The sequence below is a fragment of the Sorex araneus genome, chromosome 1 (genome assembly GCF_027595985.1).
Source record: "Sorex araneus isolate mSorAra2 chromosome 1, mSorAra2.pri, whole genome shotgun sequence".
In the NCBI taxonomy this organism is placed as follows: Eukaryota; Metazoa; Chordata; class Mammalia; order Eulipotyphla; family Soricidae; genus Sorex; species Sorex araneus.
This window is the reverse complement of record NC_073302.1, coordinates 181,969,873-182,258,230: the sequence shown is the minus strand read 5'-3', so window position 1 is coordinate 182,258,230 and position 288,358 is coordinate 181,969,873.

The following is a 288,358-nucleotide window of genomic DNA, read 5'->3' as shown; positions in this document are numbered from 1 at the left end:
GGCAAACTTGAAACATAGTTTTTGGTTTCTCAAATAATTTATGTCTCTCAAAAGGAATTTTGAAGAGTTCTTTTTTTCAAGGGTAAAGAAGGGCATAATTAAGCTGACTGCAGTGGCTAGAGAGAAAATACAGAGGCGTAGGGTGGTAGGGTGCTTGCCTTGCATACAGCTGTTATGGTTTTGGTTTCTGGTGCCACAGAAGGACTCCTGAGTCCCACCAGGATTGGTGTTGTAGCACAGAGTCAGGAAAACACCCTAATCATGGCCCTGTGTGAGTGGGTAGCTTCCCTTGTACATCACCAACCCAGGTTCCTTCTCTGGCAGACACCTGAATGGTCCCCTGAGGTCCCTGCAGATGTGATCTCAGAGTGAAGAGCAGGAGTCAGCCCTGAACAATGCCTGCTGTGCAACACAGCACCCTGCCCACCCACCCTGAACCCCCCATACCCCCACACACAAAGAAAATGGAAAATGACACAGAAAAACACACAGAGGCTTCTGTGAATGATCTCTCCTGACAAAGTTGGAAAGGGGTCAAAACCAACGAAATACAACAGTACTGGAAATGAAAACAAATGAATCTATACTAACATAAAACAACTCTTGAAATAAAATTTGAGCAGGAGAGAAAATATTTTCCTTATAAACAACTTAAATTAATCAATGCTGGATAAGTAAACTATAAAATTATCATATGATACAATGGTAATGCATTTTTCAGGGAAAAAAACACAGATGAGCCCTAAAACTAGAGAATAGAAATAAGATAAGATATTCGGATAGCTTTAATCTATCTCTCCTATTAGATTTTTGAAGTCAGAGAGTATTTTGTATCTCTGTTAGAAGATGAGTAAGGTACAAACAACTTACGCACAGCATTCAAGACCATATGTATACTGCATTATATTCTGTTGTTTTGGTTCAGTTTTAGCCTACACCAACCAATGATCCTGGGTTACTCATGGGTCACTCCTGCCAGTGCTTGAGCAACCAGATGGGATGCCAGAGATTCAACCTGACTCACCCAGTGCAAAGCAAGCATGTAACTTGCACTACCATTGTTCCAGTCTCCATATCCTATTCTGCAAAGATGCCAAAGAAGAAACTTTAAATGTTCTTACCACCTGACAGATGATACTGGGGACAAGAAGATGCTGCCACTGTAGCCTGCCTTGCAGGTAGGAGGTCACAAATTCTGCACCAGCACTGCACTACTTGCTGAGTGAGACCTGGGTGGTAATATTTGTGATCCCTATTGATACATTCAATTGTTCCTGCCCTGAAAAATTCAATAAACTCTGTGACCCCCACCTAACCAAAAAAAGATTTGTACAAGCACTGAAAGTCCAATGTGAGCACTGGAGCCAAGTGTGGGAGTTCTAGAGCCAATTATGAAAGTAGCATGCCAAGTGACTGAGCACCAGAGTAGGTATGCAGGCATGACAGCCAATGACATCTCAACATGATCATCACAACAACCCTGGGAAAAGGAAAATAAGAAGAAATTTTATCCTAGTGGAGCTCACATTCCAGAAGTCATTCACATAGTAGCAAATAGGTGATTGGAATGAAGGAGTAGTACACCTTAAACTTAATAGAGCTACCTGACAATTACATCGCAATTGAAAAAGTAGAAAAATCCTAAGTAAGTGATAGTTTTAAAAATAAATTGCCCTGTAGTCCTCAAAAGTATAGAGCATTAAAGAAAATACTGAAAACTGCAATAAAATTGGAAGACATTCTATAGCCACCAAGTGTAATGGGATTTACATAAAATGAAACCTGAAATAAAAAATAGAAAAATGCTACATTCATGTAAACAGTAAATAAAAATTTACTTTCAACTAAAAAAGCAACTGTTTTCTTTTTTAAAAAAATATTGTACTATGAGTTTGCAACCCTCTAACAAAAAAGAACATTATTAGATAATAATGGGGCTACTTTGCTATTTGGGGAACTTTCCTGTGAATGTAAAAATCACATTAAGAAAAATAAATAAACGAAAATAGTAAAGGTTGATTTCATATTCAATAAGTATTTTAACATTTCTTGTAACTTATATTAACCTAAATACTGATGGAATGATTAATATTGAGCTCACTTATGGAAGTTCATTTTTATTTAGGCAAGAATTTAATTTTGGAGTGCAATAGTGTTACTTAATAATAAAAGGTAAATTTTTAGATCAATGTAAAATATTTTTAAAAGAAGGTGCTTTATCTGGAAACAACCCATGTGCCCAATAACAGACAACTAGACAAAAAAAAAAAAACAACTGTGGCACATCTACACACTGGAATACTAAGCTCTAAGGAAAATGAGGTAATGAAATTTGCTTATAAATGGATGGAGATGGAGAGTATCCTGCTGAGTGAAATGAATCAGAAGAAAAGGGACAGATATAGAATGATTGTGTTCATTTGTGGGATTAAAAAAATAGGATGAGTCTAATATACAAGGCCAGGAAATACAGGGGCCAGATGACTTGTCAGTGGCTTGAAGCTTGCCGTAAGTGTGTGGGGACAAAGGGCAGTTAGAAAATGGACCAGTATGATAATAGTTGGAAATCATCGATCTGGACAAGAACTGAGTATTCAAAGTATGTAAAGAGATAGATATGCATGATAACCATTCAGTACCTGCAATGCAAACCATAAAACCATAATGCCCAAAAGGACAGAAAGATTTTTTTATTTCTTTCTATAATCGCTGAATAACTGTTATGCCATTGTTTGTCGATTTACTCAAGCAGGCACCAGTTATGTCTCTATTCCTCTCAGCTCTGAGATCTTAGCAGCCTCTTCTTACTCATCTTTTGCAACGACTGGAGACTCTTTCAGGGTCAGGGAAATGAGACCTATTGTTACTGATTTTGGCATATCAAATATGCCACGGGTGGCTTGCCAGGCACTGCCGTGCAGGCAGGATACTCTCAGTAGCTTGCCGGGCTCTCTGAGAGGTATGTGTACATCTGTTACTGTATTTTGGAAATGAATATGCCACAGGTAGCTTGCCAGGCTCTCCCAAGTGGGCAATAGACTCTCAGAAGCTTGACAAGTTCTTGAGGAAGGAGAACTAGGCTATTAGATGTCGAGCGGCTTGGTTTTATAGTCTCTGGATGTTGGCTGTTGATGGGATTACACAGCCCTGGGGGCAGTCTCAGGGTGTGACTGCCTAGCTACTGAAAAATGGGGGATTTGGGTGGAAGAGGCCCAGTACAGATCTGAGCAGCATTGGAGATCTTGGCCCCGGGTCCCACACACCTGTGTTCCTCCGCTCCCCCATGTGTGAGACTCATCTGAATGTGTGGAGAGTGACCCTGAGCATGGCCATGGCTGGGTTCTGGAGGTTCTCAAATGTAGAAGCTCTTCTGGGGGTTGGGGGTGGGAAACACAACCTGTCCCTCCAAGGGGGCTCCGGTGAAGACAGCCAGGTGTGAAAGCAAGAGACTGCATTGATGTTTTCCAGGAGCTTGGTTTTATAGTCTCTGGATATTGGCTGTTGACGGGATTACACGGCACTGGGGGCAGTCTCTGGGTGTGACTGCACTAGTTACTGGAAAATGGGGGATCTAGGCGGAAGAGACCCAGTATGATAATAGTTGGCAATGATCACTCTGGACAAGAACTGAGTATTCAAAGTATGATAACCTTTCAGTATCTGCATTGCAAATCATAAAACCATAATGCCCAAAAGGACAGAGAAGAAGATGGAGAAAAAGAAATCTTTTTTTTTTTTTTTTTTTTTTTTTTAATTTTATTTATTTTTAATTAGAGAATCACCGTGAGGGTACAGTTACAGATTTATACACTTTTGTGCTTATATTTCCCTCATACAAAGTTCGGGAACCCATCCCTTCACCAGTGCCCATTTTCCACCACCCGTAAACCCAGTGTCCCTCCCACCCTCCCCAATCCCATCTCCCCCCCACCCCACCCTGCCACTGTGGCAAGGCATTCCCTTCTGTTTTCTCTCTCTAATTAGCTGTTGTGGTTTGCAATAAAGGTGTTGAGTGGCCGCTGTGCTCAGTCTCTAGCCCTCATTCAGCCCGCAACTCTCTTCCCCCACATGGCCTTCGACTACAATGTAGTTGGTGATCGCTTCTCTGAGTTGACCTTTCCCCGGAACGTGAGGCCAGCCTCGAAGCCATGGAGTCAACCTCCTGGTACTTATTTCTACAGTTCTTGGGTGTTAGTCTCCCACTCTGTTATTCTATATACCATAGATGAGTGTAATCTTTCTATGTCTGTCTCTCTCTATCTGACTCATTTCACTCAGCATGAAACTTTTCATGCCCATCCACTTAACTACAAAATTCTTGACATCCTTTTTTCTAACAGCTGCATAGTATTCCATTGTATAGATGTACCAAAGTTTCCTCAACCAGTCATCCGTTCTGGGGCATTCGGGTTTTTTCCAGATTCTGGCTATTGTAAACAGTGCTGCGATGAACATACATGTGCAGATGTTGTTTCGATTGTACTTTTTTGCCTCTCTGGGATATATTCCCAGCAGTGGTATTGCTGGGTCAAATGGGAATTCAATATCTAATTTTTTGAGAGTCGTCCAAATTGTTTTCCAGAAGGGCTGAACCAGTCGGCATTCCCACCAGCAGTGAAGAAGGGTCCCTTTCTCCCCACATCCTCTCCAACAGCGGTTGCTTTTGTTCTTTTGGATGTGTGCTAGTCTCTGTGGTGTGAGGTGGTATCTCATGGTTGTTTTGATCTGCATCTCTCTGATGATTAGTGATGTAGAACACTTTTTCATGTGCCTTTTGGCCATTCGTATTTCTTCCTTGGTAAAGTTTCTGTTCATTTCTTTGCCCCATTTTTTGATGGGGTTGGATGTTTTCTTCTTGTAGAGCTCAACCAGTGCTTTATATACCATTGATATCAACCCCTTATCTGATGGGTATTGTGTAAATATCCTTTCCCATTCTGTGGATAGTCTTTGTATTCTGGTCACTGTATCTCTTGCGGTGCAGAAGCTTTTTAGTTTAATGTAGTCCCATTTGTTGATCTCTGTTTTTACTAGATTGCTTAGTTCCGTGTCACCTTTGAAGATACCCTTATCTTCAATATCGTGGAGGGTTTCGCCGACCTTGTCTTCAATGTACCTTATGGTTTGTGGTCTAATGTTGAGGTCTTTAATCCATTTTGATCTGACTTTTGTGCATGGTGTCAGGTCAAGGTCTAAACCCATTTTTTTGCATGTGGTTGTCCAGTTGTGCCAGCACCATTTGTTAAAGAGGCTTTCCTTGCTCCACTTCACTTCTCTTGCTCCCTTATCAAAGATTAGATGGTCATACATTTGGGGTTGTGTGTAGGGATATTCCACCCTCTTCCATTGGTCTATGGCTCTGCCTTTGTTCCAGTACCATGCTGTTTTAATTGTTACTGCTTTGTAGTAAAGTTTGAGGTTGGGGATGGTGATGCCTCCCATCATCTTTTTCCCAAGAATTGTTTTAGCTATCCTTGGACGTTTGTTATTCCATATGAATTTTAGGATTGCTTGATCCATTTCTTTGAAGAATGTCATGGGTATATTTATAGGGATCGCATTGAATCTGTATAATGCTTTAGGGAGTATTGCCATTTTGACAACATTGATTCTCCCTATCCACGAGCAGGGTATATGTTTCCATTTCCTCATGTCCTCTTTGAGTTCATGGAGTAGCGTTATGTAGTTTTCTTTGTAAAGGTCTTTTACTTCCTTGGTTAAGCTGATTCCGAGGTACCTGATTTTCTGGGGCACGATTGTGAATGGGATTGCTTTTTTCATGTCCCTTTCCTCTGCCTCATTGTTTGCATATATGAAGGCCATGGATTTTTGGGTATTGATTTTGTAGCCTGCAACTTTACTGTATAAGTCTATTGTTTCTAAGAGTTTCTTAGTAGAGGTTTTAGGCTTCTCTAGATATAGTATCATGTCGTCTGCAAATAGTGAGAGTTTGATTTCTTCCCTTCCTATCTGGATGCCCTTAATCTCTTTTTCTTGTCTAATAGCTATCGCAAGTACTTCCAGTACTATATTGAAGAGCAGTGGTGAGAGTGGGCATCCTTGTCTTGTGCCTGATCTCAGAGGAAAGGCCCTTAGTTTTTCCCCGTTGAGGATAATGCTTGCCGTAGGCTTGTGATAGATGGCTTCGACTATCTTGAGGAAAGTTCCTCCAAACCCCATTTTGGCGAGGGTTTTCATCATGAAAGGATGTTGGATCTTGTCAAATGCTTTCTCTGCATCTATTGATATGATCATATGGTTTTTATCTTTCCTTTTGTTGATATGCTGGATTATGTTGATTGATTTCCGAATGTTAAACCATCCTTGCATCCCTGGGATGAATCCCACTTGGTCGTGGTGTATGATCTTTTTGATGAGTTGTTGGATCCTATTTGCTAGTATTTTGTTGAGGATCTTCGCATCGGTGTTCATCAGGGAAATTGGTCTGTAATTTTCTTTCTTAGTGGTGTCTTTGTTTGCTTTTGGTATTAGGGAGATATGTGCTTCATAGAAACTGTTTGGGAGAGTTCCTGTTTTTTCAATTTCCTGGAAAAGTTTGAGGAAAACAGGCAATAGGTCTTCTTTAAATGTTTGGAAGAATTCGCCAGTGAAACCATCTGGGCCTGGGCTTTTGTTTTTGGGGAGGTTTTTGATTACCGTTTCAATTTCCTTAACATTGATGGGTCTATTCAGGTATTCCAGGTCTTCTTTCTTCAGTCTTGGGAGATTGTAGGAATCAAGGAATCCATCCATTTCTTTTAGGTTCTCCTTTTTTGTGGCGTAAAGACTTTCAAAGTAGTCTCTAATGATCTTTTGAATCTCACTGGTTTCTGTTATGATGTCCCCCTTTTCATTTCTGATTCGATTTATTAGAGTTTTCTCTCTTTCTTTCTTTGTGAGACTTGCTAGCGGTTTATCAATCTTATTTATTTTCTCAAAGAACCAACTCTTTGTTTCATTGATCTTTCGGATTGTTTTTTTGGTTTCGATGTCATTAATTTCTGCTCTAATTTTTATTATTTCTTTCCTTCGGTCTGGTTTGGGGTCCTTTTTCTGGTCCTTTTCTAGGGTCTTGAGTCGTAAAGTCAAGCTATCTATGTGGGTCCTTTCTTCCTTCCTGAGGAATGCTTGGAGAGCTATAAATTTTCCCCTTAACACGGCTTTCGCTGCGTCCCATAGGTTTTGGTAGCTCGTGTCTTCATTCTCATTTGTTTCTAAGTATCTTTTGATTTCTTCCTTGATTTCCTTCTTGACCCACTCAGTGTTCAACATGGAATTGTTTAATTTCCAGGTGTTTGATTTGATTTTCCGTATTTGTGGGTGGTTAGCTTCTATCTTCAGCACATCGTGGTCTGAAAAGATGGTTGATACAATTTCTATTTTTCCGATTCGATTGAGGTATGTTCTGGGGCCCAGTACATGGTCTATTTTTGAAAATGTTCCATGTGCACTGGAAAAGAATGTGTATTCTTTCTTTTTGGGGTGTAAGGCCCTGTATAGGTCTATTAGGCCTCTCTCTTCAATTTCTTCATTCAGGGTCAGTGTTTCCTTGTTGAGTTTTGTTCTTGTGGATCTATCTAGAGGTGATAAGGCCGTATTGAAGTCTCCGACTACAATTGTGCTGTTAGTGATGTCCTCTTTGAAGTCTGTTAGGAGTCGTTTTAAATATTTAGCCGGTCGTTCATTAGGAGCATATACGTTTAAGAGTGTGATTTCTTCCTGTTGTACATATCCCTTGATAAACAGAAAATGACCTTCGCTGTCCCTTTTGATCTTTTTCATCCTGAAATCTATGTTGTCGGATACCAGGATGGCCACTCCAGCTTTTTTAAGGGGGTTGTTTGCTTGGAGGATTGTTTTCCATCCTTTGACTTTGAGTCTATGTTTACTCTGTTTGTTCAGGTGTGTTTCTTGCAGGCAACAGAATGTTGGGTTTAATTTCTGGATCCATTTAGCTACTCTGTGTCTCTTGATAGGTGCATTTAGGCCATTGACATTGAGAGAGATTATTGTGATGTGGTTTTGTGTCATCTTTCTGTGGGATTTGTTGTTCTTATGGGGCTCCTCCTTGCCTTACAGTAGCCCCTTTAGACCTTCTTTCAAGATTGGTTTTGAGTCTATGAAGGACCTGAGCTGTTGTTTATCCGAGAAGTAGTGTATGTTTCCTTCGAGTTTGAGTGAGAGTTTAGCCGGATAAAGTATTCTTGGTGAGGCATTCATTTCGTTGAGTTTTTTCACTATGTCCCACCATTGTCTTCGGGCTCGGAGGGTTTCTTCTGACAGATCGGCCGTAAATCTGAGGGGTGCTCCTTTGTATGTGATTTCCCTCTTTGACCTTGCTACTTGTAGAATTGTGTCTCTATCTACAGCATCCGCCATTCTGACTATGATATGCCTTGGAGTCTTTTTATTTGGGTCTCTTTTTGCTGGCACTCTTCGGACTTCTTGTATCTGGACGCCTGCCTTCTCCAGCTCTGGGAATTTCTTAGCGATGATGTCTTTGACTATGTTTTTTTCATTGGGGTTACTTCCCTGTGGTTCTGGTACTCCAATGATTCTTATGTTGTTCCTCTTGAAGTCATCCCCCAGGGCTCTGATTCGCTCTATAGCCATTTTGAGGTCTTTGGCCATGATTTGTTGCTGTCTGTAAGCTTTCTGCAGCTCATCCTCAAGCTCGCTGATTCTGTCTTCGGCTGTAGTCATTCTGCTGTTGAGGGCATCTAGTGATATTTTTATTTCATCTACCGATTGCTTTATTTGTGAGACTTCGGTTCGAAGGTTTGAAATTTCTGCTCTCATTTCTGCTCTCATTTCTTCCTGTATTTTCTTGGTAGACCGTTCCAGCGCTTGATTCATCTCCTCCCTTAATTTATTGGATGTCTGTTCCATATTTGCTTGGAGTAGGTCGACTCTCCTCCATATTTCCTCTCTGAATTGTTTATCTGAGAGGTCGTAGATGTTGGGAGACTCTTTTGAGGTTTCTAGTATCTTTTCTTCTCCCTCTCTTGGTGGAGGGGATTTTCGCTGTTTCTTCATATTGTCACGGAAGTGCAGAGTTGGCACCTTGTAGTTCTTTATTCCTCTTCCTGCAGGATGGAGATTGGTCAGGATCCGACGGCGGCGGCGGACAGGTGCCAGGCAGGGGCTTCAGGAGAAGCCCCGAGCCGCCAGAAATCTTTTTTTATTTCTTTCTATAATAAATAACAGAAAACTTATTTCAGTTATTTATTTTAATTTTGAGCCTCGCTCTGTGAGGGATCATGCCTGGTGGTGCAGGAGATCAAACCTTTGTCAGCAATTTATAAGCAAATACCTTACCCTTGTATTATCTCTCCAAGCCCAAAACTTATTATTTCTAATACATAATTTAATTTTTGTTACTATATCATATACTCTAAGTTTTGATTCGATGTTTCTAGCAATTTGTGACTATCCTTGATAAATGACATGTAATATTATTTTGGATTTATATATCATAATTTCTTATCTATTATTATTAACATTTTTTATAATAGCATAGTATTATCATTTTATAGTTTTGTTAAAAGCAAGCTCTCAGAAGAGAGTGAGAGAGTCTCTTGCCCGCACGCCTGGCTGTCTTCCCCGGGGCCCCTCGGAGGGATGGGTTGCAGCTTTCCTCCCCACCCCGAGCAGAGCTCCCGGCAGCCAAAGACCACTGGAACCTAGCTACAGCCATACTCGAGGCCCCTCTCCACACGTTTGGACAGGCCTCATGCATGAAGGTACCAGCAGAGGAACCCAGGTGTGTGTAATTCCATCAACGGCTAACATCCAGAGACTTAAAAGCAAGCTCCCAGATATCTTGTAGCCTGATTCTCCCTCTGGGAGAAACTGGCAATCTTCTGAGAGTTTTCTGCCCACATGGGACAGCCTTGCAAGCTTCCCATGGTGTATTCATATGCTAAATCCAGTACCAAGCTGGATCTCATTCCCCTGACCCTGAAAGAGCCCCCAGTGCAACATCGTTGGGAGGGCCGAGTCGAGAGAGACTTCTAAGATCTCAGGGAAAGGACAAAATGAGAGGTTACTGAGCCGCCCAAGAAATCGGTGATAAACGGGATTTTGTGATCATGATAATGATTATCATTTTATAGTTTTGTTCCTATCACTATTCATCTGTTTTATTGATGCATTTTTTTCAGAATTTCTTAAAGGGAATGTGGTTTTGGTTTCTGACTGATAACATATGTAGAAAATTTATAATGTTTTCTTTATCAGAATGGGCATTTACTCTTCCTTATTCAACTGAGTAGTTAAAAAAAATTATATTCTTCTAATCCCCATCCTGTAGTGTAATATCCTTTTTCAAGAAACTTTAACTCAGCTGATTTATATATTTCATAAGGTCTAGGTCACTGCTGATTAGTCTCTGCTTTCCCGGTAGACTAATTTATATGCTGATTGACCAAAACATGTATGCACTTGAACTTCTCCTCTTTGCTATTTACACATAACTGATATATTTTCATTACAGCTGCATATGTCAAATTGATATTGTAGCACTGTAGCACTCTCATCCCGTTGTTCATCGATTTTTTTGAGCGGACACCAGTAACGTCTCCATTGTGAGACTTGTTGCTACTGTTTTTGGAATATCGAATACACCACGGGTAGCTTGCCAGGCTCTGCTGTGTGGGCGGGATACTCTTGGTACCTTGCCGGGTCTTCGAGAGGAAGGGAGGAATCCAACCCGAGTTGGCCCATGCAAGGCAAATGCCCCACCCACTGTGCTATGGTTCCGCTCCAGTCCCAAATTGCTATTAACATTCTAATATCAGAATTCACATTTAATTATCATTATAATTCTTTAAATCAATTGCTTAGAGTAATAATATGTTCCTCTTCCTTTGACAAGCACTTAGTCTCCATTATTAATGCTTGGGGCCATTTACTGCCCTGTTGGAACCCCTGTGGAACTGCTCCACAGCCACCTGGTGGTGAGACCCTGTTGAGTAACTCGGGATTCTGCTCCAGGAGAGAGGGCTTTGGAGACCCCGCTCCAGAGAGGGAAGGGCAGTGCCTCAGAGATGCAGTATCCCCAGAATTGGTAATCACTGCAGTTCACTTACCAGAGTCTTTGAAATTGTTTGCCCCTCCATAGTTCTGATTAGCTCAGGCTTGACTTTGGAGATCTCTCCTTCCTCACAGAGAGCTTATGTTAATGGGATTAATTGCCTGCCGACCTCGCACCCATTGTCACCACCTGCTGCAATGCTCTGCAGGCACTTCTAGGTCCCAATGCTCACATTTATCTTTCCTTTGTACCTTACTTCCCTTTGCCTGTTAATCATTTGTTGCATTGTTTTCTATTCTATCCCTACCCCCCAGCGCTCCCTGCATGTAGCACAGATTCTATTTTCCCATATAAACGCTGTTTGATTTCAAACAAATTATCATGGGTCATCAACCCGTTGATCCGTTGTTTTGCTCTTTTCCATCAGCTGGGGGAATGACTTTCGTCCCAAACACACCCATGGACATGACCAGCACAGGATGGTGACACATAATGTGAAAAAAAAATATATATATATGTATATACATACATATATATGTATATATATATATATATATAAACACACACACTGATACACAGGTTGGAGCGATAACACAGCTGTAGGGCCTTTGCCTTGCATGCGAACTTGCCTTGCAAGTTCGATTCCTTCACCCATCTCGGAGAGCCGGGCAAGCTACCAAGGGTTTATCTTGCCTGCTGGGCAGAGCCTGGCAAGCTACCCATGGCGTATTCGATATGCCAAAAACAGTAACAAGAAGTCTCAAAATGGAGACGTTACTGGTGCCCGCTCGAGGAAATCGATGAGAAACAGGGATGACAGTGAGTGATATATATACACATATATAAATATACATATATACATATATAAAGTATCTCAATGTAAAGGTCAAAAATGGTATAAGATAAAATGCATGCATTTATTAATTGTCTACTTACACCAGAATCTACAAATGATAAGATGTGTAAATTCAATGTTCAAATAGTGGTTATGCATTTTATATTGTAGTATGCAGTATAAGATTTATCAGAAATGTTTGAAGTTTATTTGAATGTCAGAGTTATTTAGAGATTCAATCTGGCTTTCAATTATTTACTGGCATAGTTATTGCCTTCTACTTGAGTATGAAGTACTCTAATCTCTAGACTATAATTATTAGATTATATTTTATCTATTAGACAGCTACACTGTACACATATAATCAAGTGTCCAGTTAAAAATGGTAAGATAAATTACCAAAATTGCCATTTTGGTAATTTGCCCAAAATTCTGCAATTAAGCATGCTTTTCACTAAATCAATACGCTGATGAATATAATGCTTTTCATTTCTTTGGTTTTTGGCTGCATCCATTGGTATTCAAAGCCTACCCCTGGCTTTACACACAAGGATCACTCCTGTTGGGCTGGGGACCATATAGGGTGCTGAGTATCTAACTGTGGTCGGCCATGTTCAAGGTGAATACCCTCCCCTCTGTGAAAATGCTCCATTCCCATGCTTTTTCGTACATACACACACGCACCCACACACACACATATATGCACATATATATTATGGATTTGTTAACAAAATAGTTTTTAACTGATATGTTTTCTTTTTCCCATTATGTTGTATGAGTTTCTTTGAACACTTCAAAATTTCTTTATTAAGGAAGGTAGTTGAGCTATAAAAATAGTCACTGGAAGTACAGTGAAACTTATGCTCATCTGGAGAAATTAAAGGTGATTAACTAATCAGTTAATTAATGGGCATATATTTTACATATAAAGTGATGTCTTTGTCAAGGGCAAAAGCACAAGAAAATAGCCAGCACAAAAATAAAATGAAACATGGATTTTTATCACTCTTTCATTTTCCTAAAAGTAGAACTATTCTTTTCTCTTTTTATATTTATTCACTTCTCTACATTTTTTAAATAAAACTTATTTGCATGGCATGTAATTTCTGCTTCATTTTTTATGACTTATTTATTTATTTTTAATTAGTGAATCACCATGAGGGTACAGTTACAGATTTATACATTTTTGTGCTCATGTTTCCCTCATACAAAGTTCGAGAACCCATCCCTTCACCAGTGCCCATTCTCCACCACAAATAAACCCAGCAACCCTCCCACCCTCCCCAATCCCATTTCCCCACACCCCACCCTGCTGTGGCAGGGTGTTCCCTTTTGTTATCTCTCTCTAATTAGGTGTTGTGGTTTACAATAAAGGTGTTGAGTGGCCATTATGTTCAGTCTCTAGTCTACATTCAGCATGTATCACCCTTCCCCCGGCATGGCCTGTGACCACATTTTACTTGGTGTTCTCTTCTCTATCTGAGTTGCCCTCTACCCAGAATGTGAGGCCAGATTCCAAGCCATGGAGTCAACCTCCTGGTACGTATTTCTACTATTCTTGGGTATTAGTCTCCTAATCTGTTATTCTATGTTCCACAGATGAGTGCAATCTTTCTATGTCTGTCTCTCTCTTTCTGACTCATTTCACTTAGCATGATACTTTCCATGCTGATCCACTTATATGCAAAATTCATGACCTCATTTTTTATAACAGCTGCAAAGTATTCCATAGTATAGATGTACCAAAATTTCTTCAACCAGTCATCTGTTCTAGGGCACTCGGGTTTTTTCCAGATTCTGGTTATTGTAAACAGTGCTGCAATGGACATATAAGTGCAGATGTCATTTCGACTCTACTTTTATGCATCTCTGGGGTATATTCCCAGCAGTGGTATTGCTGGGTAAAATGGGAGCTCAATTTCTAATTTTTTGAGAATCGTCTATATTGTTTTCCAAAAGGGCAGAAACAGTCAGCATTCCCACCAGCAGTGTAGAAGGGTCCCTTTCTCCCCACATCCTCTCCAACAGTGGTTGCTTTTGTTTTTTTGGATGTGTGCTAGTCTCTGTGGTATGAGGCGGTATCTCATGGTTGTTTTGATCTGCATCTCCCTGATGATTAGTGATGTAGCACACTTTTTCATGAGTCTTTTGGCCATTCGTATCTCTTCCTTGGGAAATTTTCTCTTCATTTCTTTTGCCCATTTTCTGATGGGGTTGGATGTTTTCCTCTTGTAGAGTTCAACCAGTGCCTTATAAACCCTTGATATCGATCCCTTATCTGATGGGTATTATGTAAATATCCTTTCCCATTCTGTAGATTGTCTTTGTATTCTGGTCATTGTATCTTTTATGGTGCAGAAGCTTTTTAGTTTAATGTAGTCCCATTTATTTATCTCTGTTTCCATTTGGTTGGCCAGTTGCATGTCATCTTTGAAGATAACTTTATCTTCAATATCGTGGAGGATTTTGCCAACCTTGTCTTCAATGTACCTTATGGTTTGTGGTCTGATGTTGATGTCTTTAATCAATATTGATCTGACTTTTGTGTATGGGCGTTTGTTGTTCCATATGAATTTTAGGATTGCTTGATCCTTTCTTTGAAGAATGTCATGGTTATCCTTATAGGGATCGCGTTGAATCTGCATAATGCTTTGGGGAATATTGCCATTTTGACAATATTGATTCTCCCTATCCATGAGCAAGGTATATGTTTACATTTCCTCGTGTCCTCTTTTATCTCATGGAGTACAGTTTTATAGTTTTCTTTGTAGAGTTCTTTTACTTCCTTGATTAAGCTGATTCCGAGGTACTTGATTTTCTGGGGCACGATTGTGAATGGGATTGCTTTTTTCATGTCCCTTTCCTCTGCCTCATTGTTTGTATATAGGAATGCCATGAATTTTTTGGTATAGATTTTGTAGCCTGCAACTTTACTGTATAAGTCTATTGTTTCTAAGAGTTTCTTAGTAGGGGCTTTAGGCTTCTCTATATATAGTATCATATTGTCTGCAAATAGTGAGAGCTTTTTCTTCCTTTCCTATCTGGATGCGCTTAATCTATTTTTCTTGTCTAATAGCTACTGCAAGTACTTCCTGTACTATATTAAAGAGAAGTGGTGAGAGGACAGTGGGCATCGTTGTCTTGTGCCTGATCTTAGAGGAAAGGCCCTTAGTTTTTCCCCATTGAGGATAATGATGCCGTAGGCTTGTGTTAGATGGCTTCAACTATCTTGAGGAAAGTTCCTCCAAAACCCATTTTAGTGAGAGTTTTCATCATGAACGGATATTGGATCTTGTCAAATGCTTTCTCTGCATCTATTGATATGATCATATGGTTCTTATCTTTACTTTTGTTGATATGATGAATTATGTTGGTTGATTTCTGAATGTTAAACCATCCTTGCATCCCCGGGATGAATCCTACTTGGTCATGGTGTATGATCTTTTTGATGAGTTGTTGTATTCTATTTGCTAGTATTTTGTTGAGGATCTTCGCATCGGTGTTCATCAGAGATATTGGTCTATAGTTTTCTTTGTTAGTGGTGTCTTTGTTTGTTTTTGGTATTAGGGAGATATGTGCCTAATAGAAACTATTCGGAAGGGTTCCTGTCTTTTCAATTTCCTGGAAAAGCTTGAGAACTGGCAACAAGTCTTCCTTAAATATTTGGAAGAATTCGCCAGTGAATCCGTCTGGACCTGGGCTTTTGTTTTTGGGGAGACTTTTGATTACAGTTTCAATTTCCTTAATGTTAATGGGTCTATTCAGGTATTCCAAGTCTTCTTAGTTCAGTCTTGGGAGATTGTAGGAATCAAGGAATTCGTCCATTTTTTTAGGTTCTCTTGTTTTGTGGCATAGAGACTTCCAAAGTAGTCTTTGATGATCTTTTGAATCTCCTTGGTTTCTGTTGTGATATCCCCTTTTTCATTTCTGATTCGGTTTATTAGGGTTTTTTTTCTCTCTCTTTCTTTGTGAGTCTTGCTAGCGTTTTATCAATCTTATTTATTTTCTCGAAGAACCAGCTCTTTGTTTCATTGATCTTTCGGATTGTTTTTTGGGTTTCCATATCATTAATTTCTGCTCTAAGTTTTATTATTTCTTTCCTTGATCTGGTTTGGGTTCTTTTTGCTGGTCCTCTTCTAAGATCTTAGCTGCGAAGTCAAGCTATCTACATAGGCCCTTTCTTCCTTTCTGAGGAAAGCTTGCAGAGGTATAAATTTTCCCCTTAACACAGCTTTAGCTGAGTCCCATAGGTTCTGGTAGCTTGTGTCTTCATTCTTATTTGTTTCAAGTTATTTTTTGATTTCTTCCTTGATTTCCTTCGTGACCCACTCATTGTTCAATAGTGAGTTGTTTAATTTCCAAGTGTTTGATTTGGTTCTCTGCGTCTTTGTTTGATTAACTTCCATCTTCAGTGCATCATGGTCTGAAAAAAGATAGTTGATACAATTTTTATCTTCCCGATTCTATTAAGGTATAATTTGTGACCCAGAAAGTGGTCTATTTTGGAAAATGTTCCGTGTGTGATAGAAAAGAATGTGTATTCTTTCTTTTTGGGGTCTATAGCCCTGTGTAGGTCTATTAGCCCTGTCTCTTCCATTTCTTCCTTCAGAGCCATTGTTTCCTTGCTGAGTGTTGTTCTTGTCGATCTCTCCAGAGGTGATGAGGCAGTGTTGAAGTCTCCAACTACTATCGTGGTGCTAGTTATGTCCTCCTTTAATTCTGTTAGGAGTTCTTTTATGTATTTAGCTGGTCGTTCATTAGGTGCATATACGTTTAGGAGTGTGATTTCTTCCTGTTGTACATATCACTTGATGAATAGAAAATGACCTTTGCTGTCCCTTCTGATCTTTTTCAGCCTGAAATCTATGTTGTCGAATACTAGTATGGCCACCCCCGCTTTTTTTGAGGGAGCTGTTTGCTTGCAGGTTTGTTTTCCTTCCTTTGATTTTTAGTCTGTGTTTTTTCTGACTATTCAGATGTGTTTCTTGTAGGCAGGAGAAAGTTGGGTTTAGTTTCTGAATCCATTTTGCCACTCTGTGCCTATTAATTGGTGCATTTAGACAGTTAACATTAAGAGAAATTATTGTTATGGGATTTTGTGCCATTTCTCTGTAGGGTTTGTTGTTCTTGTAGGTTTTTTCTCTTGTCTTATAGTAGCCCTTTGAGTCCTTCTTTTAAATTTGGTCTTGAGTCTATGACGTTCCTGAGATGTTGCTTCTCAGTGAAATAGTGTATGGTTCCTTCAAGTTTAACTGAGAATTTAGCCGGGTAAAGTATTCTTGGTGAGTCGTTCATTTCATTAAGTTTTTTCACTATATCCCACCATTGTCTTCGGGCTTGAAAATTTCTTCTGATAGGTCTGCTGTGAATCTAAGGGATGCGCCTTTGTATATGATCTCCTTCTTTGATCTTGCTGCTTGCAGTATTGTGTCTCTCTACACGGCGTCCATTCTGACTATGATATGCCTTGGGAATTTTTTATTTGGGTCCCTTTTAGCTGGCACCCTTCAGACTCCTTGAATCTGGATGTTCGCATTCTCTAGCTCTGGGAATTTCTTAGCAATGATGTCTTTAATTGTGTTTTTTTTCATTGGGATTGGTTTCCTCTGGTTCTAGTACTCCCATGATTCTTATGTTGTTTCTCTTGAGGTCATCCCCTAGGACTCTATTTCGCTCCAGAGCCATTTTGAGGTCTTTTGCCACTATTTATTGTTGTCTATATGCTTTGTGCAGCTCATCTTCAAGCTCACTGATTCTGTCTTCGGCTGTAGTCATTCTACTATTGAGGGCTCCTACTGTTTTTTTTTTTTTTTATTTCATCTACTGATTCTTTTAGTTATGTGATTTCTGTTCACAGCTTTGAAATTTCTGCTCTCATTTCTTCCTGGATTATCTTGGTGGACCGTTCCAATGCTGCATCAATACCCTCCCTTAATTTATTGGATGTTCGTTCCATAGTTGCTTTGAGTTCGTGAACCATCCTCACGATTTCCTCTCTGAATTCTTTATCCGAGAGGAGGGTGTATTTCTGGGAAGTTGCTGCTGAGGTTACTGAGATACTTTCTTCGATCTCTCCGGGTGGTGGGGATTTTCGCTTTTTCTTCATGTTGTTATGGGCTTTACTATCAGGCGCTCTTCTTAGCTTGGGAGGTGCCTCAACTGAAGACATGGGGCTATGCTCTTTTTACAAAGGACTTTTATGTGCAGCTTGATGTGTTCACTGACAGTTTTTGTGAAATTAGGATAGTCTAGGTTAGTTGACTCTTAACATATAGTAACTAAGATGACCAGGATATTCTTCAGAGGAGTAGATTCTATCAATTGTGGCCAAAGAACAATGCATGGAAGGGAAAAAACAACTGCGGCCACGTAAGCGGCCAACGCTCCAGAAATAGGCCATGCCCACTTTTGATACCACACCCCCTAAGGTGAAAACACGCCCCTAATCTGGACATGAGGGAGGTTCAGGGCCGGATGGTTCGGTGGCCGAAAGATGCCCAGGCAGGGGTGGGGGCATCAGAACGAGCCCCAAACCATGGGCAGGGGGTGGGGGAAGGGCTTCTCCACGATGGTCAGGGTCTCCAAGGGCAATCCCAATTACCTGGAGAATGGGGAGGGGTCAGGGCCCCGACGGTGCAACGGCCAAAAGGTGCCAGGTGGGGGCAAATTTCATTCTTTCAAAAATGTCTCCTTTTTTCTATTCTGAAATCCGGCCACTTAATCACAAAACCAGCTCAATATTAAATTAATCAACCATATCCATATCAATATCAAAGCAATCAACAAATTTTATCACTTTATTATGTTACCTAAATGCAGATGTAACGTATGCAATCAATTTGAAAAGTGCTTGTTAGTTTGGACTCTGATCCAGCTCTAATTGTTCTTGGGATCTGACATCAGATACAGTGTTGAAACCAGTAGTTTGGGGATGGAGAGATATTACAGAAATTATGGCATTTGCCTTGGATAAGGCTGAGTGAGTTTTAATCCCAGCATCCTATATGGCTCCTCTGAGTTTTCAAGGAGTGATCCCAGAGAGCCAAGAGTAAGCCCTAAGTACTACCATGTATGTCAAAACAAACAAATAAAACAATAACAACAACAAAAAACAGCAGTCTGCACATCAACTGAGAGTTGCAATCATGTTTAGACAATAACAGCTATAGTAAAAAGCTTAGCTTTATAGTTATTGGGAAATTTGTCTGCCCATACAGGCAGACATGTGTTTTGACATTTCAAGTGTTTATAACAGATTATGTTCCTAGTTTGAGAGGGCTTTGTAATTTCCACATATATAAATTCATGTACCTGAGCACCACATTTTAGCAGACCTAGATGACCAGGTTTTCACTGTTAAAAGTTTCTTAGATAGAACAGTGTCAAATTTGAACAAATCTCAAGTGTTGACTTGGGTACTAGAATTTTAACATCAAGGCTACCCTTGCATATTTTCAAGAGCCTTATCAGCAGTGGCATGGAATTTGGGTTATATGACTGTCCAGTGAATACCTTTGCATCAAGTGTGTTTAGTCTTAAAATTTGGAATTTCAAGTTCCGGTGGTGCCTGAGGACCTAGAAAATGTCTGTGTATCCTGAGGTATTCTTGAGGGTCTGGTAATCACGCAACAGTCCTGGTGCTGCTGACCGGCTCTCGAAAGTAACCTATAGGGGGCAGGCTCAGTGTGGGACTCAAGCCTCAGTCTCTGAGCCTGCCCTCTGGAGGTGGGAGCACACCACGTTCCTGGGCTTGCTTTGCAGGGAGAAGTCCTCGCATAACCCCCAACAATTCATCATCTCCCAAGCACTTCCAGGAGAGACCCCTACAAGCAATAAGTCAACAGTGTGTCTTGAATATTGCAAGGCAACTCCACCAAATTTATTTATTTATTTATTTTGGGTCACACCTGGCCGTGCACAGAGGTAACTCCTGGCTTTGCACCCAGGAATTACTCCTGGTGGTGTTTAGGGGACCGTATGGAATGCTGGGAATCAAACTCAGGTTAGCCGTGTGCAGGGCAAATGCCCTACCCGCTGTACTATCGCTCCAGCCCAAACTCCACCAAATTTAAAGTGTTTCATTTTAAGAGAAGTCAATCTATGAGTCTACCTCTTAGATCACTTGTCTCCACATGCAGGATGGTAACTTTTAATATTCTGTTCTTATTAATTAAACTTTTAAGTCACTGTCATCCCGTTGCTCATCAATTTGTTTGAGCGGGCACCAGTAATGTCTCTCATTGAGAAACTTATTGTTACTGTTTTTGGTATATCGAATACACACGGGTAGCTTGGCAGGCTCTGGCCTGTGGGCTCCATACTCTCAGTAGCTTGCTGGTCTCTCCAAGAGGAGCGGAGGAATCGAACACGGGTCTGCAGCGTGAAAGGCGAAAGCCTAAACATACTCCATAATCTAAATAATTTTGAGCACTCATAAATTGTATCTTTTGAACCTAAATTAGTACATTGAATTATTGAATATATAGCACTGTCATACTGTTGTCTCGTTACTCATCGATTTGCTCGAGTGGGCACCAGTAACATCTCCATTATGAGACTTCTTGTTATTGTTTTTGGCAAATCGAATATGCCACGGATAGCTTGTCAGGCTCTGCCATGTGGGCGGGCTCTCTGAGAAGGATAAAACCTGGGTCGGCTGTGTACAAGGCAAACGCTCTACCCACTGTGCTATAATGACCCTACATATATATACATATATATATATACACATATATATGTGGCCCTGCAAGGTGTATTAATTCTCCATCTATTAATACTGAAGAATATATTAGAACATGAAATTCTTTGAAACTTTTTGTTATATCTTGTTTGTTGTTAGCAGATTTTATTTGTGGAGATGACAATTCCCAGAAGTACTCAGGAATTACTCTTGGTTCTTTGTTCAGGAATGACACTTGAAGATTATCAGAGAACATATGAGTACCAGAGAAAGAACTGAGGTCCTTTTCTCCTGCTACAATATCTCTCTGTTCTTCAGTTTGAAATTTCAGATTGTATCTCTCTCTTCTCCTTACATGAGACTGAGTATAGTACTCTCTGAACAGTTGGAATGATTAGAAAATTTACAATGTACAACTAAAAATAATGGATTTTTCATGGCATACATAGCTGTGTGACACCTCTTATTTCCTCACTATTGAAATCCCAGCATGAGCACACCAAATTAGCTGGGAAAGTAACATATAAGCCAACAAAATTCAACAAACAAAAGCAATGACACAGAAGGTTCAACTAGAAACAAACAGCTTAATAAACTCTTAGGCAAGTACCTAACAAACCATGATCAGATGTAATGATTTTCACAAGAAAAGTTGACTTTTAATATTTGTTTATTTTAATATTTGAGATTTGTTTCATAATCATTTTCAACATTAGAATTATATCAACAGCTCAGACTTTTGTCTACATTAAATTATATAATAGTAGATCTATGGCTGAGAAACAGTCTTTGAAATTCTTCTAAGATACATTTACTTTTCTGTGGGTACAAGATAAATCTTCTCATCCCTCACCTGGAGAGATAGCTCAAAGAGTTTAGTGCATGCTTTGCTCCTTGGAGTTGCAGACTTGATCCCTGGTGCATATTGTTCACTCCCCCTTAAAGGTAGAGTTGTGAATAGCCCCCAGGCACGACTGTCTGTGACCTCTAAAAACATGGTCCTTCTTTTCTGCCTTTGTTCTATTTTGTTGATGATGTTATAACCGGCTTAACGATGGGCTTTCACTTTAATTAGACAGTTAATTAGAGATTTCCTACTAGGGCTGTTATTTATTTTAACTAGTTAATTAAGTGATAATATTTTCTTTACATAAAAATGTGAAGCCACACACATAACTCAGTGAAAAGCATTTTACTTGCATGTGTGAAGGCTTCCATTCTATCCCAGTACTATCAGGCACAAAATAAATGAAATAAAACCTCTTATGTATAATTTACTATATGCTTGAAGTAGCTATACCAGGTGTGCTTGTATTACTTGAATATAAAATTAAAAAATATTTCGATATTAATTTAATTGAGGATAGAAAGTAATATATGAATGTATCACTATTAAGAGTTGTTATACATATATAGAATTTTTAGATGTAGAAAGCACAACTTCTTGTGATTTTTTTTAATGTTAAACCATTACATGCAATCTCTGAAAAGTTACATTTGTAAGTCATTCAAACACACAGACTCTAGAAATCTTTATATTGAAACTTTAGAAATGTCTGTCTTGAGAAAGTTGAAAAAGAATGGCAAATGCCAGTTTGTCAGGCAATGCCATTTCAAGACACCATGCCAGTCCCTAGCCTTTTCCCTAAAGGTTCCAGACTGACTTCCACCCCTGTTGGTCCTACCAAGAAATCTTTACAAGGCAGTCATGGAAGTTGTCAATAATTCAAGTCCGCTATTGTGAATGGCAGCACCAACCGCTGATTAGACCACCCAAAACCTGGCGCTCCACCCGTAGGACTAAATTAGCACCAAAAATGATAAAAATAGCTGGGCTCCCTCTCTCCTCAATCCCACCAGGTACTCGCCCTGTATCCAGGGCTCTTTCCCAGACCATAACCTCTAAGTGACCCTAGGACAGTCGGTTTCCATCCTTGATCTGCAGGGGACGTGAATTGAGGTTGAGGCACATTGCGTGCACCCAAAGCTGCAACGTTCTGGGCTCCCTATCTCCTCATCCCCACCAGGTACTCACCCCGTATCTAGGGCTCTTTCCCAGAGGCATGGCCGCATTAGCAGCTGCGAGTTATTCTCCCCCTCCATATTTAATAAGAACCATAAGTTACCCTCTTAGGCAGAACTTTCACTAGGTTAGCTTAACCACCAGAAACATATTAGCCAATAATTCATTCAGCCCACCTCAATTAACACTGCACCAAAAGCAGGAGAGTAACAGTGAGTGTGAAGAGCAAACCCACACCAGTCACAATGGCAAAGAAACGCAGAAGCCCACCAAGCTTACTTATTGAAGATATTAGCCCAGAAGACCCCAACAGTAATGAAGTGCTAGACAACCTCGCTGACAAGGAATTTAGAAGGGAGCTACTGAGGATGCATAGGGAGCTAAAGAAGCAATGGAAAGCACCATCAATAAAATACAAAAAGATGTAAAAGTAGAAATGAGGAAAATGCAAATAAAATTACAAACAGAGATGTCAGATCTGAAAGACCTGGTTGGCAAATTGAAAAAGTGGAAGGTCTCAGCAGCGGAATAACAGCTGCTGAGGACAGAATCAGTGAGCTTGAAGATGAAGTGCAGAGACTTTCCAGACAGCAGAAAAAAAATGTAAAATAGACTCACAGTCCGGGAGCAGATATCAAGAGAAGGATGAAGCCAAGAGGAGTAATATAAGAATTATTGGAGTCCCAGAGGTACAGGAAGAAAACCCTGATGAAGAAGAAACCGTCAAAAACGTCATTGGTACGATGATCCCAGAGCTGAAGAAAATATGCAACCACATTCAGGAGGCCTGAAGGGTACCAGCTAGAAGAAATTCAGATAAAAATACTTCAAGTTACATCCTGACCAAAATGACCAAAACCTTAGACAGAGACAACATTTTGAAAGCAGCAAGATCAAAGAAAGAAACTGCCTATAAAGGAGCATCATTAAGATTCACAGCCAACTTATCTGATGAAACCCTCATGGCCTGAAACCAGTGGTGGGGTATAGGGAAAAAACTCAACAAAATAAATGACTCAACAAAAATACTTTACCCAGCTAGACTCTCATTTTAATAGAAGGAATAACACACAGTTTCACAGATAAACAACAGCTCAGGAACTTCATAGACACAAAACCATGGTTACAAGAACAACTAAGTGGGCTACTTTAAGACAAGACAAGCCCCTGAAATACACCAATTTCAAAACCTCATAACAATAATCTCTCTCAATGTCAATGGGCTAAATGCAACAATTAAAAGCCACAGAGTGGCAGGATGGATTAGAAAATTGAAACCACCATTCTGCTGCCTGCAAGAAACATATCTCAACAGTCAGATCAAACACAGACTCAAAGTCAAAGGCTGGAAAACAATCCTATAAGAAAACAACCCCAATTTTTAAAAAAAGCTGGGGTAGCCATCCAATATCAGACCACATTGATTTCAGACTGAAGAAGGTCACAAGAGATAGCAAAGGTAATTTATTGATCAAGGAAAATGTACAACAGGAAAAATTTAAAATACTAAATGTATATCCACGTAATGAGGGATCAGCAAAGTACTTAAAACAACTACTCATAGACTAGAAGAAAGACATTGATAAGAACACAATAGTAGAGGGAGACTTCAACACTGCTTTATCACCTCTCGATAGATCAACAAGACTCAAGCTTAGCAAGGACATACTTCATCTGAGGGAAGAAATGGAGTAAAGGGGCTTAGTAGAACTATACAGAACACTTCATGCTCAAAAAGCTGAATATACATTCTTCTCAGGTGTGCATAGAACATTCTCCAAGATAGACTACATGCTGAGCCATAAAACATATCTCCATAAAATAAAGAAGATAGAGATTGTATCAACAGTCTTCTCAGACCACGATGCGATGAAATTAGAAGTAAATCACATACACAATCAGAAAATGAAATCAAAGACCTGGAAATTAAACATCTCACTATTGAACAATGAGTGGCTTAGAAAGGAAATCAAAGGATTCCTGGAAATGAATGAAAATGAGGCCACGAGTTACGAAAACATATGGGACACAGCAAAAGCAGTATTAAGACGAAAGTTTCTAGCTCTATAAGTATTCCTTAGAAAGGAAGAGTGAGCCCACATAAGTAACCTAACCTCACATATTAAGAGCTTGGAGAAAGACCAACAAAAGGAGCCCAATCCGAACAGAAAGAAGGAAATAAAACTCAGAGCAGAAATTAATGAGATGGAACCCCCCCAAAAAATCAGAAATATAAATGAAACCAAGAGCTGGTTCTTCAAGAAAATAAACCAGATCAATAAGCTTCAAGCAAGACTCACAAAGAAAGGAAGAGAGAAAACCCTAATAAACCGAATCAGAAATGAAAAGGGGGACATCACAACAGAAACTACAGATATTCAAAGGATCCTCAGGTATTACTTTGAGAGCTTTATGCCACAAAACAAGAAAAGCTTCAGGAAATGGATAAATTATTTGATGCCTAAAACCCTAAAACCTTCCAAGGCTGAACCAAGAGGACCTGGAATACCTAAGCAGACTTATCACCATCAAGGAAATTGAAATAGTATTAAAGTCTCCCCAAGCACAAAGTCCCTCAAGCCAGATGGATTCACTAGTGAATTCTTCCAAATCTATAAAGACGACTTACTGCCAATCCTCTTAATTTTTCCAGGAAATTGAAGTATCAGAAACACTTCCAAACAGTTTCTATGAAGCAAATATCACCCTGATAACAAAAGCAGACTGAGATGCCACAAAGAAAGAGAATTTCCTAATGAAAAGAGATTTTCCTAATGAACACAGATATAAGATCCTCAACAAAACATTAGTAAATAAAATCCTACGACTCATCAAAAAGATCATACACTATGACCATGTGGGATTCATCCCTGGGATGCAAGGATGGCTAAACATTCAGAGATCTATAAACATATAATCCATAACATCAATAAAGAAAAGTTTAAAAACCATATCATTAGATGCAGAGAAAGCATTTGACAAGATCCAGCACCCGTTTATGATGAAAACTCTCAGCAAAATGGGCATAGAAGGAACTTTCCTCAATATAGTCAAAGCCATCCACCACAAGCCCACGGCAAGTATCATTCTCAATGAGGAAAAACTAAAGTCTTCCCTCTTATATCGGGCACAGGACAAGGTGGCCAAATTTCACCACTTCTGTTCAATATAGTGCTGGAAGTACTGGCCATAGCAATTAGGCAAGAAAAAGATATCAAGGGCATACAGATAGGAAAGGAAGAGGTCAAGCTACTACTATTTGCAGACGATATGATACTATACTTAGAAAACTCAAAATACTCTACAAAAAAGGCTCTTAAAAACAATAGCTCTGTATAGTAAAGTTACAGGCCACAAAATCAACACCCAAAAGTGCTGGATTTTTATATACCAATAATGAAGACGAAAAAAGAGACTTTAAAAAAGCAATCCTGTTCATAATAGTACCTCAGAAAAACAACTACCTTGGAATCAGCTTAACCAAAGAGATGAAGGACCTATACAAGGATAGTTACAAAACACTACTTCAAGAAATAAAATAGGACACTAGAAAATGGAGACACATCACCTGCTCATGGATAGGGAGGATTAACATAATCAAAATGGCAATACTGTCCAAAGCACTATACAAATTTAATGCGGTACCTATCAGGATTCCCATGAAATTTTTCAAAGAAATAGTCAAAACACTCCTGAAATTCATATGGAACAACAAACCCTCACAAATAGCTAAAGCAATTATTTGGAAAAAGAAGGTGGGTGGCATCATCTTTCAAAATTTCAAACTGTACCACAAAGCAGTAGCAATTACAACAGCATGGTACTGGGCTAGAAACATACCAACAAACCAATGGAACAGAGTTCAATATCCTGTCACAGACTCCCAAATATATGGCCAATTAATCTTTGACAAAGGAGCAAGAAAAGTAAAGCAGAACAAGGAAAGCCTCTTCAATAAGAGGTGCTAGGACAACTGGAAATCTATCTGCAAAAAATAAAAAAAAAATGAACTCTGACCTCTGTATAATGCCAGACACAAAAGTTAGATCAAATTGGATTAAAGACCTCAATTTCAGTCATGAATCCATAAGGTACATAGAGGAAAATGTAGGCAGAACCCTCGATGACATTGAAGCTAAAAGCATCTTTAAGGGTGAAACACCACTGACCAAGCAAGTGGAAGCAAACATAAACAAATGGTACTACATCAAACTAAGAAGCTTCTGCACTTCAAAAGAAAAAATGACCAAAATACAGAGAGCCCACAGAATGGGAAAGAATTTTTACCCAATACCCATCTGAAAAGGGAGTAATAGCCAGGATATTCAAGACACTAGTAGAATTATATAAGAAATAAACTTCCAACTCTATCAAAAAATGGTGAGAAGAAATGAACAGAAGCTTCCTCAAAAAATATATACAAATGACCATAAAGGCACATGAAAAAAATGCTCCACATTGTTAGTCATCAGGGAGATGCAAATCAAAACAACAATGAGATATCATCTCACACTACTGAGACTGGCACGCATTCAAAATAACAAAACTAACCAGTCCTGGTGTGGATGTGGGGAAAAGGGGACATTCCTTCACTGTTGGTGGGAATGCCCACTGTCCAGCCTTTCTGGAAAACAATATGAACAGTCCTTCAAAAACTAGAAAATGAGCTTCCATATGACCCTGCAATACCACTTCTGGGATTATATCCCAAGGATGCAAAGAAGCACAGTAGAAATGACATCTGTGCCTATATGTACATTGCAGCACTGTTAACAATAGCCCAAATCTGGACACAACCCCAAGTTCTCGAGAACAGATGACTGGTTAAAGAAACTTTGGTACATCTACACAATGGGATACTATGCAGCTGCTAGGAGAGATGAAGTCATGAAATTTGATTATAAGTGGGTAGACATGGAGAATATCATGCTATGTGAAATGAGTCAGAAAGAGAGGGATAGATATAGAAGGACTGTACTCATTTGTGGAGTATAAAATAACACAAGATCGTCACCCAAGGACAGTCAATATAAGGGTCAGGAAGATTGCTCCATAGTTGGAAGCTTGCCTCTCAAGAGGGCTGGGAGAGGACAGCTGGAATAGAGAAGGGGTCACTAAGAAATTGATGGCTGGAAAAATCAGTCAGGATAGGAGATGTGTGCCGAAAGTAGACAAAGGACCAAACATGATGAGCTCTCAGTGTCTGAGTCGCAAGCCATGTTGTCTTGCAACATCATGAGATGTTGAGAGAGAGTACGGGAAATATTGTCTGCCATGGAGGCAGGGGAATGGTGGGAAATGTGGAGGTATACTCTGGATATTGGTGGTGGGAATGTGCACTGATGGAATGATGGGTTTTTGATCATTGTGTGATTATAACTCGGACATGAAAGCTTGTAACTATATCTCACAGTGAATTGATAAAATTAAAAATAAATTTTAAAAAGAATAATGAAATAGCTAAGAAACTTAAATACAACAATGAAACGGACAGAAATACAATGAAGTTCTTATATAAATCAGAACTTCTAATGCTTCCCAAGGATGATCTCAGAGCAACTGTCTTCTCGCTGTTCACTGAATGAAACAAATCATTTTAGAAGAAGAAGAAAAAAAGAAACTATTGGAACAAAAATTCAAAAAAGCTCAGATAAAGATTGATAAAAAATATTTAAAACCTAATTCAAACAGAAAGGAAAGAGTTCAAATATTATTATCAGGATCTAGGAACAGAATGGTAGAATTTTTAAATCAATCGGTGTCCTCCTAGATAAAGCACAGAAAATCATTGATAACGATGAGGTGAAAGGAAGAGATTTCTCTTAATGAAGGGGTTTTAAGATATTGAATGGACAATAGCAAGAAAAAAAACATACATATATGAATGCCAGAGTAGTGGGACCCAATGAAGGGAAACAGTGGTTTGTGGAAGATATGAGTTGAGTAATCCCTAAACCAAGGAGGGCAAAATGTACACTGATGCAGAAGACAGTTCAAAACATAACATGTTCAAATAGAATAACATCGAAACCCATACTAATCAAAACAGTCAGAATAATAAAGACTACATAAAGCAAGTAGAGGGAAGCAAAGCCTCAAAACCAAGAGAAAGAAAATAAAATTCATGTCAAATATCTCTAAAGCTGTAAAAGAAATTGAATTGATATAGTCAAGAATTGGATGATAGGAAACTACAAACAGAAATCCTTCTTGTGGTCAGGTTTTGAGATTCAAACATTGATTCTTAAATAATAACAGAAAAAACTTTATTACATCCAAGGCATCTACATAGAGTACTAATTTGCATCTTTAATAAATGTCAAATGGCAAAAGTGACTCAAACCCTAATTGAAAAAAAAATGGTACTATATTTCACCAAATCAAAAATTTGTTTCAATGCCAGTGTGTTGAACATCCATCGTTGGTGCTAAGACAGGACATTAGGACGAGCCTCTGGACTCTGCCGAGCAAGCAGGAAGCAGAGCCCAGGCCCCACTTTGAGTTAAGTGGGCAAACTAAACTTGTGAGTCCAGATAATCTGGAGAAATGCAGCATGCTCTCATATGCCTGCCTGGTCAGACCTTATCTTGGCATTACAAAGCAGCAATTTCCTCTCTCTTACACACCCTTAATATGGTTTAACCTTCAAGTATCAGTATGAGCCTTCTCTTTGCCCTATGTGTAACCGAACACAAGAATGGGGGGACGTAATCTGTAGAGACTACATATCCAGCTCCATATGTTCCTCTGACATTTGATTAAAATAATCACAACAACATAGCTTTGACAGCACAATGTATACCCTGATGTTCTTTTGATGAATGCTTATCCTATAACTGTTTGTATTCTCATTAGTGATTCTTACTCTGTGATGAAGTTGTTAGGATGTAACTGATAAAAATTAGAATAAAAAGAGGTCTCTGGCAGTCACTCTTCGCCTCGAGCCCGAACAATGCCTTGGCCCTCTGTGCTCTCTACATTCTTCTCGCATGTCTTGTCTCTGTGCCTCTGACAAAAAAAAAAAAATATCCATGCAATATCCACGCTTTCATGCACAGAACGAATGGGTGGACCAGGAAGCCTAATGAAACATTCTTCTTCTTACAAGAGACACACTAAAATGCTCCTAATAAACACAGACACAAAGAGAAAGAAGGAAGACAATCATACCAACTAAGTGTAGATTTAAGAAAGTGAGAATAGACATCATTTATCACTCCACTCATTCCTACTTTAATTCTTTTTTCAAACAAAATATAACACGGTGATAATTGGATGCAATATTTAAAACCAAAATTTTCCTACTTTTTTGTATTAAAATTTTCAGAGCCAGAATAAGACAAACGACATGACACATAAGTAGTATTAAGTGAGGATGGACTTTAGGAAAGTAATTTATTTTATTATTGATTGATAAAATAATTATACATTATTTTTTATGTTGACTGATGTTTTCTCTTTGGAATAATAAGTTCCCTGTAGACTCAGTTAAAAATATGTTGTGGTTTTCAAATGAAATATCAGTGCTAGTTTCTTATAAATGACTTTTTGTAATGAATAAAATCACTTTGTAACATTTCAATTGCCTGCTGTGTTGTAACAGAATAGAAAAATTAGATGTGTATATTTACAAGTAGATGGGCTAAATATTAGACTACCCTATGAGTCTATTGTAAACACAGAGTTGAGAGTGAAACAGATTTACCTCTGAGTATCTAATTCTCACTACTGTAAATTTAAACTCAATAGTAATCTTAAAACAACTTATGACACACTCATTTGAAAAACTTAAAATAGGTCTGAAAATATAGACTTTGGGGATATTTATAAATATATACTTTGCTTTTGTTCTTAGCCCAAAAAGGTAAGTTTGCCTTCGGTATTAGGTTTCCATTTAAGAAAATTGAATTACTTCAATGTATTCCTTGATTCTCAGTAATTTCAAAATATTTATGGATTTTATGTAGTTAAAGAGCAATATTGGCATAACAGAGAATAGGGAAATGAAAAAATGTTGTGGAAGTCATCATAAAAACTGGAACAATAACTAGATATTTCCTAAGAAAAATGGTATTACCACTAATCTTACATCCGCAATAATGCAGGTTTAGAGTGTCCTAAAATTTTTTAGTGTACTTTACCTTTCTCAGAAGCAAAACAACTTAGACATCCCCTTAACCCAACTTTGAAATTCTAGTTTTAAATAAAACAAAAAGTGTCTTCCAATTGAACTTGATGTTTCAACTAGGAACTTCTGGATCGGAGATCGTATCTTATATTATTTAATATACATATTGGGTGTATTTGAAGATTACTTTTATTCAAAAATATCAGAAGAAAGTACATGTCATAAGGTAGTAGAATATGTCATTATCTAAATATTTTTAAATATATATAGATAGGCCTATATAAGAAATGATAAATTATATATGTGTACATACACAGCAAATCACGGTAAAAAAGACCCTATGTATTCAGTTATTTCCTGGGAACCATGCAATATTTTTTATGGTCAATATATAGGCATAGTATATAAATGATTTATACCATTTATACCACTCGTTTCCTTCCATTTAAAGATATTATCTTCTATTACAATAGTCCTTATAACACTCAAAATAAATCATAATACAACTGATTCAACAAAACTAAATATGAAGAAATATCTTGAATTATGGGAATAAGTTATACTTCTATTGAAATTTACGAGCATAAATTAAAAAATATGCTTTTAGACACTTGGCTTTAATGAAACACAAAAATGTTTATAAAATTATTCTTTTGAATGCTCAGATTTTTGAGCATTTTACTGAGTTTCATAAAACATCTTTGGCTTAAAGGGATCCTTATGTAAAATATCCATACCTCAAATTTATTGTTCTACTTTGAACGGGCACATGTCACCCTTAATTAGATGCCAAATTTATGAAATGTAATTTACATAAGTATTTTTGCACAATTGTTTATACAGTTTATTTGCAGAGAATTAATCAGCTCTTTGTCTTATCTACTTTAATTTCTATTTTTTAAACAACCTTATTAAAGTATTAACTGAAGTAGTTAAAATGAATGGTCCAATTTGATACAAAGACATGGATAGCTGGAAACTGAATAATATTTGTCAAAGGTTATTCCAAACTAAGTGATTGACTTTTGTAAATAAGAATAAGTAAGCTTTATTTTAGTCTGCTAATTTTGGATAATGATTTTATACCATTATTTTCCTTAGCCCATATTGCATCTGTAACAAACACTTCCATACTTTTAGACTCCTTCTCTGACTTATTCCATGTCAGCTGTCTTGGCATCTGAAGGATAATCGTTCCTCACGGCAATCCTTCTTTCTTCATTCAAGTATTTTTTTAAATAAAATTTCCTTTTAAGTTGTTGGGATTTGATATTAGGCAACCATATAAGGTTCCTTGAGCTCCACCAGAAATGATTCCTGAGTACAGAGACAGGAATAACCTTTGAGCATTTCTGGGTGTGGCCCAAGAAACCCCCACCCCTCTCTATATCCCAAATCACATTACTTTGTTGTGGGGAATTGTTTCAGTGGCCTAGTGCAGGTTTGTATACAGGAGACTCTGAAATTCTCTCTCTACCTCTATTTTCTTCCCTCCCTGGAGCAATCCTATGGGAAATCTAAAGAACCTCAGTTTTAATTTCATAAAAACTGCCTGGAATGGTCTTGCCACCTTAAACTTCTGGAAAGACCTTTACAAAAAAAATTCATTTATTTTAACATTTAGGAGGTTGCTAAACTTTAGTAGTGGGAGGCAATTTTGCCAATTTTACCAGTTCTTGTCTTAGGAATGGAGGACCAGGGCCAGGTCCATCCTGGGCAGTATTAATTTCTCCAGGCAGATCAGCAGTGATCGGGATAGAGACCTTCTCATTGAACTGAAAGTCTCAAATCCTGAGTTTATCTTACTAAATACAAAAAAAAAAAAAGGAGAAAAAAGGATAAACTGAAATTAAGGCTGGTAATCTAGTCTTTCAAAGTGTATAATAAATGTTTAAGAAAACTACTTCATACTTGCTCAGAAAATAAGAATATGCTGAACACCTATAAGCCATAAAAATGTTAGTATATGAGAAGATAAAAAGATAGCACAGGGGATTAGAAGTCTACCTTGCATGAGGCCTGCTTGGGTAAGATCCCCAGCAACTAATATGGTCCCCGTATTGCTAACGGACATTCAAATATGAGGAGCCTCATTTGATCTAACCCCCCCAGACCAAATAAATTGGAGGGTGAAATTTAGGCAAGTATCAAAGGATGGGGAATTTAGGCCATCCCTGTCAGTTCTTTTTATTATTTATTTATTTTTTTATAATGTAGGAGCACTGCTATTTATTCAGCCATTGATTAAGCTGATTGAGTCGGGCATGAAGTCCACATTACTTTTTTTAATTTTTTTTTAAATTATAAGTTGTTTATTTCACAAGGTTTGATTACATTCAATATTCAAACACCAATCCCATGACCATTACACTTCCCCACCACTAAATTCAGGATGTTCTCATCCCAAACCCCAATCCCTGTTCCACAACACAACCAAAATAATGTATTTTGTATTGTCTGTTATGAAGAACTGCGGAACATTCTTACAAAAAAGTGTCCATGTACAATCAATTAACTGAGAATTAATACAGAAAGCCAATAAAAGAGATAAAAGGTGAAAAATAAGATATAAAATCTTGTACTTTTCCTTTTAGTGAGCAACCCATCAATTACTAGGAAAGTAGTGAAGTCTTGAAAACTAAAGTGTAAATAACAATGATAAATATGTAAAAAGACAAATGTGTCATATTTGCTTTTCGTTTCCATTTTTGTCATGAGGCAGATTCAGAGGCTTCAATGATAAAAAAGGAAAGTTGAGTTGGAAAATTAGCTCGATGCTCACCCTAATAATCACATTTTATAAATAAGTAGGGGAAATTGCCATGAGGTGAACTGTAGATTCTACATCATTAACTTTTCTAGCAGAACATTAGCAAACAAAAAGTAATTAATCTCAAGGAGTAAGGTGCCAATATATGATCATTCGTGTTTGCAACATTATATTCACTCTCTTCTGGTCAGAATACTCTGGAATCCTGTTCTCAGAGTAACAGTTATATGAACAGATTCTTATTTATTCTACTGATTCCATGACAGAGTGACCAGAATGATCTTATTCTGTACTCTCTGTGAAAAGTCTATATGCTCCTTATATTTCCAATTATCAAGTTAAGAAAAGCATGCATTAATTTTTATATAAAAAACAATTGAAGGCTGCGACATGAGATAGGGGAAATGTAAATAATATTTTTGAGAAATGTATTTGATTTTTATTTTCTCCAGTTCTTTCAAAGCTGGAGAAATAGAATAAAGCACAATCAGATTCTATAGTATTCTATTTATACTCGTAATCTTACAAATCATTAAGTTCCATGATAAGTCAACTAAATTAACACTATATGTATAAGATGTATAGTGTATATATATGTATATATGACTGTAAAAATATTTAAAACAAAAACATGAACTAATAGAGATCAAATTATCTGGTTAAAATATCTGCTTAAAAAGTATTTGCAACTATTGATGAAATTGGGGTTAAATGCAGGGTCTTTTTTCTATTGTTTATAGTACTAAAATTGCACAAAACCCATGGAAATGCAGATAGTTTTTATAGTTAAAAATGACTCATTTAAATATTATATAATAATGCAGTATGACAAAGAGAATTACATTAAAAATTTATTATCTATCAATAGGGGGTTGTCTTTCTAATTCTTCCATATGTTTTAAGTGTAATACCCTGTGACATGTAGCTTCATCCACATTATAGCAAATGATAAGATTTCATCTTCTTTTTTAATTTGTAATTTTTAAAAAATTAATACCATTATAGCTTAGAGGATGTGGTTGTAATAGTGATAAGTTTACCATCACTGTATCATTGTCATCCCATTGTTTGTCGATTTACTTGAGCGGGCACCAGTAATGTCTCTGTTACACTCAGCCCTGAGATTTTAGCAGCCTCTCCTTACTCATCTTTCTCAACAATTGGAGGCTCTTTCAGGGTCAGGAGAATAAGACTTGTTACTGTTTTTGGCATATCAAATACACCATGGGTAGCTTGCCAGGCGCTGCTGTGCAGGAAGGATACTCTCAGTATCTTGCCGGTTTCTCGGGAGGTATGTATATATCTTTTACTGTATTTTGGATATGAATACGCCATGGGGAACTTGCCAGGCTCTCCTGAGTGGGCAATAGACTCTCTGTAGCTTGTCAGGTTCTCCAAGAGGAAGAACTAGGCTAAAACCGGGAGCTTCATTTTAGAGTCTCTGGATGTTGGCTGTTGATGGGATTACATGGCTGCTGGGGGCAGTGTAACCGCCTATGTTACACTGGGTGTGACTGCCTAGCTACAGGAAAATGGGGGATTTGGGTGAAAGAGGCCCAGTGCCGATCCGAGCAGCCTTGGAGTTCTTGGCCCCAGGTCCCCCACACCTCGGTTCTTCTGCTGGTTACTTCATGCATGAGGCTTGTCCAAATGTGTGGAATGTTTCCTTGAGCATGACTGTGGCTGGGTTCCAGAAATCTTCAACTATCGAAGGTCTGCTTGGGGCGGGGAGGAAAATACAACCGTCCCCTCCGAGGGGCCCTGTTGAAGACAGCCAGGTGCCAGGGCAAGAGACTGCGTAGTTCTCTTCCTTACAGGAGCTTGGTTTTAGAGTATCTGGCAATTGATGGGATTACACCATCATCTTAAGGTGACGTGTAAAAATAATAATTAATAATTACTTACGTAATTAATTATTTTTCTCAACAATTGGAGACTCTTTCAGGATTAGGAAAATGAGACCTGTTATTGTTACTGTATTTGGCATATTAAATATACCACAAGTAGCTTGCCAGGCTTTTCCGTGTGGGCGGGATACTCTCAGTAGCTTGCCAGGCTCTCCAAGAGGCATATTCATATATTTCCCAATATGATGATGTGTCGTGCAGCTACTTCATGGCCATGTGGTCTAGAAATATGTTCACTCATGCATGAGGCTCGGTCTGAGTGTGTAGAAAGCAGCCTGGAGCGTGGCAGTGGTGGAGTAGTGGAGCTCTGGGTCCCTTGGTGCAGGGAGGGGCTCTCACCCACCCTCCTCTGGAGAAACCCTGGTGCGGAGTCTGGTGAGATGGTGATGGGGCCTCATTTTATGCTACCTTCCAGGAGAAGCAGTCGTGAGTTCTGGAGGGTGGCCAATGAGGAGACTTTCTGGCGTTGGCTCATGGGTGTAACCCCTGGGTTGCCAAATATTAGGGGAAGCAGACAGAGGATCTCTGCTCCTGGGTCCCATTGAGCCCAGAGTCCAAGATCACAAAGTTGCGCATGACCTGAGTCTGCAGTCCATCTGGGTAGTTACAGGTCAGTCTGCAATAAGTCTCCTTACTTGCCTCCACTTATATTTGTTAGTCAATTTTGCAATCCAAGACCAAATAATTATTGTTATTAAGCTCTGTCCTGTAGATAAAGGAAAACCATGCCAGTAATACAGGTCCCAAAAGGATTCAGCAAATCTACCATATCCACACAGTAACCAAGCCCATTGAGATTTCTCGAGAGTTCGAGATGCCACTCTGTCTACCGTTCATCGATTTGAAGAAGGCCTTTGATTATGTTGAGACTGAAGCAGTCATCAAAGCCTTAGCCAAACAGGGTGTTCAAACTCAATACATCAGGATCTTCTGTGAGCTGTATTACGGATTCACCACCAGGATCTCACCATTCTACAAGGAAGTGATCATCAAAATAAAGAGAGGGGTTCAGCAGGGCGATACAATTTCACTGAAACTCTTCAGTGCCACGCTGGAGAATGTCATGCGATGATTGGAATGGGAAGGAATGGGAGTGAAGATAGACAGTTGGCAACTATACCACCTCCGCTTTGACGATGACATCGTTCTAATAACACCAAACATTAGCCAAGTGGCATGAATGCTGGCTGACTTTGACCGTGAGTGTGGAAGGTTGGACTGCAGCTGAATCTCACAAAGACAATGTTCATGAGAAACATTCTAGTTCCTGACGTCCCATTTACTCTCAACGGAACAAACATCTCTGAATGCAGCAGTTATGTGTATCTAGGTCAAAATGCTGAATGACCTGGCACCAGAGCTATGCAGGAGGAAGAGAGAAGAGTGGAACACCTTCAAGACTGTCAAAGAAATTATTAAGAGAACAAAAACCTTCAGCTCCCGGCACATCTTTTCGACTCCACCACTCTTTCTGCACTTAACATATGCCTCAGAGACCTGGGCCCTACAAAAACAGGGTGAGAACGCTATTTCAGTCTCCCAAAGAGGAATCGAAAGAGCTATGCTTGGAATGTCATGTTTCACACAAGTGAGAGAAGGAATCATGAGTTCTGACCTCCCTAGGCGATTGAGAATCAGGGACACTGTTTCGTTTGCCAAGGCATGGAAAAGCAGATGGACCAGACATGGAATGCAATTTTGAGAATACCGCTGGATTACAGATGTTACTGAGTGGATTCCACAGGATATTAAAAGAACACCTGGCCCACCCACCTAAGAGATGGTCAGACTTCTTTGTGAAGACCCTGAATGAATGGTTTGAGGCTCTTCATGTTCCTGGAGCGAGCAGACGCCATTGGGCTACACTAGCACATGACAGGGATAAATGGAGATGTTACTGGTGCCCGCTGGAGCAAATAGATGAGTAAGGGGATGATACGTGATACAATTGATAAAAGCTCTGCTTATTCCTTTGCTTTATTGTTAAATGTTCCACAGATAAATAACATCATCAATATCTATCCTCCTTTCTTTGAATTATTTTATTTAAAATGGCACCCTCCAGATCATTCCACATTATAGCAAAATTCTTGGTTATTTCTTATTCATAGGTGCATAGCATTCCCTTATTCATATATACTGTTACTTTTCTAATCATGCATCTGTTATTGGGCATTTCAATTTCACTTATGAATCATACTTGTATCTTCCATTGTGAGACTTGTTACTGTTTTTGACATATCGAATATGCCACGGGTCTCACAATGGAGACATTACTGGAGTCCACTTGAGCAAATTGATGAACAATAGGATAACAGGGCTATTTATAGCTTTGTTCCACTAAGCATTGAAATGGAAAAAGAATTCTATGTGCATAACTTGGAAGAACTGACATTGCCAAAATTACTATTTTACCATAAACTTAGTATCACCTCAATACAATGCCTCATAAAAATTCCATGACGTTATTTCAGAATGTTGAACAAACTAATAAAAATGCTATGGAATTATAAAACTCATGAATACCTATTGAAATTCTGTGATTACAAAAAGATATGGTGCATAATATTTTTTCACATTAAATTATATTATAAAGCTACAGTAAAAAAACAGTATAGTACTGGAATTAAGATAGTTACCCAAACATGAAAGCTTGTATTGTAACTATCTCACAGTGATTCAATTGAAAAAAAAATCATCTCTCAGACCAATGGAATAATATTGGAAGCACAGAGATAAGTCATCAGATTTATGGATAGTTCATCTATGACCAGCGACCCCAGTGCATTAAGTAAGAGCTCCTCACATATGGTGCAGGGAAAACATGATCACTGCATGTCTAAACAAATGGAACTGTATCCCTAACTTACACTGTTCACAAAACGTTGATTCAGATGAGGCCAGAGAATGATGCACTTGCCTTATACACAGCCCAACAGTGTTGGAATCTGGCAACATATATGGGCCCCCTTTCACCATACCAGAGATAAGGCCACAGAGCCAGGATTAAGGCCTGACAACTGCCAGGTGTGGTTCAAAGACAACCTAAAAAAAATGTTCAGCATGGATTACAGACCATAAGAGAAGATTACTAGACTCCATAAAACGTCTTGAGGTGAGCAGAAGGAATAATGTCCATATATATGTATATATGTATACGTATATCCATGTATATATACATATATATAGGGAGGAAGTATTGAGTAACACTCAGATATGGACCCAAAAAACAATAATTTACATTAATTTTAAGTCATGATGAATATTGCAATTTAGTTTCACCCAAGGCTCATTTGTAATATGAAAAAAAATTCTATAATTTGAGTCCATATAACCTGTGTGTGAGTTTTAGGCAATGAAACTATGCCTATAATAAGATACCCTTCTGAGCTGGAGGAAATATTCCTACATCATATAAAGAGCTAAGAGACATCAAGTACCCACAGGTTTCAACTGAAAAAACAATAATCCCATCCAAAAAAGGAGAAACAGAAAATTTCCTGAAATAGATGTATATATTGCTCAAAGGTATATAAAAATGTCCATTGTCTTTTCAGAGAAACATGTATTAAAACAAAATGAGATACCATCCCACACCAGAGAGAATGACGTGTGTCAAAAAGCCTGTAAGCAAGTAGAGTTGACAGAGATGTGATACAAAAGAAACCCTCATCCAATGTGGTAGAGAGAGCCCCTAGCTTAACCTTGACTGAAAATGCCAGGGATATATTTTTAGGAAATAAAAAAAGGTAAAAAGAGAACTCTCTGGTCCTCTTTCACAACTTTCAAGGGGAAAAACAAGAATGAAGACTTCGTGATAATTCTTGATATTTCTCCCTATGTTTTTAAATTTCCATTATCATTATAAGATTTCTCTTGTTGGGTCACCTGTTACATAAGTAACTTGCAGTTTGATTTTTATTCAGTACATTAATTTCCTAAACATGTGTGTATGCTAGAAGTATATATTTTAATTAACTTTTTGAGAGAGGTTATATGAACTCAAATGATAGGACTTTTTTCATATTACAATCAAGCCTTGGGTGAAACTAAATTGCAATGTTCATTATGACTTAACATTGTGGTAAACAATTATCAGATGTCAGAGAGGCTAGCTTAGAATTTCACTGGTAGTAAGTGATTAATTTAAATAATACAGTTCCCCTTTTTTTGACTCCACCTTATCATACAAATTATCTAACAATACTCTGATCAGTTATTTTTTTCTAAATTTAACCTCAATTAAACGATTTTTTAAAATTTATTTTAGGTAGACATAGTTTTCTACTTCTTTAATCACATGTAAAATTGGTGTATTGTAGTTTAAATAATCATGCCTCAGATTCAGTTTTCTCTGCCAAAGATGTTTGATTCTTGTGGCCCACTACATCAGCCCAACGGGGTCATTTCACAAGAATAGAGTCCAAGTATTAGGACAGATGGGTCATAGGAAAGAACCAATAACAGAAGGTGGCACGGCAGGGAGAAAGTTACCAAATACTGTCTCAAGGTCTGTTTTCAGTTCATCCAGGGACTTTAACTGATTAATCTTCTGGCTGGAGCTTCTCAAGATTAATAGCATTAACTGAAAGCAAAGACTGTCCAATAATTTCATCAGGGTTTATGCTAATAAAATCAATCAGACTATTTTACTGACCACATCATTTAGTAAATTTTTAACTCTGTTATATAATGTTTTGTTTTTATTCAGGCATTATGGTTCACAAAGTTACTCATGGTAAAGTTTCAGTTATACAATTTTCTCCAGAGTCAACTCTCCAACAATATCTCCATTGACTTTACACCCCACCCCCCAGCCTCGGATGCCTCCTTGACATATACATTTTAAAGTTTGATCATTGCACTTTGGATCACCTGCTTTCACTTTTGTTGTTTCTATGTCTCAAGTATATAATTAATATAATTATACACCTTTCAACCACCACTGTATCCATGGCATCTGGCCTCAAACCCTGTCACCTTCCACCCAACTCTTCCTCTTTTTAAATCCTCACTTCTACAGTCCAGATTTCAGAGTGATCAAAGTACCTCCCATTGATTCTTTCTTTCCCTGTCTTGTTGCTCTATATATCACAGATAAATGAGACCAGCCGATATTTTTTTCTGACTTACTTCTCTCAACATGATATCATAATATGGCATAGCTCCATCAATCACGCAGTGAATTTCATTATTTCATGCTGCCATGCATCTTCATTGTACTCCATCATGGATATCTGCACCTTTATTATTCATTCATATGTTGTTGGATACCTACATTGATTCTATATCCTAACTATTGCTAAGTGCTTACGTGAGTAATGGTGTACGTAGGTCCATTTGAATAAATGTTTATAGGTCCCAGGGGCATATATCCAAAAGCATCCTCTTGATTTAAATTTTCCTGAAGATAAGTGATGTTTTTTGTTAATTTTTTGTTTTCTTTTGGGCCTGGGGGTATGGAACCACCAACAAGTCAACCTATTCCTGTGGGGTGAGTGCATCAGCAGCCTGATGGTGCCTTCAGACTTCCAGATACCCCAAAATTGCTGCTGTGCATTTTGCCAGATCCCAACAACTTGGGGCCAAGTTCACCAAGAAATTAGACAGCCAAAAGTTAGGTATGTGGGAGACACACCCACAACCCACCTCTGACTCAGCTATATAAACTCAAAGCCTCTGCCCCTCTCAGAGAGCCTGGCAAGCTACTGAGGATATCCCACCCATATGGCAGAGCCTGGCAAGCTACCCATGATATATGTGATAGGTCAAAAACAGCAACAATAACAGGTTTCAGTCCCCTGACCCTGAAAGAGCCTCCAATCATTGGGAAAGAAAAGTAATGAGAGGCTGCTAAAATCTCAGGACAGGGACTAATGGAGATGTTACTAGTGCCCACTTGAGTAAATCGATGAACAATGGTATGACAGTGATACAGTGATAAAAAACAAATTATGTATGATACGATTACTTTAATTTTTTTAATTTCCTCCCAAATTTATTTAGTAGTTTCTCTTTTAAAGTTGCAGAAGTCAGAAAGTTAAACATTAGAATACAAACTATTTTATATAAATGAGCTTTAAAACTGATGGGAAAGAGAGCATTCTCAGTTATGCAATATTTTCTGAAAGAAAGGGTCTTTTATTTCCCAGTGTCTTTATCTTCTCCTTGACATTGACACCTCTGTAGCTTTGAGTGCATAACAATTGGTGAGAGCCCATCCTAAACCTTCTGTTAGAGAAACAGTCAAATAAAATTTGAATAGATATTTTATCATAATTTATTCTGTGAAATAGTAATTTTATTGCGAGTTCGGAAGTTAGCTTCTGATTGCCTGAGGCTTGCACCAAACCACATTGACGAATGAGCTTAAGAGTTTCCAAAGACAGACGTCTGTTTGTTGGCTTTCTCACTTTCGGCATTCTTCTCACAGTCATGGAGGTGCCAAACCAGTTGATTGTATTCCTCATCAATGTTGTCTAAAATGGCATCTTTCCATGTTGCTGAAATAGTGCCAAAGAGCTCCCAGTTGGTGGTCATTCTGGTCAAGCTGTGCAGAGACGTGATAAAGGAAGACCTCAAAGAGAGAAAAGCAGCGCTGTTAGCCAGTGCAGCAGAAGCTGGGAAAAGTATTCGCAATGCTCACCTATCCTTCGCCAACTACAAGACCAAGATGACTGCCCTCCGACATCCTGATGGATCTATAACATCTTCCAGAAAGGCAATGGAAAGGATTATTCACAACTTCTACTCGGATCTCTTTGACAGCCATGTCCACCTGCCCACATACTAAATTCCGCAGGATGGATATGTCGTTCCCAATGTCCTCCCTTCTGAAATCCGACACGCCATTTCATTGGTAAAGATGTGAACAGCACCTGGTCCGGACAAGGTCAGACCCAAACACCTGAAGAATCTGCCACCAGTACTCATCAATACACTGTCTCGGCTCTTCACACACTACCTGCCTGAATGCAAGGTTCCGTCCCAGTAGAAAACCAGTAGGTTAATTCTGTTGTACAAGAAGGGAGACATCCACGACATCAGCAACCATCGCCCAATCCTCCTGCTGTCTGTCATCTACAAGTTCTTCACTCATGTCATCCTGAACAGAATAGGCAGAACACTAGACGAAGGACAACCATGTGAGCAAGCCAGGTTCCAAAGGGGATTCAGCATGGTAGACCATATCCACATGGTGACAAAACTCATTGAAGTTTCGCGAGAGTTCAAGATGCCGCTCTGTATAATGTTCATCGACTTAAAGATGACCTTTGATTCTGTTGAGACTGAAGCAGTCATCGAATTCCTAGCCAAACAGGGCATTCAAAATCAGTATATTAAAATCCTCCAAGAGTTGTACTGTGGATTCACCATCAGGATCTCACCATTCTACAAGGAAGTGATCATTGATGTAAAGAGAGGGGTGTGTCAGGGTGATACCATTTCACCGAAACTCTTCAGAACCACCCTTGAGAACATCATGTGACGACTGGAATAGGAAGGAATGGGAGTGAAGATAGACGGTCGGCAACTACACCACCTCCGCTTCGCTGATTACATCATTCTCATAACACCAAACATTAGTCAACCAGCACAAATGCTGGTGAACTTCGATCATGAGTGTGGAAAGGTCGGATTGCAGCTGAATCTCAACAAGACGATGCTCATGAAAAAATGAACTGGTCCCTGAAGCTCCATTTGCTCTCAATGGAATGAACATCTCCGAATGCAGCAGCTATGTGTACCTGGGTCGAGAAATCAACATGAGGAACGACTTGGCGCCAGAACTGCACAGGAGGAAGAGAGCAGCGTGGAATGCCTTCAAGAACGTCGAAGAAGTGGTTAAGAGGATGAAGAAACTCGGACTCCGGGCAAATCTTTTTGATTCCACCGTTCTTCCTGCACTAACATATGCCTCAGCGACCTGGGCCCTATGCAAACGGGATGAGAATGCTATTCGGGTATCCCAAAGAGGAATTGAAAGAGCTATGGTTGGAGTATCACATCTCACTCAAGTGAGAGATGGAATCTGGAGTTCTGACCTCTGTCAACAGTCAAGAATCAGGGATGCTGTCTCGTTTGCCAAGGCATCAAAAATCAGATGGGCCGGTGATGTAATTCAATTCAGAGACAACCACTGGACTAGAGCTGTTAAGAACTAGATTCCATGGGACGTCAGAAGACCTCATGGCTGCCCACCAACTAGATGGTCAGATTTCTTCGTCAAATCCCTGAATGAATGATTTGAGGTTATTCCTGTTCCTGTAGCAAGCAGATATCATTGGGCTGCACTAGCACGAGACAGGGACAAATTGACGACTTTGTCTGGCGCCCGCTCCAGCAAATTGAAAATCAATGGGATGACAAGTGATACAAGTGAAGTGATACAAGTAATTTGATGTGCAATGGCACTCAGTACAGCTACTTATTTTCTATTTTAAGACTCACTAATGTTGTAAATTTGTACTCTTAGAGGCCATAAGAGCAAAGATTTGTATTTTATCATTTGGGGAAAAAATGGTCAATTCCACTAACTACACATAGTTTAATAATTTCATTGTTAAATGTATTTTTATTTATTTATATTCTGAAAAAAATCATTTTTATTTTTCTCTTCTTTGAATGGACTGGAGCGATAGCACAGCAGGTTGTGCATTTGCCTTGCATGCGTCTGACCTGGGTTCAATTCCTCTGTCCCTCTCAGAGAGCCCAGCAAGCAACTGAGAGTATACTGCCGGCATGGCAGAGCCTGGCAAGCTAACCGTGGCATATTTGACATGTCAAAAACAGTAATAAGTTCTAACAATGGAAATGCTACTGGGGCTTGCTTGAGCAAATTGATGAACAATGGGATGGCAATGACAGTACTACAGTGCTATTCTTTGAATAAAGTTCTAAGATAAACCAAGAATATTTATTTCATATTTAAAAGTAATGAGATTTACTAAGTTGGAAATAAATGCATTTCTTTTAATGAGAGCAAAGATGACAAGCCCATTTACAGAAAGCTGATAGGAATATCACACGTATTTTTAAACCTGATGTAGGAAATATAGCCATTAAGATTTAAGTATACTCATTCAAAATTGATTAGGACATAAAGCATTGCAATTTTACTGACTTAAAAATTTCATCAATGGCTATATAAGGTAATACAATTTCCCTACAAATTTAAAATTGTAAATCAGTTAATTGTCAAGGAGCACAGAGATTCTAAAGATTTGTCTTTATCAAATCAAAAAGGGCATTACTGATTTTCTTTGAGGAGAGAATAGCTCCTTGGATTTTTATTGTTTTTGAAAGATCTTTTTTATATTGTTGCAAAAACCTGGATATTGCTATTCAGAAATTACTAATTAGTAATGCTTCTCTCACATAAACCTAGGCTTTTTTGCAGTATTTTTTTCTTTTAGTGAAATTTAACAACTTATTTCCACTATTTCTGATGCTGCTTTAATTAAGTAGCAAAGAATAAGAAGTATTTAGTGATTTTCAAGAGTGATGGCAAGCCTCCCTGTTTTATCAGGAATTCTGTTCTAAAATTTCAAGTGATTACCCCTGGTACCTGGATAGTTAAAAAGAACTGATGTGATTATCAAATATCAGGGGCTGAATGCTCTCAGTATTGCAGCTGTGATAATAATAATACAGAATAAAGCATTCTCTTTCACTGCTGCACCTGCCTACATTAATTCTTGCATTCCTCTCTGTCAACATGTACTAAGAGGTTTATGTTTACATATCATGTGGATATCAATTCAAAGAAGTAATTTGAGTGATTAGTTTCATTCTTTTTGCACTAAATTTCTTTTTTTTTTTTTTGCTTTTTTGGGTCACACCCGGCGATGCACAGGGGTTAACTACTGGCTCTGCACTCAGGAATAACTCCTGGTGGTGCTCGGGATACCATGTGGGATGCTGGGAATCGAATCTGGATCTTGGCCATTGATGAGATTACATGGTTCAGGGGGCAGCTTTGGGTGTGACTGTCTAGCTACTGGAAAATGGGGGATCTGGGTGGAGGAGGCCAAGTCCTGGTCTGAGTATGCTTGGAGATCTCAACCCCGGGTCCCACATACCTGGGCTCCTCTGCCGGTTCTGATGGCAGAATAGTTACACTAATCTAATTAAACTTTCTAATCATTCTTCTACCATTTTTTCTATCATACTGCTTGCTATAAACGTTTTAAATTTTAATATAATGCTACTTAATATAGGTTAGAAATAGAAAATTTGATAGAATAATGTAGCCAGTATTTATATTATAGGTGCATAAACTATGAATCTGAATCAAAAGTTATAAATAATATCACTGTAGCACTGTCGCACTGTTGTCCCATTGTTCATCAATTTGCTCATGGGGACACCAGTAACATCTCCATTGTGAGACTTGCTACTATTTTTGGCATATCGAATATGCCACGGGTAGCTTAACAGGCTCTGCTATGCAGACAGGATACTCTCAGTAGCTTGTTGGGCTCTCCGAGAGAGATGGAGGAATTCAACTGGGTCAGCCTCGTGCAAGGAAAATGCCCTACATACTGTGCTATTGCTCCAGTCCATATACAATATCAATAAACAAAAAACAAAGGAAATGGAACACAAATTCATTTGCAACATGAATTCACAAATCCATGTTGCTGAAAATCCAAAAATAAGTTACCACTGGAAATTTAGGCCTTACATTATGCAAAATCCCACAATTTCAAATGTCCAAGTGCAAATTAATTTTGTAACAATGGGTTTCAACTTTTACTACAATCGACATCTTATTTAATTTGAATCTATTTTTATTCATTCTTACTATCAAGGAGGAATTTTACATAAGTCATCAACAAACTGATAAAATTTTCTAATTGGAACAATTATAAATAAACTAAAAATTTATGTATCTCCAATATTGTTTGGAGAATATTTCTATGCCATTAATTAAGGAAATGAACAGTATTTTATTTTTTGAATGATAATTATTATAGGAACACCATGTACTATTGATAATATGCATAGACATGCTTTTAAAAATATTTTTTATTTTTTCTTTTATAAAGTTGTTTATGATGGTTTATTATATTCAATATTCCAACTCCAATCTCACCACCATTGATTGTACCTTCCTATGACCAATATTTCCAAAATCCCAATCACCAGCAAATTCTGCCCAACTGGTCCTAAATAATTTATTTTATGTTACTTGTTATAAATAATTCGCTAAAAATGATCAAAAAAATTTTCCTTAGAAAATAATGTGTGAATATTGCTGTATCTCACCTGGGAACCATTAAGTCCTTTTTTAAGAGATTACTAACATGTTGTTACAGGCTAAGCCTTCTGTGTTAATGTTTTTTTACTTGATATTGGTTGTCTTCTACTTTATATTGGATACAATGTAGTGTGTTACTCTTAGTATATTAATGGTTTACAGTTTGAGATGTTGCACAGCTGCAAATGCGGATGCAAGCTTCAGGGATTCTTAAATTTGGAATGGGTTGATATAGCTGGAGTTAAATTTTTAACGGTATGGTGTCTTTGGGGCCCAGAAGCATCTTTGCTGCTTGTTAATCTCTTCTGAGATTTATTTATTCTGAGACTCTTGGCCGGTTGATGAGTTTATGTGGAGCCAGAGTCAGTTAATGGGCAAGACTGTCAGGGTCCAGAAACCCAGGGAGGCGGGGCAAGTACCCATCCCAGACTCCGTGAGAGCCCAGAGATTTGGGTCATAAACCCCCATACCTGAACTTTTCAATAGATTAGTTTCTGAATGAGGTTTGTCCTGAACCTGTAGAGTCTAGCCGTGAGAAGTCGTTGGCCGGAGTGTGGAAGTTTTTGGTTGTTGAGGCTCTGTTTGGGCAGGGGGAGGACTCTGGGGTGCCCCATATGAGAATCAGCCAGGTGAGAGTCCAGAAACATCTCTGCAACTCGCTGATCCCTTTCAAGATTTGTTTAGGAATCTCTGGATCGTGACTGGTTAATGAGCTTATGAGGCGCCATTGGCAGTTCATAGGCATGGCTGCCAAGCTCCAGGAAGACTATGAACATGTTTGAAATGATAACACTCTACAATTAAACACAATCCTGCAAAAAAGGTTTTATATCATCACTTAAAAATGCATAGAAAGAATATATATATGTATATTTATATATATATGATTGCCAAAGTCAAATTGTTGAGACAATAGGTTAAATGTCGTTATGTGTTTTTTGCCAAATACATTGCATAGGCACTGTAACATCGTGTCCAAATCCCAGAAATTTGTATTGATTTCTCTACAACCTTGCCAGGTATTATTTTGTCAAAATTTGTATTTCTCCTGATCTGTTAGATAAAAGATAACGTCTCTGTGTCATTTAATTTGAATTTCTTTGGGTGCTCATAAATATATTTTATATGCTGGAACCACTTATTTTTCTTTCTACATGTAATATTCATGCATATATTTTCTTCTTTTTATAAATTGGATTTTGAATTTTTCTTCTTTCCTTAGAATAACATGAATATTAAGGCATTAAATACTTTGCCCACAGTGAGCAGCAAATAATATTCCCTACATGTATTTCACATTTTCATTTGCTTATAGTACTTTGCCATTTAGATTATACTGCAATAATCATTCTCAATCTTTTGTTCATGACCATCAGGTTTTGAGTTGTATTTTAAAATGCTTAACCTACTTTAAAATTTGTATTTATTCCCCCAAATATTTGCTTATGGTGTCATTTTAACTTATGACACTTTTTTAAGTTGTTTTAATTTAAATATTGATTTGTTTCAGTTTTTTTCTGATTTACAATGTAGTACTGAACAAAAATATGTTTTGCATATAATTACCTAGATCTTCATGTAAATTTTGTTTTAAATCTGTGGCAAGTTCTCAGGGCTTACTCCTGGTTTTGTACACAGGGAATACTCGTGGGCTCAGGGCCAACAGGGGATGTCAGAGATCCTAACAGTCAGTTTCATGCAAAGCAGGGTCCAACCCTCTGCACAATCTATTTTCCCAATTTATTTTAAAAATCTATAAACTCAAGGCAGATCTTCATTACATATTAAATTGTTGTGAAGAATTGGCAATGTTTACCTACCAAATTTAATTTTCAAAAATTAAACATTCATAATATATTTAGCAAACACTACACTGGCCTCTAAACTCATATTTTTAAAACTCCCCTAATTGTTTCTAATTATTTATTTTACAATTTATAATAGAAGTTTTTTGTCTAATAAAAGGATAGAAATCATGTGTTTATTTTTAATACTGCATATTATTATTATTATTATCATTATTATTGCTTTTTGGATCACACCCAGTGATGCACAGAGGTTACTCCTGGCTCTACACTCAGGAATTACCACTGGTGGTGCTCAGGGGACCATATGGGATGCTGGGAATTGAACCTGGGTAGGCCGCATGCAAGGCAAACTCCCTACCCACTGTGCTATTGCTCTAGTCCCCTATACTATATATTATGTATATTATGACAGAGACATAAATGCAAATATAGGAAGACTGAAGAGTTCAAAATATAATCAACCCCCATAGAAGAAATTCAAGATGTATCAAAATTAAAATGAGAGAAGCCAAATATAGAAATATAATTTAAGCAGCAAGAGAAATGCAAATATTACTTCCAAAGAAAACTTCTCCAGTGAAACCCTAAGAACTAAGTTATTAGTCTAAGTCTAATTAGTCTAAGTTAATACCCAACACAGTAAATAAAATAGGCATCTATACAGACTACCTTGATCAGTTAAGTAACAATTCACATTAGAGGAACCTCCAAAAATGTCATTGACAAATGGCAAAAAGGAAAAAAGAATGAACACAAAGTGAATACTGCAAGTTAAAATTTCATGAACCCTTATACAGATAAATAAAGAAACAAAGAACCACTGACATTTAAAAGCATCACAAATAATATTTTACATTTAATGTCAATGCCTACATTCACCCCAAAAAACCCACAGAGCAGGTAAATTTATGACCAAAAAAAGTCCTACCTTTTGTCTCTTACAAGAGACACATTTTTTTTTTCTTTTTGAGTCACACCCAGAGATGCACAAGGGTTACTTCTGGCTCTGCACTCAGATATTTCTCCTGGTGGTGCTCGGGAGACCATTTGGGATGCTGGGAATTGAACTTGGGTTGGCCTCTGGCAAGGCAAAAACAGTGCTATCGCTCCGGCCTCAAGAGACACATTTCTACCAGTATCATTAACAGAGATTTTAAATAATAGTGTGAAAAACTCTCATATAAACAAATGGTAGATGTAGAAATGTTGGAGTAGAAATACTTATGTATTAGGTGAAATCGACTTCAAACTAAAATATTAATAAAATATAGTGATTATTTGTATATAATAATAGAAGTAGATGTCAAGAAGATTTAACAGTTATTGATGTATACAATGAAAAGAGGAAGTGACAAGTCAGCCTAGAAGGAAACTACCAACAAAACACAATAACTGTAGATTTCTATACCATCTTCTCACCTAGTAAGAGCATCCAAACAAAGAATCAGTAAGGAAACAGGCAAAAGAGAAAAAAAATGGAGTAGAAAGACTTAATAAACATTTATAAGACCCAAAAGCTGCGTGCAATTATCCCCCCTGTGTACATAGATATAAGAAATAAAAGGCTGCTAAAATCTCAGGGTTGGGATGAATGGAGATATTATTGGTGCCCGCTTGAGCAAATTGATGAACAAATCGATGACAGTGATACAGTGTACATAGATTATTATCTCAGAAGGACCAACTACTGAGTTACAAGCAAGCTTAAGTAAAATTAAGGAAGTAAAAAATCTATTAAGTATCCTCTCAAACTGCAGTGCTTTAGTTATGAAAATCAACAACAAACTGAAGAGCAGGACAAACTCAAACACTTGGAAACTAAGCAATGCTCAACAACCACTTGGTCAAAAATGAAATTAAAAAAGAAATAAAAAGTATTTCTGGACCTGAAGAGATAAGACAGCATTAGGGTAGTGTGACTGATCTACATTTGATCACTGGCACAGTGCATGATCCTCTGAGCTTATCAGGGGTGATCCCTATGTGCAGAAACAAGGTAATCCCTTCCTATACCAGGCATGACACCTAAACAAATAAACAAACAAACAAAAATTCTTGATATAAATTAAAATGAAGACACAAGTTAACAGAACTTACAGGACAAAGCACAGATAGATTCTAAAGGAAAGTTCATAGCATTACAGGCTTTCATCAAAAATTAATAATAGGCCCCAAATAAATGACCTACCTAAAACCTCAAGAACAAAGAATTCCCGTGTAAGCAGAAGTGAAATGAATCCCTAACCACAAATCAGTGATACAGAAATAAAGAACACAGTAGAAAAAATAATCAAAGCAAGAATTTTTGAAAAAACAATCAACAAGATTGGCACATATCTTACCAAGTTTTAATGAAGATAAAAGAAGAGAAAACCTTGAGAAATTGAATGCTAACTACTGGGGTTTAAATTACAACAGGAATCTCAGAAACACAAAAGATCATATGAGATTACAATGAACAACTCCATGCCACTAAACTGGAAAATCTGTAAGAAACAATGCATTTGTAGTGTCTTACCATCTTTCTTACTTAGCTTAAGTAAGAAAGAAGCATAGAGAAAGCCTGAACAGACATACTAACAATGAGTTTACAATATCATCAGGTTGAGACAGTGATCAAAAAACTTCCCAAGAACACAATTTCAGGGCCAGGTGGGCTCATAAGTAAGTTTTTCTAGAGCTTCAAAAAAGGATCTATTACTCCTCCTTTTCAAGTTCTTCTAGAAGGTGGAAAAATAGGAATCTTCCCAGTTTCTATGAGATTAAAAACACCTTGAAACTAAAGTGACAGAAACAATTACTAAAATATAAATTTTCAGAGAAATATTAATGATGAACATAATGCAATAACTTTTAATAAAATTCTGGAAATAATAATACATCAAACACATGCACTACAATCAAGTTGGAGTAATCCTAGGAAAGCAACAAGAATGACTCAATATTTGTAATTCACTTAGTGCAAAATTTCATATTAATAAATGGAAAACAGAACCATATGATCATCTCTATAGATGCAGAGAAAGCATTCAACAAGATTCAGCACATATTCACAATGAAAACCCTCAACAAAATGCGAAATGAAGAAAATTACCTCAGGCTCATAACTGCCATGTACAAGAAATCACAGCTAATATCATCCTCAGTGGAGAAAATGGAAAGTCTTTCCTCTAAAATCAGCACTTGTGATAGAAGAATGTTCTCTATCAATCTAATTACTAAAATTCCTAACTATTTCAATTTGACAAGAAAATCAATGGATCCAAATTGTCAAAGAATAAATGAAATGATTACTTTTTGCAGGTGATATGATATAGTCACATAGAAAACTCTAAATATTTCATTAATAGCACCCCTAGAAATGACAAATCTGTAGACAAGGATACAAAATCAATGGAACATATACATTTTTATATGTAAACAATAACATAGAAGAGAAAGAAAGCTTTTAATTCTAAGATATTTGCAATCATGTCACAAAAATTCAAGTGTCTGAAAATCAATATAACAAAGGAAGTGAAGACCTATTTAGTGAACATTTTAATTCACTTCTTAAGGAAAGAAAAGGAGACACAAAAATAAGTGGTACTATATCACCTTTTAATGAATTGGAAGAATCAACATAATTAAAATAATCAGCTAACGCAAATTAATTAATTTTTAATTTGGGGGCTACATCTAGCGGTACTCAGACTGACTCCTTGCTCTGTGCTAAGGGATCTCTCTGGGTGCAGAAGATCAAACTAGGTCAAAAGTGCGGCCAGGTGAGTGCCACATCCCTACTTATCTGAACACTTGCTCCAACCCCAACCCAAAGTAATACAAGGATGTGACACCATCACCTTCAAAATTTTCTTGTTATCTATTAAGGATGCAAACCAATGCCCCTAAAGTTCATATGAAGTCATACATATTCCAAAATATCAAAATTAATTTGGGGTTGGGGTGGGAATGGGAGTCATCATGTTCCAATACTTTAATCTTTTCTACACATTAATATAGTAAATTGTTGAAAATAATTTGAGGCCAAGTGTATAGATATGTCATTATGATCAAGGTGCCAAGTCTATTAAGAAGTGGATGGAGAGTCTCTTCAACAAATATTGTAGAAAAAAAGTCATTACCCACGTTAAAAAAAAATAATGTAGACCCCTTATTGCATGCTCAAACAAAGGCCAATTAAACTGGATTAGATCCTTTGATATCAAACGTGTGTTTATAATGTATATGGAGGAAAACTATGCAGGACTCTCTAAGATATTTGGCCTAAGAGGAGTCTTCCTCTCTTCAGCAAAGAAAACATTGGCAAAGAAAACAAAAGCAGGGATAAAACGAATGATCTTCTATTGAAATCTCCTCACTTCAGAAGACACAATAACTGAATAAATACTGTACCACACATCGGACAAGGGCTATACCTAATGTATATAAAGCACTCTTGAAGCTTAACAGTTAAACAACCAACTTAAAAAAATAAAAATAGAAACACAACACAAGGAGATCAGAGATGAATCACTCCTGGCTGTGCTTGGGGACCTTATGGTATGTCTGAGGGTGGAAACCATCAGCAGTGTGCAAGGCAAGCGGCCTACCCACAGTGCACTGTCTCTCTGTCTCTCTCTCTAGCCCTGTCTCTCTCTCTCTCTCCTGACCCATAATAGAAATTTCTTAAAGAAGATCATGTTCAACAGGCATATGACAAAAAGTTAATAATCACTGATTATCAAAGAAATGCAGAGCAAAATGACAATGAAATAACTCATACAAACAAGTGAGTGGTTTCTATGAAAAGGATCAGAAATATTAAATGCTGGTGGGTATGTAATGAAAAAAAAAACTTTCCAGTCTGAAGTGATAATACAATGGATAAGGCACTTGCATTGCACACAGGCTAACGCGGGTTTGATTCCTGGCACCAGATATGATAGCCCTAGTCTGCCAAGAGTGAGCCCTGAATGCAAAAGGAGTAGACCCTGCCAGATGTGATCCCAAAGGCAGAAAAATAAAACATACAAGAAAAGACAAGGCACGGAAAGAAGAGAAAAAGAATTAAGTGTGACTGTGGCGAAGTTCAACAATTCTCCAAAAGTTTGGCGACTCTTCAAAACATTGCAGTTGGAATGCCCATATCATCAAGAGATTCTCCTGGGAATCTAGCACAATAATAGAAATTAATGTGAAATGATTTCACAATTAACATAAAAAGACATATGTATACCTATGATCATCTCAGCACTATATTCAATAGCCACAATCTGGAAACCACCCAAGTACCCTAGGAAAGATGAAGAGCTTAAGACATAGTGGCATATATGCACAATGAAATACTATTGTTGTATGATATGAGAAATGATAAAATATTTTAATTTGCTGCAACATGCAATGAAATTGGAGGGTGTTATACTAAGTGAAGTAAGTTAGAAAGTAAAATTTAACTACCAGATGACCTTGCTCATATGTGAATTATAAAGAGACAAAGAAAGATATTAGACTATTGCCAGTTCAAACAAACTGAGTCAGGATCAATAGAACTTGGAACTGAGAAGATAGAGAAGAGGAGGGTGTAGGGACTGGGAAAATGGTGAAGAGAGGCTGAAATATTGATGGAGGCATTGGCAGGGGAACTTGGAAACTATAAAACAATTTAGTACTGTAAATAATGACAGCTCAAAAAAAAAGGCAGGGAATGCCATAGAAGACAAAGTAAGAAAGAATAATGTGTGTTTATATATACTGTGACTGTCTAGAAAAGAGGATTTTGATTTATTCTATCTTATCAAAAATAATATATAGTTTCATTTTCATGATATGGTTTTATCCCACTTTGCACTCAGATATTCTATTTTTCTATGAGTAAGCACTTAAAATTTAGCATGTGTTCTTATTAATAAATCCACAGTAAATATGATTACTCTGGAAAAAGTATTTTTGGTATAATTCTTCATTTCTTCAGATTTTGGTGAAGAAAATGCACAAGACAATCTCTTTTCTTGCCAGAAAATAAGAAAACTCTCAAATGTAGTAGCATATTATATCAAAAAGCCTCAGAAATTTAGTCTTCTGATCTTCAATTAGAACGGCAATGACTATAATCAGAAAGTATCAAATGTGTGTTAAAGCAGTTAATCAGAATGATAATTAAAGTATATAGTGACCTGTAATGAATTCAAAGTGTTTATTCATTTTGGAAGCCAACGCTTTTTTGTTGCATTTTTTATTAAAAAAATTGTACATCAAAGTAACTCAAAGTTCATGATATCAAGAATTTCTTGTAAAGCAATATAATATGTAAGAATATTGAATTTTAACATCAGAATTTGATACCATGACTTAAATATTGATGTAAGTGTTAATTTCTAGTGCTTGATTATGACACATATCTTCAATAGTCAGTTAAAATTAGAAATACATGCATATAAGTATTGGCATAAAGGTATCAGAATACAAATACTGGTATATAAGTATTCACAAGGCAAAGAAAGCAATTAAATATTTTTAACAGTATTATTGGTATATAATTAGCAAAATCTAACTCCTGGAATCTGTAAAAGATATAGCTCTCTTTATTTTGTAGGAACGTTTTAATGGATACAGAACAGGTGGTGTACACACAGACAAAGAAAGAGAAACAAGAAGAGGCAGAGAGAAAAGAACTTGTATTATAAAAATTATTTTTAAGGAGTATATCAGAAATACAATTAATTGTAATGCATAAACCTTGAGTCATTTTTTCAAGACTCAAGGTTTTTGAGTCTTGAAAAATGACTATATCAGTGAAACTTGTATAATTCTCTTCTTTCCTGAAAATTGTTTTATTTTTAAATATAGTAATTTTTTTAAAAAGTTTTATATTTGAGGGGTAGGGCATGCACATAGCAGTGCTCAGGCCCTATTTCTGGCTCTGTGATCAGTGATTACTCCTGATGGGTCTCTAAAGGCCAGATGGAGTGCTGGGAATTGCGTCAGGACCAACTGTGTGCAGGGCAAGTCCCTTACTCACTGTACTATCTTCCTAGCCTTTAATGGTATATTTTATTTCATTTAAAGAAAAAAACTTTTTCTTTGGTTTTAACATCACATTCAGTGGTTTTCAGGCTTTACTCCTGGATTTGCATTCGGGAATCACTTTTAGGAGGCATGGCAGATCATATGTCTTGCCAGGGATCAAACCCGGGTTGGCCACGTGCAAGGCAAACATCCTACCTGCTGTACTATTTCTGCCATCCTGATAGTTTATTTCAATAATTCTTTCATTTTAAAATATTTAATTTAAAGACATATGCTAGGATTCAATTCAAATTAATCTTGTAATTTGATTTTAATTTGGTGATATAATAATAATAAATATGTTTTCTAAGCTTTGGTTACTAATTGCTAAAGCTGAATGATAGATTTAATCTTTTGCATGGAATGAAATGTAATAAAACCTTTTAATCTTCTTAATGTTTACCACATAATCTTCCTATTTTTACCACCTTTTATTTGGGTATACATTGTAAGTTTCTTGTGGCCAGAAGATTTCTTTGAATATGGCAGACCTGGGTTTGATTTCCAGTACTTCATATCGTTTAGCAAGCCCAGTCAGGAGTGATACCTAAGCACAGAACCAAAAGTGAGCCCCAAGCACTGCTAGTTGTAACCCCAAAAGTAAAATAAACACAACTTAGGAGGGGAAGCAGGGGTAAGAATACATAGTGGGGAATGCATAAATCGCTTCATCGGCTGTTTAGCACCCCCTGTTTCAATGAATTATGTTCATTTATTTCTTTCTATACTTCTGGGTTGAAACATCTACAGGCACTCTTGAATAAAAGTATTCATTCTAACTTGTGGTATTCTGTTCAAATTAGAAACATAATAATATATTTTTCTAGTCACTAGACCAAAACTTCTATAAGAAAGGATTTTAGTTTTCATCTCAATAGGGTAGCCCTAATTATTAGAATCATTTGCCATAACAACAGCAAAAACCACAACAACAGAAATTTGAATAGGAAGATTCATGATTTTTGCTACATAAAAAATTTTACCAAAACTATTAGTATAAATCTCCTCATGATATCATAGTAAGTATTATTTCCTACCTAATGAACACATAGAGATAAAAGCGCAATAGTTATTTCTAATTAAAGATAAGTCTGTAGCTAAATATCAGAATTAATATTAGCATTCAGAGTTTCTTGTATGGGTCTTTTTAAAAATAAGTTAAAAACAACTATATATTTATTTTCTAAACTTAAAATTAGAAAAAGAAATATGATCCATGCCAGGCATTCTGCATGAAATACTATTGCCAATTCATGCCTGATTTAGGGAATAAAGAATGCCATTTTCTCCATCACCAACATGATTTGTGGACCGTGAAAAAATAACAAAAATAGTTTGGAGAACAACACAATGGAATTTTATCTTTATCACAAGTTTGATAGGGATATTTAGGTTTCAGCATCTGGTAATGTTTAGGGTGGGAGAAAACTCGTTTTTGGTTTTGTGATTTCCATAAGCAGAGATGCTTTAAATAATTTTTAGGGAAATGAATTTCTACCAGTGTATCATTGTTTTAAAATTTGTAAATTATACTTTTTCTTTACAATAAACTTTCTAAAATTTGTTAGTAATTTTATAATTTTTTTGAGGCTATTCAAAATGAGAGCAGGACAAAGAGGAAAACTAGTACTTTGTCCAAAAAATCAGAACAGGAAACAAAAAAGAGCAATAAAATTATATTTTTAAAAATATGAATTGCAATTGTAATCCTATCTATTTGTTCAGTGTAATTAATTTTGATGCTTTTGAAACTAATGATTGATGGCTGTGCCATCAGTTAAAAAAATACTGAAAATTCCATGAACCACGTTGCAGTCAATTAAGCCACTGAACATGAATGCAGTGAGCGACTTTGCAATGATTCATTCTCAGACTATTCATGTGCATAATAGACCATGCTATTTCAATGCAAAATGCAGTCAGTTCTTTATTATCCTCACTAATGGTGCAGATAATCCGAAGCATTAGATAATCCCCAAACCATTTATTGTAGCAGGGAAATAAACCTCTTAAGTCTGAAAAAAAATCTTTTTTATTTTTTTTTAATGGGGACTGACTTATCCGTTTCGGGTCCTCACATGCAAGACCTTTTGCCCTTGTAGCCAGCATGCAGAAATGAAAGCCCCCCCTATCTACACTGTCTTTTATTTCATATTCCATATAATCAGGTATATTCAGTACTTCCATTGATTTGTTTGCTGTTTGCTTCTTCATTTCATTTTGTTTAATCAAGTCAAAAAGAGAGACATGTTCATGTTTTCTTAAGATTGTTTACAAATTCCACACACAAGCATCCTGCATTTAAACTGATTAAGACACAAAATTTCTAATTGGGTTTCAGTTAAAAAACAAAAAAGCAACTTATATTTATTCCTTCATAGCTACTTCTCCATATACAATGTTTCTGTCTTACATAATATTTTCATTCATGTAATTGGCACTCAACTCAATAAAAGTGTTCTACCTTAAACTGAAATTGAATAGAAGAATATGTCTTCATTATTAGACTCTCCCTAGAGAATCATGGATCATGAAAGGAGCCACTATAGATCCTTAAATAAGAAAACGTTACTGAACCCAAATCCCGGTGCTTGTTGCTCAAAGGCCAATTATTCCAAAGACAAGACTTGATGTGTACAAAAAGAGGCTTCCTTTTGTTTGTAAGCTTGTTTTACTAGATGCTTGGAAGCTGAGAAAATGGGGGGCTCCTACATGCTCACAGGAAAGGGTTTCTGTAGAGGAAGACTGCGCGAAGACAGAACTTTAGGAAGGGCAGGTTACAGGCCTGTGGGTGCCTGGAGATTCAAAAAAGTCTCTCCTGGGCTGATTCCCTGAAACACACTTCCAATGTGACTACAAATAAAGATTTCAAATTAAAATTTCCATCCTCTAATCATTTAGGAAAAGAAATGGTGCAGGATATTCTCAACGTTTTCAACCATCCAAAAGAAATTAATTTTCTGGCTTATACTATTGAATCCAATTATTTCTTTCCTTCCTTCCTTTGTTTTTTTTTTTAAATAAATATATTTATTAGAATCCTTTGCCTCTGTGCCTGGCTGTCTTCACTGGGGCCCCTCGGAGGGGGTGGGTTGAGTGTCCCTCCCTGCCCTGAGCAGAGCCCTGGCAGCTAAAGACCTCCGGAACCCAAACATGATCAAGGCCTCTCTCCACACGCTTGGATGAGCCTCAAGCATGAAGGGACCAGCAGAGGAATCCAGTTGTGCAGGCCCCGGGGCTGGGATCTCCAAGCCTGCTCGAATTAAGACTGGGCCTCCTCCACCCACATCCCCCATTTTCCAGTAGCTTGGCAGTCACACCCACAAACTGCCCAGGGCATTTTGTAATCCCATCAATGGCAAAGATCCAGAAACTATAAAACAAAGCTCCCAGAAGCACTCTTGAAGTCTAGTTCTCCCACTCAGAGAACTTGGTAAGCTACGGAGAGTATCCTGCCTGCACAGCAGAGCCTGGCAAGCTCCCCTGGCGAATTCAATATGCCAAAACCAGTGACAATGATGTGTCTCATTCCCCTGGAGATGATACTGAGACCGCTCAAATAAATCAATGAACAAAAGGATGACAGTGATACAGTGACAGTGATTAGAAAATCAAAGGGAAAGGAAAGAAACTATAACCTGGGTAGAAATTTATTATAGGACTATTACCATTACTATACCTAAGTATAGGAATATGGTCTCAACTAGTTTTTTTGGGGGGTTAGGTTTAACTGACAAAACAAGAACCCAACAGGATGTAGCTTTCTGAAGGTAAAGAAGGAAGCACAAAAAAAGAGCTGAATTTTTTTTTTTATCCACTGTTTTATTCTTGACATAGGAATGCTAGAATATTTCAAATAGAGCTCCAACTTGAGATTAAATTTAATTCCAAAATCCTCCTTTGTATTCTCTCACCCTAAGAACAATAAATCGTTACTGAAAAGTTGTTGTTCCTAAGGAACATCTTTTATAGGAGAGAACTGAAGAGAGTATTCAGGAAGAAACGTTTGATAATATTCAGATCTCCATCTGAAGACGAAGGTATTGAAGATTAACTTGTGTATAGAGTTAAGTAGCAATGGTATGGGTGAGACTGGATGGATAAGGGTGAGCAGTTCTCACAGAGCACTGCTCAGTACATCCGCAAGCCAGACAATGATTGGTAATTTATGGTAATAGAGTGAGATCACTATGATAATCTGCAAGGTCTCAGTCAGGGAAATGAGCACTGGTCAATCCTAGGTGAGCACAGAGAGAACTCTAGCTAAATCCACAATACTTAGAATCTTTTTAACATATCCATATCATGCCTACTGGCATTCATGACAGTTTACAATTACTAATGCAACTATAAAAGTAGCCTAATGTGGTCAAAACTTTAGGTATTTATGAGGAGTGTGGGTAGGGTTTTAGGGAAGGAAAAAGCAGGAATCCAGAAATCCCCATGTTTGTCGGTTAACAGGTGAGTGATAGAGAAATAGAGAATTTTTTGCTTTTATGTAAAGAGCAATCTGGCAAACCTGTTTAAGAGGAATCACTCTGTACTCAGTTAATCGATTTATTCTAGTGGGCACCAGTGACGTCTCCATCCTGAGACTTCTTGTTACTGTTTTTAGCATATTGAATATGATACGGGTAGCTTGCCAGGCTCTGCCCTGTGGGCAGGACACTTGGTAGCTTGCTGGGCTCTCCGAAAGGGACAAAGAAATCAAACTCGGGTTGGCCGCATGAAAGGCAAACATCCTACTTGCTGTGCTATCGCTCCAGTCCCTGTACTCAGTATGGTAACTGAATTGAAGGTGGAACAATTGCATTGGAAAATTTGAATGAGTTCAAGGAAGAAATGGATGATTAGCTATTTGAAACATAGTAGAAATTTTTTATTTCTATAAACCAATGTTTGTCCCACTGGGTTTTATAAACAACCAAGCAAAATTGCTAGCAATCATCTTTGATTTTGTTTACTCTACTAGCTCTTCAATAACCAAGCTCTATGTTTCCTGGTAAGCAGTTATTCAGTTTTCATCAGTTATACTAGCTCCAATAGCATGGCATCAGTGACTCCTATTTATAGCTCCTTCTTCATCATCCAACTATCTCACCTCATTACATATTTTATAAATATTCAAACAACCCACTGTTTCATCATGATCTACGGTGCATGCTATTCCTCTTGCTATTATATTTGTTTCTTTTGCTTTCTGGAGGCCATACCTGGTGGTACTTGGAGCTTACGTTGATGCCGCACTCAGGCATCACTGCAGAGTGTTCTTGGGGGAACATATGGGGTGTTGGGATTGAAAATCTAGTCAGCTGAATGCTGGGCAATCATTGTACCAGCTATACTATCTCTCAGGTTTTGCTATAACACTTAAAAGATTTTGGAGTCTATCCCTCTAAGGCTTATGATATAGGTCTCTGATAGGTATCATAAATTCTGAGGTAACATCAAAAATACTAGCCATTTGTTGACTTTAGACAAAGTCTTACATATAGAATCCTCCAAATTAATTCCTTATTGTTTAAAGTCCTTCATATCATGTTTTTTTTTTCTTTTTGTTCTTTTTAAAGGAATCATGATTAGATACACAATTACAAAGTTATTCATGATTTGGTTCCAGTCACTTTTACTCTTCATTTTAAAACTTTGTTATTTTCTCCATAGAGAATAGAACACTTCTCAATCATCATTGTTTTAAACCAGGTCTTAGAACAGGATAAAATATGCTGAGGATTCATTACACATGTGTCTAGTGCATGATTTTTTGATAATAATATATATTTTTTTTAAGATTTAGGAAGACAGCACCACACAACTTACTTCCTGAATAAAAATACTTCAACTTTATTAAAAATTATGAAAATACATTAGTTTTCTCTTTAATAGAGCTCAACTAAAGGTCATGCTACTAAAGAACAAGAGTTATGCTTAGACTGTGTTATAGATTCCAATACATTGGAATCATCTGTGAGTGTACACTAAAAAGATAACATCACTTAAAGAAAGTAGTAAACTGATTCTGTAATCTCTATATACAGCCACTGAATTGGGTCACCATCACTCTCTTCTAAATATCTAGACATCCCTCACAACCTAAAATTATGAATTTGGAGTCACATTTTCTGAATAATTTCCACTAAACAGATGAAAAAATGCCAGACAGTGCAACATTAATTTAAAGAAGATAGTTAAAAATGTAAATCTAATAAAATTTTACAAGAAAATTCATAGTTAACATAATATTTTGTATTGGTATATTTTATTTTCAAATAAAATTACAAAACCAGAAAAAAATCATGTCTGTATCAGAATAGTTACAGCTAGAAGTATGGGTAATGGGATAAAGCTCTTTTTTACCCCTAAGCTAGTAGAAAGTTTTGAGCAATTAAGTACTCTAAGCAATTAGAGAAACTTAAATACTTCTTTAAATATTCTTTATAGATACAAATGTTAAATCTACCTGAAAAACTAATGATAAAAATAATAATTCAAGCCAGCAATAATATTAATTCCAAAGAATATGAGCACACTTATGTGCATATCACAATTATACAAACTTGTCAAAATATTGGATCAATTTAAATTCCCATCAACAAATGACTGGCTAGACTGCCACTGTGCCATTACAAAAATGAATTGTGCCTTTTTGGACAAGATGAATAAAATTTGAGGTAATAATATAGTGATTGACAATTGTTGGATAGTTTCCCTCATTTGTGGGATATGAGGTTCTAAAATAGACAAACTGGAAAAATAAATAAATAAAACTAATTCCTAAAAGGATATAGTTCCTATCAGAAAAAAATGGGAGATATTGAATGTGAACAGGACATCTAATTTTTGGTAGGCAGCATCAGGAATTTGGCTCTGAGATTGGAACGATACACAGGAAGATGTAAAGCTACCTGTTGGTATACAACATCTCACATACCTCAGGCCAAGCTAGGCTTGGATGTAAAAATTATTTTTCCGTTACTGTAACTAAGTTTTTCCGTTTATGTAACTGACTTTGATTCTGTTTCTGTTGACTAAGTTAATTTGCATATTCTGCCTATGCGGCTGTATATCATTGGTTCGGACAGTAAGTTAGTTAATAAAAGGGGCTGAATAGGCTGCTCTGGGGCACAATACCCGAGGTAGTTTGTGATCCTCCATAAATTATTTATTTCACATGCATATCTCAATGCCTCAGACCGCCTAACCCAACTTTAGAGCAACAGCTACCAAACAAAACCAAGATACTAAAATGAAAACTTAAATCCAAGTGCAAAGGTATAGAAACAATTTCTACCATTGAATTTTCATTCATTTCCCTGGGACTATCTGCAGTTCTACCTAGGACTTTTAAATCAAAACCCTATCTAGGAAATAAGTCATTCAGTAAAAGGAAATTCCTTAAGACAGAAGAATATGGAATAAACCTTCAACTGTAACAGGGTGTGCAACATAGGAAGGAAATAAATCTACTAAAAGTTGTTTACAGTAACTATGGTACATCAACTCTATATAGGCAAAGAAGAAAGTTGTTTTTGTCAGGGCTTTTTATAATAGCTATCACCTCATTTAGTAGTACACTTAGCAATAGTTTTGTAATTGTTACATCAATTATAAATGCACGACCATTACAATAAAGTCATTGGAAAAATAATAAAATCTTCTTTAGGAAAAAATATATATTTATGTAATAATAAAATCAATATGCCAGTAAGAAAAGGTTAAAAGAATTTACAAATGACATTTTATCTTTCATTTAACCATATTAGTAATCTAAGTAAAAGCTGTTTTCTGAAGTTGTTGATTCCTTTTGTGAAAATCTGAACTATATCTTAAAGTCATTAACAGATAATGTTATTCCTCCAAAATATGTACCAACATAATTTACTGGTGAGGTAAGAGAATCAGGACACATTGCCTATTCACTAAACTAATTGTTGCTGCTGTGCATTTTAGTGTATGCAGTTTCTGCAAAACAGGTTTTAATGAGGCCATTAGTCTTTTTCTTATGTTATTCCCCTAATTCCCTTCTATATTCTTTAAAACCCTAATCAGCAAAATCACTTACAAGACCACTTTATAAAGTGAAATGGTTAGCTGCAACGTGATGTCAAATGGGTTTAACTGTTATATCTCTAATATGTGTATATTGCACCATTCAGAGGGACTCCACTCTATATATTTGTTCAATAAATAATAATTATGTTCTTAATATGGGATTATGAATATTTGATGTGTTTTTAATGTAAAGTGTATCTCCTAATATGGAAAATATACCAAAAGTCGTCTTTCACTTCTAGTAATTATCTTCCCAAGAATGTGTCCGGAGCAGCAGCTTCTAAGTGAACGCTGATGAATTATACATCAATGGATTCATTAAGAAAAATCCCACACATCCACAAAAGTTAATATTAGATATGAAATTGACATGTAAATTAATTTTGGTAAGGCTTAAATGTATATAAATGCTATAAAAATGGTTAATTATCCCCAGTGAAAGGGGGTAATTGCAATTCAACATATTTAAAATCTTAGACTCAAAGGTAACAAAAATGAAAATCAACATAGGATGATCTTAACTATATTTTTCAAAGGAAAATATTCTTTCTGTGGAATGAGACTATACAGAAAATAATTTTAAGTCCCAATACAATTATTAACAAAATAAATCCCAGTCTAAGTGAGACATACATAACAATTTATCTGTATTTAAATTAAAAAATAATTTAGGGATTATATTTTCATTTAAATAAACTTAAAACCTACTTTTTCCCCCACTTAAACCATTCCAGAAAAAATTTCTATGAAATTTTATGAATATGTCTTAGGTTGACCACAAATTCCTCTTATACACAATGAAATAAATGATTTTTGCAAAATACTTACGAACCAAAATGTTTTGTATTTGCATATGTTTCTTTGAATTGAAAATAAAAGAAAATATTGCATTTTATAAAATTGCTTCAATTATTAAACAGAATGAAAACAATTAAATTACATTTTAGAGTGTAGATATTTTTTCTAAATATTGAATGCTTCCATGTGGATGTTGCGAACATTTCAGCTGAAAACACAAATGACCTAACTGGATTCTCCTACTCTCTACTGATCCCATGCTTATTTTTTACAGAAAGAATAGATTATAAATTATGTGTATATATAGTTATGACATGCTTATGCTACATTTTTGTGTGATAAAACCCCTATCATGATACCTGAACATATCATATTTGCTTATGAATTCTTTTTGGCTTCTTTTTTTCAAAAAACTGTGTTGTGTCACACAAGATTTGCCATGCCTCAGTCTCTTTACAAGTACCTAGATGTCACTGCCTTCTCTGCATTTCCTTGGTGAATGATTATGTATAAAGGATAGAAGTACAATTCCTATTATATCATCTCTTCTTTAAGACTCTGGTCTTAGATAGGATATTATAGGATAGTGAATTAAATATTTACAGTTCTGACTTTCATATGATACTTGACACAATGTATTTTGTCTAGCACATAATGGTGTCATTATAATCTATTATGCTGTCAGGTATATCATATATACCCTATAAATATTTTATTAAGAGTAGTTAATGGGAGTTAGATCATCTACATAGAATCTACATTGAGGTTTAGAAGACAATTCACAATTTTGATCAAAAAATCAAGTTTCCTGACTAATTCTTCATGACAACTACCATTGTTATCATGATTGATTTAGAGATGACTTATCTTTAGTAAGTATGCAGCATTTTTTGGCTGTAGAAATAGGTTAGTTAAGCATTGACCTATTGTGAGTCAAAACCTATAAAAGTAGGTTGTGTTCTTTTGCACTTATAAATGAGTGTCAGGAAACAGTTCTGCAATTTTTTATATAATCCATCAGCTGGAGATATTGTTTATTATTTTATTTCACCTAGAGCATGTGAAATAGAGGTAATGTTGCTTATTACTTGAATTCCAACCAGAGCTGGTTATACATTGCATTAGACCTATAATTAATAAGTATCTCAAAATCTGACTCTTGTTTACTGATTTTATAAATGACCCAACATTTTAACTAGTTGCCTATGTTTTTTTAAGTTTCCCTACTATCCTGTTCCATTTTTTCCCTTAAAAATCTCAAGAGTTACTATTTCTTTCTGTTCAATCTTAATTATCTATATTTTATTTTAACTCAGCTGCTGTCATTATCATCAGAAGTTTCGTTTCCAAGGCAACTGAGACTAGTGGAAAGACGTCTGCCTTGATTTTAACTAGGCCAATTCAGTGCATCTCACATTGTTCTAGAAAAGTAAAAACAATGTCATAAGATCATAAACATGCTTTAGTTTCTTTCTCATTTTTCTATCAGTTCCTCCACAAGACATCTTTCGACTTGTCTATATTCTTCAAAATAAACTCCTGTCTTCAAACAAAGTTAATTAACCCTTGCTTTTATTAAATTAAAAAGTAAATGACTTGCATTCTGGCCTATCAGTTTCATGCAGCATATACAATGTTTGAACCGGTAACAAAATGAAAAAGGTATGAAAAAGTTAACAAAAATTAGAAATTTGTGAAATATAACCAGAAATCTGATTATATTTTATCTGATCAAATTTGTATCAACTCAAATTTGTTTTTTCACTAATAGAAATAAAAAAGAATTTGATAAAACAGGACGTGATGTTTAAAAAACTGTCATATAGGGAAGGAGAGATATTATAGGAGAAAAGGAACTGTCCTTGCCTAGGTTCAATCTCTGGCACCAAATATGGCCCCCACAATCTTATACATACTAGTGAAGTTAAATGTTCCAACAGCATACAAAGTTACAATGCAGAAATATTATGTCCAGGATATAATATTGAGATGTGCAATTATTAATTTAAAATTTATATTTTGAGTTAGATTTTTAAAATAAATTTAGCAAAATATTTTCTTTCACCATTTCTCATCTTATTTCTAGACAACTGACATGAAAACAGAAAAATGATACTAGCAAGTTTACATTATTCTCTTAGATATCAGATAGAGATTAAGCAGGAAGAGGGAAAGAGGTTGGATGAAAGTCTGCATGTTTAAAAATACTTGAAAAACAATTCCATTTACTGTTTAGTTCATGGTTGTTAACCAAGCCTCTAGGATCTGAGTTTTGCTAGGTTGGAGCAGATTCTAAGGACCTGTTTCTAACTTCTTGGTTTTGTAAGATCATATTGTTAGCTGGTAATTGGTTGCCATATTTTACAAACATTGATGCACTTTTGGATTAGACAAAGTGCTCTAAAAACCTTGCTACTAAAGAATGTATTTTGATTAATTTAAAGATAAAAGAGATTGGTCTTAATTTCTTACTGAAAATTTTCATATTTGTTTTTTTTATTTACTCTCTTTGATAAAGAATTTGAACAGATACTGTAGTTTTTTCCTGTTCATCTTGATGTGTTCAGAGTAATTTTTTTTAGTTATTACAATAAATTGTACAAGGATTTTGAAAAAAGTATATATTCACACAACTGCTGAACCGCTGTCATTAAAATGTTATACAAGTGTCATACTTCATGAATGAAAAGAACAAGGTGGTTCTAGAAGGAGAACTTTGAGACGTGAATACTGGGGCATAATTCAGCCATAAGAGATAAGTTATGTCATTTTTATTACATGTGTGCACCTGAAAATCTGTGATAATTGGAATATTCAGGATAAAAACAATATGGTAAGAATTAAGTTTTTCTGTTGAACTAATTAAAATAAAGTTTTACGGTGATCATCCAGTGATGGTGAACTAGAGAAAATGGGAAATGCAAACCAATGGCTAGACAATTTTAATTATGTAAAATTAATCAATTTGAAGTTATTGTGGCCTGTAGGGTAGTAGAGAGTTTTAGGCTCCATATTACTTTAGGATGATGCAGATTGAATTCCTGACACCACATATGGTGAGCAAGCACCACAGGGAGTGATCCCTGAGCACAGAGTCAGGAGAAAGCCCTGAGCACTGGCAGAGACAGCCACACTCACATCCTCTAGTAAATAGAGTTATTACTTACAGGCAGTGTGACTATACTCAATAATATTATCATCTTCACTAGAAATAAGTACACGGAGGGGGCGTGGCGCTGAGCGATAGCTCAGCTGGTAGGGCGTTTGCCTTGCATATGGCTGACCTGGGTTTGATTCCTGGCATCCCATAGGCTCCCCTGAACACAGCCAGAAGTAATTCATGACTGAAAAGCCAGGAGTAACCCCTGTGCATTGGTGACCCAAAACAAAACAAAACAAAGCAAAAAGTACACAGATTTCAGATGTGCCCATTGTATTAAAAAAAAAAAAGGTAGCTAGTGAATACGTTTTATTTTGATGGCCATAATCTTAGCAGTATGATTATATAAACATAATTAAGTCTCACACAAATATTCAATTGACATGCTGTACACCTTATATATTATTATTATTATTATTGAAATAATATTATTGAAATGAATGTTCAAAAATGCAAAGTTTTTTAAAATTAGAAAGTGTTTGCTTTTGTGAAGAGGGTAAAATATATCTAGTGAATCTGCATGAATTTATTTCTTAAAGTACTTAAATTTAAAATTAAATGATAGAGAGTATTAATGCACAAGACCAAATATGCATTACATAATGCTCCCACATGAATGATTAGAGAAAAATTCAAAAGTTGACCATATGTATAAACTTATTAAATACTGTTATTTCAAAATTTCTGTTACTTTGTGCCATGTAAAATTTAATGTTTTCATTAAATTATGCATTATAAAAAATTTTTGCTTGGTCCAAAATTTGGAACAATCTGTTTATCTCACTTAACAATTTTATAGCCACCAACAAAATTACAAAAATATACATCATATTTCTCTTTCATATGTCAACTCCAAACATGTGGCTTCATAATGTATTATATGTTAACTATATTATATATGAAGTTGGTATTAATGATAAGCTTAATGATATTCTCTTTCAATTGTTCATTTTTCTATCAAAATGTGAATATTTATCAAGGTCAGTCATAATATCTTACTTTATCTCCCAAAGTGACTAGTGCTTTGTTCCCTAGTTCTTTATTTTCTTGAGTATACTGACACATCATCTCTTAACATTCTATTTTCTGGCTTCTAGTTCCTGTTGGATAAATTTTTAAAAAATATTATGCTTTTCATGATTTTGACGACTAAGGTACAAAGTGGAGAAAATTTTTATTTAAACTCAGACAGCTACATTTGCGTCAGTCATCTCATCATGTTTTCAAATAATTGACTTCTTGTATATGCAAGCGTTATTAATATAGCCAAGTAATATAACAGAATACAGACAAACATATTAAAAAACCTGGTTTTCTACGTTGTTCTTTACTTTTTCTTTTAGCAGTCCTCAGGGTCTAGTCAGAACTCTATACTTTAGAATTACTCCTGGCAGAATTCTCTAGACCATATGGTGCCTAGAATCTAATCCAAACCACCCATACAGAAAGTATGCTCTGCAGGCCATGAAGATAATTTTTTTGACTCAAAAGATAACTATAAACATTTTAGTTTGAGATAGTTAACTAAAAGAAATCCAGTTTTTATTATATCACTGGAACTAAAAATAATAAAACACTAAATATGCTAATTAATTTAATAACTGTAGGGATCAAATGTTTCAGTACAATCAATGCAAAATACCAGTAAGCAATTTAACACAACTAAGTAATATACTTAAAAAAATGTTGCCCAATGAAAATATTACAATATAAAATTAACAGAGGTCAAATTTAAAGCAATTATATGTATTTGTTAATTAGACAAATTGTATTGCTCTGAATAATGCTTAATACATTTCTGCCCAGAAAAATAATTTTAGAAGTATAAAATGATATTATTCTTTAAAAGTATTTATACCCAATAATTTTGTGAACCATATCTATCTTAACTTCTGGAAACATAAGATTTTTTTTATTTATATTATTTAAAATTAAAGATGAAAATCTAGACAACTATAATACATTCTATGGGAATTTCTATTTTCTTCTTAACTCTGTTTGCAACCTATACACACAGTAGTCTATATGAATTATTTTTTCCAGTTTTATTTGGCAACAGTTTGTTATTTTGAGATTATATTTCTTGATAACAGTTTTGGCTACAAAACAAATATGTAGAATTTTTTATCAAATGACATGAGCTTTCAAAAGTTTCTCATGTTTTATTCATATTTTCAGTTATCCTTTTTGTATAGTGTGATATAATGGTCATGTAATGAAATATGAAGATCTTAAATTCGGTTAAATTTAAATTTAAATTCTGATAATTGTATACACAAATGTGATATGTACTTTTATCAAAACACTGAGCATTTTCAATATCGCAGAAGAAAGAGTCCTCCCATTCTATTTCTCAGTCAATACCAGTTTCAGTACATAAATAGGCGCTGTTACAATTCACTCTATGAAATAGACAAAAATAGACAAATTATTTTGTCTATTTTGTCTAATATCATAAAGTTAAAAATATTTAAGTATTTATGCTTGGTTTTTCAGCAAATTTTGTAGCTCAAATATGGGATAATCTGTAGCAATTGCTTTCCAATTTTTAATGCAATAGTAGAGTGACTTTGTAGTTTTACAATATTACTATAGGTTTTTCTGTTATTGGAAATTTCCCTCCATTTTTGATGTTATGAAAATTGTATGAAATTCTTATTTACATAATTTAAGGTGTATATGCTTTAATTTTTTAGTCAATTATTTTAAAAAGATCATTTAACCTCTAATAAAAGTGTGATAATAACTGAGGTAGATTAATTTCTATATAAATTTCTTTTAGTGGGAGAGGAAGTCAGTTTGGGGACCACACCTGGCTGTGCTTAGATATTTCTCCTGGAAGTTGGGTCAGGAATAATCCCTAGAGAGGTTTAAAGGACATTCTGTGGTGATCTGAATCAAGTTCAGGCTGACTGGATGCAAGGCAAGTTTTTATCCACTGTAATATCCCTCTGACACAATAAATCACAAGAAAATTAAAAAAAAATGCAGATCAAAATTAATTGTTGATAAAATGATCATTCTACCAATAGCAGTGAGCAGAGTCAATATAATACCTACCAAAATTTCAATGGCTTTCTTTAAGAAAATAGAAGATAATTACTAAAATATCTGGAACCATGAAACACTCAGACATCCTAAAGAAAAGAAAAGAAGATAAAAGGAAACAAACTAAATGTTAAGGTATTCTACATATACACAGCTATAATTATCAAAGAGTGTGATACCAGAATGAAGTAAACAGTACTGTTAATGAAAACAAATAAAAAATTTAAAGAACCAGTATTGAGTGAAATTAATTTACACCAGTTGAAAATTTGAGGGAACGCTCCTAACGAAAGACATATATTTTTTCTTTTTGGGTCACACCCAGCACTGATGAGGGCTTACTCCTGGCTCTGCACTCAGGAATCACTCTTAGTGGTACTCAGGGACCATACAGGATGCTGGGGTTGAACTTGGATCATTCAGGTGCAAGGCAAATGCTCTCCCATTGTACTAGATAGCTCTGGCCCCCAACCAGGAACTTTTAAACCTTAAGAATCCCCAAGAGTCAATTTACTGGGGTAGGGCAGAGTGGAGATGTCCTTCGTTTACCACCTCACAGGACTGTGTGGAAGGGTTGATATGAGGGGTGGGAAAGCTGGTTGACCATCTCCTCCTGCCTTGGGAAACCATCCATGGAGTCCGTTGGCTACAGAAGTGAGGAAGTTTCCACACTACAAACGCACAGTTCTCATTTCCACACAAAGAATTCCAGAATGACGAGTGTGTGGCAGGGAAGCAGACTAGACAATTTTGTACATGGGTATGTCTCTCCACCTCTGAAACAGTATCTTAGACTCCCTTACAGTGTCACTTTTATTCTAAAAGTAACTGTATTTAGAATGAAAGAGAAATGATCACTTTAGCTGAATGATGTAGACAAATTAAACTTGTGAATAAATGTTGACATTCTGAGAAATAGCTACCAAGCAGTAAGATGTAAGTGGATGAAAGAGACAAAATACTTGGTATTCCAAAGTCATGGCAAGCATAAGAAATCAAGAGAAAATAAGCATGAAGGGGATTGAAGGTAGCATGGTAGGAGGCAGCAGTGACAAGTAAAGTGATGAGTAGGAAACATGGGGTGCATGGGATCAGTCTGGAAACACCCCCCCATAATTAAAATTTCCTTTTGGTACTGAGCGGTTGTGTTGTGACAAATATCCCACATGGGGAATAGCTTCCAAAGTTGGGGGGTAGAATGATAGAGCAATTGGCACACTCTTTTTTACTTACTGAACAAAGCCTTTTGCTTGATGTGTCGTATATTTCTAAACAAAGAGCTTATAATTTTTTTTCTGAAATGAATTTTCACATAACTATGTATATCCCAGACTCCTGTAGTTCTACAATTTTTTTTGTTAACTTCTTACTTCTCAGCAACTAAGTATAACTCTTCCAGCCTTTTTCAAGTTCCATTTGCCTTGGTAAAATTGCTTTCCAAACTGCTACGTTGAGCCTGTCTTTACCAGTACTATTTTTCTTTACGCAACAGAAATTAGTTGTTCAGCTTTCTATCCATCTGGCCACTCTGTTTCTTTGAATTTTAAGTACAGGCCACTGTTATTAAGTACAATTATTGAAATAAAGGTAGTATTTCCATAATTTTATATTATTCTGGATGTTTCTGAAGCTTGTCTTTCGTTTCTTTGAATTTACTATTTTTTATTCCCCTATCCTCTGATATCTGCCTTTTAAGTACTAGTCAAGTTCTATTTGTATCTTTGTACATTGGATTTGTGATTATCATGCATTTACTTCTTAATCTCTGAGTTTACATTCCCCCTTAAGTTAAAAAATGTGAGCCTCAAGTTTATCATGTGAATCCTCATTATACATTGTGTCTTGATTGCACAAACACATTTATATATTTTACACATTTTATACATGTATACTTTTTATCATATATAAATGTACAAATGTATAAATTTATATAAGTTTACCATCTGAATCCCCATTACATACTTTGTCTTGTATATATACACACTTTTATGCATTTTACACATTATGTAAGTTTACACGTTTTTATACATTTTGTCTTGTAAGTATCTCAGTATTTCTAAGTAGAATTTTTTGGTGTGTTTTATGAAAGAACATTCAGTGTTGGCTGAAAGTGCATAAACGTGTACTGTCTGGCAAAGCTTCGGGCCACTCAGTTTAAGTGAGACTGACAGAGTTTTCTCATTAGGAAGCCTAAGTTCTTCAAACCCTGTTCCTGTCGCATCAGAAAGGGTACTTTAATTCTCATGTGCTCAGCAGTGGGCTTTATGTCTGCAAGGACTTGGCAGTGAAATGGAAGTAGCTCTGCTTTACCTTGGGTGACAGCTGTTGTCCAGCATACCAATGCTACCCTTTGGTTCTGAGTGGAGGAACCTTGGCTTTCGCCTGCTTCTGAGAGAAGACTCAAAGCTACCTCATAGGGAACAGGGAGATTCAAAGTGTGCAACCTTGTAAATGCCAGTATTGAGTATCTTGTCTGACCTAGTTCTTGTCTCCACATCAACATTTGTGAGAGTCCCCTTCGCCCCACGATGACACTTAGTACCTGTATCGCAAACCATAACGCCCAAAAGGAGAGAGAGAAGGAAATGTGCTTGCCATAGAGGCAGGGAGAATAAGGTTAGGGTGGGTGGACGGATACTGGGATCACTGGTGATGGTGAATGGGCACTGGTGGAGGACTTGGTACTCAACCATTGCGTGACTGAAACATAATCACAAATGTGTGTAAGTCTGTAATTGTATCTCATGGTGTTTGATTTAAAAAAAAATTTAAAAAAAAGGATCTGTGAGAGTGAAGTATCCAGTTTGTGGTGCTATTTTTAAGCCTACCCATTTGCTCTTCCTTGGCAGATTTCGATACCTTACTGACCTCTCTGCACCCACAGTCCCTTTGCTGCAATTCTACTACTTTGATATGAGTACCACTGTACCACTGTCATCCTGTTTTTCATCGATTTGCTCAAGTGGGCGCCAGTAACATCTCCATTTGTCCCAGCCGTGAGATTTTAGCAGCCTCTCCTTACTCGTCTTTCCCAAGACTAGAGGCTCTTTCAGGGTCAGGGGAATGAGACCTGTTATTGTTATTGTATTTGGCATAATGAATTTTGCTCCAACTGGTTCCATAGCATGAAAATGACAGCGATGGACCCTGGTCTTTCTATCTGTTTAATACTGTTTGTTTTTATTTCACCGTGAATTTTGTGATGGGACCAGGGAGGACTATCACATTGCTGATTCCTGCACCATGTTGGCTTGCCACCTTAAAAACATTCTTCATTATCAAATACCTTAGTTATTATGAAAAAATTTTGAAAAATACTTAAAATTAGAACATTTGAAAGGAAAAATTAAGCTATAAAATTAACAGAATTAAATTGAACTGAATTATAATTTTAAAAAGATGATGGTAATGACCCTTCAATTCTGCAGTTATTTCATTTTAATGAATGTTATTAAATTTTAATAAATAACAAAGTAAGCTATATGCAATCGGATGGAATATTTTTAAAAATAGACTTCAAACATGAGAGAAGCATAAGTAAATTCTATATTGAAATGGCAGTCTGGAGGAAGTAGTTGCATTGCCATCATAAGACAAAACATTATTTTCCATTTTTTTGCTTTTAAAAATAGATTAGAAAAAGTGAAATAAAGTCAGAAGAGTGAAAAAATCACAAAATTTAATAAAATTAATGATCTTCCAAATATATAAAAATGTTGTTCCTCACATATTCTCTGAATATTATGTAGGAAGAAATTTATACAATAGTTATTTTTTACTAATGAGACAAAAAAGAAGTCTTACATATGATCTTATATATACTTAATAAAAGCTAATTGTATATAAGATCTCTGTGTCTGCTGCTATAGAAGTTAATGTGCATCGTGCTCTTTTAGTTTTAGGTATCAATTAGGGCAAATTATTTGAAAGTCAATTCTGACATAAATGAACCAGTTACATTAGCAATCTATCAATCTAAAAGCACAATATTTTGCTAGCACATAAATTAAAGATATGGGTGATTGGAAAATTATATGACTAAAACCCAATCATAACAACTTTATAACTGTGAAAAAAGATAAATAAAATTGTTCTTTGTGTTTGAATATAGGAATGATTTTATAACAAGTTGTTAATTAAAAAACAAGTAATGCATGATAGGTATGTTACATTTTATAAATGCCACATGCTTATTTCTGATGGAAACTTGGGGAAATTAGTAATGGAAATATGGATTTGATTTTATTTATCTCCATATCTCCTCAACTTATTTTATTATTTTGTATATTATTCGTTTCTATTATTTTATTAAAATACAGAAAATTTTCTAAAAGGTCTAAATTACATAAATTAATTTTATATCATGAAGTAATTTTTTTGTCAGGAAAAGAACTAATTAAGGGCATGAATCAGCTTAGTTTTCCAAAGTTGAGAGCTGACCACTCATGATTTATTCATTTGGACACCAACAAAATTTATTCATTTGGAAGCAAATGTATTCCAACAAAAATGTTTTACCTCAAGAAATCATAAACAAAACACTTTCTAGCAAATTTATAAAGATAATGAAATTAATTCACATAACATATTGAAAAGACCACTGCTTTTTATCAAATAAAATATAATCCAATATTGTATTAAATATAATTATAAGATGAATACAAAACAATATATTTTATTAATCATGAAGAAATAAGAGTGACAACCACTAACAAAGACAATGGCATGCCTAAAGAAGAAATTTTATAATGTGAATCTGGATAGCATAATCCTTATTTTTATATTCAAAAAAGAAGGAAACACAAACATTTTACATATTTATATATTTATCTCAAGAATAGTAATGTTTAGGGGGCTGGAGCGATAGCACAGCGGGTAGGGCGTTTGCCTTGCACGCGGCAGACCTGGGTTCTAATCCCAGCATCCCATATGGTCCCCTGAGCAACGCCAGGGGTAATTCCTGAGTGAAGAGCCAGGAGTAACCCCTGTGCATCGCCGGGTGTGACCCAAAAACCAAAAACCAAAAAAAAAAAAAAAAAGAATAGTAATGTTTAGGAAATAAATGAGTGTATATATCTCAACTATGAAATAAGTGAGTGATAATTTTTGTTTACATATACAATATTTGTGCACATCAATTAAATTATTATATTAACAATGTCTTCAATATTATCTATAATAAAGGTCCTGACTCTTGTGAGTGATATGATAAATGAGTCGAAGATGTGAACAAGGAATTTTTACTGAGTGCTTATTAAAGCTAAATAATAATATCCTGAAGTCTGTTTAAAATATAGTAAATCTTTTTCAGGAATTCATTTTTAAGTATATGTCTTTAATTTATGACTATAGTTAATGACTATTTTAATTTGGTTTTATTTTTCCCCTTTAAATAAATGAATACATGTTATTTACTTCCTTATATTTTATGCTTTAGTGATTTTTTAGGAATAAGTATATCTTTATCCAGCCTTCCTTTAACAAAATGGGAATGTATCATATTAGATATAAATTTATTTCCAAATATTTAATTCAGTATTTTTTGTTTCAATAATACAGTATAAAGATACAAAGAGTTAGATAATAACTACTGATTATGATAATTGTGAGCAAAACCAAATATAGATATATACTTAGAAATTTCTTTCAATAGATATAGTAACTATATGTAGTGTCAGATTATAAAGTTGTTTATCTTTATAGAATATTTATCCTTGTCAAGGTCTTCTCTATATAAAATTATGCATACTTTGTACATAGCTTCTTTATGTTCCTTCAAAAACTAGTTAAAACAGGTAAGTGTTGACTCTTTCACAGATGAAAATGATGACTTAAAAATAAATAATATGACTAAAGGAGGAGCACTTTTTAAGAAAACCATGTTCAAAATCAGGTATTTCTGATTTCAAAGTCTAAGAATTTTAAAGAGAATCATAATGTAGCCACTAATCCTCACAGATTAGTGGATAAATATATTCATATAATTCAATTTCTGCTAAATATTGTGTTTATTTAAAATATACATGCATACATATACAAATATAATATAAAACTTTTGAAACATGCACACAAGCAGAAGAAATGTTAATATCAATCCCAAGAGATCTTTTTCATCAATATTAAAAATATTTAAATATAAAGATTTTGTATTAGATTCTATTAAGGAAAGGAAACATTGTTAACTTTATGGTGTATAATACTTTGTTAACTTTTGTTTATCATTATTTATTTACTATGATTACAATGCTATAATGTTTCAGAATTATAGCTTCACAACTCTACATTTTTTCTTTTCTTCTTCTTCTTTTTTTTTTTTTTTTTGCTTTCGGGTCATACCCCGCGATGCACAGGGGTTACTCTTGGCTCTGCACTCAGGAATTACTCCTGGCGGTGCTCAGGGGACCATATGGGATGCTGGGAATCGAACCTGGGTCAGCCGAGTACAAGGCAAACGACCTACCCGCTGTGTTATTACTCCAGCCCCAACAACTCTACATTTTTAAGTCTCACTATCTCACCCCAAATTTTACTGCTATTACCAAAATCAAATTATTATCCATTTAATAACTAATCTGCATATATTTGATATATTGCATAAAAATTCTTACATAATTCCTTATTATCTTGACTTTTGGTTTGTTTGGGGAACTTACAAGTGTTTGGGGTCAATTTACCTTCATTCATGGTCTAGAAATTGGACCAAAGTTCTTATTCTCACCAGTTTCTCCAGCCTTTCAGGCTAAGTCTCTGGCCCCATATTTTTATGCTCTTAGAATGTAATGTAGCATTAGTTTCTAACATTCAGATTTCCTCTAAAATTCTGGCTATAGACCTATGAAATTGAAGCAAAATTCTCTCTGTGAGAATGTACATCCTGTGTATATAAATAATCTAGTTGCTTGTGATTTACACCAGGAGACGCTTATTGTATGACATCCCATTTTGAAATTATTTAAGCAATCCAAGCGCGTACTCCTTCTGGAAACAGTGCTTAGTTCCTATGGAGAAGGCTCCTTTAACACCTGTTTATTTTTAAAATTTTATAATTCTTAAGTATGCATATATATGATGGGTGGGGGAAAGACAAATTTTTTTCCTTACTTTTTAATTTTTAAAATTGGTAATCATAGCTCCTCAAATTTCTGGAAGCATTAATTTCAGAATGTATTGATTTAGTTTTGATGAAACCAAGCAGAAAGCTAAATTGCGTTGGCTCTGCAACTGAAAGCAGCCTCCAATAATTCAATTTATTAGTGCTAACTTCAATGCTACTTAGGAGGCCCAGGGACTGTGGAGACATCAAACGGAGCTCAGGGGTTATTCCTGTTTTTGCTCTCAGTAGCTTCCTGGTGGTGCATGGGGATTCATATGGGATTCTTGGGATAGAACCCGGGTCTGCCATGTGCAAAGTTGACTCCATCCCACTGTACTCTGACTCCACTCACAACGCCTGCTTTATCTTTGCTTTGTTTTTGTCTTACTCTTGTCTTTTTAAGGTAATTTCTGTGTGGTCCTGCGTGTTCCCTTGTTTTCCCCAGGATGATTTTAGTACCTGTGTGATAAACTGCAGCTACTTCAAGCCCCAGGGCGACAGCTGTCCTCTGTTCAGAAAATCTGCATTATGAACACTATAGAGGAAAAGAAAATGCCTCCCTTATTAACAGAATCAAGAGACAGTGATTAAATAATTTTGGGGACTACCCAGAGACTTGCTGATTTTAAGAGGAAATCAATTATTCTAGTGGTTTTGTCATTTCCTTAATATTGTTATCATTTTCTTTCAATTTCATGATTCTTCCTACAGTCACTTAAGTTAATCACTCACTTTAATCATAGATTAAAATTAAAATCAGTTTTTCTCCTTGTAAAGTCTTTCATAAGTAAGCAGGTACAGGAGTACTCCTCTCATTAGAAAAAGCTAAGTGAAAGTTTCTCTTGACCCTACTTCTCTCACATTCACCTTATTGCTTTCTATGTAGAGCCTCCAAAGCAGCACCGTTGGGAAGGACAAGTAAACAGAGACTGCTAAAATCTCAGGGCTAGGATGATTTGAGACCTAACTGGCACCCTCTCGAGCAAATCGATGAACAACGGGATGACAGGATGACAGTGATACAGTAGAAAACTAATGCTCAGAATGATTTCCTGTGTACGCTTACACTCTTCTTCTGCATGCCATTGTTCAAAGCCTGCAAGCCATGCGGGCTTTCAGGATCCACAGAATCCACTCATGGCTCTCAATGATATGTACATCACTGATGAAACAGTCACTTGTCAAGCATCTGGACCATTACATTTGTTCTTGTCAGCTAGAACATCACAAATGTTTTGTTCTCCACTTACCTTGTGGGAATGTTTTCTCAAAATTAACTGGTATTTATTATTAATCAAAAACTGTTAATGTTAAGAGTCTTTAAAATCTAGTGTTTAAATAAACTGAATTATCTGTTATAGTCATTGGTCCCAGACCTCCTAAAACTCATGTATCTGTTTATATAGCAGAGCATATATAAAACACCCTCATAACTGGGGGTTTTAGAAGAACAATGAAGCTAATCATATTTCTCTCACTCTATCTTTACATTTACACACCCCGTATTAACTTCAAATTTGATAAACTAGCATTTTCAGTAACCTAATAAACATAATTTAGAACGGAATTATTTCCATTAAATATTGGCCGCTCAGTAGACATAGTGTTTTTGTGTGTCTGACTTACCTTACACCGTTTCTGTGCCTTATGCTCAAATCCTGTGGTAGTGCCAAAAACACATACACACACATCTCCTTCTCTCACAATAAAAGGTCATTTTTTAGTTTTTAAAGTTTCCAAATTATACTTTTGTTTTTGATGCTTTCTTTCACGATGCCCTTTAATTATTTTGTCCAACTTCATTGGAGAGATTGTTGTCTATTCTTAAGGACTGCTTTAAAATTTCAAACACTTAATTCTCCTTTCAAATGTCTCCAATGATTTTTGTGGTTATAGAGAAATACCCAAAGTCTTAGTAATGTAATTCAAGTTCTTATTTTCTTTGATATTTTATATTTCATAATTGCTTGTAAGTATAAATATCTAGGCAAGGACCAAAGCAATGGGTCTCTACTTGCTTTGAATGAGATTGACCTAGGTTCGATCCAGGATGCCATATGATATCCTGAGCACTACCAAGAGTGATCCCTGAATGCAGAACCAGGACTAAGCCTTGCACACTGCTACGTGGGCCCAGAAGAGAAAAAGCAATCACAAATACCTGGATTGGGTGTGTAGTGAGTGCTAGAGCACACAGCTAAATCCAAGCACTTGGATTTACCCTGAGTACTATGTGCCACCCCAACCCCATCACTGCTACGGATAGTTCTTGTGTATTTACTAGCACTTCTGGGCCTTACCACTATGCAGTCTGATCTCTAAAAATAAGTGCTCTATAAAAGTCTAATCATTAAAATAATAAATGCTTTAATGGTCTTTCCCAAAGAAGACATCAGATGGCCAATACTCATATGAGATCTATCCCCAAAACACAAAAGGGTTAATTAGAAAGGATATATGCACACTTGTGTCTTGTACTATACTTAGTACAACAGCCAAGATAAGAAAATAATCCAAATACCCAACTACGAATGAATGGATCAAGTATTCATGGTTTATATACACCATGAAACATCCTGCAGTTCTAAAAAAGAACAAAATCATACAAATTGCTGCAACATGGATGGAACTCGAAGATATTATGATGAGTTAAGCTCTTTCAAAACTAAGAGAGATAAAGGGTGATTTCACTCATATAGGGACTTGAAAATACACAGCAAGCTAGCAGTCAACTCTGCAAAATGAGAACTAATCTACACAACTGAGTTGGGGGGATTGAAAGGGAGGGACTAGGCGGTGGTGAGTGTGGTGCTGAAATTAATGTGCATGGCGTAAAATAATTGTTTTGTAAACCACAGGAATTCAATGATACAGATATTTAAAAATAAAACTAAAATAATTAATGCTTTGGGGAAGAGAGAGAGACATCGGTGGGTAGGGCACTTGCCTTGAAAGCAGCTCACCTGGTTTGAATCCTTGGTATGCGATATGGTCCACTGATATGAAGATGTGAGATCTAACTTAATGAGGTATAACAACAAAATCCTGAAAATAAATATCACAAGAGTAAAGTCATAGCACTATATTGAGAACAAAAATCAATATGCCAAAGAAATAAAAGCTCATTTCACAACACACAATTCTGATTATAGTTCACTGTAGCAATATTCAAATAGAGTAAAATATAAAGAACAGTCAGCAATATTTTTATAAAAAATAAAAACCAAGAATTTTATTTCCTAGAATTTCAAGTAGGAAAAAATAAAATACTCATACTTAAAATAATTATATGAATAGCTGAATGAATTATTATATGAATGAATGGGTTGATGGAGATAACTAAGTTTTTCTCAAAGCTGACAGATGAAATATTGACACTTCCAAAAGCAAAGATTGCCCTGTTCCCAGCGTGGAAGACAGGACTTATGGCGCACCTGGACAGGAAGCCATCAGGCTGCATCCCATGCTTCCTTGCATCCATCCCCTACAGATCACAGGTCAGACCAAGCATATCAGTTTCACTGGATTTTATACCCTTCTCCCATTCTCCCTCCCTAGACAACTTAGGAGCCCCCTTAGTCTCTCCCAGGGTGGGGCTCTGACCCAGACTTTTCAGAACTTGGTAGAGTTCAGTTCAAGAGCGCATCCCAATAATCTTCTCCTATTTCCTTCACTTTATTCATCTCTGTCCCTCTGTCTGCACCGGACAGGGTTTACAAATCTATCAATAACATTTAATATTTGATTTTAATGATGTTGTGTGGAGAGCCTCCACAAGACCGTGCTTCGTAAACAACACCTATTCTTGTTAATTTCACCGTGCTTTGAAAACAGGATGTCCTGTCACGCCCACAAGGTGTAACTAGCCTATCAGCTGCAGACACTTGGGTGTAAACAAGAAGCGAGAGGTCTATAAGGGGGGAAGTCACCTAGCTAGTGGGTTCTCCCTCATGCGTCCCCCTTTCCTCCTTCCTCCTCGTCCCTGTTCCTGATTTCTTCTCTAACGCATGAGAAAGTTCCTGAATAAATCGCAGCCAAAAGGATCTCTGAGTTTCGTGTTTCTTCGCTGGATGAAGCGGCGCGCGACAGTGTTGAACTTATTCAAGTAACTAAGATTAAAAAACTTGGAGAATGCTTTGATTATAGAAAATACATTAGTAAAATATAAATGTATTGTACTCTTAATTGATAAAGTAAAAATATTAGGTGGACAAATAATAATTTTACTGCCGGTCTCTTTTATATCAGTGAATATGCTGATACTTATAAATGTTTAAATTCCAAACCTTGTAGCATTTTGGGAGGTATCTCCACTTTTTCACTATAATTTTGCTTTAAAGCAGTGATTCTAAACATTGACTTCACATTAGAGTCACATTTAAAACCGCTGATTAAAACAGCCATACCCTCCTAGACCAAATAAATTGAAATTATGGAGTGACACACAGACATCACTAATGATAAAGCTCTCTCTGTTGATCTTGAAAGCAACCACACAGCTTTGGGTATGTTTCTCATTTTAAATAGATCTGATCACAATCGTAACTCGTGGGAAAATAAGAAGTACACGAAATGCATTCATTTCACCATTTTGTCCTTAAATTTAGTTCTTTTGTTTACAAGCAATGCCTTTAGGACGGAAGAGAGAACAACAGCTTCGGTGCTTGCTTTGCACATAGCTGACAGTGATATTTTATCCGGCCCCTCACAGCGCCCTCCAGCCCCACCAGGAGTGATCACTGAGCAAAGAGGCAGGAGTAAGCTCTGAGAACCACTGGGTGTGGCCCCAAAAACAACTGCCCAAAAACTGGGGATGTAAATCGGGTCAAACCCTAGTTTGAGACCTGGCTCAATTCCTGATACCACAAAATTAAAATAAAGCAGCAACAAAGGAACCTATGTTAAGTTTTATTTTAAGGTTGCAATAAATTTTATATTGTTTGCTGGCAGGTAATTGTATCTACATTTATAAGTACAGTTTTTTTCATTTATTAATGACTGAGGTATTACACGAGAATTTGATCTTAAAGTACCTTTTTCTATACAATTTGATGTCTGGGTTTTATGTTCATAGAAATAGAACAAGTTGATGGATGCTTTTAGTTAAATTTAACATCCTGAAGCTTTAACTGTGTAAATATATTTATCTGTACTGTGATAGTTAACTGAGTATACTTGAGGGGTATAAAAAGGAAATGAATATCCACAATTAAAATTTTATATCTTGTATCTTGAAGTAGTGAAATAAATATCTGTCCATGATATGAATTTTAAATAGGTATTTGTCAACATCTAGAGTATAGAAATTAATATCCTCAATTAAATGTCTATATGTTATGTAAGATTTTGACAGAGACATTCTTTACAACTTAAAATTGCTCTAAGAGTTTTTTTAGCATAGGAAATATAATGTGCATATTTATGATATATTTATATTATATGGAGGGTGAAGTATTTAGGTAATTTTACAGCCAGAACATCTATACTTTGTCTGGTAAGCATCCCATACATTACTTTATATCTTCTTCATGGTAGTTCTTTTTCAGATTACCAAAAATGCCCAACCCCTTTCTCCCTTTGCTCTCCTTATTGACCAGCTCTCCTTATTGATCAACTTTGACTACTTTCATTCATTTGAATGTTGATAGTCGAGGAGGCAGAGAGATAATACAAAATTTAAGGCACAAGCCTTTTATGTAATCAAATCAAATTCAACTCCTTGTCCCTCAAGCCCTGTAAGGCACAGCCTGGAGGCCCCCAGCATCACAGGGGTCACTGAGGTCCTTGTAGCACAATATCCTCAAGTCCTCATACTGAACCCTGAGACTCGCTGATTTGCTACATGAAGATCATGGATGATTGACCGGGACTGGAGTTCCTTCCAGCCAGTGTGAGTTGAAACCAAAACACTCCCGTGGCTGAATAATGTGGTTCTTTGCTCCTTTGGAGAAAACATTTTCCCTTTTCTGTCTTCTGTTCCCTGGAGCTGGAAAACCACTTATTTAATTCAGGTCATGCTTGTTAAGAATACTGTACCACCATGTTAGCTCATTTATTATTCAAATCTATAATGCCCTGTATTCACAGTAAAGGGTGAAATAGAACCAAAGCCCAACCTAAAAATAAATAGTCTCGCCATTTAAAAACTGAAAAATATTGTCAATTTTTGTCATTGCTTTGTGCATTAAGGATATTTCTATTATATATTTATCTGTTACATTTATTTACCACATGTATGTGCATATTTAAGCATATATAATTATATATCACAGTATCACTGTATCACTGTCATCCCATTGTTCATTGATTTGCTCGAGCGGACACCAGTAACGTTTCCATTGGTCCCAGCCCTGAGATGTTAGCAGCCTCTCCTTACTCATTTTTCCCAATGATGGGAGGCTCTTTCAGAATCAGGGAAATGAGACCTGTCATTGTTACTGTATTTGGCATATCAAATACGTGAGCTTGCCAGGCGCTCCATTATAAAAATATAATGTATAATATATTTATATAAGCATCTGAAAGTGTAGCTGTGCAGCAGCTCAGTGAGCTTTACAAAGTGAATAAACCTGTTATCTACCATTCTGACTAAGAAATAGATTGAAGTGGGGGGCATGGTACAGTAGCCCTGAGCACCCCTTGTGTGCCCTCCAAGCCAAAACAAGAACAAAAATAGATTCCAGGGGCCGGAGCGATAGTACATCAGGTAGAGCGTTTGCCTTGCATACGGCTTACCTGGGTTGTATTCCCGGCATCCCACATGGTTCCCCAAGCACCGCCAGGAGTAATTCCTGAGTGCAGAGCCAGGAATAACCCCTGAGAATCACTGAGTGTGACCCAAAAAGTAAAAACAAAAAAAGAAAGAAAAAAACAATAAACCAAACAAAAATAGATTCTATTACCAAGAAACCCAAAGCCTATATTCTGCTAAATTACCTGTCCTCCAGAGAAACTCTTAGTAACCTCAAAAGTAACCACGATTTTGGGGCAGTGTTTCCACATTTTGAAGTCCCACATTCTTTGTATTTTGCTTCTTTGATTGAACATTAGTGCAAGTATCCATCTATGCTGTTGCTAGGAGACTGTTACTAATCAGTGTATTTCTAAAAGTAGAATTTCTCATGTGTGAAGTCCTGGATATAATTCCTGACTTCACAAAAAGAAAGAATTGCAGTTATGTGAATACTCAGTTTTAGGAGATTCTGCCAAATACTATTCTACAGTGGTTGGGTCAACTTGTATTTTCAGAGTTGCCGTTATTCTGTGGTCTCATTACTTCTCCATTGGGTTTTTTGTTTGTCTGTTTTGTTGTGTTTTGTGGCAACACAGAGTCATGCTGAAGGGTTACTTTTGGCTGTGCACTCAGGAGTCACTCCTGACATTGCTTAGGGGACTATACGGAATGCCAGGGATACAAACAGGGTAGGCAGTATGCAAGACAAGTGCCCTACCTGCTGTACTATCTCTCCAGCCCCTCCATTTGGGTATATTAGCCACTTTGTAACTATATAGCAGTGCCTTCACTGTATCAATGTCATCCTGTTGTTCATTGATTTGCTTGAGCGGGCACCAGTAACGTCTCCATTCATCCCTGTTGAGTGCTAGTGTAGCCCGATGGCATATTTGGGCTTTTTCAGGATCAAGGGAATGAGGATTGTCATTGTTACTGTTTTTGGCATATCAAGTACATGGAGTCTCCTGCCCCCATGCCTGGCTGTCTTCACCGGGTCCCATCAGAGTGGGTCGGGTTGAGTTTCCCTTCCCATCCCAAACAGAGCCCCCCAGCAGCTGAAGACCTCTGGAACCCAGCCACAGCCATGCTCAAGGCCACTCTCCACATCTCCACATGCTCTGACAAGCCTCACACAAGAAGGAACCAGCAAAGGCATTCAGGTGTGCGGGACCCAGGGCTGATATGTGTATATATATATATATATATATATATACGTACATATATATATACACATATATATGTATACACACATATAAATATATATATAATTGTGTGTATACTTTTTTTTAATTAAAAGCAATCAAAGCTAGAACTGAGAGATAGCTTGATAGGTTAAGCGTGTGCTTGTACTGTGAAAATCCATGTCTGATACCTGTCACGTGTGGTCCTGGGAGTCACCCTGGACTACTGCTGGGTATGGCCCCAAACTGGGTGTGCTACCAAACTGACTTAAAAAAAAAAAAGAAAAAAGATAGATTTATTTGGGAGTTTGGGAGTGTGCTCAGGGCTTGCATTTAGTTCTGCTCAGAGAACCCATAAGTGGTGCCAGAATTGATCCAGGGTGTGATACATGCAAGGCAAGAGTCTATATTTCTACTGTGTCTCCAGGCCCTACATAACAGCTCTATGGAGACACAATTTATATAGCATATCACTGCATCGTTGATAGTATATTTTTTTTCCTTTTTGGTCACACCCAGCAATGCTCAGGGTTTACTCCTGTCTCTGTGCTCAGGAGTTACTCCTGGCAGTGCTTGGGGGACCGTATGGGATGCTCGGAATCGAAACCGGGTCAGCCGTGTACAAGGCAAACACCCTACCCACTGCACTATCGCTCCAGCCCCAAGTATAATATTTTTAACATCCTTTTTCTGTTTTGTCATTGTTATTTTTTGGGGATGGGGCAGAGTGGATACTCAACAGTGTCCAGGGCTTACTCCTGGCTTTACACTCAGAAATCTCTCTTGGCAGAGCTTGGGGGACCATATTCAGTCCTGGGAATTGAATGTGAGTCACTGCAGTTGGCCACGTACAGGACAGGCTCCCTACCCACTGCTCCATCTCTCCAGCCCAGATGCAGTTTGTAGCATGCATGTAAAGCCGTTTTATGACAACATAGTGATCTACTCTATGGATCTACTATGGTTTGTTTATCCATTCACCAGCCGATGACGTTCGAGTTTTTTCCATTTTGGGTTACTATGAATTATGCGGCTGTGAACATAGATGCTTCACTTTGCTTCAATTGAAAAACTTGTATATATTTTCAGTCCTCATAAGTTTATATCAACATTATAATTCTTGGGTCATAGTGTAAGTCTATCGGTATTTCTGGAAATTAGTGAAACTGTTCCTACAAGGGACTTTAGTGGCCTTTGGTGCAATTGGGGTTGGTGGGGCTCTCTGCTGTCTAAATCTAAGCTTAGATTTTTAGAGGGTCATGAGTAATTTGTGGAGGGAGGGCTTGAGGCCACACCCTGTGGTGCTTCGATGCTATTCCTATCTCTGTGCGCAGGAGTGACCCTTGGCAGTGCTTATGGGACCACATGTGGTGCCAGTTGCTGAAAAAGTTTTGGCAACATGCAAGGCAAGTCTTACTCCTGCATTCTCTCTTTTACCTAAAATTATTATTTTTTTTCTGAAGAGGGGCACTAGGCCAGATAAGTTTGGGATCCTATTCTGCACAAGGTTTTAGAGGTTTTTGTTGGTTGATTTTTTGCTTGGTTCCAGGGCCACCCCCGGTGATGTTCAGGGCTTAGTCCTGGCCCTGTGTTCAGGGAACATTCCTGGTGGTGCTCAGGAGATGTGGTGGCTGGGATTAAGCCCTGGTTAGCTTCATGCAAGGAAGGACCTTACCTCCACACTAGACTATTGCCCAGGACCTGTCAAACCGTTCCCAAAGTAGAGCTGGGACTGTGATATGGCTCAGTAACAAAGCACAGGCCTTACACACATAAGACCTGGCTTCTTTCTCACATCTCAGGTTTGATCCCCAGCACCCCAGTTCTCCCCTAAGCCCCACCAAGAGGGATCCTAGAGAGACAGTACAGGGGACAGGATGCTTGCTTTGCAGAGACGGACCTGACTTGGGTTCTATCACAGACACCCCCACCCCCGCCATATGTCTCCTGAGTACTGCCAGGAGTGATCCCTGAGCACTACCAAGTGTGGCCCTCAAACAAAAAACAAAACACAACAAAAATACAGGGAGATACATCAAAAGACTGGAACACGTGCTTCACGTGGGGGACCCAGGCTCAACCCTTGGCACCATATGTCCCTTGACTGCTGTCAAGACTGTCCCCAGCTGTGTTATCACTCTTACCCATCTTAATTATTTTAGCAATACTAGTGAATGCATGTCCATGAGATTTGGTATTCACTGTGGCCTTGATTTGCATCACTTGGTGTCTTAAGATTTGCTTCTGCTTTAGAAGGTTCATCTTTAGAGTGTGATTTATCAGAAAGCAGTGAAAGTACAATGATATATTAAAGTCTTTTTAAATGCTATAAATGGATTTGTCACACCTCTGGTGACCACATTGTCAGTCAATGTCGTGAAATACCTTTCTTGAGAACAACTATACTGGCAGTGGTGGACACTCAAGTACAGCGGATAACAAAGACTCAATCCTAAGCAAGGTAGACAACTGCTTACATAAAGAGCTTGACTTAGGGTCTGGAGAGATAGTAGAGAAGGTATGGCATTGGCCTTGAATGCACTTGCTTGGCTTGTGATCCTTGTTTGATGCCCAGCGCCACATATGGCCTACTCAGCACCACCAGGAATAGATGCTTACCATAGAACCAGCAGCACACACTGAGCGCTACTGCCAGGTGTGACTCCCTCATCCCTCTATCCCCCAAAAGAGCTTGATGCTAGAATTTGAAAGACTTTTCAACTTCTTATTTTCCAAGAGACTATATGCTCAACAAAGCATTCCTAAGCATCCTTTGTGCTAACATGCCAATCATCGCACTTGTTGAATTACATGCTGAACAAAGCATGACCATCTAGAAGGTCAATGTGGAGAAAGGTAGACAGATATATATGTATATATGTATAGATAGACAGAGATATATGTATATGTAGAGATAACCATAGAGAGATATGCAATCTCTCTCTCCTTCTATCTATCTATACACACACACACACACACACACACACACACACACATCTAGGGCTGGAAAGATAGCCCAATGGACTGAGTGCATATAAGAGGCCCAGTTTCTCATGTTCGCCTGAGCACCAGCGGGAGTAACTCTCAGTGCAGTGCTGGGAGTAGATCTTGAACACCACAGGGTAGTACTCCAAACCAGACATATAAAGTGAAAAGGAATAAACCTCCATAAAGTATCACTCCCCAACCACCATCACGCTCCAAGCTGCTTTCCACACACTTGGGCCGAGCCTCACATATGAGTGAAGTCCCACGGAACCCAGGTAATGCAGAACTTTGTGACCTTGGACTCTGGGCTCAACGGGACTCAGGAACAGAGATCCTCTGCCTGCTTCCCACAGTCTCCAGCAGCCCAGGGGTCATATCCATAAACTACCTCCTGCTGGCATCATATAATCTCACCCGCCACCCTCCAGAACTCCCAGCTGCTTCTCCTGGAAAGGAGCATACAATAAGGCCCCATAATCATGCCACCAGACTCCACGCCAGTCTGTTCTCATTTGGGGTGCCCCAGAGGGGGGTGGGTGAGAGACTTCCCCACCCTAAGGGACCCAGCCCGGGTGGCCGACCTCCACTACCAAACTGCTGCCACGCTCCAGGCCACTTTCCACAGTCTTGGGCCGAGCTTCAAGTATGAGTGAACACATTCCTAAACTAAACTGCCACAAAAGCGGCCACGCGACATAAAACACTCCCTACTTGTTTTCCATAGCACAGCATGTAGGGTGTTTGCCTTGCATGCTGCCTATCTGGGATCGATTCCTCTGCCCCTCTCGGAAAGCCAAGCAAGCTACTGAGAGTATCTCGCCCTCACGGCAGAGCCTGGCAAGCTACCTGTGGCATATTTGATATGCCAAAAACAGTAACAACAAGTCTCACAATGGAGACATTACTGGTGCCCGCTTGAGCAAATCAATGAGCAACAGGATGACAGTGACAGTGACAGTTTCCACACTAACAACCTCTGGGCACACTCCATCAACCTCCAGAAGATCAACCTGAAACTGCAGATGTCCCAGGTGCTGCCCAGAGACGCAGGCAGGTGCATGTTTGTCAGTGTGCAGATCATTACAACATGCCCTTCCACCAAAAGTTTACATTCGGTAGACTGGGAACACCTGTAATTGTGAATAGAGGCCACCTCAAAAGCCTCCGTCCCTCTTGGAGAGCCCAGCAAGCTACTGAGAGTATCCCACCCACATGACAGAGCCTGGCAAGCTACTCATGGCGCACTCAGTATGCCATAATTATTTATCAGTGTACATACATGCAAACAAAAATGGTATCGACTGTATCACTGGTATCAACTTACTGCAAATTTTGTTTTCTAACTTAGGAAAGTCACTATTTGAAAATTCTAGTTACCATCCTCAAATCATGTTTCTGTTAAGCTTTCTCTGTTTTGTGGATACATCAAGCAGTTGTGTTGTACTTTCATCAACTCAATGTGTTTCCATGAATTCTGACATGCACACATCACCATAAAGTTGACTGCTTAAAGTACATGGTAAGAGGAAATTGCTAATGTTCAAATAGCAATTTTTCAAACTTATTAATAATTCAAAATTTCTGACTTCTTTTGAGTATGTTGTTTTGAGTCAATACATATACCAAGAAGTATCTTTAAAATACACTCATTATTGACACATTTTCTCTGTCCCGCAAATAAGAATGTCAGATTAGAAAAAGAAAAGAAGTAGGTTTTTGTGTTATCACAATGTGATATAGATTCACATCCAAATATAAATAATGTTAATCTGTTAAATGGATTTTTACTCTTCCATTTGCTTCATTTATAAAGCAATACAAATCTGAGCCCTCACAATACAAATCTGAGCCCTCAGAAATTATAAAACATAGGCTACTTTGTTTTAAAAAATCCATATTGGAGCTTAGATAGTAAAGCCACTAAGGTGCATGTCTTCACATCTTTGCTTCAGGTTCAATCCCTGGCACCCCAAGTTGTCCTCCAGCCCACTAGGAGTTATCCCTTAGCACAGAGACAGGAGTGAGCCCTGAATGCTGCTTGTATGCCCTAAAAAAACCAAACAAACTTCATATTGATCTAAGTTATATTCAGCAAGTCATCTTTCAACAGTCAATAACCTTCCACTTATACCAGTCCTGGCGAAAAATTCTCAAACCTCAATTATTGTAAAGCTTTGTCTGACTCACTGTCTTCACGTTGGGAAGGTTCAGTAAGACATAATTAAAAGCCTTAAAAGATGCATTTTTCTTTGCCTCTATAAAAAACAAAAACATTATTTCATACTTATAAGGACACTTTTTATCATCATCTTAAAGATTTTCACTGTTATTTCATTTCATAGGAAAATATGCTTGTTGATTTTGATAGACCAGTTTTTATGAATACTTGGTTTTTGATTTAAACTATAGTCTATCCTTAAGAATATTTCATGCACATGAGTGAAGAAAGCCTTCTGCAGGAGTTGAAGAGTCTTGTATGACACTAGCTATACGTTAAGCCCACAGCTTCCTTCTACTCTCTCGTGGCTTTTGTTTCCATGTTGACTGCCTTATTGATCTATCTAATGGAAAACTCAGGTATTAAACATTCAATTATTGTATTGCTATGAATGTTCCTTTTCCGGCCTGTTAATAGTAGTTTTATCTAGTCTGATTCACTTGGTACATATCATCCTAATGTTAACTCTTTTAAAAGGTATTGATGCTAACTTAATATGTGCCAGATCTTCTGTCTTTTAAGTTAGAAAATCTATTTTGTCTGATATAAAGTGTGACTTTAGCTGCATTTTTTAACCCACGTTTACCTGTGTAGTCAATCCCTTTTACTTGGAAAAGTAGATTTATCTTTAGTGATCACGTAAACCGGGAAAGAAAGCAGAAGAGTGACTGTCTCCTGTTCACTAGGCCACTCTGTGACTATTAATTGGCAAATTCAAGCAATTGACTTGTAGAGAAATTGTAGATAGAAAAGAGGTGTATGTACTTTCTGGATGAGTTTACACGTTGTGTTCCTTTGTTTCTCTCATATTCTTTCCCCTGTGCTTTGTCATTTATCTTTTATGTACTGATTAGGTACTATTTGAGTCTTATTTATTTCTTGTCAGCATTTCTATTTTAAGGTTATCATGGGTTTTACATCTATGATAACCTTCTAAGCTTCTATCTTGTGTAATTAAAAGAAAGAGAGGGATAGACATAGAAAGATTGAGACTAACACGCAAGAACAGTAGAGATAAGTACCAGGAGAATTATTCCACAGCTTAGAAGCCGGCCTTGCATGCTGGGGGTAAAGACAGCTCAGATAGAGAAGGGACCACCAGGTAAAGGGTGCTAGGAAAGCCCTTCAGGATTGGAGATGCAGGCTGAAAGTAGAAAAAAAAGAGAGAGTGCAAAAGGGTGGGAGGGTGGGGCAAGGGGAGGACAAAGTGGGAGCGGTGGGAGGGATGCCTGGACCATCAGTGGTGGAGAATGGGCACTGGTGGAGGGATGGGCACTCGACTATTGTATGACTGAAATGCAAGCACAAAGTTTTTAAGTCTATAACTGTACCTCACAGTGATTCACTAATAAAAAAACATTTAAAATACCAATTAAATTTCATTTGTTCTATAAAAGCCTGATATAAAACTACCTCTTCCATATTTTATAATCCTCACATTTTTGTTACTTTTTTTAAACCAAATACTCTGAAGTATTTCTTGAGATATTTTAGTGACAATTCATATTTTTAAACTACTGCTTGAAAAATTTTTTTCACTCCTTCAAATGTGAAGGATAACCTAATAGTATAGAGCATTCTTATTTGAATATTTATTCATTTAACATGATTACATTATGCCATTCTCTCGTTAAAGTCACTAATATTTTATAAATTTTTAAATCATCCTGATTATCAGATACTGATTTTGGTGATATTACAGTAGTACTTAAAAATATTCTTTTTTTCTTTTAATTTAATTAATTTATTTATTTATTTTTAATTTTTTTATTGAATCACCATGAAAAAAGTTACAAAGCTTTCAGGTTTAAGTCTCAGTAATACAATGATCAAACCCCCATCCCCTCACCAGTGCAAATGTTCCACCACCAAGTACCCCAGTATACCTCCCTCCCATACCCCCCCCCCACACACACACCTGCGTGGCTGATGTTCTTCACTTTACTCTCTCTATACTTTGATTACATTCAATATTTCCACAAAAAACTCACTATTATTATTTGGAATTTCCCCCCAACAATCAAACCTGCTGAAAATGCATCATTTGGTAATTTGTTTTCCATTGATGAGAATGAAGAGTATATGAGGTCACGTGTGCAGCATTGGATTTCCAGTATTTTAGTAATTAAGTGGAGAGAAATTTCTGCCAGAAGTTGCATCACTGCAAGCTTGTATCTCCGGTTACTGGGCTCTTCGAGATGGCAGTCGTCATGCGGCCACCACCACCACTGAGGAAAGGAAAGGCCGAGAGAGAAAAACCTTTCCTCTCGTGGGGCGGCATGGGGTCCCAGCTCAGTTCACAGTCTAGAGGCATTTCTGCAAGAAGCTGCTGAGTACTGAAAGTAGTCAGTAGGCCTCGGGATCATGGTCTTTTAGGAGCAGAGGAGCCGTTCATGTGCGGCAGGTCCAGGTCTCACCTGGGACTTAAAAAATATTCTTAACTTTTTCTTCCTGTAATCATGATTATACATTTGTCTTCCAAATATATTTGTGTACAGTGTAGTAGCCTGTTAGCCTATAAACATGAAAACATGATGCCTTTTAAATTGATATCTTCAGAGTTCATTGTAGGCAAATCATTTTATTCTTAAATTAATCAATAAATTTTATGCAATTTTTATTTTATTATTTAAATAAAATTCATTTGTTTTATTTTAAAATATTTCTAATTTTGTAGATCTTAAATATATGCAACATATGACTATTTCCAATTACAAAGTGAATAAAATGATAATATCACTGTAGAACTGTCGTCTCGTTGTTCATTGATTTGTTCGAGCAGGCACCAGTAACAACTCCATTGTGAGACTTGTAACTGTTTTTGGCATACCGAATACACCACGAGTATCTTGCCAGGCTTTGCTGAGCGGGATACTCTCGTAGCTTGCTGGGCTCTCCAAGAAGGATGAGGAATTGAACCTGGGTCAGCCGTGTGCAAGGCAAACACCCTACCCACTGTGCTATCTCTTATGTTTATATAAGTATATGTGTAAATTGCTTATTTAATGTTGAATTATCCTTTTATTTAAGCTCTCAATATCACTAAATACAAGTGATAGAATTCTTTCATACTTTTTTCCTTTTCTCTTCCATTTTCACTTATTTTTATTGAATTTTTGGGCTACTCCTGGAAGTGCTAAGGGCTTTTGTTTGGTGCTGTGCAAAGTGATCACTCCTGGCAGTGGTACCAGGATAGGGAGCAAACCAGGCTGAGTCATATTAAAGAGAGCAATCTTAATCTCTATTTTATCTTTCTGAACTTCATTTAAGATTTTTCTTCATTTTTATTATTATCACATTTCTGAGTGTGAAACTGGGGATCGAACTGAGTTCACAATCCATGCAAGGCATATACTTAACCACTGAACTGCATCCCTAGCCCTATAATCTATTTCAACATTTAATAAGTTGAAAAGGAATTATTTTGTTGTTTGCATATTTATTCACTTCATTTATTAAATAAGAAGGCCCATTATCTTCTCGATTTTTAAGTTGCTTTGGAAAATTTAATTTGTACTGAATTTGTACATCCTACATATTAGTTAATTCAATTGTATTAATGAATTTAGAATGAATAATGTATCTCTCCCTTTGTGCAATGAGCTTTCCTGACTATAAATTATTGCTGAATTATATTTGTTATTATTTCCAAAGTTTGATACTTGTAATTTATGTTTATTTTCAAATTCTGTAACAACCTTTTGTCAGGTTTTATTATTGCTGAAGTGTTGGCTATATACAAATATTACTATTTTGAATCAAACCTGAGTTTGAATGCACCCTTGTAATTTTTCCAATCAGGAGTTCTATGCAAGTCTTAAGTGTTCTTTGATTTTATTATTTTTTTAAATTTTTATGTTTTCTCATAGTGTCTGGTTGAAACTTTCTAGAAACAATCTCTCATCTAGATTTTAGTAGATGTTACAATAGATTTGCAGTAGTCTGCTGATGTCCATATCTAATACCTAATTACTTTCTGAATATGATTCTATTGGCAAGAATAAAAAATTGCTTCTATTTTTAAAAATAATTTTCAAGCAGCAAAAGGACTGTATACATTTTATAATAACAAGTGCACTACCAGGCTAGAGTGATAATAAAGCAAATAGGGTGCTTGCTTTACACACTGCTGACCCAGGTTCGATCCCCAGCTCCCATAGACTCTCAAGCCTTATCAGAAGTGGGCCTGAGCACAGCACCAGAAATAATCCCTGAGTTTCGTCAAGTGCAAATCCCCATATTCCTCGATAAAAAAGCAAAAGAGGAAGGGAAACTTACTTTTAAATGAAGCTCACACAAAAAGGAAAATCTAGAGGGAGAGTAAGAGAGGGACATATTTACACTTTTGATTGTTTTTGCAGTTATAATGATATTGATAATACATAAAGTACATCTTGAAACTTCTTTTACAAAGCTAATTTTTGTTAATGAAACCTGAAAGACATGAAACAGTTAATAAATTCAATTAATTATGATATATAATTAAAATACCACAGTATCCCATAGATCAAATTAATTGTCAATTAATCCACTCTATATTTTATAATTCCACCTAAATAAGAAATAAGAATGTTGAGAGAAAATTAAAATAGCTGATTTTTTCGAGTTTTTGCTATATCTTTTTAAATGATAGAAATAACAAAGCAATAACACCTTGCATTTAGACTTTGTTTTCTCCTCAGAGTTAAAAGGAAAGATAAATAATAAACTATGTATCCTTTTCCCTACCTATGAGACCTAGTTCAAAAATAGAGCAAAAATCAAACAGCTATTTTAGGTATTTCTCTTATGAATCTAATAATTATGCTCAGTGGTTTGTTCTTTCCTTCATCATATAGCAAGTTCTATTTTCTTTGCAAAACATATGTGCATCTTCTCATCGTTCTGCAGTCAGTGAGGATAGGTAAGACTGCCTAGTGTTCAGATGATACTTTTGTATATCCGTGTGTGTTGAGGCAAGGAATATTTGTAAGATGAAATATTGACCACAGGGCTACTGACATGCATCTTTAGAGCACCAGCAGGTATTATTAATAAGGACATTTAACAGTCACCTAAACTTACATTAATCAAAAAACATTTTTATCCAAAAGCACTTTCCCAAAAGTTATCAATAAAGAATTTGATTGTACCCTGAAATGGGGCCAGACCATTAATATAAAACAAATAAAGATAGCACTCACAGACTGAAATTGGAAGTGGATGGGATGTTATTATGAGAAAATGGATTGAAAAGTGCTGAATCTCACTAATCCTGTTCTTGACAGGCTGTAATTTGCAACTATGACTCTGCTTAGAAGAGTATTCTGTAGTAAATTATAGATGAATGGAAACAGCACGTTCTAAGCATTTTTGAGTGGTCATACCTAATTATCTTCCCTACTTATTGTCTTACCCAGGGACTTTTACCTTGAGTTGTCATCACAGATTTGAACTTCTTTAATATAAAATAATTATATGAATATACCTAAGTCAAAATGTATTTTTCTAATTGATTATTAATTGGTTGATTTTCTATAATCATTAATTCATTTTCAAAACAGTTTTCTACAGTAATTATTTTTTCTAATTTTTTTCCAAAAATAAGATTGTTTTATGAGAGAAATAATCTTATTGAACTAGCTTAAGTAAAAGAGAGTTTAATGAACCTAAAAGAGTATAAGGCCAAACTCTTTGAAATATATTGGGAACCAGGGATTCACATGCTTTCAAGAAGGCACTTCGAAACAATGAGATACCATCTCACACCATAGAGACTGGCAAACATCAAAAAGAATAAGAACAACCAGTGCTGGCGTGGATGTGGGGAGATAGGGAGTCTCTTTCATTGTTGGTGGAAATACAGACTGGTTCGGCCGTTTTGGAAAACGACATGGGCATTCCTTCAAAAACTGGAAACTGAGCTTCCATATGTCCCAGCAATACCACTTCTGGGAATATATCCTAAGGTTGAAAAAAAGCATAGTAGAAATGACATCTGAACCTGTATGTTCATTGCAGTGCTATTCACAATAGCCAGAATATGGAAACAACCCAAGTGACTAAGAACAGAAAACTGGTTAAAGAAACTTGGTACATCTGCACAATGGAATACTATGCAGCTGTTAGGAAAAATGAAGTCATGAAACTTGCTTATAAGTGGATGGTCATGGAGAGCTAAGTGAAATGAGTCAGAAAGAGAAGAACAGACCTAGAATAACTGCACCCAGTTGTGGAATATTGCTTGAGGGGGCACCAGTAACATCTCCATTGTGAAACTTGTTGTTACTGTTTTTGGCATATTGGATACGCCACCGGGAGCACTCAAGGACAGTAGAGACAGGGCCACAAAGATTGCTCCATGGTGGGAAGTCTGCCTAATAAGCTGGGGGAGAAGGCGGCTGGGATTGAGAAGGAATCAGTAAATCAATGATGGCTGGAGGGATCGCTCAGGATAGGAGATATGTGCTGAAAGTAGATAAAAGACCAAACATGATGACCTCTCATTTTCTGCACTGCAAACCATAATGCCCGTAAGTAGAGAGAGAGTATGGGGGAAACTGCCATAGAGGCAGGGGGACTGGTGGGATGGGAGGGTGGTAGGGATACTGGGGACATTGGTGGTGGAAAATGTGCACTGGTGGACGGCTGGGTGTTTGGTCATTGTACAACTGAAACTCAAACATGAAAGCTTTGAAAATGCAACTCAGTTATTCAATAAAAAAATAAGTTTTAAAAAATTTAAAAAGAAGGTTTTTCCTTCATTTCTTCAATTTTTCTCTCTATATTTCTACGTTATTCTTCATGTGCAGCACAAAGTGTCCTCTGTCTCAGAACAACTCGATAATGAAGTGCATTATCCTGTTATATTGGTGTGGAAGACAAACATATTGCTCAATTCCTCTCTATATATGTGTGCCTCTGACTCAGAGTATGACTGTGTCTGCCTCGTCCCCTTTTCCTCTTCCACCCTCTCTCCTCTGTCTCTCTGTATCACTCATTCTTTCTTTCTCTCCACTACCTGTGCAAATTCAAAACAGAAATATTCCTTATAGTGATTGAGATCTGCTTTAGGAAAAAAAAAACAGGATAAAATATTTTATTTTAAGTGATTGTATCCTTGGATGGAAGATGAATGACATTTTGATTGCCAAGGTGAGTGACATTGTGTGAATTACTACTCTGTCTGTGGAGAGGAAACTACCCCATTATTTAATCATTTACCAGTAACTATGTGAAATTTATATTTTGTAATTTTTATGTATATGTTAAGGTAAATTATATTAATTATATAACAGTCCATTAACTTTAAAATTATATATTAAATTACATTTGAAAATAAATACAAATATATAAATATATGCATGACAAATATTAAATATTGTTTAGTTTTATGGATCTTTTCATGGCTTGGTTTCATTTTCAACTTTCCACTTAGTATTCCTTTTTATTTCAATTTTTGCTTTTGTTCTAGCTTAGTTTCTTTGTGGATGCTTGACTCATAACTCTGTTTTCCTTTAAAATCCCAAACGTACAGTATAATAACTTTGCTGAAGCTGCATTTTTAGGATGACTCTTTGGGGTGTATTTTGTTTGTTTGTTTTGATATAAAGGGGAAATTCACAGGGTCATTCATGCCCAATTTTACACACCAAACTAAGTATCTCATTATGCTTTCTACACCGATTCGTGTGCACTCCAGATGTATGCTCTTAAATAGCTCTTTTATGTTCTGCAACTCTAAGCAATAGCAATCTAAATGTTCTGATCTTGTTTAGGTAGAAAATCAATTTATCAACTTTAGTCAAAGAATAAATATGTCTACATCATGACACATACTACTAAATGTCTATAAAATGACAAGTCTGTCATTTTGAGGTTTAAGTGACAAAGGAAATTGCATAACCTATAAAACTAAGTGTTTCTAGTAACAGGAAATACAACATAGGAATACTTTAAACATTTCTTTTAGAGGTCATAAAAACAAACTGAACAGAAGTCACACCATGTTGAAATGCCTGGGTTTAGAATACAAATTAATGTCATTAAAGCCTTTTTTTTCTTAAATAGGCCATTAAACTGGTAGATTGTATATGTTTACATAAACACAGAAAGACATATGTGTGGACATATACTATTGACTAAAAAATAATTTGTTGAGGTTTATTATTGTATCTTTCGTAGACTTTCTATTTCTCGTGTTTGTTATATGACACAAACAGAATAATTTTTATTTTGAGTCCCTCTCAAACACACAAGTCTACTTTGAAAATTTTTGAAGAGCATATAAATATTCCAGATACAAAAATCTTAGCAGTGAAATCAGTTAACCACAAATTGATCTTGTAATTATAAATGCTGCATGTAGAACTCAATACATTTTTAATGCTCAAATTAAGACACACTAATTGCACAGTAACTGCTAAATAAATGGCATATAATTTAGAGTTATGCCAAGTAGCACTGCTCAGATTTAGATGCTTCTAATCATGGGGGAATCTTGCTCACTGCTGGTAAGATGTTAACTTTGATGAACAAACTGGTGATTATCTAAGAAAAGATCTTCTAATGGAAAGGTTGAGTTCATATAATTTCAGGTGTCTTTTTTTCTTTGACCTATTTTGAAGATTTTTTTTAAAACTCTTTATTTCAGTTTCTTGTATTTAGTGTTTCATAACAAATTAATATTTGAATTTATAGAAAATAGATCTTTTAGTTTGCTTACAAAACCACTATTTTGAATATTGATCACATTAAAGAATACGGAAAACAAATACCAATGTTTTCATATTTTATTTCTTAAACTTAGACTTTCTCTAGAATTTAATAGAAACAATGTGAAGATGACCAGAGATAAAGAGAATAATTTAAATGAGAACTTAAACATTAGCCATAGTTCATAAGTACATAGTTTCTGCTAAATAAACATAAATTAGTATATAATCCAGATAAGAAAGCAGGCACTCTGAAAAGAACAAAATCTAGCATCTCTCTCTTTTTTTTTTAAATTTTATTTAATCACTGTGAGATAGTTACAAGCTTTCGTGTTTGGGTTACAATTACACAATGCCCAAACACCCAAACACCCATCCCTCCACCAGTGTACATCCCCCCCACTAATGTCTCCGGTATACCCCCCTTTCTCACCCTTCCCCTGATTCCATGGCAGAAAATATTCCCCATACTCCTTTAGTTCTTGTAAAGAACTAAGGCACAGAAATCTTCAGCTATTGACCTATAAGCTGAGTAGCACTGTAGCACTGTCATCCCATTGTTCATCGATTTGCTTGAGCGGGCACCAGTAATGTCTCCATTGTGAGACTTGTTGTTACTGTTTTTGGCATATCAAATACACCACAGGGATCTTACCAGGCTCTGCTGTGCAGACGGGATACTCTCGGTAGCTGGCCGGGCTCTCTGAGAGTGATGGAGGAATTGAACCTAGGTCGGCCGCTTGCAAGGCAAACACCCTACCTGATTTGCTATTGCTCTTGTCCTTTAAATCATGGTATTTTAATCAAATATACATTTATATCACTGTCACTGTAATCCCGTTGCTAATCAATTTGATCAAGCGGGCACCAGTAACGTCTCTCATTGACTTATTGTTACTGTTTTTGGCATATCCAGTATGCCACAGGTAGCTTTCCAGGCTCTGCCATGTGGGCGAGATACTCTCTGAGAGGGGTGGAGGAATCAAACACAGGGCGAGATACTCTCCGAGAGGGGTGGAGGAATCAAACACAGGTCTACCGCATAAAAGGTGAACGCCCTACCGCTGTGCTATTGCTCCAGCCCATACATTTATATAAACGTGGTAATAAACATACATGTGTATATAAATATGTTATAAATATAAATGTGTGCATTTATAGGAATATAAATATATATATACATATATATATATGTGTGTGTGTGTGTGTGTGTGCATTGAATGAATGAATTCATTAGAAAAGCCAAGGTTTACAATTCTGTTAATACTAAGTCATACAAAACTGGTTGGAAAATAAAACAAATAAGTCTTCTATAGAGTAATTTGGCTATCACTGTATCACTGTCATCCCGTTGCTCATCAATTTGCTTGAGCGGGCACCAGTAACATCTCCATGGTGAGACTTGTTGTGACTGTTTGGTATATCGAATAGGCACAGGGAGCTTACAGGCTCTGCCATGAGGGCGGGATACTCTCAGTAGCTTGCTGGGCTCTCTGAGAGGGGCAGAGGAATCTAACCTGGGTCTGCTGCATGCAAGGAAAACTCTCTCCCCGCTGTGCTATTGCTCCAGCCCACAAAAAATAAAAAGTAAAAAAAAAAATTTTTTTTTAAATGCTTGAATTCAGAGACAAGTAATCTGAAGCTTTTGGCTTTGATCTCCTCCATGGCTCTGAAGAATAAGCTGAGTAAAAGTAAAATTTAGTACAGTTCTGACATGAATTATTTTTTCATTCAAATTTTTATTTAATGAAAGAACTGTGATTTAAAAAGTTATACATAGTTGCATAGTTCCATTTTAGACATATACTATTCTAGCATAAATGTCACCACCAGTGTCAATATCCCTCCAGCAGTGCTCCCAGGTTCCCTTCTGTCCCCCTGGCCTTTCACCTCACAGGCATATTGCAAAGTTCAGCGGTTGTATTTTGATCATTGTATTTTCAATGGTTTTGAGTCTGTGCTTTGGATATATAGCTATACTACTCCTCGAATTGTCAATATATCAGGTCCCTGACCCTGCTTCCCAATGACTGCCCTTATTCATCTTTTATTCATCTTTCTTTTCCCACTGGCTTTCTTTCCTTTGTCCTTCTCCTCCCATACTCTGGGGATAATGGGAGTGTAGACATCTCCCCATGCACTTGTTTACTACATTGCATTCCTTTGCCCATGTATTCTATATACCAAAGTTAAGTAAGATTGCCCTGTGTCTGTGATTCTTCTGGCTTATATTATGGGTCCATGAAGGTTGTAACAAAGGATGACTTCATCATTCCTTGTAGTTTCATAGTATTAAATTTTGTATATAAACTACATATTCATAATCCATTCATCTGTTGTTAAACATCTAGGTTGATTCTGTATCTTAGCTGTTGTACTGAGTATTCCAATGAATTATGATTTGCCTAGGTCCTTTTCAATGAATATCTTTGTGCCCTGGGGGTAAAAGCCCAAAAGTAAAATTGCTGGATGTATGGCTAGTTCTGGCAAAATTTAATACAAATGTCAGTTATGTTGATAACATTTATACTATCAAGTTGTGTACCTTAGTTGTTTTGGAAAACTGTAATAAATTATTAGATTAGATAATGTTATTTTTTTATTCTATAGTATTTGCTTTGAACCATGTCCAGAATTAAAGAATCATGACTTTTTTCAACAGTAGTGACAGAACATAGAACACAAGTATTCAGACATATGCATATAACAATTTGCCAAATTTTATCACCAATTCAAATCACAACATTATCCCTTTTCTATTGGGAAATTGATGGAAGCTTATCAATTTTAATAATGATGCTATAAGAAATTTGGACTAGTTGGTCTAGGCAATACTATACTATAGGTCTAGGCAATTTTTTGGTGAAAATCATGTAAAAATAGCTTCCTAGAAGGAAGGAATGCCTAGAGAACACATCTTAGATAAAGATGTGAGCACCTCTCCAGGCTGGAGAGTGACCCCACATTCCACAATTGGCTTGATAGTATGACTGCTTCCAAACTCCTCTCCTGGAGTTTTTTGCACAGAGAATGTTTAATCTGGCTTTTATCACAGGGTAAAAGAGCCTTGGACTCTTGGTGGTCCTTTCATATTCTTGTAATGACATTTAGATGGTCTTAAAGATTCTCCTTTTCTGGGGGGTCCACTTAATATAATATATATATATATATATATATATATATATATATATATGTGTGTGTGATTTTTCTTTTTCTCGCTCCAAAGAGCTTAGCATTTCCATTTCCAAGGGATGTGGTCTTCATGCCCTTGGGATACTATAGGTCTAGGCAATTTCATCTTAATGATGCTATTTCCCCAAAAAAAAACTTATTAGCAAGACCTTGTTTATCTTCCTAAAACATTCCCCCCCTAAAGATTTCACACCATTAAATTATGAGCAGGTATATGGCATACGTCTTCTCTGATTGGCATTCTTCTGACAAAGAGCAAGGAGTGCCACGTAAGGGAGTGGAAAGTCTTTTGGCAACCTAAGCATGTGCCCTTCTGTTGGCCGTGACTTCTGTTCTCTCCTTCCTAAGTACTAGGTCCTGTTCTCTCCTTTTGCCACACAGGCTCATGATCTGAGGTCTCTCCTCTGCCCTGGGGCTCTGTGTCCTTCCTGACAATGTCCGTTGTCACCTCTGCTCTTGGTTCCTTTGCCTTGCTGCCTGTTCCTTGTCATGCGCACCAGTGTGGAGAACTGCTGCTTTTCACTCCCTTAAGCAAGGGCAGGGGAAGCATCAAAGAGGAAGTTACCTGTTCTGCATCCCCTTTTATGTGTTATTTATTCCCCACCTTTAGCTTTTTCTACCATCTAAAAATATTTCTGTCCATGTGCAAGAAGTGCACAAAGATCAGTTATAAGTGTGAAGATATAATGCAGATGGTAAGGGTGCTTGATTTGCTCATGATCTACCAGGGTTCAATTCTGGCACCCCACGTGCTTCCCAGAGAACCAGTGATGCATAAGCACAGAGCTAGGAATAAGCCCTTCTCTCTGACAAAAATATTTTCTATTAATTGTGCTTTTCTCTTCTACATATTACTTTTAGAAATTTAGAGAGGGGAGTTAGTACAAATACATCAGATACATTAGCCTTGCTCATCACAGGCTTATCTTCTGCCAGGAGTAATCCCTGAGCACAAAGCTGTGAGTAAATCCTGGTTTTGAATGTAGCTCTCAAGTCATAACCAAACAAAACCACAGAATAAAATGACCAATGGGTTCGTTCAATAATACCTCACCCCCTGACCCCACTTGTTTCTTAGCACTGTTGCTGGGAAGTGTGGGGGACCTGGGCCTGCTAGTGAGAACAGAAACTAAATTTCCTTGAATATTAACTGCTAGACTTCTCTTCTTGGAAAGAACTTATCCTTCATATTAATTCAAATTTCCTTTCAAACTGCATTCTCAGCTAGAAACAAATTTAAAAAATTGCTGTTACTGTTATGAATGGGCAGAGGTTTTGGTTTGGGTTTTTTTTTTTTCAGGATCAAAAATAATGGCCAAAGGTGACTAGCATCTCAAATCTCTGAAGAATGTCTAAATAGTATACACTTAGGGGCTGTGGCCAGAGAGATAAGAGTGGATAAGGTGTTCATCTGACTTGTGTCCAATTCACACTCAAACCTGACACCACCTGAACATCTCCAGAAATGACCAGTGAATGTAGAGCCAGGAGGAGTAAACCCTGAGAAACCACATGTGGTCCAAAATCAAAAATAACACAAAACAAATAAAAAATGAAAACCAAATAAATAATTAATGTGAATTGAACCAATAGTTTCAACCAAACAGGTGACATGGCTTAACTAGAATACTGAAAATGGTGGGTTTCATAGAATAAATATTGTTGGAGTGTAAAGTAATGTAGACTAATAATAGTATACAAAGATATGAGGAAGCAATTTTTATTCACGATTCTACCAACTTACCCTTTACTGGTTTGCTGACAGATGTTTCCCAAAACCTAACAATGCAAACTAAGTCCAATTCCCAATATTCTTTAGATCTAGAGTGCTGGCAAGAAGTAAAACTTGAATGGGGTCTCTTTATAACATCAATGGAGAGAGAACTACAAGGGGACTGAGTAAGGGAGTTAGTGGTTAATTATAAGACAAAATGTATAACAGAAATTAGGATGGGAAAGAAGTTGAATGATGGGGATATTCTGATTCACAGAGTTCTCTTGATAGGTAATTATTTGTTTCCAAGGAATAAAATCATTAATAAATCCACTGATGTTTTTTGTATTTTGTATAATTCTAAAACATACATACCGCGTGATAAAAATACTCAAGCTGTACATAACTAGATGACAGCACTAAGTTAGAGTCAGTCTTCTCTATGTCATGTAGATCAAAATAAAATTGAAGTTTCAGAGACCTGGAATCAACCATTTTTGGGATTCCTTTAAGGAAAGAAAACTCACAAAATCGTGCACTGTGAAACTTCAGATGTGTTCTCTCAATAAGGCCCATATCATCATGTGTTTAAATACCACTATACTAGAACGTTAGATGCCCCAGACTTTTTGATATTGTTATTCACTAGTCCGAGGTAAGTTACCACTATGGAGGTCTACACACAATTTTCTACAGATGAAAAAATGACAAAAGATGAAAATTGCTAATACCAAGTAGTAATTTCAATGTTAAATTTCCTTTTTTTTTCCGTTTTGGTTCACAGCCAGCAATTCTCAGGGGTTACTTCTGCTTCTTTTCTCAGGAATACTCCTGGCTGTGTTTGGGGGACTGTATGAGATGCCAGGGATTTAACCTGGGCCCACTGCTTGCCAGGCAAATAACCTATACTCTGTACTGTCACTCCAGCCCAGAACATTGAATTTCTTTTATTTATTATTAATATCTTGAAATGATTTGTTTTTCAAAACACAAATAAGACTTTTACATATTAATCTTAAATGTCTCAGTATGTTAGTGGAATACATTTTTAGTTCTATGCAATTTTATTTCTCTAGTTTAATTACATAAAAATGTGATTATAAATAAAACATTTATGAATTTCTTCTTCACCATAAGAAAGAATGTGGAGCTACAGCAAAGGGTCAGTTACAATAGCACCAAAAGTCACAATTAGTGATTCAATAAAATATTTTGAATTCATATTTTTCAAAGTATATGTATTGACAATAAATTGTTATTTGTGTTGTACGTATTCTGAAGATTTCTGAAGTTTATTAAATGGAGAAAGAAAAACATCATCCTATTTCTCCTATGAAAGAAATCTTTGGACAGAGAGGCAAGGGCAATAAGTTCTATATTAAAATCCGTTAGAAAATTGTATGGATAAAAAGTAATACATTGAAAGGTGGAGGGGATTTTCAATGACAGAAAATTTTCAGTATTGAATATAAATCACAGACAATTTATCTACTGAACAAAGAATAGTAGAATATGAAGGACTGAGCTCTGCAAATATTTGGGAAAAGAACATACCAGGTAGAAAAGACAGCAAGCAAATATCCTGGGAGAAAAAAGGCCAATAGAGAATGCAGGGGACATTGATTAGATTTTTGACAGAGGAATATTCTAAAATGAGGGCAAACATAACATACAAAATCACCTTTATGCAATTCTTCCCTAAGTTAACCTAAGATGAACAATCAATTATTGTTAAAAGTACCTATACAGACCACAGAAGAGTAAGATACACTGCTTTATATATGTACACATATATCAATGTACGTAGTGAATGTATTTTACCACATTATTATTCTGTTCACAGGGGTGTGTATTTTAAGCATTCATAAAAAAGAGTCACATATATTCATTATCTCAGATCAGTACGTTGAATAGTGAAGACCAGAATATTTTTTAACATATCACAATTTTTTGATTGTTTCTTTTTGGGATCATAGGCTCTGGTGCTGGGGTCTTCTTTCTGGCTGGCACTGTTCTCAGGTGTTACCTGTGAGCTATTCAGGGCTCATCTATTGTGCCACTGATCAAACCCAGGTTGGCCTTATGCAAGATAACTGCCTGATCTACTGTACTATTTCTTTTGCCCTGAAAGCATCACATCTTTTAAAAATAACTACTGTTTTTATGTCACAAGTTTTTAACAAACTTGTGAGTATATTCTTTAGGAAATGAAGGTATTGAGAAGAAGGAACTACAGATGACTTTTTCATGTTATCTTACTATATGTGACACAATGCCGTAGGCCTTAAATGATTCTCTTAAATTCTCCTTAAATAGGTACAAACAATAAAATATTCTAAAAAATAAGTATAAAATTGACACAACGTTATATGTCTGCTAAGTTTAATTAAATTTATCTCTATGGTATAGAGACTCTGCGTTGCTCTCTTCCGGGAGCTAGGGAGAGTTTCCTGCCCCCATGGGAGAGCCTGGCAAGCTCCCTGTGGTGTATTCATATGCCAAAACCAGTAACAATGATGGGTCTCATTCCCCTGACCTTGAAAGAGACTTCAATGCATCATCATTGGAAAGGACGAGTAAAGGGAGGCTTCTAAAATCTCAGGGATAGTATGAATGGAGATATTACTGAGACCGCTTGAGAAATTTGACGATCAGCGGGATGATGATGATGATGATGATGATGATGATGATGATGATGATGATGATGATGATGATGATATAGAACTGAAGAGCATGGACTGGCTGGGCCCCACGGGTGGCTTGTATGTTTTGGAGAAGAGAGATGGTTACTTCCACCCGATCCACTTCTGTCACCTGGGTGCCAGCTGGAAAGCCTAAGACTGACCAAGTCTGCAGTGAGCCCCTGTATAGCAAGAAAAGAGCCAGAGTCCTGTCAGCTCCGCCAGATGACCTTCAGGCCACACCTGACATTCTCTTGGTCTTCTTGGCATGGGACTTGACCCCTGCCACCTGATTTCTCAGGAACCACGGACTCGGGTTGGGACGAGAAACTGCTTTTTGCAGGGAAGGAAAGTCAGCCCTAGGCCTTACCTAGGGTTACCATGTTCTTGTCTTGCCTTGCAGAAAAGAGCTTCAGGAGTGACAAACAGTGAAGTAAAACAGATTTATTTGGAGAGTTTTAGGGAGGGGAAGGGGGGCAGAGAAAGTGAGAGAGACTTGCATGGTCCAGAGAACAGGGTTTTTTCCAAAGGCCGAGAGAGACAGAGACAGAGAGAGACAGAAAGAGAGACAGAGACAGAGAGAGAGCCTTGAATGGGCTTTAAGACTGGCTTTTATATGGATATCTTCTCAGATTGCCTTAGTCTAAAATGTTCAGGAGTATTCCCTGGGCTGAATCAGGAGGGGTTAATCAGATTAGAGAAAGGAATTGAGGGTTCTGGAGGATTTCCTTCAGGCCCTCTCTGTAGGGACGGTACAGTCTCATCAGGGCGGGCAGCTGGAGAAAGTCCTATCAGGTCTCATTTTCTGTTTCCACAGGTGGGTCATCCTTAGGACTAGTGGCTTATAACTTCCCAGAAATTTCATTCCATTGCCATGGGGCCCTTCCCTATATTTGCCTGTCTACGGCAGAGTATTACCCTTGACTCTCTACCTGCTGTGTCATAAGAAACAATAAAAATGTATCCATAAGCAATCAAATCTGGAATAAACAGTTCTTTTTCTCTTCAGCAATACTCATCCTGTCATATTCTAATTTTTAAACTTGTTCAAAGATTAAACAACTATTCAAAAAGAAAAGACATCTCTGTGATAAGTAATAGAGAGAGCGCTTTAATAAGAATTTTGACCCGATGGGAGTTAGTACAATGATTAAGGTGAGTGCCTGGCATGCAGCTGGCCCAGTTCCAACCCGTGCACCACAGGGTCCCTGAACATGCTACCAATAGTCCTGGAGGCCCTGAGCTCTGATGGGGTGAAGAAGATCATTCCTGGAACTGCAATACCTGAGCCCACTGTGACCGTGGGTCTGTTACCGAATTGTCTTCACTGCTGTAGTGTGACTATTGGGGTGGGCTCTGCCTTTGAGTACCATTTGGAGAGTCACCACCCAAAATGAAACAGTAGTTTGAACACTGGCTTTGTACAATCATAAAACAAGAGCCTCCAAATATGTTCTCATTTTTTAAATGGGAGGTGAATTTGAATAAGTGGAGATATGAAAGTTCTGGATTTTCAACTGAAGATCTAAGCTCTAAATTAAATTCAAAGACAATTTTCTTCATTATGAAAAGACAATGGAAGATTGGAAACAAATAAAAAGAAATAGAAATGAAAAGAGAAGACAGAAATTCCTCTATGATAACCTGAAAAGTTACTCAGAAAGTGCCTAGATGGATTTTCTAGAGATGTTTTTAATTATTTTGTTGTTGTTTCACTTCAGAATGCTATGTCAAAAATAGTTAAGAAATACTGGGCTTGACAATAAACAATCTACAAAAAATTTCCAAGGGAAATATTTTACTTACCTATATTCATTGAATTATTTATACTTAGTTTTGAAATGGAAGTAGTCCTCAGAATAAAATATCTGTTGAATTAATTTGATGGCCATTGAATCTTGGTTATCATATTAAACTTTACTAAAACATCTAATAGTTTAAGTTAGCTATAATCTTAGCTAAATTCAGGCCTAACAATCAAATTTATCTTGGTACCATGTACCATTGATTGGCAGATATGCTGACTATATTCATTTACTTATCCTGCTAATTTTTGTTTTTTTTTTCCTACTTTTTTGAGTGTTTCCAGCAGAGATAGCTACATGAGTCATTTATAACACTGCTAGTGATAGGGTTTCACACGTGCACGAGCCAACACCAATTCCCGAAGCAGAATGCCCTCTGTCCTCCACCACTGTCTCAGTGTCCCTCCCTCACTGTATCTCCTGGTGAATCCAGTTCTATAGGTCAGTTCTCATTCCCGTTCTGTAGGTCAGTTTTCATTTTCGGTTGCCTTTGGCCATTTGTTGTTCCCCTACTATTCTATATACCCCACGTAAGAAAGAGATCAGTCTCTATCTGACCTTCTCCTTTTGGTTAAATTCACTCAATATGCCACTCTCTATTTCCATCCATGTAGCATAAAACAAACAAACAAATGCATAATTTATGTTTTTCATATAGCTGAGTTGTATTCCGTGTGTGTGTGTGTGTGTGTGTGTGTGTGTGTGTGTGTGTGTGTGCCATCCTCCATGAGCTGTAGTATGGATTTACCACCAGGATCTCACCATTCTACAAGGAAGTGATCATCAATGTAGAGAGGGGTTTGGCAGGGCGATATTATTTCACCAAAACTCTTCAGTGCCACCATTGAGAACATCATGCAACGACTGGAATGGAAACGAATGGGAGTGAAGATAGATGCTCGGCAACTATACCACCTCTGCTTCGCTGATGACATCGTTCTAATAGCACCAAACCTTAGCCAAGCAGCAGGAATGCTGCTGACTTGGACTGTGAGTGTGGAAAGGTCAGACTGCAGCTGAATCTCACGAAAACAATATTCATAAGAAATGGACTAGCTCCTGATGTTCCATTTGCTCTCAATTGAATGAACATCTCCGAATGCAGCGCTTATGTGTACCTGGGTCGAGAACTCAACATTACGAATGACTTGGCACCAGAGCTGTGCAGAAGGAAGAGAGTTGTGTGGTAGACCTTCACTAGTGTTGAAGATGTTGCTAAGAGGACAAAGAACCTCTGGTTCCAGACACATCTTTTTGACTCCACCGTTCTTCTGCACTAACATATGCCTCAGAGACCTGGGCCCGATGAAAACAGGATGAGACTGCTATTCAGGTCTCCCAAAGAGGAGTCAAAATTGCTATGCTTGGAGTATCACGTTTCACTCAAGTGAGAGAAGGAATCTGGAGTTCCAACCTCCGTTTATGACCGAGAATCAAGGACACTGTCTCGTTTGCCAAGGTGTCAAAAAGCAGATGGGCCGGACATGTAACGCCATTTGGAGATGCTGCACATCTAGAGCTGTCACCGACTGGATCCCACGGGGCGTCAAAAGAATGCGTGGCTGCCCACCTATGTGATGATCAGACTTTTTCGTCAAGACCCTGAACAAAGGGTTTGAGGCTCTTTGTGTTCCTGGAGCAAGCAGATGCCATTGGGATAAAATAGCACACAACAGGGACAAATTGAGACATTAGTGGCTCGAGCAAATCGATGAGCAAAGGGATGACAAAGATACAAGAGATATATGTGCCATTAGTTTCTTCATCCACTCATCTGTTTGTTTGGTTTCCTTTATTTTTTTTTCTGACCATAACCAGCTGTGCTCGGAGCTTATTCCTGACTATGTACTCAGAGATAATTCCTAGAAAGGCTCATGGGACCATTTGGGGTGCTGGGGATCAAACTTGGGTCAGCTGCATGCCAGATAAACACCTTACCTACTATCCTGTCTCTCAGCCCTGCACATCTGTTCCTAAACACTTGGGCTATTTCCAGATATTCTATATTGCAAACAGTGTTGCAATAAACACAGAACTGAAAAAACTTTTTTCAGAACACCTTATTTATTTGTTTGTTTGTTTGTTTGTTTTAAATGATATGTTTTGAGGATGGGGAAGTTCATTATTAATCAAGTTTGAAATTCTCATATTGTTTTGTTCAAAATTGTCTTGCTGAGGCCAGAGTGGTAGTATAGTGGGTATGTGATTGTCCTCCATGTGGCTAGCCTGTGTTCAATATCCAGCCCCTCACATGTTCCTCCAAGCCCGAAGAAGAAGTCCTCCAAGCGCCCTCTCTGTGCAAAACAGGAAGGAAAAAGCCCTGAGCAATCCTGTGTGGAAAAAATCCACACAAGCATACAAATAAAAATCCCGTGTTATCGGGATACTTTAACTTGATTCAGTGGGTTGAAAAGAAAAGCTAAATCCCAAGATAATGCTAAAATGTTTCATTAAATTAGAACAAATAAGTGGACCTCATTTGAAAGTCATAACAAAATAAAAAATAAACTTTCTAAAATTCTAGATTTAGCATTCATCATCCTTGACTAGTTAGATATTTTGTCATACCAGAAAACAAGTCATATTTTCTCTTTCCTGGCACTGCTGTCTCTGCTGAGAATCACACATACATATTGACTGATATATTATACTCGCAGCATAGAAACTGCTTGAAAACAATGAATATTGTTCTCCCACCATGAAGAGCCACGTCGAAAACCACCAATGTGCAAGTTCTGAAAAATCCGAACTTAAAAGCAAGCACAAAACAAATGAAGAAAATCCAACAAAACCCAAATAAAGTTAATACTGTCAAAATGTCCTAAATGAAGCATGACATCATTTTCTCACCAAGATAAGTAAGATCAAATTGACAGATCAGATTTGTTGCACATCATTTAACATGAATAATCTTTAGGGCAGTTTGGGTCCACACCTGTAAAGAATAAAGGGCAAGCACAATATCCCAAGATCCTTGTTAACTGTGTTCTCATCATATTGGAACATTGTACCATAGCAAACTTGCTAATGGAAAAACATGTTCCTGCCTGTTACCAGCCTAAGCTAGAAAGACTGAAGACAAAACGGCATTTTGTTTTGTTTTAGCTTGTTTCATTGTGTTCTTTTTTTTTTTTTGTCTTACAAAGGGTCAAAAGAAATGGATATAAAAAAATCCAAGTCGTCGGGGCTTCTCCTGAAGCCCCTGCCTGGCACCTTGCCGCCGCCGCCGTCGGATCCTGACCAATCTCCATCCTGCAGGTAAACAGGCAATCCCTTGGAGAGCCTGCCTCAGCGCGGAGAAGCCCCCCTCCCCGCCCCCTGCCCGCCGCGGCTCGGGGCTTCTCCTGAAGCCCCTGCCTGGCACCTTGCCGCCGCCGCCGTCGGATCCTGACCAATCCCCACTCTGCTGCTTAGGGGCGTGTCCTCATCTCAGGGGGCGTGGCCTAAAAGTGGGCGTGGCCTTTTTCTGGAGCGGTGGCCGCTAACGCGGCCGCAGTTATTTTTTTTTCTTCTACCATTCCATGCCTTCTCCTTTGGCCACAATTGATAGAATTCATTCTATCTGTGTCTTAGTGGGCGTGGTCTAAAGTGGGCGTGGCCTCCTCTCAGAGCGGCCAACGCTAACGCGGCCGCAGTTATTCTTGGCTACCTCAGCTCAATCCGTACTGTGTATTCCTTTGAAAACTCACTTTTGCGAGATCAAACATTTACGCAAAATAGCCATTAGCTTAGGCTGACACTATAAAAGCTATCAGTGAATAAGGGAAGTTTAGCACAATCGGAGCCCCTCCTTCCCACAAAAAGGAAGAGGAATAAATAACTACAAGGTTCCAACTCTGCACTTCCGTGACAATATGAAGAAACAGCGAAAATCCCCTCCACCAAGAGAGGGAGAACAAAAGATACTAGAAACCTCAAAAGAGTCTCCCAACATCTACGACCTCTCAGATAAACAATTCAGAGAGGAAATATGGAGGAGAGTCGACCTACTCCAAGCAACTATGGAACAGACATCCAATAAATTAAGGGAGGAGATGAATCAAGCGCTGGAACGGTCTACCAAGAAAATACAGGAAGAAATGAGAGCAGAAATGAGAGCAGAAATCTCAAACCTTCGAACCGAAGTCTCACAAATAAAGCTATCGGTAGATGAAATAAAAATCTCACTAGATGCCCTCAACAGCAGAATGACTACAGCCGAAGACAGAATCAGCGAGCTTGAGGATGAGCTGCAGAAAGCTTACAGACAGCAACAAATAATGGCCAAAGACCTCAAAATGGCTATAGAGCGAATCAGAGCCCTGGGGGATGACTTCAAGAGGAACAACATAAGAATCATTGGAGTACCAGAACCACAGGGAAGTAACCCCAATGAAAAAAACATAGTCAAAGACATCATCGCTAAGAAACTCCCAGAGCTGGAGAAGGCAGGCGTCCAGATACAAGAAGTCCGAAGAGTGCCAGCAAAAAGAGACCCAAATAAAAAGACTCCAAGGCATATCATAGTCAGAATGGCGGATGCTGTAGATAGAGACACAATTCTACAAGTAGCAAGGTCAAAGAGGGAAATCACATACAAAGGAGCACCCCTCAGATTTACGGCCGATCTGTCAGAAGAAACCCTCCGAGCCCGAAGACAATGGTGGGACATAGTGAAAAAACTCAACGAAATGAATGCCTCACCAAGAATACTTTATCCAGCTAAACTCTCACTCAAACTCGAAGGAACTATACACTATTTCTCGGATAAACAACAGCTCAGGAACTTCATAGACTCAAAACCAATCTTGAAAGAAGGTCTAAAGGGGCTACTGTAAGACAAGGAGGAGCCCCATAAGAACAACAAATCCCACAGAAAGATGACACAAAACCACATCACAATAATCTCTCTCAATGTCAATGGCCTAAAAGACACAGAGTGGCTAAATGGATCCGGAAATTAAACCCAACATTCTGTTGCCTGCAAGAAACACACCTGAACAAACAGAGTAAACATAGACTCAAAGTCAAAGGATGGAAAACAATCCTCCAAGCAAACAACCCCCTTAAAAAAGCTGGAGTGGCCATCCTGGTATCCGACAACATAGATTTCAGGATGAAAAAGATCAAAAGGGACAGCGAAGGTCATTTTCTGTTTATCAAGGGATATGTACAACAGGAAGAAATCACACTCTTAAACGTATATGCTCCTAACAAACGACCGGCTAAATATTTAAAACGACTCCTAACAGACTTCAAAGAGGACATCACTAACAGCACAATTGTAGTCGGAGACTTCAATATGGCCTTATCACCTCTAGATAGATCCACAAGAACAAAACTCAACAAGGAAACACTGACTCTGAATGAAGAAATTGAAGAGAGAGGCCTAATAGACCTATACAGGGCCTTACACCCCAAAAAGAAAGAATACACATTCTTTTCCAGTGCACATGGAACATTTTCAAAAATAGACCATGTACTGGGCCCCAGAACATACCTCAATCGAATCGGAAAAATAGAAATTGTATCAACCATCTTTTCAGACCACGATGCGCTGAAGATAGAAGCTAACCACCCACAAATACGGAAAATCAAATCAAACACCTGGAAATTAAACAATTCCATGTTGAACAATGAGTGGGTCAAGAAGGAAATCAAGGAAGAAATCAAAAGATACTTAGAAACAAATGAGAATGAAGACACGAGCTACCAAAACCTATGGGACGCAGCGAAAGCCGTGTTAAGGGGAAAATTTATAGCTCTCCAAGCATTCCTCAGGAAGGAAGAAAGGATCCACATAGATAGCTTGACTTCACGACTCAAGACCCTAGAAAAGGACCAGAGAAAAGACCCCAAACCAGACCGAAGGAAAGAAATAATAAAAATTAGAGCAGAAATTAATGACATCGAAACCAAAAAAACAATCCGAAAGATCAATGAAACAAAGAGTTGGTTCTTTGAGAAAATAAATAAGATTGATAAACCGCTAGCAAGTCTCACAAAGAAAGAAAGAGAGAAAACTCTAATAAATCGAATCAGAAATGAAAAGGGGGACATCATAACAGAAACCAGTGAGATTCAAAAGATCATTAGAGACTACTTTGAAAGTCTTTACGCCACAAAAAAGGAGAACCTAAAAGAAATGGATGGATTCCTTGATTCCTATAATCTCCCAACACTGAAGAAAGAAGACCTGGAATACCTGAATAGACCCATCAATGTTAAGGAAATTGAAACGGTAATCAAAAACCTCCCCAAAAACAAAAGCCCAGGCCCAGATGGTTTCACTGGCGAATTCTTCCAAACATTTAAAGAAGACCTATTGCCTGTTTTCCTCAAACTTTTCCAGGAAATTGAAAAAACAGGAACTCTCCCAAACAGTTTCTATGAAGCACATATCTCCCTAATACCAAAAGCAAACAAAGACACCACTAAGAAAGAAAATTACAGACCAATTTCCCTGATGAACACCGATGCGAAGATCCTCAACAAAATACTAGCAAATAGGATCCAACAACTCATCAAAAAGATCATACATCACGACCAAGTGGGATTCATCCCAGGGATGCAAGGATGGTTTAACATTCGGAAATCAATCAACATAATCCAGCATATCAACAAAAGTAAAGATAAAAACCATATGATCATATCAATAGATGCAGAGAAAGCATTTGACAAGATCCAACATCCTTTCATGATGAAAACCCTTGCCAAAATGGGGTTTGGAGGAACTTTCCTCAAGATAGTCGAAGCCATCTATCACAAGCCTACGGCAAGCATTATCCTCAACGGGGAAAAACTAAGGGCCTTTCCTCTGAGATCAGGCACAAGACAAGGATGCCCACTCTCACCACTCCTCTTCAATATAGTACTGGAAGTACTTGCGATAGCTATTAGACAAGAAAAAGAGATTAAGGGCATCCAGATAGGAAGGGAAGAAATCAAACTCTCACTATTTGCAGACGACATGATACTATATCTAGAGAAGCCTAAAACCTCTACTAAGAAACTCTTAGAAACAATAGACTTATACAGTAAAGTTGCAGGCTACAAAATCAATACCCAAAAATCCATGGCCTTCATATATGCAAACAATGAGGCAGAGGAAAGGGACATGAAAAAAGCAATCCCATTCACAATCGTGCCCCAGAAAATCAGGTACCTCGGAATCAGCTTAACCAAGGAAGTAAAAGACCTTTACAAAGAAAACTACATAACGCTACTCCATGAAATCAAAGAGGACATGAGGAAATGGAAACATATACCCTGCTCGTGGATAGGGAGAATCAATGTTGTCAAAATGGCAATACTCCCTAAAGCATTATACAGATTCAATGCGATCCCTATAAGTATACCCATGACATTCTTCAAAGAAATGGATCAAGCAATCCTAAAATTCATATGGAATAACAAACGTCCAAGGATAGCTAAAACAATTCTTGGGAAAAAGATGATGGGAGGCATCACCATCCCCAACCTCAAACTTTACTACAAAGCAGTAACAATTAAAACAGCATGGTACTGGAACAAAGGCAGAGCCGTAGACCAATGGAACAGGGTGGAATATCCCTACACACAACCCCAAATGTATGACCATCTAATCTTTGATAAGGGAGCAAGAGATGTGAAGTGGAGCAAGGAAAGCCTCTTTAACAAATGGTGCTGGCACAACTGGACAACCACATGCAAAAAAGTGGGTTTAGACCTTGACCTGACACCATGCACAAAAGTCAGATCAAAATGGATTAAAGACCTCAACATTAGACCACAAACCATAAGGTACATTGAAGACAAGGTCGGCGAAACCCTCCACGATATTGAAGATAAAGGTATCTTCAAAGGTGACACGGAACTAAGCAATCTAGTAAAAACAGAGATCAACAAATGGGACTACATTAAACTAAAAAGCTTCTGCACCGCAAGAGATACAGTGACCAGAATACAAAGACTATCCACAGAATGGGAAAGGATATTTACACAATACCCATCAGATAAGGGGTTGATATCAATGGTATATAAAGCACTGGTTGAACTCTACAAGAAGAAAACATCCAACCCCATCAAAAAATGGGGCGAAGAAATGAACAGAAACTTTACCAAGGAAGAAATACGAATGGCCAAAAGGCACATGAAAAAGTGCTCTGCATCACTAATCATCAGAGAGATGCAGATCAAAACAACTTTGAGATACCACCTCACACCACAGAGACTAGCACACATCCAAAAGAACAAAAGCAACCGCTGTTGGAGAGGATGTGGGGAGAAAGGGACCCTTCTTCACTGCTGGTGGGAATGCCGACTGGTCCAGCCCTTCTGGAAAACAATTTGGACGACTCTCAAAAAATTAGATATTGAATTCCCATTTGACCCAGCAATACCACTGCTGGGAATATATCCCAGAGAGGCAAAAAAGTACAATCGAAACAACATCTGCACATGTATGTTCATCGCAGCACTGTTTACAATAGCCAGAATCTGGAAAAAACCCGAATGCCCCAGAACGGATGACTGGTTGAGGAAACTTTGGTACATCTATACAATGGAATACTATGCAGCTGTTAGAAAAAAGGAGGTCAAGAATTTTGTAGTCAAGTGGATGGGCATGAAAAGTTTCATGCTGAGTGAAATGAGTCAGAAAGAGAGAGACAGACATAGAAAGATTGCACTCATCTATGGTATATAGAATAACAGAGTGGGAGACTAACACTCAAGAACTGTAGAAATAAGTACCAGGAGGTTGACTCCATGGCTTCGAGGCTGGCCTCACGTTCCGGGGAAAGGTCAACTCAGAGAAGCGATCACCAACTACATTGTAGTCGAAGGCCATGTGGGGGAAGGGAGTTGCGGGCTGAATGAGGGCTAGAGACTGAGCACAGCGGCCACTCAACACCTTTATTGCAAACCACAACAGCTAATTAGAGAGAGAAAACAGAAGGGAATGCCTTGCCACAGTGGCAGGGTGGGGTGGGGGGGAGATGGGATTGGGGAGGGTGGGAGGGACGCTGGGTTTACGGGTGGTGGAGAATGGGCACTGGTGAAGGGATGGGTTCCAAACTTTGTATGAGTGAAGTATAAGCACAAAAGTGTATAAATCTGTAACTGTACCCTCACGGTGATTCTCTAATTAAAAATAAATAAATTTAAAAAAAAAAATCCAAGTCATACCTGCATTTGGATATATAGAGAATATAAACTGTTAAATGAAATTGTAAAAAAACAACTTAAATAACTCGAAACATCAGCATAAAGTTTAAGTTTATTCTCATGCTCATTTATGCCATCATCCCTTCTGTCCTTTTTTCTTTCCTATTTTTCTCTTTTATTTTCGCTTGACATCAATTAAAGACTCCACATATAGACTTAAAGCCTGACAAAACTCGATAGAGGCTTTTATTTTTCTAACAAAAGAAAAAGACTTCCAGAATGCACTTTCCCAAGTTATCCTAGTAGCATTTCCTAAAAGTGGAGTGCTTTTTATCCCAGGTGGTTTGATCTGGCTTGCCTTGTAAAAAAAGTCCTTTGATTAAAGCACTGGACTTCATCTGCAACAAACTAATTAAATGCCCTTTGTCCCCTTCGGCCCAAAGCAGACATTGCCATCTGCATCTTCTCTGAGCTCCGTAGTATACCCCAAACAGTATATTCAGTAGGAAAAACTATTTAAATAAATAAAAATAAAACCCAAAACAGAACCTGAGAGACAATTTCGCACATCTGTTCCTGTGGGTGTTCTTTCATTCTTTCTCATTTATAATTAATGAAAAATAATGGTGCTGACACAAGTTAATTACTATGAAAAATTAAAGTTTATGCTATTCATTATAATAATGGCAAATTACTCGAGATTTTCAAACAGTGTTCCTAAGCAATTAGGAGTGTTCATAAGGAGTTCACCTGTGAAATTTTTTCATCTGCGTTTGCATTCTGTGAAGTGAAAGAGCACCCAATGTTTTTCATTAGCAGCAGAGATAACACAGCAAGAGATATTAATCATAGAGTCCTGGACCTGCAAAACATTTAAAACAAATTGGGATTGTGTAGTTGAAGCAGAGGTCAAAACAATACAGAGATTTTTATTATAACCAAACTTTCTTAACAGGTTCACAGGGACTATTAAATCAGTTTCATTTAGTAACGATTTGTTATAACTAATTAGAATTACTATCTTGTCCTATATTACCCAAAATATTAAATTACTTATTTTAAAATTAGAATTAATATATTTCTAATTAGCACATGCAAATTAGTGGATTGTTCCTTCTCAAACTCACTTTTCCTATAAACCTATAAATTGTAACGCTAATGCAATGCTCCTCAGGTTATTAAGAATAACTTATGACTAAAAAATACTAATTAGTCCTAATATGCCTGTGTAAATGACCTAAGTGGAAAACATTTCTGTGAAATATTTTGTCTGCTATAATTTCAGTAGTAACTTAAACAAAAAAAGTGCTTGTTTTCTCTTGTTTAGCTTAATAGCATTTTTCTGGACAGATATACCAATTTAGTTAGTTTTTTCATTCATTTAAGGTACTACAGATAAAAAACTAAATAATCAAAATAGTGACAAGTGCTCCATAATAGTTTTAATATTTAAATCAAAATGTAAAATTTTGGAAATACACTGATTTAAGAAAGTAAGTTATAAAGAATAAAAATACCTAAATGCTATCCTATTTATAAAGACAAGTAAAAGACATATTAAAATGTTTCTTATTGACTAATATGGCATTATTCATTATTACAAGTAGTTTCTATAATTTTGCTAAAAAAATTCAGAGTTTTTAAGGACTAATCTGCAATATTTCTCTCCATAGTCTAGCAATATTTTCAAAATGAAATAAATAAAATGTGATACCCCAAACCTTAATTAAATGGCATATAAAATATTTCCTAAGAAATATTAACTTTCATAATTTGTTACTATTAACAATTAAACATTAACATTCAAATTAAACAAATTAAACACATTGCACAATTCAACAAATCCATATTCAAATTAATGAATAGAACCAACATATTTAAAGGAAAAGTATCACTGTGTCACTGTCATCCCATTGTTCATTGATTTGCTCGAGTAGGCACCAGTAACATCTCTCACTGAGAGACTTATTGTTACTGTTTTTGGCATATCCAATAAGCTCGGGTAGCTTGCCAGGCTCTGCCATGCGGGCGGAATACTCTCGGTAGCTTGCCGGGCTCTCCGAGAGGGGCGGAGGAATCGAACACCGGTCGGCCTCGTGAAAGGTGAACGCCCAACCACTGTGCTATCTCTCCAGCTGCTATAATTTATAGTTTAAGAAAAAAGTTTTCCTAAATCATGCAATCAGAAGCTTGAGAACAAATATATCTGGCATACATAGTCTTTTTCACAGGGCTCTCCGACTGTTCTTCAGTTAAAGACAAAGCACTGGGGCCTGTAGCTGACTGCAAGCACCATGAAAGAAACATTAGGGTAAAGCAAAGACCGTTTGTAGAAAACAAAAGACAGAAAGTAACTGAACAAATTTTTGCTAATAATTTTCAAAAGTGAAGAGTTGGGGCTTAGGGAGATAGCTCAAAGAAATGGAGCACATATATAGCAGGTGGAGGCCTTGGGTTACAGAAAGAAAAAGTAAAACATTTTTTGTATAGTAATTTTTGTAATCAGAGCATAAGTGATCAGGATGTAAGGATTTATAATCTGATTTAGAATTTTTTGTTTCCTTGCTTTTTGGGTTTGGGGCCACCCCCAGTGATGCTCAGGGTTATCCCTGACTTTGCAATCAGTAATTATTTCTGTTGGTGATCAGGGGACCCTTTGGGATGCCAGGTATAGACCCCAGGTTGGCCACGCATGAGGGAAGCCCCTACCCACTACGCTATTACCCGAGCCCAGAAGTTAGAAACTTTAAACAAGAAAGTAAATGGATCCTATGCCCTTACAATCAAATATAATCCTTTTCATTTATTTACTTTTTTTTTTCACTTTTGGAATAAAAAAGTAAACCCAGTGGTGCCCGAAGTTTACTTCTGCTCTGTCCTCGGTGATCACTCACGGTGTCCTGGGGAGACCATAAGCAGTGCTGATGATCAAACCAGCTTGTGCCACATGCACAAACAGTGATTGCCTAACCCACTGCAGTATCTCTCTAGTCCTCTCTCCAATTAGCTCGCCTCTGCTCTCAGAGACTCTGATTGCAACTGGTGAAGTTGAGGTATTAGCATTAACACTTTCTCTGCTTCAGTTAGGCTGACAATTTTGGTTTGCATTTTTATTAGAATTTTTCCACATGTTTGCTATTATGAATACTAACATCTGTAACTGTGGGTTTTGTCCTGGCTTTATAAAAAATACAAAAGCAGCTGCTTGTTTCATAAACAATGATAACTTGCAGTAGATAAAAAATTCCACTTCACATGAAATTTCATGAAAAAATAAGATTGTTTTTTGACATTTAAATCTTTCTTTACGAAGAAAATAAATCTACAAGGATATCTCAACATATTGTTTCCTGTATCACATTTTAGGACTCCTCTAAAATGTTGGTTGTCATTATCAGAAAAATTTATTAGCATTCACCAGAAAAGATTCAACTAGAAGAGACTTAATGTTCAATGGTTCGGAGATAGGGATGACTTTATAGGTTCAATGTTACTCATTATGATCAAGATTTCACCTTAAATAGATAAGTATCTTTAATAGAAACTAGTTTAAATGTTTTTTGATTTCACTAAAAGCATACAGGATGAGAAACTAGAAACTGGAATTTGAAAATCATGAGTGTGAACATGTATAATTGGTAAAACTTTTATCATGGAAAATATACATATTCTTTGAATTCTTTCTCTATGGCATAGTCTTCAAACCTTGTTATGCTGATGAATTCATGAGCTAGGCAATCTGAAAAACAATCATTTAATAATAACATTTATGATTCCTTGAAAATGTTCTTTCTACATATATGAATAATAAAATAGGGAGACATTTTTATACAAACTACAATAAGTACATTATTTAAAAGTACAAAACCAAGAAGTTGGTTCGGGAGTGGGAGGTAATCTGGGGTCACGGTGGAGGGATGATTCACGGGTAGTGGGGTTAGAAGTGAGAACATTGTGTTATAAACACTTTTGTGGCACATATGCTGCCCAAGCCCATGTGCTGCTTGCTCCCATGTGGCCGAGCACATGCAGTGCCTGAGCACATATGTCGCCCGCATCTCCCCTCTTGAGATGTGTACTTTCATGCTTTCATGTCTAATGCTAGAATGTGTGTAGGGGCTCTCTCCACCCTTGGATTATCTTATCTCTTGAGCATGTTACTCTCCACTCTCTCCCATTATCTCTCCCTCCTTCCCTTCAAAACCTCCAAATCAAAACTGTGTATTTAAACAACAAAAAATTCATTGTAAACCACTGTGACTACATTTAAAAAATAATTAAAATAAAAACGTAAGGCATACCTTAAAACTAAGATGTTAGCTAAAAACTCAGAGGTGTAACAGAATTTTATATTTTTATGGAAAAAATATTTGTATGCATTTTTATGAAAAAATAATATTTGTATGCATTTTTTATGAGACTTAAGTTTGAATCTTAGCACCGCCTGAAGTGTGACACTGTGTTTAATTTCAGCTGTTCAGGAAGCAGTTGCAGACACTGGGGAGAGGGTTGACAACGTGATCATCAGCAGGAAAAACTCTTCCCGTTTCCAGCTCACATTGATGTGCTCATCAGCATGGCTGAGGGCGCATGCCTGTAAGTGTCCTGCTACCAATTGTCAGTGCTCTGCACCTGGGGAATGCGAGGTGCTCCTGCTCCACGTGCAACTGTGCCCTTGGTTTAAGAGTTGGGTTCTGGAAGATTCGAGAATTTACTTCATTCAGCAGGCTGTTGAAACACGGCTTCTTGTTACATTCTAGAGGAAAAATTCACCTTATTTTCTGTAGTCCTGAGAGCCCTGCAGGTGGGCAGCTGCGCGGGCATAAATCCTTTGAGGTGTCTTCTCCCAGGGCTGGTCACTGTCTGAACCTCCTCAGTGAAACCTCGCAGGGGCTCTGGCTGCCGGAAGGACCTGAGCAGAGCTGCGTCCTGCTCTGAGGTGGGCGGCCACTTCACTCCCGAAACTTCCACAATGATCTTTCCCTTCGCATGCAAGGAAATGAGGTTTGCCTTCAGCGTTTTCACAGAAGCTCCACCAGAGGTAACGGAAATATCCGTAGTCCTTTTTTTGCATAATAAAATTTGTTCTCACGACAAGTGTTTAGTGAACTTTTTAAAGGTACTAGGTGCAGTAGAGAGTGGGGGCGTAGTTAATACACATTGGATATCTACTGTCTCTGGATGCATAGCACTATGGTGTTTCTTCTAATATCCTCATTAACATGGTGTTGATTTTTGTGATTTTTTTTTTAATTTGAGAAAACTGGAGCTAGAGTAATAGTTTCCATCTGCAGACCTTTTGTCCCCTGAGCCCTTCCATGAGTGAGTGCAGAACCTGGAATAAGCCCTAGGCACCAGTGAATTTTGTACAAAAGCGATTTTTTTTTAAATGAGAAAACTAAAATTCTGTGAGAATAAATAATTTAATCATCTTTTGTTTAATGCCTTGACAGTTTCTATGAATCGTATTTTGGATCACTCAAAGGTTGTTAATATCTTCACGTTACTAGTTGTCTTTATTCTTTTCTTTTTGGCACAGATAAAACCGAAGTTTCCATCATGGAAGGAAGTGGGCTGTGTCTATGTAGAAGGATAAAGAGAGAGTAGAATTGAGAAAGATCTAATGAGCTAAATAATAGAGAGCTGACCTAAGAATTAGAAGGTAGGGATGCTTAAGGAGGGTGTAAAAAAGAACCACAAGCTAGTAGGTAGGAAGAAGTCAAGCCAGCAACTTTGTTAGTTTTTAAGTTTTGTTTCTGTTTTTGTTTTTTTGGTGGGGGGGTATTCTCTGTGATTCTCAGAAGGCTCTAGGCTTGGGTGACTAGATGGGATGCTTGCGATTGAACCCCAGTTAGCCACATGCAAGGCAAGCACCCCCGCACTCTACTATGGCTCTGGACCTGGTGTTTGTTTGATTGGTTGGGGGCAGGGACACACTTGGCTGCGTCCAGAGCCTCCTCCTGGCTCTGGGCTCAGGGGTGGCTCCTGACAGATATCCACCCCAATGCCAGCCAGACTAACAGCATAAGTGCCGTCACATCAAGCCCTGGCAAAGAACGAAACAGACACTTACGACTTTCCCAGACAGCTGGGTGAGCTGCCTAGGGCCCAGGCCTCTTCACTCAGTTTACCTTCTTCACTCTCGTTCCTCTCGAGCTCTCTTCCTTGCTTCTTCATTTCTTCCTTCCTTTCTTTTTTCCTTCCAGTGACCCTTCCTCCCACCCTCCCTCCCCTTCTCCCCCTCTTCCCCCTTCCCTTTCCCCTCTCTCTTTCACTCTTCCTCTTTCTCCTTTTCTTTCTTTTCGCTCAGGGCTACTCTGGCTCTGCTCTCAGGGATCACTCCCTGCCGGCTTCTACATTGCCCATGAACAAACCCTGGTTGGCCATTTGCAAGGCAAGCACACAACCCCGCTGTGCTCTCTCTACAGCTCCCAACAATTTACTTTCAAAGAAGCTTGTGGGAAAATGCCCTGCTAAAACAGGCTCCTAAATTTGGATGGTCTCCTGGCTAACCCAAATTTATTAAGGGAAGATGTAAAGGTGCATCAGAGCTGCAAATGTGTGGGAAAGCAGGAAATGATCTGCTAGGGAAATGAAAGCTTCAGCAGGTTTATGAGAACTGTAAATCATCTGGGCTGGCAGGGAGTAATCTATCAGCACTGAAAAACTAGATAATCCCTTACCTGTAAGACTATATATTGTGTGTGGCTGGTTACTCATCTACGATAGATCCATGTGCCTCTGATTACATGAATTTTTTCTCTGGGTATTTGGGGCAGCATTGTCCACCCCAAAGAAAAGAAAAGGGAAGGAAGGAAGGAAGGAAGGAAGGAAGGAAGGAAGGAAGGAAGGAAGGAAGGAAGGAAGGAAGGAAGGAAGGAAGGAAGGAAGGAAGGAAGGAAGGGAGGGAGGGAGGGAGGGAGGGAGGGAGGGAGGAAGGAAGGAAGGAAGGAAGGAAGGAAGGAAGGAAGGAAGGAAGGAAGGAAGGAAGGAAGGAAGGGAGGAAGGAAGGAAGGAAGGAAGGAAGGAAGGAAGGAAGGAGGGAGGGCAAGCAGGAAGGAAGGAAAGAGAGAAAGAGGGAAAGGGAATGCAGGAAGAAGGAAGGAGAGAAAGAGAGAAGGAAAGAAGGAAGGAAGGAAGGAAGGAAGGAAGGAAGGAAGGAAGGAAGGAAGGAAGGAAGGAAGGAAGGAAGGAAGGAAGGAAGGAAGGAAGGAAGTGGGAAGGAAGTGGGAAGGGAGGATGGGATAGAGAAAAAGAGAAAGAGAGAGAGAAGGAGGGAGTAGTGGTCAGGACTGATGAAATGTGGAGGCAAGCTAAATAAAATGGCCTGGAGGTCCCTCATTCATTCAGGCTGTTTAGGTCATCTCTGCCCACACAAGTCACTGTTTCTGCTTCCCTCTTCTCTATGACTTTGTGGGGTGGCACAAAAGGTGGTGGCTCGGCTGGCACTGGGGTAGGGTGCTGCCACAAAAGCATACATCACAAGTCTCTAGAAGAATGTGAGGTCTTGACACCTGGGGGAGAACATAGGCTTTTAGTAATCTGTCCTGGATAACAGGACATGGCACAAATCCAAAAAGCAAACACCCAACTGCTGGGAAAGACATGCAAATACAAATGGTTTCTTCACGTTCCACTCTGCTGCAAGGACATCTCATGTGTCGGATTTCCACATCTATATCTTGGAACCCATTGTTCCAGACTGGCCTACTAGTATCCTTTCACACAGCAGTTGGTCTCACTGTCAACCCATGGCTGCCTCCCAGAATTGCTTCTGCCTGAGTATGAAACAGATACTGCAGGGCCTGAGAGTGCCCTTTCTCCACACTCTGCAAAGTGTGTCAAATGATGTAACCTGTGATTGTTGGGGTCTTGGTTCCCAAAGGGAACTACAGTTTGTGGGATCTGGGGGCAGAAGCATCACAGATGCTTTTTCCTTTTCCACAATGACCCTAAAGCATGGCTTTCTTTGATGCGACTCAGAGGTCTGAAGTAGAGCAGCCTAGTGAACTACACCTGTTTAATTTCTGCTCAAGTGATGCTCGGCACTGAAAGAAATGACATTGCATTAGTTCACATCTTTGCTAGTCACAATGCCTTTTTTCTAATGTTGGATTTTTTCCTCAAGTTTACATTAATCTGTTCAAATGATTAAAAATAAGGTGACCACAGAAAAATGATCTCCTATATCTGATCTATAATTATAAAAACAGTACAAGTACCTTTTTATTAAAATCATTTCCCAATAAAATTAATAGGAAAATAGTAATCAAATAGCGATTATTAATTGATTAAATTAATTAAATCATGTATTGATTTAAATTAAATCCCATTCACATTAATGAAAAATAGCAATTAAATACAAATTCAAATTTTAGCACTTTTCCATGTGGTTTGTAGATTATTGATTTGATATTTTTCAGCCTCTAATAGGAAAATAATCCTACACAATTTAGCAGCCAAATTACAAAGTCATATGAAATATGTGAACATAATCAAAGCCAAAGTGTATTCATAATAAATTGTAAATAATTCTACCAAAGTAATTATATATATTTAAATTGTTAATATTGTTAATAGTATAAAATATCATTTTATAAAATGTTATGCCTCAACTTAAATATATACAAAAAGTTCATAAAGAAATTTACCATTATGTATGTATGAGTGTTTTCTGTAACTATAACATAGCTAATTTTTTCTAATACTAAAAGAATGGGTGGATGAAGATTGAGGAGAGAATGAGGAAAGTTAAAGAGGAGAAGAAGGTTGAAAATTTTGAAAAGATCAAAGAAGAAGAAAGAAAAGAAAAGGAAAAATACAAAATTTACTTGTAGAATGCAAACATCAGCAAATCTTAAAATATTATTTAAATGTTAAGAAGGCACACAAAAGATTTATATAAATGAATGGTCAGTCTCATAATATAAGCAAGTGATCCCTTTCATTTTTATAAGTTGCATAATGATACTGTTTTCTGTTGACTCAATTTTAAATTTATGTTTTAATATTTATTTAATATGAAACCCTAAATACATCAGTTTTCAGCTGAGTTCTGTTTTTTGTTCAATATAAACACACCTTTATTAAAATTAGTTAATCTCTACATAGGATCTAACTTCATTCTTTTCTTCCCACATTCTTTTTCTCCTGTCTTCTCTTGTCTCTCTTTATTCCTTTCTTTTCTTGCCCCTTTCATCCTTCCTTCCTTCCTTCCTTCCTTCCTTCCTTCCTTCCTTCCTTCCTTCCTTCCTTCCTTCCTTCCTTCCTTCCTTCCTTCCTTCCTTCCTTCCTTCCTTCCTTCCTTCTTCTCTCTCTCTTTCTTTCTTTCTTTCTTTCTTTCTTTCTTTCTTTCTTTCTTTCTTTCTTTCTTTCTTCCTTTTTTATCTTTCTTTCTTTTCTTCTATGATGATCAAACCCAGAACTCACACAATAAGACAAGTTCTACTTACAATCTACAACCCAAATAAACTTTGTACATTTGGGTTGTACACCTTTCTTACTTCATTCTCCAAGTCCATTTACCTGTACACTATAATTAGAAAACAGTCAAGATATTTTAAGAATCCTGTATTATTAATTTCTAATTATATGTTAGCTCCATAAATATTTTATATATAATTTTTCTTATGAAATTAAAATGTTAAGAGCAAAACATATCCTATTAGGTACAGAAGACAAGTAAGATATTTCTTCAAACTTTTGTCTATAGATAATAATATATAACTATAAATAGTAGTATAATATACAAACATATGTTAATAAAATTTTGTCACTGCAAGATAATAGATTCTATAACAGAAATGTAATTTCACTATGTATTCAATATCTGAGTAAAATGGTAGTCTGCATATTATTTATTTTATCTACTGGATAAGAAACATAAAAATACTCATTATGTACTTCTTTATGCTAGGAAATATTCATTTTTAAGAGTTCACCTAAATCCTCTGTAAATATTATCAAATGAAGAATGTCACAGAATATAGCATCATTGCGTATGAATATTTATGGAGATTGCTCAAAAATTAATATTTTAAAACATAAAATTGAATGTATAGTATGTCATAACAAAATAAGGGATAAAACATTTACTATAACTTAAATTTAATTTTTTTAAATTTCTATAATTCAATTGCAAAATTGCCTACTTGAATGTTTCAAAGTTTCAAATACAGGAATTTAATACCTGAACATTATAATCAATTGTGGCTACAAAATATATGACTTAATTTTCCTGTGCATTTTAATGTTTTCCGTGGGCTTTCCATGCCTTATCAAACTGTTTTTATCACTGTAATATAAAGCAATGGAATTAAATATGTAAATCTATGCAGCTTATGGGTTTGCCTTTTTCCAAGCTAAATTAAAATAGCACTGAACTTAAAACTTGCAAGCACTATTATGTTTAGTTTAAATTTTTAAAAGCTAAATTAACATGCAGTAAGTGTATTTTATTTTGAACATATGATTTTGATATCTAGAATAAGACTTTCTAATAAATAAATTAATAAAATGTCAGTTTGTTAAACTAGTAATAAAACCTGAAAAGACGTAATAAGCATTTAAATAAATTCTTAGGAAACAGACTAAAAACGGCCAATAGCTCATAATATTTGCTTTTAAGCAATTGTTATAACATGAAAGACATGTTTCAGAAAATAGTGTTCTAAAGTTATTTTTATTTTTCAATACAAAAAGTAAAATAACAGGAAAAAGAAAAACTTTCCCATAATTTGGTAAAAAATTATAAATAAGAGTCATGGCAATTATGATTTGAGTATATCTCTGAAATAACAAATTTGTGTACAGTGCATCAATGGGCTTTGGATGTTTATCTTGTTTTAGTGACTATGTTATTAATTTCATAACAAGGCAGTTACCTTAGCTTTAGTAAAATTGCAAAATGGAAATACTTCTTTAGCTGCTAATCATAGCACATCTAATATGTATTTAAACTTTATTTAAACTTTCTAAAAAATATGTTAAGCCATAAAGAAAAATAATTTTGAAAGAGTGCTCAAGAAATACAAATAAATAATTCCAAAAAAGTGATTGCAACCAATTTATTTAGTTAAAACCTGCGTTTTCAAAGCTTATATCATAGCACATGAGGAGAGACTGTTCCTCTGAGATTGGGAGCATGAATTCATACTTTCTCGGCTTCTAGTCAACATGGCACTGTAAGTCTAAACTAGCACAACTGGATAAAAAGAAGGAATAAAATTTGCAAGTGAAACAAGATAAATTTTCTGTCTAAATATTCTGCAGTAGATACAAAATAAAATGTATTGAAATTAATTGTTTTAACTTGGGGCCTTCTCATGCAGTGTTTAGGAGGATGGGGCCCCACAGGGAAATCTTCCCTAATAAAATTGATGGTTCGATGAAAGGGTCTGATTGTAAGGCTGCTTGAGATTCAGAAAGTGTGTGAAAGTCCCCAGAACCATACCACTCAGAAATATTGAAGAACCTTGTGGGGAAAGGAGTTGAACCTGGACAGGATAGATGCTAGGTTCGTATTCTAATTGCGATGCTATATTCCATTCCCATTAACCAATTCCAGCATACTTGGTGGCATAAATCAACACACAAAAGTTAGTGCATGTTGCATTTATATACAGTAATATAAAAATTCTAAGAGGGTTAATATCTGAGATATATAAAGCACTGGTAAAGTTTTACAAGAAGAATACAATCAAGCTCAACCAAAATTCAGGAACAAAAACTTTCTCAAAGAAGACACACAGAAAGCCAAAATGCTTATAAAAAATAATTTCATCACTTATTGTCAGGGAATTGCAAAACAGAACAACAATTTGGTATCATCGTGCAGTAAAGATTACAGTAGCAATGTACCACTATAGCAATGTCATCTCATTGTTCATTGATTTGCTCGAGCAGGCACCAGTAACATCTCCATCGTGAGACATTACTGTTTTTGGCATATTGAATATGCCACAAGTAGCTTGCCAGGCTCTGCCATGCGGGCGGGATACTCTCGGTAGCTTGCCGGGCTCTCTGAGAGGGACAGAGGAATCAAACCCAGTTCAGTGGTGTGCAAGGCAAATGCCCTACCCGCTGTGCTATTGCTCTGCCCCAGTACACATCACAAAGAACAAAAACAACCACTGGTGACTTACATGTAGGAGAAAAAAAAATCTTTATCTGCTTATAGAAATATAGACTGGTCCACAATATGGAAAATATGAACACTTCAGAAAACTCGGAGTTACATATAGGAAGCATATATGTGCTTTCTATATATAGGAAGCAAGTTCATTTCTTCATATCTACCCCCAGAGACAAAAAAAAAAAACTCTATTTAGAAAAGACATCTCCACTCCTATGTTTATTTTAGCACTGTTAATAATAGCCAACCAAAGTCTGGTTATAGGGACATGAGAAATAGTTCCTTGGCTAGGTTTAATCCTTGGCATCCATTATGGTCCCCCCAGCACCTCCAGTAATTATTCCTGAGTATAGAGTTAAGAGTAATCCCTGTGCACCTCCAGGTGTGGCTCAAATACAAACAAACAAAACAAAAAATCTGATTATAGTTAATATATCCAAGAACAGAGGTGTGTAAAAACACAAAAAAGAAAAAGGGAGAGGAGGCCACGCAGAGCATGCTGCACCTCGGGCACTGGGCAAAGGGCAACGACACTGTCTCCCCCGCCACCCGCATTAGGTAGTCTCCAGCTGCTTCCCCACCTTGGGGAGGTTGATGGCGATGATGAAGCAGGCGAAGGAAGGAACGGAGCCAAGCTGGTTGGTCTCAATTGCAGTTTATTTCAATCTCCTGTTTATACACTCCCATCTCTCTCTCTGCTTCTCCCCCCCTCCCATCCTACTTCATTCTCCTTCTCCTCTGGATCTAGATCTGGATCTAGCTTCTCCAGATCTGGCACTGGGACTCACCCCCAGCCCACCCTTTCAGCCTAGTTAAATCCCCAAGCATGAGGGGTTGGGGTTTACACATAGGTGTGGTCACAATCAACAGGGGTAAAGTTCTTTCCCTCAGGGGATGCTTCTTCTAGGACAGATTCTCTTTTAGCAGGATGCCCACCCAAGAGTGGATTCCCATGGGTGTGTTTCTCCTCTCCTTGTCCAACAAACATATAAGTATTCATATTATTAATCATTTTGTATGGACATAGCAAGAGATGCATTAAGCTTATAGAATTGCTCTCCTGGGGTCATCTCGATCTCAGACTACAGTGCTCAGGTCAGATTAGTCTTTCCTATCCCTAGCAGGGTCCTAGTCTCATCTTTGCTTTTGGGTCATGACATGACATGTCCATGACCAAGCTCTTAACATATAGTTAAGCATTAGGCAGTTTGGCCAGGCCCATCTTGATGCCAGGGTAGCACATAACTCACCGCTTGCCCATCCCTTATCAGGACCCTGCTTTTGGGGGTGCTAGGGAGTAAGGGCAGCTGAGGCTTAAGTCGAGAAAGCAGATGCCCAGGAGTGAATAATATTCGAAGCCAATTAAATCCCATATTACCAAAGCATATTAACAACTGTCTTTCTTTGTCCATACAAAAAGGACATTGCTCTAAAGTAAACTATTCAAAAGAGACGAGGAGAGGAGCAAGGCAATATTAACTTACAATACAAGTTCACTGTCCTAGCAAGGTCTGACCTTACAAATTAACAGAGTCTGGTTAGGGGAAGAGCTGATTAACTAGTTGAGGAAGGGAGCATAGAAGTGATTACAGATAGACAAAGGAGTGGGAGTGACTGATATGCCTAAGCTCCTAGTGGCAAGGGGAGCAGGACATACCAATGTAGTCCAGAATTGTTTAGAGATTATTACCAGATAAGCCCAAACTCTGTGGCAAGGGAGAAAGGACAAACCAATGATATCCTACAAGAGGATTGAATAAAGAACCTATGGTACATATACACAATAGACTGTTACTGGGCTTTTAAAAAAAAGAAAAGAAAGCAATTTCTGTTACGTAGATGGGTATGGAGAGTATCATGTTGAATGAAGCTGATCAGGAAGGGGACAGACACAAAACAACCTCTCTCACACGTGGCATATAAAGAAATATTGTAGAGGAATAACCAAATATCCATACTCAAAGAAACTTAGAACTGCTCTTCAGTAGGAAACATAGTCCAGGAAAAGAATGGGACTGGGGAATCATCACAATGGCTGGGAGCCATCAGAGTAGGTTTGATGATGCAATGCTTTATGCACCAGACCCTGTCATCAGTAGTATGCTAATCCGTGTCCCCTAAAGTAAGTTACTTGGAAGACACAGCCTATAGTGCTCAAGACTCACTCTTGGCTCTGTGCTTGCGCATCACACCTAGAGGCCCTGTAAGAAAATATGTGGTGCTGAGGGTCGAACCACTATTCATGGGAATGTGGAGAAAATGAGTCGTGTTCACTGCTGGTGGGAACATTGACTGGTTCAATCACTTAAAAAATTCCACACATTTTAAAAATCAGAACAAAACTAAGAACTGAACTTCCATATGACCCAGTAATGCACTTCCCAAGGTCCCCAAAGCAATTCACAGAGACATTTGTGCTCCAATTTTCACTGCAGTCGCCATGATCTGGAAGCATCCAAGTGTTCCAGGACAGAAACAGGCACTGGTACGACTTGGCTGCAAGGCAAGATAAAGTCATGCAATCTGCTGCTCCATGGCTGCAATTGAAGAGGGTCATGCAGTCTGCATTAGAGGGCCAGGTACAGAATGACCTCTCTCCGATCTTGGATATAAAGAAGCAAAAGCCTGACAAGGGATTACCAAGGTAAAAGAGCCAGAAATTTGGTCTACAGAGTTCACCTCTGCAAGTTGGGGAAGTGTGTAAGGGATGGACCTGAGGCCGCGGGAAGGAAGCAAACACTGGTGCAGAGTGTAGTGTTGGGACACTGCATGCATGACATCGTGCCATTGATGGTATTGCAAATCTTAGTGACTAAAATAAAATAAATAAAATAAACATTCTATTTATTATTTATTTTATTAAATATTTTATTTATTATTAAAATATTTATTTTATTTAAAATAAATAAATAAAAGTTTAAAAATAAACAAGCACACATTAGCATATAAGATAATAGTTTAAATATATTGTAAAAAGGGGCCAGAGCAACAATACAGTTGGTAAGGCCCTGCCTTGCACACAGCAACCTGACTTCAGTCCCCAGCATACCTTAGGATCATCCCAGTACTTCCAGGAGTGATTTGTTACTGCAGAGACAGAGTAACAACTGAGCAATTGCAGCTGTGCCCCACCAACTCCCACACAAAATAAGGGAAAATTAAAATTTAAAAAGTTAAGAGTAGAAACAAAATAACAATAAAAAATACAAAAGATTATTTTATTTCAGTTGTTTCATTGAATAAATAAATAATATTTCTAAAGCTTAGAAGAACTTGAGGTAGAAAGGAGAGAAAACCCTCACAAATAGAACTGTAGATCAAAGGTAGGATGTTACTTCAAATAATTCAGAAATACAAAGAATTAGAAGTAATGGATCACCTATAATATGAAGAGCTTCATGCCACTAAATTAAAGAAATAAGAAGAAATGAAGAATGTATTTTTTAAAGTAATACAGTCTCCCAAGACTGAATCATGAAGAAATGCAAAACCTATCAGCAACAGTACTGTAAACCACAGTGCAGCACAAACACACGCACACACACACACACACACACACACAGATACATACACACACATAAACAGATCATTGAGAGGCAAGTTAGGGTAGGGAGCATTCTTGAAGGGGAGTAGATACTGGTAAAGAGACAGGAGTTGAAATATTATATGTCTGAAACCCAATCATATATAGCATTGCAATTTCAAGGTGACTATCAGCAACTTTGTAAATCATGACTCTTTAATAAATATTGTAAAAAAAATCCCATCTTCTATACATTATTTAAATATATAAATTAGCTATCCTACAACTAAAAAAATTTAAAAAAACTTCATAATTGTAATGATCATTGGAAGCAAGGATATTAAAGTATTACTACACACTTTCTGCCCAAATCAATGTTCAGATCATAAAGGCTTTACCAGAGAGAGACTTACCAAACTTTCAAATATGACCTATTGAGTAAACTTCTTAAGTTCTTTTCACCTGATACAGCAAAGTAGATGAGGACATTATGATACAAAGGCTGATAAAGACATCACAGAAAAAAACTTACCCTAAAAATTAATATACATGAGGCACAAACACGATCCCGGAGGCCAACTGAACTACTCTGGACACGAGCAGCTCGCAAAAATGCCTTCAGACTGTGAACTGAGCCACTGCCCCATGTGGCGCCAGCGGGCAAGGGTTTCTCTCTCCAGGCTTTTTCATCTTATGAGCACTACAAAAGGGAAGTAAAATCTTGCAGTGATGCAATTTCTGGCAGAATTTTCCCTGGACTTTATGTAGAAATCCAAAACCTAATATATCTTAATTGTCAGCAATGTAAAATGGTTTATTTTTAGCAGGTCTGACTTTGGGGGAAGCTCCAAACAATAATAGTGAGTTTTTTTGTTGAAATATTGAAGGTAATCAAAGTAGCAGCCATTTCTCTAGACTGTGAACTAAGCCATAGCCCCACGCCGGCCGAGGAGAAGAAATATCCTTCTTTCTTGGTTCTTTTCCCTTTTCAGGGAGAAATGCGGTGTGGCGTCCGCCATATTATGAGGTCTATTATGCAGGCACAAACTTGGTGGCGCAGGAAGGGGGGAAAAATTATGTACTTGGATCAGCGGGATACTTGGGCAGTCTTGAGCCGTGGCCGATACCAGCGCATGCTACGCCGAGATTCGATCCGTGTGGCCGCACTCTTGTGCGGCCACTTTGCCCCTGATCAACCAGGATCCAGAGGCCAACTAGACTACTTTTGGTGCCAGAAACTGCTTGCAGCCATGTCTCTAGACTGCGAACTAAGCCATAGCCCCACACCGGCTGACGACAGGAAATATCCTTCTTGCTCGCTTTTTTTTTTCTCTTGTAGGACAGCATGGCGTCAGCCATATTATGAGGACTATTAAGCAGGCACGAATTGGTGGCGTGGGAAGGAGGAGGAATAAAAAAGAGTTATGTACTTGGAACAGCGGGACATCATATCTCTTCATTCTCAGCAATGGAAAACTAATTATCAAATGCTTCCTTGGCAGTAGGGCTGTCTTTTTTGGGGGGAACTCCAGCAACAATAGTGAGTTTTGTGTTGAAATATGGAATGTAATCAAGGTAAAGAGAAAATGAAGTGAAATTTATTAGTTATGCAGGCGAGGGTGAGGAGGCGGGCGGGGGGGTGGGAGGTATACTGGAGTTTTTGGTGGTGGAATATGGGTACTTGTGAAGGGATGGGTGTTTGAGTATTGTATAACTTAGACATAAGCCTGAGAACTTTGTAACGTTCCACATGGTGATTTCAATTAAGGAAAATAAAGAAAACAATTAATATACATGAAAAGGTTCTTAAAACCTTAACAAATCAGTTTTGACAATATATTGGAAAAATTATGCAAGAATGTTTCAAAATATTTAAAACAAATGATGTATCACATGAATAAAATTAAAATGTTTAATTATAAATATTTTATTTATATTGTCGATTAAAAAGAGATGAAAGTCTTTCCATGTATTTGGCCCTATATTGAGTTTAATACAAATTTCATTATATAGGAAGCCAGAAATATGGAACAGAGGATAGGCCACTTACCTTGCACACAGATGACCAGGGATCCGTCCCTGGCACCCCATGTGGTTCCCTGAAAATTTCGAGGAGTAGTTCCTGAGTGCAAAGATAGAAGTAACCCTTAGTATCAACAGACGTGGTCCAAAATCAAACCAAAAATATCTTTACATATTCTTAATATTTTTAACAGTTTTGTTATTGTTATATAGCAATATGTTTTGGTGTACGTTACAGTTTTTTTCATATGTGTAATAGTACCCTATGCCAGTCACATAATGTATGCATATACATTTTCCTCTTCATTGATAATTTATTATTAATCAAAGTGTAATTTTACCCATAAATTTATTTTACTTCTAGAAATGCTAGGCAGTAGCAAAGGCACTCACTTTTGCTCAAATGTTACCTAATACCAATGACTATGTTTCCTAACTTCTCTCTTTCCACTCAATTCCACAGGATAACTGTTCTAATGGGACAGTGGTGTGACCCTTCGTGATGCGGTGGTATGTGAAGAACAACAGCTTCTTAGAAGAGATTATGCTCTTGAAGCATTGCTTTCCTTCTCCTAAAATAGTGAATCTATGCTGAATGTGTAAGGACACTAAATTCATGTATATAAAATACCATGAACTATTTAAAGCCAAAGAAAACAATTAATCTAGCGAGCTATTACAACTTATGCTTTGCATTCCTTACTTCTGAGACTTTCTTATTCCAGTGTACATTTTCTAATGGTTTGAAAATATTCAAAATTCATCAAAACAATTGTATAGTTATTAACTAATTGTATAGTTATTAAGAACACAATTATCATCATAACTCCTTTGCAAGTAGACTGCTTTATATGCGGCAAAAATGAATGCCTTTACTACTGCCTAGCATTTCTAGAAGTAAAATAAACTTATGGGTAAAATTATACTTTGATTAATAATGAATTGTTAAATTCATTTTAAATACGTGTTTATGTCAAAATTACACTGCACAGGTAAGTATAGTAATCCATTAACACCACAAAACTGGTGAGTGGGTATTACAAATTCCTATTTCTTTTAGGATCCTTTGTGTTCAGAAAAACATATGGATTTATTTTCAAATTCTGAGATAGAAGGCGGTGAAAGTATTATTTTATTTTGACTATTTCCTCTTATTTGGAATTTTGATAAGAGAAATATCTATATATACATATAATATAATATATAAAACTGATGTTTTAATTCATATCTTTCTTTCAATTGTATTATTAAATGGGCATTATTTCTCAAACTAATTTTACTACTTCCATAGTGTCAACATAAGTCTTTATAGAAATGAATATAAACCTAGGTTAAATAGCTAGACAAAATGTCTTATTTGTACCTAATTAATGTTTTTTTTATAATTTATTTATTTTTAATTAGAGAATCACCGTGAGGGTACAGTTACAGATTTATACACTTTTGTGCTTATACTTCCCTCATACAAAGTTCGGGAACCCATCCCTTCACCAGTGCCCATTCTCCACCACCCGTAAACCCGGCGTCCCTCCCACCCTCCCCACTTATACTCTGCTCATGGATAGGGAGAATCAATGTTGTCAAAATGGCAATACTCCCTAAAGCATTATACAGATTCAATGCGATCCCTATAAGTATACCCATGACATTCTTCAAAGAAATGGATCAAGCAATCCTAAAATTCATATGGAATAACAAACGTCCAAGGATAGCTAAAACAATTCTTGGGAAAAAGATGATGGGAGGCATCACCCTCCCCAACCTCAATCTTTACTACAAAGCAGTAACAATTAAAACAGCATGGTACTGGGGCTGGAGTGATAGCACAGCGGGTAGGGCGTTTGCCTTGCACGCAGCCGACCCGGGTTCTAATCCCAGCATCCCATATGGTCCCCTGAGCACCGCCAGGGGTAATTCCTGAGTGAAGAGCCAGGAGTAACCCCTGTGCATCGCCGGGTGTGACCCAAAAACCAAAAAAAAAAAAAACAAAACAGCATGGTACTGGAACAAAGGCAGAGCCGTAGACCAATGGAACAGGGTGGAATATCCCTACACACAACCCCAAATGTATGATCATCTAATCTTTGATAAGGGAGCAAGAGATGTGAAGTGGAGCAAGGAAAGCCTCTTTAACAAATGATGCTGGCACAACTGGACAACCACATGCAAAAAAATGGGTTTAGACCTTGACCTGACACCATGCACAAAAGTCAGATCAAAATGGATTAAAGACCTCAACATTAGACCACAAACCATAAGGTACATTGAAGACAAGGTCGGCGAAACCCTCCACGATATTGAAGATAAAGGTATCTTCAAAGGTGACACGGAACTAAGCAATCTAGTAAAAACAGAGATAAACAAATGGGACTACATTAAACTAAAAAGCTTCTGCACCGCAAGAGATACAGTGACCAGAATACAAAGACTATCCACAGAATGGGAAAGGATATTTACACAGTACCTAATTAATGTTTGTAATTTTTTAAAAATTTGAACTCCCTTGAGTTATTCTTTTTCCTCAGTCATTACTTACACCAGCTTATTATTTTCAAAATTTTGTTTGTAAAACAGTTCTATTTGCTTAGTTTAATTCTGTGGGCATATTTAATGTATATATAAAAATATAAATAAATAAAATCTTATTTAAAAATAACTTCATGACACTGAAGCTCTTCCTTATTTGATTTTAGATATTTTCCCATTTTGAAGCATCCAATTTAGCCTTTCCAGATTGGTGCAATCTGTATCTCTTTTTGTATCACCAGTGCATGTAAATGTCCTGCTACTTTGTGAGTTTCCAAGGAAAATGTGGATTTCCTTACACTTAGAGATATTTGACGAAATATACAGACTTTTTTTCTGAAGCAAAACACCTGTGAGAAAAACCAGAGGGAATGGGGTACTTAAATTTAGAAAAGCATGTGTTAAGGGTGGTACTTAAGTTGTTTTTTTTTTAGTTTATTTTTAATTAGTGAGTCAACGTGAGGGTACAGTTACAGATTTATACATTTTTGTGCTCATGTTTTTACAATTCTGTGTTATGTTAAACGTAACTTATATTCAATACACAAAGAACAGAATAAAGGACCTATCTAAATGTAATCCTTTGGTGTTTATAACTCCCTGAACACAAAATTAATCTGAATAACTAGTTACTTAAAATTTGAAATAAGCATCTTGGCTAAGAGAGCGCATAGAGCAGACGCCCTGCTCTCTCGCCGTGTATTCCCTAGGCCTGTGCGGAAACGTGCAGTTCTTGGCGTGGCCACATACAGGTGGATCTACAAGAAAGGTGACCTTGGAGACATCGGAACCGGGCAGGTCTGAATGCCCACCACCAGCGCCACCTGCGGACCTGGGTGAATTTGCTGGCATCGTCCGGAACACGCAGGGCAAGGGCCAGGTTCTCCCTGAGAGAATTAACATGCGCATTGAGCACTGATCACGCGTCAGAGTTGATACAGTCCTGAAACGGGTGGATGAAAACGATAAGGAGAGAAGGAAGCCAAAGAGACCCCAACTGCTGTTCAACCCAAGCGCAGCCGCACCCGGACTCTCACCGGCCCCGAGGGAAGAATCCCAAGGTGCCGGCCCAGTCCCTACCAACGCCGGGCACGGGGAGGGTCTGTTTTGTTTCTGTTAATAAAAAGAACACTGGACTGTAAAAAATAATTCTATTCTCTTCAAATATCATACCCTTTATCAAAAAAATAATATACATTTTAAACAAAAGAGAAAAATATATAAATAAAAGCATTTCCCAAAATAAAAGCATTCCATCTTAACTCTTAATAAACATCATAAAGATCAATTTTGAACATAAAAAATTGCTGTAGTAACTAATCAAACTTTTTGATCAGATGTTAGTATTAGAATTTATCATGGAATTAGTTTTACAATTTTTTAAAAGCTAAAATTGTAAAACATAATTACTGAGGAATAATATATACAAACTAATCTTTCCACAGTGATTAATTTATTTAATATATTCTATTTGATGCGATTTTCAACAAAATAACCATTTTTTGTAATAATACTTCATAATGGGTACAAATTATAGCAGTACCTTGGTAATTTAACAATATTCTTAAAGAATTCCATATTTTCTATAGATTTCTAAAATACTTCTCATGGCAGTGCTTCTCATATGTGAGCACTAATGTAATCCATATAATTATAAGTTTATATTTTTTGTTTATTTAAATAGGAAAGGAAAATCATGTTCCTTACAGCTGATTCAGGTTTCTAGTTGCCGGGCAAATAGCACAGATTAACTTTAGATATTGAAACCAATGCAGTCAATAAAAGATTTTAAAAGGTGCTGTAGATTTAACACAGTGGGTGAGGTGCTTGCAAACCAAGATTTGATCCCGGACATCACCCAAGCCAGCCAGGAGTGATTTTGAATGCAGAGACACCACAAAGCCTTGGTCAGCAGCTGGTCTGACCCAGAAAGCAGAGAGAGAGAGAGAGAGAAAGAGAGAGAGAGAGAGAGAGAGAGAGAGAGAGAGAGAGAGAGAGAGAGAGAAAGAGAGAGATTAATGACCAAGCAAAAGAAAAATTAGTCAAAGTAAAAAGAAAATTTTCTTGTGACATGCAAAGAATGAGATGAAGTTCAACTGTTAAACGACAAGTATCATAGTAAAATAATTCTTACTTAACACCCACTGCACATTAATGATGATATTTTTTCAGGGAAAAGAAAGATAGATTTAGATTTCTAAATATAGATTTAGAAATACTATTCATGACCAATAATAACATGCTTTAACATACATATTATCATGAGGTTGCATTCATTTTTAAAGTAGTAAAGTAAACAGGGGATCAGAGATTTATTATGGCAGATAAAGCACTTGTCTTGTACATGGCCAGATTCGACCAGGTAGAAGATTTTATTCCTGATATCTCAAAGGGTTCTCTGAGTACCAACTGGGGTGATACGTGAACACACAGCAGCAAACCTTGAGCATAGCTCGGGCTCAGAAAAGACTAAATAAATAAATAACAATACTACATGATGAACAGAAGAAATGAGGAAGAAATGGCATTAATTCTATTCCATAGAGTAATTATTAATTTTTTTGTTAGTTTTGTTAACAGAAGTATTTTATGGCAGTTGCAGGCGAGGATTGAATCTAGTGATTGATTATTTTACACAAACACTAACCGGTGACCTAGTGATTATTTTAATTCTTAGCATAGGTTTAGATTACTGCAATTATATGTGAGAATAAAAATATTTGACCAGCAAGTTCAAGTTGCCCTCATGAATTTAAAATTTCTTGATGCAGATATTTCTTGATGCAGAAAACATGCAGAAATATAATATGTTCCAATGTGATGGAGGAGAAAACAATTTTTTTTGCGTGTGAGAGAATGAGAAAGAGACAGACAGACAGGCAGACAGGCGGGCAGGCAAGAGAGAGAGAGAGAGAGACAGAGACAGAGACAGAGACTGAGACAGAGGCAGAGACAGAGTATGCCATACACCAAAGGGAGAAAGAGCTTTCCTTATAGACTAGAAAAATCACAAGTTATGTGAAAATAAATAGCAAACTTCTAATTTTGTCTTATTTCTATAGCGGACAATAAAGGAGAACAGGAGCAGTAAATTGCGCCTTTCCTATCTACTCTGACAACTGAAGTTACTTCAGAGTAGACACTTGCTCTATAAAAATGTTAAAGCCACTTAGATTTTCTCTTCTGAAAGATGTTTGAAGCTAGATAAGCTATTGTTTTGGAAGAAAAGAGCTAAATGAATTGAAGTAATGAGTGGTAATTAACTGAATGTCTGGTGTTTGCTACAATAATCACAGAATCCCTCAGGGTGGGGAAAAATTAATCTTATAGTTCCTATCAAGTGTACTGTAGGTGACTGGACCAAACATGATGGCCTCTCAGTATCATATTGCAAAACATGATGACCAAAGTGGAGAGAGTAAGATGGAAATTGTCTGTCATAGAGGCAGTGAAGGGGGTAAGGATGGGATGGCAGGGGATGGGGGGGTACTGGGGACATTGGTGGTGGAAAATGTACACTAGTGGAGGGATGGGTGTTCCATATTATATGACTGAAATTCAATTATGAAAGCTTTGTAACCATACCTCATGGTGATTCAATACAAGAAAAATTTTTTATACTCTACTTTTCACTTTATTGTGAAAAAGTAAAGCTAGATATAGTTTTATCTGGTGATAAAAAAGAAGAAAACCAGAAAAACAAAATATAAAATGTACCATAGTATATCAGAAATTAAAACCCAAAAGTGACTAGAGAAGAGTAAATATTTTTAACCAATGTCTAAAAGAAGAGAAAATAGATTTTAGTATGTTACTAGAGAATGGAGTAAAGGAATTTGTCACTCAGAATGGTCCACAACAGGGAGGATGCTGGGACTGTTCTTAGTTCAACAGTACTGATAGCCGAAGTAGAACACAGGAAGGGAAATTCATTGATCGGCCACAGGATATCCATGTCAGCTGATTCCTCATTCTTGGTCAGAAAAACAAGCTGACAGCTTTGGGGTGTAGATGTTTATTAAACAAGCATGCAAGCAAATCTTAGAGGAAGACACTGCTAATGAGAAACTGAAAGAATCACTGGAGTGTCAAATCAGGACCCAGGTAAGAGTTCTAAATGTGTAATTATTGTACAATATAAACTCTTCATTCTGGAATCCCCAATAGGCGAAGTATAGCCTTTCCTCATGTTTTCCCCTGGGAAATAAGAGCATAGATATAATTTTAGCTCACCAGTCTCTGATACCATGTCTCTTCCTAAGACCTTTGCCATTTATACTTATGTACTTATTCCTTTATTTAGTGTTCCACCTTTATCCCCCTTTTCAATTTTTGTTACTCTCCATCACTAAAGAATCTCTAGGGATATTCTTGAGTTTGATGATTTAAAAGAACTGTAGTGCATTCCTAGTGTTTAACTATTTTCCATGTAAATAAGTGAATTCATTTTAAATATTTTAAGAGGGGTCAGAGAGATAATACAGGATAATACAGTGGGCTAGTACAGTGTGTTAGAGATCACATAGTAGGTTTGCACAGATAGTACAAAGGCAATTACACTTGCCTTTCATGTGATTGAGTCTGTTTCAATACCTGGCACACCACGTGGACCCCAAGCCCACGAGAGTGTCAGAGCCAGCAGTAAACCCCAACCACAGTCAGTTGTGGCCCAAGAAGACCAGAAAAATAAAAACAATGTTCCAGTGAAAAATTCACCAGCATATGGCTGTGCCTAAAAGAGGGGTCTGGAAGCTCGGCTCAGATTAGTAATTGTTCCATTGAAAGGGAATGAGAGTCACTTTTAAAAATTATACCCAGACCTCCTTTCATCCCAGGCTTACGACAAAAAAAAAAATCTCTTTCCCAAATGTCCACGTGAATAGTCAAATAGAACTCTAAATCCATAGACACAACAACTCCTACTAAAGGGAAAAAAAAAAGAAAATGCCATAAATAGTTAAATTCTGCCACAGAGTGAATGAGATAGAAAAACTTTTAGAATAAATCATCAATTTATTGTATTGTTGTCTGATTGGTGGCGAGTTTAAAAGAACTTAAGAAAAAAATTAAATGCTATTTATCAGATGTATTCTAACACAAAAATAATGTGAAATATAAGAAGAAATGTATGATCACAAGGATTTCTTCACGAAAGAAATGAAAGTTATATAAAATGTCACGGAAAGTTGCTGATATGTAAAATATAATAAGTGAAATTTTCCTTGGGCAGCATAGCAAAGAGTAAAGGTTCAGTGGATTAAATACAAAAGCCTGGTAATGTGTCAAATGTAATAATGAGATATAAAATTTAGGAAAAATGAAGAAAGCCTACAAGATGATCAGGCTTCATTCAAAGGGAAACATAGAGTTAATTGGTATGACAGGCCTAAATAGAAGCAGCATAAAGCCTATCTGAAGAAATAATAACTAATGTTTTCCTAAATCAAAGTGAAGGGAACTGACCCTAGAAACTCTAAACTATTAGAGCATCCAGATTCCTAAAACTGAAAAGAGCTATGCAAAGAGTTATCATTGTTAAATTATAGTAAATAAATATTATCGATGGCCAAAACAATGGTACACAGGTGAGGGGCTTGCCTTGCACATGGCCTACCTGGGATTCACCTCCAGCATTCCAGTTTCCAGGAATTTGCCAGGAGTGATACCAGAGTGTAACCCAACACCATCAAACCAACCACCTCCCCCACAAAAAAAGTGTTCTCAATACAGTGTCACCAAATTATCCTTATATTTTTATAAAATATTTATTAACAGAACATTAAAAAGACACTGACAAAACACTATTAGTATTATATCTCAACATACCTCAAATATAAAATAAATCAAGGCTAGAAGGAACAAAAAAACTAATACTATTGAATACTAATAGTATTGAATAAATATTAAAGATAAATTTAATGAATATATAAATGAATTTCTGTCCCCAAATAATGAGTATAAATTAATCCTATTGCACGTGAGACATTTTAAACGAAATATCACATGTCAGGGTACAAAACAAGTCTAAATAAAAAACCATATTGAAATATTGAATCATATCAAACTTCTGTTACTTCTTTGAGTGACTGGAACAAAGGTGAACAAAAAAAAATGGAAATTTCTCAATCAAGTGGAAATTTAGTAATATGGTTCTCAGCAAACGACGAAATCAACAAAGAAATAAAAGAAACCAGAAACAAATAGAAAGAAAAGTTATTAGTTCATTTGGATGCAGCGAATTCATATTTAAGAGGGATGTTTAATGCTATACACACCCATACCGATGAAGGTCCTAAATAAACAACAAAGCCTACAAGACATTAGCCAAAAACAAAAAACAGAAGCCAAAAGGCAGTAAGAGAGAAATATAGTGTAGACATAACAGAAACCAAAATAATAATTCAAAAAATATTAATAAAGATTTTTTTTGTGTGTGTGATTTTTTTGTTTCGGGGCCACACTCAGAGGTGCTCAGGCTTACTCCTGGCTCTCTGTTCAAGGACTGCTCCGGGTGGCCGAGGGCAATTATATGAGTGTTGGTTGCTCCCTATAAGACAGGCCCCTATAAGACAGTCTCCCTATAAGGAGCTCCTTATACGTGTCAAAATATGCACATATGACAGAGGTGTAATTACAAACTATAATTCAAGAATAAATAATTTAATATGAGTATCTTTGTAAAGACAAGTCGTACAACTGAAATAATTATTGTTTTAGACTCTTACAACATTTTTAACAGTGATCTCTAAAATACTAGAGTGAAAAGAGAAATATCTTCCTCAGAGCAAAACCACACACAGGATAAGCTGACTTCACTCGGAAGCTGAACAACAATAATGACAATCACAGCAACATGAAACTAAAAACTAAACACAATACTGAAAACGAAACCTAAAACAAAAACATTTTAAAATATCTCCCCAAAAAGTGAAGGAGAGAGAATACTACCAACACATCAGGGAATAACTGTTACCAGTCAAGGATTGAACAAAAAATACAGCAGAGAAACATTTCTATAAACACAGATGTATGTTTTTATAGAAAGGCAGGAGAGATAGGACAGCATGGGAGGCACTTATTTTGCGTGACCAGCAGCAGTTCTGTTCCTGGAATCACACACGGTTCCTGAATTAGCCAGGCAAAATCCCTGAGCACACAGGTAACAGTGAGCTTGAGCATCACCTGATGTGACCCACCACTGACTGACCCTGCACAAAAAAATTTGAAAAAAAGATAAAATATGAGGAACTAGCATAGCACATATGTCAGACTTTTGGCAAAAGTTTGGAAAATCAAAATCATAATTACATCAAATAGTTTAATATGACTAAATGGGGTTTATTATATAGAGGTGTATGTGGATAAATATGCAAAATTAATTAATTCAGCACACCCACCACAGAATGATAAAAACTTTATAATAAATCAATAAAGACTTAAAAATCTGACATTTTAATTGCGTTCAATCCATTTGGAATAGAAGAGCCAGCTGCAGCACAATAGGGACCATGTGTAGTGAACAGCAGAAAACTTCATGCTCAATCACAGAAACAGCATTTCCACTATGTTGAAGAATGTTAGCACTGTGATTTTACACAATTCTGAAAGTCCAAGCAAGAAATATTTACCAAGATCAAAATATAAAAGTAATCAAAGTTGGAAAAGAATTTGTTTTCACAGATGACTACATATCATACATATATGTGACCACTTAGAATATGGCCTATGCAATTACCACTAAAACCTTCAAAAACTTAAGAAAACAACTAAATACAGTAAAGTTAAAGATAAAAACAACATAAAATTTTGCTGTTTTTATATGCTAGCAATGAAATGTAGAAAAAAATAAATAATTTCATTTCTAATTTCCTCAAAAATGATTGCTTATCTGCAACCCAGATTCAGTCTCCAGCACCACATTAACCCCCCACCTCCACGCATTGCTGTGTAAGACCATGAAGATCCCTGAAGAACTTCCAGGTGGTATCTGGTACCAAATGAAACAAACAACATGGAACCCTTACTGGGAATGACCCTCAAGGCTCCTGAGCACCACCAGGGGGGTCATCCATAAAACATGATAAAATGTCTGTGAATAAACCCTTCACTAAAGCAAGATGATGACTCAATGCAATCTCTATCAAAATCCAACATTTTTCAAGAAAATAGGAAGAATAGAGTTTAAAAGTGCCTTTGAAAATGAAAAATTTTCCAAATAAAAGAAGTTACTCTAAGTGTGGAGAGGAAAAAAACAGTTGATGACTGTTGTCCCCTGATTTCAAACTATAATGTAAAGTAATCATAAATAAAACATAATGGGATTAGAGCAGAAGAAGACTTGCCAGCATGTGAAATAGACTTGTGTCAAGTCTATAATTTTGGTCACTGTCACTGTCATCTCGTTGCTCATCGATTTGCTTAAGCGGGCACCAGTAACGTCTCCATTGTGAGATTTGTTATTACTGTTTTTGGCATATCAAATATGCCACAGGGAGATTGCCAGGCTCTGCCATGCGGGCAGGATAATCTCGGTAGCTTGCCGGGCTCTCTGAGTGGGGTGGAAGAATCAAATGCGGGTCAGCTGCATTCAAGGCAAATGCCTTACTGCTGTGCTATCTCTCCAGCCCCAAGTTTATAATAGATAAAAATAATTAGCAACAGTATTTGAAAAGCCAATATACATTAAAGTAAGAAAGTCATTCACCAAATTGCATTGAGAAACCTATAAAGCAATATGATGAAGGAAGGAAGGAAGGGAGAAAGAGAGGAAGAATGGAAAGAAGAAAGCAAGATAAAAGAAAAATGAAAGAAGAAAAAAGACAAGATCATGATCATACAATAGAAAAAATCAATGAACAGATTATGGATTTGGATATAAGACCATAAACTATAAAATACATAGAAAAAATCATTAATATCTCTGACACGGGCTGGAATGATAGGACAGCAGGTAGGGCATTTGCCTTGCATGCCCCCGACCTGGATTCAATTTTTGTCCCTCTCGGCGAGCCCAGCAAGCTACCAAGAGTATCTTGCCCATACGGCAGAGTCTTGCAAGCTACGAGTGGTGTATTTGATATGCCAAAAACAGTAACAACAAGTCTCACAATGGAAATGTTACTGGTGCCCCCTCAAGCAAATCAATGAGCAAAGGGATGACAGTGATCTCTGACACAGTCTATACAGAAGTGGTTGGAGACTAGAGTCCAAAGGTAAAAGTTAGATTTCATCAAATGGAAAAAGTTATTGTACAGTGAAGGAAACTACCCCCACCCCAAAATGCTACCTGCTCATTGAGAGAATAGAGTTGGTCAATATTTATTGAATATAATATATAAATGAATATATCAAAATATATTAAACTCTCATACAAAAACAACAAATAACCCAATAAAAACCTGGATAAATCCACACACGTACTTCTTTAAAACAAGCAATGATATATTCAAAAGGTACATAAAAGCTACAATACTTTTGTACGATATAAATTCTATGTTAGAATGAGATAGAATTTGATACAAGGAACTATTTGCCATTGATATATATGTGCCTACAGACACACACATATATATGAAACATGTATACATATATATACATTGTGAGGATATTGAAATAAATTACTCTCAGTGCTCCTGTAAATGTAAATTGGTACAGACTGAGAAATAATATGGCAATTAGTTTAAACATTAAAAATGGAAAAAAACATATGAATTAACATCTGTCTCATAGAATTTATCCCCAAAACATGACAACACTAATTTTGAAATATATATGTAACCTGAGGATGTGCATAGCAAAATTTTCACAATAAACAGTACATAAAAGAACCAAAATATCTGTTGATAGATGACTGCAGACAAAAACACATACACACATACACACACACACCTCCTTGAATGAAATTTTAATCCACTATTTTAAATAATGAACAATTTCCTATTGCTACAATATGCACAGAATTTAATTATGATAAGCTCACAATCTCAGAAAGTAAAAAAACTTTTTATGGGTTTATTTCCTATATGTTCCCTTAAATTCTTGAAAACAATATAATGATTACCAGACGAAGGGGTCAGAGTCAATGGTAGTTAGGGCCAATATGATTATAAAACTATCACTATAGTGCTAATGGTAAGTCTGATGAGTTCATCCACAAAGACATGAGAAAATTTTTCTGAAATTTGTGTGGCACTATAAATCAATGGTAACAATAAAATTTTAATTAAAAAGAAAAACACATGAATCTTGGAAATGAGTAGTACTCCTGTTAAACTACATTCAATAATATTGAGTGACCATCACCGTGGTTTTTGGTGGTTGAATACATGCACTGGTGAATGGATCGTTGTTCGAGCATTATGTAACTGAGACTTAAGCCTCAAAGCTTTGTAACTTTCCACATGGTGATTCAATAAAAAATAAATTAGGAAAAAAAAATAAGATTGAGTGACCACCCAAGTCAAAAAGAAATCTAGCAATAAATATCAAATGAAAATTTGATATTTAAGAAAAAATGTACATATATTAAATGTTCATATTAATTATTTATAAGAATAACAAAGATATACAATTGTAAACTCAGCTCCTTTTTCACTTCAAACTAACAAAATGTAAAATAATCAAATGTTACATATTTTGTGATAGATAATAGAAATAATATCTTAGTGTAGATAAAACACATGAATTTTACATTGAAAATATATGGGGATTAAGATTTAGAGGATTAAGAAACATCTCACATCCAAAGATATTTTAAACATTAAAATAAAATATTTTATGAGTAATTAAAAGCTTAAAACACTTCCATTAAGACTTTGGCTTGCTACTGTGTGGTGATATCTAGAAATGAGGCAAGCCAATGGGATAATATTTGAATAATTCAAATTGGAATTTTTTTCACATTGTACATTGAAAGAAAGAAGAGGAAATTCGGAGGACTAAAATCTAATGAGTTCTGAAGACATTTATATGGTGAAAGGAAGTAAAAATTGTAAGTAACTGAAAGGGCAAACATAAAAAATATCACTTTAATACACAAATGCAGTTAAAACAGTAGACACTGTTTAAGAGCTGAATCTAATATTTGGTTAATATTGCTGAGTACCACATGCAACAAATAGCAATTATTAATGTCATAAAAATGATTTTATATTAAAAGTTAATCAAAATAAGCTGATCTTATAGCTCACATAAGCATAATTTAAAGCTTTTTTCTTGTATTTTAAAGCTTTGTATTTTAATGAGAAGAAAATAAAACTTGTTGGTTTTTTTAATGTAGATATTTTTTAATCTCAGGATAGTTTTACCTTGTTACAGAAGCCAGATACTTTAGTTATAAAATAGATGATCTGTTTTCACCATAAGGAAATAAATATTTAAAAGATAAAATCTGCTATATGTTAGAAACAAAATATTGAACAATGAATATAAAATCTTTTCAGATCAAAACTGGAACAAATAGCCATATATATCATAAGATAATTAAAGGAAATGTTCCATCTTTTTTGACAATCAATGTATAAATCACTTATTCAAAATTAATATGAAAGTAGACAGAGCTAAAGATAAAATCTGGATTCTATCCTTCATTCATTTACTAGATTATTGCCATATATATATCAGTGGAAATAATTTGTTTCTCAAAAAAACTTGATCAGCAACATATAACTCTATGTCTGTGAATATTTACTAGTATGAATCTAAATTCTAAGAAGACTTGATCAGGTAGCAGAACTCAAAATTTGAAAGGAAACAGTTTTACCAATGCTTCTTATTTCTATTAATAAAATAGAAGAATGCAGATACTATTATTTTTTCTCTACTTAGCTTCTCTCCTTCACTTGTGTGAAGAGTCTCTTGCTCCCGCGCCTGGCTTTTAACCAGACTCCTCGGAGGGTGGTGTGTTGAGTTTCCTTCGCCACCAAGAGAAGAGCCCCGGCAACTGAAGACCTCTGGAAACCAGCCACAGCTATGCTCAGGCCACGCTCCACACACTCAGATGAGCCTCAGGCATGAAGGAGCTGGCAGAGGAACCCAGGTGTGTGGGACCTGGAGCTGAGATCTCCAGGCTTGCTCGAATCAGGACCGGGCCTCCTCCACTCAAATCCCCCATTTTCCAGTAGCTGGCACCCACAAATTACCCCCCCCAGGGCTATATAATCCCATCAATGGCCAAGATCCAGAGAATATTGTAAAACTAAGTTCCCAGAAGTCTGAGGTCGCAAATGCGTGACCTTTTATAGCCTAGCTATCCCTCTCAAAGAACCTGGAAGGTACCGAGAACATCCTGCCCACACAGCACAGCCTGGCAAGTTCTCCGTGGCATATTTGATATGCCAAATAGAGTAACAATGATGGGTCTCATTCCCCTGACCCTGAAAGAGCCTCCAATGCAGCAACACTAGGAAGAACGAATAGAGAGAGGCCACTAAAATCTCAGGGCTAGGACGAATGGAGACATTACTGGAGCCTGCTCCAGCAAATTGATGATCAATGGGATGACAGTGACAGTGATACAGTGATACATAGCTTCTCTCCTTCACTTGTGTGGTCATTTTGCTTGTGATTATTTCTTTAAACTGTGACAACTGCTTTAGACACTCTTGTCGAATGCTTTACACCTCTATCTTTAGATAAAAAGAAGATCAGAGTTTTGAGCAATGTAACATCTTGCTATTCCCATCAAATTCACTCTATCTGTGGTAATTTATATATCAAGGTGAATTTACAAACGAACTTCCTGTCTTACATGTTATTCCAAAGCAAAGTTCAACTGGTTGACTTTTCTCCTGAAGAGAAATTGTCTTATCTATCTACAACAAGCACAGTATCACAGCATCATTCAAATAAACCAAAGAAGCAGATAATTAATCTTGTATTATTTGAATTATTGCTGTTTCATTAAATTTATTTTAAAACTAAAATGATGTGAGGATATCCTTGTTTCTTGTTTGATTTTGATTTTTGGACCACACCAGCAGTGCTCAGGGATCTCTCTTCCAAACAGTGAGTGGGGATTCAGGGGTCCATACGTAGACCCAAGATGAAAGCAGAGTCATGCTCAATATCCTTTTAGATTCTTGAAAGGCTTAAGGTTTTATCTTCTTTTTTTCATATCTGAACTATCTTTTTAATCTATGTTTAAAAGACCAATTTTCTTCTTTTGTTTACACCAGTTCTGTGGACATTTGACCATCTTTTACATTTTGCCTGTGCCTTGTAGATTGATGTTTGGGATTTTTTTCTGCTAAAACTGTTCTTCATTTTTCATCAAAACGAACTTGAGCAAATTAAATGTCATTTCATTATGTTAATAAGTTATATATACATGTAAAGATTTTATAATTTTGTTGCACAGAGATAGGATAATCATTCAATGAAAATCATCATTATTCTTTTTCAGGTTAGTGGAGTGAACTGGCGCCATCCCATCTGCGCGTGCACCTCCCTCCCCCTGCGCCGACTTCCTCAGACCCTGGCTCCACCCTTTCAGAGCAAGCCCACCGAGACCCACATCACCTTCAGTCCTGGCCCACTGGTCCACTCTCTTTTCAGGTTAGTGGAGTGAACGGGCCCCATCCCATCTACACCTTCACCTCACTACCCACTGAGGTCACCGAGCCACATTGTGTTAGTGGGCGTGGCCTCAACACAGTGGGCGTGGCTTCAACACAGTGGGCGTGGCCTCCGCCGGAGCAGCAGCCGCTAACAGGGCCGCACTTATTTTCTTTCAAATACCGACCAATTTTTTGGTACTTCTCAATATTCATCACCTATATCCCTGAGTATCATCTTAGAGGGCCTTAAAATACTTCCTAAATAAGTTCCTAGCTAATTCCAAATTTGAAAACTACCAATGAATAGAAGCAGCTATTCAAGCCAAAGCTAATGGGTCTCACTCTCAAAAAGTATTGCTTGAAGTTTCACATAAATAATAGAGGAACATCAGAGAGGGACATGTGCTAGAGGGAGTACAGAAGAAATTGATCACCACTGACCAAGCCCATTCAGAATTCTTTTTCACAGCCAGAGGTAAACCTTTTCCATACTACCACAGCAATATGAAGAAACAGCGTAAATCCCCGCCACAAGGGGAGGACAAAGAAAAGTCTTGATGCCTCAGTAGACCTTACCTACAAACTGGAGCACTCTGACAAAGAATTCAGAGGTGAAATCCTCAAGATGTTCAATCAACTCAATCGAAAGTTTGACAAGGTATTTATTACATTAAAGGAGGACCTCACAGAAACGATACAACAGACAGCTGAGAAATTACGGAAGAAATGAGAACAGAAAGAAAAAACCTACAGAAGGAAATGTCACAAATAAAGGATTCGGTAGATGAATTAAAAATCTCAGTGGGTGCCCTCAACAGTAGAATGACTGCAGCAGAGGACAGAATCAGTGAGCTTGAAGATCAGCTCCAGGAATCCTATAGGCAACAACAATCAATGGGGAGAGACCTCAAAATAGCTCTAGGGAGAATTAGAGTCCTAGGGGATGAATTCAAGAGGAACAACATTAGAATCATTGGACTACCAGAACCACAGGGAACCAACCCCAATGAAAAAGCCACAGTCAAAAAAATCATTGCTGAAAAGTTCCCAGAGCTGGACAATGCAGACATCCACATTTAAGGAGGCAGAAGGGTACCAGCAAAAAGAGACCCTAACAGAAAAACTCCAAGACATATCATAGTTAGGATGTTGGATGTAACAGATAAAGACACATTACTGAAAGCCGCAAGGTCGAAGAAGGAAATCACATACAATGGAGCACCCCTTAGGTGCACAGCAAACCTATCGGAGGAAACCCTACAAGCTCGAAGGCAGTGGTGGGATATAGTGAAAAAACTCAATGAAATGAATGCCTCACCAAGTATACTTTATCCGGCCAAACTCTCATTTAAATTCGAAGGAATTATACATTATTTGGGGGATAAACAAAAACTCAGGAACTTCATAGACTCTAAACCAAACCTAAAAGAAGGGCTAAAGGGGCTACTATAAGACAAGAAAAACTCCTACAAGCACAACAAACATTTACAGAAAGATGGCACAAAACCCTATGACAACAATCTCTCTCAATGTCAATGGTGGTAATTCACCAATTAAGAGACACAGACTGGCAAAATCGATTCAGAGACTCAACCCAACATTCTGCTGCCTGCAAGAAACACATCTGAATAGCCAGAACAAACACGGACTCAAAGTCAAAGGATGGAAAACAATTCTGCAAGCAAACAACTCCCTCAGAAAAGCTGGGGTGGCTTTACTAGTAACAGACAACATAGACTTCAGGTTGAAAAAGATTAGAAGGGACAGTGAAGGTCACTTTTTCTTAATCAAGGGATATGTACAGCAGGAAGAAATCACACTCCTAAACGTGTATGCACCCAATGATGGGCCAGCTAAATACCTACAACAGCTGCTAACAGACCTTAAGAAGGACATTGTGGGCAACACAATAGTAGTTGGAGACTTCAACACCGCCCTCTCACCTCTGGACAAATTAAGAAGATTAAAACTCACCAAGGAAATAATGGTTTTGAAGGAAGAAATAGAAGAGAGAGGGCTAATAGATCTATACAGGGCTCTATATCCAAAAAAAAAAAAAAGAGAATACACATTCTTTTCCAGTGCACATGGAACATTTTCCAGAATAGACCATGTGCTGGGCCACGCAACATACCTCAACAGAATCAACAAAATAGAATTGTACCAGCTATTTTTTCAGACCATGATGCACTGAAAATAGAAGTTAATCATGGACAGAGCAGAAAAATAAATCAAACTCCTGGAAATTAAATAGCTCGATGTTGAACAATGAGTGGGTCAGGAAGGAAATCAAGGAGGAAATCAAAAGGTACCTGGAAACAAATGAGAATGAAGACAAGAGCTACCAGAACCTGTGGGACGCAGCTAAAGCCGTTTTAAGGGGAAAATTTATAGCTCTGCAAGCATATCTCAGGAAGGAAAAAAGGGCCTGCATAAATAACTTGACTTCACTGCTCAACACCTTAGAAAAGGACCAACAAAAGGAGCCCAAACCAGGCAGAAGGAAAGAGATAATAAAACTTAGAGCAGAAATTAACGACATGGAAACCCAAAAGACAATTTGAAAAATCAATGAAACCAAGAGCTGGTTCTTTGAGAAAATAAATAAGATTAATAAACCACTAGCAAGACTTACAAAGAAAGAGAGAGAGAGAGAACACTTATAAGTCGAATCAAAAATGAAAAGGGGGCCATCGCAACAGAAACCAATGAAATTCAAAAGATCATCAGAGACTACTTTGAAAATCTCTATGCCACGAAACAAGAGAACCTAGAAGAAATGGATAAATTCCTGGATTCCTATAACCTCCCAAGGCTGAACCAAGAAGACCTGAAGTTTCTGAATAGTCCTATTAACATCAAGGAAATTGAAACGGTAATCAAAAGTCTTCCCAAAAACAAAAGCCCACGCCCAGACGGATTCACTAGCGAATTCTTCCAAACATTTAAAGAGGACCTATTGCCAGTTCTTCTCAAGGTTTTTCCAGGAAATTGAAGAAACAGAAACCCTCCCAAACAGTTTCTATGAGGCTCACATCTCCCTAATACCAGAAGCAAACAAGGACACCACAAAAAAAGAAAACTACAGGCCAATATCCCTGATGAACACAGATGCAAAGATTCTCAACAAAATATTAGCAAACAGAATTCAACAACTCATCAAAAAGATCATACACCACGACCAAGTGGGATTCATCCCGGGGATGCAAGGATGGTTTAACATTCGGAAATCAATCAACACAATCCATCATATCAACAAAAGAAAAGATAAAAATCATATAAACATATCAATAGATGCAGAGAAAGCATTTGAGAAGATCCAGCACCCCTTTATGATGAAAACTCTCGCCAAAATGGGTATAGAAGGGACCTTCCTCAATATAGTCAAAGCCATCTACCACAAGACTACGGCAAGCATCATCCTCAATGGGGAAAAATTAAGACCCTTCCCTCTGAGAACAGGGACAAGACAAGGATGCCCACTCTCTCCTCTTCTGTTCAATATAGTACTGGAAGTACTTGCAATAGCGATTAGGCAAGAAAAAGATATTAAGGGCATTCAGGTAGGAAAGGAAGAAATCAAGCTCTCACTATTCACTGATGATGTGATATTATATTTAGAAAACCCTAAAACCTCTACCAAGAAACTCCTAGAAACAATAGGCTCGTATAGTAAAGTCGCAGGCTATAAAATCAATACCCAAAAGTCCATGGCTTTCTTATATGCAAATAGTGAGAGAGAATAAAGCGACATGATAAAAGCTATCCCGTTCACAATTGTGCCTCAAAAAATCAAATACCTCGGAATCAGCTTAACTAAGGAGGTAAAGGACTTGTATAATGAAAACTACAAAAGGCTACTTCAGGAAATAAAAGAAGAAATGAGGAAATGGAAAAATATCCCCTGCTCATGGATTGGAAGAATTAATATTGTCAAAATGGCAATTCTCCCCAAAGCATTGTACAAATTCAATGCGATCCCTATAAGGATACCCTTGTCATTCTTCAAAGAAATGGAGCAAGCACTCCTGAAATTCATATGGAACAATAAGCCCCCACGAATAGCTAAAACAATTCTTGGAAAAAAGAAAATGGGAGGAATCAACCTCCCCAACTTCCAACTCTATTACAAAGTGGTAGTCATTAAAACAGCTTGGTACTGGAACAAAGGCAGAGCGGCAGACCAATGGAACAGGGTTGAATAGTCTGACACATCCCCCTAAATATATGACCATCTAATCTTTGATAAGGGAGCAAAAAAGGCAAAGTGGAGCAAGGAAAGCATGTTTAACAAATTATGCTGGCAAAACTGGACAGTTGCATGCAAAAAAATGGGCTTAGACCTCCACCTATCACCATGTACAAAAGTCAGATCAAAATGGATTAAGGACCTCAACATCAGACCAGAATCCCTAAGGTACATTGAAGACAAGGTCGGCAAAACCCTCCATGACATTGAAACTAAAGGTATCTTCAAAGCTGACAGGCCACTGGCCAAGTAAGTGAAAACAGAGATAAATAAATGGGACTATCTCAAACTAAGAAGCTTCTGCACCTCAAGAGAAACAGTGACCAAAGTACAAAGACAATCTACAGAATGGGAAAGGATATTTACACAGTACCCATCCGATAAAGGGTTGATAACAAGGATATACAACGCACTGGTTGAACTCCACAAGAAGAAAACTGCCAACCCGATCAAAAAATGGGGTGTTGAAATGAACAGAAATTTTCCAAAAGAAGAAATCCGAATGGCTCAGAGGCACATGAGAAAATGTTCAACATCACTAATCATCAGGGAAATGCAGATCAAAACAACCATGAGATATCATCTCACACCACAGAGTTGGCCCACATCCCCCAAAACAAAAACAACCGGTGTTGGCGTAGATGCGGGGAGAAAGGGACTCTTCTTCACTGCTGGTGGGAATGCCGACTGGTTCAGCCCTTTTGGAAAACAATATGGACGATTCTCAAAAAATTAGAAATTGAGCTTCCATTTGACCCAGCAATACCACTCCTGGGAATATATCCCGGAGAGGCAAAAAGGTATAGTAGAGATGGCATCTGTATTTCTATGTTCATTGCAACACTGTTTCCAATAGCCAGAATATGGAAAAAAACCGAGTGCCCCAAAACAGATAACTGGTTAAAGAAACTCTGGTTCATCTACACAATGGAATACTATGTAGCCGTCAGAAAACATGAAGTCATGAAATTTGCATATAAATGGATCAACATGGAAAGTATCATGTTGAGTGAAATGAGTCAGAAAGAAAGAGACAGACATAGAAAGATTGCACTCATATGTGGAATATAATGTAACTGAGAAGTACAAGTTGGCATTGATGCAACTTCTGACAGATCTCTCTGGACTTATTTACTAAAATACTAAAATGCAGAAACCCAAAACCGAGAGGCCACTAAGTGTGGTCACTCGACCTCATACCTCTTCATCCTCAGCAATGGAAAACTAATTATCTTATGCTTCCTTTCAGCAGGTCTGACTTTAGGGGAGAGACTCTCCAAACAATAATAGTGAGTTTTGTTGAAATATTGAATGCAATCAAAGTGAAAGTAAAGTGAAATTTATTAGTTACACAGGCGGGAGGGGGTTAAGGGTTGGGGGGCTAGGGGTGTGGGGGGTTAGGGGTTGTTGGGGTGCGGGGTGGAGCTACACTGGGATTCTTGGTGGTGGAATATGTGCACTGGTGAAGGGATGGGTATTCGAGCATTGTATAACTGAGATTTAAACCTGAAAACTTTGTAACTTTCCACATGGTGACTCAATAAAAAATTTAAAATGTAAAAAAAAGAAAGAAAATCATCATTATAAACCAGGAAATTCTGAAGGGGAATAGACTGAGGCACAAAATGATCTATGAAAATTGAGGATATTGACATTCAAAAACAACACATTCAGTTTTCCTTTCTCAAGAATATTCTTTAAAGTAGTTCCTGAAATTGGACAGGAAGCAACAAGAGATGATAAAAATATGTATATTTGGGCTAGAATAATAGCACAGTGGGTAGGGCATTTGCCTTGCATGCGGCCAACGGGTGTTCGATTCCTCTATCTCTTTCAGAGAACCTGGCAAGCTACCGAGAGTATCACGCCCACACAGCAGAGCCTGGCAAGCTATCCATGGCATATTTGATATGCCAAAAACAGCAACAACAAATCTCACAACAAAAACATTACTGGTGCTCACTCAAGCAAATCGATGAACAACAGGACTACAGTGCTACAGTGGCATATATATATATATATGTATACATATATATATGTATATATACATATATAGCACTGTATATATATTGCTGATCACATGAGATTCCCTAAATGTGAGCATGTATGAGGGATAGCAGAAAATGAGGTTTGAGTGAAGAAGGCTGACTTCTCCAGAATCTGGGGCACTTAGCGGGGGTGGGCGGAAGTCAACAAAATGAATAGATAACAGCATTTTGTTGTTGATTATTAATCACACATATATACCATAAATGACAGAATATTTCTTTGGTCCAACTTTATTAGGACGAAATAAAATATCACATTGGAGTAACAAGAAATATTTCATTTTATGTGGTTGATGTGGTATAGTAATTGAGTAATATATTTAATTTATAGTCATTCATTTTATAGAACATATATTTTAGATATCACTGTCACTGTCATCCCGTTGCTCATCGATTTGTTTGAGGGGCACCAGTAACGTCTCTCATTGAGAGACTTATTGTTACTGTCTTTGGCATATCCAATACGCACGAGTAGCTTGCCAGGCTCTACAGCTCCGGCTCGATACTCTCAGTAGTTTGCTCTCTGAGAGGGGCAGAGGAATCGAACGTTGACCACATGAAAGGCGAAAGCCCAACCGCTGTGCTATCCTTCCTGAAAAATTCAATCATAATTATTATAAATGAGTTTTTTTAAAACTTGTTTTAAGAGTTAAATAAATTTATTCATATTCATTTGTTTTGCTTTATGTTTGAGTATAAAATATATCACACTTGATATTTTAATGTCTTTTGAAAGCACATAGAAATCTATCTAAATGTCCTTTCCTAATTTTAAATCTAATTGTGAAACATTTTTACAATACTAAATATTTAAAAACATTATTTGTCATCATCATCATCATTATCCCAATGATGGTCGATTTTCTCGAGCGGTCTCAGTAACGTCTCCATTCATCCTAGCCCTGAGATTTTAGCAGCCTCTCTTTACTTGTCCTTCCCAACGATGCCACATTGGAGACTCTTTCAGGGTCAGGAAAATTAGACCCATCGTTTGAAAACATACACACATAATATAGAAGGCAGAATTTGAAGCAGAGTTTAAACGTAAGCAATTATGTCTTGTTTTCTTTCATTTTAAAATACACTTTTGTAGCAGAATACAGAAAATGAGACTGGCATCTTTGACTCTGTCGGTCAGTCTGGATGGCAAAGAAGAAAGCAGAAGCCGCAGCTTGTCCAAGTAGCAAGCGTCAACAGCCTTGAACAGAGCTCCTCGGCCTTTATTCTGTTTCATCCTCCATGTTTCTCCCTCTCTCATAACACAGAGCATTCTTGATTGTGCATAGAACAAAGCTAAACTGTCCTTGTAGCTGTGGGCTTGGGAGGTGCGGGGCAGATAGGCAATAGACTTGCTTTGCTCATCCTGGTGGGATTCAGTCTGTTGAGGGTGTGACTTTGTACCACCATGAGTCTACCCAAGCCTGTATTCTTCCTAGCAAGATTTTTCCTGCTCAGGCCCAAATTTTCCCCAGCAGGACATTTTCTGCTTAGGCGGTGCTTTTTCCTAGCAGGATTATTCTGATTAGTCCAATGCTTAAACTTAACACAGCGTACGACCCCTGTCATAGGGTCTGCATTTATGAACCAACTTGCCATGGCATTTTTAACTAATTTTCTCTAAAGTCAATTAATAACATTATACAAAGCATTTTAATCATTATCAGTCAGTGCTAAATGAGTAGCATTTTTGAGGTTTAAAATAAGGAAAGGTAAAAAATATATATAACAATGGTAATTATGAAAAGTAACCCCATCCCAAAAATAATAGTGACAATGAGATACAATGAGATATACTTGAATATGTAGGACCAATAGACAACAACTTCAGAACAAATAACATCTCCATATGCTGTATCCAGTTGTGTGCAAGCTAACTTCCCATTAAGGACATCCTTCTGTCTATTGAGATGCCTTGCTGAGGAAGCAGATTGAAATATTTCTGTGTTCTGTATTAACGTATAGTTTAATAATAAGGGATATGCTTGTTAAGATGATGATAATGATGGTACTGAAGTTAGTGAATATCTGGCACTGAAACATTTTCTATTCTCATAAATCTTTTGGAAACATTTTCCTATTGATTTTTAGAAAGACAGATTTTTTAATTTAATATTCAGATTTGAAAGGAACAGCAACCATATAGTATGAGGGGGATAACTATTATTACACACAAAGATTGTGCCACGCTCATTAGATTATTTAATTTAATTTACTCAAAAATAGTATAAAGTCGCTTAGACAACTTCAGACTAGATCTTGTGTCTAAGTTCACATATTGACTTAAGAGACAAAGTAAGGAATTGCATGTAAACTGCCTGACTTTAATTTCCAAACCAATTCTACTCTAGTTAACATTAACATTCAGAGGCCATTGCAACTGATTTCTACATGTGCCATGTTTTGAAAATGACTTGATACAGTGACATTGAAATGAACTTACTGTAAATTTGTGACACAGAATGATTCCCAGTCTAATTTCTAGAGTCAATAACTAATTCTTTACTTCTCAACTGTAAACATACTATTTTTTTTTTCAATTTTTGTCACCCTTTTAAAAATTTGGTTTGGGGGGCTTGGGCTCATTTCAGAGTACTCATTTAACCTAATATGAGGCAAAAGAATGAAAGTTGTTAACTGTCTTTGATGAAACCCTCTTAAAAATCATGTATGAACAGATGGAGACTTGTAGACTTCAAAATCCTTGGCATTGTTCCCTTGCCTTTTTTTTTTTTTTTTTACTTTTTGGGTCACACCTGGTGATGCTCAGGGGTTACTCCTGGTTCTGCACTCAGGATTTACTCCTGGCAGTGCTCAAGGGACCATATGGAATGCTGGGAATCGAATCCGGGTTGGCCGAGTGCAAGGCAAACACCTTACAGGCTGTGCTATCGCTCCAGCCCTTTCCCTTGCCTTTTTTTATATTAGAAAATCTGATGAAACTCCATCTTGGAACCATCTTGGAACTTTAGCTCTCACAAGTTAGGGATGCTATCAAAAACATCAAAGAATTGTTGATCCATGACTTAATATTCTAAAATAAACCTGAAGTCACGTACTACTACAGGAACAGTTAGACTCATCAGATAGGGGCTTGATTGATAGCATAGTGGGTAGGGTATTTGCCTTGCATGTAGCTGACCTGGTTCGATTCTCAGCATCTCATATAGTCCTCTGAGTACCACCAAGAGTAATTCCTGAGTGTAGAGCCAGGAGTAACCCCTGTGCATTGTCAACTATGAACCACAAAGCAAAAAATAAAAAACAGGTAAATATAAGGGGAAATTCATGTAAATTGTGCTTTTAATATCTAAAATTTCAGTGTTATTAAAGTACATATGCAGGATTATATCTCTATGCTGAAAACATCCATTTGAGGTTGAAAGTATCTTCAAAGAAAAAAAAAACTATGCTGTAGGACATTGACTAAAATCAATTATACTGATCAAAATATTTAATGAATTAAAAGATGATATTTGGGCATGAAAAGATCTAATGCATTGCATTGTGGGTCCAATTCATACACAATGCCCTACGGTGACCTACAAAAAGCCACAGACATTGTGGAAGTAAAATGTCATGGTATTTCAACCTCCTCAATGAAATTTAATGGGGAATATGAGCAAACATTTTATAAATGTTAATGCCAATTTTTTGTGATGTGAATAGGAATGTCAGTAGTTTATGGTAAAGGTCAAATAAAGATATCATTGATTGTCAGCTACTAATTATACAGCTATATATTAAATTGACCAATATTTTTTGATAAATGTATACTAGCTATTTTTACAGGTACATTATATGTTTTTATTTTTGTATTAAATGTATTTATTTGAGGTTGGGGATACACATGGCAGATTAGGGCTATACCGAGATTATTTCTAACTGTGCCGAAGGAATTTATTCAGTGCTGGGGACCTAATCCAGGTGGACTGAGTTCAAATTAAGCACCTTACTTGCTATTCTGTCTCTTCAGCACCAAATAAATTTTATTAAACATAATTAATATATTTTAATGTGCTAAATATAATTTAAATGATAGTATCACCATGGAATATAAAAATACCAGTAAAGCATATTAAATATATACTAAAATATTTTATTCTTGGCTTTTGTAAAACAATTTTTTAATGATTCAACTTCTTTGTTCATTTAATTTAACTATTTGTTTTGTTTTTTCTTCGTCTGTTTATGGTGGATACTGACATAACCAGTATTGTTCAGGGCTAACTGCTGGGTATGTGTTCAGAAATCTCTCCCAATTGTGCTCAGGGATAAGATGTGGCACACAGGGATTGAACCTGGCTCAGGCTCATGCAAGGTACGAGTCATATCTTACACTGTTTTTTCCAGCCTATTGAAGAATTCAGTTTTTTCAAATGATTTTAAATATATCTTGGAGCTGTAAACCCACATAATTTCTGGAAATTTAGCAAAAGGAATGTATTTTAGAATTAAATTTTCCCTCATTAGATACTACTCATCAGAAAGATATTATGATCTACCAACTACCTTAAAGAGAGCATTAAATATGTTATCTTGGGGGATTTATTTAGAAAACTCACTTGGTTTTTAATTGGGTCTTAATCAGTGCAAAGTGAAAGTGTACGTTTATTTAAAATGTTAGTTTCTCTTTTCCCAAGGGTTATATTTGAATACTGATGGAGTATTTTGAGAGAGATAAGGAAGGATGTGCCATGAGCATAAGAAGAAATTCAAAGGGAGAGCTATACTTTAACTTTACTAAATGCACATGTTCTGCAGGCCAACAATTTATTAAACTTAAGAAAATCAAATACTTCTCAAAGGTACTTATCATTTTACAAACTAACATATGTTTTCCGTCTACTTTTGTTTGAGCTTCCTTGATCATACACCATGAAGCACACAACTGCCACTGATTATTTATTTTAAATATTTTCATGCATTTCTTTACTTATTACTCCTGTCTTATCTATAACTGGATGATTACATTTAACATTGTGTTAACAAAAGGTTAAAATATTTTGAGTAAGACTAAACATATATTCTTTAAAATAAGTGCAATATACACTTCTTGGCTTCTCATTAATGTTGTGTCATTAATTTTTCTTACAAAACTCTTGCATATATGATGTATTAGTACTTTTTAAGACTTGAATTAAAAAATCTCATTTCTGCAAAAATTATAAGCATTCAAGTATTTAGAAAAAAAGATAACTATCTAAAAATCTAATACTTAATTTGTACATTAACCCAAATCCATACTATAATCCTAAGCTATCTGTGTTAATGATGGTAAAACCAGTGTAACCTTTTATATAAAAAAGCATGGATAAAAAATTAGTGCAACCATTCTACTTCAACTGCAAGAATATTTTTATGCTGTAAGATAGCAATATGCAGCACAATCAGATAAAATTGACATCATATTCTCATAAAACACTTATCACTGTCACTGTCATCCCTTGCTCATCGATTTGCTTGAGCGGGCACCAGTAACATCTTCATTGTTGGACTTTGTTACTATTTTTGGCATATTGAATATGCCACGGGCAGCTTGCCAGACTCTGCCATGGGGGAGAGATACTCTCAGTATCTAGCTAAGACAAGATAAAACACATATATCTTGTTTTATTTACTTTTTTCTTTTTTAATTTTTGGATCACACTCAATGGTGCCCTGGGCTTTTGGCTCTGTGCTCATGGATTACTCTTGGCAATGCTCAGGTGTAGGATATAATTGGTTTGTCCTTTCTGCCTTGTCACAAAGAGATTTATGATCTCTAAACAATTTTAGACAACATTGGTATGTCCTGTTCCCCTTACTACTGGGAGCTTAGGTTTATTGGGTCACACCCATCAAAGTGCTCCCGAGTCACTCACATTCCTTTGGCTATCTGTAACCACTTCTATGCTCTCTTCCCCAAACAGTTAATCAGCGTTTCCTCTAATCAGACTCTGTTAATTTGTAAGGTCAGACCTTGCTAGGACATTGATCTTGTATTTTAAGTTAATATTGCCTTGCCCCTCTCCTCGTCTCTTTTGAATAGTTTACTTTAGAGCAATGTCCTTTTTGTATGGACAAAGAAAGACAGTTGTTAATATGCTTTGGTAACATGGGATTTAATTGGCTTCGAATATTATTCACTCCTGGGCATCTGCTTTCTCTACTTAAGCCTCAGCTGCCCTTACTGCCTAGCACCCCCAAAAGCAGGGTCCTGATAAGGGATGGGCAAGTGGTGAGTTATGTGCTACCCTGGCATCAAGATGGGCCTGGCCAAAGTGCCAAATGCTTAACTATAAGTTATGAGCTTGGTCATGGACATGTCATGTCATGATCCAAATGTAACAACGAGACTAGGGCCCTGCTAGGAATAGGAAAGACTAATTTGACTGAGCACTGTAGTCTTAGATTGAGATGACCCCAGGAGAGCAATTCCATAAGCTTAATGCATCTCTTGCTGTGTCCATACAAAATGATTAGTATTATGAATACTTATATGTTAGTTGGACAAGGAGATAAGAAACACACCCATGGGATTCCGCTCTTGGGTGGGTGTCCTGCTGAAAGAGAATCTGTCCTAGAAGAAGCATCCCCTGAGGTAAAGAACTTTACCCTTGTTGATTATGACCACACTTATGTGTAAGCCCCAACCTCTCACGCTTGGGGATTTAACTAGGCTGAAAGGGTGGGCTGGGGGCGAGTTCCAGTGCCAGATCTGGAGAAGCTAGATCCAGATCCAGATCCAGGGCGAGAAGAAGAATGAAGTAGCATGGGGGAAGAAGCAGGAGGAGAATTAGAGGAGAGTGGAGATGGGAATGGAATAAACTGCAACTGAGATCAACCAGCCTGGCCCCCGTTCCTTCCTTCACCTGCCTCATCATCGCCATCAACCTCCCGTGGGTGGGGGAAGCGGCTGGAGACTACCGAACGCGGGCGGTGGGAAAGATAGAGCGCCGCTGCCCAGCCGCCCCTTTCCTTTTTTGTGTGTTTACACATTCAGGGGGACATATATAGTACCCGGATTGAACCTGTGTCTGTCATGTGCAATTTGCGTGCCTTACCCATGACATATCTTTCTGACCTCAAATACATGTATCATTTTAAACAATACTAAAATCCAGTTAATATCGAAGTCAATGGCTCCATGGGTGACTTATGTAAGGCAGAGAGGAAGACATGGCCACTTTCTCCCTCTCTTTGTCTGCCACCCCAGGACCTACAGGAAGGCTAGGACTAATAAAGTTTGTGGTGAGCACCAGTGCAGCAGGGGTTAGTACCTATCCAGGCCCACGACAGCTTTCAGACAAACCTTATTGGATTGCAATTCTAAACATTTTAACAAGTAACATTGGTTTGTCCTGGTTCCTCCAGCAGGGAGGATAAGTTTATTGAGTTACACCCATCACAGTGCTCCTGAGGCACACCCAAATCCATCAGGCACTCCTAATCCTCTGTGTTTATCTTTAACCTCTCCTTTGTGTTCCTATCCCCTATCCGCAATCACTAACATGTCCAAATCAGACTCTGTAACTTGTAGGTTAAATCTTCTAAAAGTTCTGGACTTTGTATACATAAATGAAATAATACTTTTGTCTCTCCTTTATGTCCTTTGAATAATTTACTTTAGAGTAATGTCCTTTTTGTATAAACACAGAAAGACAGTTAATGCTATGCTTTTGTAATTTGGGAGCTACTGACTTTAAAGAATATTTACTTCTGGGCATCTACCATGTTTACTCAACTTAAGCCTCAGTTGCCCTTAGTTCCTAGCACCCCAAAAGAGGGTCCCCAGTGAGGGATTTGGATGGAGTCAGGGCAAGTAATAAGCTACCCTGGCATCGAAAACTGACAGTCTAAGTTCCATTAGAAGTATAATAAGTTAAGAACACGTTCATGGTACAAACTCTGTCATGACCCCAAAAGAAGTAACTGAATAAGGACCCTACTGGGGTTATGAAAGACCAACCTGGCCTGAGGACTGTAGTCTGAGATATATAGTGAGATGTCCCCAGGAGAGGAAATTTAAGCTTTAAACTTATATATTTTACTGTGTTCATACAAAATGACTAGAAATATTAGTAAGAAGTAAATTTATATGATTATTTAAATAGACAGTGGCTAAGGAAAGGAGAAATCAATATAGCCTTACATGAATTTCACCATTGAGCAGATCTCCTGGCAGTAATCTAGAGTGCTAAGCAAATAGATGAGGTTTTGTCCTAGAGGAAATCCCCTGGAAGAACTTCCCTTGAATGAAGGGCTTTACATCTGTCCATTGCTATAATTTTCAACCACACCTATGTGTAATTACTACCCCCAACCCTCCATGATTTCCATGTAACTAAGATTTGTATATAATTAACCCTATGAGACTTAAATAAATGATCACTGATTACCTACCAGCCTGTCCCCCTCCTCCTCACCCCCCCATGCCCCATTCTTTCATTTATTCATCACCATTGGCAGCCAGGGGATGGGATGGGGTGGGGGGGAGCGATGATGACTCAGGAGTACACAATCAGTAAAGTAAAAATAGATTTCACTTGTTTGTTTGTTTGTTTTTAGGAATGGGATAAAAGAGAGAAAGATAGAGAGAGTAATGTTCTCAGAACAGAGAGGATGTTGGTTTCTTCAAAGACAGATAGCCCCCGTAGACATCTCAAGAGGGGAGATGTAGCAACATATATGTATGCTCGGGCACCACATGTACTTGGCCACATGGGCACAAACAACACATGGGCTTGGCAGCATATGCACATGCTTTCTTTGCTTAAATTGGCTTTTATAGGGTTTTTCTCAAGCTGCACCACATTGGGCTTCTGGCTAGGTAAGAATCTGTTGCTGGGGTGGTTGTCAAGAGTTGGGAGTGGTTGATAATCTTCTTTGGAATTCCTTTCTTTTGTTCCTGTTGGAGCTTCTCTCAGACTGGTATCCTGTCTTCTCTGAGTCTTTTGACCTTGTGATGCCCAGGTGGAAGTCTTACAGGTTTTCATTCCTATGTCTGCAAGGTGGGCTGTTGGCAGCCTTGAGCTATTATTTGTTTTATTTCCTAGGAATTCCATGACATGGGGGCCATTTCCTATCTTCCTGCCCACATCAATATGCTGAAGAAAAGGTGCCTTGAAGATTATTTATTGAGACTCAATATTTGTGCACTTTTAACACAATCACAGAATGAGTCAAGTTAAAAAACTACTAAGACCGAATTGCAACATGTGCAGTATAAATATCTCATGTATTTGTTAAAAAGTAGAAAAATATCTCTATATATTTATATTTGCATTATATTTGAAAATATCTTTTAGCCAGTAATATGGTAAAGTTTGATAATTTCAGTATTCCACTAGGAACACTAGCTTTTCTTCAGCACTGGCGTCTATTGTGCTTTTTTGGGATGACAATTCCATAAGTTTGATGTATCATATTAATTTGTTCTGTAGGAGTTGATCAATTAACTTGCGAAAACTCTATAGAGTGTTGATTCAATCATATAACAAGCATAATTTAATATAAATGGTGCATAAGACATTGATTTTTGCCCAACTGCTCTGTAGAATTAGTGTCACTAAAGAAAGCAACCAAGTTGAACTAACAATATTAAGCATTTGTGCAATTTATCTCTTGCTATAATGAACAGTAAATGATATAATGACCAACAAGATTAATGATAAAACAAACATGCTAGTTAGAGTCACACTATAGAAGACCAATTCACAGTGTTACCTCATAATCAATATTTTGAAGATTTATTTAACCAATGTAAGTGTAAAATCAAGCAACAGGGAAAATGTAAACATTTCACAGAACATGGTTATTATTAGTGCCTATTAAACTATGTTCTAGGTGGAATATGCAATTATTTATCCTTTCAAACTTTCTGATAATTTTATTACTTAGTGTTTCATCCTAAATTAGTTATTCTGAGGAGCAATTTGCTTCTTTAAGTCTTTCTAAATTGATGGAATCCCAGGGTATTAGAAATTCTTTCTCGCTGATGCTGTTTCAAGAACTTCTTTTTCATTGGTAGTCATGACAGATGTACTTTTTTCTTGAAGCATATGAATATCATGGCATAAATAAGGTAAATTGTGTCCAAAAACAAAAACATGGAAGATATAATGAAAAATAAAAAAATAATAGTGGGCCTAGAAATATAAGACAATGGGTAGGACACTTACCTTGTATGTGGTTAACCTGAGTTCAATTCCTGGTACTCCGTATACTCCACTGAGAATACTAGGGGGAGCATCTCAAAGTGGAGTCAGGAGTGATCCCTGAGCATCACTGGATGGGGCCCAAAAAAGTTACCAAAAACCTATTTTGTTCCCCTTTATTATTTTTTCTTTAATTTTGGACAGCATTACAACCACACCTCTAGTGGTAAATCAGAAATATTCAACCTTTGAGTTCTATGTTTCCCTAGCAGCAGAAAATCTGGAATAGTTCAAAACCCCACCATATGCACTAATGTCCCCTTTGTGTCTGTGTCTTTCATGAAGTACAATGACTGAAAATGTGACTCTGTGGTTCCTTTCCTCGTGTGTCTGTTCATAACTTTAACTACTGTGAACTAGATCCTCTCAGAAAGAAGAATATATATGTATATATACATATATACATACATATATATATATATGTATCACTGTATCACTGTCATCCTGTTGTTTGTTGATTTAATGGAGCGGGCAACAGAAATGTCTCTATTACACTCAGCCCTGAGATTTTAGCAGCCCCTCCTTACTTGTCTTTCCCACTAATTGGAGGCTCTTTCAGGGTTAGGGGATGAGACCCATCATTATTATATGATATGAAGATATCTATGATTATTTCACCTTAAAAGCAAAGAATCTTGCTTCTGTTTGCATCTAGATAAGCCTTAGAAGTTCATTTTATGTGAATTCATTCTTAAAACAATGGTAACTACTAGTAATTGTTCTATTTTGATACAGGGGCAATGTTTTCAGACAAAAAGACATTAAGACAGTGTTTGTGGTCATAGACACAAAAGCCAAGTGTTTTTAGCTGTGCTGCAAGTGCTTCCCTGACTTTGGAAAGTTCCTAGAGAAGGACGTGCACACTCAAGTTTGGAAATTTGAGATTTTCTATTCAAAGGAAATAGAGTTCATGGAGGAAATTTGGGGTTGGTGGGCTTTAGCCTAGAAACATTTTCCTCTTATAAATTATAAATCAGCAATAATATAGGTAAGAGACAAATTACAGCACTACTGTAAATTATTCTTTGTCAATCAGGATAATGGCTGGAATTATAGAAGAGATCAAGTTCACAAGAGAAAACTCTCCTGCCTTTCCATCTTTGGTAACTTCTGTCTGCCAGTCGGCCCGTACTCATTCAACTACATGAGTCCATAGAAACTAATGTTTTTCCACCTTCAGAGAGAAGTGAACCATATTGGGAGCACATAGCAGTTGTACTGCAGAGATTTACCTGGGCCAGAGTCCAGGACATTATGGATATTAGCTACCACCCCGCCAGACTGTAGGCGTCCTATCTCCCTGACACTGAGAGAGCTGCCCCTCCAAAGGTAGCTGTGGTCTGTGAACTGACATCAAATTGGCCATTTCTTCCCTTCCAAGCTGCAGGAAGAAGCAAGGACTTGCAGACACAATCCCAGAAAGCTGAAGCCCAGAGATGGCCCAGTCTTAGCTTAGCCTGATGGCCCTCCACAGCAGCACGGCCCTTGCTGGTTCTCTGCCTCCCTACACCCCCTCTCTGGAATTTGAGATCTTGAACCACAGTTTCTAGAAGGATCTTGAGTTCCAGTTTTCCTCATTGGTGGTAATAATGTAGCTATACAACAACAGACCTGCCATGCAAAGCCAATACTCATGGTAAGTATTCAACAATCCACCATTTTAACACAGAGTTGTGACTTCAAAGTGGGAAGGTAAAATTGTTCACACCAAAAAATATGCACACACACAAATACAATAAGAATGGAATTTGTGCCATTTGACAAAGTAAAATAAATCCTCAGGGAAATCCTAAAGTTACAGAACTGAGTTAATTCATCAAAGAGAGTTTCAAATTAGTAATAATGCTTAATGGCATAAGTAAAATGGATGAACAACAAAATATATTCTACAGGGTTAGATAAAATATTAGAGAGGTGCAACTAAATATCACAGAGCTAAATAAGCAGATGCTAAACTCAATAAAATGCAATAAAAGCAGCTTCCACACAGACCTCTGCCACATCAGTAAGCCCAGCTCCACTTCTCTGAAAGGCCACTGAGGCCACGTGACAGCTCTACCCATAATATCTCACATAGCCCACAGGCCCACAGTTATATTTATTATCCGTAGGTGAGGATAGAGAAAAAAAAGAGCTATTCCCAGCTTAATCCCTTAAAGACCTGAGGGTCCTCACTACAAAGATGCTGCTTTAGCACAGTAGGGTCACAGCAAACTCAGTGGGGAAAACCAGCTCACCTGCTCTGTAAGTGAAAACAGTAACACCAGCCAATTTTGTCAATTCTCAGAGAATGCCGTTAGTGACAACATGCTGAAGGTGCAATATGCATCCAAAACATGAATGGCTCAGAGAATCAGCAAAGCAGCAAAGCATAAGTGAGAAAGCTGTAATCAGAAATGACTGAAATTAATAATATGGTAGGTGATATTAAAAAATTTAAGATAAGGTCAGAGTAGCAGAATAACAGTATATTTAACATACTAATTTCTAAAAATTAATTTGGTAATCTTTAGGAATATAATAAAGTAGTGCAAAATTAAAATAAGTAAAGTAGAAACTGAATGGCAAAGACAGAATATAAGGAAAGGGGACCCAAACACACGCACAAACAAAACATGGTACATGATAACTAACGTCATCATCATCATCATCATCATCATCATCCCTTTGATTGTCAAATTTCTCGAGCGGTCTCAGTAATGTCTCCATTTGTCCTAGCCCTGAGATTTTAGAAGCCTCTCTTTACCCGTCCTTCCCATCGATGCTGCATTGGAGGCTCTTTCAGGGTCAGGAGAATGAGACCCAGCTTGTTACTGGTTTGGGCATATTAATACACCATGGGGACCTTATGAGGCTCTGCCATGTGGGCAGGAAACTCCTGGTAGTTTGCCAGGTTCTCCCAGAGGAGAAGTAGGGTATATAGTATCACACGGCCTTGGAGAGGCTGAGTGCTTCTGGGAGCTTGCTTTTAAGTCTTTGGATGCTGACCATGGATGGAATTACATGGCGCTGGGGGCAGTGCCTGGGTGTGACCTCCTAGCTACTGGGAGATAGGAAATCTGGGCCGAGGAGGCCCAGTCCCAATCTGAGCAGGCTAAGAGGTCTCAGCCCCAGGTCCCACACACTTGGGTTCCTCTGCCGGTACCTTCATGCGTGAGGCTCATCCGAACGTGTGGAGAGGGACCTTGAGCATGGCTGTGGCTAGGTTCTGGAGGTCTTCGGCCTCCGGGAGTTCTGCTGGGGAGGGGGGTGGAAACTGGAGCCCATCCCCTCCGAGGGACCCTGGGGAAGACAGCCAGGCACACAGGCAAGAGACTCTCTGTAGGTAACTAACATATTAATATTAAACATCAAGAAGAATGATGGTATATCATAAGATAAGGGCTGAAAACTTTTATCTAAATGAAATTAAGGAAAGAAAAATAATAACAGAGAAATTCCCTAAAATGAAGAAGCAAATCTTGATCTAGAAAACTTAAAAATCCCCAAGTAATATAAAACTAAACCACAACATAGCAAAACACATTATAACAAAAATTTTAAATATAAAGGCAAGGATTTAATTCTAAAACAGAAAAAGAAATTGTATAAGAAAGAAAATGTATATTGGAATTCATAAAAATCTCAGAAGACTTTTCGATAAAGACCCTAGTGACAAGTACACTGTGTTCATAATCCTGAGTAGACCACACCACCACTCCAACGTGCTGGACCCTGGTGCGCTATTTCTCAATCAAATTCACAATAAAGAGGTTGATTTATCTGGGAAGAAAGAATGCCTCTCTCTCTCCTCTTTTGCTGTCTTTTTGGCTCACACAGCAATGCTCAGGGGTTATTCCTGACTCTGCACTCAGGAATTATTCCCAGCAGTGCTTGGAGGATCGTCTAGGATGCTGAGGATCGAACGTGGGTTGGTGTGTGCAAGGCAAACTCCCTACATACTGTTCTATGACTCTGACTCAAAGGAAAAAGGACTCTTGTGCAATATTTGAATGATTATCCTAACACTGCCATGAGCAACCCCTGAGCACTGTGTTAGAATTTTCCCTTAACACTATGGACTATAACAATAACAACCAAATAGAAACTGACATTTATAATTTTTTCAAAAATAATTATATTAGTGCAAATAACCTTAACAGATGAAGTAAAAGATACTTACATCAGAAACTATTAAATATAGAAGTAAAAAAGGAGCTATATTCCATGTTCATGGATTATTTATAAACATAAAATATTATTGCAATCAGCATTGTTAAAATGTCCATCTTACCCAGTATAATGTTCACATTCAGTATAACACCTTTCAAAATTTCACTGTAATTATCCAAGAAAACAACATAGATATAACTGAAACTGGTATAAAATTACAAAATACTCTGCATAGTCAAGATAATCCTGAGAAAAATAAAAGTTGGGAACTATTCTTTTCAAACTTTATCAAACTACACCACAGAGTGGTAGCAATACAAATCATATAGGCATGAGCCAAAACAGCACTAATCAAGCTAATATTATTAAGAGCCAATAAATAATTACACATAATCTATATATTATGTATATATGTATTATATGTATATTATTTAGTATATATATTAAAACTTACTTTGTGAAAAATGAACCATGAAAATATGATGAAAAAGTAAAGTCTCTTCAACATGTAATAATGAAAGTAATTGTTTATCTATTTGTGATGCAATACAATTAGATTACTATCTCCTACTATTTAAAAACAAAAGTTGCTTCAAGATATTAAATGCAAAATCTAAAAATATAGCACACATTAAGGAAAGCCTAGGTTAAATCTCTTCATGATACTGGCTTCAGTAATGTCTTTAGTGATCCAATCCATCAAAAGAAAAGAAAAAGCAAACATAAACAAATGGAAGTATAATTAGCTAAAATGCCTGTATCTCTCACTAAAATATGAAAAAGTAGAGAATAGGAGAAATATTTTTACATAACAGCTATCACAAGGATAATATCCAAGGTATACAAAAGACAAATAATGTTGAATAGACAAAAAACTTAATAACCACATTAAAAGTGGGTAGGGGATTAATATGGCAGCAATATAAAGACAGAGGGATAAAGTGAAGTTGAGATTAGTGGGATAAAATAAAAAGAGCTCAGAGAAAATTTCTCCAAGAATAGGCTCAGGATGAGCACACAGCAGATACAGAAGAACAATCTCCCAAATATGCTGATCAATTCCTTCCCCTTTATCTTGCCATTTTGCATGTCTTAATCCCCAACCCTCCCAAAAGATCACCCAAATCCTTAATATAACAAAGGGATTTTTTTTCTTTTTGGGTCACACCTAGCAATGCTCAGGAGTTACTCCTGGCTCTGCACTCAGGAATTACCCTTGACGGTGCTCAGGGTACCATATGGGATGCTGGGAATTAAACCTGGGTCGGCTGCATGCAAGGCAAATGCCCTAGCCAACATGCTATCGCTCCAGTGCCCAAGAGACGGGTTTTTACCTTTCACACACATGCTATTTAAGGATACCCCATGTCCCGTCTACCCTACCTTTCCATTTCTTCTACTGACTGTGCCATCATGTCCCAGGTCGTCTGCTTAGGACAAGAACTTGAGCTTGTCTAACACAAAGGAGACAAATAGCTAAGGCCTCCAAAATGTCCACCATCATTTAGAGAACAGACAATACTTTATTTGTAGTAGAATTGTGATCAAGGACACATGACTATGCATTTGGAGTTTGTAAACCTCTCTCCAATATCCTAGTTCCATATTCACCACATATAAAATCTCAGTATATTCATTTCTTCATAGCAACAATTATTTATTAAACTAAATAATATAATCTAGAATATATGTTCAATTACATTAATTTTAGATATTTGTGAGCAAATATTCTCATATAGCATTATAGATAATTATCCACTTTTCCATAATTGGCAGAGTTAAACATAATCATGTAAATGACATGTCAATAATGTGTTAATCATAATTAACTGAGAAGGAAAATTGTTTTTCAGCATTTTGGTAAGTTTTAGTAGAACACTGAGGAGCAGACAATTCATTCTGTTTTCCAGGTGGTGAAGTGCAGAGAAGATTTTATAGAGAGTTGAATACAATATATGCGACTTAAATGCATACAACAAAACATAACTCAAAAATTTTGCTGCTATATTAAGGTGTTGCTCTCAGTACCTTGGTGCATTAACTTAAGAAATAGAGAAATTTCCAGGAGTTGAAGTATAGGAATCAACCTGCCTCCTTCATTTGATTTCGCTGATTCATGGCAATCATATTACATGGTGTCATGGATATCACTGTTCTTCATATTGCATTTCACTGGATAAATTTTTGGTTGTTTTATTTGGTTTGGTTTTGGATTTTGAATTTTGGTGTTTGTGATTTTTGTCTAGAAAAAAAAACATCATGAGGAATCATACCCCATGCCTGTTATCCATTCAAACCTTACACACTCATGCTACCTTAGATGGGAAAATCTTGGTATAATTGACAATTTTTAGATGGAAAAATAACAAAAGACTGAGACTTGTATTCAGTACTTGTTCTTTCCTTCATCTTGGGACTGAGTTCATATAGAGGCATCCACTCTATTCTCCCTCAATCCATCACTTGTATCACTTGTCATCCTGTTGATCTTCGATTTGCTCCAGCAGGTGCCAGTAACGTCTCCATTCATCCCTGTCGTGTGCTAGTGTAGCCCATTGGTATCTGCTCACTCCAGGAAGAGGAAGAGCCTCAAACCATTCATTCAGGGATTGGACAAAGAAGTCTGACCATCTCATAGGTGGGCAGCCACACGGTTTTTGACGTCCTGTGGAATCCAGTCGGTAACAGCTCTAGTACAGTGGTGTCTCTGAATTGCAGTACATGACCAGCCCATCTGATTTTTGATGCCTTGGCAAAGGAGACAGCATTCCTGATTCTTGATCATGGATGGAGATGGAAACTCCGGATTCCTTCTCTCACTTGAGTGAAACGTGATACTCCAAGCATAGCTCTTTTCATTCCTCTTTGGGATACCCAAATAACGTTCTCATCCTGTTTGCATAGGGCCCAGGTCTCTGAGGCGTATCTTAGTGCAGGAAGAATGGTGGAACCGAAAAGATGTGCCCAGAACCAGAGGTTCTTCATCCTCTTAACCAATTATTCGATGCTCTTGAAGACATCCCACGCTACTCTCTTCCTTCTGAGCAGTTCTGGCGCCAAGTTGTTCCTCATGTTGAGTTCTCAACCCAGGTACACATAGCTGCTGCATTCGGAGATGTTCATTCTGTTGAGAGAAACAGAACATCACATTTTAACAATCATTTATATTTATTTATGGGAAGATGTATTCCAAAGTGGTGTAATTCCCAGTGAGTCTCGGGAAGCCGGGCAGGCAATGCACTACTTGGTCTGATAACACAGTGTTGTGTGTGTGGCACTGGAGATGACGAGTGCCGGACAGTCCTGGGCCACCTCAGTGATTCCCAGGACCTCCAGGACTGTATCCTGCAATGTCTACGAACTGTGTAATAACAGGGATTGAACCAGGGTCAGTTGTATGCAAGACATATGTCTTAAACCCTAGTACGATCTTTCTGGAGCCTTATGTATTAGAAGCTATTCCTCCATAGACGTGTTCTCAGTTGTCAATAATATTCCCAATCTCAGCAAGCAATTGATTCACAAAATTCCATTTGGAATTTCCCAGTTCATATATTTGGATATAAATGTGTCAGTAGCAGGATAATGGTTTATATTCTATCTACTGAATATTAAATTTTAATCAGTCAGGACTTAATAAGAGAGAAAAATATTTTAAAATTATTTTTTCATTTAGACTGGAGTGATAGCACAGTGGATAGGGCATTTGCCTTGCACACAGCCGACCCAGGTTCCATTCCTCTGTCCCTCTTGGAGAGCCCGGCAAGCTACCGTATCGTTTCCGCACCGCAGAACCTGGAAAGCTCCCCGTGGCGTATCCAATATGCCAAATCAGTAACAACAAGTCTCACAATGGATATGTTACTGCCCTCTTGAGCAAATTGATGAACAGTGGAACAACAGTGCTAAACAGTGCTAAAATCTCGAAGTATAAGAATTGATTTGTATTTTGGTATCCATAAGCACTTATAAGTAACATGTTGCAGCTCACCTAGATGGACATTAGAATATTAAGAAATCTACCTAAAATCATAGAGAAACTATTGAACAAGAAGAAGAATGCTGAAAAATCAAATATAAAATTGTATTGTTTCTATAATTAGGGGATATAAAATTCTGAATTTGATCACTCTTGAATTTTTAAAGTTTTGTTAAAAGAGCCACATTTATTAGTTTAGGTGCTGCCTTTATTTGTGTTAACCTACAGTGGAAATCTTACATAGCTGTCTTGCAAACCCTCAAATGTTCACTGTATCAGGGCCTAAGCGATGATAATACAGTTGGTAGGGTGCTTTCATTGTACACAGCCAACCTGGATTTAATCCCTGGAACCCTGTGAGTTGAAGAAGTGTGGGCGCACGATGGAAGTGTTAGGTATCTGAGAACCATTCTGCTAGCAGGCCAATGAAGGAAGAAATAAGGGACAGAGGGATGGGCCCTAGTCTGGTTGGTAGTCAGTGACCATTTATATTGTCCTCACTTCTCCCTTACAGCCTAGTTACGTAGAAATAGTGAAGGGTGGGGGCACAAATAGGTGGGTTGAACATTATCATAGCAATAAACAGATATGAAGTGAGTGCCTCCTTCAGGGAAAGTTCAGGAGATTAACTCAAGGACAAAATCTCACTTGGTGCTTCAGCATTCTAGACTACTAGGAGATCTGCTAAAGGGGAGGATTCCGTCTATTGCTTCCCCTTTCCTTAGCTAGTACTCCATTTAAACAATTATTCTGAATTTACTTCTTACTAATATTTCTAGTCATTTTGCATGATCATAGTAAGAGATATATTACGCTTAAATGGTGGATCTCCTGGGAACATCTCACTATAGGTCACAGACTACAGTCCTCAGCTAGGTGAGTCTTCCATAACCCATCAGTTACTTCTTATTGACTCATGGTAGAATTTGTTCCATGACCATACTCTTAACTTATTAAATATTTCTTATGGCTCTTAGCTTGTCCCTTTTCGATGATTGGGTAGCTTACAATTTGACCAGGGTCCATCCAAGTCCCTATTCAGGATCCTCTTTTGGGGGTCCTAAATAAAGTATAAATACAATTATATTTACAAATATAAATAATATATACAAATATAAATGCAATCATATTTATAATTGTATAATATATATCACGAAATCCCATTAATCACTGATTTCTCGGGCGGGCTCAGTAACATCTCATTTTGTCCTTTCCCTGAGATCTTAGAAGTCTATCTCAACTCGGCCCTCCTAACAATGTTGATAATGAAAAATAATATATATATAAATATATTTAATTATATATAATAAAATATATTATGTACAATTAAATTATATATAATAATTAAATATAAATATATTTACAATTATATATGTAATTGTAATTATAAAATTACAATTTTATAATAAAATTGCAATACTGGCATTGTATTTTAAAAAATATCTTGTTGAAAGTTGGAATTTCTAAAACGATTCAGTATTTTGACACAGTGGGTAGGGCGTTTGCCTTGCATGTGGCAGACCTGGGTTTGATTCTTCTGCCCCTCTCAGAGAGCCCTGCAATTTACCGAGGGTATCTCGCCCTCATGGCAGAGCATGAAAAACTACCCAAGGCATATTTGATATGCCAAAAATAGTATCAACAAGTTTCACAATGGAGACACTACCAGTGTCCGATCGAGCAAATTGATGAGCAATGGGATGACAGTGACAGTGATACAGTGATTTTCTGAAGATAAAATATTTTTTTTCCTTTTATTCACACTCAGGAGAAACTGATAGCTAGAGATAAGATGAAAATACACCATACAAATTTTATATAGAAAAATAAACAAAGTATTTTATTTTGGCATTTACTTGCTTAGATTTTGTTTGGGGGGAAATGCATGCATATCCTTTGAATTGGAAGTGCTGAGAAGGTGTTATTCATGTGGAAACAGAACTCAAGCACAATGTTTACAACAAACATAAATGGATTTTTTTGGGAATCAAGAACTTTTGAAGGACCATTTGACTTTTAATACATTCAATTAGTAAAACTTGCCATTTGGTAGACTAAAATTTATAAGTTTAAGAAAATTTTCAAAGACTTAACCATAAAGTCTATAGTGAATTACTCATAACTCTTAAAAGTTAAATATAAGTTAGCAGACCAATTTCATTTATGTGACTCTTCAGAGAATATGCCTTTTTAAGTTCCTGATATGCCTATATTAGACCACAACTATAGAGACAAAGGGAGGATGGTAATTTTTCCCGTATAGTATGGATGATAGTTCATTTTTGAGGTTGTTGTTTGTTTTACTATTTATATCCAAAAATAAATCTTGATTTGGTCATTTATAGTTAGGGCAAACTATTACTGAATTAGTTATGATAAAAAGAAAATTATACCCAAGTAGATATTTAATATTAGGAAGAAGAAATTAGACTGTAAAGCCAAATCAAACAGCCTTCTTTCCAGGATATTTTTTCACTATCAAACTGCATTTAATTGGCTTTACGTATTAACTAAGGTGTAAATTGTTTTGAATGGACTCAAAAATAAAATAATTTGGAAATAAGATTCATGTGTGCCAGAACCACTATTGATATCTAGGGAACATTACGAATATTTTACAAAAACAATCATACTTGCAAAAAAAAAAAAACCACCATAAACTTTGCTTTAATCTATTAATCTATGTTGTGAGAATTCAACAGTTGTGAAAAGATTTTCACATAAAATAATTTGTTTTTTTTTAATCAGTGATCCAGTTTTCATAAACCTAGTGGAATCTTAGATATTTTTCATTTTCTTGACACAGAAAACTAGGTCCTGAGAAGTCTAGTGGTTTTACCAATGATACATAGTTCAAGTTTTCTGGACTCTTTAATCTATATTTTATATAATTATACTTTATCATGCACTCTACAGAGAGCTTGGAAGCTTAATTTTATGGACTTACCAGTGTATGCCAAAGTGCTGAGTTTACCGTACAGTATTTTCTTATTTTGGATGTGTGTGTGTCTATGTGTGTTTGTGTGTGTGTGTGTGTGTGTGTGTGTGTTGGAAGATGAGGTCAATTTGTTTTTGTTAGTCAAAAAATAGGTAGAAGACCAACTGCATGGAAAAAAGTGAGCCAAATCTGATAGATTGATGCCTTCATTCTGTATGACCCGGTCACATGGAGTTAATTAAACACACTCAGGGCCCCCAAGCTAGAAAGTACTTTGGAATGAGTTCAGACAAAGTCCCTGAAGCTGCATGAGCTGGCCCCAACTTCCTTGTGTGGGCCAATACAAATATTATTATTGGTCCTATTAATCAGCTACAGTTTTTCACTCTCTGACCTCCTCAAGGCAAACTTCTACTCTGCTGTGCTAAGTATTTCCTTCTATTCACTAAAATGTATTTGATATTAATTTCTTCTAAGATATTCATGCATTTTGTGTATAAATCGGGAAAAATTATATGAATACATTTTTCTTAAATTTCATACTCGTGAGTCATTTAATTTCTACTTTTTTTCTGTTTCTGGAAAATAGGAAACCATTCTCTCTCTCAATGTGTTTTGATATCCACTTTCTCACACATGTTAATATAGTTACTGACCACTTAGGATACTTTTTGTCTTCATTACATTTTTTTTCAACAAGCTAAATGTGATACATTGGCTTTGTCTTTACCTTATCACTGTCACTATATCACTGTCATCCCATTGTTTGTTGATTTACTTGAGCGGGCACCAGTAACATCTTTATTCCTCCCAGCCCTGAGATTTTAGCAGCCTCTCCTTACTCATCTTTCCCAATGATTGGAGGCTCTTTGAGGATCCGGGGAATGAGACCTATTGTTACTGTTTTTGGCATATCAAATACACCACGGGTAGCTTGCTAGGCTCTGCCCATGCGGGGGGAAACTCTCAGTAGCTTGCTGGGCTCTCCAAGAGGTATATGTGTGTGTGTGTGTGTGTGTGTGTGTGTGTGTATACATATAATTTGTTGCCTACTGTCTAAACTCCATCAAATATGGTGTTGTAATTATGAAAAATAGGTAGGAAATGTCTTATAATGGGCTTAAGGGTGTGATCGCTGGGTCACCAGAGATTGGGGGGGTAGCAGGTAGAGGATATCTGCTTCTGGGTACTGTTGAGGCCAGAGTCCAAGGTCACAAAGTTCTACATTTTCTGGGTTCCTTGGGACTTCATTCATGCGTGAGGCTCATCCAGAGCGCCAGAAAGCATTCTGAAGTGTGGTGTGGCATCAGTTGGGTAGTGGAGGTCGGCTGCCAGGGTTGGGTACCTTGGGGCGGGAGAGTTCTCACCCGCCTCCCTCTGGGGCATCCCAAGCTAAAACAGCCTGGTGCAGAGTCTGGTGGCATGGCTATGGGGGCTTCATTTTTATATTCCCGTCTGGGAGGAGCAGCTCGTTGAGATTTGGAGGGTGGCTGATGAGGAGATTGTCTGGTACCCGAAGGGTGTGGCAGGGTGTGGCTTATGGGTGTGATCCCTGGATCCCTGGAGATTGGGGGATAGTAGGCAGAGGATCCCTGCTTCCAGATCCCATTGAGTCTAGAGTCCAAGGTCACAAAACTCCATGTTATCTGGGTTCTGTGGACTTCATTCATGTGTGAGGCTTGGCCGGAGTATCTTTACCTTAAGTTCAGTTTTTTAATTTAAGTATAATTATGTTTACATAACAAATACATATAATATATGTACACATATATGTTATATACATATATGTAATATAATACATTACACGTATTTATATACATATATTATAGGAATATGTTAAATATACATACACATATATGTTATATATAACATAAATATACATAAAACATTTTATAAAGCCTCTCAAACACTAAATCTGTTTAAATGTCAAAACCTAATTTTGGGGGCTGGAGCAATAGCACAGCGGTTAGGGCATTTGACTTGAATGCAGCCATCATGGGTTCAATTCCCAGCATCCCATATGGTCCCCCAAGCACCGCCAGAAGTAATTCCTGCATGCATGAGCCAGGAAAAACCCTGGAAAAACCCCTGCCGGGTGTGATTCAAAAAGAAAAAAAACTAACTGTGAAAACTCACCAAAATTTTTTTAATAAAATTCAATGTTTTAGGGCCAGAGGATTAGCTTATAGTGGGTAGGGTGCTTGCCTGGCATGCGGCTAACCTGGGTTCTATGCCCAGCACCAAATATGGGCCCTTGAACCCTGGCAAGGTGATCCCTGACCATAGAGTCAGAGGAAAGCACAGAGAACCTCCAGATGTAGACCCCAAACCAAATAAAATAAAAATAAGCATCCATGTTTTGCATTTATCCAATGTAGGTTTTATAATATAATGAATGTCTATGCCACTGGATTTATGTAAAGTTTTTTAAAAACTCATAAATAAGAACATTTTAACTGGCAAAACGAAATTCATATTAGTCTACTGTGGTTACTATCAGCTTTCTTCTTTATATTGTTAATTTGTATAAACATCTGGATACATCTCGAGTAGTTCCTCATGGTACACAGAGATACCATTTCTTATCCACTTTTCTCAACAGGAAAAGTGAAAAAAAAAACAACTTCAGATTTCTACCACACAAGTAGCTAAGTCTTCAGAAAATGGCATCGATACATTGTGATTTGGCCTTGCATGAAGCTGAGATCATGAACAGCAAGTAAATAAGTAAATCATTAATTTGCACATACTTAAGCTCAACAAATTTCAAAAGCAAAGTTATATGTTTATAATTTCTTTGCTTATAAATATTTTAATGAATATAATGCACCGTTTCTTTACTTGGAAGTAAAGCGCTAATGAATTTCATGATGTTGGGAATTTACTAAAAACAAAACTTAAAATGTACTGTTTTAACACATTTCCAAGAGTTTGAGAAGGAAAACCTTGTCCATTTCTAATTAAGTTCTGGCGCCAAGTCATTCCTCATGTTGATTTCTCGACCCAGGTACACATAGCTACTGCATTCGGAGATGTTCATTCCATTGAGAGCAAATGGAGCTTCAGGGACCAGTTCTTTTTTCATGAACATCATCGTGTTGGTCTTGTTGAGATTCAGCTGCAATCCGACCTTTCCACACTCATGGTCGAAGTCAGCCAACATTTGTGCTGTTGGCTAATATTTGGTGTTATGAGAACGATGTCATCAGTGAAGTAGAGGTAGTGTACTTGCCGACCGTCAATCTTCACTCCCATTTCTTCCCATTCCAGTCATCACATGATGTTCTCAAGGGTGGCACTGAAGAGTTTCGGTGAAATGGTATCACCCTGCCGCACCCCTCTCTTTACACCAATGATCACTTCCTTGTAGAATGGTGAGATCCTGGTGGTGAATCCACAATACAGCTCGAGGAGGATTTTGATATATTGAGTTTGAACGCCCTGTTTGACTAGGGCTTCGATGACCACTACAGTCTCAACAGAATCAAAGGCCTTCTTTAAGTCAATGAACATTAGACAGAGCGGCATCTTGAACTCTGCGGAACTGCGCAGGAGGAAGAGAGCAGCATGGAACACCTTTAAGAGCGTTGAAGAATTGGTTAAGAGGACGAAGAACCTCCGACTCCGTGCACATCTTTTCGATTCCACCATTCTTCCTGCACTAACATATGCCTCAGAGACCTGGGCCCTACGCAAACAGGATGAGAATGCTATTAGGGTACCCCACAGAGGAATCGAAAGAGCTATGCTGGGAATATCACATCTCACTCAAGTGAGAGAAGGAATCTGGAGTTCTGACCTCCATTGACGATCAAAAATCAGGGACGCTGTCTCGTTTGCCAAAGCATCAAAAATCAGATGGGCCGGTCATGGAATGCGATTCAGAGACGATCGCTGGATAGAGCTGTTACCGACTGGATTCCATGGGACGTCATAAGACCTTGTGGTCGCCCACCAAGTAGATGGTCAGTTTTCTTCGTCAAATCCCTGAAGGAACGATTCTAGGCTCTTCCTGTTCCTGGAGCAAGCAGACACCATTGGGTTGCACAAGCACCCAACAGGAAGAAATGGCAACCTTACTGGCACCCGCTTGAGCAAATCGAAGATCAATGGGACAACAAGTGATACCGTGACTTCTAATTAAAATATAATTTGTGCTTTTGCTTTTCTGTTTGAATTCCCGTGGCACATCTTAGTGCTTCAAGATCTCATCTGTAGGTTTTCTCTGCTGCTGCCTTGGCAGTCTTATTCACTGTAGTGTATTCCTATGATTCTTTATTGCTTGTATTATTTATTCGTTAATCTTTAGTAACCAGGATTGAACCCAGGGACTGAAATTGTGAAACATACATTCTATTTTTGTGGCAAATCCCTTTCTCTTATTTACAAAATAATTAGTAAATGTTCAATAGTACAAAAGAAAGGATCTTGCCTTGAAGGTAGCAGAACTGGATTCCAACCCTGATGCCCCAAGTGGTTACTGACCTCTGCCAGGAGTGATCTCTGACAGCGTTATTGGTAGGCATGCTATTTAGTTTCGAAAATGTTAGGTATGCTCACCATGTAAAGGAAAATAACAAATGTTTACTCTCAATATTTGTGATAACTACAATTAAGGTTCCACGTAGCTCAGAAAATTTAAAGAATAGTTTTTAAAATCAGAGTTAAAAAATATATAAAGTCCTGAAAATTTTGTGCTTGATATTTTTATTTTGAAAATATCATAGAAAAAGTGTATTTCATAATTACATTATTATTCATGTATTTTTATGGCTGTAAAGTTTCAGCAATGGAATTTAAATAAATTTATTAAATTAAAAATGGAAACAACTCAAGGATAATATTGATGCATGATTCCGTGGCATTGCTTTAAATAGTGATCACAGAAAGCAAGCAGATCACTAATTTCACATCATTAAGTTCACCATATTTCACAATAAAGCATTCATATTATTTAGTTGGTCAGTTAATAGGCTGTCAGATGTCAGGCATGTAAAACAACATATTTTCAAATAGAGCTTTAAAAATGATACAATAAAATCTTAAAAATTTCTCATGTGATTAGACTCCTTTATTTTATAAGAAATTACAGGTTCTTTAAAAAGTTTTTCTTTTACAGAAATCGAAAACTATGCTGCTGCTAGTGCGGCCTCCTGACCTCATATCTCTTCATTCTCAGCAATGGAAAACAAATTACCAAATGCTTTCTTTTCAGCAGATCGACTTTAGGGGGGAGAAACTCCAAATCAATAATAGTGAATTTTTTTGTTTAAATATTGAATGTCATCAAAGTAAAGTGAAAGTAAAATGAAATTTACCAGTTACACATGCTGGGTGGGTGGCTGGGGAGGTGGGGGGAAGGGGGGAGGTATATCGTGATTCTTGGTGGTGGAATATGTGCACTGGTGAAGGGATGGGTGTTTGAGCATTGTATAACTGAGACTTTAACCTGAAAGCTTTGTAACTTTCCACATGGTGAATCAATAAAAGAATTTTTTAAAAAAAGTTTTTCTTTTATTCTCATTTCTTTCCAAAGTTAGGAGATCTTAGAAGTTTGAATTTCACATTGACTTTTCTAATGAGAATCTGCATGATAAAACAAACATTCAGATAAAAAGCAACCAAGAAATACTTGCATCTACATTGTATATTTAAAAAATAAAAATATCTCCATAATCACTACTGAATGAAAGCTATAAGCACTGTAGCACTGCACTGTTGTCCCATTGTTCGTCAATTTGCTCAAGTGGGCACCCATAACATCTCCATTGTGAGACTTGTTCTTATTGTTTTGGGCATATGAGATACGCCATGGGTAGCTTCCCAGGCATTGTCAGAAAACGATACAATAAAAATAAATTAGAGTATAGTTTGGAAGATTGTATACAGTGGTGTGTCTAGTGATGCATAAATCATACTCAAAAATTATGAGTCAGATAGGCCTTTGAGCATAGGAAAAATGCAATAGAATATATATTATAGTATATAAATGCAATACATTATATTTTAAATTATATATAATACATTATATGAAAGAGAGTCACAAAATATGAAAATAGTTTTTAACCCAAAATACAAAAATTTATAAGTGAATTGTGAAGCAAAACAGTTGCATAACAAAATCTTTTCTTTTCATACCAATATGACCTCAAGTAAACATAGTTATAGAAGAAAGTTGATTTTAAAATTAACTCAATAATCTTAGACCCAGTGTAATAATGATACAAACTTTCATAATAATTTTAAATAAACACTTATAAATTATTTCAGCATAATTTTTGTTTATTATATTATTTATTATGTAAGTTTTATAGGAGCATGTATGTTTGTTATTCCACAATTATTTTTGTGATTATAAATTCTTACCCTTTGTAAGCAATATGCACATTATTTAATTTCTATTTTAGATTTGTTTTAAATTTAGAAGAATACACAATGTAGCATTCCAAGTTATTTAAATAATTTTAGTGATAATAAACCTCATTGGTGAGAAGCAAAAAATACATAAAAAATCAAATTATGTCCCCTAAAAGTTAAAGCAGGGGCTGGGGCGATAGCCCAGCGGGTAGGACGTTTGCCTTGCAGGTGGCCAACCTAGATACAATTCCCAGCATCCCATATTCCTGAACACCACCAGGAATGATTCTTGAGTGCAGAACCTGGAGTAACCCCTGTGCATCGCTGATTGTGACCGAAAAAAGAAAAAAAAATTTTGTAGTTTTCATGATACAAGTCCTTTACCTCCTTAGTTAAGCTGATTCTGAGGTATTTGATTTTTTGAGGCACAATTGTGAACGGGATAGCTTTTATCATGTCACTTTCTTTTCTCTCACAATTTGCATATAAGAAAGCCATGAACTTTTGGGTATTGATTGTATAGCCTGCAACTTTACTATACGAGTCTATTGTTTCTAGGAGGTTCTTGGTAGAGGTTTTAGGGTTTTCTAAGTATAATGTCATATCATCAGCGAATAGTGAGAGCTTGATTTCTTCCTTTCCTACCTGAATGCCCTTAATATCTTTTTCTTGCCTAATCGCTATTGCAAGTACTTCCAGTACTATATTGAACAGAAGAGGAGAGAGTGGGCATCTTTGTCTTGTCCCCGTTCTCAGAGGGAAGGGTCTTAGTTTTTCCCCATTGAGAATGATGCTTGCCGTAGGCTTGTGGTAGATGGCTTTGACTATATTGAGGAAGGTCCCTTCAATACCCATTTTGGCGAGTTTTCATCATAAACGAGTGCTGGATCTTGTTGAATGCTTTCTCTGCATCTATTGATATGATTATATGATTTTTATCTTTTCTTTTGTTGATATGATGGATTATGTTCTGGCAGATATCTCTCTGGACTTAGTTACTTTATAAAATACAGAAACCCAAAACCGAGAGGCCACTAAGTGTTCCAAACATTTAAAGAAGACCTGTTCTGTTGCCAGTTCTTCTCAAGCTTTTCCAGAAAATTGAAGAAACAGGAACTCTCCCAAACAGTTTCTATGAGGCTCATATCTCCCTAATACCAAGACCAAACAAAGACACCACTAACAAAGAAAACTGCAGGCCAGTATCCCTGATGAACACGAATGCAAATATCCTCAACAAAACATTAGCTAATAGAATCCAACAGCTCATCAAAAAGATCATATATCACAACCAGGTGGGATTCATCCCGGGGATGTAAGGATGGTTTAACATTCGGAAATCAATCAATATAATTCATCATATCAACAAAAGTAAATATAAAAACTATATGATCATATCAAATAGGTGCAGAGAAAGCATTTGACAAGATCCAACACCTGTTTATGATGAAAACTCTCACCAAAATTAGTATTGAAGAAACTTTCCTCAAAATAGTCAAAGCCATCTACCACAAACCTATGGCAAGAGTCATCCTCAATGGGGAAAAACTAAGGGCCGTTCCTCTAAGATCAGGGACAATTCAAGGATGCCCACTCTCATCACTTCTGTTCAATATAGTACTGGAAGTACTTTCAATAGTGGTTAGGCAAAAGAGATATATTAAGGGCATCCAGATAGGAAAGGAAGAAATCAAGCTCTCACTATTCACAGATGATATGATATTATTTCTAAACAATCCTAAAGCCTCTACTAAGAAACTCTTAGAAACAATAGACTTGTACAGAAAAATTGCAGGTATAAAATCAGTACCCAAAGTCTGTGGCCTTCGTATAAGCAAATAATGAAACACAGGAAAACGACATGAAAAAAGCAAACCATTCACAATTGTGTCCCAGAAAATCAAGTATTCCAGTATCAGCTTAAGTGACCTCTACAAATAAAACTATAAAACGCTACTCCATGGAATAAAAGAGGACATGAGGAAATGGAAACATATCCTCTGCTCATGGATAGGGAGAATTAACATTGTCAAAATGGCAATACTCCCCAAAGCTTTATACAAATTCAATGTGATCCCTATAAGAATACTCACGAAATTATTCAAAGAAATGGATCAAGTACTCCTGAAATTCATCTGGGACAAAAATTTCCTTCTTAATCTCACTCTACTTTGGGGCATTATGGTTTGCAGTGCAGATACTCAGAGGCCATCATGTTTGGTCCTTTATCTACTTTCAGCACACATCTCCCATCCCAAGCGATCCCTCTTACCATCATTGACTTGTGATCTCTTCTCTATCCCAGCTGCCTTCTCCCCCAGCTCATGAGATAGGCTTCCTTCTTTGATCTTGCTGCTTTCAGTATTCTATCTCTATCTATGGTTTTCAAAATTCTGATTAGGAAGTGTCTTGGAGTATTTTTATTTGGACGTCTTTTAGCTGGTACCATCCAGTCCTCCTGGATTTGTGTGCATTCATTCTTTAGCTCTGGAAACTTTGCAACAATAGCTTCGATACTCGCTTCTTCATCAGGATTCTCTTCCTGCCTGTCTGGCACTCTAATGATTCTTATGTTATTCCTCTTGGCTTCATCCCATTTCTCTTATCATCTGTTGGTTTATTTTGAGGATCTTTCCCATCGTGTGCTGTAGTCTGCAGATTCTCTGCACCTCATCTTGGAGCTCACTGATTCTTTCCTCAGAAGCTGTTACTCTGATGCTGAAGCCTTCCACTGAGTTTTTCACTTCACCTACCAGGTTTTTCAGATCTGTAATTTCTGCTTGTGTTTTCCTTTGCCTTTTCCTAAGTTATGCTCTAAGATTCTCCTGTATTTTATTGCCAGTGCATTCCATTGCTTCTTTAAGTTTCTAATGCATCCTTAACATTTCCATTCTAAATTCCTTATGGGAGAGTTTATATAGTTCATTATTACTCATTGGGTCATCTGGGATAGCCTCTTCACTCACTAAACCTAGAGGTAAAGTGCTGCTTTACCATCATGACCTTTGCAGTTTAGGGTTGTTACCTGTGTGGCTGGGAGCCTAAGTGAGGAGATCTTTGAGTGTGAATGGTGAAGAAATGCACAGTCATAAAGAGAAGCAAAGTGCCCACTCTTCATGGTCTGTTCCGGGTTAGGAGGGTACCTGACATATTCGAATAGTTCCCCCAGGGTCAGAGCACCTGTCCTGACACCCCAGCTCTGTTCCCTCTCATGATTTCTTAAAATCATAAATATGTGGCCATTTGTTTCTTTAATTAAAAAATTGAGAAATATTGAATATGGCTAGTCGAAACAATAGAACTAGTATGTCTCCCTTCAAACTAAAGTCTGAAATCATTGCTTTATCCACCACCTTTTCTTTTCCTGTATCCAATAAATAATGGTCACCCTATCATCTTGAATCCCAGAATGAAGAAAACTACATGAATAACTTTTTTGTTGATTAGTGATGGAAACATTAGAGAAGATAGATCTTGCCTTTTCATCAACCAAAATGTTGAAGTATAATATTATAATAATACATATTTATAACTCAAATTCAATATATCTATTAATTTCATTTTAATATTATTTTCATAGTAGAAATTAATTAGAAGGATCTTTAAACTATCCGTCTTGATCTCAAACCTATTAATTGGATAATTTTTGATTATTTTAATTTACCCTATTACTATTTCACTCTAAATTTTATTCCTGAATTTTAACTTTAAAATACCTTTGTTTATGTCGGTAGGGGTATTAGTTTATAGTTACCTTGAACGGTAATAAAAGGAAAAATGTAAACATCTTTAGCTATGTTATAAAAACTGGAACATTTCATGTATTTTTCAGTCAAGCATTGGATGAGAATAAATGTTCCCAAATACAATTGGTCTATGAAACTCTACAAATTCAATGACACGGTAACATTAGAAAACTCTATCTGTGTTTGGTGATGAACTTAAGGGTCAGTGATATGGCTTAGTGATAGAGCACATACCTTGCACATAGGAGACTCTGGATTTATCCCTAAAACTGGGAGGCAGGGTGACGTCGGGGGACAGGAATTTAAAGAACTTGAAGAAATTTTCTCTCTAGTCTGAGCAATAGTACAGCAAGAAGGGTGCTAACCTCGCACATAGCTCATCTGGGTTCAATTCCCTACATTCCTTACAGTTCCCCTGAGCTTGGCCAGCTGTGATCTCAGAGCCATGAGTAAATCCTGAGCACTGCTGGGTATGTCCCCAAACAGAAACAACAAAGAAAATTCTCTCTTGTACTTATTTATTTCTATCTGCCCATCAATCATCTCTTCATGTAATTTTCCTAATATCTATAAAACATCAATGAGGTATTAACTAATTATTATGCCATGGGAATATAACATAATCTCGACATTCCTTGAGCCATACAATCTTTTACAACATTGAACATTTATAAAATGCTCTTTGTTTGTGTAACATGTGGGGAATGCCCAGGAATGTTGGCAGCGTGCAGGGGGCACCCCCTGCAATACTGGACAGAGCAGGTGGGCATGAGAGTTTGATTCTTAGGCTAACTCTGACACAAATCTGAAGTTTTCTAGGGTAAACCAAGGTCAAACTTAATAGTACTGAGATGAGCAGATGATTCTCAGGACTCAACTTCGGGTCTTGTGCATGATGCACTCCTTTGAGTTAATGGTCACAAGCTAAGAAGTTTTTAAGTTAAATAAAGATAGAATATTTCCAAAGGGAAGAAAAATTAACAGTTGGAGTTTTGGGGGTTGAGAGTTTATGTAATGGCTTTGTGTACATGTGTTCTATACCTTTCAACATATCAATACGGACTCTTAAATTAAAAGTAAATGTAATGACTCTATCATACTGCTTACTGTTAGTACTTATAATTGAAGTCCTTTCTTTCATCCTTCTTATCTTATTTGAAAATTCATAAAACTGATATGTCAGAGTGTAAATTTGTATTTTTTAATGTATATTGAAATATATTTATTTCTTTTGGTAGAATTACCTAAAATTTCATTTTAATTGAAACTGACTTAAATATTTCAGGAATAAAGGATAATATTAAAATTTTAGAATGAAATAGCATTGAATAGAACAAATCATGTAGGGAAGGATGGAGCTAAATATTGAGTTATAATTAGAAATTTCGTAGAAGCATGATAAGTTATATACATTTATCCAAGGAACAAGGTATACTCCTGAAGCTTCAGTAAGTTGTAAACCAATTATATCTCATAAACATTAACAAAGAAAAGGAAGTAAATAAAAATGATTTATATAGAGGGAGAACTTTCTCTTTTCTGAATAGCATCTCTCTGGTAGTATGGACAGCTGTGAGATGGTAACATAGTGTTAAGGAAAAATGGCTCCAAAGGCTTTGCTACATTTTTCTTTTCAATTCAGTAATTATAGATACCTAATTCTTTGAATAACTGCTGGTATACAAGAACTCTAAACTGGGAACAAAAGTGATGGTACAGCAGGCAGGGCACTCGCCTTGCACACAGATGACTGACTTGGGTTTGACTCACGAAAACCCCAGAGTCTGCCAGGTGTGATATCCGATCACAGAGTAAGGAGTAAGCCCTGACACAGCTGGGTGTGGTTCAAAAGCAAAAAAAAAAAGAAAATATAAATTTAAACCTATATATAGTCATGAGAAAAAATTGCACAAAAAGCATGTGCAATACTATTAAGGCATTATTGGACTATTTCAGAGAATTAGCAGGTAGTTGAAGTGGTTCGAATTACAATTTTGGATTTGAGTAGTGAATATTTAGCATAAGTCACTTAAGTTATAAAGCTGGCCTCTTACAAACTCAAAGACTGTGTAGAGCAATTTCTTTTATTTTATATCTGCCTATGACAGACATAATTTGGCACAAAATGTTTAACTCTGTGCATTCTGAAAGCCAAGTCTCTCCTAACCCAGATCTTTGCATGACCTATGATTTATTGATTTATTTGTTATTTGTATATTTGGACCAGTTCAGGGGGCTAAAGGGCTAATTGGCCACTGACCCAGACAGTGCAATACTAATGGCACTGCCTGCTGGGGAATTCCAAGGCTGGAGGGAAAATGTGGTAGCAGTGGAACTTGACCATGGGGCAGATAAGGGATGCCTTTTCATCTTTTACATGTAGCCCCAAATCCTGCATGATTTAACATTTGGAAACCATTAGGAACAAAGTCCTTCTATCACTCCACCATGGTCCACTGTGGACTCCCTGCCACACTTAATCTCCAACCACATATGCATCTGATAATCTCAGTTTTTTTTAACTCCAAGGGCATAAATTCTTGTTTTTGTATTTTCCATATAGGAATGTGAGTATCTAATTTGTCTTTTTTTTCTCACCACTTTGTTCACATAGAAGGAAATGCTTAATATCTAATCATGTTGCAACAAAATGGCAAAATTTCATCTTTTCTTTTCACAGAGTGTATTTCATTGTGTATATATACCACATTTATTTTATAGAGTTATTTGTCATTATTTCCATATAAGGGTTATAATAAATAGTACTTCAATGAGCATTTGTGAGAGTTTAAAATTGCTATTTTTGTGTATTTTGGATAGATATTAAGAAAAGAAATTTGTGAATTGCATGAAACAGTATTTTTTGAATTTTGAAAAAAAATCTGTACTAATTTCTATAGAGAATGAACCAATCTCCTATTTAAACAGAATTTAATTTTCTCTTCAAGTTAGTCTTAATTTTTCTCTATTATTGTACTCTGCAAATTTGATTAAATGCCTCTTCAGGTGTGAGGAAATATTTTATTGCTCTTTTGATTTATATTTTTTCTAATAATATTTGTGTTTCCTTTATGTCTATTGGACATCTTTACGTGTGTCTATTGACTATTTTTATGTCTTCTTTGAAGACTGTTTAGCTCTTGCCCCATTTTCTTGATGGGATTATTAATATCCTTGCTATGAAGTTTTGTGTATTCCTTATACATTTTGCATATTAAATCTTTGTCAGTGTATGTTCTGAAACTTTATTTTCCCATTTAGTAGGATATCTTTTTATTTTCTTGATACTTTTTTGTTGTTGCTTTTTTACTTTTGATATTGAAATATATTTTATGAAAGTATATGCAGCATTGGGTTTTTATTGCTGGTGATGTTGTATATCTCGATACATTTTTTGTTTTTGGGATATTTAACAAATTTTAATAAATTTTGACTTAACTCTATGTATGGTGAAAATGATCCAGTTTTATTCTTGTGAGTTAAAAATAGTCAACACTTATGGATTGGAAGAATTAACATTGTATAACTATCCTAGCTAGGGCATTTTTACACACTCAAAGAATTCCTTAAGAAAATCACAATAACAGACTTTAAGGAAATAAAAGTATAGTGAAACTCATGCATAATCTCAAAATAACCCCAAATAACCAAGGTAGTACAGACATATAAGGGGAGAATAGAAATATCCTGGTCTTTGACTTCAAATTGTCACATAACTTAATTTTGTTGTTGTTGTTATATTATGTAACAATATATCTGGATGAGACATGTTCCTTATATTCAGTGGTTATTAGTCTTGTTTCTGATGTTTTTTAATAATCTTCCATGCTGAGAACTATTTGGTTTGATTTAAACAGATGAGGTTGTTATAATAAGTTTTGTAAAATGGCATTTATATCCTTTTCCACCCACTTTCATTATAGCAATGAGATATTGCTTTTAATTAAGTTCATGCCTTGATAGACATAACCAGTGTATATCAACTCCAAGGCTACTTAGAAACTATAATTTAAATTGGAGTTCTGGGGGAGAAATACTGATAATTAAATCAGAAAACTATTTGATATAAAAGCATAATATAGCAAATGGACATCAATGGAATAATTAAAAGCTCAACAGCATAATATCATCCAAGTAGTATACAATTTGACTGTTACTCTTTATATTAAAGGAGATTTAAAAAAACATAATCTTCATCATAAGCTAAACCTCCGTACACGAAAGGAAACATTTTGATGTCTGAATGCAAATATTTTCAAAATTAAATTAAAAAAATTAAGTTAATGTCAAGAGGAAAGGCATATAGCAAAATTCACCCAGGTCCGATAGATAGTACAGAAGGTAAGACACTTGCCCTGCACACACCAAGTATATGTTTGCTTTCCTGAGCCACTCCAGGAAGAATCCTTGAGCACAGAGTCAGGATTAAGCGCTGTACACAGGCAGGTGTGCCCCCCCAAAATAAATAAATAAATAAATAAATAAATAAATAAATAAATAAATAAATAAATAAATAAATTTACATCAATTTAAAATTACTTAATATATAGAATCACAAATTAGCAACTGCACTACCTAGTTTTTCATTGCTTCTGAAAGATTCCTTTTGCTTGCTTTCTATTTTCCATGAGATTGGAGAAATAACACAGCTGGAAAAGTGCTTTCCTGGCACGTGGCCAGCCCAAGAGCCGTCCCAGCATCACCTACGTTACCCAGTGTGCCATGAGTGACCTCTGAGCTCAGAGACAAGACTACGCCCTACCTCAGGGGTTGCCACCCAATATAAACACCTTTTCCTTTATTCTAAATTCTTTGAGGTCTAATTAAAAATAAAATTTGTCTAGTAGAAGCATGGAATTTAATGATTTTATATGCATATAAATTATGAAATAATTCTCTCTGACTTAATACAGATATCGTCTCATGTAATTACCTTAATGTGTGTGAGAATATGTTATGAAAATGCTTCAGATTGATCTCACAGTAAACATATGGCATATAGCAGTTATTAAATATTATCAGTATCAATTCCAAGTCACTGTCATTGTCACTGTCATCTCGTTGCTCATTGATTTGTTTGAGTGGGCACCAGTAACATCTCCCATTGAGAGACTTATTGTTACTGTTTTTAGCATATCCAATACACATGGGTAGCATGCCAGGCTCTGCTGCTCGGGCTCTATACTCTCGGTAGCTTGCCGGGCTCTCCGAGAGGAGCAGACGAATAGAATTCGGGTCAGTCGGGTGAAAGGCGAATGCCCAACCCCTGTGCTATTGTTCCAGCCCAATTCCAAGTCACTTATCATATAATCAAAAGTATGAACTCTTTTTTAAAAAAATTTATTTATTTTTTAATAGTTTATTTATTTTTTAATTAGTGAGTCACAGTGAGGGTACAGTTACAGATTCACACATTTTCGTGCTTGATTTTCCCTCATGCGATGTTCGAGAGCCCATCCCTCCACCATTGTCCATTCTCCACCACTTATGAACCCAGTATCCCTCCCACCCTCCTATCCCATCCCCCCACCCCACTCCGCCTCTGTGGCAGAGCATTCCAATTTGTTCTCACTCTCTCCTTTTGGATGTTGTGGTTTGCAATAGGGGTATTGAGTGGCCATCATGTTTAGTCTCTAGTCTATTTTCAGCGTGCATCTTCCTCCCCGCTTGGGATTTCCAATCACATTTTACTTGGTGTTCCCTTCTCTATCTGGGATGACTTTCTCCCAGTGTGTGAGGCTAGCTTCCAAGCCATGGAGCCAACCTCCTGGTATTATATACTACTATTCTTGGATATTAGTCTCCTACTCTGCCATTTTATATTCCATAGATGAGTGCAATCTTTCTATGTCTGTCCCTCTCTTTCTGGCTCATTTCACTTAGCATGATACTTTCCATGTTGATCCACTTATATGCAAAGTTCATGACTTCATTTTTTCTAACAGCTGCATAGTATTCCATTGTATAGATGTTGACCAAAGTTTCTTTAACCAGTCATCTGTTCTCGGGCACTCAGGTTTTTTTCAAATTCTGGCTATTGTAAACAGTGCCTCGATGAACATATAAGTGCAGATGTCATTTCGACTATACTTTTTTGCCTCTCCAGGATATATTCCTGGAAGTGGTATTGCTGGATCAAATGGAAGCTCAATTTCTAATTTTTTGAGAAGTGTCCATATTGTTTTCCAAAGGGTCTGGACTAGTAGGTATTCCCACAAGAAATGTGAAGTGGAGCAAGGAAAGCCTCTTCAACAAATGATGCTGGCACAACTGGACAACCACATGCAAAAGAATGGGCTTAGACCTCGACTTGACACCATGCACAAAAATCAGATCAAAATGGATTAAAGATCTCAACATCAGACCACAATCCATAAGGTACATCTAAGACAAGGTCGGCAAAACCCTTCACGATATTGAAGCTAAAGGTATCTTCAAAGATGACACAGAAAAGTATGAACTCTTAAAAAATACCTTTCCTATTTTCTCATTTTTATTCCTTGAAACCACCATATGCCATTTTCATAAACTTGTATTTTTCACATTTTATAAACAAATGTTACATTTGGCATTTTTCTTGCTATATTATAATGTTTTCCATATATGTATGTGTGTATATAATTGCAAATAATAGAATTTTTCTGTATATAGACAGTATTATCATAAATACACAAAATGTATAATATTACATGTCTTTATACTCATCAGTAGACTGTAGCACTATAGCACTGTCGTCCTGTTGTTCATTGATTTGCTCAAGTGGGCACCAGTAACGTCTCCATTGTAAGACTTCTTGGTACTGTTTTTGGCATATTGAATACGTCATAGGAAGCTTGCCAGTTTCTGCCATGCAGGATGGATACTCTTGCTAGCTTGCCAGGCTTTCCAAGAGGGACGAAGGAATCGAACCTGGGTTGGAAACATGCAAGGCAAACACCCTACCCTCTGTGCTATCACTCCAGTTATCAGCAGACACTGAGGTTAATTACTGCGGATGATATTATGGAGCAATAATTATGATATATATGTGCCATATAAAATATATATCCATAAGTGTATATGTGTATATATATATGCATATATATGCATATTAGATACTGTCTTTTTTCTTTTTTCAGAAGTGGCATTAATGAATAATATGTTAGTTATTTTTTAAACACTTTAAGCATATTTAATACAATTTCCCATTATGACTATACCCAATACTTTACCATCAACAATGTATAAGTTTTCTTTTTTACTGTGTATATTAAAATGCGGACTGGAACAATAGCACAGCGGGTAGGGCATTTGCCTTTCATGTGGCCGACCCGTGTTCGATTCCTCTGCCCCTCTCAGAGAGCCTGGCAAACTACCGAGAGTATCAAGCCCGTGTGGCAGAGCCTGGCAAGCTACCTGTGTATATTGGATATGCCAAAAACAGCAACAATAAGTCTCTCAATGAGAGATGTTACTGGTGCCCACTCAAACAAATCAATGAGCAACGGGATGATAGTGATGGTGACAGTGACTTTTATTATTAGTTAACACAAAGAATATCTGCCAAAAATATGTTTTTCTTCTTTGATTCCTAAAAACAAAATCTCACCAAAGGAAAAAAAATCAAACACATTTATTTCATCTATATTATTTTCTCTAATTGCTCTATGATTTTTATTCATAAAATTTTATAATACTATGTGAATACATTATATTAAAAGACATGCATGATTCCTAATTTCCTGACAATTATATACTTACCAATACCACTAGTGTTCCTATTTTCCTTTCTTCTTTTATATGAAAATGAGTGACTAGAGCCAGATTTGTGCCAAAAGTAAATAATGAACCAAACATGATGACCTCTCAGTGTCTGTGTTGCAAGCCATAATGCCCAAAAGTAGAGAGAGTTATCGTGATGTGGCGTGCAAGAGATCATGGGATGGGGGTGTTACTGGCATGCCCTTGGCCCAGATGAGATCCGGAGCAGCCACGCATGACATGGCCAGCCCCTCTGCTCCTTAAAGACTATGATCCAGGAGGTCTACTTACCCATTTTGGCACCCAGAGACTTATAGAAATGCATCTAGACTGTGAGCTGAGATAAAACAACAGAAATCCAAAACTGCATGGCTACTGTTGAGGCCGCACGAGCTCCTATAATAAATCTTCATTCTCAGCAATGGAAAACAAACTATCAAATGAAGCCTTTTCAGCAGGTTTGATTGTTGGGGGGAAATTCCAAATAATAATAATCAGTTCTCTGATGAAGTATTGAATGTATCCAAAGTATAGAGAGAATAAAGTGAAGATCATTGGCCACTCAGGTGAGGGGGGGAAGGGGGTATATTGGGGTTCTTGGTGGGGGAACAGGTGCACTGGTGAAGGGATGAAGGATTGATCATTATGTGACTGAGACTTAAACCTGAAAGCTTTGTAACTTTTGTCACGGTGATTCAATAAAATAAAATTTAAAAAAATTTAATTAAAAAAAAAGTAGAGAGAGTATGGGGAATATTTTCTGCCATGGAGGCAGGGGGAGGGTGGGAAAGGGGGAATATAACAGGGATATTGGTGGTTGGGAATGTGCACTAGTGGAGAGATGGGTGTTTGATCACTGTGTGATTGTAACCCAGACTTGAAAGCATGTAAATATCTCATGGTGATTCAATAAAAATTAAAATAAATAATAAATAAAAACTAAAAAAAAACAGAATTGTAGTCATAGCTTCACAAACCTGATTTTGATATTAAAATGTAATATCATCTGCTTTTCTCTCCTTTTCTACTTAGAAAGTTGCTATTTCCAGACAATTCTGAGCACGACACACAGACACACACAGACACACACAGACACACACACACAGATGTGCATGCCTGTCACAGACATATATATATATCACTTTTAAAATTTATTAATGAAAGAAATCACTGTATCACTGTCATCCTGTTGCTCATCAATTTGCTAGAGTAGTCACCAGCAACATCTCCATTGTGAGACCTGTTGTTACTGTTTTTGGCATATCAAATAAGCCATGGGTAGCTCGCCAGGCTCTGCCGTACAGGTGGGATACTCTCAGTAGCTTACTGGGCTCTGAGAAGGGCAGAGGAATCGAACTCGGGTCAGCTGCTTGCAAGGCAAATGCTCTACCCACTGTGCTATCGCTCAAGCCCTATATGACATGCAAATGAAAGAAAATATAACATTATTTATGGTTCAGTATCAGATATATCTAGATACTTCATTCAATCCATAAATTGAATTTATATGTATTTAAATGCACTCATACACATTTTCATCATAAAATAATAAATATATAAAATATATACATGTATTCATACTATGCTTCTCTAATTTATAACTATGGTTTTATTTTTGAATTTTATTTATTTTTTTATTTTATTTTTATTTCAGCAAAAGTCTAAGATTAAATGACTGCATGACATTTTTTTAAAATAGTAAATTTCCTGGGCTGGGTAGGGTGTTTGCCTTTACAGAGCTCACAGTTTGATTCCAGGTACCCTATAAGGTCCATTGATCCCTGAGGCATTATATGTGGCATTGTTATTGAGTAACTAGGTGTCTCTCAATATCTAATCAATTAAAACTCAATATAAGTTGATTTTTAAAATATTTTATATTATTTTTCTCATTACCTTAAAATAAATGTGTTTTTTATGGATTTTAATGAACTTACCTAAATTTACCCAAGCTTGGATACAGTCCAATGTGATACTAGGTGCATCAATACAGAAATGCATGTTCTTACATTTAATTTTAAGTATTTATGTTTTCATATGCATATGCATATTATAGTTCAGAGTTCTGTGAGCTTAGAGTATTCCCAACATTCCCAATAAAGAGCAGATGATATTTATTTATCTATTAATATTTTTAAAAGTCATTAATTTTACATTTTGAACTTAGAATAGATTTAACTGAGTGGAATGAACAATAACAATCAAAAAAGCAAACAGACCTTACCACAATATCTAATTTAATTTGACATCATTAATTTTTACTATAAGGGATTTTACCTTTTGGACAATTGTTTTTAGTGCTGTCAATTTATAATATCTCAACATCTATATAAAAATACATTTATATGTGCATTGCTTAAACTTATTGCCTACTAAGCAGATATTTATTGTTCATATGCTGTATATCAACTTGTTCTACCTGTCAGACATATTTATTTTATTGTAGTATTTTCTACTAAAATTTTTATAAAGTCTCTTTATAAAAGTTGAAGCCATTAATAACTTAGACTTATACATTAAAGAAACAAAAAAACAGTTCAGGTTTGCATTCTTACTTTATTGTCAAAAATGAAAATTTGAAGATTTTATTACTTTACATCACACAACATAAGGCACACCCAAATACCTGTCATTCAGTCACTGGGCACTTGCCCTGTGTTCTTCTTCTAACATTATAAACCTTATATTGTCATTATAAACATGATAGCTTAAGGCTGATTCACAAAATGCTACACTAGTTTCAATGGGCATCTCAAATGTCTTTTTATCCATATGTTAAGTTATAAACACCAATTTTATCTTTATTTTCAGTTCAAGAGCTATGGGTAATTAAAATGGGACATTACTATGTTTATATTTAGTTTCCCTTGCTAAAGTTTCATTTTTCTTAGAGCTAAAATAAAACTTTTCAAGGAAAAACTAAACTTTTTTTTCTGAAGGAGCTGTAGAGATTCAGACAGATAACATTAATACAATTTATAAGATATGCTAAGCATTAGCTACTAAAATCTGCTAATGCAGCAGTTAAGCAGAAAGGACAGGTCAGGAAATTCAAAGTGATGACTATGTACTATTGTTCATGCAAAACTACATTTCAAGTGACCAGGTCACTCCAAAAACTAGATATACATGTATACATAATACATATTTTCTAGATGCTGTGCATTAAAACTACAAAATTACATTATGTTTGCTTATATGCATTCTTTCTTCTATCATAAGCATAGATCAGGTTTTATTTAAAGAGAATTTAGAATACATGAGGCATACTTAGCCAAACGGGAGGGAAACAATCTATGTTTCTCTCTCTTTCTTTCTTTCTCTCTCTCTTTCTTTCCTTCCTTTTTCTTTCTTTCTTTCTTTCTTTCTTTCTTTCTTTCTTTCTTTCTTTCTTTCTTTCTTTCTTTCTTTCTTTCTTTCTTTCTTTCTCTCTCTTTTTCTTTCTTTCTTTTCTTCTTTCTTTCTTTCTTTCTTTCTTTCTTTCTTTCTTTCTTTCTTTCTTTCTCTTTGTTTCTTTCTTGTTTTGCATAGATAAATGTCACTATGTCTTCCAAAAATCATATTTGTTTTAATTAAAAATAATTTTTGTATATCTTAGTATATTTACAATATATCTGGCATGTGATTTTAATACATATTAGTGATACTAAATCCATTTGTTAAATTACAAATACATTTTAACTAATTCTTCATAAAATGGGTCTTTACAAATTATCAGAATGCACTTTGATTCTGTTCTTATGTTCAAATAAGATAACTATTAAAGTAATGCTTTGTGTATAAGAAAAATTAGCATTCATTATTTTAAAATTGCCTCTCAGAGAGCCCAGCGAGCTACTGAGATTATCCCGCCCATACAGCAGAGCGTGGCAAGCTCCCTGTGGCATATTCGATATGCCAAAAACAGTAAAAAGTCTCAAAGTGGAGACGTTACTGGTTCCCACTCAAGCAAATCAACTAACAAGGAATAACAGTGACAGTGACAGTGACTCATCTCCATTAGCAAAGATGTGAAATCAGCAACATTTTACACACTATTGTTTCCCCATCATTCTTTGTATCCCACTTGCTTTCTAGCTCTTGTTCATAACATCACACGTGTTTTAGAGAAATAGATAAGTGGATATAGATAGGCATATGATAGATACTTAACAATTGAATGACATAGACTTGAACTGCACAGGCCCAGTTAAATATGGATTTTGTTATAAACTGATCATGTAAATGTGTGCCACTAATATACAATACAGTACTAAATAACAATTTCTTTTTTTCAGCTATTTTATTATAAAAACAATCTTTGGTACAAAATTTGCATTAATAAACTCCATTTTCTCAATAAATCTTGCAGAAAATTAGCTATGATATTATTAGGCTATTAGCAGTTATGTGTAGGGTTAATTAAAGAATATTGCATGCTAATTTTGGACCATATAGGAATCAGCACCGCTCATATTCATGCTCTTCAAAGGTCAGCAGGAATTTGTACTCTCCACTTTATTTTGCATTTTCAAGGCCTATATATGCTGTGTTTTTGGCCTTTGGGTCACACCTGGAGATGTTCAGGGACTCCCTGGATCTGCACTAAGGTCACCTGGTGGTGCTCAGGCAACTACATGGTATACCAGGGACCCATCCAGATCAGCAGTGTGCAAGCAAATACCCTCCCCACTGTACCATCGCTCAAACCCCACAATACCTATTTTATATCCAGAATTAAGCTTGGTGGTTAGACTAATATGTGTGGTCAAGGAATTCCAGCTGCTTCAGAGTTCTAGCTGATTAGGTGTTGTGATACACCTGGATACTTGATAAAAATGCCACATAAAATGCTTCAATGGCAGCATGTAAAATGGGCTAGAGTTCTGTGCCACGGAAAGCAACCAGTAAACCTTGACTCTCCTCTTAATGAAAGTGGCTTTGATAAACATTTGATAATGTAAAAAAAAAACACAAAAACCATGAAGCTGAGAGAATAACACAAAGGCATAAAACTATGAAGATTAGGACAAGTCAACAAGTAATAATGCTAAAATCATAGATCATTTTAGTATGAATATGTTAATCATTGGATTTATGAGTGAAATTATAGGAATTGTGGAAGTACTTTTAACAAGGGGACGAGAGGTTAGGAAAAGGCAAGAAATAAAATAGCTTGTCTAAATGCAAAGAAATAAGCCAAGTTGTCGATCAAACTAAATACATCTCTACAGAAATGTCTCAATCACAAAAGAGGATTTTTCAAACTTCAGAAAGGAACAAAAACAAAGCTCTTTGACAAGATGTATTAGAACTGAGAATTCATCTATTAATTTTTGAATATGATATGCATAGTAAAAGAGAACAATAATATTTTCTAGGAAAAAAGATACCCTTTAAGAAATGCTTCAAACTTCAAAATAATACTTCCCCTTCCCTCTTTTATTTTTTAACTATTTGGGGAGAAGTTTTATAAGTACATGTTACTCATCTAACATTTGTATTGATAACATGAAGGACTTATGCCATTAGAGATAAATATTGTAGCACTGTAGCGCTGTAGCACTGTCATTCCATTATTCATCGACTTGCTTGAGCAGGCACCAGTAACATCTCCATTTTGAGACATGTTATTATTTTTGGCATATAGAGTATATCACAGGTAACTTGCCAGACTCTGCTGTGCAGGCGGGATACTCTCAGTAGCTTGCCTGGCTCTCCGAGAGGGACGAAGGAATTGAACCCAGGTTGGCCATGTGCAAAACAAATGCCCTACCCGCTGTGCTATCGCTCCAGTCCACAAACTCATTAACAAGAGGTAGATATTACTTTAATAAACCTCCAAAGATAAGTCTTTTTCTTTTATAACTTCTTCATTTCAGAAAGAATTATTTTAAAACAAAAAATAATTTTATGGTTATACATTAATAGTTTTATTTGCTAAATTGCTAAGTAGACTAAAAGGTACTTGAATTTCATATTTTATCTTTAGTCATCTGGTTAAAAAACAGGATGCAGGCTGCATTGCATAAAAGCCATGATATGTTATTCTTCTCTGTCGAAATTCCAGGGAAGTCTCTGCAGAAAATGAATCTCAGTTGTGAGGTCTTCAATTCAAGCATAATCATGGAAAGCTTCCAACTTAGAAAGGAAGAAGGAAAAATCTCAGTAACTCAAGTCTATTTATTTTTTGGTTAAAAGTTCACGTCTTCCAAATTTTCATCCAGGATCATATCATGTATTTTAGTGTAAACAGAATGTTCATCAAAGCATGTCACTTCCTCTACTTGGTCGTGAATTCTGTACTAACTTAAAAATGCCTATTTCACTGCATAACCCACAAAAGAAAAGTTTCAAACATTTGTGAGGTGATTAGTTATACCTTTATTTTTACAGCTGCATAATACTGAAAAAATTGATATATTACATCCCACTCACAGACACATATGCAAAAACACACGAATATGCTTGCATATGCACACACACATTTCTGCTTTGTGGTTATTTCTAATGAATAGCACTTAGTAAAGATGAGATAATGGGGTAAGATGTGTACTGATCCATTGTTACTTATGCTAGTTTTGAAAATTGAACTTCTGTATGAAAAAATGAAAGCACAAGGGACATTCTTATGTTAACCAGAATTTCATTTCAAAGGAACAGCTTTAAAAGTATATCACCAGTGAGAAGCAGACTAGGAATTCAGCATAGATATGACAGGAAAATCACTTCTATCTCCTAATTCTTCAGATCATTCACTTTCTGCTTAATACTTAGTAACTCTCTTTACAGTGTTACTTCCTTTTGACAACACTTTATATGTAAATTTCAGTTCTTCAGAGGCAAAGGCTGGAGCTTTCTGTTTGGACTGGCAGAAAATACAAGGGTAAAAGCAAAGCTTATATGTATCTATTTGTGCTTCACAGAGATTAATAGATCTCTTCAATATCTTCATGTTTCTCTTTACGGATGTAAGGAGTGTATGTATATGTAGATGCCTGAAAGCATATGTGGAAATATACACTCATATTTGCCTTGAGTTAACAAGAGTAGTGAAATTTCCATCTGCTAATTTTTTCTCTTAATTGAATCACTGTGAGATAAAACATTGCAAAATTGTTTATGATTTTGTTTCAGTCACAAAATGTTCCACACCCATCCCTCCACCAGTGTAATTTCCCAGCACCAGTGACCCCAGTTTCCCTCCCACCCCTTCAAGCTACCACCCACCCCAGCCTGCCTCGATGGCAGGCACCTGTCTTCTCTCTCTCTTTGTCTCTCTCTCTCATTTTAGGCATCATGGTTTATAATACAGATGCTGAAAAGTTATAATCCATATCCCTATACCTGCTTTCAAGTGATCATTCACAACTAGTTTTGTCATAATGGACCCTTCTCTGTTCCATTCTTCTCCCATACACTGACCAAACATTCATCAGTCCTCCTGGCCCATTTTTCCTGGGTTTGGATAGTAGTTTCATGTTTTTTTAATATCCCACAAATAAATGCAGTCATTCTATATCTGTCCCTCTTCTTCTGACTCATGTCACTTAATGAGATACTCTCCAAGTCTATAGGCAAATTTCATGAACTCCTTTTTGCCTAACAGTTGTGTAGTATCCGATTGTGTAGATTTACCATAGTTTCTTTATCCATAAGTCTTTTCTCAGTCACTCAGGTTGAATCCAGGTCCAGGCTATTGTTAATAGTGCTGCAATGACCATAAAGATGCAAATGTGTATCTGCTGTGTACTTCTGGATCGCCAGGGTGTATTGCCAGAAGTGGTAATGCTGGGTTGAATTGGAACTCAATTTCTAATTTTTTGAGCAATGTCCATATTGTTTTCCAAAATGGGTGGACCATTCATCATCCCACTAGCAGTGAATGAGGGTCCCTTTCTTCCCACATCCATGCCAGCACTGGTTGTTCTTGTTCATGTGTATGTGTGCCAGTCTCTGTGGCATGAGATGATATCTTATTCTTGTTTTGATTTGCATTTTCCTGATGATTAGCAGTGTAGAGCAATTTTTCATGTGCTTTTTGGAATTTGAATTTCTTCTTTGAGGAAGTTTCTGTTCATTTCTTCTCCCAATTTTTGGAAGGGATTGGTGGTATTTTTTTTCTTGTAAAGTTCTACCAGTGCCTTGTACATGTTGATATTAACCTATTATCAGATGGGTTTTGAGTAAATAGTTTTTCCAATTTCAAGCACTGTCTTTGTATCTTGACCACTGTTTCTTTTGAGGTGTATGTACTTCTTACTTAAATGTAGTCTCATTTGTTCACATGATTCTACTTCCTTGGTCAGTGGTGTTTTATCTTTGAAGATGCCTTGAGTTTCAATGTTATGGAAAGTTCTGCCTATGTTTTCTTCAATTTACCTTATGATTCAGGGCTGATGTTGAGATTTTTTTAAAAATTCTTTATTGAATCACCATGAGAAAAGTTGCAAAGCTTTCAGGTTTGTCTCAGTCATACAATGATCAAACACCCATCCCTTCACCAGTGCACATGTCCCACCACAAAGAACCTCAGTATACCTCCCATCCCCCACCTCCCACTGGCTGATGATTTTCACTTTACTCTCTCTTTACTTTGATTTTATTCAATATTTCAACAGAAAACTCACTATTATTATTTGGAATTTTCCAGAAAAATCAGACCTGCTGAAAAGGCATCATTTGATAATTCGTTTTCCATTACTGAGAATGAAGGATTACTTTAGTTATTTGTGGGGACTTATTGTTCCACATGAATTTCAGGAGTGTTTGACAAATTTCTTTAAGAAATGTCATAGGTAGCTGCCACCAAGATGTGATTCTGGGGGCCGCACGTGTGTGCGGCCTCTTCGCAGCTGCATGAGCGTGACTCCAGACGCCAGCTAAATTTTTCGGCATGGACAGCTCCTCGCAGAAAGCCTCCAGACTGAGAACTAAGCCGCGACACCATGTCCGCCCAGGAGGGGAAAGGTATTTCTCTCGCCTCTTCCTTGCCAGGGGTGAAGGGCGTGGTGACCGCCATATTATGAGGACCACAGATGGGGTTTACAAGGTTGCAATGATCCAATACCTGGAAGAAATCTCCCTGGACTTAGTTGCTAAAGTACAGAAATCCAAAACCGCGCAACCTTATATCCCTTCACAGCAGGTCTGACTCTAGTGGGGTACTCCTAGCAATAATAGTGAGGTCTGTGTTGAAATATTGAATGTAACCAAAGTAAATAGAAAGTGAAGTGAAATTTATCAGTTACAAGGTGGGGGGCGGTATGAGAGGTGTACTTTTTTTTGGTGGTGGTGGTGGGACATGGGCACTGGTGAAGGGATGGTTGTTTCAGCATTGTATAACTGAGACTTAAGCCTGAAAGCATTGTAATTTTCCACATGGTGATTCAATAAAAAAAAAATTAAAAAAAAAGAAATGTCATAGGTAGCCTTATAGGGACCACATTGAATCTGTATAATGCTTTGGGGAGTATTGCCATTTTGACAATGTTAATTCTCCCAATCCACGAGCAGGGAATGTGATATGCTAATTCTTTAGCAAAGAAATAGTTGGTTAAGTCTGCATATTTAAGAAATCTTATAGTTACTATAATACTGTATATACATATATATATATATAATGGACTTTATAAGATATTTAAAGGAACGTTAGGAGAATTAAGTCATATTTTTTCTTCCTCCCAGGTTTTAGAACCAAAAATCCTGAAAGATTATTTAACAGTGGGGAGTATGGGGTAAGGCTCCAAAGCAAGTAGTTTAGTGTGTTGGGGTCTCAGCAGCCAGCCTGAGACTTTGACTAAACCCCCTGCCCCTGAAAGTAAGAGCCGGCCCTGTATACAGGGGCCCAGGTTCCCTGCATTCTACATACTCCAGCACTCCACACACAGGCACTCCGGTTGAGCAGATCATGGGGTGAGGGGTGTGACAGGAAACATTTATCTGAGCTAGTTAACCCGGCCCTGAGATTGGGGAATACAAACCATTAACTAGCAGCTGTTCTGAGCCGGACGAGATAAGCGTGATACATAGGTGGAATAACCCCCCTCCAAGATTGTGTGCATAAAAACCCCTGTGTAAGAGTAAATAAACGGAAACTGCTTGACCACCAGACTCCCCTCCTCTGCTCAGTGAGGTTCTTTCTCCGTTTCTTTCTCGGTGGTGGCAGCAGGAATCCCACGGTGAGCAGAGGGCCAGGGCAGAGGCTTCTCCCCTTCCCACTCCCTCTCCCAAAGGCAGTAAGTCCAGTGACTTCAGGGGATCATACTCCAGTGTGCGGGGTTGAGGACTGGCCAGTACCCCGACATTAGTGTACTACAATTTTTCTAATTAAGTGCAAAGAAATTACAATTGAAATCTAAGGATTCCAAAGTCAAATGCATTTTAAATTTTTCTATTTCCATCCTACCTTTTACTGTATGGGAAATTATTATAAATTCCAAAAACAAGCTATAAATAGCATGGGGATACACAAAACTACAAAGGTCTACATAGGCAAAATATTTTGATGCTTATAAGATTATCATAATACTATTATGTGAAAAAACAAAAAATATTTTAACCTATTTATATGCTTTCACCTTTCATGCGGCCGACCTATGTTTGATTCCTCCGCCTCTCTTGGAAAGCCTGGCAAGCTACCGAGAGTATCGTGAACGCATGGCAGAGTCTGGCAAGCTACCTGTGGCATATTGGATATGCCAAAAACAGTAACAATAAGTCTCACAATAAGAAACGTTACTGGTGCCCACTCAAGCAAATCGATGAGCAACGGGATGACAGTGACAATTATATGTAATGTGATGTAGCAATCCAATATTTAGAATTGCAGAATTGCACACATGTAATGTGATGTAGCAATCCGATATTTAGAATTGCAGAATTGCACACATGAAACTTTTGATCAAAAATTAAATTAATAACTGAAAATAGATAAAGTTTATATTTTGTTTTAATTTGTCTAGGAGACTTAAATCAGTCATTTTGAATTAGATTATTGAAAAATGATTTAGACATAATTTTCTATTTAAGTAAAACTTTTTAGAATATCTATTTACTAACAGTTACATACACTTAAAATTTTTCAAAGAATTCATTATCAGCTAATGTGTATGACTGCGCGGTCATGGATAGTATACATACAAGTGTTTTTAAATTTTAGTTATTAGCCTACATGTAATGAGTCACCATAATTATCTACATTAGACTAACCAAACTAGGAGATAAATATGTTGGTCTTTCATTTTTATTTAAAAACAGTTCTTTAAAAAAAGTATTTCCTATAGATATATTGAAACAATTGGCTGGAGTGATAGCACAGTGGATAAGGCGTTTGCCTTGCACAAAGCCGACCTGGGTTCGATTCCTCCACCCCCCTTGAAGAGTCCGGTAAGCTTCTGAGAGTATCTAGCCCGCACAGCAGAGTCTGGCGAGCTACCTGTGGTTTATTTGATATGCAAAAAAAAAAAAAAAAAAACAGTAACAACCAGTCTCACAGAGGAAATGTTACTGGTGCCCGCTCGAGCAAATTGATGAGCAAGGGGATGGCAGTGACAGTGATATTGAAACCATAATGTCCACAACTGAAAGTATCAATTTTCCTACACAGCTCCCTATTCTTTAACTGATATCAGTAGAGTCACAATCATAAAATGTATGGTTTGTCTTAATATATTTCACTCATCTAAGACTATAAATAAATTGATAATGTTAGTCTTTCTATCTTCTTCAAAGTATTTTGCATTATTCTTCTTCCTGGTCCCTTCTTCACTGGCATGGCATTATTTGAAGTGATAATCTCTCATCTGGAATATCAGGGAACATTTTGAAGTCATCAGTTGTTTTGTATTAAAAATTTCCAAATATATTTTAAAACTAAAAGCTACAGTTCAATGGAAATGGTATCCTCTTTGGGTCTCAATTTCAATTTATTATTCAAACTGCTTTCTGTGCTTTGCTTGATCACCAAAATTCTTTAGCAAGTAAGAAGTTAAAATCTGTAACTGAAATCTGCTTACCTCTCTAAAGAAACAACTTTCATATACTTGAGTTACGGGTCAACTGGAAATACTTGTTATACATTCCCAAACCACCTGTTTTATCAAATATGCCTAAAATACAAAACCCTATACGATATACATTAATAGTGAGAAGATGACCTATGAACTTTTTAGTCAAAGTAAAACCAGCTGCTTATTTTTAAGCAACATATTTCCGTGAATAACAACAAAAATATTTTAGCATTTATAATATAATCATCTATAGAGCCTTGAAACTCCAGTTATTACATCATTGTAAACTCATTATAATAAGTTCTCAGCTCTCATTTAAATTTCCATATCTTCATTGCTGAAATAGTGCTTGATACAAAATGAGTGCCTACCAATGTTCATAAAATTAATTATGTCCAAACCAATACTCATTAATCCATTATCAAACTAATTGAAACAACCTTCTTGATGTTCAGTACTGGGGAGAAATAATTAAATTTGAAATACTGGAATAGCAAGCACATTGTTTGGATATTAGTGAAGAAACAAACCCTGTATACTGTTAGGGTGAAGGGTGGAAAGAGAGGAGATGGAATGCAATGCGATGTGAAAACTTTAATAATAAATTAATGAATTTTCAAAACTGAGCTATGGAACTAAACATAATTTACAAATATAAAATCCAGTAACTGACAATAGTATATAGCCTTAGAGGGTCACAATTCTATATATTTTATTTGAACATAATTGAAATCAATATATTCTTAAATTGATTTTAAGCATTATGCTTTTACCTCCTTTATCTCACAATATTGAAGAAGGATATTGTTCTTTAAATATTAAGATAACTATAATTATCCTTAAAATTGTTTTTTCCCTACTCATAAATGTATAAGAAAGTCTTTAGGAAGAAAGCAAAGCTGATAGAAAGTGCAAATGTAAATTGAACCTGAGAGATATTACTTCAGGTGAAGTATTTGCCTTAAGAAGGTTGACCTGGGTTTGATCGCCAGCACTAGATATGCTTCTCCCATACCCAGTCAGAAATGATGCCTGAGGACGAAATGAGGACTTAGTAAGCCCTGAGCACACCTGGTAATGCGCCACAAATAAAAAACAAAACAACAACAAAAAATAAAGTAAATGAGTAAATTCTTTGAAAATTGTGCTAAGGAGAAAATAAAGCCTAACTAATAGGACAGGGAACATTTATATTAAAAAATATCCTAGAACTCTATTAGAACACTTAGAGTCTATCCAGTTAATTCACAGTCCTTTATCCTCTTCTCTCCTGTCACATCAGTTCGATGAAGGTTAAGCTTGGGTGGGTAAAAAAGATGTATTATCTCTTCTCTCTAACATCAGTTATTATATTTGTAGAGGTTTTTATAATTTATCTACCCTTCCAACATTAAACTGGAAAAGCTAAGTAATTAGAGGCTGTATTTAATGTTCTTAAATTTTGGATAGATATCCCATATTAGTCATGAATACCAAAAAATATCAACATGTGAATGCCCTCACTTCACCTTACTGTTCGGGTAGAGACTTCCTCTGAGGACATCTGGGTGACCAGTTGCTCCAGGAACACTAGTATAAAGTATCTCAGAAAAATAAAATATAGGTATAGGAATTCACAAGAGTATAGAGCATCAGAATTATCCTAAAGAGTATTTAAAAGTGAGTATGGAGTAGTTCACCACTAGATAAATTCCTGAAACAATGATTAAGAACAAGTATAACCAGAGACCATAAAGTTCACAGAAAGTATAAGAAAAAAGAGATAATTAAAAAACACTTTCCCAATGTCTAAGCTTGCCTTAATTTAACTAGATATGTAATGTGTGCAATTTATAAAACTATATGTTGTCAAAAATATGAAAAAAATTATCCAGAACTTAGAAGAACCTATCATTAGAATAATAACAAGAAATAAAGCATAGGGATGAACAGTTATACCAAGAAAAAGTCAATGATAGTCTTGATAAAGTATAGTCATTTGAAATTGGCTATGTACGTACTCCACTATACTTAAAAGAACAAATATAATAATCAAGATAGCATTTTGTTATTAATTATATTTAGCAATAGTGTGCTTTATATGAACTAAATTAGTCTAGATTTACTTGATTCCAGAACAAAAACTTGTTTCTTAATCACCTTGCAAAGATTATTTGTGATTAAAATAATGTGCCAGCTTTTATTTATCTGAGACCACTTTGATTTTGCCTTCATCTTTGAAAGGTAGTTTTGTGGGATATTAGATTTTTGCTGATATGTTTTTGTCTTAGTATGAGTCATTTTGTTATCTTATATACTAATATTTTCCTGAAGTAAATCCTTATATCTTTTTCTGAGTAAAATTAATTTGATGGAATTTTTACTCTATATAAAAATCATTGATTATGGGGCCAGAGAAATAGCACAAGAGGTAGGGTGCTTGCTTTGCACATGCTGGCCAGCCTAGGTTAGATCCATTGCCATCCTCTATGGTTCCCTGAGTCCTGGCAGGAGTAATTCCTGAGTGTAGAACCAGGAATAAGACATTGACAGATGTGGCCCCAAAATGAGAAACACACACACACACACACACACACACACACACACACACACACACACACACAAAAACCAGTGATTATGTTGAAAGGTCATTTAACAAATAAAATACTATGTACATTCATGTTTTGTTCCTTTCTAAATTATATACAAAATCTATTTTAGGGACTAGAAATGTGATTCAGAGAAACTAGGGTTCATGTTTTGATTGTTGAGGAGCTGGGTTGATTTCCTATAGTGTGTAAAATAAAAATATAAAACATTACCACATACATATGTGTATGTACATACAGAGATAAAGTAAATAATAACTCAAACTCACAGAATCAAATGAAGAGAACCATAATGGTAAATCAGCAAATATATATAATTATATTTACAAATATGTACAAAATCCTCCTTATTTTCTCAGTTTCTTTAATCAGTATGAAATTTTTTTAAGTACCAGCAATAATTTTGCTATTTTGTGACACTAACTTGATTAGAAGCTAAAATATATTCTAATAGACTTAAATTTAAATTTTAAGTTTTGGAATAACCACAAAAATAATGTTCTAAGTTACAATATAAACAAGTATTTAATCTAATATCTAACTATATTATCTATTAACTATTTTTTTTGCTTTTTTGAGTCACACCTGGCTCTGCACAGGGGTGACTCCTGGCTCTGCACTCAAGAATCACCCCTGGTAGTGCTCAGGGGACCATATAGGATGCTGGGAATCGAACCTGGGTTGGCTGCGTGCAAGGCAAACACCCTACCCGCTGTGCTGTTGCTCCAGCCCCTATCTATTAACAATTTATAGGCATAGCACCTTCTTAACAAATATGCTGTGAATAAAGACTAAATTTTCCTTGTCAATGAATTCAAATGGCTGTCCACCAATACAAAATTACAAAATCTGCATTTAATCTGCTCGTATTGTGTTCCTTCTGTTGTTTATCAAGAAATAATGCCTCATTTGTGTTCATATCACAATGCAAATTAAATTTATGGATTTATAAATAGATAAATATCTAATTTTTTCATACTTTTATTTCTAAGTGAAGCAATATTGTTTTATTGAATTACATTTACTTAGAAAGATGTGAAGGAAAAAAAAAGGGTGAAAGCATGTCTTCAAGAGAAAACATGCTTCATCCCAGGGATGCAAGGATGATTTAACATTTGCAAATCAATCAACATAATTCATCATATTAATAAAAAAATAACAACAACCATATGATCATATCAATAGATGCAGAGAAAGCATTTGACAAGATCCAGAAACTATTTATGATGAAAACTCTCAGCAAAATGGGCATCGAAGGGACTTTTCTCAATATAGTTTAAGCCATCTACCACAAGCCCACGGCAAGTATCATTCTCAATGGGAAAAACTAAAAGCCTTCCCTCTAAGATCGAGCACAAGACAAGGTTGTTCAGTTTCACCATTGCTATTCAATATAGTACTGGAAGTCCTGGCCATAGCAGTTAGACAAGAAAAAGATCAAGGGGATACAGATAGGAAAGGAAGAGGTCAAGCTATCATTATTTGCAGATGATATGATACTATACTTAGAAAACTGTAAAGATTATACAGAAAAGATCTTAGAAACAATAAGTAGATATAGTAAAGTGGCAGGCTACAAAATCAACACCCAAAGTCCAAGGGTTTCTTATATACAAATAATAAAAGAGAGGAAAGAGACATTAAAAAACAATCACGTTCACAGTAGTACCTCTGAAAATCAAGTACCTTGGATCAGCTTAATCAAAGAGGTGAAGGACCTACACAAGGAAAATTACAAAACACTACCTCAAGAAATAAAGGAGGACACTAAGAAATGGAGACACATCCCCTGCTCATGGATAAGGAGGATTAACATTATCAAAATGGCAATACTGCCCAAGGCACTAAACATATTTAATGCAGCTCTATCAGAATAACCATGACTTTTTTTCAAAGAAATAGACAAAAAGCTCCTGAAATTTATATGGAACAATAAACCCCAAGGAATACCTAAAACAATCCTTAGGAAAAAGAAGATGGGTGGCATCACCTTCCCCAACTTCAAACTCTATTACAAAGCACTAGTAATTAAAACAGCATGATATTGGGCTATAAATAGACCTGCAGACCAATGGATCAGAGTTGAATATCCTGTCACAGACCCCCAAATATATGGCCACTCAATCTTTGACAGAGGAGCAAGAAATGTGAAAAAGGAAAGCGTCTTCAAAAAGTGGTGCTCTGAAAACTGGATAGCTACCTACTAAAAGTGAATTCTGAATTCTGTCTAATGTTAGGAACAAAAGTCAGATCAAAGTGAGTGACCTCAATATCAGACATGAATTTATAAGGTGCATAGAGAAAAATGTAGGCAGAACTCCCTATGACATTAAAGCTAAAAATATCTTTAAGGATAAAACAGCACTGACCATGCAAGTGGAAGCAAACATAAACAAATGGGACTACATCAAACTAAAAGCTTCTACATTTCAAAAGAAACAGTGATCAAAATACAGAAAGAACCCACAGAATGGGATAGAATATTTAGCCAATACCCAATTGATAAGGGATTAATATCCAGGATATACAAGACACTTGTAGAATTGTACAAGAAAAACACCTCCAATCCCATTAAAAATGGGGAGAAGAAATGAATAGAAGGTTCTTAAAAAAGAAATGCAAATGGCCAAAAGACACATTAAAAAATAACGCTCCACATCACTAGTCATCAGGGAGATACAAATCAAAACAACAATGAGATATCATCTCTCACTCCTATTTTAATAGAATAGGAGACTAGCACACATTCAAAAGAACAATAGCAATCAGTGCTGGTGTGGATGTGGGGGAAAAGGGATGCTCTTTCACTGTTGGTGGGAATGCAGACTGGTCCAGCCTTTCTGGAAAACAATATGGACAGTCCTTCAAAAACTAGAAATTGAATCAAAATAAAGAGAAAATAAAGTGAAATTGATCAGCTACACAGGCGGGGTGGGGGACTGGTGGGTGGGGGGTTGGGAGGAGGTTTACTGTGGTTCTTGGTGGTGGAATATGTGCACTGGTGAAGGGATGGGTGTTCTAGCATTGTATAACTGAGACTTAAGCCTGAAAACTTTGTAACTTTCCACATGGTGATTCAATAAAATAAATAAAAAAAAAACAAAACTAGAAATCGAGCTTCCATATGACCACGCAATACCATTTCTGGGAATATATTCCATGGATGCAAAAAAGCACAGTAGAAATGATATCTATACCTATATGTTCACTGCAGCACTGGAAACAACCAAAATCTGGAAACAACCCAAGTGCCCTAGAACAGATGACTGGTTAAAGAAACTTTGGTACACCTACACAATGGAATACTATGCAGCTATATTAGGAGAGATGAAGTTATGAAATTTGCTTATAAGTGGATCAACATGGAGAGTATCATATTAAGTGAAATGAGTCAGAAATAGAGGGACAGACATAGAAGGACTGCACTCATTTGTGGAGTATAGAGTAACATGACATGAGGCTGACACCCAAGGACAGTAGATACAAGGGCCAGGAGGATTGTACCATAGCTGGAAGCCTGCTTTATGAGCGGAGGGGAGAAGGCAGATGGAATAGAGAAGGGATTACTAAGAAAATGATGGCTGGAGGAGTCATTCAGGATGGGAGATGTGTGCCGAAAGTAGATAATGGACCAAACATGATGATCTCTCAGTGTCTGTGTTGCAATCCAGAATGCCCAAGAGTAGACAGAGAGTTTGGGGAATATTGTCCTCCATGGAGGCAGGAGGAGGGTGGGAAAGGGGGTGTATATCGGGGATATTGGTGATGGGGAATGTTCACTGGTGTAGGGATGAGTATTTGATCATTGTGTGATTGTAATACAGAGAGTCTCATGCGCGCACGCCTGGCTGTCTTTGCCAGGGACCCTCGGAGGGGATGGGCTCCAGCTTCCCTCCCCACCCCAAGCAGAGCTCCCGGTGGCCAAAGACCACCGGAACCTAGCTGCAGCCATGCTGGAGGCCCCTCTCCACATGTTTGGATGGGCCTCATGCATGAAGGTACTGGCAAAGGAATCCAGGTGTGTGTAATCCCATCAACGGCCAACATCCAGGGAGAGACTTAAAAACAAGCTCTCAGAAAATATCTTGTAGCCTACTTCTCCCTCTGGGAGAAACTGGCAAGCTTCTGAGAGTTTCCTGCCCACATGGGACAGCCTTGCAAGCTTCCCATGGTTTATTCATATGCAAAATCCAGTAACAAGCTGGATCTCATTCCCCTGACCCTGAAAGAGTCTCCAGTGCGACATCGATGGGAGGGCCGAGTTGAGAGAGACTTCTAGGATCTCAGGGAAAGGACGAATGGAGAGGTTACTGAGCCCGCTTGAGAAATCGATGATTAACGGGGATTTCGTGATTCGTGATTTTAACCCAAACATGAAAGTTTGTAACTATCTCACAGCGATTCAATGAAATTAAAAATTAAAAAAATATATATATATCAAAGAGAGAAAACGGGCTTTTCCAGTCTGATTTCTATTTATCTTTAGCACCCAGTTTTGAGTTACTAGTTCATTGTTCACTAAATAAATATTTAAATTAAGAAAATCTAGAAAACTGAGTATTAGAGACATGGTGTATTAAGAGAAGTCCTGGGCCAGAGTCACTCCAGTGGTTGAATCCATGTGTAAGCAGGAAGAGCACATGGAGCTTCACAGCCATCAGGGCACTTTTGGCATCCTTGAGCAACTGCAGAGCATGGCCCCTATTTTTTTAATAGAATAAGAGACTTTATTTTGAACACTTAGAATGTTCTAGCTGGCTTAACTTCTTCAGAAATGTTATTATACTCTGGTCATTTATTCAAAGGAGTTAAATATTGGATAAATATTCCACAATATTACCATAAGGATCAAAGTAATAAATGTCTAAGGCTATTGAACTCAAACTGGCTTATAGTAAACACTAGATGTGGTTGTGCTATCTTTATACAAATGCATTGTTTACTTTGGTTAGTCTGGTTGATCCTTCCCAACATGATCTTATTTTTAATTTAAAATTGGGGGCAAAAGAGATAATTCAGCAGAAAGTGAGCTTGCCCTGCATTTGGTCAATCTGGGTTTCATTCCTGGGCATCCCATATAGACCCCTAAACTCCCCAGGAGTAAATCCTGAGCACAGATTCAAGAACAAACCCTGAGCTTTGCAGGGTATTACCAAAATTCTGAAAAAAAAAATACTGAGCATAAGTGAGCCATTTCTGGATAAAACATCCTGGTTTTTAGTTGCTATTTGTGTTTTGTTCTTTAGTATTGTATATTAAAAGGAAAGAATAATCAGAATTTTATAGGTTTTGAAAAGATTTGATAATATGACTAAGAAGATAAATATCTAATTTTCTCATACTTCTTTTTTCAAGTGAAGGAATACTGTTTTTATTGAATGAAATTTACTTAGGAAGATGTGAAGGAAGAGAAAGGGTCAAGGTATGTCTTTAAGAGAGAACATGGGCTTTTCCAGTGTGAAAAAAGCTAGCCAAGAGACATAGATCATAGTATGCATGATGCATGTTTCAGGGACTACAGGGACCTGGGAAATTAAGCATGTGATGCAAATTCAATTATAAAGACTCAGTCAAGACGAGGCTTACGAGCAACAGCATCAGGTTCTGTACCTTTTCTTTTGTCTCCTGAAAATGAGCCTTGATATTAGGCATTTTTTTGCCATCTTGTCACAATGCATCCTTAACTCCTTTATCTGTTCTTTGTTAAAAGTTCTGGTAGTTCATGTCAGACAGAGTATTGGATTTGTACCAAAGGAGAGAGTATATGCATTCTGAAATCTCATTGACTGACAGTTGGTAAGAACTTATAAGAATCTGTTTATAGAATATTTATCTAATACCAAAAATTGTCTTCAAGGAATATATGTCAATTTTTAAAGAATCCGTTATTTGTCTCAAACACATCACAGTCAAAATAAAATTTCATGAATTTATCTTATCCAAGTATCCATTGAATCCATTCATATGTATCTCAAAAATGTCACCAGCTCTAGCTTTAATTAGTATGTTTATTATTACATATATTTCTCATGGCATATAAGTCTTCTTGGCATTCAAAAGACTTCTGCATGAGAATTATAAAGAGTATTATAACCTCTTTTTGTTCATGCCACCCACAAACTTTGGAATTCTATAGTGTGTATCACATTTTTAAAATAGATAATGTGCTAAAGAACTAAGATGTTTTTGTAATGATAAAGAGAATGGAATCTGGAGATAGTGCAGAACCAAAAACTGACTCATCCTGGCCAATTAAATGCTTTCACTTAGAGTCTGAAAATATATATATATATATTAAATATAGGTAATGGACTTAAGAAATCTGTACATTATGAGAAAATGTTCTCTGGTGTATATTTTTCGGTATTTTTCTATATGTTACAACTTTAAACTTAATCATTTTAAGTAAAAAGTAGCCGTTTTAGTTGGGAAACTAAAAGAGTATTGGGTGGCATAATACTTATCCTAAAGAAAGCATTTATTGTTAAAGTTATCAATTTATCTCTAGAAAACATAGTTTCAAGATTTTAAACCAAATTCAGCCCTTCTCTTACACATTAGATTTGATTCTAATAAGGTAATTTAATTTACGGTTTCTTAACCTTTGTGCTTTTGATTTTTATGGCAAGGAATCCTGACTTTTGAGACATTGTTTTGTAGATTGTATTTTGTTTTGTAGTCGAGTATGAGTAAAACTCTCACAAAGTTGGTGAGTATACCACATATCCAGATATTACCAAAAGGCTACAGTGAACATGAGTGTCTTGATTTTTAAAACATTTATCAGCTTACAATAAGCACAGAAAGTTAAAGCAACATGAATTTGTTACATTGCAACTTCCATGATGAGGAAATTGTGGTTAACAGTGATCTTAGCTCAAGCTGTCAGCCTATGTCCTCAGCAAGATGATGACTATTGTTTATTTTCTAATCTAGGACCCAAAATTCTCTTCCAAGTTCATTGATTTTCAAAGATTTACTTCTATGTAATGCTGTATCCAAAATATTTATTTTTCACTTGTTTTGGCCAAAAAATACTTTGACTTACTGAACCCATCCTCAGTTTCTAAAACATTCCTCGCATCCTCAAGATACCATCTTTGCTTTCTTTTTTTCACTCATTTCACTCAATATGAGTGTTTCTCTTTGACACGAAAATCCATTCCTGTTAGTCTAGTCACTCTGCTGCAATTCAGCTGAAAGTTAAAGAAAATTCTATGCATATTAACGTGTGCTGAGTATCTGCCTGTGAAATATCATGAAGCATTCTCGTTGTACCTAGTAGCTCAGCAGTTGCTTAATTGACAGTGGATCAGAATTCTTCAGACACCTTTGAATGTGATTTGATCTGGAGATTGAGCCATTTAGTGGATAAGTAAATCTTAATGAGTTCATTGCAGGGATCCCAAATTCAATATGACTGGTATGCACATAATATGAAGAATATGCTTGTTAATAGAAAGGTAAAGTGAGAAGACAAAATGATAGACAAGGACCAGATGACCATCTAGAAGACAAAAAATAGTCTCAAAAAGTCTGTCAGTCATAAAATTGGTAGTTCTTTGTTATGGAATCCTAGGAAATGAGTACAAATCAAGACAGGTGATAGATAAAATAGAAATATAGTAGAGGGCATATGGAGAGATAAGATAGAATAAAATAATTAAATAGATTAAAAAATAGTGTTTTCCATGGGGCCAGAGAGATAGTACAGTGGATGGTGTGCTTGCCCTGTAAGAAGCTAACCTGGTTTTGATCCCTGGTACCACATATGTTACCCTGAGCTCCAACACGAGTGACCCCTGATCACAGAGCCAGGAGTGAGCACCACTGGGTGTGTCTCAAAGAAACAAAGTAACAAAGAAACAAAGAAAATAAAACCACTACTATCCAGTTGTACATGTTTGAATCTAGGAAAACCCTGATTCCATGATTAGAGATGAAGTGAAAAAACACCGAACAAAGCTTCAATATAATTCTAAGGTTATCACTTCTATTAGAAGATAGTGAGGTAAAAATTCCATGGTTCAGCCTCAAGGTCGAAGATGAATACATCTCAGCAAGTCACTGGAAAACCACTGGAACTCTCAATAGCTTCTAAACAGGTGATGTATACTGAAATTATTTCCCCTCCAATATTTAACTGTTTAAAGTTCTAGACCCCACTTTCAAAATACGTGACTGTGCTTTAAAAAAGAGCCTTCAAAAGGGTAGTTTAAAGTCATTCACTAAGATTTTAATCAACTTTATTAGTGTCTTTTTAAGAAGAGATCAGGGCACACTGACTCAAGTTTTCAAAAAATACAGTAAAGGGCATGCAGATATGAGTCATGTAGGATGAAGCAAGAATGCGGCTGGGTCATGCAGTGAGGTAGAAGGGAGCACAGAGGAAATTAATCCTGCTGACACTTTGTTTTGAATGGTAGTTTCCAGAACTTGAGGAACAAATGTTTATCTTTTAAGTAATTCAGTCCTTGATATTTTATTCTAGAGAACTTAACAAAATTTTACAGGAAGATCCGATTGCTTCTGTTTGCAGCAATAAATCAGCTGTTTCTCCAGAAACTTCCAGGAAGCCAAAGTGTATCTCATCAGAAGACAACTGTCTCTGAAGAATATCAGCTTCTCCATCCCTGCTACTTTCCAAATTTGTGGGATCATACTTTTTAGCAAGAAAGGATTTTCTTCCATATAGTATATCCAGCTTCCATCATGTATACTGACAAACTTATAGAAGACATGACTGGTCGATCCAACACACAATGAAGCATGATATTGATCATAATGTCAGAGTTGAAGGTCAAAATGAAAGTTTTTGTTGTAACTTCATTTGTAGAAGTTTTGACTGCCGTGTTGAGTTTTCTTTAGTACGTTTATTTTTCTTTCAATCTACATTTCTCATTTACCATTCTAGTTCTTTGCAGTTGTTACCATCTGTTTTGTGCAAAGTTTTCACTTGATTATTCTGTCTTTTGGGTAGTTTAATTTTATCAATTTATTTCTCTATCTGCTCATTACATTGTAGAAGACTTTAAAATATGGCCACACTACTAACTTCTTTTCTCATGGGTTTACAAGTCCATAAATTTCCTATAGCCTGTGAGAGACTTCTTAGTGGCAAAGACAGGCTTATCTTCAGTTTAAGAGACAGGAAAGTGTGGAGAGCTCCTTATATTTCAGTCTTATTTTCTTGAAGATGTTTCTTTGCACTATTTGGAGCATGGTTATTTTCCAAAATTCTAGTGTGGTTTAGATTCTAAGCTCTCAAAACCTTTAGATTGGAAGAGGATTACAGTTGCATTTCGGAGGCAACTAATGGGACAGGGAATGTGGCACAGAAGTTGAGCATCCCTTGTACGTGAAACCTTGAATGGAATCCCTCCCATGATGTGAGGACTGAGGAGTGAAGCAACAAAGGACAGTTCTACCTGGTTACACTGTTGTCTTTATCACCTATGGAAGAAAGAATGGGAAAGTTATAGAATCTATTAAATTAAACTACTGAAACAAATTAAAGCATATTCGATTATGGACAAAAAATGCAGATATTTACACTTCAGCATCAAGTAGGATTAGAGAGTTTGAAATTATTATGCTTCACCCTAAATTAGAGATAATGATACATGGCACTGACTATTTCATAGACATCCTCTATAAAACAGGTTATATTCTTTAACTATCAGAAATATTATTTATCACCTAAAAATAAGTCCACATAAAAATAAATTAATTAATGAGTGAAATCACCAGACCTTAAAAGAACACAAAAATCAAATATAAAGGATTATTTTATGTCACTGAAATTCAAAAGGCCCAAGCAATGAATATATTTTCTGGATGGGAATTTTCTATTATTTATCTCAGTTATCTCAATAATAGATGATTGAAGGCTCTCTACAGACTTCCTAGAGTATAATTTGGATATAATTTTCTTCATTTCCTGCCTTAATTCACTTTTAAACTTAGTTTAAACATTTTAAACATCTGCTAATTTCTACTAAAAAGGTAGTTATATTTTATTATGAGATAATATGTATATTTAACTTATTTCTTATGTGTGTATATTCAGCATAGTGATTTTATATAAATGGCCTATACATCCAAATCATATGTTTATTCACATTTTGAAAAGTCCAGAATTTTTTTTTATTTTAAGATTATGTTTTTATTATAGCTACAGTGACTGGATACAAAGCCAGAGAAGATTCTTACTTATTTGATTTGTAGGGTCAAATTACAATCTTCAGATTAAAAGTGGGTGCCCCCTTGTCCCTAGAGAGAGAAACTTCAGAGCACCGTGTCTTGCATGCTTTCAAGTAAATCTAGTTTTATTCACTTGGCAGCTGCTCAGGCTTTTGCTTCTTAACTGGCATCAGCAGCTGTCTGTTTTGTAAAGTAAATGAACGCCATACAATCTAGATTCTCACCCTTTCATTTTGTATTAGTTCACTTTGTGTGTAGTCACATACAGGCAACCCCACAAATAGCATGGTCTTACAGTGGTAGATTCAGAAAATTATATCCAACAACATTCCTTTCAGTATCTCGAGTTTGAAAATATTAAAATTTTATTAAAGCAACATAAATACTTCCATAGTATGGGCTTACTTTTAAACTAAAGGAGAAAATATATCTTCCGAAAATTTAAAATGCTAACAATATAATTATAAAACCATTCATTAAAAGCGTTTTTATAGTTTAGTTTAGTTGTGGAGACACACCTGGCTGTGTGTACTCACTCCTGCCTCTGTCTTCACGGATCCCTTTGGCAGTGTTTAGGGAACCCTGTGAGATGCCAGAGATCGCACCCTGCTTGGCTATAGGCACGTCAAGCTGCGCTATCTACCAGCCGTGCTTTTATATTTTTAAATTACATTGAAAATAATGGGAAGTGGAGACATAAGGCTATCTTGATCAATATACTACCGTGAGGCATATGGAAGTTCTTCTCGCTAATGATAAGCGAACAAAATGTCTAATTCTGAAGTGCATCTCCTTATGGTATCATAAACCCAATATTTATCCATCTGCCCTCTCCATGGGATTCAGACCTTTGGCCCGTAATAGAATTCACATAAAGTATATTCTTAACAAACGAGGAAGGAGATCCAGAAAACAGATGTTCCTCTCCATCAGACCCTGTTAGATGTGCACTAAGCTTAGGAAATAGACCTTGGCTGACAAAGTTACAGCTAAAGTAAATGAGACTGGTTATTTGCAGCAAGTATTTCTGCTTAACCCCTGATGCATTTATTCATGCTTTTCATATGATAACATTGAATATATATAGGACATATATGTATATATATAGCATTAAGGAAATTCAAGGATCTGTATCACATAAACTATATTTATGACTATATATTCCCACAGGATTTTTTAATAGCCATATTATACTTTGTTGGATTTACTGATATTTTGCTCAGAAACTTTTCTACATCCAGATGAGCAATTTTAGTTTTATCTCTTTAGAATATCTTTCTCTGGCTATATTCCCAATATGCTTGATCCATAAAAGCTGTTGTAAATGTTCTTTATCATTCATATCACTTTTATCTAAAATGTTTGTTGTAATTCAACATTAAAATCACCCTGCAGAATATGCCTTTTTTTTTTTTTTGGATATGGTACTACTCACAGTTTCATTTCATTAAGGAAATATTTTGGTCATTTCTTTTTCAAGAAAATGACCAGTTTTCTTTTGTTTTTTAAAATTTATTCTTATAAAATTATAATATTGTTTTATTGTTTTATTATCCTTTACCATCAGAAGGACTCTTTTTTGCTTATTTGTTCATCTTTCTCGTTTATTATTTTTATTAGTCTTTAAAAAATGGCTTATAAATGATTTTTCTATTGTGGCTTTCAGTTTCATCAACTCATAATTTTATCATTATTACATTATTATTATTATCATTATTAAACTTTCAGTTTGTTCCAGGTTTGTTCTACTGCTTTCTAACTCACTATACTTTAGCGGATACACACCAGGGTTGCTCAGGGCCCCTGCCCAAAAGCGCTTGTGGTACCCTGCAGTGCTGTGGACATTGATCTGCTCGTGAAGCCCGGATATAAACCATCTCACTTAACCCTTAGAGCCAATTTTCTGGTCCTCCTGTAGATCTTAAGGTGAAAGATTTAGTTAAGCTTCTATTTTTTACAGGCTTTACGTATTTGATATGCCAACAAGTCTCACCATGGAGACATTACTGATGCCCATTTGAGCAAATCGATGAACAATGAGAGAGATGTCAGTGCTACTTATATCCCTTAGATGGTAAAATACTCTATTTTCATGCCTTTTTCAGTTTAAGCTACTGTCTCATTTCCTGAGTTTAATTTTGGCCTCTAGGCTGTGCAGAAGTATACTAAATGGACTGTAAATTCCATAGTTGGGGGTCATCCCCCTAGATCCAAGCAAATGTTTGATACTAATACCAGAAACACTATCTATGCAGGAAGAATCGTAAGTTTAGGCTGAGTGAAATAAGGGAAAAGTCTGTTGCGGAGGCCTTGATGGCAAATCTTTGCTTTGTATGTAGGAGGTTCATGTTCAGTTGTCTAGATTCCAGAGCACTGGAAGCTATTTCCATGTACTAAGACCTTAGTTGCTTACAAGCACCTATTGGCCACCCCTCTGCTGGACCTTCAAAAAATAGAGAAAAGAAATGCTGGGAATCCAGTAACCCATAGATATCCATTTTACAAGTTCTGGGGCCAGGAAAATGGATTTTTATCTTAAGCTTTTAGGTACCTTTAACATTCTGCAGTACTGATAACTCACTCATTTTTTATGTATTTCCTTATGATGAATTCAGGAGCACTTTTCTCTTTAAATTACAACTTCTATAAATGTAACAGTTCAGTGTTCGCTATCCTTTGTAATCCGGGCCTTTTCAAAATACAATTGGTTGTACTGTTACTGGCTAGCTCACGGCCCCTCCCAGAATGTCAGAATCTCTCAAGCGTGATCTCTCCATCCGTCTCACCTTCACAGCTCTCCTGAGAAAATCTGATTCTAGAGGAAAACTCTCATGGCTTGGTACCACTGGCTGCTACCAGTTTCCTCGCTATGTTTCTTACCATTACATACATGAGAGATCCTTTAGGATGTGTCTGTTGACTGACTTTGCTCAGTTTTTAAGTGGCACTACCTCCATTCTATTACAGCCTGTGTGGTCTCTTCTATTTCCTTAAATGTTTCCCCCATATTTCTATCTGAATAAAAGAATTTCCGGTACTATTTTTCAAAAGTCTTTTCTCTACTTCTGAGTATATTTTGAGATTGCATTTTTTTCACCACAAGTTCCTTTTGCTTACATTTTGAATAACTCAGCAGGAAGTTAAGAAGTGAACCGGAAATTTGAAATGTTGCCAAAGAAACTAAATGAACAGATAATAGGTAAATAAATAAAAACCATATATTTTAGTATACTTATCTAATTTTAAAACTATAGTTGGAAAAATATTCAATATTTATGCACTCTCAGATTTCTCTTAGAAGTAAAACATCAGTTTCTAGTATTAAGATATTGCATTTTAATTAAAATATTAGAATACAAAATTGGACAACTCTCAAGGTCAAGTGTCTACAAGGTTAAAATTATTTACTGCCTTGGGAAAGAAAATTTATATGCCACTATCTTTGTCTCATTATATGAATTTTATTTTCTAACCCCCCAAAAAGTTCCACTTATGGTAAGATGAATTGAAATAGGTAAGTGAACCTTTAAAAATTACTTTTTACTAAAATTAAAGTACAAAATAAGGGTAATAAATAAATAAAATAAGGGTAAATAATTAAACAATTTATTCAGTGAAAAATAAATTGGGTCAGCCATTTTTAACATAAAAGCCAGGAAAAATTAATAAATTATTTAAGATATTTGGCCATAATTTAATTTAAATATTGAATCTAATTAAATACAGTTTCTCTGTAAGGAATTTTAGGCTTAAAACAATAGTTTTCTAGCCATTTAGTATTAAGGTGCTGGAATCTACTCTACTGCTTACTGTGCTTTTCATACAATCATGCCAACAGCACGTCTGCCCCAGAGAGGCCACCCAGGCCCCTAGGAACCATCCCAAATCCCCTCCCTCACCAGGTCACTCCTATAGATAAAGTCTCTTCTTCTTATCTCTAGTTCCAAAGACTCTGCATAGCACAGTGGGTAGGGCGTTTGCATTGCACGCCGTTGACATGGGTCCGATTCCTCTATCCCTCTTGGAGCACCTGCACACACAGCAGAGCCTGGCAATCTCCCCGTGGAGTATTCGATATGCCAAAAACAGTAACAATAAGTCTCACCATGGAGATGTTACCGGTGCCCGGTCAAATAAATCGATGAACAACCGGACGACAGTGCTACAGTGCTATATTAAATATATTATCTAAATATTATATTTAGATAGTACTTAAGTGTTTCACTAATAATTTAAATAATGTAATAAAATATATTTTGATGTAAAATTGTTGTTTGACCATGCCTAGAATATTAAGCATAAATGAAATATTAATTCATTATTTTAAAAGTATAACATTCCTTAACAAGCTAGAAATAGATACCCTTCTTTTCCCCACTCACATGGTAACTATTCTTTTCTTTTTTGGCTTTTTGGGTTACACCTGGCGATGCTCAGGGCTGACTCCTGGCTCTGCACTCATTAATCACTCCTGGAAGTGCTCGGGGACCATATGGGATACTGGGAATCAAACCCAGGTCAGCCATGTGCAAGGCAAATGCTCTACCTGCTGGACTATTTACCACATTCCTCAATTTTTTTATGGAAGACATTTATGTACATTTATTTGGGGGAGGGAGATGTGAGGTGTTTGGGGCACAACAGTCGGTATTCAGGGTTTGCTCCTGGCTCTGTGCTCCAGGACCACTCTATGCTCCATTATCACTGGTGGCTCTTGGGGAACCAGTGGGATGCAGTGGATCAGGCCCGGGTTCATGCTTGTAAGGCAAGCACCCTGACCACTCTACTATCTTTCCAGCCCCTATATTAAATTTCATTTCTATATTTCATAATTTACGTATTTATTAGAGCACTGTGATTTACAAAATTGTTCATAATAGAACTTCAAGTGTACATTGTTCCAATAACAATTCCATCACAAGAGCCAGCTTCCCTCCGCCAGTGTCTCCTGTTCCCTCTCATCTCCCAGCCTGCCTTCCAAACAGGCAAAGAAAATTAAATAACATTGTAGTTTTGGTCTCTTATTTACAGTATTTTGGCACTGTGCTTTGGATATATACATACATTACCTGGTACCCTCTAGTGTGGGGGTCCCTGAACCCTGCCCTTGTTGCATGGGGATCACCTTGTCTTAATTCCCCTCTTGAGTTTTTCTTCTCTGTTCTTGCTAATTTTATAATCTAGGCCTAAAAGTAACCTTGGAATCCCCCTGTTATACCTTGTATGTTCTTGTCTTGTAATTTGATATACCACAGATAATTGAAATCATCTAGTGCCTGTCTTTCTTCTTCCAAATTACTCTGCTTAACATGACATCCTCCAGTTCTATCCAAGTTGCAGTGAGCTGCATGATTTCATCATCCCTTGCAGCTGCACCACATCCCATCCTGTGTATATACCACAGCTTCATTTTCCACTCATCTGTCACTGGATATCTGGATTGATTCCATAACCTAGTTATTGTACTAAGTGCCGCAATGAATAACAGTGTGCATATGTCTTATTGAATGAATGAATATCTTTCTGTCATGGAATTTCTCTTATATTTCAGAATTACATTTCATTTCCAATTGAGCACAATTAATGTGTTTTTACTATAGATATTGTAGTATAAAAATCAATACTCGTTAAAAGATGTACAATACATAAAGCTGAACTGAGAACTCTTGCATTTGAACTATGAGAAGAAAACACTATAATACTCAAATTGAACAGGAAGGATTAAGAACAAGCACAGTTTTTTGTATTCTAATATAACTGCATATTTTAATGTCTTGTTCTAACAAAATTTGACTGTCTTCAATATGTATTATTATTCTTTGATTGATCAATTATTCTTTACAATAGTATGATATCACTCCTTACTATATGCACTCTGCTACACCACCCTGGGTGCTAGAGTGCCAGGATCCCGTCATTATTATTCCAACTTGCACCACTCCCAGCGTATTCAATTTAGCAGTTCTATTGACCATATTCCAGAATTGCTTCAGTTAAGGATTGAGTAAACCCTTGCTCTTTTTTCTTTATATCCAGAAATAAGTAAGACATTCTGCTGTTTGTCCTATTGTTTCTGATTCTCTTCTCTTATCAAAGCGCTCTCCAGGCCCATTTAAGTTGCAGCAAATTGCAAGATGTGTTTTATCTCAGAGCTGAGTTATGTTCCACTGTGGATATAGACCAAACTTTCTTTACCTGCTCATCTGCTGCTGGGCCTTTGGGTGGTTTCCAAATTGAGGCTATTGTAAATGATGTTGTGATGAACATTGATGTGCATTTGTTTTGTTTTTGTTTTTCAGAGAAATGCGTGTGTGTTCCTGAGTGTTAATGGCCAGGAACGGGATGACAGGATCAAACAGAAGCTCTTTTGTAAATTTTTGAGAAGTCTCCACACCACTGCATCTAATAGTTTCTTGACACTTTTTTATAGACCATTCTCACTGGTTTGACACGAATACATTATTGTACATTTAACTAGTATTTCCCTGATAATAAATGATATGAATGCTTTTTCATATGTCTGTTGTTCATATTTATTCTATCTTTGAAGAACTGTCTGTTCATGCACTTTCCCCATTTTTGTGATGTTTGTGGAGCTTTTGCTGTTAAGTTTTGTCAAATTATAAAGCTCATGCATATGAAAGAAATATGACTAAAATACAAAGCCACTCCAGGTATTAGGGGAAAATATTAGCACATCACATATTGGGGCTGTAGCAATAGTACAGGGGGTAGGGCATTTGCTTGTACTCGGCCAACCCGGGTTCGATTCCCAGCATCCCATATGGTCCTCGAGCACTGCCAGGAGTAATTCCTGAGTGTAAAGCCAGGAGTAACCCCTGAGCACTGCTGGGTGTGACCCAAAAGACAAAAATAAATAAATAATAATCACATATCAAACTTCTGCTATTCAAGATTACTAACACTCAATTTCAACAATGGCAAACAAATAATTTGTTGTTTTCAAATGGTCATATATACAGGACAAAAATGTTGGCCAATGTAATTGCTTAAAAAGTCTTATCTAAGGGGTCAGAGACATAACGACCCAAAACAGAAAATAATAATAAATAGCAAGTCTACCCATTTCCTGTGTATAGTTTATAGTAGACATTTCACTTTTTCCTATGTTTAGTACTTGATAAAAAGTTATATTCCTCCAGGGTAAAAGATGCTTAGAATTTATCTATATTGCATTAATTACCACACACAGCCTATCATAGTGCCTTGAATTTAGTAAGAACTAAATTAATGTTCTTAATTTAGTTTGAGGGGATGTTTGAGGGGATAGTTGGACTAGATTTTTCAGGGATCTGATGTTTTAACTGGTGTATGTGTATAACTGTCTTCCTCCTGTCTCAGGCACTGAAAAATATACCTTAATACACCACTACTCAACTGTATACTCTTTATTTTTAATTACTATTACTGGTAATCAAACTGAAGGAAAATTGGACATGTAAGATGAGAAAGGAGAAAATTGAAATGAGGTGTGACTTCATTATGAATATCTTTAAATTACTAAAATTGGTAATCATTAGTCTGACTTTAAAGCAATAATAGAATAACGAGTAGAAAGTTTGTAGTTCCGTGACAGAATGTCTCCTTGCAGACTGGAAGCTAATAGTTTGATTCTCATCATCACCTCACATACCAAGAACATGCCAGCAGCATTGTCAAAGTGTGAAAACTGGTACCACATTAAAGAATCTTCTCTCTAGCCATTGCAACACTAGCAAAGGGAAGGAAAGAAGAAAAAATCCTAGAAGGATCCTCCTTCCTTATGACTATGCTTTTGAATGACTAGGTTTTGTTTTTTTTCTAAAATGTCCTTGGGTAGTTAATATTTAGTTGACAGACCAGGACAAATGAACATGTTTATTGAGCTATTAAATTTGTAATGCAGTTCATTATAAGTATAAAAAATCATTAACTAAATGATATGCTCCTGATAACCAAAAGGAAGACAGTATTAGGGAAAATGGTATAGAAAGTCCTCAAAAATTAAAAATAAAGGAGTAATAGTATAAAAAAGAATCATTTTATTTCTGGTGTATATGTATTTAAAATAAATCCATAATGTAATGTAATTTAATAAAATACCCTGTGTGTAAAAAACTAAAGACCGCCAAGGGGCGAGTGTGTGTGGGTGTGTGGACTGGATCCAGAGGACTGCCAGTGGTCAAGAAAAGGCAAAGGAAGAACGAGGACCAAGCTGGTTGCTGATTTGTTACTGTTTATTCAATCTTTAAACTTCCATCTCCAGCACTTCTAGCTCTAGCCTTTTGCAGGATTTACTCAGCTCCCTTCTCTAGTCTCTCCTTCCCCATGTCTCTCTCTCGGAACCCCTTTTTGCTCATGGCGCAATACATTGACTTCACCAAAGGCACCAAAAGATCTTACAGGAAGAACATTGAGGCAACATTATTCTCTTGTATCTGCAGGCCAATAATCTAGGCCTCCGGAAAGAAGATACAAAACCAAAACCGAAGCCTTCCTTGGGCTGAAAAGCACTCAGATTTACATACCAAAGACTGGGCTGGGCTGCCACATGAAATCTACATTGTCAATTACAAACTAGGCAGCACCTGAAATCTACATCCCAAAGACTAGGCTGGGCCAGAGCCTGGAATTGACAATGTAACAATTCAAGCTTAAAAGGTTAAATTACAATAGCAGAACACCTATTCTCCAGGACAGATACTCTTTCAGCAGGACCCATCAATGATGAAATCCCATGGTTGTGTTTCTCCTCTCCTTGTCCAACAAACATATGAGCATTCATAATATTAATCGTTTTGTATGGGCATAGCAAGAGATTCATTAAACTTTTAGAATTGCTCTCCTGGGGTCATCTCAATCTCAGACTACAGTGCTCAGGCCAGATTAGTCTTTCCTATCCCTAGCAGGGTCCTAGTCTAGTCATTACTTTAAGATCATGACAGCACTTGTCCATGATCAGACTCTTAACTTATACTTAAGAATGAGGCACTTTGGCCAGACCCATCTCGATGCCAGGGTAGCACATAACTTACCGCTTGCCCTGGGTCCGTCTCGTCCCCCGTTGGGACCCTGCCTTTTAGAGGGCTAGGAACTGAGGGCAACTAAGGCTACAGTCAAGAAAGCAGATGCCCGGGAATTAATAATATTCAAAGCCAATTAAATCCCAATTGCAAAGGCATATTAATAAATGTCTTTGTCCATACAAAAAGGACTTGCTCTGAATAAGCTATGCAAAGGACTCGAGGAGAAGAGAAAGACATTATTTACAAGTCAACAGAATACTAAGAAAGAAGCTACAAATAAACACAGAGGAATGGGAGCACTGTGATGGGAGTAACCCAATAAACCTAAACTACCTGAAGCTATGTAATCCTACACTTGTGTTCTTTACATTAATTTTAGTTACATTAGTAGCACTATAGCACTGCCATCCCGTTGTTCATCGATTTGCTCGTGCGGGCACCAGTAACATCTCCATTGTGAGTCTTGTTGTTACTGTTTTTGGCATTTAGAATATGCTACAGATAGCTTGCCAGGCTCTGCTGTGCAGACGGGATACTCTCCGTAGCTTGTCGGGCTTTCCAAGAGGGACAAAAAAATCGAAACTGAGTCGGCCGAGTGCAAGGCAAATACCCTACCTGCTGTGCTATCGCTCCAGTCCAGTTACATTAGTACTGCAAAATATATTGTATTTTGCCAAGTTGAATATTCTTTCTGTTTGTTTGTTCATGGGCCATATTCAACTGTTCTTGGTGTTTAATCATAAGTTTGCAGTCATATAAATCCTGGCAGTAACCCTGAAACTATATGTGATGCCTGGGATCAAACATATGGGGTGCAGGGGATTGGACCCTGGTTGGCAACATGCAAAGTAAATGCCCCTCCAACTCCAGTGTAGCTCATAGTCCCCTATAGGGAATTTTGATCAATATATTCTCGATAAAATAAAATTGGGATATCTTGTTAAAACGTATTTGACAAAATGGCGCTCAAGTGAATAATTTGAAAGAATAAATATTGTAACAAATGTATTAGAAATTTTGGATGGGGAGAGAATAAAGCAGTTAAGGTACTTTCTTTGCATGTGGCTGGTCCAGATTCCCTGGCAGCACAAGGCATCCACAGAAAAAAACCACAAGTGCACTGTCAAGGGCAACTTCTGAGCACAGAGCCAGGACTAAGCACATCTTCAACAGAGTATGCTATGGCTCAAAAAGTAACAATTACAAATATTGGGTTGAAGAAGATATTAAAATCAATTTATAAAAGATACATTTAATTAGTCATCATTTGAGTCGAGAGATAATATAGGGGGTATAGCACCTTTCTTGCATGCAGGCAGTTTCGGTTTGAGCCTTGACACCCTAAATGCTCGCCTGAATCTTGCCAGGAGTCAGCCCTGAGGGCCAAGTGTGACCTCCCCCACCAAAATGAAGCATTATCAATACAATGTTATAAATGTAAGAAGAGTTACAAATTTATTACAAAATAACTCAAAGTTAGAAAAGTATCACTATAAAATTTAACAATTATGTAGGTACACTTTTGTCTGTATTAAATGTTGACTATTGTTGAATATCAACCCTAAGAGTTTTAGGCTTCACTGGTGAATTGCTCTTTTCCTCCTCCCAGAGAAGCTTCCCATGTCCTTCTAACATCCCTAATTTGGTTAAAATCTATCTTCAACCTTTCCTTTGTGCTGAATTAATATTCAATAAAGCACCCTAGGTGCTTTAGCCTTCATCATCAATTGCTACCTTTCTTCCTCTCAGAGAAGTTTAACATGCCCTTGCTAGCATCCCTAATTTAGTTAAAGTTTATCTTTAACCTTTCCCTTTATTTTATCTCTCATTGTCACAGTTCCCCAAGTAAGTCTTGATTACTTGTAAGCCAAAACTTTATGGTAATTCTGAATTTGTATTTGTACTGTTTTGTATTTGAAGTGTTTTATGTTTGTACCTGCTTTTCTTTTCTATTTCCCCTATAGCCTTTTTATGTCTTACTATAGAGCAATTTTCTTTGGTTAAATACAGAAAGATTATTAATGCTATGCTTCTAATATTTGGGAGTTGATTGACTGTGAAATATATCTACTCCTGGGAATAATTTCTTGGTCATAACTACTTGACTCAGTTTTTAGTTTCTGTAGTTCCTAACACCCCAAAACAGAAGTCCCGCTGTGGGACTGGGATGGACCCTGGCGAGTTTCAAAGCTATCCACCATGGAAATGGGACATTGTAGAAAGCATAAATGAGTAGTCTTGATGCAAATTGTTACAACTTAAGAGACAGGACCCCATGGGGAAGGAGAAGCTGAACTGGCCTGAGGACTTAGTCTGGGATTTATGGTAAAAGCTTTGCTTGCTCTGAGAGCCCAGAGAACTAAGTGTTAAAAGCCTTGCTTACTCTAAGAGCCCAGAGAACTAAGTGTTGGGATCTTTGTCTCTTACTGTGTTATCAAAATAACTGCAAGTTTTGATAACTTATACAACTAGAGGGAAAGATAAAAGCAATGTACATGTCCCTTAGAGACAGAGTGTCTGCTTGAGTCTATCTCTCCAAGAGAATTTCCTCTGACAAATGTTTATCTGTGTAAATGACCAATCACACTTTACCTCAATTCCCCTTCAGATGTTCTATAAGTATGCTAGCAACTCTACATTAATGGGGCCATTTTCACCATCAGACTGCAGTCCCCAGCCTCCCTGTCTCTGTCTCCCCATCTCTCTTTGTCTCTGTTGGGGAGCCCTGGGGAGGTAGGGAAGTGGGGAGGCAGTTCTGGGCCACCAAATGCAACGTGCATCATACCAGCAGTCCCCCCAGTTGACTTTGTGCATTTATAGACTATATAATAATAATTATGATCTGCTTTCTCCCTCCCCCTGTGCCCTGGTGGCCGCCATCTTCCAGAGCCTATAGGATAGCCAGGTGTGAGGCTGCAGTGATGAGACATGCAGGGCCTCACGGGATGGGGGGTGGAACCCGCCCTTCTCCCCACTTTGACGAGGCCCCGAGTTGCCTCCCACAAATGGCTGCAGACTTATTAATAAATTATTAGATTTCCAAAATCATGCAGCCATTATCACGGCCATGTGATATCATATGCTCTTCATTATTAGCAATAGAAAACAAATTATCTAATGATGCCTTTTTGGCAGGTCTCATTGTTGGGGAAAATTCTAAATAATAACGGTGGGTCTCTTGTTGAAATATTGAATGTGATCAAAGTAGAGAGAGAGAGTAAAATGGTAATCATCTGCCACACAGGCAAGGGGAGGGGTTAGAGGGGATTTGCTGGGGTTCTTAGTAGTGGAAAGTGTGTACTCGTGAAGGGATGGGTGTTTGATTATTTTATGACCAAGATTTAAACTTGAAAGCTTTGTAACTGTTCTCATGGTGATTCAATAAGTAAAATATTAAAATATTAAAAATAAATTAATTAAAATTTTAAAAAATCTATTTACACAAAAAATAATAATTATTACAAGTCCATAAGCTGAGAAAAGTTGCTAGAGGGTTGATTTATATAGCATAGAGATACAGAATTGAGGTAATGTATTGCATATTCCTAGTAGAAAGGACTCTGTTGTCTAAGAGGTAATTTAGGGAATAGCTAAATGTGCACCTCACTTTGCTTTATATCTTTATGTTACAGGTAAACTTCAAATACACACTTATTATAGTAAAAATTAACCAGATGACTCAATAAACAAAGCATGATAGGTACACACAAGGGAATACTTCTTAATTGCAAGAAAATATAAAATTTTGTCTTTTGTTGCAACATGGATGGAACTATATAGTGCCATGTCATGAAAAATATGTCAGAAAGAGAAAGATAAACAGTTTCACTTATATGTGATATAAAAAGAAATAAATCAAGAGTGTCACCAAATTCCAAGGAGAACAAACTACCATGCAGACTCTGAGGACAGATCTGAAGTTACTAAGAGATATGGAGGAATGGATGGCAAGGGTTATGTCAAGAGCAGAAGGGTGGTATTTCTACATAACACTGGGCTTGTTGGAGTAGCATTTTACCCCTAAAAATTATAAGCATTTGCACTTTGTAAGTGAGGCTTTTCCTAATAAAAATATTTTGCAATTATAATACTGTGAAATTATGTTATCTAAAGTAAATGATTACATTCTGTTACAAAAAAAAGAAAGGTCTTCATTCTTTGGAAGGCTTTAGTTATTTAAATAAATTATTCTAATTACAAACAGACATAGTGTTAACAAGTCAAATGTTTCTACATGATTTATTATAAGTAAACAGATTTCCAATCTAACTCTACTCCTCCAATATTTTCTTACCTTCTAAAGCAACAACTTTTCATTCTTATCAGTCTTTTCTTTGCCAAAATAACTTAATAAAATGACTACAAAGTGTTCATTGTTTTGAATTTTACAGCTTATTTTACACATGTACTTTGAAAATGCAAATCAGGTTTTTTTCTCCCCTTTGCTTTACTTTCAAGTATAATTCCAATCTACCCATATTAAGGTTTATTATAATTTTTGGAAGAGCAGTATTCTGTTACTGATTGTTAAGGCAGTACCCATATTAAGGTGTATTATAATTTTTGGAAGAGCAGTATTCTGTTACTGATTGTTAAGGCAGTAAAACAAAACAGCTTTCTTCTCTGAACAACTTTTGTTTTTCTCTCAGATTTCTCTCAGATTATGTCCTTCCATTTCTTGCCCCCAAGTAAGCTTTCTTCTCTGAACAACTTTTGTTTTTCTCTCAGATTATGTCCTTCCATTTCTTGCCCCCAAGTAAGTCCCCTACATCATCTTAGCAATGCTGAGAAGACCCTTTCCAAATAAAAAAGTTTATTTATAAAAAATAATTTATTACTTTTTTGGTTTGTGGGGCACACTTGGTACCACTGAGGAATTACTCCTGGATCTGTGTTCAGGGATCACTCCTGGTGCACTCAGGGAACCATATGAGTTACCAGGAATCTTGCTCAGATTCCTGGTAACTCATATGGTTACCATAGAGCACATCCATGGCAAGTCCACTGTCTGTTGTACTATTTCTTGTCTCAAACTTTCATTTTTTAAAGAAAACTTCCTCAAAAATTCTGTTGACTTATGCTCCTTGTCAGTACACCTGATTTGGTATCCCTTTTTTACTGCATTACAAATTTAAAATATTTAGAAGGCAGCGGGTCAACTCAACCTACAGAGGAATAATAGGACACTGACAAAATGGAACAGATGTGAGCTAGAAATATCTGAGAGAATGTCCCTGGGTAATTTCACCAGTACGTGTCAAAGGCATATTAGTTCAGCTTGCTATGCCATGCCTTTTTTTTCTTTTATTATTTGATCTTTGTAGAACTTATGCTCAATTAGTATATATAAATAAAAATAATGTGGGCCAATTAAAATTATTCTGTACTTATGATTTTCTTATTTAGCTTCATATTATAAATAAATAAATATTATTCAGCTTTTAATGCACCTGACTTCTGATTCGAGGTTTTTGTCATTCTTTGAGAAATGTTAACTTACAATCATTTGTGTGTGCTTCAGGGAGGGGAAGAGGAGCTGGTGTTTGGGCTTCCCTCAGCAGTTGTTTGGGAACCCTTCATTCCTGCTTGGACTGTAGAATGCCACAAATACCGCTGGAGTTGAACTCACGCAGAGCCAAGTGCCTTAACCTCTGTACATTCTTTCTGGTTCCAGGATTTTGTTTTGTTTGTTTGGGAGCTATAACCTGTCCTGCTGAGGTGTGTGTGTAATCAGAAGACAAATTACGAAAGGGCCACAGTGGCTCTCTCTCACCACCCGTGTTCAGTGGTCTCACACTGCTTCCGCTACCCCAGGGTGGCTGATGGCAATGGGTGGACGAATGAGGGAACGAGGGCCAGGCTGGTTGTTCCCAATTGCAGTTTATTCCAATCTCACCTCCATTCCCCTCTGATTCTCCTCAGGATCTTCCCCGTCCCCAGTCCCCCTCATACTCCTCTTTGATCCTACTCCTCCGTACTCCTGCTTCATGCTTCTGACCACTCTCAGAGCCTTGGTTAAGTCCCAAATCATGAGGGGATTTGGGTAATAATTACATGTAAGTGTGGCCATACAATCAACAGACGTAAAGTCCTTCCCTCAGGGGAAGCTTCTTCTAGGACAGATTCTCATTCAGTAAGACGACACTCTCAAGATGAAATTCCATCTATGGGTGTGCTCCTCCTCTCCTAGCCCAACCAACATATAAATATTCATAATATTAGTCATTTTGTATTGACACAGTAAGAGATACATAAAGCTTATAGTATGACTCTCCTGGGGAAATCTCTCTATACATCTCAGACTACAGTCCTCAGGCCACATTATTCTTTCCAAACCCTATAAGGATCCTACTCCAGGTGTTACTTTTTGGATCATGACAAAATTTGTTCATGACCATACTCTTAACTTATAGTTAGGTATTTTGGCATTTTGATGCCAGGGTAGATCACAGCTTGCCCTGGGTCCATCCAATCCCTTGTCAGGACCGTGCTTTTGGGGTGCTAGGAACTAAGGTTAACTGAGGCTTAAGTCGAGAAAGCAGATGGCCAGGCGTGAATATTATTCGGAGTCAATTAACTCCCAAGTTCCAAAAGCATAATATTAACTGTCTTCCTGCTTTTATACAAAGAGGACATTATTTTGAAGTAATGATGCAAAAGACAAAAGGAGAGGAGAAAGGCAGTATTTCACTTACAATACAAGTTCAGTGTCCTTAGAAGGATCTGGCCTTACAAGTTAACAGGGTCTGATTAGGGGTCACATGTGATAGACCGGTTGGGGAGTGGAGCACAGAGAAGAGGTTACAGATAAACACACAAGAATGTAAGTGTCTCAGGAGCACTGTGATAAACCTAACCTCCCTATGGTAAGGAAAACAGGACATACCAATGTTATCCTAAAATGTTTACAGCTATATTCCAACAAATACGGAGGAATGGAGATGCTTCAGGAGCACTGTGATGGGTATTACTCAATAAACCTAAACTCCTTGAGGCAGAGGAGAAAGCATAAACCACTGTTATCCTACATACTGTGCTCAGGGGATCATATGCTATGTCTGGGAATAGAAATGGGATCAGATGCATGCAAGGCAAGTGTCACTGCCTATATAATCTCTCTGAACCAGAAATTTACTTAATATTACCTGTAAGCTTGTGCAATTTTTCCCCCCACATTCTAAATCTCACAATATTATGATAGGATGGGAGTTCATTTGTATCCAGTTTTTGGAGTAATTAAAAATATATATTTCTTAAATTTGTAGAGCAGTAGGTTGTCCTGTGACCTTACTTGATTAGTTATTGATTTTATTGAATAAAATCAATAACTAATTCCAAAATTAGTTATTGATTTTATTCACAGTTTGTTTAATTTATTACTTGTTAACTGAAGGAATAATAGTAACATCTATTCGTTTTTAACATGTGAAAGGATAATTGAAAGCTCCAAGAACATTTTTTCAACTTCTTGTGTTTCGTGTGTTTGTCTGTGTTCTACATTAGATTTGTTCCATTTTCCATTAATCGTTGTCTACCTATTGTCTACCTTGCTATAAAAATCGAATCATCTCATATTTTTCAGTAGGTGTTATAGATTAAAAACTCTCAGCAGATGTAGGTGACACATGTGAGACAGTATGGGAAAATCAAATCATCCTAAGAAATAAATGAGGCAGGGATACAGTCGAACAGTTGAAGCACTTGCCTTGAATGCAGCCAACATGGTGGCACCACTCGACCTTGTATAATTCCCACTCTAGAGTGATTCCTGAGCACAAAATCAGGAAGAAGCCCTAAGCATCATAGAATGTATCCCTTCAGCCCAAGGAAAATAAAAATAGAGAAAGAATCATAAAAGGATTTTTTCATGTGTCTAGAGGAAAACAAAGGCACCCAATGTCTCTAATCTAGTCAGCCTTGTCGATATTCCTAAGGGCGGAATTTGGCAGGGCCAAAGAGTCAGAACAAAGGGTAGTGCGCCTGTCTTGGCACATGGTGACTCAGATTCAGGTTCATTCCCATGCCCCATAAGGTTCACTGAACTCTGTACACTCCACAAGTGATCCCTGAGCTCTCAGCCAGGAGTGAGCACCTTGTGTGTGTTCCCAGAACCACTACCCGCCGCGCCTCCCCCAAAAAAAAAGCAGTGAGAGGACTTTGGAAAACCAGTTTCAGTAAGTTGGTAGAATAGACTCAGTGAACAGAACACTGAATTTATTTTGGTTTTTTCAAAACCCATATTTATTTATTTATTTATTTATTTATTGTTTTTTGGGTCACACCCAGCGATGCTCAGGGGTTACTCCTGGCCTTGCACTCAGGAATTACTCCTGGCGGTGCTTGGGGGACCATATGGGATGCCGGGAATCGAACCCGGGTCGGTCGCATGCAAGGCAAACACCCTACCCACTGTGCTATAGCTCTGGCTCCCAAAACCCTTATTTATTCTGAACCTGCTAGATGGATAATTAGATGCCAGTGATATATATGATGTATGACAAGCATGTAGTCTTACACATTTTCCACTTTAGGTCACCCCCAATTATTTCCAAACCCTGAAGAATATCCCTTCCGGTAAATCATTCCTAGGAAATTTTACCACAAAAGCCGCCTCGTGATTCTCCCTTGACATGTCCGCATCCATTCAAAGCATGCACGTTCTCTCTAGGAAACCTCTCTCCCGTGATCTGCCCTGTGTTTCTTGGCGTCTTTTATTAACAAAGAAAGGACTGTTGAACTGCAGGGTCTGGGACCTGCGCCCTTCATCCCTGGGAGAGGTGGAGACTTTATTGCGAGATAAAATCCTTATAGTTCTGTATTTTCACCATAAAGTGTTTCCGTGGTAACTTCCAACAAGAGAAGCTTTTACTGACAGTAGTCTAACCATCTGGTTGTGCAAACTTCTTTGTTTTCAGTATAAAATGTGGATACCGTCATTTAACTACTCTCACCTCGGAGGGTTTTATTTGTGATAAACCTGAACAAAATGCATCTCTCCCTTGTTTTTTTGGTTTAGTTCATGCAAGCCATAACTTTATTATTTTGTTTTTTTCCAGCAAAGGAATTTTTACATTATTTTCTGGGAGAAGCTTTCTGCTGTGTAGTTTTAATGGGGATGCTGTGCCATCTATTAGCCCCTTAAACGACTACAACTGGTGAGTGTAGCTACTTCTTTAACCCCAAGTCCCAAAAGTACCCGACGCTGTCAGCTCCCAAGACTTCAGGGAGTTCTGCGAGTTAAGAATGATCTTCTGTCATTAGGGGATTAGAATTTAGATTTCACAGACATGGTAATTCATTGTTTCTCACTGCTTCTTCTGCGCAGAAGCTTTCAAATCTATTCTTTGCCTCCTAGATTTCTCCATTCTTGAAGTTAATGTGTCTATAATGTGTTCCTTTGTCTTTTCTTTCAATAGGATTTGGTATCACAGTGAAATTATATAGCAACACCCAAACTCTTGTATTAACAGAAAATCCCTAAATTGCTTTTAGTAATAAAGATTCAAGACACAAGTATCCTCAATATGAAAAGTCCATCATAAATTAGATTGTGCTAGGGATTTTTTTCCCAACAAATACTAATAATAAATAAACTGAAAATAAGTTGATTAAGCAATTTTTAAGGTAGGTTAAGATTTAAGAAGGTTGAGGATGATAACACAATTCTTTGAATTAATAATCTTATTTCATAATTTTCCTTTTTTGGGGGGACTCCGCTCCAGGTTTTCACTCAGGGTGCCCCAGAGGGGGGCAGATGAGAACCTGCCCCACCCCAAGGGACCCAGCCCTGGCAGCCGATCTCCACTACTCAACTGCCACCATGCTCCAGGCCGCTTTCCAGACACATAAGACACTTCCTTCCCATTCCTATTTTTCATAATTACCATACCATATTTGATGGAGTTTAGACAATAGGCAACAAATCATAGAGTAATATATATGTATGTGTGTGTATATGTGTACACACACACATATATATATATGTACACACATATATATGTAGAGCCCGGCAAGCTACCAAGAGTATCCCGCCCGCACAGGCAGAGCCTGGCAAGCTACCTGTAGTGTATTCAATATGCCAAAAACAGTAATGATAGGTCTCATTACCCTGACTCTGGAATAGCCTCCGATCATTGGGAAAGAGGTAAGTGAGTAAGGAGAGTTTGCTAAAATCTCAGGGCTGGGAGAGTTAGAGACATTACTGGTGCCCACTCGTGTAAATTAATGCACAATGGGATGACAGTGATAAATTGATACAGTGATTTCATTGTTTTGTGTATTTATTTATTTAATTATTAAATTATTTATTTATTTATTTTGTTTTGCGCCCATGCTAAGCTATGCTTATGGATAAGCACTCAGTGATCACACCTGGCAGCTCCCGGGACCAAATAGGTTTCTTCATTGAAACCTGGTTGGTTGTGTGCAATGAAACTGCCAGAGGGAAAAGTGTTGAAAACTGCTGACACTCAGAGAATTTATTAAAAAAAAATAAAACAAAGCATTTGCTGTTCTTTATTCTTTAGTAGTTCTACCTATTTTCGCTTAGAAGGAAAATCTGTTTTTTGCAACCCATCATCTGTGGCAGTTATTCTCAAAGACAAATGTAAGGTCTAGCATAATGCTTTCCATTTTGTGTGATTTATAAAACCTCAGTGCATAATTGATTGACATTTGATAAAATATATTAAATGTGTTATGTGAATTTAAACTTTGCTAGTTTTTATTCTTACAATAATTATATCCATTAACCCAATAATTTTATGTTTTTAAACACCTGATTGAGACTTGAAATATTAATAATTATAAAGACTGGGCATATTTCTATAGTGGTGAAAGGCTAATGTATGTATTTAGCATACATGTATTTTGAAAGCTATAAAATGGAACTTCACTACAATAGTTTAGGGAGGCAAATCTCTTAATATTTGTTTAAAATTAATTTGTAAGTTCATCTAAACGCCTTTTTTGCAGAAATTCAATGTAATTTGGTTTTGTGACTGTTAATTTAATTAATCTTTGTTAATGTAGAATGGGTTGCTTATCAAAGAAATGTGATATATGCCTGGGTTGTATATATGTATATATGTATACATATATATGTACAATACCTAGAAGAAACACTTATATTTTTTATACTTTATGAAATTACAATGAACTATTTTTTCTTGTTTGGCTTTAGGGTCACATGGGGGACTTCCAGGAATTCCTCCTGGTTCTGTGCTCAGAGATCACTTCTGGTGGTGCTTGGAGGATCGTAAGTGGTGCAATGACTAAAACATGGGTTGGGTGCATACATTGTCAGAGCTTTACCCATTGCACAATCTCTCTTCCCAGCATCATATTACTGATGGTATCAAATGACAAGGCAAAAATACAACCCTCTACATGTTTCAATAGGCAAAAATTTTCTGTTAAGAAGTTCAAATTCTTATTGACTTATCCAGATCAAAATGACACTTTAGCTCTTTTTTTGGCTATTAACTCCCCAAATATCCCTCACATAATGATACCTACCGGCTTTAAAAAAAAGTCCTAAGTACTTAGCTCCTGGTTTCTTCTGCATTATTTCAGAAAGTTTTGTCTAACAAAATCAACAACTATATGTACATATGTAAGCTGTTATTTCTCTATATGATTTGATATAGAGAAAATTGAAATGGAGAGAAATTAAGTCATTTCTCCCAAGTCACATAGTATGCTATTATTTATACAATGCTGTTAGTCTCTAATGTCCATATTGCTAAGTGCCCTTAAGGGGTAAGGGAGGTAGTACAAAGGGCCAAGTGCTTGCTTGCACGCAGCTGATCAGGGTTTGAGGACTGGCACAACCTACAGTCCCTCAGTGATCCCTGAGAGTAGAACAAAGTGTAAACCTGAAGACTGCAGGGTGAGACCCTCAAAACAAACAAACAAACAAAAACAGTGCTTTGAAAATAATTTAAAAATAATTTTTGAGTTAAATATTTTTCTAGTTAAAAACTGGCTTTTTAAAACTCAGCATGGTACTCTTCATGTTTATCAATGATTAGAATTATATGACCTCATTTTTCCTGGTAGATACATTGTATAGTTTCTTTAAGCAGTTGTTCATTCTCGGGCACTCTGGTTATTCCCAGATTCTGGCTGTTGTAAATGGTGCTGGAATAAACATAGAAGTGCAGATGGCATTTCTGCTGTGTGTTTTTGTGCACCTAGGGTATACTCCCAGAAGCAGCATTGCTGGGTCATGTGGTAGTTCAATTTCTAATTTTCTGAGAAATGTCCATATTGTTATCCAAAATGACTAGATCAATCAGCATTCCCAACAACAATGAATGAGAGATAGTTTCTCCCCTCATCTACACCAGCACTAGTTGTTCTTATTCTTTTGTTTTGTTTTGGTTTGGTTTTTGATGTGTTCCAGTCTTTGTGGCGTGAGATGATACCTCTGCATCTCCCTAATGATTAGTTATGTATAGAATTTTTCATGTGTCTTTGGCCATTTGTATTTCTTCTTTGAAGAAGTTTCTGTTCATTTCTTCTCCCCATTTTTTGATGAGGTTGAATAATTTTTTCTTGTAAAGTTCTGCCCATGTCCTCTATATCTTGGATATTAATCCCTTATTTGATGGGCATTATGATTTTCAATACAAGTACTTTAGCACACAGTTCTTATAATTTCCAACTATCATTGATAGTGGTCTCTTCTCTATCCCTACTGCCTTCCCCCCGAGCAATTGAGGCAGACTTCAGAGCATTGACCATTCCTCTTGGCCCTTGTTTCTACTGTGTTTTTATAGTAGTCATGTACTATGTTTTTTTTTTATTTATCTTTTTTTAAGTCCCACAAATAAATGCAATCATTCTGTCTGTCTGTCTCCTCTCAGTAAGTGTATTGCAAACCATAATGCCCAAAAGAAGAGAAAAAGAGGAAGAATAAAAGTGCCTGCTGTAGAGGTAGGCTGGGTATGGAGGTGGGAATGGCAGGAGGGGAACTGGGGATATTGATGGTGGGAAACATACACTGGTAGAGGGATGGGAGTTAGAATACTGTATGACTGAAACAAAACCATGAAAAGCTTTTGCATTGATTCCATTTTTTAAAAAATTAAAAATTGTAATAGTAATCTGCTTTTTTTCTTTTATGCTTGATTTATTTTTTAAAATGCCAACTAATTACACAGAGTAAGGATTAAATGCAAGACGTATGCAGAAACACTCTACGCAAGGGAAGACATCTTATGGTTAAAGCATATTTTCAGTTATTTGTCTTATTTGATCTTAAATTGAATATGACTAAAACATTTTTATAATAATGACAATGAAATATAAGTAAAATTATATGAGGCATTAATAAGACCATTTCTGTTAGAGCAAATTTATATATATATTTATAATTTGAAATCTTATGAAATTTAATGCTAATTAAAATTATATGCATTTGAAGTGCACTTTGAGTTTATTTATTTTAGTTTGGAGGCCACCCTGGCAGTGCTTAAGGGGTACTCTTTTTTTTTTTAAATTTATTTATTTTTCATTAGAGAATCACCGTGAGGATACAGTTACAGATTTATACACTTTTGTGCTTATACTTCCCTCATACAAAGTTCGGGAACCCATCCCTTCACCAGAGCCCATTCTCTACCACCCGTAAACCCAGCGTCCCTCCCACCCTCCCCAATCCCATCTCCCCCCCACCCCACCCTGCCACTGTGGCAGGGCATTCCCTTCTGTTCTCTCTCTCTAATTAGCTGTTGTGGTTTGCAATAAAGGTGTTGAGTGGCCACTGTGCTCAGTCTCTAGCCCTCATTCAGCCCGCAACTCCCTTCCCCCACATGGCCTTCGTCTACAATGTAGTTGGTGATCGCTTCTCTGAGTTGCCCTTTCCCCGGAACGTGAGGCCAGCCTCGAAGCCATGGAGTCAACCTCCTGGTACTTATTTCTACAGTTCTTGGGTGTTAGTCTCCCACTCTGTTATTCTATATACCATAGATGAGTGCAATCTTTCTATGTCTGTCTCTCTCTTTCTGACTCATTTCACATAGCATGAAACTTTTCATGCCCATCCACTTAACTACAAAATTCTTGACCTCCTTTTTTCTAACAGCTGCATAGTATTCCATTGTATAGATGTTCCAAAGTTTCCTCAACCAGTCATCCGTTCTGGGGCATTTGGGTTTTTTTCCAGATTCTGGCTATTGTAAATAGTGCTGCGATGAACATACATGTGCAGATGTTGTTTCGATTGTACTTTTTTGCCTCTCTGGGAAATATTCCCAGCAGTGGTATTGCTGGGTCAAATGGGAATTCAATTTTTTGAGAATCGTCCAAATTGTTTTCCAGAAGGGCTGAACCAGTTGGCATTCCCACCAGCAGTGAAGAAGGGTCCCTTTCTCCCCACATCCTCTCCAACAGCGGTTGCTTTTGTTCTTTTGGATGTGTACTAGTCTCTGTGGTGTGAGGTGGTATCTCATGGTTGTTTTGATCTGCATCTCTCTGATGATTAGTGATGCAGAGCACTTTTTCATGTGCCTTTTGGCCATTCGTATTTCTTCCTTGGTAAAGTTTCTGTTCATTTCTTCGCCCCATTTTTTGATGGGGTTGGATGTTTTCTTCTAGTAGAGTTCAACCAGTGCTTTATATACCATTGATATCAACCCCTTATCTGATGGGTATTGTGTAAATATCCTTTCCCATTCTGTGGATAGTCTTTGTATTCTGGTCACTGTATCTTTTGCGGTGCAGAAGCTTTTTAGTTTAATGTAGTCCCATTTGTTGATCTCTGTTTTTAATAGATTGCTTAGATGCGAAAATCCTCAACAAAATACTAGCAAATAGGATCCAACAACTCATCAAAAAGATCATATATCACGACCAAGTGGGATTCATCCCAGGGATGCAAGGATGGTTTAACATTCGGAAATCAATCAACATAATCCAGCATATCAACAAAAGTAAAGAAAAAAAACATATGATCATATCAATAGATGCAGAGAAAGCATTTGACAAGATCCAACATCCTTTCATGATGAAAACCCTCGCCAAAATGGGGTTTGGAGGAACTTTCCTCAAGATAGTCGAAGCCATCTATCACAAGCCTACGGCAAGCATTATCCTCAACGGGGAAAAACTAAGGGCCTTTCCTCTGAGATCAGGCACAAGACAAGGATGCCCACTCTCACCACTCCTCTTCAATATAGTACTGGAAGTACTTGCGATAGCTATTAGACAAGAAAAAGAGATTAAGGGCATCCAGATAGGAAAGGAAGAAATCAAACTCTCACTATTTGCAGACGACATGATACTATATCTAGAGAAGCCTAAAACCTCTACTAAGAAACTCTTGGAAACAATAGACTTATACAGTAAAGTTGCAGGCTACAAAATCAATACACAAAAATCCATGGCCTTCATATATGCAAACAATGAGGCAGAGGAAAGGGACATGAAAAAAGCAATCCCATTCACAATCGTGCCCCAGAAAATCAAGTACCTCGGAATCAGCTTAACCAAGGAAGTAAAAGACCTTTACAAAGAAAACTACAAAACGCTACTCCATGAAATCAAAGAGGACATGAGGAAATGGAAACATATACCCTGCTCGTGGATAGGGAGAATCAATGTTGTCAAAATGGCAATACTCCCTAAATCATTATACAGATTCAATGCGATCCCTATAAGTATACCCATGACATTCTTCAAAAAAATGGATCAAGCATTCCTAAAATTCATATGGAATAACAAACGTCCAAGGATAGCTAAAACAATTCTTGGGAAAAAGATGATGGGAGGCATCACCCTCCCCAACCTCAAACTTTACTACAAAGCAGTAACAATTAAAACAGCATGGTACTGGAACAAAGGCAGAGCCGTAGACCAATGGAACAGGGTGGAATATCCCTACACACAACCCCAAATGTATGATCATCTAATCTTTGATAAGGGAGCAAGAGATGTGAAGTGGAGCAAGGAAAGCCTCTTTAACAAATGGTGCTGGCACAACTGGACAACCACATGCAAAAAAATGGGTTTAGACCTTGACCTGACACCATGCACAAAAGTCAGATCAAAATGGATTAAAGACCTCAATATTAGACTACAAACCATAAGGTACATTGAAGACAAGGTTGGCAAAACCCTCCACAATATTGAAGATAAAGGTATCTTCAAAGGTGACACGGAATTAAGGGGTACTCTTTCCTACGCATCCAGGAATCTTTCTGGGAGATGCTCAGGGGATCATATGGGATGTCAAGGATTGAAGTTGGATCAGCTGTGTATAAGGCAAGAACCCTACCTGCTGTTCTATCTCTCCATACAGGATACTCATGTTGAAGCTAACACTACTTTAACCTTAGTATTTCGAAAGTAAATAGACACAGTTGTGAACCATCCATATGGTCAGGCTTTACAGTTTCGAATACAGTATAACGTGGATATACCTTTTGTTTCTAGGTAGTTTACTTTCAATAAACAAATCAGGCAATAATTAAGTAGCTGAAGATGAACAACTGGACCTTAATTTCTTCTGACAGTGAAAGTGTATGTTTTTAAGATCATATAATTAAATTTTCACAGGTCACAAATTAAAAACACATACACTGAGAGAGTAGTGGAAATGGAATGATCTTTAATAACAGTATAGAGGTTGAAAATAAACTCTCTTCAGAGAAGCTCTATGAATAGCTCTGACTAAATGTCTCTAATGACACCGTGGATTTTGCAAGACTAGAGCATAAAAAACAATAATTATTTTGAATCACACTGTATACATTTATTAATTGTGGGTCAATCATTACCCAGATCATCAAGTGAACTTGACTATTGAATATTGAGATACTGCAGGACTGTTTATCCAATAGAAATGACGTAACTTTTTAAAGTTTCGAAGTTAAACTCTAGGAGAAACAGTAGGAGATACCAAAGTTATGTTATGGCTGCAGGTTAAGCTCAAGGAAGGACTTATGAAGGTTGGGTGAAGTTTCCTTCTGAAAAACTTCACCCTTTAAAGACTTCTTCAGTGTATTAGTCAAACCTAATTCTCAGTGTAGTTTAAACTGGGATCCTTTAGATATTTTCTGAAGTAATATGTTCTTGTTCCTCAGTCTTACAAGATATTTTTCATGTCTACAGGAGAAATCTATGTGCATTAAACTCTATTTATCTCTTGTTAAAATTAGTATGTAAATGTGATGTTATGTTCTCTCCTTCACCCAATAAAACCACAGCATTTTGCTTGAATATCAGAGTGCCCATATAGGTTTCCTCTACAATGCTTCTGACAAGAGAATGAATGAATAAAGTGAAGACCTTTATAGAGAATTGGATTCTGGTGCACACTACAAGTCATTTCTAAGGAGCAATGATAATCTAAAACACTAATTTGTTTGGATTTCTTTTGTCCCTTGGGTACTTGGTTAGTTTCAATGTACAATCAGGTTTGGCATTCACTTTATTTATAGAACCCTCAGGGTTCCTGTATCCCAATTTGGGAGAGACACGCATAGGATCCATTCCATCTTATGGACTTACATTCTTTTTTGAATTATTTATAAACATTTTGCATACACACATGTGCATGACCTTGTCCTCACTTTCTCTTTGCCTCTCCTGCTCTCTGTCTCTCTTTCTCTGACCTCCTCATCCCCCCTTCTCTTTCTTTCATACACAAAGCCTTATGAAGTCATGAAAACTGTATGGTAAAGACAGATCTGATTGTCTTTCCTCCATCTGATAAGATATCATATGTATGCACTGCCCTGACTTTGATGCTGACCTTCTCAGAGATGTCACATGCAAGATCAAAATAAGTAGGGACACTAGATAATAAGAAGCATATGAATGTCATGATTTACTATGTAAGGGAAAGGATAGTGATTTTTAATATATCAAATTCCAATTTGAAATGTGAATGCACCAAAGTTGAGCAATTTAAATGATTCAAGATTGTCTTAAAAATCTGTCTTGAAATTTGAACAGTCAAAAATATTTGAATAAGATTAGTTTAAATAGCACAAAGAATACAAACACATACGTTAAATCTCAAGTAAAATATAGACAAGTTAGTGATTACTATAGGACATTTCTAACTAGAAGTCCCACTGTATAGGACTGGTAAATATTCTTCTGACCAGGGCCATTAGGATTATTTATAACATCATTCAAGCACCATATCAGACATGCAGTCTGTTGGAAGCTGAAGGGAAGCACAGAATACCTGTGCCATCTTGATTCAGGGTTTGTCATCTGAGTTCAAGGTTCTTAGCCCATGGCTGGATGTACCTTGTCCCTGTACTAAAGTTTGATTTAAAAAAAAACATATATTTTAGACTTCTAATAAAATAAAAATCTTCTTTTTTCATATCACTACTTTGGGGCCTAAATCCAATTGATATCTCAGTTAAAGTAACTATGATTAAATAGCTGGGTGATATTTTTTGTTCCTGTTTGTTTTTTATTTTTAATTTTTTACTAGTGAATCAACATGGGGTACAGTTACATACTTACAAACTTTCATGCTTGCGTTTCAGTCATACAATGATCGAGTACCCATCCCTCTACCAGTGCCAATTCTCTACCACCAATGATCCCAGTATCCCTCCCACCACCAGCCCCCCACCGCCTGCCTCTGTGGCAGGGCATTCCCTTTTGTTCTCTCTTTTCTTTTGGGTGTTGTAGTTTGCACTAGAGGAATTGAGTGGCCATTCTGTTCGATTTGTAATCTATGTTCGGCTCGCACCTCTCAACACGAGTTGGTCCTCGAAATACCCTTTACTTGGTGTTCCCTTCTCTATCTGAACTGGCTTTTCCCCTAGTATTTGAAGCCAGCTTCCAAGCAATGGAATAGACCTCCTGGTCCTTATCTCTACTATTCTTGGGTGTTAGTCTCCCATTCTGCTACTTTATATTTTACAGATGAATGCAATCTTTCTATGTCTCTCCCTCTCTTTCTGAATTATTTCACTTAACATGATACTTTCCATATTGATCCATTTATATGAAAATTTTATGACTTCATCTTTTCTAGCAGTTGCATAGTGTTCCATTGTGAAGATGTACCAAAGTTTCTTTAACCAGTCATCTGTTCTCAGGCACTCGGTTTTTTTTTTTTTTACCAGATTTTGGCTATTGTAAACAGTGTTGCATTGAACATACAAATGCAGATGTCATTTCTACTACAATTTTTTGCTCTCTGGGATATAATCTCAAAAGTAGTATTGCTGGGTCAAATGGGAGCTCAATTTCTAATTTTTGAGAAGTGTCCAGATTGCTTTCCAAAAGGGCTGACCCAGTCATCATTCCCACCAGCAATGTAGAAGGGTCCCTTTCATCCCACATCCATGCCAAAACTGGTTGTTCTTTTGGATGTGTGCCAGTCTCTGTGGTATGAGGTGGTATCGAATGTTGTGTTGATCTGCATCTCCCTGATGATTAGTGATGAAGAGCATTTTTTCATGTTCCTTTTGGCCATTCAGATTTCTTCCTTGAGGAAGTTTTTGTTCATTTCTTTGCCCCATTTTCTGATGTGGTTGGATATTTTCTTCTTATAGAGTTCAACCAGTGACTTATATACCCTTGATATTAACCCCTTATCCAATGGGTATTGGGTAAATATCCTTTCGAATTCTGTTCACTGTCTTTGTATTTTGGTCACTGTTTCCTTTGAGGTGTAGAAGTTTCTTAGTATAAGAGAGTCCCATTTGTTAATCTCTGTTTCTACTTGCTTTGTCAGTGGCATGGCATCTTTGAAGATACCTTTAGCTTCAATGTTGTGGAGGGTTTTACCAACATTTTCTTCCATGTATTTTATGGATTCCAGTCTGATGTTGAGGTCTTTAATCCATTGTGATCCAATTTTCTTACATGCTGTTAGGTAGAGATCTGGGCCCATTTTTTTACATGTAGTTGTCCAATTTGCCAGCACCATTTGTTAAAGAGTCTTTCCTTGCTCTGCTTCATGTTTCTTTTTCCATTATCAAAGATTATGTGAGCATATATTTGAGGGTATTAAACCCTGTTCCATTGGTCTGAGGCTCTGCCTTTGTTTCAGTGCCATGCTGTTATAATTATTACCACTTTGTATTAGAGTTTGAGGTTGGAGAAGGTGATGCTTCCCATCTTCTTTATTTCCCATAATTACCTTAGCTATTAGTGAGGGTTTATTGTTCCATATGAATTTCAAGAGTCTTTCATCCACTTTTTTTTAAGAATATCATGGGTATCCTTATAGGGATTGCATTGAATCCGTATAATGCTTTGGGGAGTATTGCCATTTTGACAATGTTAATTCTCCCAATCCATGAGCAGGGGATATTCTTCCATTTCCTTGTGTCTTCCTTTATTTTGTGAAGTAGTGTTTCATTGTGTTCATTGTACATGTCCCTTACCTCCTTAGTTAAGTTGATTCCAAGGTACTTGATTTTCTGAGACAGATGGTGAACGGGATTGCTTTTTTTAATGTCCCCTTCTTCTCTCTCATTAATTGTGTATAGATAAGCCATTGACTTTGGAGTATTGATTTTATAGCCTGCAACTTTACTATACAAGTCTATTGTTTCTATGAGTTTCTTTGTAGAGGCTTTAGGGTTCTCTAAATATAGTATAATATCATCTGCGAATAGTGAAAGTTGATTTATTCCTTTCCTACCTGAATGTCCTTAATATATTTTTCTTGACTATTTGCTATTGCAAGTACTTCCAGTACTATGTTGAACAGAAGTGGTGAGACTGGGCACCCTTCTCTTGTCCCTGATCTTAGAGAGAAGACTCTTAGTTTTTCCTCATTGAGTATGATGCTTGCAATAGCCTTGTGGTAGACGGCTTTGACTATATGGAGGAAAGTTCCTTCGAAACCCATTTTGGCAAGAGTTTTCATCATAAACGGGTGTTGGATCTTGCCAAATGCTTTCTCTGCATCTGTTGATATGATTATATGATTTTTATCTTTTCTTTTGTTGATACGATTGATTATGTTGATTAATTTCTGAATGTTAAACCATCCTTGCATCCCCGGATGAAACTTTCTTGGTTGTGGTGTGTGATCTTTTAGATGAGTTGTTGGAATCTATTTGCTAATATTTTGTTGAGGATCTTCGCATCTGTGTTCGTCAGGAATATCAGTCTATATTTTTCTTTTCTTGTTGTGTCTTTGTTTGCTTTTGGTATTAGGGAGATATGAGTCTCAAAAAACTGTTTGGGAGAGTTTCTTTTCCTTCAATTTCCTGGAAGAGCTTGAGAAGAGCTAGCAATAGGTCCTTTTTAAATGTTCGAATAAATTCTCTAGTGAAACCATCTGGACCTGGGCTTTTATTTGTTGGGAAAACTTTTGGTTACAGTTTCAATTTCCTTGATATTAATGGATCTATTCAGGTATTCCAGAACTTCTTGATTCAGCCTTGGCAGATCATAGGAATCCAGATAATTATCCATTTCTTCTAGGTTCTCTTGTTTTGTGGCATACAGACTTTCAAAGTAGTCTCTGATAATATTTTGAATTTCTTTGGTTTCTGTTGTGATGTACCCTTTTCATTTCTGATTTGGTTTATTGGGATTCTTTCTCTCTTTGTGAATCTTGCTAGTGGTTTATCGATCTTATTTATTTTATCAAAGAACCAGCTTTTGGTTTTATTGAACTTTCGGATTGTCTTTTGGGTTTCCATGTTGTTAATTTTGGTTCTAAGTTTTGTTATTTGTTTACTTCAGCCTGGTTGGGCTCCTTTTGTTAGTTCTTTTCTAAGGTCTTGAGCTGCGAAGTCAAGTTATCTATTCAGTCCCTTTCTTCATTCCTGAGAAATCCTTGCACAGCTCTAAATTTTCCTCTTACCACGGCTTTAGCTGCATCCCATACATTCTGCTAACTCGTGTCTCATTCTTATTTGCTTCCAGGTATATTTTGATGTTTTCTTTGACTTCCTTCATTTCCACTCATTGTTCAACATTGAGTTGCTTAATTTCCAGGTGGTTGATTTGGTTCTTCGTGTCTGTGCGTGAATAACTTCTATCATCAGTGCATCATGGTCTGAAAAGATAGTTGATACAATTTCTATCTTCCTGATTCTATTGAGGTCTGTTTAGTAACCAAGCACATGGTCTATTTTGAAATGTTCCATGTGCACTGGGGAAAAAATGTGTATTATTTCTTTTTGGGATTAAAATCCTTGTATAGATCAGTTAATCCTGTCTCTTCTATCTCTCCCTTCAAATCCAGTGTTTTCTTGCTGAGTCTTAATTTTGTTTATCTATCTAGAGGTGATAGGGCAGTGTTGAAGTCTTCAACTACTATAGTTTTGCTAGCAATATCCTTGTTAAGATCTGTTAGCAGTAGCTTTAAGTATTTAACTGGTCCTACATTAGATGCATATACATTAAGGACTGTGGGTTCTTCTACTGAATATATCCTTTGATTAGTAAAAATTGACCTTCGCTGTCCTTTCTGATCATTTTCAACCTGAAATCTATGTTGTCGAATACTAGTATGGCCACTCCACCTTTTTTGAGGGAATTTTTTGCTTGCAGGATTGTTTTCCATCATTTTACTTTGAATCTGTGTTTTCTGTGACTGTTCAGATGTGTTTCTTATAGGCAGCAAAGTGTTGGGTTTAGTTTCTGAATCCAATTTGCCATTCTGTATCTCTTAATTGGTGCATTTAGACCACTGAAATTGAGAGAGATTATTGTTGTGGGTTTTTTGTGCCATCTTTCTGTAGTGTTTTTTTGTGCCTATAGGGATTTTTTTATTATCTCACAATAGCCCCCTTTATCCTTCTTTTAAGTTTGTTTTTGAGTCTATGAAGTTCCTGAGCTCTTGTTTGTCCATGAAATAGTGTATTATTCCTTCAAGTTTGAGTAAGAGTTTAGCTGGATAAAGTATTATTGATGAAGCGTTCATTTCATTGAGTTTTTTCACTATATTCCACCATTGTTTTTGGGCTTGGTGGGTTTCCTCTGATAGGACTGCTGTGAATCTAAGGGTTGCTCCTTTGTATGTGATTTCCTTCTTTGACCTTGCTGCTTGCAGTATTGTGTCTCTATTAGTGGTATCCATCATTCTGAATATGATATGTCTTGGTAGGTTCTCTTTTAGCTTGGCACCCTTTGAGCTCTTTGGCTCTGGATGCCTACATTCTCCAGCTCTGGGAATTTCTTAGCAATGATATATTTATCTTTTGTTTGTTTGTTTTGCTTTTTGGGTCCCACCCGGCTATGCTCAGGGGTTCCTCTGGCTCTGCACTCAGGAATCACTCCTGATGGTGCTCGGGGGTTCCCTATGGGATTGAACCCAGGTCGGCCGCATGCAAGGCAAACGCCCTCCTGGCTGTGCTATTGCTCTGGCCCTTTATCCTTTTTTCCCCATTGGGGTTACTTCCCTGTCCTTCTGGTACTCTGATGACTCTAATATTGTTCCTCTTGAGGTCATCCCCTAGGACTCTGATTCGCCCTAGAGATATTTTGGGATCTTTTGCCATTATTTGTTATTGCCTGCAAGATTCTACAGCTATCTTCGAGCTCACTGATTCTGTCTTCAGCTGTACCCATTCTAATGTTGAGGGCACCTACTGAGATTTTTATTTTATCTACCGATTCTTTTACTCAAGTCACTTCTGTTTGTAGCTTTGAAATTTCTGCTTTTATTTCTTCCGGTATTTTCTTGGTGGGCCATTCCATTGTTTCTTTCATATCCTCCATTAATTTATTGGATGTATGTTCCATGCTTATATTGAGTTCGCTGAACATCTTCAACATTTTATCTCTGAATTCTTTATCTGAGAGATCATATTTGTGGGTAACCCTTACTGGTGCTTTGGGAATCTTTTATTCATCCTCTCCTCATTGTGGGGATATTTGCTGTTTCTTCATATTGTTATGGAACTATAGAGGTGGAACCTTCCAGTTCTCTATCCCTATTCCCTCTTGCACCGAGTGGGTTCTGGATGGGCTAAGTCTTTCCCCATCTAGAATACTTCTTTATTCTCAGTTTTTCCTCCTGGTTTATGTGAGGCCTCTAGTGATGATTTGGAGGCTATGCTCTTTTTATAAAGGGATTGTGCAGCTTCTTGTGTTCATTGATAATTTTGGTGAAATTAGAATAGGCTAATGGAATATTGTCATATAGTGATGAGATTGGCCAGGGGGTTCTTCAAAGAAACAGGTTATACAGATTGTGATCTAAGTCCATAGTGCAGGGAAGGGGGAAAAATAACTGTGGCAGCACAGGAAGCCAGGCTTCTCCTGTTGAGGCCATGACTCCTGACTTAGAGGCCACACCCCAGCCACCTGTTAGAGGAAGCAGCGGAGATAGGGTGGCATGCAGGGGTTCCTGGGACCAGAAACAGGGTTCCTGAGGGGCTGCAGGGGTGCTGCCCTGGAAAGGTGGGACAGCTCCATGGGGCTGGGTGGGAGTGGGGGGTCTCACACCAGGTATGTGATTTTGAATAAAATTTCTTCCTTTTCTCTTTTTCTCTTTGGTTTTAGGGCCACTTTCAGCTGCACTCAGGATTTATTCCTGGCTCTGTGCTACTCAGGGATCACTTGGCAGCTTCAGGGGATGGGACTGCCTAGTGAAGCAAGATCCTTACTGGTATTCTATTAACAAAATGTCTAATTTCTTAAAATTTTCATTTCTGAAAAGAAATATATTGATTGCGAACCTTACCTTTATATTTGTTTTATGTCACATCCAGTTATGTTCCTGTCTTATTCCTGCTCTGTGCTCACAGATCACTTCATGAAGGGGAGCATATGGAGTGTTGGGATCAAACCCTGGTCAGTCACATCCAAGGCAGACTACCTCTCTACTTTATTATCACTATAGCTCTTTTACTGTGAACCTACTGTCTTAAAACATGGCAATATATAATGTAGTAGCACAGTAGCACTGTCATCCTGTTGTTCATCAATTTTGCTCAAGCTGGCACCAGTAATGTCTCCATTGTTAGATTTGTTGTTATTTTCTTTGGCATATCAAATATGCCACGGGAAACTTGCCAGGCTCTGCCATGCAGGCGGGATACTCTCAGTAGCTTGCCAGGCTCTCCAAGAGGAACAGAGGAATCGAACTCAGGTCTGCCACATGCAAGGCAAATGCCCTACCCACTGTGCTATCGCTCCAGTCCATATAATGTAGTATTTTCATAAAATCAGTCAATAATTATCATGCTATAAATAGAATGAACTAATATTTTTTCTTAGTCTACAAAGCATGTCAGACTTGGATTTGTCCTAGAGTTAAAATGAAAGCAACATAACCATATAATGACTTTGTCTTGCTTAAAATGTTAAGAAGATTCAGATCAGGGTTCAAGGATATCAAATAATTTTTAAATGATTTTAGAATGGTGTGTTTAAACTGAGTTTTGCAATAATGCCGTGTGTTTATTGTTTTAATAAGTCAAGTTTTCTGTAATAAATTTTATGAATTAGCAGCAAAATTTCTTTTTCTTCTTCATTTCTATATTATTGTTGTTTGCCACACTTTCCTTATTCTTGGGGATCATCCCAAAGATGTCCAGGTGACCACGTGGTGCCAGAGATTGAACCTGGGTCTCTTGCAAGCAGATCTTAATCTCCAGACATTTGAGCTATTTCACTAACTGAGGTTCTTTATTATTAGTTTACATCCATCCAATTAACTAATGCTTATTAAAAATATTAAGGATGATATTATTCAGTTCTTCAGTCAATAACACACTCAACTTTTGAGATATTTAGTACTGTCATAAATACATTTAAAGTTGGCTATATTGATGGAGACAGAGTAGGGCATTTGTCTTGAATGCAGTTGACCTAGATATGATCCCTAGCACCACATATCATTCTCTAATCTCTGAGTGCAGATCCAGGAGATTAAGTCCCACTGAATGTTGCTGATAAAACCAAAAACTATATGTGGCTATGTCTGAAGTATGTTCCATAATCATAATGTAAAGAAGATTAATGATTTATAGAATTAAGTATGTAAAGTGATAAAAATCAAAGCATAATTAATCTATTTGACATTTTTGAAATTTGACTTTAATGGTGAAATGAATATAGTTGCAAATTAAATTATCTAAGTTCTTTCAAAATCTATTTTTGCTTGGGTAATAAAAACTGCTTTGTCAAAGAGAGAGAACTTCGAGAGGCCATCTAACTGCCTTCGGCACCAGCAGCTTCTTGCAGAAATGCCTCCAGACTGTGAACTAAGCAACAGCCCCATACCACCCCAGGAGAGGAAAGGTTTTTCTCTCTAGGCTTTTCCTTTTGTGGGGGAGGAGGGGCGTGGCGACCGCCACCTGATAAGGTCCACTAAAGAGAGGTACAAGCTTGCAGCATCGGGATGCGAGGGATGCAATGATACAATTTTTAGCAGAAATTTCCTTGGACTTAGTTACTAAAATACGGAAATCCAAACCAAATCCAAATCATATCTCTTCATTCTCAGCAAGGGAAAACAAATTATCAAATGCTGCCTTTTCTGCAGGTTCGATTTTGGGGGGAAATTCCAAATAATAATAGTGAGTTTTATATTGAAATATTAAATGTAATCAAAGTAAAGAGAAAGCAAAGTGAAAATTATCAGCTACATGGGAGGGGAGTGGGGATGGGGTGGGAGGTATACTGGAGTTCTTGGTGGTGGATCATGGGCACTGGTGAAGGGATGGGTGTTTGAGAATTGTATGACTGAGACTTAAGCCTGAAATCTTTGTAACTTTTCACATGGTGATTCAATAAAAAAAATTTAAAAAAATAAACAAAGAGAGAGAACTTCATATTTGAATTTTTCTTTTATTAAATCCGTAAATAATTACCAAGTATACGTAATTTAAGAAAAAATGTGCCAATAATAAATTTATACCATGAAAATATTGCCATTTATTTAAAATGCAAATTATAATCTTTGAATTTGAAAATCTAGATAGGTCCAACAAAATTTTCACAATCCATTGAGCTGTTAAATGCATGCATGAGACACAATTGCCTAAAATGAACATAAATATTGTAATCCACTGAGATCCACACATACTAACTAGATTGGTAGAAAAGAAAAATGAAATTATAACAAAGCCTCAACACAATCTTCCCAGGAAAATAATTTCACAATCAGACAACTCAATATTTTGCTTTCTTGGGGAATGATGGCAGTGATAGAGAGATATAATAACTGCTTTGTTTAATTTATTCTGCAAAGGAAATTTACAATGATAATTTCTGAACTGAGAAGTTGAGCATTCTATGAATTCTGAGCTACATAAAAAACATCCAAAGACAAAAAATGGTATAATATAAAATTACAGATTATATTCTAGTATGTAAAAATATATTACCTAACATCCTATAATGTAGTTGGTTCCATACAAAGACTGTGAAGAGAGTAGCAAACTTATTGGCCATCCTTTCCACAGATCTAATATTCCTCTGTGTGCATTAGTTATGCTTGAGATTTATGTGATGGGTAATTGCTAGAAGAGAGTGTTATATATAGAAGGTGAAAACTTATTTATTTAGTTTTGGGGTCACTCATGAAGGGGTTGCTTGTATGGATGCTGGGGATCGATTCGAGGGCTTTCATATACAAAGCAAGCACCCTAAGCATTATACTCCCTCTTCAGTCTTCAGATGGTAAAGCTTTCTTTTGATTTTATTTTATACCTTTCTAATGCATTTGTACAGTTTAATTTTCTCTGTCTCTACTTTTCAAATACTAGTGTGAGGTGTCTTTGATATGTAACCCAAATCCCTGTGAGAATTTGTTGAGCGTTCTTCTTTTCCTTCTTCAGATTATATGCTAATAGAACAAATATGAAGATAGATCATCTTTCATCAACTCATAGTCTTTTTAATTTAGTGAAATACCAAAAATACTGTCACATGCTTTGTTGTTGCTCTCTTTGGGTATTATGGATCAAACTCAGGGTTTCACAAATGCAAGGAACTCCATTTGGATACATACACTCTGTTTTCAACTAGTTAATAAGTGCCATTTAATGTTAAACTAACTAGTAGTTATGGGAAAAATTAGAGCTTCTTAAAATATGGTGTGCTATGAGCTCCCACAAAGTCATTTGCCTTGCAAGTACTGGCCCGAATTCAATCCCTGGCATCCTACGTGGTCCCCCCCCCCGCCGCAACCCCAGGAGTGATAACTGTGCGGAGAGCACTGCTGGTGTGGCCCTAAAACAGAACAGAAAAACACAAAAAGACTGAAAGCAGCGCTAGCATGGTAAAATATAATGGCATAGAGGAATGTAAAACAACGGCTTTACTTAAATTTCTGCTTTAGAGGCTGATGATAATTTTGCTGTCTAACTTTCTGAGACTAAAGTGTACTGAGTGGTGTCAGTGTTGTTTTAATCTTTCCTTTTTTCTTGTTTCCTTGCATTAGCAAGCCTGTATTATATTTGCTATAGCAAGTTCCCATTATAGTGTACCCTAGCTCCCTTTGAAGTTAAAAGGAAAGCACTGTAAATGTGAGTGGTCCTTATAAATGATTTCCTCAAAAACTTTTGGCCTAGTATCAGAAAGAAAGGCAATTATTAGTTGTTATAGATCAAAAGGTCACCAAAATTGCTTGATGCTACTTGTGCGGGACAAAAAACTCAGGTTCAGCAACTAAAACTTACTTTTATGATGGTGACAGAAGACTCTTCTTTTTCCAAATTATGCTCCTGCCTTGACGGTCTGCTGATAGAAGCAGTTATGAGTTATGACTGTGGTGGGTTTCCATTAAGTCTTGGATTCTCTCTAAGTTAAAGAAGCAGGGAAGCAGAGGATCCAGCACAGTACTCAAACGTACTAGCCTTTTAAATGCCCAATGCTACATTCAATGCCAGAAATTGAAACACATTCTCAGAACTGTTTTTTTGTTCCTTTGTTTGTTTGCCTAACATTCTAAATCATACTCCAATTCTATTAAAAACGCAGCCTTTGGCCTTTGATAGTCAGCATCAAACTGCTAATAGTGTGATGTTAATATTTGTAACATAGTCTCCATCATCTATTAAGATGAATTCATCCTCTGTTGTGTCTTAGACAATATTTTGTTTTGTTTTGCTCTTTTTTACTGAAGGCTTTCAACAGTCAGTTTGGTAATCCATACACCAGTCAGATCACAGAGAAAATGTATTTGGCATGTTGAATATATCATGATTAAAAAATCGTAGGTTGAGTCACTTACTTAAACAAATTGTTGTACTGAAAAAAAATAGGCAGTTTGTGATCTCACTCAGGGCTGTCTGGTGGTGACCTTAGAGCGTGGGCAGTCCTTGTGTTTTTCTTTGCCTTATTCTCTGTGACTGACTCTGCTGGAAGTAGATCCAATTTACCAATCCGAATGGCTTTAGTGTTGTAATCTGACACACTAATAGTATTGATTAAAAAATGATATATTGCTTTTCACCTTTTACCAATCTCCTGATATTTTTCCTATTCTCTGGCCCCGGAAATAACATTTCCCTCTGCTCCAGCATTGTATATAATTCTTTAAGAAAATAATTCTATGTGTAAGTGATACCATACAGAACTTGGCTTTCTCTTGTCTGGCCTATTTTACTTAGCGAAAAGCTTGATAAGTTCACCTATGTTGTGTCAAATTTTTTTTGTCATCTCTGAATTATTATGCCTAATGCAAAAATCAACAGGGAACTAGAGATATCTCTTTAATATCTTGTTTTTATTATCCTTCAGTATATCCCATAAGGACTGAAGCAATAACACAGTGGGTAAGGCGTTTGCCTTGCACGTGGCCAACCTGGGTACAATTCCTCTCTCCCTCTTGGAGAGCCGGCAAGTTACAGAGAATATCCCGCCCGCACAGCAGAGCCTGGCAAGTTACCCGTGGTGTATTCAATATGCCAAAAACAGTAACAACAAGTCTCATAGGTGCCCCCTCAAGCAAATCGATGAACAACAGGACGACAGTGCTACAACAGTGCAACAGTGCATATCCCATAAATTGAATTCCTATATTATGTCATAATTTTAAAAGTCTTTTGAGGTGCATCTTTATTGTTTTCTATTGTGAATATATACCAACTCTATACACACCAACAGGACACAAGTGTTTTGTTTTCCCGACAATACTTACCTTCCCTTTCAGTCCTGAGTGGAGCCATTCTCAGAGGTTTGGCGTGATGTTCTACTGTAGTTCTAATTTGAAGTCCCTCGTGTAAGGGTTAGTGAGCACATTTTCATGTACCTATTGATCATTTATATTTCTTCTCTGAAAACCTACTTCAGTGTTCTGTCATTTAAATTATTTTTCTTCTTTTTTTATTTTTCAAAAGGTTTTATGAGACCTTTAGATATCAATTATCAAATCTATAGTTAATGAATATAAGTAATTTTATATATTGGTGGGAGATGTGAAGATGCAATTTTTCAACTCATCTTTATTTTATTGTTTTTTCTTTATTGTCAAGTTTTATGAGTTCTTTAATATCACATGTGATATCTGATGTACAATATCTTTACGCATGTAGTGGACTTTATTCCCATTGTGTTTATACTTCCTTTTGGCATATAAAAACTTTTTAAATTGAATAGTCTAATTATTTCTACATAATTTTAATTTCCTTGGCATTGCATTTTAGTCCCTCCAAATATGTCTAATTCTTCTGTCAAGGAACACTTTTATTTCATTTATCCTCCATGTATGATTTTAACAAATGTTTTTAAGTTTCATAGTGAGACACTTCATTGAATATAAAGCTTAGAATGGAATCCAATTTTATTCTTTTTTCATATGTCTACTTGTTTTTCCAAATAACTCTTGTTGAAGACTGTTTTCGTTATTCATTTTATGATCTTAGATAAATTAAATATTGATAATGTTCTGTTTATCCTTTCACTTTCATTTTTACACCAGTGACCCTGTGTCTATTTTTGTTTCAATAGAAAAAGTTTTCATTAATGTAACTGTGTAGCACTGTCGTCCCATTGTTCATAGATTTGCTGGAGCAGGCAGCAGTAACATCTCCATTGGGAGACTTTTTGTATTCAATATGTTTTTGGCATATCGAATACACCACGGGTAGGTTGCCAGGCTCTGCTGTGCGGGCAGGATACTCTAGGTAGCTTGCTGAGCTCTCCAAGAGGGGCGGAGGAATCAAACCAGGGTTGGCCATGTGCAAGGCAAACGCCCTACCTGCTGTGCTACCGCTCTAGCCCCTGTCACTTTGTAGTATACTTTTGAGTCAGATATAATGATATCTTCACTTTTTTTACGTCCTCTCAATTGTACTTTTTTTTTCTGCTATTTTATGACAATATAAGTGCTAGCTTTTTTTTTGTTTTCTTTCCCTTACTTTGCACTAAGCATTAATGAAATTACATTAAATTTGTATCTTGCATTTCATAAAAAATATGGGAATTTCTTTTTAGCCTTTCATGCCATATCTGGTGGTGCTCAGGCCTTACTCTTGGTTCAACACTCAGAGATCACTCCTGGAAGTGCTCAGGGACCTATCTCAAGTTGGTTGTGTTATAGATAAGCACAGTATCCACTTTACTATTCCTTTATCTCAGTAAAATGGAGTTTAGCTCTATGAATTTCTACATCTTATGTACATAGAATGACATTGTATCTTCTAATGCATGAGAAGATACAATGTATATATGTATGTATATGTATACATGAAAATTTCTCTCTTGATATATACACAAATATCACCTATCATATGCACTTGGCATTATATTGCAGCTTTTATATACTTAATTTTATCATTTTGCTAAATAAATTTTAAAGTACATACATTATTTCAAACTCAAGTTTGAATGAGATGAATCACTTGCTTTCTTTTTTATAATTATTTGCATATAGTAATATAACAGATTATGAATACTGATATTATGACCAACAATTTTTGTATGTAACCATTCATTATCTTGAAAATAAGTATAATATTTGCTTTTTCTTTTAAATTTTGAATAGCCATTGTCTAAGAAAACATTCATATTTTTGGTATGTATATTTATATATTATATGCACTCATATTTATTTATTCAACTATGCATGCCATGTAATCACAGATATACTGAGAGATTCACTTCTTTTCTCACCTGTCCTCATTTTCTTCTTTTTTTTCTAATTCCTCTGTCAAAGTATTAAATTCAATATAAGTGGTGATAGTGGATAAACTTGCATAGTTAATGCTTTTAAAGAGATACTTTACAGTTTCTGGCCATTGAATATGGAAATTACTGTTGGCTTTTAGTATATGACCTCTATTGTTCTGAGACACTTTTATTATTCCATTTTTATTGAGAATTTTTATTATAACTATGAAATAAGTCTTGTCAAATGCTTCCAATGTAACTACATGATTGTAATATTATCCTATTTTCCTTTCATTGATTTTCACTTCATTGAATCAGTCTTGAGTACCTACCCAAAGCTCTAGTTCATCCTGATTTAAGGTATCTTCCTCAGTTTTTTTGATGGCTTCATTTCTTTTTTTTTTTTTTAATTTATTTATTTTTAATTAGAGAATCACCGTGAGGGTACAGTTACAGATTTATACACTTTTGTGCTTATACATCCCTCATACAAAGTTCGGGAACCCATCCCTTCACCAGTGCCCATTCTCCACCACCCGTAAACCCGGCGTCCCTCCCACCCTCCCCACTCCCATCTCCCCCCCACCCCACCCTGCCACTATGGCAGGGCATTCCCTTCTGTTCTCTCTCTCTAATTAGCTGTTGTGGTTTGCAATAAAGGTGTTGAGTGACCGCTGTGCTCAGTCTCTAGCCCTCATTCAACCCGCAACTCCCTTCCCCCACATGGCCTTCGACTACAGTGTAGTTGGTGATCGCTTCTCTGAGTTGACCTTTCCCCGGAACGTGAGGCCAGCCTCGAAGCCATGGAGTCAACCTCCTGGTACTTATTTCTACAGTTCTTGGGTGATAGTCTCCCACTCTGTTATTCTATATACCATAGATGAGTGCAATCTTTCTATGTCTGTCTCTCTCTTTCTGACTCATTTCACTCAGCATGAAACTTTTCATGCCCATCCACTTAACTACAAAATTCTTGACCTCCTTTTTTCTAACAGCTGCATAGTATTCCATTGTATAGATGTACCAAAGTTTCCTCAACCAGTCATCCGTTCTGGGGCATTCGGGTTTTTTCCAGATTCTGGCTATTGTAAACAGTGCTGCGATGAACATACATGTGCAGATGTTGTTTCGATTGTACTTTTTTGCCTCTCTGGGATATATTCCCAGCAGTGGTATTGCTGGGTCAAATGGGAATTCAATATCTAATTTTTTGAGAATCGTCCAAATTGTTTTCCAGAAGGGCTGAACCAGTCGGCATTCCCACCAGCAGTGAAGAAGGGTCCCTTTCTCCCCACATCCTCTCCAACAGCGGTTGCTTTTGTTCTTTTGGATGTGTGCTAGTCTCTGTGGTGTGAGGTGGTATCTCATGATTGTTTTGATCTGCATCTCTCTGATGATTAGTGATGCAGAGCACTTTTTCATGTGCCTTTTGGCCATTCGTATTTCTTCCTTGGTAAAGTTTCTGTTCATTTCTTCGCCCCATTTTTTGATGGGGTTGGATGTTTTCTTCTTGTAGAGTTCAACCAGTGCTTTATATACCATTGATATCAACCCCTTATCTGATGGGTATTGTGTAAATATCCTTTCCCATTCTGTGGATAGTCTTTGGATTCTGGTCAATGTATCTCTTGCGGTGCAGAAGCTTTTTAGTTTAATGTAGTCCCATTTGTTGATCTCTGTTTTTACTAGATTGCTTAGTTCCGTGCCACCTTTGAAGATACCTTTATCTTCAATATCGTGGAGGGTTTCGCCGACATTGTCTTCAATGTACCTTATGGTTTGTGGTCTAATGTTGAGGTCTTTAATCCATTTTGATCTGACTTTTGTGCATGGTGTCAGGTCAAGGTCTAAACCCATTTTTTTGCATGTGGTTGTCCAGTTGTGCCAGCACCATTTGTTAAAGAGGCTTTCCTTGCTCCACTTCACATCTCTTGCTCCCTTATCAAAGATTAGATGGTCATACATTTGGGGTTGTGTGTAGGGATATTCCACCCTGTTCCATTGGTCTACGGCTCTGCCTTTGTTCCAGTACCATGCTGTTTTAATTGTTACTGCTTTGTAGTAAAGTTTGAGGTTGGGGATGGTGATGCCTCCCATCATCTTTTTCCCAAGAATTGTTTTAGCTATCCTTGGACGTTTGTTATTCCATATGAATTTTAGGATTGCTTGATCCATTTCTTTGAAGAGTGTCATGGATATATTTATAGGGATCGCATTGAATCTGTATAATGCTTTAGGGAGTATTGCCATTTTGACAACATTGATTCTCCCTATCCACGAGCAGGGTATATGTTTCCATTTCCTCATGTCCTCTTTGATTTCATGGAGTAGCGTTATGTAGTTTTCTTTGTAAAGGTCTTTTACTTCCTTGGTTAAGCTGATTCCGAGGTACTTGATTTTCTGGGGCACGATTGTGAATGGGATTGCTTTTTTCATGTCCCTTTCCTCTGCCTCATTGTTTGCATATATGAAGGCCATGGATTTTTGGGTATTGATTTTGTAGCCTGCCACTTTACTGTATAAGTCTATTGTTTCTAAGAGTTTCTTAGTAGAGGTTTTAGGCTTCTCTAGATATAGTATCATGCCGTCTGCAAATAGTGAGAGTTTGATTTCTTCCCTTCCTATCTGGATGCCCTTAATCTCTTTTTCTTGTCTAATAGCTATCGCAAGTACTTCCAGTACTATATTGAAGAGGAGTGGTGAGAGTGGGCATCCTTGTCTTGTGCCTGATCTCAGAGGAAAGGCCCTTAGTTTTTCCCCGTTGAGGATAATGCTTGCCGTAGGCTTGTGATAGATGGCTTCGACTATCTTGAGGAAAGTTCCTCCAAACCCCATTTTGGCGAGGGTTTTCATCATGAAAGGATGTTGGATCTTGTCAAATGCTTTCTCTGCATCTATTGATATGATCATATGGTTTTTATCTTTACTTTTGTTGATATGCTGGATTATGTTGATTGATTTCCGAATGTTAAACCATCCTTGCATCCCTGGGATGAATCCCACTTGGTCGTGATGTATGATCTTTTTGATGAGTTGTTGGATCCTATTTGCCAGTATTTTGTTGAGGATCTTCGCATCGGTGTTCATCAGGGATATTGGTCTGTAATTTTCTTTCTTAGTGGTGTCTTTGTTTGCTTTTGGTATTAGGGAGATGTGTGCTTCATAGAAACTGTTTGGGAGATTTCCTGTTTTTTCAATTTCCTGGAAAAGTTTGAGGAAAACAGGCAGCAGGTCTTCTTTAAATGTTTGGAAGAATTCGCCAGTGAAGCCATCTGGGCCTGGGCTTTTGTTTTTGGGGAGGTTTTTAATCACAGCTTCAATTTCCTTAACATTGATGGGTCTATTCAGGTATTCCAAGTCTTCTTTGTTCAGTCTTGGGAGATTGTAAGAATCGAGGAATCCATCCATTTCTTTTACGTTCTCCTGCTTTGTGGCATATAGACTTTCGAAGTAGTCTCTAATGATCTTTTGAATCTCACTGGTTTCTGTTATGATGTCCCCCTTTTCATTTCTGATTCGATTTATTAGGGTTCTTTCTCTTTCTTTCTTTGTGAGTCTTGCTAGCGGTTTATCAATCTTGTTTATTTTCTCGAAGAACCAGCTCTTTGTTTCATTGATCTTTCGGATTGTCTTTTTGGTTTCCATGTCATTAATTTCTGCTCTAATTTTTATTATTTCTTTCCTTCGATCTGGTTTGGGTTCCCTTTTCTGGTCCTTTTCTAAGGTCTTGAGTCGTGAAGTCAAGCTGTCTATGTGGGCCCTTTCTTCCTTCCTGAGGAATGCTTGGAGAGCTATAAATTTTCCCCTTAACACGGCTTTAGCTGCGTCCCATAGGTTTTGGCAGCTCGTGTCTTCATTCTCATTTGTTTCTAAGTATTTTTTGATTTCTTCCTTGATTTCCTTCCTGACCCACTCATTATTCAACATTGAATTGTTTAATTTCCAAGTGTTTGACTTGATTCTCCGTGTCAGTGAGTGGTTAGCTTCTATCTTCAGCGCATCGTGGTCTGAAAAGATGGTTGATACAATTTCTATTTTTCCGATTCTATTGAGGTATGTTCTGGGGCCCAGTACATGGTCTATTTTAGAAAATGTTCCATGTGCACTGGAAAAGAATGTGTATTCTTTCTTTTGGGGGTGTAAGGCCCTGTATAGGTCTATTAGGCCTCTCTCTTCAATTTCTTCTTTCAGGGTCAGTGTTTCCTTGTTGAGTTTTGTTCTTGTCGATCTATCTAGAGGCGATAAGGCCATATTGAAGTCTCCGACTACTATTGTGCTGTTAGTGATGTCCTCTTTGAAGTCTGCTAGGAGTTGTTTTAAATATTTAGCTGGTCGCTCATTAGGTGCATATATGTTTAAGAGTGTGATTTCTTCCTGTTGAACATATCCCTTGGTAAACAGAAAATGACCTTTGCTGTCCCTTTTAATCTTTTTCAACCTGAAATCTATGTTGTCGGATATTAGGATGGCCACTCCAGCTTTTTTACGGGGGTTGTTTGCTTGCAGGATTGTTTTCCATCCTTTGACTTTGAGTCTATGTTTACTCTGTTTGTTCAGGTGTGTTTCTTGCAGGCAGCAGAATGATGGGTTTAATTTCTGGATCCATTTTGCCACTCTGTGTCTCTTGATGGGTGCATTTAGGCCGTTGACGTTGAGAGAGATTATTGTGATAGGATTTTGTGTCATATTTCTGTGGTGTTTGTTGTTTTTATGTGGCTCCACCTTGTCTTACAGTAGCCCCTTTAGACCTTCTTTCAAGTTTGGTTTTGAGTCTATGAAGGACCTGAGCTGTTGTTTATCCGAGAAGTAGTGTATGGTTCCTTCGAGTTTGAGTGAGAGTTTAGCCGGATAAAGTATTCTTGGTGAGGCATTCATTTTGTTGAGTCTTTTCACTATGTCCCACCATTGTCTTCGGGCTCGGAGGGTTTCCTCTGACAGGTCTGCTGTAAATCTGAGGGGTGCTCCTTTGTATGTAATTTCCTTCTTTGACCTTGCTGCTTGCAGAATTGTGTCTCTATCCATAGCATCCGTCATTCTGACTATGATATGCCTTGGAGTCTTTTTATTCGGGTCTCTTTTTGCTGGTACTCTTCGGACTCCTTGTATCTGGATGCCTGCCTTCTCCAGCTCTGGGAATTTCTTAGCAATGATGTCTTTGACTGTGTTTTTTTCATTGGGGTTACTTCCCTGTGGTTCTGGTACTCCAATGATTCTTATGTTGTTTCTCTTGAAGTCATCCCCCAGGGCTCTGATTCGCTCTATAGCCATTTTGAGGTCTTTGGCCATGATTTGTTGTTGTCTATAAGTTTTCTGCAGCTCATCTTCGAGGTCGCTGATTCTTTCTTCAGCTGTAGTCATTCTACTGTTGAGGGCATCTAGTGAGATTTTTATTTCATCTACCGATTCCTTTATTTGTGAGATTTCCGTTCGAAGATTTGAAATTTCTGCTCTCATTTCTGCTCTCATTTCTTCCTGAATTTTCTTGGTAGACCGTTCCAGCGCTTCATTCATCTCCTCCCTTAGTTTATTGGATGTCTGTTCCATGGTTGCTTGGAGTAGGTCGACTCTCCTCCAGATCTCCTCTCTAAATTGTTTATCTGAGAGGTCATAGATGTGAGTAGCCCCTATTGATGTTTCTGGAATTTTTTCTTCTCCCTCTCTTGGTGGAGGGGATTTTCGCTGCTTCTTCATATTGTTACGGAAGTATAGAGTTGGAGCTCTGTAGTTATTTGTTCCTTTTTCCTTCTTGTGGAAAGAGGTTTTTCTGATCGTGCTAAACTTCCCTTATTAACTGAGAGCTTTTATAGTGTCAGACTAAGCTAATGGCTATTTTGTGTGTTAGAGATCGCAAAAGTGAATTTTCAAAAACATACAAGTACTGATTGAGCTGAGGTAACAAAGAATAACTGCGGCCGCGTTAGCGTTGGCCGCTCTGAGAGGAGGCCACGCCCACTTTTAGACCACGCCCACTAACATACAGGACACGCCCCCAGTGTCTTCCTGCGAGGGCGGGCCGCAGTTAGAGGGCCCGGGGAGGAGCCGGGGCACAGAGGACATGGGCTGGGGCGGCTGGAAGGTCTCGGGGAGTCCAGGCGGCGGGAAGCGGGGCGCGGGGGGGCGTGGCCGAGGGTCCGGGAAGGTACCTGCGAGGGCGGGCCGCAGTTAGGGGGCTCGGGGAGGAGCCGGGGCGCAGAGGACACGGGCTGGGGCGGCTGGAAGGTCTGGGGGAGTCCAGGCGGCGGGAAGCGGGGCGCGGGGGGGCGTGGCCGAGGGTCCGGGAAGGTACCTGCGAGGGCGGCCCGCAGTTAGGGGGCCCGGGGAGGAGCCGGGGCGCAGAGGACACGGGCTGGGGCGGCTCGGCTTCATTTCTTTTTTGAGTTTGTTTCTTAGCCATACACAACTTTGCTCAGAGACTTTTCCTGATTCTGTGCTCAGGAATAATTCCTGGTTATGCTGTGGCACCGTGTATGTTTCCACCCATTAAACTCATGGAGGCCACATGAAAGGCAAGTGACTGGCCCATTGTATAATTTCTTTGGCCCACATATGGTTTGAGTTAATTAGAGATTTTTTTAATTCACTGGTAAGGCCATCAATTTTTAATCAACCCTTTGGGGGAATTTTAAGATTGCCATTTCAGCTTCCATATATTAATAGACTGATTTAGTTTTTATTTTCTATTGTTATTTTCTTAGATCTCCAAGCCTCTTGGATCGGGACTGGGCCTCCTTCACCCAGATTCCCCATTTTCCAGTAGCTTGGCAGCCACACCCACAAACTGTCCCTGGCACTGTATAATTCCCATCAACGGCCAAGATTCAGAGACCATAAAACAGAAGCAACCTCTTATAGCCTACTTCTCCCTTTCGGAGAACATAGCAAGGTACCAAGAGCATCCTGCCCGCACTACAGAGTCTGGCAAGCTCTCCGCGCCATATTCAATATGCCAAATACAGTTAAAAATGATGGATCTCATTTCCCTTACTCTGAAAGAGCCTCCAATATGGCACCACTGGGAAGAACGAGTAAAGAGAGGCTGCAAAAATCTCAGGGCTAGGATGAATGGACACATTACTGGTGCCCACTGGAGCAAATTGATGATCAACGGGATGACAGTGATACAGTGATTTCTGTTGTTAACTCTGGTAAACTGATAATTTGTATTTTAATTTATATTTGTCTCCACATATTTTTTTAATTTTATTTTTTTATTGAATCACCTTGTGGAAAGTTACAAAAGTTTCAGGTTTAAGTCTCAGTTATACAATGCTCAAACACCCATCCCTTCACCAGTGCACATATTCCACCACCAAGAATCACGATACACCTCTCCCCTTCCCCCCACCTCCCCAGCCCCCCACCCCGCATGTGTAACTGGTAAATTTCAATTTACTTTCACTTTACTTTGATTACATAAAGGGTTGATAACAAGGATATACAATGCACTGGTTGAACTCCACAAGAAGAAAACTGCCAACCCGATCAAAAAATGGGGTGATGAAATGAACAGAAACTTTCCCAAAGAAAAAATCCGAATGGCTCAGAGGCACATGAGAAAATGTTCAACATCACTAATCATCAGGGAGATGCAGATCAAAACAACAATGAGATATAATCTCCACATATTTTTTAACTTTGATTTTTTTATGAAACTTCAAAGAATATTATTTAATATTCATTTTTCATATTGCTCCAAGTGTGGGGGTTTATTTCTCATTTTATTGCATTATGATCAGGAAAAAATGGTATGAATCCAATAGTCTTAAGTTTGTTGATAATAGTTTTATATCCAAGCATCTGGTCTACCAGTTCGATGCGCAAAGGGAAAAAAATGCAAATTCAGCTGTCTTTAGCTGTAATGTTCAACAAATGTCTATTAAGTCCATCTGTTCTAGTTTGTCATTTGTAGCTGCAATTTCCTTATTTACTTATTTTGGTTGATGTCTAAGATTGTAAAACATGTTTTCAAATTCCCTAGTAGTGATGTACTACTGTTGACATCATTATTTCTATTAATAATCAAGTAATGCATTTTAATGCTTTTTCATTTGTACATTTTTATCTAAAGGAGCAAAAGTCTCATCCATTTATTTTTATCAAGAGCTTTTCAACTAATTTATATAACATAAATATATATTGTATTTTGTCTTCTTGGGGTGTGAAGAGGTTCCCATTTTCTCAAAGCACTGTTTTTTAAACTTTTGTTTTATTCTATACTAAAATGAAAATTAATGTGTTTCTTGTGACCATAAAAACATTAGAGAACATTATGAATTTGTATTTAGTAAAATACAAATTTTAATAAATTTGTGCAATAATCATTTAAAGTAATTTTTAAATAGGAGTATTGGTTGCCATTTTAATATTTCTTTTTATGTATCTTATGGAATTGTCTTGTCATTTTGTTTCTGACACAGTTTTTTTCCTTGACTTTTAATACCGTAACTTTCATATAGTTCCTAATCTAAGATTATGACACATTTGTACCATTGAATTTGTTTTAAGGTTATCTTGAAGTTTATATAAATTTCTCTATTTGTGGTGTATTAATTAATTATGCTTTAATTAAATTTATTGTGTTACATTTTTACTTTTATCTTACTAAGCGCCACAATTTATAAATTTTAAAGTACTTTTATTCCTAAGGGATATGCTTTTTATTTTACAAAACCTTTAGTATTCTTTATATGATCATTTTAATGGTAATTAATTGTTTTTGTTTTTGTTACTTTGTAAAACTGATTGTACATCCTGCTGCTATCCTAAATAATGGTATATCAGAAGAGTATTCTGCTTTGAAAAATACTAATCCTTCAGAATTTAGAACTTTGTATAAAATTTCCTTTGGCCTAAATGATTTCTATAGAAAAATCTGCAAGAAACTCTTTCAGGAGTTCCCATATATGTATTATATTGTTCTCTATATTCTTTCATTGTTTACTATTTATTTTCTAACACTGAAATTATGATTTATCTTGGGTGTGCTTTATTAGATTTATTTTTTTTGCTTTCTATGCTTCTTTTTTTTACTTCCAATTTTATTTTTTTATAATTTATTTATTTTTTAATTGGTGAGTCACAGTGAGGGTACAGTTAAAGATTCACACATTTTCATTCTTGTTTTTCCCTCATGCAATGTTCGAGAGCCCATCCCTCCACCAGTGTCCATTCTCCACCACTTATGAACCCAGTATCCCTCCCACCCTCCTTTCCTATTCCCCCCACCTCGCTCCGCCTCTGTGGCAGAGCATTCCAATTTGTTCTCTCTCTCTCCTTTTGGGTTGTGGTTTGCAATAGGTGTATTGAGTGGCCATCATGTTTAGTCTCCAGTCTACTTTTTGCGTGCATCTCCCTCCCTGATCGGGATTTCCAATCATATTTTACTTGGTGTTCCTTTCTCTATCTGGGATGACTTTCTCCCAGTTTGTGAGGCTACCTTCCAGACCAAGGAGCAAACCTCCTGGTATTATATACTACTATTCTTGGGTATTAGTTTCCTACTGTGACATTTTATATTCCACAGATGAGTGCAATCTTTCTGTGTCTGTCCCTCTCTTTCTGGCTCATTTTACTTAGCATGATACTTTCCATGTTGATCCACTTATATGCAAAGTTCATGACTTCATTTTTTTCTAACAGCTGCGTAGTATTCCATTGTATAGATGTACCAAAGTTTCTTTAACCAGTCATCTGTTCTAGGGCACTCAGGTTTTTTCCAGATTCTGGCTATTGTAAACAGTGCCGCAATGAACATATAAGTGCAGATGTCATTTTGACAATACTCTTTTGTTTCTCCAGGATATATTCCCAGAAGTGGTATTGCTGGATCAAATGGAAGCTCAATTTCTAATTTATTGAGTAGTGTCCATATTGTTTTCCAAAAAGGCTGGATCAATAGGCATTCCCACAAGAAATGTGAAGTGGAGCAAGGAAAGACTCTTCAACAAATGGTGCTGGCATAACTGGAAAACCATATGCAAAAGAATGGGCTTAGACCTCAACCTGACATCATGCACAAAAATCAGATCAAAATGGATTAAAGACCTCAACATCAGACCACAATCCATAAGGTACATCTAGGACAAGTTCGGCAAAACCCTTCACAATATTGAAGCTAGAGGTATCTTCAAAGATGACACGGAACTAAGCAATCATGTAAAAACAGAGATAAACAAATGGGACTACATTAAACTAAGAAGCTTCTGCACCACAAAAGACACAGGGATCAGAGTACAAAGGCAATCTACAGAGTGGGAAAGGATATTCACCCAATACCCATCGATAAAGGATTGATATCAAGGGTATACAAAGCACTAGTTGACCTCTACAAGAAGAAAACATCCAACCCCATCAGAAAATGGGCCAAAGAAATGAACAGAAACTTTTCCAAGAAAGAGATACGAATGGCCAAAAGGTACATGAAAAAATGCTCTGCATCACTAATCATCAGGGAGATGCAGATCAAAACAACCATGAGATACCACCTCACACCACAGAGACTGGCACACATCCAAAAGAACGAAAGCAACCGCTGTTGGAGAGGATGTGGAGAGAAAGGGACCCTTATTAGATTTATTTTGAAGGGCTCTTTTGACCTTTTCATTTGAATATTCAGTCCATTTCCCAAAACTAGGGAAGTCTTTGGCTATTGTTTGAGTTGTCTATTTCCCCACCTTTCTCTGGGATCCATACAATAAAGATATAGTCTCTTTTCTCTCCAGAATAAGAAGTGTCTACAAAGGTTGTATATGTTTTTATATTTTATAATTATTCTTCCAATCTGTTATTTTTTTGTGGGTGCTTTAGTGAAATATACATTCCAACGCATGGAATCTATCAACTTTTGCTTTCCTTTAAGCTTATTTATTTTCATTGTTAGCACATTGTCCTTAAAACTCCATTATTTCATTTTTATCGTTACTGCATTTATCCCCTGAAGGTTCTGTAGACCACACCCAACAGTCTTCAGAAGCTTGCACCACACCTGATCATGCTTATGGGTAGGAACTTCATTTCAGTGTTCAGGATCCAAGTGCTAATACCTAAGACTGTTGTTTCCATTTGGAACTTTTTCATTATTTCTCTGCCCTCACTGTTAGTCTATTTTTTTCTCTATTGTATTCCTCTAGTCCAGTCCTGGAACTATAGCACAGTGGGTAGGGCGTTTGCCTTGCATACAGTTGACCTGGGATCCATTCCTCTGTCCTTCTCAAAGAGCCTGGCGAGCTACTGAGAGTATCCTCCCAGGATGGCAGAGCCTGGAAAGCTACCCCTGGCATATTTAATATGCCAAAAACAGTAACAACAAGCCTAACAATTACTGGTGCCCGCTCGAGCAAATCAATGAACAACAGGATGACAGTGTTACAGTGCCTTGTATTCCTAATTTTATTTACTATCGTAATCATTATGACTCTTCTCTAAACAGTTCTTCAGTACAATTCAACTTTTTCCTGCAGTTCATTTTACTCCAATGTGTGCGTCAGTGCTCCTCTTTCACTTCATTTCACTTTATGATAGCAAATTTGTTTGATTTCTGTGCCTAACTTGAGTCAGAACTATTTTGATTTTAATGGAACCAGTATGTGCTCTTAGAATATTCACCGAGTGGGTTGTGGGGTGTATGATTGTGTGTTTTGTTAACTTTGCATTCTTAGTTAATGATTGGTGATCTAGTGATGACACAGAGTTGGAGCTGAATCTCTCAATGTTCAAGTATTAGCAAATTAAATTTCTCAGTGGGCTACTAGTCTCTGCTGAGGCCGACAAAACTAGTATTCTTCCTCGCCTGTGTTCTGACTTCACATCTACAATTTCCCAGACACTCCTATTTATCTGTTGCCTATACTTTGGGATCTAGTCCAGCTGTTTAAGTTCTACCACCCAGTCTTGCCAGGGGTGCACACAGAAGGAGCTCTATCTACGAACTCTAGGCATGGAATCTGGACAAGGTGTGATCTCAGTAATAGCCACGGGCAGGTATGGTGATGATGGCAATATGAGGCCATCAAATTGTCTCCTTTGCAAGCTGACAGCTTTCAATCTGAGTGCTCAAGGCTCTGAGCCAGAGACAGAACTAGCAGAAGTGAACACATCCAAAAGGTTCAGCCATAGAGAGGGGCCAGGTGCTTTGCGTAGCACAAGGCCATCTGCAGAACAGTCTCTTTGGAGAGCAGCACAGAGAGATTGTTCAATACCAAACTGATTCCACAAACTTTGCCTAGCACAAGCCCAACAACTTACATTTGAGGGCTACTGGTTATCAGTCATCATCATAGATGAGGGTTGTCCCTGCAGAGAATTAAGTCAAACATGCTGTCAGGAACTCCAAGCAGTGGCAGTGACAGAGATACCACCTTCACTCTTGTCCCCTTGGGTGTCTGTGACCATCTGTTTCCTGCGATTTCCCACACCAATCTGCTCTCCCAAACCTTAGCCTCGAACCATCCTCCCCCAGTGCCCCACCTCTTTTCAGAGGAATCTCTCTCTGGTGCTTCTGTTGTGTTCCAAGTTCAGCCTCTTTGAATCTCACAAGTCCAGAGAGCATAGCATCCTCTCTGACCTATGCAGACACAATCCAATATCGGCCCCCACCTCTCCTTAACAGCTCACTGCTCAACACTGATCCATCCATTCTTCAAGTACTATACTGCACTCTGTTAACAATGCCAGAATAATGGTAAAAGAGTACAGTATGTTTCCTTATCAACAGTCTTAATAAAACTTCCATTTTTATTTGATTGTATGTGACCATACAGTTTTTCCAGCACCACTGATCAAAAAGATTAGTCTTTCCCCACTGTATATTTGTGGTTTGTTTGCTTAATATAAGTGACAGATTTATTTATAAGAAATATGCAGATTTAGTTCTGCATTCTCTGCTCTATTCCACTCTGACTCTCTCTTTTGCCAACACTACAGATCTGCAATATAGCTTCAAATCGGGGACTGTAATGCCTTCATATTTTCTTTTTCTCAATTGGTTATTTGGAGGTTGGGGGTTGATATTTCAGGGTATTTGTGGTTTTGCATAGTTTTATATTTGTTTGCTCTATTTCTGTGGGAAAAGCCTTAAATTTGTAGATTGTGCTTGAGTAACATGATTTTAACATTTTAACAATATTAATACTTCTAATCCATTAACATGAGATACAATTCTATTTGTGTCTTCCTTAAGTTTTTTAAATATTTTATAGATTTCAATGCGCAGGTTTTTCACATAGTATTTTCAATATGGTTGTAACTTTAGATTTTCTCATTTCTCCAACATATAGTAAACTGGTAGTGCAAATTATTTTTATACCAATGTATATTGTATGTTATATATTGTATTTTTCCAGTAACTATAATGAGTTAATTTCTAACAGGTTTTAAGTATATTACTAAAAATAAATTTAAAAATACACTTAAATATTACTTAAAAAATAAGATTATATTCTTTTTATTTGCAAACCTTACTTTATTTTTGACTATTTTCTTCTATTTCTATTTCCATTCCCATGCTAAGTAAAAGTGGTGACACTAGAATGCTTCTTATAGATCTTAGGGGGAAAGCTATCAGATTATCACCGTTACTATGTTGTTATCTGTTGACTTAAATGGGCCTTATTATGTTTAATTTTGTTGGCTGGAGCGATAGCACAGCAGTTGGGCATTCGCCTTTCACACTGCTGACCCGAGTTCGATTCCTCCACCCCTCTTGGAGAGCCTGGCAAGCTACCCATGCATATTGCATATGCCAAAAACAGTAGCAATAAGTCTCTCAATGAGAGACGTTACTGGTGCCCGCTAGAACAAATCGATGAGCAATGGGATGACAGTGATACAGTGATAACTTTGTTCACTCTAAACCATTTGGTGAGAACTTTAATAATAAAATACTGAATAAATACTATAATTTTGGTGTGTGTTTATTTATTCTCATGTTTTCCTTGTTTTTGCTTTTGTTTGGGGGCGTAGAGACACGCTCCCCATGATGCTCAGAGATTAGTCCTGGCTCTGTACTCAGGAATTATTCCTGGTGGTGCCCAGAACACCATATGGACAGCTGGGAATTAAACATGGATAGACCTTGAGCAAACAAGTGACATTCTGTGCTATCTCTTCAGCCCTGACAATTTCATATTTTTAATATTCATCTCTTCCTTATTTCATCAGTAGATTATCTAAAATATATGTAATGTAGTAAAATATTTATCTATTTCCAATTATATAATCACCATCTGCTAATGCATCTACTTAACAATCTTTTAGTTTTGTTTTATTTTGATGGCCATAACCTGAGATGCTCAGGGTTTACTTGGGCTCTGCACTCAGGAATCACTTCTAGCTGACTGGGAGACTGGATGAGTTGCCAGGTCAGCTGCAGGTCAACTGTGTGCTAGGCAAGTGCCTTACCCACTTTACCATCCTCAGCAATCTTTCAAAGTTCATTATTTGACTGCATTTGTTTCCCATTTTTTTGTGTTTTGTTGAAACTTGTTTTATCACTTATAAAATTAAAAAAAAACAAAGAAAAATTAAACAAATAACTACTATATTATGCATTCATCACTGTTTGCATATGTGAAATGGAATATTTTTTGTTATTCTATTATTACAGTTTGTTAAGAAAACTGCATGATGAAAATAAATGCCTAATTTGATTTTTTAGCTTAAAACACCTGAGAGCTGGACTCTACTAGACTCAGATAAAATTTTATGTAGCCCTTTATATTTATTGAGGCATAAATATGAACTTCAACATAAATCACCAAGAATTTTCACTTCTCAATGCTATGGTTATACCTGAGTGATCGTAAATCTTTATATCAGAAGAAAATTACATAACTAAGATATTTGCATAATTTTGAAATACCTGCATACTCAAATTAGGTCAATAAGATAAAGATTATAAATATAATTTTGTTTTGATTGCATGCTAAACTTCATTAACTTTCAAATTATATTTAAAAAAAAGTTGGAGTAATCAAAACAAATAGCCTCCCCTCCCCACAAAAAGTATTCCTCAGCTTCTAACTAAAATTGGACATCTATATGTAATAGTTGGACATTTTATCAAATGTCTAATTTTCCAAGTACAAATTAAAGTTTTAGCTAAGCATTGATTAAAACTATGTCCTCATATTATGCTGTCTCATAATTTGTGCTACCTCATTTGTTTCAGTTCTAAATTCTAGAAAATTATTAATAAGATGTCATAATTGTTCTGTAAGTGTCATACATAATTATATTTTAGTATTATCATTATATACAATATATGCTACAATATACATATGATATACTTTTGCATAATGTATTATATAGGTTGATGTTTAGAAGTTCTCAGAGGCTAGAGATTGAGCAGAGGTTAAATCACTTTCCTCGCATGTGACCAACCCCAGTTTAATCATGGGACCACATGATACATGGAAATATCTTCAGGTGCAGCCTTCGAGACCCCAAACACTTTTCTGTGTGTCACTGGAGGTTCTAAACACAACCAACGGGTCCTAAGTAATCTCTGGCAACAAGGGCTCCAGCTGCATTTTATCTTTGGATGCTCACACTGAACCACAGCCCAGCTCACAGAATCCCTAGAAGGGAACCCCTAGGGCTCCTGAACCCCAACTGGGAGACCCTCAGAAAACCCAAATGTGTATATAAGTTTTTTAACTCAGTCAAACTTATAGTTTCTCAGTTTCAACATTAAAAACTTTTTACTGTCAGGTTAGAAATATAGATGGATTAAATTAAATTAAACTTGTTACAAAATAATTTCTATCTTTTCATTACCAACTATTCCTTAGGGATAAAATATATTTATAATAGTAGAAGTATATTTATTTTCAATTAATAGAAAGTCTAATGTCAATATTTCATTTATATTTTGGTAAATAATTTTATATTAATCATAAAACATCAAAAAGAAAAGTATGATTTTTAGTAAGAATATAATAGATCTACAATTGCATCAAACATTGGTATTCTGTAGTTATTTACCTAAATTGAGATGATTCTTTTAAATATGACCATAGTAGACATGCAACAAGATAGTCATCTAATTATGTGGCAAATTTTATATTATGGTAAAATACTAAATTTAGTTTTAATTTGAAAAATGTGCCACACATTTAAGGTAGCTTGCCAGGCTTCCTACCAGTGATGGTAGGAAACTCTCGGTAGCTTGCCAGGATCTACAAGAGGGAGGACTAGGCTACAAGATGTCTAAGTTCCAGGAACTTGGTTTTACAGTCTCTGGATCTTGGCCATTGGTGGGATTACATGGCACCAGGGGCAGTTTGTGGGTGTATCTGCCTAGCTACTGGAAAATGGGGGATCACCTATAATATGAACTTCATAGAAAAATTAAAAAGACATGAATATGTCTATTTGAGTGGATTCAAACTGCATTTATAATAGTGACTGGTTTATTCTATTTATTTTTCTGAAATTGGATCTATGCATCAATTAGAAATAGGAATTTTATGTGTAATTTTGTATGAAATCAATGTAGGATAGCAGTGGTCCATCAAGACAGGCTTTAGAGTCAAAAGTATGCTCACTCTGGGGGCTGGAGTGATAGCACAGCGGATAGGGCATTTGCCTTGAATGCGGCCAACTCAGGTTCAATTCCCAGCATCCCATATGGTCCCCCAGCACCACCAGGAGTAATTCCTGAGTATAGAGCCAGGAGTAACCCCTGTGCATTGCCGGGTGTGACCCAAAAAAAAGCAGAAAATAAAATAAAAAAAAGTATGTTCACTCTACCAACAAAACAATGTATATTTCTTTAACATACTATTTAATATTTGGCCTCACCTGCAATAGAATGAGTTTTCTTTAATTATTTCAATGCTGATTCGCTATTCCATAGAGAATTTTGCCTCAGAGTCTAAACAGTTAGTGATGGGACACTTTTATATTCTTGATAGCAGACTTGCAAATTAATTCCTGATTTTAAATTCCAGTACCACCATAATATTTTTCCCTAAAGTTGTTGGAGCACAATTAGCATATTTATTTACATTGATTTCCTATTAGATTATCTTTAACAATGTTTTATCCTAATATTTGTTGCATTCCTATAGCAAACTTTATGCTGTTTAAATGCTCATCTAAATTTTATTACAAAGAAAACTATCTCTCAGTTGATTTCACTTCTAATCAATTCATTGTATAGCAACTAGAAAAACACCTTGTGATAGGTCAGTCAAACATTGAATTTTGTCCTTCCTATAAATGTAATATTTTTGTCCAAATAAGTAAAGAAATTTCCAGTCAAACTTAGACATAATATAAAATTAAGTTTGACTATAGGTTCATAAGTTTTTTTTTGACCACGAATTCTTATAACAGAGAATAAAAGTACATTTTTCTTTGATTCACTTTAGATTGAATCAAAATGAGGATTTTTTTCCCCACCCACGTTCCTTTATAAACTCTGGGGTACTGAAAAGTTTGAGTGCTATTTTTTTCAACTGTTTCAACTGTATTTTTCAACTTTAAAAAAAAGGACTCAGTATGATTTTTATAATTGCTGTTTTTCCTAAACTCTTATAGGCTTAATGTCTCTGTGAAAACTGGTTCAGAAGTATTTAGCTGCCATTTTATCAAAAGGAGCTAAGGTATTTCTTTAACAGTGCCTTACGTTCTGGAGGAGTGAGAAGATGGCACGGTGACTAAAATGCCCATCATGTTTAAGCACTGATGCCTATCGCATGCACATTGAATATATCTGACAACTCCATTCTTTCTACCTGACAGTTCTGCTCCTTGTAATTCCCCAAGACTACGAGTGATTTCAGGCCATACAGCAGACAGTCACATGCAATCATTGCAAAGAAGGAGTGCAATCCCGAGCAAGCATTACACCAAGAATTAGTATGAGTGCCACTGAAGGAGACTGACTCCTAAAAAAGTTGTATGTAAGCATCTCAACTATGGCCCCTTTAAAGCACCATGGCTAACTGCGTGAACAACTCAACTAGGCCAGCTCTTTCCTATGTATCCTACCACTGCAAAGGACACAAAATGTGTGGGAATACCCTAAACTTACATGCATCAACTGCAATCATAGAAACAACATCAACAAAGAGATGGGAAAAGAAAAATAGATTTCCTCAATTTTTAGATGATCATTCATATTATAAGATCAGTTCACTTCTTAAGAAATGAATACTTGTTTTTCAATGCACCATATACTGTGTCCTAACTCTAGAGTAGAATAAATTATTAAAAGATTTTTCCTTTACCTGGGACCAACCTAAAAGGGTAAAACCTAAAGAAATTATATCACATGTTATAAGTTACATTTAACTTACGACAAGATGTGATATAAAGTAAATTTGCTATGACAAAGTACTATGGGAGTGGAATTTAAATTAACATCAAATACTTAGAAGTCTAAACAATCACAAATTATTCTGGACAATTGGACTAATATAAATAAAAGAGAAAGGTATAATTTTGGTACAAATATTGACTTAACTCTATGCCATTATGTGCTCATGCATGTCTAACAATATGTATATATTTAACAAAGAGAAACAGTGAGACAGAGAATAACAGACATAAAGGGAAGCCATAAGGGAAGATGTTCAAATATAAACATCTAAATGTAGATTATTAATTTGTTGCTTTTTTCTTTATGCATAGCACCAGTGCCTATGATTACCACTAGCTCTCTGCTCAGCAATCATTCCTGATAGACTTGGAGAACCATAGGTGGTGTAGGGATTGAACTTGGATCGCCCACTTGCAGGGCAGTTCTAGTGCCTGGCCCTCTAAACATAGATTATTGATGTCTCAGAATTGCCTGCCAAGTTAGATGATGAGAATTCACAAAATATAATGTCTTCAAAGATAAAACATATGAATATAAAATGATAAAGAAAAGACTTCCACATATCAATTATTCTAATGCAATTTGCTTTGTTAAAAGTATTTTAACAATGTACTAATTCTACAACTATAAATATAAACTTGCCAGTGTGATTTTATAGAGCATTGATTCTAGATTTAAAATGACATTTAAACCCTTATTTTGTCATTCACTAGCTATGTGCACTTGAATAGATATAAAATTGCTCTGTGACTCAATTCCATATCTATATGTACTCTTCAATTCAAAAGAATAGTGTTTGCTTATGTCAATTTAGTGTTTGTCCCATCCTAGTCATTCACTAAATAATTTAATACTACTTTTTGTTGTGTTCCTTTCAATTATCTTATGCTTAGTAAATATTTTTACATAATAAAGGGATACTAAGAAATGTTTAATATTTTTTCCCAAAGCAGAGGAAGTAAAAAGGAATTTAAACCAAGGAAATCTTCCAAGATAGGACCATATGTGACACAGTGGCTGTGATAGCAGGTCAAAGACAAATTTGTTGTCATCAGGCGATTAAATTTGTACATGAGTACCATGAGTCTAACAGTATTGTACCCAAGTTACCTAAACCATGATAATTGTGAAGTATTCATTATTAGAATGTGCAACAGCAGTTATAATTAGATGTTTCTGAAATATCCAATAATGAAGAAAGGCAATGATAATGAATATCAGTTAGAAGCTCTTCCAGAGTCCAAGGAAGAAATAATGAAGAATTAAACTATGATGGTTAGATTAGAGAGAGACAAAAGGCATTCTAAACAGGTTCAGTAATTGAAAGTGCCACATTGGTAAAGAAGAGATAATTGAACCTCATTTGTGTAGTACTATAGCACTGTCTTCCCATTGTTCATCGATTTGCTTGAGCGGGCACCAGTGACATCTCCATTATAAGACCTTTTGTTACTGTTTTGGGCATATTGAATATAACACGGGGAGCTTGCCAGGCTCTGTCATGCGGGTGGGATACTCTCTGTAGTTGCTGGGTTATCTGAAAGGGATGGAGGCATTGAACCCAGGTTGACCACCTGCAAGGCAGATGCCCCACCCACTGTGCTATCACTCCAGCTCCATTTTTGTGATGAAATTTATCTTCCTTTGCTTTTTGTCCTAACCACTATTTCATTACTGTCAGTCATCTCAAACTTTCGATAGTAATTATTGCTTAGCCTGCTGTGCCTTACTTTATGCATTCATACGTATAATGTACCTGGCCTGGAACAATAGTACAGTGGTAGGATGCTTGCCTTTCATGCTGCCAACTCAGTTTCCTAGCACTGGCCAGAGTGCTACCTGAGCACAGCATAAGTCCTGAGCATTCCTGGTTATGGCCACTCAACCCCCCAAAAGAATCAAAACTAGATAAAGATGTGTAATGATCATTGTGTCATTAGGTTAACAAAATATATGGTAATAATTTTATTATGATAAATGTATAGTAATTACACTAAATTCCTATTTCTGAGCCTATATAAAGAAGTCACAGTGTCAATGGAAAGCGTTTCTACTGGTCAAAGTTGAATCAATTTAAACCATAAAATTAAAAAATGTGTTGCTTCTATAGACCCACAGACATAAAATAAATTTCCAGAACATTTTATTTATGTGAATGCATAATTAGAGTAAATAGATATATAATCATAAATAATGGGAAAGGTAAAACATTCCCTGAAAAATAATTTTAAATAATTTATGTAGATACTTTGTTTCCAGGGGGATGGAGAAAATGACCCACTCCTCAGGAATAGGCTGTCTACAATATGATGTTACACTTTGTATAAGACAAGCTAAAGGAACACTGCCTTAGGCAGCTGGTACAGGTTAACATGAAGAGTAACTACTCATGTTGATAACATGTATTGTAATGATTAATTAAAATACTGTCTCTCTAATTTTTCTCTCCCAAAACCAATTATCCTAGTATGTACCACTATAGCACTGTCATCTCATTGTTCATCGATTTGCTAGAGCAGGCACCAGTAACGTCTCCATTGTGAGACTTGTTGTTACTGTTTTTGGCATATCAAATATGCCACATGTAGCTCGCCAGGCTCTGCTGTGTGGGTAAGATACTCTCGGTAGCTTGCTGGGCTCTGCTGTGCAAGCAGGATACTGTCGGTAGCTTGCCAGACTCTCTGAGAGGGAGGGAGGAATTGAACCCGGGTTGGCCACATGCAAGGCAAATGCCCTACCTGCTGTGCTATCACTCAAGCACAATTAAACAAATAAAAGAAATTTCAGTTTTAGGACACTTTAAAAAGCATCTGACCCACCCTCACTCCTCAAGACAGTTATGGACATCAAAATTAGTCACAATCTAATATGTTATCATAGAGAAGAGAAGCTAAGCAGACCTACTCTGGTTAAGCAATGTTGTGCATTTGATCACATCCTGCATGGAATCCAGGAAAAGGAAAGGAGCAAGAGAAAAGGCAACATAATAAATCATGCATTGTCTTAGTTAATCTAAGTATATGTTTATTCATTGGTAATTTATTCTGACTACTGTAATGTAGCAATAAAAAATGTTAAGCAAGTGTGTACTAGGTATATAAGGGTAATTCATGCTGTATTTGTAAATGTGTTCCCCATTCTGAAATTTTATTTGGCAGATACTTATGACCAATGCAAGTAACAAATGCCTAATAAAAAATGAGATAGAAAGTATATGGTCTATATACATCAGAGCTTCTCAATCTTTTTCAAACCATGGCCTGATTCCACCCTTACTTATTTCCAGTTTCTCTTCCCATTCCTGCCAGTTGGCCCCATAGTTTTGTGCCACATCCCAACATTAACATAATTTTTGCATGTGCTTTTCTTGCAGTATAATGGAGTATCATATGGCTGATGTGATACTACACAACAAAATACCACTCAGGTTTAAAAAAAATGAGCCTAGCCTTCTGTTACAACTGGAGATGATCCTTCTGAGCAAATTAAGTCAGAAGAAGACATATAAATATTGAACCATCTAAAGTTTATGCTGTATATAAATTCAACAAAGTAACTAAAGTCCAGTGAAATAAACCCTCATTTCCATCTAGAGGAGTGAATTAGTTAAGCGTGAGGTAAAGTGTTGCAGACAAGTGTCACCAAGAACTATGGTCATACATTATAGACACTTTAGAACTAGGTATAGCATTGAACATCATACCCCTAACCTACAGAGTCTTATAAACTGAAATCACCTCAATAAAATAAACATAACGCAATCAGTAGGGTATATAATTTAGCAGAGGGGGCAAGGCATTTTTCTTGTACATGGTCAATTCTGTCTCAATTCCCCTGTACATAATGTTATATTATATTTACATATAATTACCCTGAGCAAAGAGCCTGCAATAAGTCCTGAACACAACTAGTCATGACCTCAAACCCAAATAAATAAGTAAATAAAGAAATATATATTAGGACTCTGTAATACTACCTTAATATTTACAGTGTGAGAAGAAAATTCTCACATCAATGTTAATAGTTACTTATTGATAAACATCAAAAGTTAGAATGCGCTGTGTATTTTCGCTTCCTCCAGATGGGACCCACTGAACTTCTACTAATATGTCTCCGGTATGTGGGACCAGGACTATTTCTCAAATATAAACATAAGCTGCCATGCGACCTTTCCTGATATACAAAAAGAACGCTCAAGAACAGTTCCTTCCCTCCTGAGTGGCCATCATCCCAGAGGCACACAACCCAGTGTTAGAATGCAGTGACTGCTGGCAGAATACTCCTAGACTGTGAACTAAGCTGTGGCCCCCTGCAGCCCTGGGAGGGGAAGGGTTTCTGTCCCTCAGCCTTTTCCCCTTTGCAGCAGCATGGTGACCACCACCTTTCAGAGCCAATTGCACAGAGAGGTAGAGGATATCAAGGGACAGCTGAACAGAATGCCCGCCACTGGTGTGGGTGACATGGTGATGGCCACTGTCAAAAAAGGTAAACCCAAGCTCAGGAAGAAGGTACATACAGCAGTGGTAATACGAAAATGAAAGTCATATCGGAGAAAAGGTGGTGTCTTTCTTTATTTTGAAGACAATGCAGGGGGTCATAGTAAATAATAAAGGCTAAATGAAAGGTTCTGCCATCACTGGACCAGTTGTAAAGGAATGTGCTGACTTATGGCACAGGATTGCTTCCAATGCTGGCAGCATTGCATGATTTTTTTAGTGTATTTGTTAAGAAGAACCCATTAAAAGTACTTTCTTCCAGGATCAGGGTGAGGGAATATGACTCAATAGATTCCATCTGTTAATAATAATAAAAATTGCTGGGACTGGAGTGATAGTCCAGTGGGTAGGGCATTTGCCTTGCACGCGGCTGACCTAGGTTCAATTCCCAGCATCCCATATGGTCCCCTGAGCACCACTAGTAGTAATTCCTGAGCATTTGAGCCAGGAGTAAACCCTGAGTATCACCTGGTGTGACCCAAAAAGCAAAATAATAATAATAATAATAATAATAATAATAATAATAATAAAGTGTTTTCCCCTCAAAAAAAAGTTGGAAACAGCCTTCTTATCCTCCTACTGAAGAACTAATAAATAGTTTTTCACACAAACTATGTAATGCTACAAAGTAGTGAAGCAAAATTAGCTCTTCTTATATGTAGTAACATATATTTTCCACGAGATCATTATTCTGAATCACCACTGTCATCACCGTCATCCATTGCTCATCGATTTGCTTGAGCAGGCACCAGTAACGTCTCCATTATGAGAACTTGTTGTTACTGTTTTTAGCATATTGAATACACCACGCATAGCTTGCCAGGCTCTGCTGTGCAGGCGGGAAAAATTCGGTAGCTTGCCGGGCTCTCTGAGAGGGGCAGAGAATTCGAACCTGGGTTGGCCATGTGCAAGGCAAACACCCTACCACTGTGCTATTGCTCCAGCTCATTATTCTGAGCATAAGAAATAAATCTCAAAAATTACATACTACATGAGCATTTACTTCATTCTCAAATAGTCAACACCTTAGTGGTGAAGGAGATGTTGGTAGCTGAATAGATTTTGGTGGTTGTAACAGTTTGAATTTAATGATAAAACTAAATGTCAGTGGTAGAATTAAATAGTTTAACAGGAAAAAATGACTCCCTGGGTCTCGGATTAATCTATACAGACACTGATATTATCTGGATTAAAACAAAATTCTTCCATGTAAATAAACAGACAGGGAGAAAAATTCCTGATCACATTTTGACAACAGAAGCATTCCAGAAAAGGCATCTTAAGGTGCAGGAACGTTACCTAGAAGATGCAGATCTGTGCTGAAAGTCAAGAAACCAAGGCTGTTCTCCCAAACTTACAAGACTGGCATTTGAGGCAAGACATTGTGAGTAGACGCCAGACCATACTTGACTGTGGGGGTCATTTTGGTGATCTGCAACCTCAATAAATAGAAAGCATATGAGAAATGTTGAGGGAAAAAATTGAACATAGAGCACGGAACAAGAGACTACAATGAAATATTTCAGCAACATGATGAAAGAAGCAAAAGATAAGATCAGTGACCTAAAAGACATCACTGTATCACTGTCATCACTACCATCCCATTGATCAATGACTTGCTCAAGCAGGCCCAGTAATGTCTACATTTGTCCTATCCCTGAGATTTTAGCAGTCTCTCTTTACTCGTCCTTCCCAACGGTGCCACATTAGAGGCTTTTCAAGGTCAGGGGAATAAGACCCATCATTGTCACTGTATTTGGCATATGAATACACCTCGGGGAGCTTGCCAAGCTCTCCCTTATGGGCAGGAAACTCTCCAGTAGCTTGCCAGGTTCTCTAAGAGGGAGAAGTAGCTATGAGATATTGCAGCCACGGGCTTCTGGGAGCTTGGTTTTATAGTCTCTGGGTGTTGGCCATGGATGGGATTTCATGGCATGGGGGTGGGGGTAGGAGGCAGTTTCTGGGTGTGACCGCCTAGCTACTGGAAAATGGGAAATCTGGGAGGAAAAGGCCCAGTCCCAATTCGAGCAGCCTTGGAGATCTCGGTCCCGGGTCTCGCACATCTGGGTTCCTCTGCCGGTTCCTTCATGCATGAAGCTCATTTGAACATATGGAGAGTGTCTTTGAGCATTTCTTTGGCTGGGTTCCAACATAGTAGTGGAAAATATCTAAAAAGAGCAATAATACATATGAAATAATGGGCCTAAGGATTAACCTCAATGGTTTGTAATACTAAGTCTCCGTGGTTTAGATCATCTATGTTTCAAATATATGGCAATGCATTCAATCCATTGTGCCACCAAGTGCTAGACGCTCTGCTATTTGAAATCTGATGCTTCCTTCCTTCCTTTCCTCCCTTCCTCCCTCCCTCCCTTCCTTCCTTCCTTCCTTCCTTCCTTCCTTCCTTCCTTCCTTCCTTCCTTCCTTCCTTCCTTCCTTCCTTCCTTCCTTCCTCCCTCCCTCCCTCCATTCCTCCCTTCCTCCCTCCCTCCCTCCCTCCCTCTCTTCCTCCCTTCCTCCCTCCCTCCCTCCTTCCCTCTCTTCCTCCCTTCCTCCCTCCCTCCCTCCTTCCCT